A 230,940-nucleotide genomic window follows, 5' to 3' on the forward strand; every position below is an offset into this window, starting at 1 on the left:
TGCATTTTGTATCTTTCATTGTATTTGTTTAATTGCTTATTTTCATGTAGATATTGAATGCTTTTATTAAGAAACATGGGTCAAGCAAACCAACTGAAATTATAATGGGCATACTTTGGTGCATTTTTAAAGACACAGATTCTGTTGTTAAAATGTTGTTATTCTTTCAAGATTAGATTTATTCTACTCATCTTTCCAGAACCTGGGCAAAGCTGCTAGGGGTTCAAAATGTGCCTAAGATGTTGTAAATGGTAGATTTATAATATGAAATAGGGAGATTGAAGGTTTGTTGATTTTTTTTTTCTTTTATTTGCACAGCTAAATGGTTAGACATGAATATGACAGATGATGGACTTATATGTGCAAACTGAGAGTTTAAATATAAAAGGTTTGGGGTGAATTATTTTAATGTGTGTCATTGTTTTTTTTTCTCTAAATTTTCCTCTGTATGTATCATGTTGTGTTATTTTTTTAACAAAATTAGACAAAGAATGGCAAAAAATATGACTGTCTATGCTTTGAGTATTTTCAGTTTGTCATGAAAAAAACAATAAAAACATTTTCTGAGTAATGTCATGGAGTTCTTGTATTTTTTTGTTTTTTGTTAGTTAGTTTGTTTGTTTATTGGGTAATAATTTAAAATAAGATTGATTTCTGCAATAATAAATCTATTAATAGGCTGTTTTTGTATCGGTTGTATTGCACATTCAAATGCATCATATAAGGTGAAATTTGTTCAATAGTATATAAATTCATATACTTCTGTAAACTCAATAATATTTGATATTTTTCTGTCATTTTATGAAAACCCATTTTTGGTGTAAAAGATAATTGTAATCTTATTTTCAAATTTGAGACTGCTTTTATTTGGTATTTAGTGGAGTCAAAACAATTGACAGAAGAGTAGTTGTCAACTATTCTAAGAGTTGATAAATCTTTTCAATCAATAATTAAGAAAAAATTACAAAGAATGCTACTTTCCTTTGTTATATATAACAATGTAAACTGAATATATTATGGATTTTACTATGACGCTTTTATGACCGTTTATGCCATACTATACTATGACATTTTTTGACATTTTTGTGCCATACTATACTATGACATTTTATGGCATTTTTATGCCTGACTACACTTTGTTATATTATGCCTTACCATACTATGACATTTTTATGAACTTTTACACCTTAATATACTATAAAAGATTTTTGAAGTTTTATGCCATACTATACTACGATGGTTTTTGGCATTTTTATGCCTTATTTAACTCTGTCATTGTATGCCTTACCATACTATGATGTTTTTATGACCTTTTATGCCTTAATATAATATGATGTTTTTTTACGTTTTATGCCATACTATACTATGACATTTTTTGACATTTTTGTGCCATACCATACTTTGACATTTTATGGCATTTTTATGCCTTACTTTACTATGTAATTTCATTCCTTTGCATAGTATGGCGTTTTTGTGACCTCTTATGCATTAATATACTATGAATTTTTTTTTGACATTTTTATGCCATACTATACTATGTCATTTTTTGACATTTTTGTGCCATACTATACTATGACATTTTATGGCATTTTTATGCCTGACTAGACTTAGTTATATTATTCCTTACCATACTATGATGTTTTAATGACATTTTACGCCTCAATATACTATAATGTTTTCTTGACGTTTTATGCCATACTATACTACGATGGTTTTGGCATTTTTATGCCTTATTTAACTCTGTCATTGTATGCCTTACCATACTATGGCGTTTTTATGACCTTTTATGCCTTAATATAATATGATGTTTTTTTTACGTTTTATGCCATACTATACTATGACATTTTTTGACATTTTTGTGCCATACCATACTTTGACATTTTATGGTATTTTTATGCCTTACTATACTATTTAATTTCATTCCTTACCATATTATGATGTTTTTATGAAGTTTTACACCTTAATATACCATAAAATTTTGACGTTTTATGCCATACTATACTATGACATTTTTTGACATTTTTGTGCCATACTATACTACGATGGTTTTTGGCATTTTTATGCCTTATTTAACTCTGTCGTTGTATGCCTTACCATATTATGATGTTTTTATGACCTTTTACACCTTAATATACTATAAAAAAAATTTGACGTTTTATGCCATACTATATATTATGACATTTTTTTGACATTTTTGTGCCATACTATACTATGACATTTTATGGCATTTTTATGCCTGACTACACTTTGTTATATTATGCCTTACCATACTAAGACGTTTTTATGAACTTTTACACCTTAATATACTATAAAAGATTTTTGACGTTTTATGCCATACTATACTATGACATTTTTTGACATTTTTGTGCCATACCATACTTTGACATTTTATGGTATTTTTATGCCTTACTATACTATTTAATTTCATTCCTTACCATATTATGATGTTTTTATGAACTTTTACACCTTAATATACCATAAAAATTTTTTGACGTTTTATGCCATACTATACTATGACATTTTTTGACATTTTTGTGCCATACTATACTACGATGGTTTTTGGCATTTTTATGCCTTATTTAACTCTGTCATTGTATGCCTTACCATACTATGATGTTTTTATGACCTTTTATGCCTTAATATAATATGTTTTTTTTACGTTTTATGCCATACTATACTATGCTATTTTTTGACATTTTTGTGCCATACCATACTTTGACATTTTATGGTATTTTTATGCCTTACTATACTATTTAATTTCATTCCTTACCATATTATGATGTTTTTATGAACTTTTACACCTTAATATACCATAAAATTTTTTTGACGTTTTATGCCATGCTATACTATGACATTTTTTGACATTTTTGTGCCATACTATACTACGATGGTTTTTGGCATTTTTATGCCTTATTTAACTCTGTCATTGTATGCCTTACCATACTATGACGTTTTTATGACCTTTTATGCCTTAATATAATATGATGGTTTTTTTACGTTTTATGCCATACTATACTATGACTTTTTTTGACATTTTTGTGCCATACCATACTTTGACATTTTATGGTATTTTTATGCCTTACTATACTATGTAATTTAATTCCTTACCATATTATGATGTTTTTATGAACTTTTACACCTTAATATACCATAAAAAATTTTGACGTTTTATGCCATACTATACTATGACATTTTTTGACATTTTTGTGCCATACTGTACTACGGTGGTTTTTTGCATTTTTATGCCTTATTTAACTCTGTCGTTGTATGCCTTACCATATTATGATGTTTTTATGACCTTTTACACCTTAATATACTATAAAAAAATTTTGACGTTTTATGCCATACTATACTATGACATTTTTTGACATTTTTGTGCCATAATATACTATGACATTTTATGGCATTTTTATGCCTGACTACACTTTGTTATATTATGCCTTACCATACTATGACGTTTTTATGAACTTTTACACCTTAGTATACTATAAAAGATTTTTGACGTTTTATGCCATACTATACTATGACATTTTTTGACATTTTTGTGCCATACCATACTTTGACATTTTATGGTATTTTTCATACCTTACTATACTATTTAATTTCATTCCTTATCATATTATGATGTTTTTATGACCTTTTATGCCTTAATATAATATGATGTTTTTTTTACGTTTTATGCCATACTATACTATGACATTTTTTGAGATTTTTGTGCCATACTATATTACGATGGTTTTTTGCATTTTTATGCCTTATTTAACTCTGTCGTTGTATGCCTTACCATATTATGATGTCTTTATGACCTTTTACACCTTAATATACTATAAAAAAATTTCGACGTTTTATGCCATACTATACTATGACATTTTTTGACATTTTTGTGCCATACCATACTTTGACATTTTATGGTATTTTTATGCCTTACTATACTATGACGTTTTTATGAATTTTTATGCCTTACTATACTATTTAATTTCATTCATTACCAAACTATGATGTTTTTATGAACTTTTACACCTTAATATACTATAAAAAAAATTTTGACGTTTTATGCCATACTATACTACGATGGTTTTTGGCATTTTTATGCCTTATTTAACTCTGTCGTTGTATGCCTTACCATACTATGACGTTTTTATGACCTTTTATGCCTTAATATAATATGATGTTTTTTTTACGTTTTATGCCATACTATACTATGACATTTTTTGACATTTTTATGCCATACTATACTACGATGTTTTTGGCATTTTTATGCCTTATTTAACTCTGTCATTGTATGCCTTACCATACTATGACGTTTTTATGACCTTTTATGCCTTAATATAATATGATGTTTTTTTTACGTTTTATGCCATACTATACTATGACATTTTTTGACCTTTTTGTGCCATACCATACTTTGACATTTTATGGTATTTTTATGCCTTACTATACTATTTAATTTCATTCCTTACCATATTATGATGTTTTTATGAACTTTTACACCTTAATATACCCTAAAATTTTTTTGACGTTTTATGCCATACTATACTATGACATTTTTTGACATTTTTGTGCCATACTATACTACGATGGTTTTTGGCATTTTTATGCCTTATTTAACTCTGTCGTTGTATGCCTTACCATACTATGACGTTTTCATGACCTTTTACGCCTTAATATACTATAAAAGATTTTTGACGTTTTATGCCATATTATACTATGACATTTTTTGACATTTTTGTGCCATACCATACTTTGACATTTTTTGGCATTTTTATGCCTTACTTTACTATGTAATTTCATTCCTTTGCATAGTATGGCGTTTTTGTGACCTTTTATGCCTTAATATACTATGAATCTTTTTTTGACATTTTTATGCCATACTATACTATGACATTTTTTGACATTTTTGTGCCATACTATACTATGACATTTTATGGCATTTTTATGCCTGACTACACTTTGTTATATTATGCCTTACCATACTATGACGTTTTTATGAACTTTTACACCTTAATATACTATAAAAGATTTTTGACATTTTATGCCATACTATACTATGACATTTTTTTACATTTTTGTGCCATATCATACTTTGACATTTTATGGCATTTTTATGCCTTAGTATACTATTTAATTTCATTCCTTACCATATTATGATGTTTTTATGAACTTTTACAACTTAATATACCATAAAATTTTTTTGACGTTTTATGCCATACTATACTATGATATTTTTTGACATTTTTGTGCCATACCATACTTTGACATTTTATGGCATTTTTATGCCTTACTTTACTATGTAATTTCATTCCTTTGCATAGTATGACGTTTTTGTGACCTTTTATACCTTAATATACTATGAATCAGGTGTGTCGTATAGCTCAGTTGGTTGAGCATCCGCCCCATGTACAGAGGTTGAGATCCTTGCTGCAGTTGGCCCCGGTTCGAATCCCGCATCGGACAAGCCCTTTCCTGCATGTCATTCCCCCTCTCTCTGCCTCCCCATTTCTTGTCTCTCTCCACTGCTCTATCAATAAAGGCACAAAAAGCCCCAAAAAATACATTAAAAAAAATATATACTGTGAATCTTTTTTTGGACATTTTTATGCCATGCTATACTATGACATTTTTTGACATTTTTGTGCTATACTATACCATGACATTTTATGGTATTTTTATGCCTTACTATACTATTTAATTTCATTCATTACCAAACTATGATGTTTTTATGAACTTTTACACCTTAATATACTATAAAAAAAATGTTGACGTTTTATGCCATACTATACTATGACATTTTTTGACATTTTTATGCCATACTATACTACGATGGTTTTTGGCATTTTTATGCCTTATTTAACTCTGTCATTGTATGCCTTACCATACTATGATGTTTTTATGACCTTTTATGCCTTAATATAATATGATGTTTTTTTTACGTTTTATGCCATACTATACTATGACATTTTTTGACATTTTTATGCCATACTATACTACGATGGTTTTTGGCATTTTTATGCCTTATTTAACTTTGTCATTGTATGCCTTACCATACTATGACGTTTTTATGACCTTTTATGCCTTAATATACTATAAAAGATTTTTGACGTTTTATGCCATACTATACTATGACATTTTTTGACATTTTTGTGCCATACTATAGTATGACATTTTATGGCATTTTTATGCCTGACTACACTTTGTTATATCATGCCTTACCATATTATGATGTTTTTATGACCTTTTATACCTTAATATAATATGATGGTTTTTTTACGTTTTATGCCATACTATACTATGACATTTTTTTGACATTTTTGTGCCATACCATACTTTGACATTTTATGGTATTTTTATGCCTTACTTAATTTCATTCCTTACCATATTATGATGTTTTTATGAACTTTTACACCTTAATATACCCTAAAATTTTTTTGACGTTTTATGCCATACTATACTATGACATTTTTTGACATTTTTGTGCTATACTATACCATGACATTTTATGGTATTTTTATGCCTTACTATACTATTTAATTTCATTCATTACCAAACTATGATGTTTTTATGAACTTTTACACCTTAATATAATATAAAAAAAATTTTGACGTTTTATGCCATACTATACTATGACATTTTTTGACATTTTTATGCCATACTATACTACGATGGTTTTTGGCCTTTTTATGCCTTATTTAACTCTGTCATTGTATGCCTTACCATACTATGACGTTTTTATGACCTTTTATGCCTTAATATAATATGATGTTTTATTTACGTTTTATGCCATACTATACTATGACATTTTTTGACATTTTTATGCCATACTATAATATGATGTTTTTTTTTACGTTTTATGCCATACTATACTATGACATTTTTTGACATTTTTATGCCATACTATACTACGATGGTTTTGGGCATTTTTATGCCTTATTTAACTCTGTCATTGTATGCCTTACCATACTATGACGTTTTTATGACCTTTTATGCCTTAATATAATATGATGTTTTTTTTACGTTTTATGCCATACTATACTATGACATTTTTTGACCTTTTTGTGCCATACCATACTTTGACATTTTATGGTATTTTTATGCCTTACTATACTATTTAATTTCATTCCTTACCATATTATGATGTTTTTATGAACTTTTACACCTTAATATACCCTAAAATTTTTTTGACGTTTTATGCCATACTATACTATGACATTTTTTGACATTTTTGTGCCATACTATACTACGATGGTTTTTGGCATTTTTATGCCTTATTTAACTCTGTCGTTGTATGCCTTACCATACTATGACGTTTTCATGACCTTTTACGCCTTAATATACTATAAAAGATTTTTGACGTTTTATGCCATATTATACTATGACATTTTTTGACATTTTTGTGCCATACCATACTTTGACATTTTATGGCATTTTTATGCCTTACTTTACTATGTAATTTCATTCCTTTGCATAGTATGGCGTTTTTGTGACCTTTTATGCCTTAATATACTATGAATTTTTTTTTGACATTTTTATGCCATACTATACTATGACATTTTTTGATATTTTTGTGCCATACTATACTATGACATTTTATGGCATTTTTATGCCTGACTACACTTTGTTATATTATGCCTTACCATACTATGACGTTTTTATGAACTTTTACACCTTAATATACTATAAAAGATTTTTGACATTTTATGCCATACTATACTATGACATTTTTTGACATTTTTGTGCCATATCATACTTTGACATTTTATGGCATTTTTATGCCTTAGTATACTATTAATTTCATTCCTTACCATATTATGATGTTTTTATGAACTTTTACAACTTAATATACCATAAAAATTTTTTTACGTTTTATGCCATACTATACTATGATATTTTTTGACATTTTTGTGCCATACCATACTTTGACATTTTATGGCATTTTTATGCCTTACTTTACTATGTAATTTCATTCCTTTGCATAGTATGACGTTTTTGTGACCTTTTATACCTTAATATACTATGAATCAGGTGTGTAGTATAGCTCAGTTGCTTGAGCATCCGCCCCATGTACAGAGGCTGAGATCCTTGCTGCAGTTGGCCCCGGTTCGAATCCCGCATCGGGCAAGCCCTTTCCTGCATGTCATTCCCCCTCTCTCTGTCTCCCCATTTCTTGTCTCTCTCCACTGCTCTATCAATAAAGGCACAAAAAGCCCAAAAAAATACATTAAAAAAATATATACTGTGAATCTTTTTTTGGACATTTTTATGCCATACTATACCATGACATTTTATGGTATTTTTATGCCTTACTATACTATTTAATTTCATTCATTACCAAACTATGATGTTTTTATGAACTTTTACACCTTAATATACTATAAAAAAAATTTTGACGTTTTATGCCATACTATACTATGACATTTTTTGACATTTTTATGCCATACTATACTACGATGGTTTTTGGCATTTTTATGCCTTATTTAACTCTGTCATTGTATGCCTTACCATACTATGACGTTTTTATGACCTTTTATGCCTTAATATAATATGATGTTTTTTTTACGTTTTATGCCATACTATACTATGACATTTTTTGACATTTTTATGCCATACTATACTACGATGGTTTTTGGCATTTTTATGCCTTATTTAACTCTGTCATTGTATGCCTTACCATACTATGACGTTTTTATGACCTTTTATGCCTTAATATACTATAAAAGATTTTTGACGTTTTATGCCATACTATACTATGACATTTTTTGACCTTTTTGTGCCATACCATACTTTGACATTTTATGGTATTTTTATGCCTTACTATACTATTTAATTTCATTCCTTACCATATTATGATGTTTTTATGAACTTTTACACCTTAATATACCATAAAAATTTTTTGACATTTTATGCCATACTATACTATGACATTTTTTGACATTTTTGTGCGATACTATAGTATGACATTTTATGGCATTTTTATGCCTGACTACTCTTTGTTATATTATGCCTTACCATACTAAGATGTTTTTATGACCTTTTATACCTTAATATAATATGATGGTTTTTTTACGTTTTATGCCATACTATACTATGACATTTTTTGACATTTTTGTGCCATACCATACTTTGACATTTTATGGTATTTTTATGCCTTACTATACTATGTAATTTAATTCCTTACCATATTATGATGTTTTTATGAACTTTTACACCTTAATATACCATAAAAAAAATTTTGACGTTTTATGCCATACTATACTATGACATTTTTTGACATTTTTGTGCCATACTATACTACGATGGTTTTTTTCATTTTTATGCCTTATTTAACTCTGTCGTTGTATGCCTTACCATATTATGATGTTTTTATGACCTTTTACACCTTAATATACTATAAAAAAATTTTGACGTTTTATGCCATACTATACTATGACATTTTTTGACATTTTTGTGCCATACTATACTATGATATTTTATGGCATTTTTATGCCTGACTACACTTTGTTATATTATGCCTTACCATACTATGACGTTTTTATGAACTTTTACACCTTAATATACCATAACATTTTTTTGACGTTTTATGCCATACTATACTATGACATTTTTTGACATTTTTGTGCCATACTATACTACGATGATTTTTGGCATTTTTATGCCTTATTTAATTCTGTCGTTGTATGCCTTACCATATTATGATGTTTTTATGACCTTTTACACCTTAATATACTATAAAAGATTTTTGACGTTTTATGCTATACTATACTATGACATTTTTTGACATTTTTGTGCCATACCATACTTTGACATTTTATGGCATTTTTATGCCTTACTTTACTATGTAATTTCATTCCTTTGCATAGTATGGCGTTTTTGTGACCTTTTATGCCTTAATATACTATGAATCTTTTATTGACATTTTTATGCCATACTATACTATGACATTTTTTGACATTTTTGTGCCATACCATACTTTGACATTTTATGGTATTTTTATGCCTTACTATACTATTTAATTTCATTCATTACCAAACTATGATGTTTTTATGAACTTTTACACCTTAATATAATATTAAAAAAATTTTGACGTTTTATGTCATACTATACTATGACATTTTTTGACATTTTTATGCCATACTATACTACGATGGTTTTTGGCCTTTTTATGCCTTATTTAACTCTGTCATTGTATGCCTTACCATACTATGACGTTTTTATGACCTTTTATGCCTTAATATAATATGATGTTTTTTTTACGTTTTATGCCATACTATACTATGACATTTTTTGACATTTTTATGCCATACTATACTACGATGGTTTTTGGCATTTTTATGCCTTATTTAACTCTGTCATTGTATGCCTTACCATACTATGACGTTTTTATGACCTTTTTGTGCCATACCATACTTTGACATTTTATGGTATTTTTATGCCTTACTATACTATTTAATTTCATTCCTTACCATATTATGATGTTTTTATGAACTTTTACACCTTAATATACCATAAAAAGTTTTTGACGTTTTATGCCATACTATACTATGACATTTTTTGACATTTTTGTGCCATACTATACTACGATGGTTTTTGGCATTTTTATGCCTTATTTAACTCTATCGTTGTATGCCTTACCATATTATGATGTTTTTATGACCTTTTACACCTTAATATACTATAAAAAAAATTTGACGTTTTATGCCATACTATACTATGACATTTTTTGACATTTTTGTGCCATACTATAGTATGACATTTTATGGCATTTTTATGCCTGACTACACTTTGTTATATTATGCCTTACCAAACTAAGATGTTTTTATGACCTTTTATGCCTTAATATAATATGATGGTTTTTTTACGTTTTATGCCATACTATACTATGACTTTTTTTGACATTTTTGTGCCATACCATACTTTGACATTTTATGGTATTTTTATGCCTTACTATACTATGTAATTTAATTCCTTACCATATTATGATGTTTTTATGAACTTTTACACCTTAATATACCATAAAATTTTTTTGACGTTTTATGCCATACTATACTATGACATTTTTTGACATTTTTGTGCCATACTATACTACGATGTTTTTTTTCATTTTTATGCCTTATTTAACTCTGTCGTTGTATGCCTTACCATATTATGATGTTTTTATGACCTTTTACACCTTAATATACTATAAAAAAATTTTGACGTTTTATGCCATACTATACTATGACATTTTTTGACATTTTTGTGCCATACTATACTATGATATTTTATGGCATTTTTATGCCTGACTACACTTTGTTATATTATGCCTTACCATACTATGACGTTTTTATGAACTTTTACACCTTAATATACCATAAAATTTTTTTGACGTTTTATGCCATACTATACTATGACATTTTTTGACATTTTTGTGCCATACTATACTACGATGTTTTTTTTCATTTTTATGCCTTATTTAACTCTGTCGTTGTATGCCTTACCATATTATGATGTTTTTATGACCTTTTACACCTTAATATACTATAAAAAAATTTTGACGTTTTATGCCATACTATACTATGACATTTTTTGACATTTTTGTGCCATACTATACTATGATATTTTATGGCATTTTTATGCCTGACTACACTTTGTTATATTATGCCTTACCATACTATGACGTTTTTATGAACTTTTACACCTTAATATACCATAAAATTTTTTTGACGTTTTATGCCATACTATACTATGACATTTTTTGACATTTTTGTGCCATACTATACTACGATGGTTTTTGGCATTTTTATGCCTTATTTAACTCTGTCATTGTATGCCTTACCATACTATGGCGTTTTTATGACCTTTTATGCCTTAATATAATATGATGTTTTTTTGACGTTTTATGCCATACTATACTATGACATTTTTTGACATTTTTGTGCCATACTATACTATGACATTTTATGGCATTTTTATGCCTGACTAGACTTAGTTATATTATTCCTTACCATACTATGATGTTTTAATGACATTTTACACCTCAATATACTATAATTTTTTCCTGACGTTTTATGCCATACTATAACTATGACATTTTTTGACATTTTTATGTCTTGCTATAATATGTAATTTCATTCCTTACCATAGTATGGCGCTTTTGTGAACTTTTGTGCCTTAAAATACTACAGTGTTTTTTTTTACGTTTTATGCCATACTACACTATGATGGTTTTTGGCGTTTTTATTCCTTATTTTACTCTGTCATTGTATGCCTTACCATACTATGGCGTTTTTGTGACCTTTTACACCTTAATATACTATAATTTCTTTTTGACGTTTTATGCCATCCAATACTATTACATTTTTTGACATTTTTATGCCTGACTATACTATGTAATTTCATTCCTTACCATAGTATGGCGTTTTTGTGAACTTTTATGCCTTAATGATGATGATATTTTTTTGACGTTTTATGCCATACTATACTATGACATTTTTGTGCCATACTATAGTATGACTTTTTTGACATTTTCATGCCTTACCTTACTATGATGCTTTTTACAACCTATTATGCCTTAAAACACTATGACGTTTTTTAATGTTTTATGACTCATTATAAAATGTCATTTTATGCCTTACATTACTATGACATATGAGGGACATTCTTAAGTTCTGACTTCAGCAGACAGAGAATGCAAAGACACTGTATGAAATCCTGACAGGGATGAAGCATCAGAGGCCTTTAATTTCTGAACTTGAGGGATCTGGTTGAGGAGCCAAAGCTGAGCATTATCTATGAACTCACTTAGAAATGCCAAGCCAAGTCACTGAGATGACAAACAGCGAGTTTCATAGAAAATGTTATTTAAACACTGTAAGTCCGGTTGTATGTATTGAGACAAATATAATTTTTTTTTTTCATGCACTAAGAAAAAAGCTGAGCCAAATTTAAGCATCACAGCTAGACCGATAAACCAACCAGGCCAATACATTGGCTAACAGTTACTTATTGCAGATCTGTTTAGATGCCGACTGATAAATGACAATAACTTGAAGCACAGAGATGCAAAGATGTGTTTGAGGTCATTTAGAAAGAGTACGGCCATCAGCACTGAAAAACTTCTTTTTCTAGAGTACAAAATCCCACTCAGTACATAACTTGGTCACTAAATGTTTTTTGTTGTTGGTTTTTTTTACATAGTTTGCATGTTTTTGGATAAACTGTGCAATAATGTAATTAATGTTTATGGTTTCTCAAGCAAGGAAATAATAGAGTGAAAAATAAATAAGCATAAAAGTCATACCTGATAATTGCTTCACTGTAATCCACAGAGCTTCTGTAGTGGGCAGCAAACTATCCACAATGTATTAAGATTATATTTTTATTTCCAAGTACAAGTGTGTCATTTTTGTGACACGCTTGTCATTTACAATAAAAGAACAAAAATGAGGCATTAATTATGACAAAGTCTTATGTTGGAAAAAACAGGAAGGGTTTTATTTTCCATGTCACAGAAGAATGTCAAATATACAGCACAGTAATTTCAATGCAAATTATCACCTTTAGCAGCAATTCCACAGAAGAATGCCAGGGAATAAATAAAATCTAACAGGTATTCCTTGCTAACGACGTGTAACCTTTGTGTCACGTGCAGTTTTTGGAAATTAGGAAGGTCAAACTTGAGAATGTCACAGCTGTTATTGGTTTATCCGAGACATTAGCTCCTCCAGCTCCGGACGCGCCTTGAACCGCACTTTGTATTCAGCCTCGCTGTGCTGTGAGGAAAAGAGGGGAGAGATGGGGAGATTATTACTGAAATGTTACAAAACATTTTCATAAAATCCTTTTCCTGTTTTACTTTAAGGCTGCATATTATCATTAATTCTAAGAAAGTTTCAACAGAGTATTTACTGCACTAACACTGCTTGTGGTGAAATAGTATTTGGCTGATTTTAATGTCGACTTATGCTAGTTAAATTTCACTGAGGTTTTTAATATAAGGTTTTATGTTTATACACTATATGGCATTTTACCCGATGCAGAAAAAAAATCTAAACGTGTGACAAAAAGTGAGAAAAAATTAAGTTTTCTACTTCGTGCTAACTCACCTCTTTCACAGAAAGTTGAACTCCCTCTGGTTGATTCTTTAAAAGAACATCCATGATGACAGGACACAGTAGTGTGTTCAGACTTCTCAACTAGACAAACAGATAGATAACATTGTTCAGAAGTCAGGTCTTTGTCACAGAAAACTAACAGAACATACACTGACTGAGTTAAAAAAGAGACATTAAACAGACAAACTAACAGTTTTACCTGGATGACTCGCTCGTGAGTCTTTAGGACAGCATCGGTGTACATCTTGGTGCCTTGCTCTTGCATTAGCATGACCTCTGTGGTCTTGGTTGGCAAAGCGTAGCTGCATGTGAAAAACAGTAATAAACAAAAATTCAAGCATAAAAATTATGCATTATCTTCCATCTTCTACTGTACTGCAAAAACCTTCAGCAGGCATTTCACTGGATGATGTGTGTCCATGTAGTTTATCTTTTGACATCTGTAAACTTACTATTCTTGTTTACAGTTGGAAGAGTTTACTGACCTTAATCTGTCTATATATATATATATATATATATATGAAAAAAGGGCTATTTGCCCATATGATTTTCAGCTGATGGAGGTTTCAGGACTGAAATGTTGTGAATAAAATTAGTACAAATGATCGATAGAATGGAATTTCTTGAATCCTTCATATACAGTAGTTGTGATCCAGCAGAGCAGGTTTGGGAATTTGGGCACGTAGTTAGTTTGTTTGTTAGTTTTTAATGCTGTGTCATGCCAAACATCGGGAATTACAAGACACTATTTTTATATTATCCGTACACTTTACACTGCTACAAGCCGACAGTTTATCTTCAAGGCTTTCTCCATGTAACTGGTTATATTGAATGTTTCATAAGGGAACAACAACTAAATAAAGTTTAGTTTTTATCTTACTAAAAAGAAGTTAAAAAGAAAAAAGACAACAGAATGATCTCTCTACACACCATATTCACATTTTATCATCTTAAATGCAGCCCACCCACCCAATCATCAGCCCTGTTCTTTATTCTGACCTACCATGAATTCTCAGGACAGATGAATGTTATTAAAAAAAATGTCTGACTAAACCAATAGTTGTTGAACAGTGTGCCACACATATTTTGACCAAAAGCCACTGGTTTAAAAAAAATCAGAGACCTGTCTGTGGTGTCTTTCTAAATATACTCACCACAATGCCACTTTGATGTCGAAGTGGTTGCAGAGTTTGTGGATGTACTGGATGTAGTGCTCCACCAACGTCATGTCGTAACCCGACACCTGCACATTCAGGGTCCCGTACGCTGTGTCCGTCGCTTCAAAGATTGGGTTAATCTGACGCTTGCCTTTCTTTTTCCTTTGCTGAAAACAAAACAAATAAACACGAAACACGTTATGACATCCACGTACAATGTTATTAAAACCAATGACTTTATACCTTTTGTCCAGATGAGAGGCTTGACTAATGGTAGACCCTTCAGTAACTAAAGTAGTCTCAAATCTTAAAAGTAGAAGGTTCAAGTGGGTACTTATTTGTTTTTGTTATCTATGGTTTTATTTTCCAGTTATTTATTATCTATGTTTTTACATGTTTTTAAGATTTGCAGCAGAAATAACTGATGTTTTATTCTAAAAATATAATCTATATTTCAGTCTTACCAAATTCTTTCTTAAAAGGTATCTCCAACTCCCAATCCCGTGGGTTGGCATGTTGTGAAATTGTCTGTCATTTGCAGAAGCTGTGCCTGGAGGGAACATTTGTCCATTTAAGTACATAGTCTGTCCACACATCCCACACATCTCAGTATTTGCAAGATAAATTTAACACGCATAAGTCTGTCTTTAATTCACATGCAAAGGACATGTGCTTTATTCATACAAGTCTTTAATGACTTACCATATACAGGATGCTGGATGGACGGTGTGGCACTTTAAAGAAAACCAAAGAAGTATTAGTCAAACAGTATTAGAAAGTGAGGATGCATACTGTTAATACATATACTGTATTCTTGCAATTGATTAGTTGATCAAAATTATTTTAACTGAAAATAAACAACTGCTCATTGTGCATCTGCAGCGTTATTTTCAAGGCGTTTTTCCTTTTAAAATTGCTGAAATCTGGAATCTTAGTAGTTCATTAATTATGATAACATTTTATTCAACAATTGTTTTTTTAAGTTAAAAACTGTGAAAAATAAAACCCTAAGTTGTAAATAAAATCTTTTTTTTTGTTTTAGATTTCAAAAGTACACCTGTAAACCTGAGATTCTTTATTTGTTGTTATGAAGTAGCATTATCACAGCCTTAAAATGTAGCCTTCAATTTAGGCCATCATACTATATGAGAATTAAAAAGTAAAGCAAAGACTTACCGGCATAATGTAAGGGCTTTATTTAACGCAAACACCTGCTGTGTGAAAGACACCTGCAACTGGATAAAACAGGATAAAATCAACTGTCGTTTCTACAACATAGGTTTCTCAGTATTTTGGATTTAACAATAAAACACATTACTTGTTTTGATTACGGTCAAGCTAATCTGCCTGCAAATTATATGGTGCAACAATAATAGGTATGTTAAAACCAGATTACTAACACATTGCACGTATGAGGATGAAGTGAATTTTATTTTGAAATTTGCACATAGCTAAACTTAAGCTACCCCCATCACCGGATGTCGTCACACTGAACATTTCTAGGATTTGTACTATTTGGAAAATTAACCATCAGTTCTGGGAAACTGTGTTGAGCATTTTATTGCCATTTTCTAACATTTAATAGACCAAACAACTAATTGATTAATCAAGAACAAAACCGGCTTCAAGCTATATTGGCTTGCTGCTTATTCTTGTCTTAACATTATAATAAATTGAATGTTTTACGTTTTTTTGACACGTCAAACTAAACAATACATTAGATAACCTCAGCTTGGGCGACTGTTTCTGATGTTGTATAGACCAAGCGTCAGTCGATTAATCGAGAAAATAATTAGTGATTGGCCAGCTAATTCATTTAAACCTCAAATGTAATAATTTCTGGATTGATAATAGGAAAGAAAAGAAAGCTAAAATAATCATTAACTAATTACGAATTCTGCTTATCTCTGTTTGTCTGATCTTTTGAGCGTTGTTTTCACAAACTGGTCATTTCAAGACAGCACCTTGGGTTAGGAAAACTTCTGATCAAAAACATCATAAAATAAACTTCCGTTAGCTGCTGTTTAAAATCAAACTATAACACAGAGAGATAAAGCAGTACCAAGCTGACAAAGGCTAAAAATGACTTGAACTAAGAGTAACTAACCGCTGCAGTTTGACCTCTGTGAAAAAACAAACATTTAGCGGAGACAGAAAAATAAAACCCTTACCTTACGAAAGACAGGGTTCATAGCTCAACGTCTGTCTGTCTGTATTTAACGAATAACACAGGCTGTCTGTGTGTTTCATTTACTTATCCACATATAACAAGTAAAAATCAAAAACACATGCACTGACTGCTACTGCTGCTGCTGCTGCTGCTGCTGACGCCGGAAGCGTTCACAGGAAACCAGTGCGTGCGCTAACACACTCGTGGGTTAAACGCGCCAGAACAAAGGTTCCGGGCACAGAAATCACTTCCAGACCCAGCGGTGATGAGTATTTCTTTGTGATGAAGTGTAAAGTTTATAAGTGTCAGTGTAAGAGACAACAGAGGATAATTAATTGATGTTTTACTTTTCCATCTTTTATGGTTCTCTTTTTTTATCCAATCTTACTGTGGTGCATTTTTTTATTTTTGCGTTTTGATTTTCCCTGTACAAAGCAACTTGTAACCTTGTTTGGGTGGTGCTGTAAATGTAAAGTTTAAGCCTTTTCTTCTTGGTTTCTCTCTTATGATTATTATAGCTACTGCTTTTCTAGTCTGACTCCAGACCTCTGAATCAACCTGCTTGTTTTCAGAATTTTTTATAACCAAGGAATTGAAACAAAGAGTCAAAAGTTCTCATTTTGAATACCTCCTCTTTGAAACCTTGCAGACCAATTCTGATGTAGTTCAATTGTGTACACTTGTCTTTTTCATATTTCAAAACTGTCATAAAAGGACACTTGACCACACATTTCAACAGGCTTTATTTTCATGTATTATTTGTTTTAGTTTGGCCCCTCACAAAATCAACCATATCAAAATAAAAATCAGCTTTCAACATTCATATATTTCAGGCCTAACATAGCATTTTTTTTGTAGTAAAGTGCAAAAATTCCACATCACCTGAAACTGATATTTTAAGAATAATGTATGAAGAGTGCATAGGAATATTTTAACAATGCATTAATTGCTTTTAAAGCACTATGAATTATGAAAAGCAAAAGTCATCCTGTAGCCTATGTAAACTGTTATTACCACACTGCATTTCTTTTTCTAACATCATGCCAAGCAAACAAACTCTCCAAAGTACCCATGCACTTTGAAGAGTACATCCTCACTCTTTGGCTTGCAATGTTCAACTCTAGCATGAATTAAACAATCACAACAATCCATACACAAAGGACTCATTCAAGTAGATTGTTACCAGCTTGGTGTATTTGTTTAACCATATAACTCTCAGGACAGAGCTTTGACCTGTTTACAAGGATTCTGATTAAGAAGGCTTTCTATGGTGATGGAAAACTGGGAAACTCAAGGAATTCAGACATTTTTGTTTCATTGCCTGGTAAGTTATAGGGAAATAATTTCAGAGGATCTGTCTGTGAAAGACATCTCTCTGTTTTGTACCTGTTGTTCTCTTAAAAATTCAGGTGAAAGTTCTTAAAACAATTTTGTTAAAATCTGTCAGTGCTGTAAAGTCAACTATGTCACATTTTCGAAAATTTTTACCCAAGTGGTAGAAAATCTGGCATCACAGATGAGCAGAGGTTTTGCCAAATTCATTTTCAAGTGTTTGAGTCCTTCCAGCCACATTCTGTCATTACACATTGACATTCATGTGTGTACGTATACAGCAAATATCTTCTAACAAAAAGCACCTTAATTAAGTTAGTAGTATGCAACACAGGTTTAGCATGAGATTCACAATGGCAGATTCTCAGTGCACAGTTAGTTTTATATCCAGCTGAAACAAAGTTATCATCCACTATGTCTCATAGTATTGTGGGAGGGTTTGAGGCAAAAATTGGCAGCTGCTCGAGTCGTGTTTTGTGTGTGGGACATTCAAAGAGAAGATGGGTGCAACACTAAAACAGACACTAAAACCATAACATCTGTTGCACTCACCCACAGTTAAGGATCAAATTCAAAGTGCTTCAAAAGGTGTAAAAATATATGTAAACAAATCATGTCCTCGGTTAAACTCCCCTCTCTTCCTCGTCTTCCTCTTCTCTATCGTCGTCGTCGTCCTCATCTTCTTCCTCTTCACTCTCTTCCTCCTCCTCTTCCCCTGGACTGTAAAGATCATCAGCCAGCTGGTCATGTCCGTCCTCTTCCTCTTCCTCCTCCTCCTCATCTTCCTCCTCCTCCCCCTCACTCCTCATTTCTTCCTCGCTGCTGTCATCGAAGTCATCGTCATCGTCTTCATCCACAGCCTCTTCCTCATTCTCCTCCTGCTCCTCCTCTTCCTCGAGATCCGAGAGATGACCTGATGGGTGGACACATTTCTTTAACCTCTGAAACTCTGGCGTTTCGCTGACTGTGACTTTATCATATATAATGCTTTGGACAAAATAATATTTGGAAATGAATACATGAGGGAAAATTACTTACACATGGAATTAATGGCAGCAACAATGTGACATGGTAGTTCGTCATCCAGGAATTTTCTCATTTCTTCTTCCATCATTGTTACAAGAACCTCCGTCTCCATGTCGACATATTCTGGGTAGAACATGTTTTTTCTTAGCTGCCTACGGCACCTAAAAACACACACACACACACACAAACCTTAGATAAAGCCTTTTTTGATTGTATTCCAAATTTCAAGACACCTTTTTTTACATTTTTCCATCTGCACGTCAAAATAAATATACAGCTGCAACGATTACTCAATTAATCAATCAAAAGAAAATTAATCTGCAGCTGTTTTAATGAGTGATTAATAGTTTTAATGACTTTTTAGGCAAAAATTTCCAAATAATGACAATCAATGTCAAGATTTTATGGGTTTCTTGTGATATGACAGTGAACTGAATATTCATGGGTTATGTACTGGTGGTCAAATAAAACTATTCTAATGTTTTATGTACATAATGATTAAATGATCAATCGAGAAAATAATCAGCGAAACGAACACATAATGAAAATACTTGTTCATTTCAGCACTGAATGAATATAAAAGCAGTACATACTGTTTTCCTGTTGTCTTGTATGCCTGAAATAGGGACAAAAACAGAAGTTTGGACACAAATTATACAAAAAGCAGATTTTAAAAAATCAGCCAAATTGCAGCTAAGAAAAAATAACTTATTCAATAGAGGTCATTTATTGAGGGAATCTATTAAGAATATCAACTTCAACAACTGACCCAGTTTTTGTCACTGTTCTAAAGCTGAAGACATTCCACCTAGTTATTACATGTGTCTCACCTCAATGAAGCGGAAAGGATCGTTTTCCTGCATGAGGCTTTCCATGCCGCAGCGAGCCTCCTGGAGACGGGCCTGGTCCTGGCAGATCCTGGAGATGTTCTTCTGAATGGCCGGCCCATTGGTCTCACAGTGAGTGCGTGTGCAGTCTCGCAACCTGTGGACGAAGCTGAGTACCTTGCCCTTCATGTCCTCACCCAGCCTGGTCAAGCACTGCTCAGAGTCATCCATGAACTTCTGGATGAGGAGAGAGAGAGAAAGAAAACATGTTACCAGGACGACAGTGTGAAAGATCAAACAGGTGGAATCAACCAATCATTTTTCATTAACTTAATAAATGTGTTTATGAATAAATTTCCAGCTTAATATACTGCATCACATATTAAGCTATTATCTTAACGCATTCTCTCAAGTTTAGTGAACTTAACTTAATCGAATTTACATTAAAACAAGTGTCATTTATTTGACTAAACTTGACAAACTTAGTTCTGTTACCTCAAATTTTTTAGTCAGCATGGAAGCTTACATTTTTTAATTGAACCAGTTTACAATGTTTTACAGCATATGTATGTTCTGCAAGGGTTACAAGCCCTCAGTACCATGGACAATACAATACATCATGATACAAAACTCGTGATATGTATTGCGTGGTCTCTTTACACCGGCTGCTTTTTATTTTTTGCCATTTTGATAACACAGCAGCAGTCAGTAGCCATCCATACATGTTTTTCCTCACCTATTCCATACTTTGTACTGCAGAGGGCGCAATAACATTTCTTACAGAAAACAATCTTCAAGGAATTTCACTCCCCAAATACAGTGCAGCGGGATGTGACGTTAGTAACACAGAGATATGAAAATGCTCCACCTACACTTAAGTCATGGGTGTGGCAGTATTTCAGCTGTCCTATAAAATATGGGGACCCTAATAAATTAACTTCAAAAATTAAACAAAGTTTTCATTTTTAGATGTCTCCTATTACAGCACCTTGAGCAACAGCAAACACACAACTACTCTTAGCATCTTAATGTTGCTGTCCATGGTGCTGAACCATTTATGAAATAACTACAAGTCATTCTGTATGTAAGGGGTACCAAATAATTAAATGACACAACAGAAGCATTTTATTAACTAGTCATCATCATGAGAACATAAAACAACAGGCTGTGAGGCTTTAAATTCCCAGTCTTTCTAGTTGAAAGTTAATAATATTTAAGAAAATGTCCTTCAAATTTCTTGATTCTAAAGGCAGGCATGCACATTAGCATAAACCATAATTTATTTTACAAATAGTCAAATATTGAACCGTAAAGTTTGTTAGCCCTGTTGAACTTCAAGTGTGTGCCATTTTACCTTGTTCTGTCTCTCCTTCTCCTTCTGCTCCTGGAGTTTTTTCTCCGTCATGCTGTACTTCCTGTCAACCCTATACAGCTGCTTATCCAGCGTGCCCTGGTGAACACGAGGAGACAAGAGCTCAGTGAAAAATCACAGCAGATTTCAAGATTTTAAATATTACAAAAAGTAATCAATCACAATTACTACTGTTCCAATGACAAATACTTAATAAGTGCTGCTTACAATGTCTTTGAAAAGTCATGTGGACAGCCACTGAAATATCTTGTCTTCACATTTGCTTTTTATTTCATCTTAATGTCTTTGAATTTGCTATTAAATAGCAGTAACAGTAGAGAGCTACCATTACATCTGATTAGTTTCTTGATCTTTTTTCTGAAAATATCACAAATGTAAAGTGACTTAATAGAGTTGTGCCCATAACACAGCACCATATCCTGTACCAGTACTGCCAGTGTAGTGACATTAAAGTCCAATAAATCTCAAAAATTGCTTTGTTCTCCTTAAAAATTTCTTGAAAATTAGATTATCCAATGTAATAGACACTATCAATGATCTACGCACCATTGGAAAGATCATTTAGACCTTTCAACAACAGAAATACAAGGAGAAAAACACTCTATTAAATGGGAAATGGGAAATTATGATGAAATTTTTCAGGAAATTAGTAGGAAAATATTGGGCCCATAAAATTAAACATCGCCTTTACATTAATTTAATCTTTCTTAAGTGCCCAACCATCATATAAGTTAATCAGAGTATAAAAGTTATCAGCCAAACACTTGAAACTTTGCCTGTGGTTGTGGTTTGCCTATTCCCCCAGAACCATTTAAGGGGAACCAACAATTATGTGGAGGATCTTTCATTGTTCTATAACTCCATCTGGCTGCCAACACAGGGAAACACTGCTGGAAAATGTTCAATGCCTACTGCCTAACTGTTGAAATTGAAAACATTATGTTATAACTTAGGTTTAAAGGGACACTGGTTATTGACACTGGTTATACTGATGCCATTTATGCAACATGTTGAATTCAACATGTTACAAACTGAATATCCAGAGCAACAAACTGGAAGCCTCTCAACCTCACACTCTGTGTAGGAGCATGGAGGCACAGGAAGTGGATTTAAGAGAGACCACAAAGTCATGTGACTCTTCCATTCATTTACATACAGCCATACACACTACAACAACAGAAAGATATTCATTCATTGGTATTCCAGACTCATCACAGGACTTTGTTTGAGCCAAACAATGAAAAGGTAGTTTAACTGAATGGAGTAGGGTACAAAGCCCCAAGCTCTGAGCTCTAACATGTGTGTTTCAGAGCATCATCATGACTATGTGAGACGTGGATAGGGTTTAAAAACAGAAACCATGCCTTTCTTCAATGAGACTGAACAATCCGCACTGCTGAGCTATTCCAAAATCTTTATAGAGGAGGGTGGGAATTTCCTAGCTTATTTTTTCACATAATAATAATATAGGCAGTGTAGAAGTAAGTGTACCTTGAGATCCTTCATCGTGTTTTTCAGGGTCTTCATTGTGTGTCCCGAGTGCTCTCCTTCTATGGTGCAGGCGTTGCACACGCACACCTTGTCATCCATGCAGTAGTATCTGGAGTTGCAAACCAAATAAAAACAAAATTCAAATAAAACTTATAACAGACAGAAGTACAGCACTGCATTCACTAATGAAGCGGTACTCAAATACTGCCAAACAACTATTAGAGATATATTAAATTGAAAAAAGGGGGGAAATGTTGTGCATCCCTAGTTTATATCAGACACTTGTTTACATATCAACTAACCATCACTGACTAAGTATTATTTTACTACTCCAGTATTTGTGGCCCAATAGGTGGATGGGTGATTAGAGTAACCCTACATAAAAACCCTGTGGGATGAAGAAAAGCAGAATTTGACCATGTCTCCTACCTGTATATCTCATCATGCTCTGGGCACTTCCTCTTCCAGAAGTCGTTTATCGGTTCTGTCAGCGGATGCTCGCAAAACGCCGGCAGTTCCAGATGTGGCTTTACGTGCTCCTCGCACATAGACACCTCGCACTTCAGGCACGTCTTGACCGCATATGTTGACACAGCAGCAGCAGCTTCCTGCTTGTCTCCTCCTTCCTGAGAAACAGGAGCAGCAGAGGACCCGTCCCGAGCACCACTGATGCCTGATGCCTCGGCGGCGACTGAGGGGCAGTAGTCACATGGAACAGCAAACACAGCCCTGGTTTGCCGTGCTGCCAGCGAACACGATAGCAGTTCTCTGGACTTTAAAGCTGTAGCAGCTGCAGTGGTAGCTCTGCGTCTATGACGGTAGTCATCAGCAATATTGGCTAGTTTGAAATTTTTCTGAAAGCTGGTACCACAACGGTGGCTGTCGCGGCATTCTGGGCAGCGGAGGCGACCTCGATCCGCTTGCCGCTTTAGGTGATCGAGGCAGTTCTTGCAGAAGTTGTGCCCACAAGGAAGCAAGTGGGGGTCACGGTACAAGTCCAGACACACCGGGCAGGTGAGCTCCTCTTGCAGGACGCTGGACTCTGACTTGGCCGAGGCCATGTCAGTAATCGGGCTGCAAGGCCAGAGAGATGAGCTGGAGACACGTGGATGTAGTGGGAGAGGGGAAAGTGATGAGAAAGATGCGGATGGATATAAGTGGAAACAGCAGGATGAGGAAGTGGTGGAGACAGGAGATGAAAGGTGAAAACAGTTAAGAGAGAGATGGAGATTGGCAGAAAAGAGAGACTGGAGAGGAGAGTGATGACTGGATTATTAATTATTATTATTACTATTATTAATAAGATATAAAATGAAGAAAAACAGAAAGCTGGAAACAAAGCAATCTTTGGCATTCGTTCTTTAAGAATAACTGAACACCCAAATAACTAGTTGCAGCCCTCTTTGTTTATATAATCAAGGTTGAAACATGAGTTGATTACTTGATTAGACAATCGACAGAAAATGTACAGCTTTCAATGAATAAACCAATTTCAGTCATTTTTAACCAAACAAGCCAAACATTTGCTGGGTCCAGGCTTTAAAATATTCTGTTTTACTGCTTTTCTCTGTCATGTATGACTGTAAACTTGGTTTAAAACTGATGGTTGGTACAAAACAAGCAATCTAAATACATCCCCCTTGGACTTTGAGAAATTATAAGTGGCATTATTCAGTGTTTTGGTCATGTTTTAGACAAATTAATTAAGCACTTAATTGGGAAAATAATATGCAAATTAGTCAATAAGGAAAATTATTTTAAATGTGCTTTCATTATCTGTAACTGAGAAACATTTCAACTATTTTGTGACCAAATGTGAGATTGGCTCCTCGACTTCCTCGAATCAGAGCATCATTATGACTTCCTTGTTCCTGTATATGTCTAAATAATGGATAGAAATGAAAGTGAAAATACTGTAGTTTTAAGGCCTTGCGACAACCTCTCAAACAAGGTCATTTTGTCCTGCTTGTTCAAAACCGTCTCTACTCTATTCAAGGGCTTTGACCTAAAGGTAACCTGCTCTGTGTTGTTTACATGAGACAAAAAAAGTGGTGCCCCAGTTAGTCCGCAGTGACTTCCAGTCTTCCACCTGCCAGCTATAGACATGATAAAGGCCTGTGTTGCTGCTCTGACAACGGTTACCCCTTAAAGATTAACCTATCTCCGTTTATTTAGCATGTTTTTCCTGATGGCTGCCCTAACGGTGCGTTAAGTGGTCAACCAACAATTAGTTAACTTTCCTGCTCGTTAGTTTCACTAATCTCCTGGGGTAGTGATGAGCTAAAGCAAAATACGAAAGACAGACACACAGACAGACAGACGGGTTGTTACCGCTGCTTACCTTGATAATGTAAGTACGTATATATTGTCCTCGTACAAAGCTAAAACACTCGGTTATCAGAGCTGTAAAAGCTGTCTTGATCAAAACAAGATAAGGTCGAAGTCTCAGATCTCGACGCTGCGGTGCACCTGTCGCGCTGAGGCTAACATGTTAACGTTGCGACCGGTTAGCTCTGCTGTCTTTGTTTTTTTTCGCCTTTTTTTTCGTTCCCACAGCGTCCGCAAACAGTCCCGGAAGCTTTAGGAGTCCCAGGACATATTCCAGTCATCGGGTACTTAGTTTATCATCTGGAGTTTTCGGCATTTGACATAACGGCACGAGCTGACAGACACCTGTGCGACAGACGAACGGACGGTTAGCTGAAACTGGCAGGTTGATGCGGAGAAAATGATCCCTTCACGGATCCTCGGAAATCCCGATGTTGCACTACATTCGAATGGTTGACCACCGAGGACACTGCGACATGAATGTTGATACAATTTGAACAACAACAATGGATAAAGCACATTAACAAATTAAAAAACGTTCAGTACCAGTCAAACATTTGGAAACACTGTCCCACTGAAGTGAATGTGTTGTGAGTCATATAAAGTTTTCTAAAATTTTCTTTTAATCAATTGTGTTTTGGACAGAATGCAATGGAAATTAGTTTCCGTGATCATTAAGATACAACATCAAACAACACAGCATCTTTATTTCTTTTTATTTATGCGTTAAAACAACAAACGGTTGAAAAATAAACATTCAACAATAAACTTTAAATCTAATATTTCTCATATGAAGGCAGCAGGCATCAACAATACACCATCTGACACCATTTCAATACACTTCAGCTGTAGGTAAACTCTTTAAAAACACAGAGAGAAAGCAAGTTTAAATTCATTGCCAAAGAAAATGCACTCATTAGTTTTAGTTATATTTTCACAACATGTTTCTTTAAAAACAGTGATTTATGTTAGACATACACATACATAATACATTCAAGTAACAAGAATACAACCGGCAACCCATATAATTTGATAAAACTCCAAAGTCAGATGCAATCCAAACTATTGTGTGGTTGTTTAAGTAAGGTGTATAAAAAAGTGTATTTTAGGAAAAACTAATAACTTTATTATTATTTTCTTAATTACATCAGATTCAGACCTAATGCTCAGATTAATTATACTTTATTAAACCAACTGTCACTTTGAGCATTTTTTTTTTACATTTCTTCAATGTCCGCACATTACAACTATATTTAAGATATGATCATAGGATTTAAAATTTAACCTACCTAAAGATACTGTAGATCATAGTTTAAAAAAGAAAAACATAAAAGATATAAACCTGATGTTGAAAGCAAATATTTTATAAACCCACCGTCCCTTCACAAAAATTAATGTGTAAATAAACATAATTTGGTTTGAACATACCGCCACCTCCAACTTCCCATCTGAGTCATATAGTGTAAAAATAACATTGGTGTATATAGGAAACCTTACAGCTATTTGTTCATGATTCCATACATCTTTCTCCTCCAAAAGGAATCATTTTTAGCGACACTAGAAACTTGCCTTTGGGGATGACAGTGATGGTCTCTTGTTCAGGACTGAAATATCTGAGCAACTACTGGCTGGATTGCCATTGTATCAAGCTGATATTTGTTGCACCTTTATTATAGTCCCAAAGTGTTCATTGTCAATCATCTTCCAGGCCTGTGAGGAACTCCCACTTTGAAGAGGACGGGACCACGAATAGTGTAGCCAAGATAGAAAAGCATGGGGCTCACCCCTGAATCATCTTCTATTGAAACCTGGATTTTCTTCCCACCAGAACAAACAAACATTTCCTGTTGTTCATGCTCCTGTGACCTGGGGAGAGAGTGGCAGGGCTCTACCCTGACCGGGAGAAGGATATCTTGGATTTCTGGTACTTGCCACACTTCTCCACTAATCCACATGTCATTGATCCGGCAATCTTTCTTTTTAATTCTTTCATCTTGTTCATCAGCCAGCTCAGCATCCACCTTTCTTTCCACAATTGCATCCAATCTTGATTTGTGAATGCATTTGCTCAGTCCAGAGCCCTTACCAAGAAAAAACAGAGGCAAAAGGTAACGGCCACGAAGGTACTTGGCATACTTGCCTTGCTCAAACGCTTTCTCCATGTAAGTGACGTACTGTTGCAGGTCGGGCTCAAACATGTGGTCAAGAGGCAGCTGTGCAGGCTCTCCTCTGGTTTCTTGTTCCTCATTACTGTCCTCATCGTCCCAGGTTCTGTCGTCTGATGCATTGTCTTCCATCACCTGTTGGTCTACTTCTTCATCATCCTCTTCTTGCATCACCTGAGGCTGCTGCTCGGGCCAAAACAACAGCAGAACCAAAAGGCAAAACTCCGGGCTTCGCTGCCTCTCATCTGTGCCCAAGAATCTGTGAATTATTGTTTGGAGTTCTCTCACCGGGGTGAGGTGAGGAGAATCAGGCGCCCTGTTGCTCAAGATGATGTTGGAGAGGATGTACCTCTCTGCTATTTTCACATCATCAACATTTTCCTCAAAGGTGGTTTTCAAAACTTCTTGGATTGCCTCTAACTCAGACACTGTTTTCTCACTCTCCTCAAACTTAGCACGTCTTCCCTTTGACCTGAAAAGGCCGTGATTCAGACAATCAACAAGTCCTGGAAAGCTGGTGGATTCAGCTGCTGTTCTTGTTGTGTAGTTTTGGTAACAAAGTGCAACATCCTTCCAGAAGTAAGGTGGCTCAAACGTTGTCATGTCAGGCTTGGAGTAGGTTAGGTACCACTCAAAGAAGTCAAACTTGGCTTCAACTTCCACTTTTCTGTTTTGGATGATTGTCCTGCGTTGCTGTGCAGGGAGTTTTTCAATGGCTTGGTTTGCCACTTGAATGAAACCAAAAAGGCCTCTGTTGTTGAAGGAATTGGAAGTGCTCACAGTACCTTCTGTGCCGTTCATCTCTGGACCCTCTTCTCTCTCAGCTTTCCTCTCCACGTCTTTAAATGCTTGGAAGGCTGCTCTCATCATGTTTAAGATATTATCTGATCTCTTGGATTCTCTCATAAAACAGTTCTTATAGACCTGCCCAAGAGTGTCAGCCACATAAGAGTTGTCTTTAGCTCTTAGAATGGCTCTCTTTGCCCATTCTTCAGCCTTTTCATAGTTAGGGGGGCGCTTTGCAACGTAATTGAGACGGGAAACAGTTTGGGGGAAAATGGGGTTTTGTTTGAATTTATATGATGCAGTTCTCAAGACACGTAGAGCTTGATAAAAATTCTCCTTCTCCTTTATGTCTTCAATTAACCTTGAGAACTTGTTTTTCCCCCTCTCTCCCATTTCTCTCTTTGTCAGCAAATCTTTGATGAACTGGATCATGTGTGGTTGGGCCTGGTCTCCACAAAGTGAGAACAACTGCATCACTATACTACTCCTGGAGATACTTTTGTCGGCCAGTAGCTCCACAGCTCTCTGCGCAAACTTTTGGAGAATCATACATACGTGTTCACAGCTTAGTTTGGATGTGTCGATAAAACCAGTAAAAGGCTCCATTCTTTCTTCAAAGGGGGGGCCTCCATGGATGGGATCAGGTGGTCCAAGGACCTGTTGACACTCCGACATCAGAAGGTAGGACTCAGGAACATACGCGTTCAGCAGTGCCAGTAAAGAGAACAGTTGCGTGTTGGTGGAACTTGGTTGGTCTTTCAAATACTGTGAAACATTTTCAACAAGATATTCCATATATTCCTCTGCTGTCACCTCCTCATCACCAATCTTAAAGATTCTATCACTGATGTCAGAGCCCACAGTTTCTGCTGTGTTAAATTCCATGGCGGTAAGATTAGACTTTGAAACAAAGATGAAAGTTTTCTTTTCTTCTTTTTGGATTTGCTTGCAAAAGGTAGTCCAGCAGTATTCAGATACCTGAAGAGGTGACACGACAAAGCCTGTATTAATACTTTCTTTTAAACATACAACTATTTATATATCCTATTGTTATTATTCTTAATTATATAACCTTTATTCCATACCAGTTTCTAATAAGTCACCCTTTGTAAAGGATTTTTATTAGGCTCACTGGTGGCGTGGCTCAATGGGGCAATGACAGTGAGTCAGTCAGTCCACCTTTTAAGTCAAGTCTTTGGTAACTTTTCATGTAGCACCATGTTGTCAAAAGTTGTATTGTCCCAATATTTAAGTTTTTGGCAAGAATTCCAATTTATTCTATTTAATATTAATTATTTTATTATTATTTTAGTTAGTAACAACTTATATACCCTTTTATGATTAGTGATTTACCCTTTTCTGGTCTCTCAAATTTACTGTAATTTAATTTAATGATGTTGTATGATGTAACCCAGTTTCTGGCCACATTTATTTGACTGTCTGCAGATTCCTGATGATGGAACACATATAGGCTAACAAAAACCAAACGTTTACAGTGCTATAAAGTTGAATAATTAAAACAAATAAAAAATATTAAATCACCTACCAAAGACATTTCCAGGAAACTTTTTATTTTTAATTCAAAAGTTTCATTTTGAAAATAAGTAGATCATTTTTGGAATGGGTTTTGAAATTCTTGTTAGTATTAATTGTTAATTCAGTTAAGTGAAAAAGGAAAACTTTGAGTAGTAAAATAACAGTACATTACTTACAGTACCAAATATTGCACAAATCATGATCAGATTCAGAATCAGAAAAAGCAACAAAAAATAAACAACAAATGTTAATGCAAATCTTGTTACCTGTTTGAGTTCCTGCAGGTAAGTGGATGACGGAAGTTGCTGAGGATATTATTTATAAAAATTTTGGAGCCACGCCTTCTGCCTACTGTACATTCATGTCACATCATGTCATTGTGCTGAGCGTCATATCTCCTATAGTGATCCAACATTTCAATGACAGCAAATGTGAGCCTATTGTTGTTTGTGTGAGTAAAAATACCTTGAATAGCTTGAGCTTAAAATACATTTACAGTGAAGTGAAAATGAAATCCTTCAGGTCAGTCAAACAGGATAATAAATGCTTTCCTGTAAACAGACAGTGAACTTTATCAGCCTGCCTTTCTTAATGTGATTAACCTTTCAATTAAAGAAACCCTGTATCATTTTTCAGTTTATTATGAAATAATTTAAATCCAAAAAACAGCATTACATCTAAAAAAGAAAAACAAATTTGAGAATTCTATAACAATGAAAATTACAATGTTAGAGTTTATTATCCCATCTAGCCCATAATATACAATGCATAATCCTAAATCTAAAAAGTATAATATAGTTGTTTTCACATACTGAGTGGCTACAACAAATTACAACCAACCTACAATAAAACATTACAGCTGTACCGATGAATAATGTCATATTAACAAGTTCTGCTATAGCTCTAAAGATGATTTCACATGTTTCTGCTCATTGTCTTGGTTTTACTAGCCATACTTTTAATGTTTGAATGGGAATACAGTTGCTCAGATGTCAGCTTTGTACCCCCCCCCCACCACCACCACACACACACACACACACACACACACACACACACACTTAAGTTTTCCATGAATACAACACAACACAAACCAAAGTTACTTATTATCTTCATTACAACAAATAATGTGTCGTCAGTGAAAAGCTGCTTCTCTAAAACCTCTCCATGCAGGAGTCTTTGAATGACTATGAAGAATTAATGAATGGATTAATTAATTAATTAATTATATAACCTACCTGAGATTAAGTGCAATGAAAGACATGTAGAAAAACTGGTTTCATTGTTAAAAGAGTAAAGAAGAATTTCTGTCATAGTATTTTTAATGACTAATGTTTGAGTTATAGTAAAACAAAAGAATGAGTAACAAGATAGTTTCCACATGTACTGTACTGTATTTCAGACACACCCTGCTTCTCCTGCTGTGCCGGAAACTGAGACACAAATGTTGCAAAGTAAAGTTTCATTTCTCATTTTTCTCACTCTGTACGTGTGTGTGTGATCGTCTCTCTCCCTCTCTCTCACCTGCTGCAGGAGTGAGTCACACTCACCTCCGAGCTTATTTCCACCTTTGCACCAGTTCTCTTGGGTTTAATGTATAAAACAATTTCCAAAATAAAAGGACTCATTTGAAGAGTTCATTTTAGGGTGTAAAACTCTAAACCACACTACGCCTTATGGAGCTTTTGTGTTCACTGATTTGTTGTATGTCGTTAACAATGTGGGCCTGGGATGTGTAAGTACACAGTAACACAAGATACTGATTGGGGGTCAGACCAGGAAACATGGTGTCATCTCCACTTTGCCCTTAAATTTTCAAGAGAAAAGAAACTCTGTTTACTTATTGATACCAATAAAAGATGTCTGTGTTTTTCTGTGCTTGAATTTATTGCTATTTTTATTGTATATTGCTTTTACTATGACCTCATTAGTTACTTATTCATGTATTTATATATATATAAATAAATAAATAAATAAAGTATCTATCCATCTATCTATCTATCTATCTACATGTAAAGTACCATGTTTTTTACCATCTAAAATAGTTTTGTTAGAACCTTGATGATCCAGAACTCATTAGGAGAACGTTCTGTGACATCATGACTGTAGAACTCTGACATCATAACATTCACTGGAACCTGCACCTGCACCTGCAGAGACTCTTCATTCCCATCCAGCACCCTGAAGTGAGCACCGTCTCCGCCTTCAGCACAAACCCTCAACATTTGTAAAACATATCTACTGTATATCTTGGTCTCCTTGTTACAACGTGAACACCTGTATCCGAAACGTCCTCAGCTCGACAGCACGGTTTCAGGTCCAGCTCAATCTGTGAGACACAAACTGCTCTTTGTCACTGTTAAGGCTCTTATCAGAGCTGAGATGAACCGACAAAGAAACCAGGTAAGATTTTCTCATTTCACCTGGAGAAACTTTTCTTTTTTTTTTTAGAACTGTGCCTCTCTCATGGTCAGCCCCCTTTTCCCTGCTATTTATTCATATTTTGTTGAAACGTTCAACAGTTTGTTGAGTCTCATATCTAGAAAGCTCCATAAGAAATATAGTATTTTGAATATTTTCTTTTTAATAAAAAATATAAAAAGAACAGGATGATTTTATGATTGTAGGAGGGTTTCTTGGGCAGAAATGTGCCATGTTTTTTTCTCTCAAAATGCCAGATCAAATGAGATAGACAGATACTATACTGGTCTCAAAAAGTGTTTTGATTTCATAGGATATGTATGAATTTGAGTTGTTAGCTGTGGTTACATGTTGTCCTGTCCTTAGACTAAAGTAGATTCAACTGTATAAATAAGTGTAGAGGTTGTGTTCAGGTGGGACTGGAGTTTAAACATGAACTACATGTGTGTCTCTATGTTTCAGTCCTCCGGGACACAGCAGTTTGGTTCTGACCTGTTCGTCCCAGCTCAGCACAGGCCGGCCTCAGTGCCGCTGTACACTGAGCAGCAAAATGCTGTGGAACAGGGCCTCAGAGACGCCCTCTACACTGCTATCAATGAGATCAAGTCTCTAAAGGAGGAGAACAAGTCTCTAAGGGACAAAATGCACCTGCAGCAAGGTGAATGGAGGCAGGTGGAGAGCCAGCTCCAGGGGGAGCTCAAAAGAACCATCAAGAAAAGGCAGGCTCGCACGAAGGCCCACATTGACGTCCTGGCCCTGCTCGCTCAGCGGGAGGCTGAGCTGGAGAGCAGAGAGGAGGAGTGGAAGGCCAGGTGTGGAGCACTGGAGGTGAGCCTGCAGGAGCTGGTTCAGAGAGAGCAGGAGGCAGAGCTGGAGGAGAAACTGGCTCAGAAAGATCTGGGGGAGACAAACATTAAAAACAAGGAGGAGGACAAGAGTCAGGAGGAACAGGAGGAGACAAAGATTAAAAATGAGGAGGAGAACAACAAAATGAACCTGCAGCAAAGTGAATGGAGGCAGGTGGAGAGCCAGCTCCAGGAGGAGCTCCGTCAGAAAGACGAGCTGCTCAAAAGGAGCATCAAGAAAAGGCAGGCTCGCACGAAGGCCCACGTTGACGTCCTGGCCCTGCTCGCTCAGCGGGAGGCTGAGCTGGAGAGCAGGGAGGAGGAGTGGAAGGCCAGGTGTGGAGCACTGGAGGCGCACCTGCAGGAGCTGGAGAGGAGAGAGGAGGACTGGAGCAGGAGAGTGGAGGAGGCAGAGCTGGAGGAGAAACTGACTCAGAAGTAGCTGGAGGAGGCAAACGTTAAAAGCAAGGAGTAGGAGAATAAGAGGGTTACCTACAGCACAACATCCCTCTTCCTGATACCCCTTTCTCCCTTACCTTACCCCCTCCCCACTTCCTCATTCCCTCTACTCCTTTTTCCCTCACCCCCAAACCCTTGTGCATGTATTCCCTGTTGTAAATATGTAAATACAGTTCTGTGTGAGTTCATGCATCTGCTGTAATTTTCATTAGTCTAAATACACTGAGTCGGCACAGTTTATTCTCACAGGGAGATGGTCAAAAATAGGATTTGATTGATCTGATTCAAACATAAATACATTTTTTTTAAAAAACATATTATAATAATAGATTAAAAATGAACAATAACAAATATTTCATTTAAAACAAAACCCATAATTAACATGAACAGTTTTATGATCCATGGCTGGAAGAGAAGAAGAGAACATCCGACTCACATTAGATCTGTATCACAAAATACAACTCAATGAATCACATTCAGAAATTAAAGGTATACGAATTTACTTTATTAGTATTATGTCTAACAGTAACAAGCAGTGAAAATCTAAATGAGTTTTTAAAAAGTTATGTCATCTGGTGCACGGCGTCCACTGTGTGTCACCTCTCTAGCCCTTGACCTTATGTAACACTGTTTGTAAACCCACCTGACCATGGCGGCTTTGCATACAGTGGGGGGGTTGGTGTTTTTGGCTATAAGTGTACCGTAACATGTTTACAAAATTTCCATCAGGATGAAGATGGTAAGTGGCATCGTCATCAGGGAAGTCTAACACAACAAACTGTGTCTTTGGTTCTAGGGCAAAACTTAAACAACAATACAGTATAAAACATTAATAAAACATCAAATAAAATCCTAAATTAATTCAGAAATGAATGGAGTTTCTTTCAAATTAAAAGTCTCATTGTTATGCTTTTCTTTAATAATAAAATGATTGATCTTCTGAAATAAAAACAAAAAAGTGTAAAACAGCACATACACATAAATACACTGAAGCTAGGCACAGTATTAAAATGATCACTCTCAACAGTCTCATCAACAGTTCAACTGAAGCCACTTTAACACCAACAGCTGCACTGAAATGATGTGTGCGCCTCTGCTTAACATTTAGCATCCTGTAATGAGACAAAAAAGGTTTTTGGAATATTACATCATTAAATAAGCACAAAACTTTTATTTTGAAATAATTAAACTTGGTTCAGATGTAAAAGGGACTTTTGCTTCGTCCAAATATTGACTTTATGTCTCCTGTTCAAAAGTATTTTGCAGGCTTTTCAAACTTTTAGACATGTAATGTAAACAAACATAAAAACATTTATCAAACAGCATAGGACAGATTACTAAAAGAAGTAATATGTAATATGTATACTGACTGAACTAATTACTCATTATTACACTTTGGCTTTGTACAAATTAAACACCAATATATGTTAACATGTGAGTTTTAAAGGTGCTGACAGGAGGCCAGGCTAGCTGTTTGCACTTTTTTAAGTCTTTGTGCTATGCTAAGCTAAGACGTGAATCATTGAATCTTTTATTCAAGCAGTATCATGTCAGAGTCAGCTGATGCCTGCTGATAGTGAAGTACTGCATGACTGAAGACTGTTTACGGTGGAGCATACCTTTTAAGATTAGGCCGCTACACTCACCTGTCTTCTCAGTGACCCACGTGACGTTGGAAGACAAGTCCACGTTTGTCACCTCGCCAGCGGAGACTGAAATCAGTCACTCTCTGATTTCTCAGGCCTGTTTCCAACTGCAGGAAAACACCAGTGTTACAGAAAACATACGCTCCATTCGTCCCTCCAGCCAAAGATCCAGAAGCAGCTTTATCTCTTCATCTCTTAATGGGATTGTAAATGATTTAAGTTTTGAAACACTAAAAAATATGAACAAATCTATTTTTGTTTCTTACATAAACAAATTGTGGGGCTTTTATTTTTTTAAGTTTAAAGTGGTTACTAATGGTCTCATTTTCTTTCTTTCAAATTCAGATGCACACAGATCATATACACATATAAAGTAGTTTAAATTTGTTTAACTTTTTTTTTACCTTTTTCAGGAGTTCATCAGTGACTGTGGAGTTGGTGAGATCCACATCAGAGCGCACCTTCATCCTTATGACCACCTTCTTCACTTTGAGACCTGCAACATCCCATTACAGAACCATAATATCAGCGATCAGTCATTGTAATGCAGCTAAACTCCAAACTGTTCTTGCAGAATGATTCAGCATAAAACAGTAAAACATTGTATTTCTTATTATTATTTCGAGTTACGGTGTAATTGTAGAATTGAGCATCAATCAAAGGTAAGGCAGTAAATGACTGTGCTATTTTAGCTACGATGAAATTCGTAGATCTAACAGGATATTAAACCTGCAGTGACAGATTTTTGGCCACTTGGAGGTGAAACTTTTTTTTTTTTGAGAGCCAGAGAACAGAAACACTGAGCTGAAAGGTGCTAAAATGCTCCATAGAGCTGAAAGGAACTACATCATTCTCTACAAATTATCCCTTTATTCATTCAAATAGGCATGTGAGCCATTCTTCATATAAAGATATTGATTATAGCCATTTTAAGTTGGGTTAGCGCTAAAATAATAACAATTTCCACAGCTTTATTTGTATTATTACAATTTTTTATAGAAAGCATGATTCCATTTCTTCCCTACATCCTTGTTTTTATAGATATGAAATGGATCAATGCTGAAGAAGGTCTCATCTGTCATTTTTTAATTTTGCATCTCAGGAACTCACCGCCCTGACAGACAAATGTGGTCTTCTGGTTACAATTTGCCGCAACCCAGCGTCCCTGCTGCGGCACTGCAACGGCGGCACAGTCTCCCGAATAATGCCAACCTTTCAGCCAGTACCTGAAGGAGGTTTCTCTTCCATCCGACCACATCCAGGCGTCTTTGAACAGACCGATCCACGCGTTTTTGGGAAGCAAGAAAGAGCCTATCCAGGCCTCAATTAAATTGGCAATCTCTGAATTATCTGCCCCAGTCTTTACATAGGCCAAGTCATTGTGCTTACTTCTGCAATGCTCTTGACTGTCGTCCCAGCTTTTTTCCTGTGAGTAATACACATACCTTTCCTTGCCATCCTCCCGACCTATAAAAACAAACAGGGAGATGGCAGCAAAAGTGAATTTCAGGACTTTGTGCTGCAAACCAAGTAGGAGTAATGCATGAAATAAAAGTAAGAAATAAGATGAAAATTATTTTTAGATGGCTTTTAAATGACATGCTCTCAGAATAGAGAGGAACACGTATGCATAAGAGACATCCTCTTAAATCATACAGTGGTTTGCGCAGAGAAAAACTGTGTGGAAGGTGAAGGAAAATGTCCATGATTGTACAATAACAAGCTGAAAGTGAATGTTGCTTGAAGTTATTTACAGAAGTTAGCCAAGTGAAGTGTTTTTTTTTTTTGTCTTGTGGCTTTTTTTTATAACCAGATCACTTGCTTTGAAGGCTTTTATGAGGTCTAAAAATATTAAACTATCCAGTATTTGACAAGATAAAAGCTAAAACTACAGAAAAGAAATCCCTTTAATCATCATGTTATTTGATAATTAGCACTAAAAACAACCTGACCTGACCTGATTATGGCTCAAGAGAAAAAAAGTCTATGGATGTTATTCATCCTAATGGGAACATGAACATCCAATAGTTAGAGGGAAATTACTCAGTCCCAAATTTCAACCTCTTTCTGCGCTAGAAGAAGAGTCAGGGGACTGAAGTCAGTACAGCTGTCAATCAATTTTTGGACCAAAAGCAGCATCTAGTCCTGTGGCTTTATCGTTGTTACATCTGGATTTTAAACCACATCTGGATTTTAAACCACATCTTTTTGTATCACTTTGCTGTGTGTCATTAACTCACGCTCATAACACACAAAACATTTCTTGTCTCCACACGACATGTCGTTCCACGCCTCTGTCTCCGACATCTCTCCACACCATTCATCTCCCGCCACATTGTTGGGTTCACCCTCCTTCCACTTGGTGAAGTGCGCTCTGCCGCTGCCGTCGGACCACATCCACCTGTCAGCCGCTCCCTTGTGAAGCCCGATCCAGGTGTGCGCCACACGACCGCCCAGCATGTTGACCAGCCTGTTCTTGTCATCCATGTTGTTCACAGCGGCCAGGTCGGTGTACTTCACTCTGCAAAAGCTCCGAGCCTCGTGCCAGGTCAGGGAGCCGGTGATCAGGTGGTACTGCTGAGATGCTTCAGGCAAAAGTTTGGAAATAAAAAAAAGTCGGGCAGAAATATTCGACAATTTGCGTCAAATTCGCATGTTCACTGTGAGCTTCTTATTCTGAAATAAAATTATTGCATATAAAAAAAACATTGCGCCATTGTCTAAACATTTTACACTCATTTCACTTTTTGTAATCAATAAAAATTAATGTTTGGCCTTAACGGGTACTCACTCAGCTGAGCGGTGATCCTCTGAAACAAAACCAGAATCCCTGTGGAGAGAGAAAACACACACACGCGCACACACACGCGCGCGCGCACACGCACTTTGTTATTTTCATCTTTTAAATTGCAAAATTGCAAATTGCTCCAGTAACTTTTTCATTTTGCTCACCAGTGAAGGGGATCACACTTTGTAGCCACACCATCTATCTGAGAGTCAGAAGAATGAAAATGATATTTACCAACATCTGTTATAGTCAATTCATTTTAGATTAATTGTGTAATTTTTATGCTTCCATATTCTATAGTATAAAAAAAAATTAAATTACTCGTACATATGTTTTTAACATGTAGTCTTACCTCTCCTGTTGTTGAAACCTTCCACAACCAACTCTGTTTAGGAGTGCAGCTTATATGTTGGCAGCACACATGGAAATTTTTTGTCCCTTTTTCATGTCATTTCATGCAAAAGTCGTCAGTCAGTGAGAAGGAAACGAGCAGATTTGGTTACCAGTGGTCCTTTGACATCAGGAGGTTAAACAAGCTCATTTGGTTGCCCACCTTTGTGTTTCTCTCGTCTGTCTGCAGTGTTGCTCTGCAAGTCTTAACCATGCTTGTCTAAAATATCCAGTCAAATTGAAATAATTGTTTTATTTAAAATTACACTTTACAGGAAAAAAATATATACAAATGTACACTGAATCAAATTTTACTTTAATATTCTCAAAATGGGAAATTTTTATGCTAAATCTCAAGTTGTTCTGTTGTGCAAGCAAAACCTTAAGACTATAGAATGCAATACGAACACACAAAAGCAATATGTCACACAAGAAGACGAACTAGACCAGTGAGGTTTTATTTTGAATTTAATTCTAAAAATAGCATAAATCACATCCAACAACATTGTAACTGCACAGACTTCAACCACCAACATCGTGCGCACCTTCTGAACAGCATTACACAAACCCAACAGCACCCTTTAGTCATGTTTAATGACTTTCACTTAAAGTTCTGATGGTTGTAAAACTGACTCTTTTTCATCCATAGTTTCACACAAAAAATATAAACTTCACTCTTCTTTCATTTTGTCATAATTGGCTGCATAAGATTATTACAGCTTGGCTAAAATTTAAAATGTTAACAGCATTCAGTTACAGAAGGGAAGCTGAAAAGAAGGTAAAACTTTTAATTTCTTTCTTTCTTTCTTTTTTATAGTCTTTTGTCATCTTACTCTGCTTCCCCTGTTCATTTCCTCCAGTACACACAGTCCAGTCAGAAACGCAGGAATCCTATTTCACCTCCATCACCGGCACACACCTGACGGAGGAAAGAGAGCACACACACTTTGTAGTCTGACCCCCTCCACAGGTAAATGTGTGGAACAGCACAGACACATTTCAGGGTTTAGATCGCTCATATTACTGATGTTTATTTGATACTTGTATGTTTATCTGTCAATAAGAACAAGGCCCAACTCTTTAGCTAACAAGGTGAATTATAAGCATTTGTTTTGTTTTACGACCTTTACATATTGTATTGCTGTATGAATTTCCCATATAAAAAAACAACATATGAAAAACAAAAGAATAAATCAAATAGAGAGAAACTGAGAGAAAACATGGTCTTACTCAATTATTTTTGACTTGTCCTTCTGACATCTTCCACTTAATCTTGACATCACTGATGCCTTTGTTTTTCATGTCCGCCTCCATCTGGGAAACATGATCAGTCTTTTACTTCATATTCTTTTATAACAACCTCAATAATTAATGATAAAGCTTTTACTTTAGCTAATATAAAACTATTAGCTATAAGTAGCTTAATCATAATTACACTTTTACAGAGGACTGGTAATCCGTACTCGGGCTTTCTATGAATTAAATGTCCAGTAAAAGTTGAGTGGAGTTGACTTTGTAAATGCACATATAAAATATCTTTTTTAAAATTGAGTGAAATAGTATAAATTTCTCTCTCTCACCTGCTTCATGATTTGTTGCTGGATAACTGGGTCACTCATGTCAAAGTCGGTGCTGATCCTCACCATAAATCTCCTCTTAAAATCTGAAAACAAAAAAAAAACAGTTTCTGATGTGATTGCTTATCTGGCATTTATCTGGTATTTATTTATTATGACAATATATAATGATGTAAAGGCTGCAACAGTTAATCTATCAATTACTTTTTCATTTAACTGATTAATCAGTCTATGAAATGCCAAAGATATTGGAAAATATCTAAGATGACATTTTCGAATTCCTTTTTTATTCAACCAACAGTTCAAAATTAAAGATTTTTTATATGTTGAAAATGACTTTTAGTCAAACAACTAATAGATTATTTGTTGAAGCACTAATATGGAGTTTACATAAACCTGTGTAATACTTACAGTAGCAGAGGAACATAGATTTAGTGTTGCAGGACCTCGCGCTCCATGTGCTGCTATTAGCATAAGCACAGTTCGGACCCTCCCCTAAGTTGTCTAGTTGCCCCTGCCCCCAGTATCTGATCAAGGAGCTGCGCCCATCTGACCACTTCCAGGCGTCTCCAAACAGGCCGATCCAGGCCAGCTTTCCGGCCGGCACCATGCTCTGGACCTCCTGGTTCTCAGCCTGGTTCCTCACGCTGACCAGGTCTTTGTGGTTCTGCCTGCAGTAGTGCTGAGCCTCGGCCCACTTCATCGGTGTTTCCACAAGAATCTTCGTCTCTGCTGCGTCGTCTTCGCCTGGGACCACAGAGACACCAACACACGTTCAGGGAGAAGGATCAACTTTATAGGATTTGCTTATTCACCATACAGTTCATTTTATATGTCTTGCGCAGAGCCTATATACTCCACATAATTGCTTTGTATATTCCAATAGCTTTTTAAACTGATATCCTTTTAAATGTTCATAATGTAGTCTTTTTTTGTGTAAAAATTACAAAATTATTAACAACAATATTGGTACTTATAATAAAAGTAGGGATTGTTTTAAAATATTGACCTGTTGGTGCATTCAAGGACACTCTAATATCTGTCCACGGCTTTCCAAAGTCCATATTTTCTGATCATTTCATAATCATGTCAATTGGATTTGTCATCAATGCAATGTTTTTTGGCGATTCATGAATTTGCAGAACATGTGAATGCATATGAATAATATCTTTCTACAAGATTACCATTCAAACATAAGAAGAAGTTCAGCAATCCGCAGTCCAGGTCCTTCCATTTACCAGTGTGTTGCATGCCTGCACAGTGCTGGATGCCACTCTGGCTGTTGGGTTCCCCAGCATCCCAGTTCCTGAACTCAGTTTCACCGTCTCCATAGTAACTCACATCTGACAGAGACCAGCTCCAGGTCAGGACATCTTCATACAGCCCGATCCAAAAGTTTTCGACATCCTCATTCATGATGTCAATGACCTTGTTCATGTCCTGAGCGTTGCTGATGGTGACCAGGTCGGCGTACTTCTCTCTACAGTAGGTCTGGCCCTCAGACCATGTCTTAGGTTGATCATGAACGAGAATGAGGTCACGGCTGCATGAAGCAGAAGCGCAGTAACCTGTTGTTAGAAAAAAGAAAAATTCAGCAATAGCAATACAGATGAATGTGGGATGTAGCTATGAAGGACTAATGTGAATGCCTGTATCAAAAACTTGTGACAAAACTACCAAAAGACTAAACACATGGGTTGTGATTAGAAGGACGATTCAGGGTTATCATTCAATAAAAGTGATAAGTATGAAATGTTTGCATTTACTGTATGAAAAAAAACATCAGCATGGACTGAGGCATTACCACCACATTAAAGTACATAATGTAAATGACAGTATCATTTGCAAATGTGATGATTCTTTCATATCTAATTGGAGTAGTTTTGCAATGTTAAGATTTCATAAAACTGCATGATTTACTGTGGGGTGGGGGCCGCTGAGGGAATGTGTTTGTAGGATGCTCCCGAGTGCTGTAGACCTCCACCTCACACAGAGTCAGTGGTATTTCAGGATGCATCACAGTCACATAGCGACCCACAATCCCTCCACAATCCAGGGTCACCAGAGACAGTGAGCTGTTGGACATGACCCAACATCTGAAAGAGAGATATAGAAAAAGAGAGAAGATTAGCAAGAATAACAACAAGTTAAATGAATTCTGGACTAATTGTTAATTGTCATTGCCATTGTTCAAGGAGTAAAGCTGGTTATGTGCTACTGTACTTCAAACACAAGGTTTGGACAGTTTTAAAGTGGTGAAAAGATGATCAAACAGTGGGAAATCTTTCCAAAACCACTGGTAGTTATGGCAACTTTCTCCAATAACTGGCCAGGTTTACAATACTGTAAACTTGTAAACTCTGCACGTTAATAGATCTCGTTACATTTATTTTTTTTCAAATTTTCAGCATTTCCATGAAACAGTTGGATTTAAATGCATTTCATAAACCCATGTACAAAATGGCAGGGTTAGGCCACGAGCCACAAGAGCCACTACAGGAATTTCTCACTTCAGTATAGACATACTTTTTGTTGCATTTGACTTTCACTGTAGGTTTTCTTGAAGGGACAGTCTCCACTTTCAAGACAGTGGGCAATGCATTCACCCAGCCTTTTTACTGAAAGACCATACAGTATGTTTACCTTGTGTTGTCCACCCACACCTCAGCATCATAGCAGCAGTCCTCAAGGAAGGCAAGCTGGATCACTTTCACACTGTAGAGTGCTAGTAGATCCACTTTCACCCACTGACCGGGTTTGTCTTCAGTTATACTACAGGTGGTAATCCGATTGCCATCAATAACACTACTGGCTTTTCCAGAGGTTCTCCATCTTAAGGAAGACTGAAAAGCCACTCCTTTCACGGCCACATTTTCTAGTAAGGAGAAAACAATTAAAGAAGATTTGTTTGACAAAAAAAGAAAGCATCTGCAAACTTATCAGTCACAGGGAAAAAAAGGCAATGTCTTCTCACATTGTTGCAAATAAACAATAGAGTTTAGAAGTGTTTAAAATGCCTTCAATGTAGTATGGTGTAATGCAATGTTTATCTTGTGTTACATGTGCTCCTTGTGTATTTGTGTTGTAAACTCTTAGAAGGTTAGGCAGAGTGTAAGACTTTGAAAAGATGAAACTTTTGTTGTCACGCCTTTTGTCTTTCCAACGTGACATGCTAAATAAAGTAAAGAAACACTGTGTAAAAGATTTTAAAATTCACTGTAATGTTAAAACGTGTAAAGCTCACCAAGGACAGTACCATACACCTGTACTTCACAAAGTGTGAGAGTCTTCCCCTCCCCAGGAAGGACAACATGGATGAAGCGGGCTTCCATTATTTCACATTCGAAGTCGTATTTGTTTTTTCCCTCTGAAACAGCGATGACAGCACACCTGGCAAAAGGAGGAAGCGTGAGTGAGAAAAAACAGAGTCATAGTGGATGGAAGTAACTTCTCTTTAGTTCTGACTAATATCACCTGTGGTTGTTGGTGTCATTCTTGAGGCCGATGTAGACCTCAGCACCATCCAGCTGCTCTGGGCAGCAGCCTCCGAAGCTGTTGACTGACAGAGCAGTTATGTGGTAGATACTCCCCAGGTCCACTTGCCACCAAGGGCTGTGTTGAAGGGGAACTGAGGTGCAGGTTTCTTCAAAAGACATTGGTGCACGGTCTTGATCGATGACCAGATGTGGAGCAGCCGCTGCAGGAGTTGGTTCTTTAGAATCTGAGTTTGCAGACTGCGTCGCTGTCCCTCTCGTTGCCACATTACCTGGCAGGAGTGTCATCGGTTACAGATTCATTTGGAAAACCACAGCGCTGCTTAAGGGCAGTTCAACAAAGTTCACAAAGACCATGAGTGTCTGCAACTGTTGAAATCCATTTAACAGTTTCAGGATATTCAATCAAAAAGTTTCTAAGATATTTCAGTCTGGACCAAAGTGGTGAACCAACCAATGTGTGGCTAAAATCCATCCTTCTTTTTTAAGAAACCTGCAGATATCCTAAATAAGTTATTTCACAAAAATGAAAAAAGCAAACAACCAAAAGCACAGAACTAAATTTGTGCAGCCGAACTTTGTGTTTCTTCTTCCTTCCCCATTTATCATCTTACAACCCTTTGGACAGGCAGGACCCCGAGGACGAGAAACACTAGAAAGTAGCAAACTGTGTTTGTAGTTAAAACTGTTGCTTGTACATTGATGCATCAGTGTTAACAATCAACAATAATGTCAGATGGACTCATAAATCACTGACAGAGGACATTTTACTGCAGAGTGAGTACTTGTACTTTAACATAGAAATAATTTCTTACTTTTCTGGTGAGTAGTCCTCAAACTGAGAAGGACAAACCCTGCAAATAAAGTTAAATGTTGATATCAAACTCACACAACACTAAACAAACCACAAGTATTTATAGAAGATTTTCCCATGGATTAAAAATTAATTTCATTCTCAAAATGTTTGACAAACTTGAATATATTGATTAAAAATAAGAGTTCTCAGTTATTTTGTGTTTTATTTAGACTGATTATTATCCACAAAAAACTTATCCTACTTATTTAAACACATATATATCATTATATGACTTACCCCAAAAAAGCATACATTTGCAGTGCCACTCCATGATCTACATAAAGTTTTAAGGAATTAAATTTCACATTAAGTGTTAATACAAAGCAAGTTTTAGAACGTCTTAATCAAAAATGAACTTAAACGCAAATGAAATCCTGTGTTCCTGTTCCTTCCATTGATGTGCTTTTAAATTGATCCATGCAAATAAATGCAAACCGCTTTCACATTATAATATGTACAAGCTGTCTCAGGTGATCCTGAAAGTTGTCCTTCAGTGAATTTGGCAACACTTGTGATCAGATCAAGGGTGTTCATGATACACACCACAGAGAAGCCCTTCAAAATAAAATGGCAGTATTGACTGTAGGGGGCAGGTTCATGTCTTGAGGCACAGATTGAATGAAGAGGAGAAATTAGCTACATGTATCTCTCAGGTAAACCCAAAACAGTCAGGATCCAGACTATTTCATGTGCACTATTCTCCCACAATGCAATGCACAAAGCAACGGAGGAGGTGTTCACAGCCGGAAAGCATTAAAACAGAACTCTGAATGCTCAACATGAATTTGAGTAAATTTTATAAATATGAAAAATGTGATTTAAGTCTGTGGAAAACATATAAGCTATTTCTTTATTCAAACATTTTCAGTATATCTTACGATATGTCCTCAGTCCACCCTGAAGGCTTTCTCTATAACAACCATTCAAATCGAGGGATCTTAGACTTTTGTTTTAGGAAGACAGTGGGATTTTTTTAAGCTGGTGTCCTTCATGCTGATGTTTCTGCTCAAAGGCTCCAATTTGATTTTCCTCATTTGATTACCCAAATTTACACATTACTTGACATTAATGTCAAGAACATGTGCAAATAAATGGGCAGGCACTTTGACACGAGCAAACCAACACACACACACACACACACACACACACAGACAAGGTCACGACGTTGCACGTGTTCAGCTTTTTATCCGTATTTCGGCTGAAGTAAGACTGTTTTGAACAAACTGAGTGTACGATCAGACATCAGAGTAGCAAAAACTGAGACGCATTTTCATTTCAATGCTGCAAAAATAAATTCATGACTAGGAAGGAATAAAATTATCCATTGTTTTACATTGATTATTGTTATTAATTTATTGTCAACAAATATGATTTACTGTGTCCTTCTGTCACCATAAAACTTGCTCATTTATGAAGACATGATTACAAAAGGTTCATTTCTGTCAGGACACTGCTTCACACACTCACTCAAAACCACTAAACTGCTTCAGCAAGGAGGATGAAGAGTAAAAGTCTCAGTCGAGGTTCCACTGTATTCCCTCTTCACATGCATCTTCTGTTGGAGGAAGACAGAGTCAGGTGAATCGGGATGAAATATGCATTTTGAAAACCTTGAAAAATGAGAAATACACAATGCTATTATTCATCCATCTAGTCAGTTATATATGTCAGTATTTTATATTAATTTAAAATAAAATCAATCACAAAGACCAACAACATTGGCTGTTTTGTTTTTCTTGTTAGAGTCCTTACCTGTCTTTCATGGCTGTGGCTCTGCCATTAAACTCCTCCAGAGCAGCTTGACATTACTAAAGTTCAGCGCTGCCTCCAGCTAAAAACACACAGAAAAACAATGGAAGACGAAAGTTGTTTGTTGTGGTGCACTGAGTTAAATGGAAGAAGAAAAAAAAAGAAGGTATTTCACAGCAGCCAGCCTGATGCGTACTGTACCTGCTGTAAGACTTTATGTCTGATGGTTGGATCTGTGAGGTCGGCGTTAGTCAGCAACTTCATCTTCACTAAAGTCTTTCTCTGCACGGCTGGAAATTGTATTTTGTTGAAATTGGATTTTATTTTTTGGTTGGTAAATAATTACAGAAACAATTTGGGATTGAAAAAAGAAAGAAAATGTTTGTTTCCTACAGATCAAAAAGGTGTTGGCTGAAGATGCAGTATATTGCACCTGCTCTTTTTAAATAACGATACTTATTTCATGTTAGATAGATAATATAAATTCAGGTTACAGTAGAAGGTCATATACTGTAGTGTACCTTGTGGAGTTGGGGTCACTTTAGTTATTCCTGTTAGAAATAGGACAAGAAAGTGAAAGAGAGATGGAGGGAAGTGAAGTTAGGAAATTGTGGAAAGAATCAATATGCTTTTATTATCTTAAAATAATAAGGAAAATAAAAATAAATAGATAACATCAAGCAAAGGTGATTAAAAAGGTTTAAACACACAATGAAAAAAAATCAAAACCTAAATATTAAATAAATATAAAGGCTTTCTGATAAAATATTGTTTTAAAAAGGACTTTGAAAGAAGATACAGATGTAGCCCGTCTTCTCACAATGGGCAGATTACAAAGGCTCTTTGACACCAACTGAGACCTGGGTACAAGCAGAGCCCGGCCTCAAGTAAAGGGAGGCACAGGCATCGACCAGCAGGGGGAGCTGCAGATGGCACCAAGCTTCTCTCTGGCCGTTTGGTGTTTGCCATGAACCTGCAGATGAGCATGTCTGCAGTATGCGCCCTTACTTTGACAGAGAAAGTTGAACTTGGTGGCACATCTCCAGTCGTCCCATCTCCCTCTTTGCATATGAACACAAGCCTGAGTGCTGTTTTGGTTATCAGGCTGAGACTCCCACCAATGTCTGAAAGAGGAGCCGCTGCCGTCCGACCACTTCCAGGAGTCCCTCTGCAGGCCGATCCAGGCCTCCTGCACAGCCGGGTTTCCCTGCAGTCGACTCCTCACCTCCTCGTTCTCAGCCGGGCTCCTCACACTGACCAGGTCTGTGTAGTGCTGCCTGCAGTAGCTCTGAGCCTCAAACCAAGTCTTCTCCTCCGTCACCAGCACATACTGATCGTCTGCACTGTCTACATGGAGAAAAAAACACATTTAATCTTAACTTTAATTTTAAAATACATTTATTTTCATGGTTAATTTTTTTGTGCTAAAGATTGTGTATTAAAAAAAACACATTTGGCACTTCGTTGGTGTTCTCTGTACCTTTCCTGAAAGGCTTTTAATGTGAAAAATCTGCAGCTTAACAGCGATTTAAAAAGTGGAACAAATTGGAAGTAATTTATGAATAAGAAGATAATATGGATTCAAAAGAGAATATCAGAGCACCAGATTGGCGAGTATGACAAGGCTTAGTGCTGCGGAAATATGAATTTTATTTCCCCTCAATGTCAAAACAGCTTTTATTACACTGTAAAATATAACAAATTCATTTTACAAAAAAAAATCTAGGGAGTAAATAGTTAGTTATGTTGACTTCATATCCACTTTATAAGTTTACCTAAAATTTTGTTGTGTTTACTTCATTTTATCAAGTTGCTCCTACTCAAAAATGGCAGCTAAAGTGAACTTGCTCTTTTTAAGTGTAGCGACCAGCCTGTATTTGTTTGGCTATTATTTGAGATTGATATTTGAAAATTAAGAGTCCCTCCTTTGAGGTGTGTGAAGGAATTTTCTCTTATCCACCTAATGAATGACTGACTCAGGGTGAAAGGTCAGTGTGAGGCCCTAGCTGTCTGTGCCACAGGTAATGTATTAAATGTTACAGGCCTTGAGACGCTCAGGCGGCTCCTCCAGACGCAGCTGTGGTTAGCTGCTGATACTGCTGGTTCCAGGGCTGATAACAGAAGGACCTTGGATGCTCAGTAACAAGTGGCTGGGTGTTCTAAGAACCAGCACTTGGGCGTATATTGTCTTGTAACCTTGTTTATGGTTAATGAACCAATAGTGTATTAACACATCCCTCTTCTTCTAGATATTTGACCAATTATGGAGTGAGGCTTTCTATAGTAATCTCTCTAAGTGTATGAAGACTATCCCCAGGGGTTCCTGCTTCAGATTTGAGGTGACATCATGCACAGAAGACTGTATTGATGAATCCTCCTTTCTCTTTGATCAAGCATCAATAAACATCCTCAGCATAAGACATCCGGGACTCCAGCGCTCTTTCTTCAACACCGATGATAAGAATTTCCCTAACAAGGTGCTGACAATTCACATAGCCACTAGAGATCCTCATCAGGTAAGTAGGAATATTTTCTTTTTAACCGTTTTAACAAACAAACAAATGTTATATTCATAATCTCACATCTCACCTCTGTAACAAATGAGAGGCACTTTGACGAGGGTGCAGCTGTTGTCCCTCCAGAGGCCGTCCTCCATCATGGAGACGCAGTGCTCCACCGCCCCGGCGTTGTCCGGCTGATCTTCCTGCCACTTCCTGTAATCCGTACCTACACCTGTGTAGAAGCGCTCACCCACCAGAGACCATTTCCAGCTGTTGACGTCATCGTACAGACCGATCCAGAAGGCTCTGTCCCAGTCCTTGGCCATGTTGTTGATTCTGCTGATGTCCTTCTCATCAGATATGGTGGCCAGGTCGCCGTACTTCGCTCTGCAGTGGTGCTGCGCTTCATTCCAGCTCATCTTCAACTTGGTGAAAAGGATGTACTCATGGATGTAGTAGATGGAGCCTGTCAGGCGAATAATAAGTCAACAGCCCAAATACAGTTTAAAATCTTGTTCAATTAGCTGGTAATGCAGATAAAACGCTGTTTGATTCGAAAAGCCTACACTACACAACCTTAAAACAATCATGTAACTAAAACATTAATGATTAGAGTGAGCTAATTGATTTTCATATTGTATGGAAATAATTACGAGACGTCTGGAAAGGAAGAAAAATACATTTGAATTTCTAAAACAATTATTGCAAAATGATTCTCTGTGACAGCAGTAGTAGTACTGTGTGGCCCCACACCTCCAGCTGCCGTATTATCAATTATATTTTAAATATGACAATATTTGACCAAGTTAAATTTCAAGTTATTAGACAGACACATTTTCTCACCCATCTGTTGTGTGACGTCCAGAATGTTTAAAAAAATCCCTGTGAATTAGAAGAAAAATCCAACATCAAACTAAAAATGTACACATATCAGGATATAAATGTTTGTATTTCTATATATTTTATATATATCTATATGAATAAATGATTAAAATTTTGCAGTTGATAAGAAAAAAGTACAAACCAAAGAATATGAACTTTCTTAAACTTCCCTCCATGACCTGCGGTAAAAAAGACGATTATTAATAATCTGCAAATAATAAATGCGAGAACACAGAATGGTGCCGTTCTTCTGTCAATGTGCTCTTACCTTCTTCTACTCTTTGTGTTGTCACTTAGAGGAAGATTTACTTGAGCATCTTCTTGCCCGTCGCAGAGTTTGGATACTAAATGGTGCATGACCACAAGTAAGTGGTTGTGTGTTTTTGTTAGTGCGCCTCCATCTTTGTGAGTTTTAGACATACAGACAGGAGATGCTGGTGCAAAGCGAGGACATTTTGGTGTGTGTGTGTGTGTGTGTGTGTGTGTGTGTGTGTGTGTGTGTGTGTGTAGGAGATGATCCTCCATATATTTTGGTTTGCAGTAGACCACTGCAATGTGTACATGACAGTCTGGACAGGACATTTGGTTATTGTCGGTTAATGTTTGTCTGAGCATGGGGAGACGAGTCAAAACTACAACTTTGTTTTGAAAAGACCAGGTGTGCGGCTTGTTTTCTCTTATGTACAGCTTCCTCCCCTTTCAGTTTATCAGTGAGATGAAAAGGAATTAACTACAATGTTATTTTCACCACAATGAAAAAGAAAAAGAATGCAGATTTAAGGATAAGGTTGGTGATATTCTATCATTTTGTTATAAATAAAAACACATCACTGTAGCACAGGGTGACATGTTCATTCACGATGAATGTAGACGCTCACTACAGCACCAAATGTGTATTAAGCTGAAAATAGTCCCCAATAAACACACTACTTAGGCCTGTTTAAGTAATGTTTGCTAAGAACTACAGTCTTTTATATAAAAAACTTTATGTATATATTTGTGACCTGTTTTAGATTTATGAGTGCTAGTGAAGTCATAAAATATTGTGAAACAGAACAACAAAAAGTGAGAATAAACATTTTATGTTAAACAAGCTTCCCTGGGAGTAGTTTTACAACATAAACAGTCTTTGAAATGATAAACCTCAAGGTTATCATGTAAACAGTATTAAATAGGAGCCCCCTTAAGCTTTCTATAGTAACTATGATATATTGATAAACTCAGGATTGTATCAGTTTGAAACCAATTCATTTAACTAATTTCAACAAGCAGAAAGTGATATACTATATAATCAAGACATTACTATAATCCTTACTACATTTTTTTTGATTGTAATCAATAAATCCAATAATCCCATGATTTACTTTGGTAAATGCCTCTGCCGTGTTAGAGTTGAACTTGATGGGCAAAATCTGGGTTCTGAACTTCCATCTCCAGTGGAGCTTCTTCTGCTGTTTCCCTGCAGGTTACCCAGCACAGATACGCATCTGTTACCAGACGTAGGTTTGTTAAACACAGGAAAATGTCATACAGCCGTACAGAAACAAGTACCTTATTAAGGATCATACACTCCATCACAAAACTAGGACAGTAAGTTGCACCAAAGGATAACAAGGCTAAACAAAGAACCTGGTTAAAGGGTTTTGTTGTAGATCTTGAGGAGCAACGGGCTTTCAATGTAAACAAAATCAGAGCAATGGCCATAGCACCCAAACTCACAGCAGCTTCAGTAACATCAAAGAAAAGAATGCAGATGAGATCTATCGTGAGGAGGACAGGCACAGACAAATATGGCAGCACAATTTTAGTGCTTTCGCATGACTGATTGGTCAGGATGAATTCCAGCGCCACCAAGAGGTGCAGAAGCACTCCACATCGCCTGGACGCAAGCCACACGATCAACAGTTTGTGACAGTGTTTCAAGTGGCAGATGGACCCAACCAGCTGCAGCACCGCCGCAGGTGTGGACAACATCTGGAGGAGGTCAGTGAAGATCAGAGATACTTTGAACACGGTGAGGTGTCGGGCGCCGAGTCTTTTGCAGCACAGAGCAAACATGACGAGAATTAATCCAACGCCACCCAAGCAAACACCACCGAGGAGAACGCCGAGAGCTGCATCGTTCCTGTTGAAGGCCCTGTCGCCTGCGAGGACACCTGCGTCCCGCTGCTGAGTGATGCTGAGGAGGCGGCTGGTCTCCATGCCGGCACCCTGAAGAACTATAGATTCATTCATTCTTTATTTCTCTGAAAAAAGGAAAAACAAGTTTCAATTAACAAAACTTTTTTTCCTTTTTTTTTTTTTTTAAATTGCAACAACACACATACAACCAAATAAAGACATGAAAAAAATTGAATTTTAAGAATAAGATGATCTTAAGTCCATTTCGTTCTTACATTTAACAGATTTATCCCAAAGGCCTCATAACGGAAGACTTCACTCTTAGATATGACCGTGTTGTGAATGAGACTCTTGGTGGTGATAGGTACCATTTACAACTTTTACTCAAGGCCTTCCATTAACCCTTACCCTAATGGCCATAAACATATGAATTTAATCATTACGTGTGACAGTTATTTTGGTGATAACTGACTACTTTGTATATAAAATGTCATAGCGGTGGAAAATATTGAGAATATACCAATCATTATTCCCTGAAGCCCAAATTAACATATTCTAATGTCTTGTTTTGTTTGAACAAGAGTCAAACACTCATAGATGTTCAGTTTACTATGATTAGGAAACACATTTAATACTCAAATAATCAATTTCTGCTTAAGAGTGCTGGTTGATTTAATGGGTGCCTGGGGAAATAATGACACAAGAAATGTACAATGGGAGTCAACAGCAAATTTTTGCCCGAGGGCTCCCTAAGATATTAATGTGGTCATTGGAAAATGAATCTACTTGAGGAGGATATTATATTAGTAGTTAATGCTCATGGTCATACAGTTCTGAATGGAAAAAGAGATCGTCTTACCTGTGTAGTTTAAATCCTGCGAAATGGGAAGTGTGTGAAGCTCTATTGTTTTCTGTTTCTGAACTTCTGAAATTTATACCTGCACCATGCACTTATCTCTGCCATCCTACCGCCCACACCTGCCTTTCCTTTCATCACTTACTGGACAGGAGTGGCAGAGCGGCCTCTGCTTTGGGTGTGAAGTTTGCGTTTATGTCTCTTTACTGCCTGGCAAAAGCCATAATGCAGATTATTGTGCAACTCTAGCGCCATCATGAACGTTGCTTCTTTGCAAACATATACTACGACCTCTCTTATCATAAAAAGCTCAACATTTCATTTGTAGGGGGAGAAATGTTATTTTTTCTACATTCTTCAAATGTTTAATCACATCACATATTTTATAGAATGTGCAATGAATTCTTACTTACACACAACTATGTCACTTCATAACACACCCAACTGCACCCAACTGTGCAATTTCATCAGTTTCTATTATTGCTGTGGTCAGAAAGAGAATTTGAACAATTAAGTGTGTTTTCATTCATCTCTACGGCAGCCCAGACAGGTCAAGACAACGCGAAAGCCTCAACAGGAATACAAAAGCCACAACACAAATGCAAAAGCCTCAACATGAATGAAAAAGCCCACAGCACAAATACAAAAGCCTCAACGAGTGCAAAAGCCACAAGACAAATACAAAAGCCACAACACAAATACAAAAGCCTCAACACAAATGCAAAAGCCTCAACACGAATAAAAAAGCCCCGACACAAATACAAAAGCCTCAACATGAGTGCAAAAGCCATAAGACAAATACAAAAGCCACAAGACAAATACAGAAGCCGGAGTACAAATGCAAAAGGAATTTCTACAGCTCCATATGTAGAAATCCAAAACTTAACAGGCTTACTCTGTCTAGTTACGGTTATTAAGGTAATGATTGGACACTTGCTGTTCAGATCAGGTAACCAAAATGAAAACAAAAACAAAACAAAGCTTAAATTGAATGAAGATGATATTTATATTTACAGTGACAGAATTTGTCCAAAAAACAAGAACAACAAAAGGTGGTTATTTGTTTTCAACAAATTATCAATCCAAAATCATGACAGTCCACAGAGTTGATGCATAATTCAAATATTGCACTTTATGTAATTTTATTTGCAGAAATGTCAGTTCATGTTTTCAGAGCTGCTGCTGCTCTTATTGTTCTTCTACTCCAGTAGGAAACCTCAGTATAAAGAAACACTGCAGTCCATCCATAATGAGATGAATGTTTGTGCCAAACAGAACATTCAAGAACAATACGAGATAGTCATTATTTGGTTCCCCAGAGTAGACAGACCTGAAAAACAGGCACTGAAGAACAAAAGGGGGGACATAGACAACTAAGAATGTGACCATGGCGACAATCACAATCCATCTCTTCCAAGCAGCAGCAGCGGGGGATGTGGTTGACGCTGTACATTTTGCAATGATGGCCAAAGCCAAACCAAAGATGATAACAGCCATAGCGAATGCTGCCACCTGACTGGCGAGTACATAAAAAGCAACAACCACTGTAATCAACACAAGTATCCCTGTGAGAAACCAGCGGAGTTTGGCTCCACATTGTGGGTGGCTCAGGAAAAGGAGGCACAACAGGGCGTTTAAGAGATGTAAAACCAGTCCTATGAATCTCAACAGGAACCACGTGATGAGGACGTAGACAGAGGTGTACGCAAGGTAGTCGCTATACACAGCGACCTGAACCACCAATATTGTTGTTGCAATCGCATTCAGAAAATCGACAAAGAGCAAAGTGATAAGGGCGCTGTGGATGTTTTGAACACCCCTGAGTTTGTCATGCCGGCCAGAGCAGAAGTAGATGAAGCTTTCTTTAAAATCTTTGAGTTGGCCACGCTGGGCCCAGAAGGCAAGGAAGAAGCTAGTGAGCCCCAGACACAAGTAGCCAAAGAGAAATCCTGGGTTTCCTTCAACACCAGCTGTCACATTGTGGCTGTAAAACAAGCTGCTATGTAGATAGGTATTGTTGTCCATGATCTGGTGATGTGAGTAGTTTTGTCAACCTGTTGGACGAGAGAGAACAGTCCTGATTCAATTTTGTCACTCAAAGAACAGAATTTATATCAACCAACCAAATACATTTAGTTAGTACTAGCAACAAAAGCACTTTGCTTAAGGATCAAAGTAAACACATCATCTGTTGCACTTCAACTCACTGGAGACTTTTTCAGTATCAAACCAAGAACATAATATTTTCCTTAGCTTTAACCAAATGCTTTGAGTGCCTAAACATAACGTCTATCATGTTGCAGTTATACGAGAAAATATTGTGGGAAAAACGGTGGTCAACATTTTATACTATGCAACTAGCATAACAACATTTTCTCATTGTGTTGATAAAAAACATAACCTGGGCACCATTAGGTTTCCTTCAAAATTTTTTTTTCTGCTGCAAATTAGTTGTAGCAAGACGTTTTAAACGTAGACGTAGAAAAACAGCCGTTCGACAAATACATCTTTGGATTACACACTGATATCTACACTTAAAATCATGTGCATTACAACAAATCTGCACTAAAAGGTATGTGAAATCATAATTCTATAAATAGCTTTTAGATGTTTTAGATTGAACAATTGACAGTCGACCCATTTTTACTAATTGCACACAAAATAATCACATAATGCATAAAAACAACTTCCAATAAACTTAACAGCTGACAAGAAAGCAAAGGTAGTAAATGTAATTTTACATCATCCAGGGCTATGCTATCTGTTAATGCTCAGACACATTGGTCTTTAAACATTAACTTGAAAGAAGTGAACACCAAATGACGTCTACTAGTTACTGCTTGTCAATGGTATCATGACCTACATGTCTAAATGAACATGAATTCAGTAAAATACAGAAGATTAATTCTTACCTGGTGAATGTGTAGACTTTTTGTTACCTGGGGAAAGCACAGACAAAAAAAACTGCAGGATACTAACTAACTAACTTGAGGCTGCACATTTATGGTTGTACAATAACTCGTAAAACTCCAGCATATGATGCCAACTTCCTGGTATACTCAGTAAACAGTAATATCTCGTCAATGACCTGAATTGTGCTTATTCTACTTTTGATAGCAGACGTACTGAAGATGCACATTAGAAAGAGTTTATGTATAAATAGTTGGTTAAATTAACAAAAAGGTGATTCAGCTGAGTTCAAATGTTGAAAATTAACTTTATAATCAAATAAAGCTAAATCCATCTTTATCACCACATGAGGGAAACTTTTCTTTTTTTTTTTTTATTAGCAACCAGAGTTCAAACAATTAAATCAATTAAAGTGGTGACAGTGGAAATACAGTCACCCTATGACGCTAGATTATTCAATTCATCCTAATTATCATTTTGGAACTGTCATGGATCATACATGTGAACCACTTCATACTTGTTTTATTGAAGATTGCAACAGTCTGGTGACACATTATGAGAGCAACACTTTATCTAGCTGGTGTTAAACCTGTCCGTGATAGTGTCAATAAAGTATGACTAATTCCAGTTTTTGAACAGACTTTGACACCTTCTTTTTTTTTTTTTTTTTACATTGCTATACTGTACATCATGAGTTATGAGTTATATGTATGAGTTATACATCACACAAAGATATTGCAAGCCAAGAAAAATAGAGACCCAAAATAAATGTGTCTGACTAAAAGATAGAAAGCAGCAAAAGTAAAATAGCAAATAAATTACACGAATTAATAAATTTTTACATGGTCAAAACAAAGACGGACAAAAACAAGAAAGATCAACAGCCTTTCCAGGACTGTGTCTTTTATTAAGAATTCAATAAATCAGCCACTCTCTTTTTCATCTCTTCACTGGTCCTTCATTTATCCCTCTTTCTTAGTCGGTTGGTTTGTGATTAGTTCAGTGGTCTCCTCAAGCCCACCTTGATGTTCGTAGGAAGTCCCATTTCTATCAGTAGATTGCGAAACTGACAAGGCACAAGGATTTTAATTTAGCAATTTCAGTTTCGTCCAGGAGGTATTTCATAACTGATCCTAACCTCTGAAATGACTGACACAAAAACTTAGTAGTGATTAAAGTAGGGATTATATTTAAACTGATATTTTGTGTCTCACCTTTACTAACACCAGCTTTTTGATGTCATCATCACTCAGTTGTATCTTGGAGGTAAATGCCACTCCCAGGTAAATCACATGTTCTGCAACACGCATACATCATCTTTAATTCATGCTTTTGGAGCGAACAATGGGTTAATGTTTGGCACATTTGCAAAGAACTGGAGCAACAAAAAATTTATGGAACAATAACTTTCAATAGAAGAAAAAGATTGGTTTGGAGTTTTGCCTGAAAAATACAGATGTAATATTCACAAGGTGTAAAGTTACCTCTACCAATAGAAATAAAAAATAAAAGCAGTCTCACTCACTGGAAATGCACCTTGTTTTGCCTCTGGGGATGAAGGCAACTCAGAGCAAATAATGTGTGTACCGAGATGTCCGCTTATTGGTTCTCTCAGCGGTAGTTGTTTTATTTGTGTTAACAGTGGTGGTGGAATGATGTGATTGGTATGGAGTTTGGTGTGCAGAATGGCGACATTAACAAATTATGATTTTTAGACAAATGATGGATGTTTCCAACTCAAATAACTGGATGAGTCAGCACTTCCAAGTATGACAACTTAGGACTGTGAGTGGTTGAGAGTCGGTTCTTCCTAAACCCAACTGTCTGGTGTCCCCCAGAGGTCATTACTTGAGCCCTTTCCTTTTTACGCCAACATAATTTCATGTACTGTAATATTTGATCATTAATCAATTTCCATTGCTATATGAATGATGTCTAGCCTCATATGCTTCCATAACCCACCTACATGAAACACATTTTAGCAGTTTTTTACAATATTGGCAGAGTGTAGTGAATAACAAAAAAGTGTTTCTCACCAGGTGTGGATGTTTGATGTTGTTCTGAAGTTGAAAGCCGCTCAGACGAGGTTATCATTGTGCTTATTGAGTCTCTTTCAGTGGTGGGATTGGTCATGGTAGATGTAGTGGTGAGGGTGGTGGTAGATGTAGTAGTGGGGGTGGTGGCAGATGTTGTGGTGGGGGTGGTGGTAGATGTAGTAGTAGGGGTGGTGGTGGATGTAGTAGTGGGGGTTGTGGTGGATGTAGTTCTGGGGGTGGTGGTAGATGTAGTTCTGAGGGTGGTGGTGGATTTAGTTCTGAGGGTGGTGGTGGATGTAGTTCTGGGGGTGGTGGTAGATGTAGTGGTGGGGGTGGTGGTAGATGTTGTGGTGGGGGTGGTGGTAGATGTAGTGGTGGGGGTGGTGGTAGATGTTGTGGTGGGGGTGGTGGTAGATGTTGTGGTGGGGGTGGTGGTGGATGTTGTGGTGGGGGTGGTGGTAGATGTAGTGTGGGGGTGGTGGTGGTGGTAGATGTTGTGGTGGGGGTGGTGGTGGATGTAGTAGTGGGGGTGGTGGCAGATGTTGTGGTGGGGGTGGTGGTGGATGTAGTTCCGGGGGTGGTGGTAGATGTAGTGGTGGGGGTGGTGGTAGATGTAGTAGTGGGGGTGGTGGCAGATGTTGTGGTGGGGGTGGTGGCAGATGTAGTGGTGGGGGTGGTGGTGGATGTAGTAGTGGGGGTGGTGGTGGATGTAGTGGTGGGGGTGGTGGCGGATGTAGTAGTGGGGGTGGTTGTAGATGTAGTGGTGGGGGTGGTGGTAGATGTACTGGTGGGGGTGGTGGTGGATGTAGTTCCGGGGGTGGTGGTAGATGTAGTGGTGGGGGTGGTGGCGGATGTAGTAGTAGGGGTGGTGGCGGATGTAGTAGTGGGGGTGGTGGTGGATGTAGTGGTGGGGGTGGTGGTAGATGTACTGGTGGGGGTGGTGGTGGATGTAGTTCCGGGGGTGGTGGTGGATGTAGTAGTAGGGGTGGTGGTGGTGGATGTAGTAGTGGGGGTGGTGGTAGATGTAGTTCCGGGGGTGGTGGCGGATGTAGTTCCGGGGGTGGTGGTAGATGTAGTAGTGGGGGTGGTGGCAGATGTTGTGGTGGGGGTGGTGGTAGATGTAGTAGTAGGGGTGGTGGTGGATGTAGTAGTGGGGGTTGTGGTGGATGTAGTTCTGGGGGTGGTGGTAGATGTAGTTCTGAGGGTGGTGGTGGATTTAGTTCTGAGGGTGGTGGTGGATGTAGTTCTGGGGGTGGTGGTAGATGTGGTGGTGGGGGTGGTGGTAGATGTTGTGGTGGGGGTGGTGGTAGATGTAGTGGTGGGGGTGGTGGTAGATGTTGTGGTGGGGGTGGTGGTAGATGTTGTGGTGGGGGTGGTGGTGGATGTTGTGGTGGGGGTGGTGGTAGATGTAGTGGGGGGGTGGTGGTGGTGGTAGATGTTGTGGTGGGGGTGGTGGTGGATGTAGTAGTGGGGGTGGTGGCAGATGTTGTGGTGGGGGTGGTGGTGGATGTAGTCCCGGGGGTGGTGGTAGATGTAGTGGTGGGGGTGGTGGTAGATGTAGTAGTGGGGGTGGTGGCAGATGTTGTGGTGGGGGTGGTGGCAGATGTAGTGGTGGGGGTGGTGGTGGATGTAGTAGTGGGGGTGGTGGTGGATGTAGTTGTGGTGGGGGGTGGTGGCGGATGTAGTAGTGGGGGTGGTTGTAGATGTAGTGGTGGGGGTGGTGGTAGATGTAGTGGGGGGGTGGTGGTGGATGTAGTTCGGGGGTGGTGGTAGATGTAGTGGGGGTGGTGGCGGATGTAGTAGTAGGGGTGGTGGCGGATGTAGTAGTGGGGGTGGTGGTGGATGTAGTGGTGGGGGTGGTGGTAGATGTACTGGTGGGGGTGGTGGTGGATGTAGTTCGGGGGTGGTGGTGGATGTAGTAGTAGGGGTGGTGGTGGATGTAGTAGTGGGGGTGGTGGTAGATGTAGTTCCGGGGGTGGTGGCGGATGTAGTTCCGGGGGTGGTGGTGGATGTAGTGGTGGGGGTGGTGGTAGATGTAGTGGTGGGGGTGGTGGTGGTAGATGTAGTGGGGGGGTGGTGGTGGATGTAGTAGTGGGGGTTGTGGTGGATGTAGTTCTGGGGGTGGTGGTAGATGTAGTTCTGAGGGTGGTGGTGGATGTAGTTCTGAGGGTGGTGGTGGATGTAGTTCTGGGGGTGGTGGTAGATGTAGTGGTGGGGGTGGTGGTAGATGTTGTGGTGGGGGTGGTGGTAGATGTTGTGGTGGGGGTGGTGGTAGATGTAGTGGTGGGGGTGGTGGTAGATGTTGTGGTGGGGGTGGTGGTAGATGTACTGGTGGGGGTGGTGGTGGATGTAGTTCGGGGGTGGTGGTGGATGTAGTGGTGGGGGTGGTGGCGGATGTAGTAGTGGGGGTGGTGGTGGATGTAGTGGTGGGGGTGGTGGTAGATGTACTGGTGGGGGTGGTGGTAGATGTAGTGGTGGGGGTGGTGGTGGATGTAGTTCGGGGGTGGTGGTGTGGATGTAGTGGTGTGGGGTGGTGGCGGATGTAGTAGTGGGGGTGGTGGTGGATGTAGTGGTGGGGGTGGTGGTGGATGTAGTGGTGGGGGTGGTGGTGGATGTAGTTCCGGGGGTGGTGGTAGATGTAGTGTGGGGGTGGTGGTGGTGGATGTAGTTCCGGGGGTGGTGGTGGATGTAGTGGTGGGGGTGGTGGTGGATGTAGTAGTAGGGGTGGTGGCGGATGTAGTAGTGGGGGTGGTGGTGGATGTAGTGGTGGGGGTGGTGGTAGATGTACTGGTGGGGGTGGTGGTGGATGTAGTTCCGGGGGTGGTGGTGGATGTAGTTCCGGGGGTGGTGGTGGTGGATGTAGTAGTGGGGGGGTGGTGGATGTAGTTCCGGGGGTGGTGGTGGATGTAGTAGTGGGGGTGGTGGTAGATGTAGTGGTGGGGGTGGTGGTAGATGTTGTGGTGGGGGTGGTGGTAGATGTGGTGGTGGGGGTGGTGGTAGATGTTGTGGTGGGGGTGGTGGTAGATGTTGTGGTGGGGGTGGTAGATGTAGTGGTGGGGGTGGTGGTAGATGTAGTGGTGGGGGTGGTGGTAGATGTTGTGGTGGGGGTGGTGGTAGATGTAGTGGTGGGGGTGGTGGTGGATGTAGTGGTGGGGGTGGTGGTGGATGTAGTAGTGGGGGTTGTGGTAGATGTAGTTCTGGGGGTGGTGGTAGATGTAGTTTTGGGGGTGGTGGTAGATGTAGTGGTGGGGGTGGTGGTAGATGTAGTGGTGGGGGTGGTGGTGGATGTAGTTGTGGTGGGGGTGGTGGTGGATGTAGTGGTGGGGGTGGTGGTAGATGTTGTGGTGGGGGTGGTGGTAGATGTTGTGGTGGGGGTGGTGGTAGATGTAGTTCTGGGGGTGGTGGTGGATGTAGTTCTGAGGGTGGTGGTGGATGTAGTTCTGGGGGTGGTGGTAGATGTAGTTGTGGTGGGGGTGGGTGGTAGATGTAGTTCTGGGGGTGGTGGTGGATGTAGTTCTGGGGGGGTGGTGGATGTAGTAGTGGGGGTGGTGGTGGATGTAGTTCCGGGGGTGGTGGTAGATGTAGTAGTGGGGGTGGTGGTAGATGTAGTGGTGGGGGTGGTGGTAGATGTAGTGGTGGTAGATGTAGTTGTGGGGGTGGTGGTGGATGTAGTTGTGGGGGTGGTGGTGGATGTAGTGGTGGGGGTGGTGGTGGATGTTGTGGTGGGGGTGGTGGTGGTAGATGTTGTGGTGGGGGTGGTGGTAGATGTAGTGGTGGGGGTGGTGGTAGATGTAGTGGTGGGGGGGTGGTGGTAGATGTAGTGTGGGGGTGGTGGTAGATGTAGTTCTGGGGGTGGTGGTGGATGTAGTTCTGGGGGTGGTGGTAGATGTAGTTCTGAGGGTGGTGGTGGATGTAGTTCCGGGGGTGGTGGTAGATGTAGTTCTGGGGGTTTCATCTACTGTGGAGACATAATATAAAATAAGAAAAAAGGAAAGCAGACCTTACTGTGAACAGTTTTCTTTGGAACTACTTCATAAAGAAAAAATCTCCCATCGAAAACTGTTGGCAGTTTGTTTACCCACAGTAACATGAGCCTGAATTCAAGATCTGGGACCAATGGATCCTCTCCACTCCTCTTATTTTGACAAACCCACTCACCCTCTTTTTCTCCATAGCAGATAAATGCGAGCACCGTGTCGCACTGTTCATCTGACCACAGGCCCGCGTTGCCCAGATCAGTCGCAGTGCAGCTCTGCCTCCCTTCGACGTTATCCGGCTGTCCGTCCTTCCAGTTGCGGTAGGCGGAGTAACTTCGATCCGACCATTCCCGAGTCCTGCACAAAGAGACGTATGTTGCAGAATATTCTGAATTATCTTTTACAATGTTTTAACACAACAAAACGTCTGAGGTTATAAGATATCTTTTAATGCTGGACATTTTTTTTTTGGGTACAGACATGGCCCTAGTTTAAGTGACATTGAAAAGAAATTGAGATAAAAGCCGGGGACACGTGAATTGATTTTCAAGTATTTTGCAAACTCTATCCATGAAGGACGACCAAGATTCTGAACAAGACTAAGGACCAGTTTATTCTATAAGAATGATTTCATGAGACATGTTCTACGCCCACATCGGAAATCAAAAGTGTTTATGGTTCTTTTTAGCAACCAACCTATATGAGAAGCATTTTGCACTAAGCACAACGCTGGATTAAGAGTCACATTAATGGTTCTGTGGGTCTGTACTTCTGCATAGCTCTGGTTTGAGCTAAATGCTAACATCAGCATGGTAACATTTTCACAAATGCTAATGATAACACGCAAATGTTTCCCAGGAATCGTGTTTACCACATTCACCATTTTAAGTGTTAGCATGCTAACATTTGCTAATTAGCACTTATCTAAGACCAATGGGAATGTTAGTTTTGCAGGTATTTGGTAGGTAATTAAATTTGGTAAATCTGAAACTGATTGTGGTGGTTAGAATTTCATGGCAATCCATCAAGTAGTTGTCAAATAATTTCACTCAAAACCACAAGTTTCAGCCTCATGGTGGCACAAGAGGAAAAGTGAGGATCACTAAAGCCAGTTGGGTTCATCCTCTGGGGCCAACGAACGTCTGTAACAAATTTCAAGGCAATCATCCAGTGATTGTAGAGATATTTCAGTGTTTCATGTTTCTAACGTGGTTAAAAAGCAAGTAAGTGGACCTTGAGCTCTCAGTTTTTAATTCTGTTTTTCCTAAATCTGCTCATGTTGGCTTTCACAACTTAAAATAAGAGGGAAAATAAGATGCTTGTACCATCCGTCCATCAAACTGACATATTTCATTCCTTCCACACCTGTAGAGGCCGATCCAGACGCTCCTTTTTTTAGCCAAGAGCTGTATTTCCTGGTTCTCTGTCTTGTCTCTAATACTGGCGAGGTCTGTGAAGCGCGTCCTGCAGTAATTCTGAGCGTCAGGCCAGCTCATCTCCTGCTCAACAAAAATGAAACGCTCACTGGTTCTGTTGGTTCCTGTGAAGAAAAGAAAGAGGGGTCAGAGAAAGACCCTCTTACCATCCATCAGTGTGTGTCGAAGCAGGAAGATGCTAATGTATTTGAAGACGTTTCCCTGTAATTACACAATGCTTTTTTATCATTCATGTTTCTATCTATGAATCGATTTGAACTGAGACCATCATAGCAGATGAAAGGGTTTTGCAGGAAGCATCTGGAGTCCTCCCACACCCCTCCACTCAACATCTTCACACACATCTGGTCGCCGAGGAAGTTGTCGGGCTGACCATAGTCCCAGTTCCTGTAGTCGCCCTCTACGCCTCTGTAGTAGCTGTCTGAAAATGACCACCTCCAGCTGGTGAGATTATCATGCAGCCCGATCCATGCCTGCAGTTTGACGCCGTCGGTGGAGTCCTGAGCTGTGTTCACCAGCCGGTTCATGTCCTCTGTGTTAAAGACAGTGGCCAAGTCAGTGTACCGCTCCCTGCAGTACATCTGGGCCTTCAGCCAGGGCAGAGCCAGGCTGATGAAGTGGTACTGAGGAGGAAGAAAAACGGAGTGGGCGAGAGGACACAGACCTGTGGATGGAGGACAGTGGTAGTCACTCACCGTTTTATGCCATTTATACCATAAAGGTATAAGTTATATTTACCTGTGAGCAACAGGAGAAAAGACTGTCTCCACTTCATGTCCAGTCAGCTTTCTTCACACTTTCTTTTTTTTACTGCAACAAACAAAAAATGTACTTTTACCAAACACTAAATTGGCACTAAGGGAACAAGCTAACATTTCTAAATCTCACAAGGTGCACAAAGCTCCAGGCAGCGGTGGAACACAGGATCCATTTACTTAAGTACTGTAATTAAGCAGTTACAAGGTACTTGTATGTTAATTGCGAATGTTACTTCACAGGACATGTTGTACTTCTTTTCTGCACTACAATTATTGGGCAGATAGTTTGCAGAACAAAATCTGACCCAAAAACATCAACAGAGACATTAAAACACTACTTGAACATTTATACATCAGTAATAATAATCTAATAAGCATTGTGAGTGCTTACTTTAAGTTAGTACGTTATTGTAAAGTGGTAGTTTGTTTAAATGCCTGAAAATCACAAGTTTTTCCGACAGGTTTCACATTAAATAATTTAATATTACACCTTTGATTAAATACAAAAACTTCCACAAAAAACTGCCTCGTCTAAAAACAGAGGGAGAAATATGCTCGTCTCAAAAAACTTGCATCATTGAATTCAGTCATTTAAATTAAGCTGCTAGGAATAAGTCAAATTAAAACATGTTTTTAATAAGTTTAATTACATTTAAACAAAATACAACATAATAATGGGGCTCACTTACCTGTGGCTGCTTCTTCGTAGAGTTAAACTCGTCTCTGGGTTGTTGTTTTTCTACATTGATGGTTGCAAACAACAGTAGTCACTAAACTGTCTGGTGCACAAGGAGGATACAACAAGGAGAATGTTCTCACCAGACAAGTTTCTGTCTTCTCCACTTCTCAGCAGTGACATAATTTCTAGAGCAGAACAGGTTTTGGTTGCAAGGCACAGGTGGGGAGGTTGAAAGGTCGCATAGCACAGGTCGCTTATAATTAACATTGAACTTCTTTTAATTTTCCATTACTTCGCATTTCTATCCATTTTATTTTTGCATGGATGTTTTCTACTAGTTTAGTTTGAGAAGTCGCAGACGGACAAATACAACTATACAAGCCTACAGTTTCCTGGCACAGCCTTTTCACTTCTTTTACTGGGTTTTATGTCACTGCATGTTGGAAAACATATCTAATCAATTCTGAGACTAACGAACCGACAAACTGGATTTTAATCAACAGGTCCTCCTCAATTTCAGTGATTGGGTCAAATAAAAGTTTGGCTTTTCGATAATTGCTCAGAATCTGGAAATCACACAAACAAGCCGATCCAACTTCCTGTTAGGAGGTGGGTTGTTAAACAAAAACACTAGAACCAGACACGTTAAACTTTTACCCAAAATAAAAGAAAACAGCCACATCACAGCTTCAAACTCGCTGACGGAACAATTCTGCAGCTCTCCGGAAGAAAACAGACCATTGAAAACAAACTACAGTTCCTTTTAATTTTATTACAAAAACAAAAACAGGATTTTTCAGAATTAACAGTACAACATATCTACTCAGAATGAACGAAAAGGGGACAAAGAGGAGGACAAGTGCTAGGGAGACAGTGTGTGTGTGTATGTGTGTGTGTGTGTGTGTGTGTGTGTGCCTGTCTGCATACGTTTACAAACCCATTTAAAAAAAGGAAATAATCAGAAATGTGTATCTGCCCCCCCTCTTCAAAAAAAGACAAAATGTTCCATCTTATTAGCACAATTCAACAATCACTGAAGAAAACATGAGGGGAGGTGGCGAGGAGGGAGGATCGAGGGAATCATAAGCTTCTCAGTTATTATATAAAACACTTGGCAGAGGATATGTCAAGTCCTGTCTTTTATTATCCATTAGTTAAGAAAGTCATCTTTTTAAACAGAAAATAAACAATGCTTTCAATAAAAACCCATTTAAACACACATGCACGCACACGCGCACGCACACACACACACAGACAAACATGAAACCCTGATGGATGGATGGAGATGGGAGGAGGAAACAAAAGAGAATGAGGAAGGAATAAAGAGGGAAAAAGCTAATGAATGAAAAGTGTGTGTGTCTGTCCTGCTGGTTCTTTCTTACCATTTCAACATGACACTTCACTGACCAACAAATAAAAATTAAAAATAAAAATAAAGGGGCTTCTACGTCTATATACACGTCGTGTGTCTGAGCGTGTGTCTGTGTGAAGTGTATGAGTGAAAAAAAAAAAAAAAGAGCCCGTTGAGTTTTTTTTTCTTTTTTTTTTTTGGGGGGGTTTGAAAGGTCAAGGGTCAGCTAGGTTTGGCAGCATGTATGTGTGCGTGTGTGGTGTGTGTTTGTGTGTGTGTGCGTGTGTGTGCGTGTTTGTGTGTGTGAGAGAGAGAAGACATTTAGTGCCGTCGCCTCTTCTTGGTGGGTGGAGCTGGTGTCCTGGTGACCTTTCTCTTCCTGTTGGAGGTGTCCTCATCCTCATAGTGACTCTCTCTGTCAGCTAGAGGACGACAAGAGCAGAAGTTACTCCATTACCATTCTTACCAATGAACACGTTGTTTATTTATTTATTTATTTGTTGATTGATCTTCATTTTAGTACTTCAAATTCAAAATATTTTCATTTATTTATTTTCCCCCAGACGTTTAGTTTTTGCATCAATATCAACTGTAACAGACTGAGCTTTTCCCTGCACATACATAGTGTGCAATCGAATTTAGTTTGTAGTAGGGATGTTCCAATCACTTTTTTTTTGCCGCCGATACCGATAATCTATGAGTGAGATTGACCGATACCCATCATTAGCATGCATTGCAGATGGCGTACGTTATAGTCCCACACATGGTAAAGTTCCACACGGTTTGACATCTTGTTTTGGTGACCTGTTGCACGACGGTACAGTGAACAAGGTGGGAGGCCGGACTACACAGCACACACTCTCAGCCACAGACAGATTATCAACCACAGGTGATCGACTTTAAGGTGATCGTGACTACAAGTATCAATGCCGATCTACCAATCACACATTATTAACGAACATCGGCCAATCACAGCATCCTAATATGTAGGGCTGAACAATATGCAAAACAAATCTATATAAATTTAACATTAACTGACCAATGAGGAATAAGCTGCAGATACAGACCTTTCCTGGCTTCTTCCTCCAGCTCGTCCCAGTCTTTGCCGCTCTCCTCCTCACTGCCCAGTGACGCACTGTAGTCTGCAAAACACAGCGCACGACAGTCGGTAAGAGCTCTGAGTGCATATGTGTGTGTGTACAAGTGTGTGAGCGCAAGGAGAGGAGCTGATCAGAGAGCAACAGTTTGCTTAAAATGTTTGACAAGTTTGTACTTTTCCTTCATTAAGATTGTGTCAGGGTCAAGAAACAGGTCAGTCGTTTCTAGCAGTATTTAATTTAACCATTTCAGCTTGAACTAATGCATTTATTTGTCAATTGACTAATCATTAGATATCAGATAAAAAATAAAAAACTTTGATTAAATCATACCAGAGTCCTCTGTCTCTGAGCTGTAATCCTCATCGCTGTCTTCCTCCTCCTCCTCTTCTTCATCTGCAGACGGGTTGAACGTTTCATCCTCCATTTCAGACTCTGAATCTTCCTCTCCGCCACTTCCCTGAAACGAGGCACAGCAAGATATAACCACAAACAATAAAACGCAGAATGTTTTTGTTTGTAATTATTTATGATTTAAATATTAGATAAAAGTAAAAAATTATCAGCTTTTCATCCCCGGTGCTGGACGTACCTCGCTCTCCGGGTCTAAGAAAGACCAGCCTCCCTGCTCGAAGAAGCCCTCGGGGTCATCGACGATGGTCTTCATGATCTTGGTCCAGTTCAGAGACTGGACTCCTTCTGTGTACTTGATGTCACACGAGCTGAGAAAGAGACAGAAAACATATTAATGCACAAAAACCGGAGCCATAGTTTAATCCAAATAATATATATACACATATAAAAACAAAACATTATTGTTTGAACTGGGCCTTACTTGAGCCACTCTTTGATGGGGTCGAGGGAGTTGACGGGCACGGCGTTGATCATGGTGACCTTCTTGTTGTAGTCCTTGTAGACGATGACTACGTCGAAGTTCTTCAGGTGGAACTGCACACGCTCAAAGTGGACCAACTCCACCTCGTCCAGAGTCACCACAAACGGCGGCTGGACATGGACAGGAAAGAAAAGGACAAACATTTTTGGTAAATTACATCATTATTGGGGAAAATAGCAAAACAAAACAATCACACTTCAAAAATAAAAATGTGCTTATTATTCTACAATAATCGTTATATCTTGATTAGATAAAATTAGATTTTAATTAGATAAAACTAAAACCTTTTGACTGTTTTTCCAGAACAGTATCCGAACATTTTTCCAGAAGGTTTTAAAAGCTGATGAGGTGAATCATCTGCTTCAAAACCAGTTACAACAAAGTAAAGACGGTGCTCCGAGAGCTGCACTCACTCACCCATTCAGTAACATTGACAAGGGAACTGGACGTGGGCTGTAGCAGGCAGGTACTCCTGTAGGGGGCACCCTGGAACCTGGAAACAAAGACACAGCAAAAAAAACAAATCAGTCAGCTTGAATATGGAGCCTTCCACACTCTCCATCTACTCCTCTGTGTGTTACAGCACTCGCTGCCTCGCTCACCCCAGGTCTCTGAAGGGCACCTCGAACTCCAGCTCCTCTTTAGTCAGCGTCTCCACCTTCTCGATGAAGTTCTTGAAGGCCGACTTGAGCTTGTGCCTCATCTCCCGCTCCATCTGCTCGGCGTACAGGTCGTCTCGGTCGTGCATGTGTTGGTGTTTGCCCAAGTCTGTGGTGATCTCCCCGACCTCCGTGTAGAACTGGACGTCTGTGTGGCGTCTCTTACCGAACATGATGGCGTTCTGGAGGAAAAGTGACGGGCGAAGTTATAGTTCAGTAGAACATATATATGTGGATAAACAGCATAAAATGGATGGATGGATTAATCAATGAGAAATGATTAACGGACTCTACTGCCTGAAATGGCAAGAGAAATATCAAAGTAATATTTTAGTAAATAAAATGTATATATTTTTTTAAGTCTTGTAAGGCCTTTGTTTAGAGGAAACTTAATTTAATGCTTTTAAAGACTTTAAGACGTGCAGATACCCTGTAGTGTTTTCTGTAGGGAAATTGTGTGTTTTGTAAAACTACTTTGTTAGCTTAGCTTAGCATAGAGAGTGGAAACAGTGAGCCTGGCTCTATTCCAAGGCAACAAAATCCACCTAGCAGCAAATATACAGCTCACTAGTTATCACATTATATATATATATATCTGATTTGTTTAACCAGTTCAACCAGTGAGTGACAATTCCTCCCCATTCTCAGTCTTTATGCCAAGCCAAGTTAACCAGCTGCTGTTTGTTTATTAACGTACAGACAAGCAAAAAATGCAAAGCTTACTCTCCTAAATGTCAGAATATTCCTTTAAAGGAGAAAAGTCTAATAACTTGAGATCCAAAGCGGATGAGCTAATAAACGCACCTTGAGGTGGAAGTGCAGTACAATGATCATCTCCCCGTCACACGGCTGGAAGATGGCGTGTTTGATGTTGTTGTAAAGGATGTCCACTTTGTCACCGCGGACTGACGTGAAACGGAAACCTGTACGAGGAGACCGGAGGAGTTAACTTTAAGCCTTCACGCTGCACCGATGACAGTTCTTATATTCCTGTGTCCTCACCATTAGTATGCGCCTCCAGCGAGCCCTGCATCCTCTTCTGTGCGATGTTGGGTCTGATGTAGAGGTCTTTGAGTTTGGGGTTGCTGCGGTTGAGGTTGATGACCAGCGAATCTTGCTTGACGATGCCCTCCTTCTCCTTCTCTTCGGCCTCTCGCGTCTTGTAGCGTTTCTGTACTTCCTTGATGATGCGGAAAGCGTTCTGCAGGTTGGTGGAGGGCACCGACGTGTCGCCGGGAGCCTTCAGGTTGGACGCTCGGTACGTGCTGAGGGGAAGGGGGAATGGAGTTGACAGAGGTCGGTACGATTACAATTATCAGGATGATTATAAGCTTCAGGGGAAAGACTTTAAATCAGTAACAACAGTGGAACAAAGCAAACAATTAAAACTCACATTTCTTTGACAAATGTGGCATCAGGGTTGGGGAAGATGTTTCCCTCCTGGCGCCCCAGAGAGCTGCCAGGGACGTAGAAGTTGATCCTCAGATAGGTGTAGTCTCCTTCGACAGACATACTGATGTTCTGGACCGGACAAAAAAAAAAAACAAAACAAAAACAAAGATCAGTCAATATGAAAGACTGAACAAACATCAGCCGTCGTAAGTAAGAAAAACAAATGCTGGTGGACAGTTGGAGATAACCTCCGTATACCTTGATGGTGGCGATGTGGAACGGCGTAGCGATACCAAAAACGGGCATGACGACGGTCTCGTACTTCTTGTCGATGAAGATCTTCATCTCTCTGATGTCTTTTTCTCTGGGCATCTGAGAGACATTCTTATAGGACACGTTCGATTTTCTGGCCCTGAGGGGGAAAGAGAGTGGACTCAATTAATGACCACAAACTTAATTACAGCTTTGTGACTTCACAGAGCTGTTGCCTACAGCTCGTTAGGTTAGGGACGCACGAATCGCTATTGACCCTGTTGCTGAGTTTATTGGCAGATTATGTATCGCCCAGATGTGACAATCCACATCAAATAAGTTGTTCAGTTTTGATGCTACTGCTGTTACTCATTACTACTTCATTGCGAAACTGGAGGCGTTGACAATTGTAATATCAGATAAAGTTTTTAGCACCGTCAGGATGCGGTTTGGAAACATTACACAGACAAAGTGTGTGGTTAAAGAAAAAAAAAAATAAATAAAAAAGTCTTTGCAATCAGAATTAAAAAAAAAAAAAAAAAATTTTGTTGGTCATTTTGTTTTGTCAGGAAATAAAAAAAAAAAAAAAAAAAAAAAGGATGAAACCAGACACAGGTGAACTGGTTAGATGAAGAGCTGCATCAGCTTCCGAAGCAGCTCAGTGGTGTCTTTAAATTCTATGTCAAAACCATTAAATCACACTTTAAGATCCAAGCTTTTCAAAAACAGTGTCAGAAATCAACAGCCCCATTTCACAGAAAAATTGCTTTCACACTGACCAAAACAAAAAAAAGAAGAAGAAAAAGAAAATAAATGCGACAGCCTGGATGCAAAAAGCGACAATGTGAATAAAAAAAAAATGATGAAATTGAGTGTGTGGGCAATTTCTCCATGAAATCTCAGCCGTCATAATCAGTATCAGGAGAGAAAAGGACATTTAAGAAATATTTGGGCACTAACGTAAAGTTACAGAGATGTTGATAAAGCTGAACTTTGAAAGTTTTAAATGCCTTCCTTCTTTTCTAAATCTTTTCCTTGACTCACCTCTACTTCACTAAACTAAAACAAAACACCTCGACTGTGAGCGATCTGGCTGTAAAGTTCAGATGCTGCCCCCCCAGTGACATTCAAACCTCCATCTTCTAGCGCCCCCTTCAGGCCTCCACCACTCACTTCTGAATCTGCTGCTCTCCTTTCTGCTCTGTCAGACGACGCTTGGCTTCTTCGTTCAAATGATTGGCCAACTCCTTCTGGTGAGCCCGCCTCTTCTCCTCCGCCGTCATTTCATTCTGAGTTTGACAACAGACACAGCTGAGTGACGGCGCAGAGACACCAGAGTCCAAGATTTTGTAAAACGAAATGAAAAAAACAAAACCACAACACACATGCAGAATACAGGCATGTGTTACAGCTTTGGATAGTCAGATAATAAATAAATAAATAAATCAAAAACGCACAAAAAAAAAAAAAAAATTACTGAAATGAAAATGAAAAACTTTTTCCCATCAGCAAGTGGATTTTTACAACTGAAACAGGTCAGCCGATGAGATTTTAGAAGAAACAATGAATACTTACCTTCCCAAGTAGCTGGTAGAGTACAAAAACATTCACACTCTTAGTTACTGACAGTCTGTCAAGGTGGCACATAAACACTGACCACATATTTAACCACACACTCACTCTGGTTCTGTCTGCGAGCAGCGCTGCGCTCCGAGCTCCCTTCCCCAGCAGCTCCTCGGCATCGTCGCCATCTTCCTCCTCGTCCTCCTCATCGTCATTCTGAGAAACACAAAAAACAAGACACGCCAGAAAATGTTTCAGTATGTTCTGTCCCTTCTGCGGTCGCCTATACTGGATTTTAATGCAGCTGAACTCACGTTATAATTGTTATCATTTACAGGTTTCTGTTGTAAGACTGTTCTGTTGACCAGCAGGCATTACCAAGCTGCAGAACAAAATCATTTTACGATCACATCGTCAGACAGAAAAGCACTACATTGTCTCTATTTACATTTAAAATGACTGACCCTAGAAGCAGCAAAAAAAGGTCATTCAACTAGAATCAAGAAGCATCCGTTTCCAGCTAAAGCAGATGCAAACGTCTATTCATGCCTGTAAAACATGAAAAATGTAAGAAAAACAACTCTACACTGTATTAGAAATGTGGCGGCCGGAGAGCAGAAGCTTGACTCCTGAAACCTTTCCAGAGGACTTTGAAACCACGACTGAGCCCGATGCTGTATAGTGTTATTATAATAAAAAGACTACAACATAAACAATACATGAAACACTGGAAAATCTGTTTCTAATACTGGGGAAATTGTCTATATATCTGTGTGTGTGTGTGTGTCTATAAGGGACCTATTAAAGACAGAACAAAAGAATTGTGTTGCATACATCAATTCATATTTAGCTTGAAATTAAATTGAATATCAATATAATTGCAAAAAAAAAAAAAAAAAGAAAAAAATGAATTTTTCTTTTTTTATATTTAAAAAATAAGTAAAATAAGTATCTGCTCAGCTTCAACTTGTTTTGTTGGTGCGATTACTGACAAGAAGTTAAAATGGTGAGATGAGACACTTACCTTCAAGAATATTCCCACATTTTTGATCTTCTTCTTGACTGGTGTGAGTATCGTGGCGGACTCTTCCTGTTACACAAAGATTTCTGGTTTTTTAGACGCTGTAGAACCGAGTGATGTGACTCATCAAGTTGGGAGAAGTGGATCTTACCTCATTGATCTGTATTGTGTCACCAATAAACAAGGCGTACTTTTTCTGCTCTTCTTTCTTGCCATCTTTATTCACGAGGTCAGCAAAACCCAAACTGATACTCAAGACCATGCCTGGAACACACACACACCCCCACCACACAGGTTATCAATTTAGGTTTAAATTCTCAATATCAAAACAAATGGCAATCACTAAACTTTTGTGTCTGGATGTGCTGAATTTAAATTCGCCCTAAAAACAATTTAATCCAACATGGAGCATCATAGAAAAGCAGAACGAAACTACCAGTGTCTTCAGGTAAATAATAAACTGTCAAATTCTCACCTTTTTTCAGTTTGTACTGGTTTTTCGTGTTCAAAACCAAGGAGCCTTCCCTGAACTCAATTCCCATTGCAAAGCTACAAAGAACAAGAACAATGACGACGTGAGTGGAAAAGCGTGCGTGCGCATGACACAGAAAGGCAGCACTTGTTTGTATTTACCCGAGGTTTTTGGTCAGCTTTGATACGAGGTCCGACTTCTCCTTCTTCACGTAGTCCAGAACGGCGTTGTAGGCGTCGCAGATTTTTACACCTGTGGAGGTGACAGAAGGTTTATTAAGAGAAACACAGACAAATATGCTCAATACGCTCATTGTTTCTTTATTTGGTGACAAGGACCTCGCTTGTTATGGTGACTACCCTTTTCTTCTGTTTATTCTAGAGCCACAAATATTAGCAAATGATTGTTTCAGCTTTTAAAATGTGAGGATTTGATTCTTTTCTCTGTCATATGAATTAGTTTTGCATTTTGAATAAATCTCCTTGAGGCTCTTAGAAGTTGCAATGGACATTTTCCACAACAATCAAGCGCATATTTGATTAAATTGATGATTAACAAAATATTTAATAAGTTACAGTCCTAATTTCACAATAAAATGGTTTTCCACAGAAGCTTCCATTCTACAAAACCAGATACATTACAAAAAATGATGCATGTATAAAAATGTTGAGGATTATCATTCAGGTAAAATATTAATAAATAAATCAGAATACAGAGCAGAATCTTGCAGCCTCTTGCCATTTGTTTTGGATCACTAACAAATTGCAAGTCGCTAACATTGTGGCTTCCCAAAGCTCCCACTCTTCTAACATGCTCCTGAACCCACCGTGTTTGAGCTCTTTGAGCAGCTCCTCCTCCACCTGCAGCAGGAAGTTGTAGTTGTCCTGCATCTCCTGAGGGGGGTCCACCATGAGGGTTCGCACCAGGTTGGAGCAGTACGACTTGTAGCGGATCCCCATGGCACACGTGATGGCACCGAAGTGCATGTGGTTCTTATCGCTGATACAGAGAGGGAGCAGCGCCAGTTAAAAATCACAGAACAGTGAGATTTATGCTCAGCTAAGGATTACGGCTTTTCTCTCGTCAACTTCTAGGTCAAAGGTCAGAGGATCAACTCTTTCCCTGGGACTACGAAGGAACCAGGGTCTTGTTCTAGGGCACTTCAGAAGGATGAACCCCACAACAAAGATTCATCTGTGAGATCTGATTATTATTATTTCCCAAATCACTGTTTCAATCAGTATGGAGCATATTTAATCCATAACAAACTCAAAATGAAAAAACCACAAACTGTGGCAGGCTGATTTTTTTAACCTTAAGATAAAAGCAGCTAAACTAAACTACTTGCCCCTCGGCAATAGGGAAATTTTCAGTTTGTCTACTGTGACAATAAATAAGCATCTTTGGGTTTTTAACTACTGATTGAACATTAGCAATCCCAAGCATTTTTCTCCATTTCCTTACATTTAATAGACCAAGTAACTGATAAAACAATCAGCAGATTGATCGATAATACAATTAATCACGAGTTAAAGCCCTATATATTTTGTATTGTAACATAAATTGAAAAATAAATAAATAAATGAATGAATGAATGACAAATAAATCGGTACAAAGCCATTTTCCCCACACAGATGTTCAACAGATTTTTATAAAATCAGCTTCTACGAAGATCAAAACATGTGACTGTGACGACGGGGTGAGCTACCTGACAACGCTGAACTTGAGGCTGTAGTTTCCTCCGCTCTGGATGATGGGAGGATAACACATCTCCACCGTGGAAGGATCAGCACCACCCAGGTATTTCTTCTCCTCGATGGCCTTCTCTACCGACTCGGCCAGTTTACTGTGGCGCACTTTCTGTTGGGGAGGGGGGGAAATAAAACAGGAGTAGTTCAAAACCATCTTCTGGACATTTACCTTTCACAGAGACAAAGATGAAAACTTATGCTTATGGTGAAAAGTACAAGCTCTTATGCCCTCATGGACTAATTTATTAAGTCAAGACATTCCTAAAAATTTGGACTAATTATTTGAAAAACAGGATGCTTTCCACAGCCAATGATCCCATTAAATCCCACCCACTGCTTCCAAGCACAGTTAAAAAAGAAAAAAAGCTTGTCACGATACAGTTTGCAGATCACAGCAAAGGAAAACCTCCCATTACTCTGACTTGGGGATTTTCACACATAATTCCAAGATGATTTAACCACTGCTAGCTTTGCAGCCACATCACCTAAACTGTCTAGATTAGCTACTTCTGCATTGTTACCAATTTGCTGTGATTTATTAACAATTGAAACTAGTTGCAAACAAACTGCACATCTCTTTCCAAATCAGCTTAATTGATTGTATTGGTATTAATATTGGATATTATTTAGATTTTATTTTACTGTTTCACACCATTGCCGTTTATTGTCTGACATTCGCAAAATCTCTAACAAGGGATTCCAACTGAGAAGCGGACGTGGGCAGTTTCCCCAACTTGATTGCTTGTCTAAACTGACTTTAAACCACAAAAGCTCTGTTGCATTGACCTGTGCATTAAAGGTTGCAAAGGTTTTGCTCTTATTACCATTTTAGAAAGTGAAAAATTAGAACTTCAGGGAGCGTTTAGTGAGAGCATACTCTCGGGTCATAAAAATGATCAGATTTACACACAGTATGACACAAATCAGCTTTAGTTCCAGTGCAAAAATACCTGTTGTTCCTTCTTCTCACCTCATCTGCATCAACGATCTCCATGACACGCTCCTTGAAGAACTTGGAGTAAACCTCGCTGGTGATGGCCGCTGCCTTCTTCATCAGGCCGAGCTCCCCATCTTCCTTCACCGCCATTGTGTACGCGACCACAGCGCTGATGTCCACCTGCAGGCAATTCAGGACAGAGAACCATTGGTAACTAAAATACAGACACACAACTCCTATTCTTTGTTCCTAACAATCTTAAAATGTAGTTTCAGTTGATATGTTAGATAACATCTTACCTTCTCCAGTCCTTCGGCAGTGATCGTGTCGTTCCAGCTCTTCATGTACTCTCCAGGAAACTTGTCCTTGCTGAACACTCCAACTGTCTTTCCTTCTTTGCTGCCTCGGATCGCCTCAATCATCTTGTCAAAGTTGGCCTTGTTGCTTTCATTCTGAAAAACACCAATGCAACAGTTTTTTTTTTAATAATAATAATAATAATAATAATAATAATAATAATTCATAATTAATTAAATCAATACAATCTGGATTCAAATAAGCAGCAAAAAAATGAATGGCTGGATTTCCCCAATTAAAAATTGTTAATTCATTGAAGTTAATTTAAGTCTTTGCCCTTTATGAGACAATGAGGGTCTCCTGAACTGAACTACTGAACTGTAAACTGAAACTGAACAGCATCCTATGAGCACAATCCACTGTCGCAATGATCCTGCTTTTAGTTTATAGGTGTCTAACGTCTCGCCACAGCCTGCAATCAGATACAAAAACTATTTATAACTAACATTACTGTCTAAAGCAGGCAGGAGAAAATAGTTCAGACTTTTATGAATGAAATTTAAGACTTTCTCATACTTTAAAAAGGCATTTATTTATGAGGAAACTGAATTCAGATCTATATTTTAAAAAATAAAAGGTTACAAGGACACAATGTCACTGAATCAATGTATGTGCTATGGGCTGACTTCCCCCATGGCAGTGGATCTAGCACATTTAATCTGACTTATTTAGAGAAAAAAAAACCCACAAGGTAGGTTGAAAACTTGTTGAATAAACCACAAAAGGGGAAGCTTCAAATCTTGTTTTGTCAAACTGACTGCACAACAGATTCCTCTTGCAGACAAGGCCCAATCATAAAGAAACCACACCCTCCCGTCTTCAAATCATGCACAGACAGACAATTTTACAGTGTGTTCTTTCTACCTTTTCCCTGGTGAGCAGGGTGATGGGTGGGGCACCATTAGCGTTCTCGTTGCCTTTCGTTACAGCCACCTGTTTGAGGAAATCCACCTTCTTCTTGCTGGCGAGGAAGATGATTTTTGTGTCGCAGAACACCATGATGGTATCCGTCAACTCGTAGCCAAACAGCCAAGTCTGAGAAAAAGAAAAGAGGGTGAATTTATTATCTGAGCTGAGAAACAGTAGATATAGTGTGATAAATTCAAGAACATGCATTTAGCTTTAGCTACAGTGCAGGTCAACACTAATTTATGGTCTTATGGTCAAGATAACGACACAACAAAGAAAGCAGCCTGTCCTTACAGCATAAGTAAATATATGCATATCATTTAAAAAAACATTATAATTTGGAAATAATGTCTTCACAAGAGATTCCACTAAATTTAATCTGCACAGAACATGAAGTGACAGTGGGAAATTGCCTGTATCCAGATCATATCAAGCAGCACCTGAGTGATGAGGCCTGTGCTTGGTACTCTCTGTGATTTTATCATGCTACCTTGGCTGGGATATGCCCTTACCTGTATGGCTGTGGATTTGGCGTACACAATCTCCTCGTCCACCCCGACAGACACCACGATGGCGTCGACTTTTCCAAACTCATCCTCTCCTTTCTGGAAAAAAAAGTCACATAAAAGAGTAGCACATGTGAGTTAATGTTGTGCATGAAAGAAGAAATCACAATACCAAACTGAGGTACATCCACCACCTACAACATCCACAGTATTTATTTGAGATTTATTCATTTTGTGAAATCTAGAAGACAAAGTGCTAGTTTCTATTGTGAAGTTGATAAGAGTGGTGAGTGTGTTTGTATGTGTGGAAACAGCTCACTGAAAAGTTGATGTGACACTTTATCAGCACCTGATGCTGTATCATTTAGCCCCACATAAAGGGGGCTACAAGTCTCACAAAGCTTATCTAAAGTCTTTAAATAACGCTGTAATAATGCACATAAAACGCTCTTAACGTGCATATGAACATCAGAGCCATTCATCTTCGTAAATGAGCTGCAATTTCAACCGCAAACATCATGTTACAACTTCTTAAAACGAGTTTAAGCACTTAAAAAATAACCACAAGTTTACCTGAAGTGATTTAACACATGTAAGACTTAAAATAAAGTAATTTCCAGAAGCTGCAGGCAACCTGCACATGTCACTTTATTCTGATGCTAATTAGCCAGCTAACATTAGCATGTAGCGACCGTTACAAGTGTAAACTGACAGTAAGGTTAGACAGTTTAGTAGTTAGCCAAATGTCAAGCATAACTACGTTATAATTTATGTTTTGCGACCCCTTTAACGCGGGTTTAGTCATCAATTTAGCCAGCGCAGGTCCACTACAAATTGAACTGCTTGGCTAGCTAGTTAGCTCGGTGGTAAACTTAGGAGCTAGCAGGCTAGCTAACGTGGTGAATGGGATAATTGGTGTGCTAACATGAGGTGGCTGATACAAGAGTCTGATACAAGACACTTGTGTAACATCTTCCAGTTCTCAATAATTTCAGTGCAAATTAAGCTGGTCACATAGTGGAGACCGTGGCCCTTGTCCCCCCTCCACCCCTCGGTTGTCGGTGCTGGATGCGGGCAGGGAGACCTTACCGCTCACGCCGACAACAGAGTCAACTCGCCCGGCTGAAAAACGCGGCTAACTCAGCGGCTTGCATCTTCCAACAGAGCTACTTTCTCCGCGTTCAAATTAAACACAGAAGACACATTGAGTCCCACAAATCGCCCGGTTTTACCTTCCAATTGCTGTATAATCTCTTGATCCGGCGGTAGTAAGCTTCCTTGTCCAGGTTCACCGCCATGGTCAGTCCTCTGTTGCAAACTCCAGCTCCCGGCTTCGCTTCTCAGCAGGCCGGAGGATGAGGATGATGATGATGATGATGATGATCCGTGTCAACTAACAACAACGCACTTTCTTTCCACGCCTGCCGAGACACCACTGCGAGATGCTGCTGCTGCTGCTGCTCTTGTAATTTCACTACAGAGGCCTCTTCCACTGAGGAGCCATGTAAAACAAACCGCGCACTAACCTAAATAACCACCCACCCGGTTAAAATACACGAAAATTATTAAAAGGCAATATAATTTCTCCCTTTTCTTCGCCACTCACGACCACGCACACACCAATCTGGTATAATTAAGACCTCGGACCCCCCCTCCTCTCCTTCCTCCTGTGCCTCTTTTTCCTCTCCCTCCCCCTCCGGCTCCTCACATATCAGCTTTTATAATAAACAAACGTTATTCAAACCCATTATGACCTAACTCAACCATGGTGCTCGAGTCTATCTAAAACGTTTTACGACAAAAAATAAAAACAGATGTCTAAACGCTTCATGGTGAATTCCTTTACCTCTTATTTATTACTTTGTAATTGTATTTAATGGTTTATGGCGCATTTGAATGTAATTTGTAGCAACAGCGCCTCCTGTCTTGTGTTGCCCACGCTGCTTTTTCCCGCCATGGTGGGTTTTCCCGCCATCGTCATCAAACACTCCTATTGACGTCAATCTCGCGATAAAAACTGCATTGAAGGTACCACCTGCATGAAACTACTTTTTCTGCCTGTTTGTGACACTTTTTTGATCACAATATATATATATATATATATATATATATATATATATATATATGTGTGTGAACATTATATACAGTATATATATGTATATATACAGTAGTGGAGAAAGTATTTAGATCCTTTACTTAAGTAAAAGTATCAATACCAGTGTGAAAATACTACATTACATGTAAAAGTCCTGCATTTTAAGTTTTACGTAGGTAAAAGTACCTACCTATAGTATTATCAGGAAAAAAATATATATATGTAGAAATATATATATATATATATCAAAACTATTTGTCAGTGTTGTAATACATGAATTAATATTGAACTTTGCAGCATTTTAACATTAGCTGATGAAGGTGGAGCTGATTTGTTAACTGTGAACATCATATTGTGTTTATTCCCTGAAATAAAAACTGCCAGTCTAGCTCGGTTATTTCAGCTTGTTTCCAACAGAAATTCAAGAACATTTTGGAACAATTTAGAAATGAGTGTGACCCCTAACTCTTACCCTTCAAAGTAAGATTAATACAAGGAAATAAGTGAGCACTGCTTTAGAATCAAGAAAATATCATCTTATTCTATTTTATAATTCATCCATGCATCACCTGTGCAAAACTTCCATTTTAAGCAGCATTTTAATGCTGGCCCATCAAGGTAGAGCCCATTTTATAATATTGTGTTTATTCCTTGAAATAAGTGAAAATAAATCTGCCAGTGTAGTTCAACAATTTCAACTGGATCAGTTTGTTTCTGGAACATTTTGGAAATTAGTGTGAGAATAGTCAGAGACAGAATAAGGGATCCCTGCTTCACAATCAAGAAAGAATGTGACCTTGCTCTATGAATTTCAAAACTATTACAATGATTGAAAACAGTGTGGCATTATCGCATCCAATATCAGTATTTTTTTTTTTTTTACCTGTTCTAAGAAAATAAGACTTTCAGGACTCAATAACAGACACAAATCACTTGATAAAATAAAGATTTGTGCAATGTGTGCAGAAGTAATAATCTACAAAAGTAACCTGAGATATCAGATAAATGCAGCGAAGTATGAGGTAAAATATTTCTCTCTGGAATGTAGTAGTAAAGAAAATGGAAATGCTAAAGTAATGTGAAAGTACACAAATTGTACTAAAGGTAAGTAAAGGCACTTAGGTACTTTCCATCACTTGTAAATTTACAGGTAAAAAGTCTTATTGGTTTCACAAAAGAAGCCAAACAGTACATTCACTCAATGTGTTTTTGTGAATACAAAAGTTTGTAAAGACTTAAATTTTTGTTCTTTATGTAAACCTCCACCCCAACCTTGTTCAAATTTCTTATGCATGTCACATTGTGTAATTTGTACCCGTTTGTTTATGTAATTAAAGAATAAAAAAAATATATATTCAATGGCAAAACAGCTGGCTTATTCCATTTTGGCTTCTAAACAAATTCAAAGAAAAATTTATTTAAAAAAAATGTTCTGAAAAAAAAAGAAAAAGAAATCAAGGTATCACCTGCAAGATTAAACAAATGCCACCTCAGGTGTCTGTGAGGCCAAACTGTGGATCACCAAATGTATATTAAAACATAAAATATTTTATTTCACCGTTAAAAACATTTCCAGGATATCTACAATAAACCAGACCGATCACTGCATCATTTCATCTGATTGGGAACAGTTTTTTTTTTTTTTTTTTTTAATTAACTCTCCCTTCTTTGATTATTTAACAGACCTGAAAGCAATTCCTTAAATGAAACACTGTCACGTTAAAAATTAAAGCTTTTTTATACTGTATTCCCTTTCCCCTTACAGTAAATAGTGTTGTCAGAGCTGGTGTGTTTATTTCATTCCAATATTGTGTTTTTTTTTTTCTTTCCTCAAACAAATTTTCACCACAAATGTTCCTCGTAAAACAAAATACGCACCACATTTCTAAAAAGCTCTTATGTCACCAGGTATTTCAGCAGGAGAAGAGAACAGAAAACCTTAGAGCTATTTTTTTTTTCCTGAATCTTAGCACCTGTTTTCAAAGTTTTAAGTAAAATCCTTTGAGTTATAGTAGGTTTCCCCCGCCCCCCCCTCCCAAACAGTGGCTTTTAAAGGTGACAAACAGCATTAGGTTATTGGCAGGTTCATTTCCACCTCATCTCAAAATGGCTTCTTAAACATTTCAACCTTTTGTACGACTCCAATTTAGCTTTAAGACTGTTTGTGCTTTGCCCACTTGTTGGTCATCTAAATCTCTAAAGTAGCCACTGGCCTGTCTACGCCGAAGCACCCACACAGCACTGATGAACTCAAAAAAAAAAAAAAAAAAAAGAAGAAGAAGAATAAAAAAAAGAAAAAGAAAATCACCTCTCTGATTTCATTCACATTGATCAATCCTCAGTGTAACAGTAAAGGGAAGCGCATACACGTTTGAAGTGGAGTTTTGTTGAAATGAATACATCTGCAAGATCATGATTTCCTTCCTGCACTTTTTTTTTTCTTTCTTTCCAAAATAATTAAAAACACCATAAGTACATATAAAATGTTCTATCTTTTTTCTTTTTATCAAGTCCATTTTTTTATATTCACAATAATCAACAGGAAAGTCTGGAGCAGCTGAACCAAGTCTTTAGTTTCTTCCTCTGATTTCTTCCGTGTTATCATTATTATTATTATTAATCCATTCATGTTGTTATGAGCTGTCATTCTCACTGCAGTATTTGCAAATAATTTTTTTTTTTCCTGTGCAGGATGACAGAGCCACGGGAAAGTACATTATAGCGCTTTTAAATACTCTCCTTTTGACTGTCTGCCCATCTGACAAGACATGAAACAAACCAGTATGTGCCGATACCTGAGCCCAGTCTGGCTTTTATCCATCCATCCATTCATTCATTCATTCCTTCCTCTCTTCATTTGCATTTCATGTGTTATCTTTGTCCTTTTCTCTCCGTGTAGCACTCCTCCTGTCAGACGTGTCCCTTCCCTATGTGACGGTGGTGGAGTTCTGCCCTCGGATCGCACACCAGGCCATGAACACGTCTCTGTGGAGGAGGGGTAAAGGAAATTGTTACGCAGGGCTCAATACCTGCACTTAAAATTTAAATGCACATGTCCTTACCTGTGTGTTGGCACTGAGCACATAAGTAACATCATTTTTGATTGTTGTTTTGATCATATTCAACAGAAACCGATTATTCACCTACTTGTATATACAGTCTTCAGAGTAGGAAGGGGGTTTAAATGCTGGTGTACTCATTTCTGTGCTGGCTAAGTGGCTGAGGATGAGAACAATTTCACACAGGTAACGTCCTGATCCAGTCCAAACAGCCAGACACCAGATTTTCACTTTTATCATTTATCTACTACTACATAACCAGAGTTGATAATGCACCTGCACACGCGGCACAGAGTGGTCAGACACCTGTACCAGGCGTTTACATGCCACAGAGTACTTCCTGGTTTCAGAAACCTGGACAAGTCCTCTTCTTGGTTCTGCGATACCTGAAGATTAAATCCCAGACACGACCAAGATACTTCAAAAACCCGAGCATGTTCGAGACGCTGGTGCCCATGTAAACACACTCATTAGCTCCGTCTATGCGTACAACATTGATGAAAATATTAGCTGTGATGCGTTTGTTTATAGCACGATCAAAGTTTTCTGCCTTGTGACTTTAGGTCTGACTTCATGCACAACAGCTTCACTTATAAACCTTTTTTTGCCTATAATCTGATAGTTGCAGTGAGAGAGAGAGACAAGGAAGTCAGGGAGAGAAATAGGGGATGATGTGCAACAAAGTGCCAAGGGTCGGATACAAACCCAGGCCGCTGCCGTTAGGACTACTCCTGCTAAAAACTTATCAGAGGCCTTTAAAGAAATAGTTTGACATTTTAGAAAATACTCTCATTTTCTTTCTTGCTGAAAATGGAGCCAGTCTTGCAGGTTCCAGACTTTATGCTAAGCTAAGCAACTGTTGGCTGTAGCTTCATCACGCACAGCTATGAGAGTGGTCGAAATGTCACACTTCACCAGACTGTTGCTCTGAGCCGTGAAGTAAACAGTATACATACCTGCAGTGCGTGGCCACACACTCGTTGCTACAGTACTCCTTGTCCCAGTCTTTGCTCTCCACGGCGGGGTTGGTGCAGCCGGCACGCACACAGATGTTTGGACTGGAGGCCGGGGTCACGCTCGGGCCGGGGGCGACAGTCACCTCCACTTCCATCTGAGAGACAAAACAAAACAGATGTTGTTTCTTCCGTAGCGATGATGTGATGATGATGATGAAGGAATCTCTGCAGACACCGGCTCAGTTGTATATAAAAAGGTTTATTACAGAAAGGCGCAGCATCATTTGACAAGCATCAAAACTGCCTGTGAGAGGACCCAAAGCCAAAAAGGATCTTCTCCTGTTTTTCCCCAAAGCCAGACAATTTATAGGCTGAATAACTTCTAGATACATATTCATGACCCAGCTGATTCCTAATAACCTACAGAAGCCCAGAGCTAACATTTATGTCCAAATATGGCCATTCTATACAAAAGTAAAACATACCGTAAATTTTGTTATGAAAAACAAAAGTCAGCTCTTAGGAATGTTTTGGAGACAGGAACTGAGGGGGTGCTCACCCTCTTCTGGCGCCTGACCTAGGAGACCCTAGGGTCTCCTCCTAAAACACTCCTATCCTTGACTCACAAAACAGCTAAGACACCACACAGACTTAGTCTTAAGGTTGTTCTCCAACCGTGTGCTTATCACTTAGTGTAGTTTGCTGAGCTTACCCCTTCTTCTGCCTCTGCCACTTCCTCTCCGCCCGTCACCACAGCAGCCGACTGTCCCACCTCCACCGTCAGAGCAGAGGAAGAGGACCCCGACGTAGGCGTCTCACCGGACGACGTCACAATTATCGGCGTACTTGAATCCGACTGGCGCGATGACGGGACAACCTTAATCTGCAGTGGAGGAGGAGCCGTGGCGGCAGCTGCGCCTCCGCCTCGGGGTTTGGCCTGCAGAGGCGGAGGAGCCTGGGCGTGTACCATCTGCTGCAGCCGAGGTGGCGGAGGGGTGCTCTGCATCTGCTGCAGCGGAGGCGGCTGCCGCGACGAAGATGCCGGCGTCGCCGTGACTGATACACCACCTGAGGGCAGCTGCGTCTGTTTGATGATGATCTTTGTGACGGTGGGGGGGTTCGGGGCGGTGGCGGCAGGCGGAGGTTGGGGTTTGATGGCGCCGGTGCGGGAGCGCGTGGTGACCTGGGGCAGGTCCAGGATGATGTTGGAGGTACAGATGTTGGTGATGGTGTTCTCCTCTGGATTGTAATGCTGGGACCTGGTGGCGCGAGTGGCTGAGGTGGAAGGGGAAGGCGTGGCTGTGATCGCAGGAGCTGGGGCCGGAGGTGGAGGCGACGGGGAAGTGTCCATGACTTCAATGGGAGCCTGAAGAGGAGAGGTTAAATGAACAAACACAGGAAGAGAACATGTTAGAGCATCTGATACGATATGGAATATAATTAAACCCTTAATGAAGGTTAGAGCAGGAGTGGAATCGAACTAAGTATTGTATTTAGTTAAAAGCTTGAGATACTTGTACGTTACTTGAGTATTTCTATTTTATGTTACGTTAAACTTCTACTCTGCTACATTTCAGAGGCAGATGTTGCACTTTTTAGTCCACTACATTTATTTGAAGATTATAGTTACTGCTTACTTTCCAGATTCAGATTGTTAATGGATTAAAATACCCAGCAGTAGTACTTTTGGTACTTTAAGTATTGTAGTTTCTTCCATAGCGATGATGTGAAGATGATGAAGGAATCTCCGCCAGACACCGGCTCAGTTGTATATAAATAGGTTTATCACAAGAAAGCACAGCATCTTTTAACAAGCATCAAAACTGCCTGTGAGAGGATCCAAAGCCAAAAAGGATCTCCTCCCGTTTCTCCCCAAAACCAAACAATTTATAGGCTGAGTAACCTCTAAATACATATTCATGACATAGCTAATTCCTAATAACCTATAGAGGCCCAGAGCCAACATTTATGCCCAAACATGGTCAGTCTACATGAAGATAAAAGATAGCATAAATCTCTTTATTTAAAACAGATGTCAGCTTTAGGAATGTCTAAAAGAAAGGAAAGGAATGGATGCTCATCCCACTTCTGACACCTGACCTTTCACCTAGTGTCCTCCTAAAAACCCTCCTATCCTTAACTCACATAGCAGCTGGGACACAACAGTATATTTTTATGCTAATACTTGTGTACTTTTACTTTCACAATGTGTTTCTACACTGTGGTGTCTGAGTATTTTTTCAAGCACTTATAGAAGCAAGTTTTACGGATCCTCACACACCACACATGCATTGCTGGATTTATGACGATTTGGAATAATACCAGATATATTTACATAGGTTTGCAGCTCATAAAATTTTTTGCTTATTTTTTCAGGTTCTGAACCCATTACTGGGCAATTTTAAGCTGAAGGAGAATCTTGTAGCTAGACAGAAATAGAAACTGAAAATGATATTATGGCATAACCTAGACGACAGCAATTCTTAGCGTTTGTCAGCAAGAGTGCAACTCACCAGTGTGTGGTTGATATTCAGAATCAGAAAACACTCACCTGAGAAATCTGGCTAGCTCTGTACTCTGCCAGTGCCTTCAAGTAATCCTTCTTTGCCGCTTCGTTTTTCCTCTTGTAAACCTTTAAAAAAAAAAAAGGGAAAATTAATCACTGATATTAGTATTATATTTAAATCTCACCACACGTTATGGAGCCCGTGTCTGGTTTCATACAGCTGACTAATGAGCGAGGATACGTTTACTTCACTTCAAGATGAACTCAGTCGACCTGGGTCACATTAAGCACATGATCAGTTCACCGACTAAAAAGATGAACTGATGGATAAATGACTGAACTATAAGCACATTTTAAATACATTTAGTTTAAATACCTGTTTCTGCTCTTCCCCCAGACTGTCCCACATGGAGGCCACTATCTTAGAAACTTCTCCAAACGTAGCGTTGGGATTTTGTCCCTTAATAGCTGCCTGTGTGTCCCTGAAGAACAACGCGTAGGCCGACACGGGTTTCTGAGGCTCGTTGGGGTCCTTCTTCTTCTTCCCCTTCTTCCCTCCTCCTGCTCCTCCTTTCCGTCCAACAGCTGGAGAGACGCTGGAGGTCGGGGCGGAGAGCGGGGAATCGGACAGAGAGGGATCGAGGGAGATGACTCCGGGAGAGACGGCCAGAGAGACTGGAGATTCAACCAGGACACTCTGAATATGAGGAAAGAGAACAATGGACATTAGAATAACTTCCAGGAAACGCTGTATATAGTGAAACATTTTATTAACCTTAAATTGTTCCACAATAACATTTAGACTGATTATCACTTCAGATTTGTCTATTTTTATACTCTTATTTGTCTAGTATTTTGGGGTCCTGGAAGCTTTATGCTTTCTTAAATTGACAAAATGAGAGGTCAGACTTATGGCTGAGATTGTGCTGAGGAAAAAAAGACCATGGCTGTGGAGTAAGGACATGCATGCAGAGAAAGTCAACCAAAACAAACCTGGAATTCAAAGGGTTAAAGCACAAAAAAAGACTACCATGACAAAAGAGACTTCCATAAGTGCTTGATGTGTAAATAAGGAGCTAATGGTGATGATGTGTCAATGTTGTGTTCACGGCTTGTTTCCACTGCCCCGAAGTGGCCAAACTAATTATTGCAGATTTAAAACAACTGAAAACGGCTTCGACCCTGAGATCTTTTTCAAATCAAAATTATAAAAAAAAATATAAATATCTGATGTAAAGTTATAACAAACACTCTTGCAAGAGTTACATTGGAAAACTTCCATCTACATCAACCAATCCGCTTCATTAGGACTGTGTGGGTGCAGTCTGATCAGAGTTGTTGATAACGGCGTCCTCCAGGCAACAGCAGCTATGAACCAAACAACTATTAGGCAGAATATGAGTCACATTGTTATTTTCTGGTGTGTGGAAATACCGGACAGAGCCCTGCCCACTTCAAACCACAGAGAAGAGAAACACCCCAACTTCCATGTGAAGTAACCTGTATAGTTCAAACTCTAGCAAATAACAGTGTGTTCCTGTAAGACTCACCCTTCTAAAATCATCCATGTCATCGTCCTGGAGTGAGCTGGTGGGCGACGCCGTGGCCGACAGAGGGTGTTCAGGTGACTGGGGCCGTTGTAATATGTTGCCGCCCCCCAATCCGAGCCCCAGCTGAGCACTGAGCTCTGACTGGTCGATAGTGGTCAGCTGGTTGGACCCCAGCAAGCCCTGGCTCATATCGCCTAGCGGGACATCGATTGTTACTGGAGACGAGCTGCTGAACTGGGAACCGATGGGATGGCCGAGATCCTGTGTTGGGGGTGGGGGGGGCAGGAGCAGAGCGTGTGAGTTAATTAAATTGGTGTTTAACGGTGAGATAATTTCAGACCGTTAAAACGTCCCGTACTCACTCACCATTCCCAGTGACGACCCCAGCAGAGTACTTCCTCCCGACTGGTTCATGACCCCCAGACTGAGGTGCTCCAGTCCCTGTGAGGGGGCGTTCACAAAAGTGGAGGCAAAAGAGGGGTCGTCCCCTTCGACCACGGCGCTCCCGGGTACCACCACGCTGTCGGAGGGACCAGTGTCCGACAGTTCCCCGAAATGGGACACCACATCTGACACTGTGAGGGTCGAGTCTGGGTCCAAAGAGATGGGAGGGATCTCAAACTCCTCATCGCCAAGGCTGGGAGTGTGGAAGGTCTGGAGGGGAGAAAAGAGAAGTGGAGAGAGAAAGCGATGAAGTTAAAAGGAGGATGAAAGGAACGGCAAGGATGGAAGAGGACAAGATAAAACAAGTTTGTGAAAAATAGGGGTGAGAATGAAAGTAAGAGAGCCACAAGGAAGTTGGGAGAAGAATACTGTCAGTAATTACAGCTCTCTTAAACACAGAAGAAGTTTTCTATTTTGGACAAAAGTTCATCAAAAGACTAAAGATTAATTTGCTTCCTGGTCCTGTCTCTTAAAATACTCTTTGCGTCAGGAGGGATCGAGTCAAGTGTGGAAAATCACTTTCAGTGTTCAGGGGGCCTCTATCATAAGGCAAGATCAGCGGGATGAGCAGCTATCTCTGGGCTTTACTCAAACCTCCTACGATCGTAAAGCTGGCTGATGTCTCAGAACCCGTCAACTGACCAATCGGACCACTGGAGAACTCGAGTCATAATCCTACATAATCCTGCATTAGAAACACCCCTAAATATAATGCCGTCCAGTACAACACTAACTAACCAATGCTAAAACATAGAATTTCAAAACTAACCATTTAAAAAAAGAGCAAAAAAATGAAATGAAATGAAAAAACATATGATCTTAACATTTAGGAAGGTAGAACAAGAAAATGTCATTGAACATTACAGGCAGATTTTATGGTAGTTCACCTGTATTTGATTGCATTACACTCTACTAATAAAAAGGTAGGTAATGAAGACACTCGCTGAGTATCACTTCTTGCTGCTCGCTGCAGGTATCACAATTTAATCTCATGTAATATCAAGTACTTTATTCACGTCGCATGTAACTGGCTTCTAAGCAGGAACTCTATGAACAGGCTCATGGCTGGACAGGAAAACCCCAAGTCAACTGATCCAGTTAATTCGCCGTCTGTGTGATAACAATTATCCAGGACCACCGATGACTCAATGAAGCAAGATAAGGCAAAGAAAGCAAGACCGAGCCGAACTTGCTTTGTGATACAGGCCCCAGTTCATGCACCAAAAAAAAAAAAAAACAGCCTTAAGCATAAAACTGTCAGTGCGTACCCGTTACTCACAGCTGCACAATGTGCTAAAGCAGTGAATAATAAGCAGCAGGTTGTTTGGGTATTAAGGATACGTGAAGGTTGGTTTGAAGACACTGATATTGCCACTCCTGCAGAATGCTCTCGATGTTCTCATGCAACTGTTTTTAGTTTCACTTACATTTCTATAATTACAATTCCTCTTAACGCTGTTTTCCAATCTGCTTCTCTCTATTCTGATGACAAGACAGCACTGAAAGATTTATAAATAAGCTTTTATCATGCAACAGGTTAGCCTCAAACTCAATGGCCTCCATGTTCATCGTGTGCCTGCAGCCGCTTCACAGTAAAATCCATCATTTGACACTTTGCAGTTAGTTTCCTACGAGACACCTTGTAACCGTTCATTTTACAAGTTCTGTATTTTCTAGTTCATTTCCTGGAAGTTTCCCTCATAAAAATTAACTGGTATTTAGCTACTAGAATATTTCCAAGAAAGGCTGTCACAGTTTGGAACTAATTTCCCTTTCTAATTAGTACCAAACGGTGTAGGCCTTTCATGGAAATATTCTAGCAATTAACAGCTAAATACCAGCTAATTTTTTAGGAAATTATGAGTAAAGTTTTCAGTAAATGAACTGGAAAACACAGATCCGGGAAAGTAAAGCATTCTCGAAAACTTTATTAATAGACGTCTGAATTTATTCAGCAGGTGTGTGAAAAAATAAATGTATTGATAAACAGTTCATACTCCACCAGCAGATCCAGCGAGGTTGAAGAGGTCAATGGGTTTAGTGGCACACTAAAAAATGTGAGTATGTCAGTAAGTGCATGTTGAAGTGGATTACAAATGTCTTATTTCTCATTTGTGGCTGGAAACTGCAACAATACAACTGATTGTACATCAATTCATGGAGTTGAGGTTAAAATAGATCATACACAGCCTTTGGCTTTCATGATTTACACATTACAAAGAATTTATAAATGGTAAAATGATGGTAGTGAACAAAAACACAGTATATCGCCAACTTTATGCTTCAAAACTGGGAGTCATGTGGCTGCAGTTAAATAATTATCACTGATTGTAAGCCCAAGCATATGTCCGCAGGAGGGGGCCCCATATCTTTTAACAAGACACTGAATGCCACATAATTAAAAGATGTAAAGGCCTACCTCTGAAGAGGAGAGGAAGGGATGACCGGACCCTGAAATTGTCAGGTAGTTGTCACTGCCTCCAGGGAACTGAAACATTCAGGTTGGACAAGTCAGGAAAACAGTTATTCTAGTATTTCCCACCTTATTGTCCAAAACCAGAATTAACAAGGACATTACCATTCAACAAAAACCAACCAAGCAACCAGCAGTGTCCATTAAACTCAAACAGGTAATGTCTGCACACTGAGATGCGTTCAGTGGCAGCTGTAAGTTAGGTAAATACAATACAGGCAATGTAAAGAAGTGACATTGTGCCTGTCTGGGGGTGACAGACATGAGCCCCATTCATAAGGTAGAGTCACCTTGTTGTCAGAGTCAAATCCATTGAAAGACTGTGGATCCAAGAACTCCGGATCACCGTCGTGCTGCCCGGTACCGTCCGTTAAATCCGAATAAAAATTCAGGTCCATCTTTTCAGCTGGGCCTCATATGTTAGCTATTGGGGCCCCTCTTCAATTCAACAAGATGTTACGCAATTAAACCGACAATTTCTAGCTTTACTTTGGCTTGAAAATGTGTGGTTTCTTCATGTAGCTCTTTAGTGGAAATGCCAAGTCCAGATACCGTGGCAATGTTAACTCTATTTCTAATGAAACCGCCAACGCCGACAGATTTCGGACAGATGTTGGGCTAGCTCACACGACTAAAGCGAAGCATGTGCACGCCAGCAACCGTGCCAAAAATAACCTGTCCGCTGGCTGGCTGGCTGGCTGGCTAGCTACCGAGGTAACGTGGCTGTTACCCGTCTTTCTTGCTGACTTGTCCTAACACGGTTTAGCTTTAGCTGGCTTTGACGCAAGGCTGCGGTACTCCTCACTTAACCGCCAGCCTGAAGCCCGTTTGTCTGCCGGTCTTAAACGTCTCATTCGGAGCGAGCAGACATGGTGAAGGGAATTTTAACGGCCGAGCTGTTGATGCTGACCCGGAGGTCTGGATAACGAAAACGATCGTTTCAAGGTGTCTGACAGCGACGGAAGACAGACCGAACCCCCCCCCCTGCCTTTGCTTCGTGTTGGCCCGGGCCAGGCTGCTCAGTGGATCCCGAGACACGGATCACGGACAGGATAAAGTGGAGAGGGGTCAAGTAAACGACGCCATCACCGGATGTTGAGCGATACGATTTTCAAAATAAAATCAAAAGACTAAGTTACTAAAAAAAAAAAAAAATCGATTTTATTCTTCAGATGCAAAAACAGCAAACATATTTGCTACCCACACCATGCCCGGATTAGGACATGAATGGATTACTGAATGAGCCAAAAAGACACAGGCCCAAGGGCCCAAGTGGCCAGGGGTCCCTTATATTCAAGCCTCTGTTTGAAGATACTTATATCTCTTGTTTGAAAGTCAATTGAGCGACTACAAAATTATGCTATACTCACTATAAAGAGACCGAAAGTGACCACAAAGAGACTCAAAACAACTACAAAGAGACACAAAATGATTAAAAAAAGGCACAAACACTCTCAAAAAGATTGAGAATAACCGCAAAGAGAATCAAACACCTACAAGGAGACACAAAATGACCACCAAATGCTCAAAACAAATATAAAGAGATTGAAAATGACTACAAAGAGATGCAAATCACCTTCAAAGATTCTCTAAATACCCACAGATACTGCAAACACCCACAACTCACAACACAAGAAGCACAAATTGACCAAAAATAGACTCAAAATGACCACAAAATACTCAAAATGACCACAAAAAGTCACACAACGACTTCAAGAGACAGGAAATGACAACAAGTTTCAGTGTGGCGGTCTTGCTCCAGTGTTGGAGGGGTGGGTGAAATTTAACTTGCCTGTGCCCAAGGGCCCATTGTCTCATAATCCTTACATGCCTAGCAGGCACTGGGGCAAAAGTTTGTTTTTGGGCCCCTGTATTGACCCAAGGCAGTTTCAGTATTTCCCAAGGCACTCAAAAAGAAACCAGAAGTCTAGAGATGAAAAAACCATGGACATTTTTCACCATGTTCTGACATTTTATACACTGAACAATCAACTGATTGCTAAATAAAATAACTGTCGGTCCTATTGATAATGAAAGTAATTGCTGGTTGTAGCCTCACAGTTCATGATGATGGAATTATGATGGAATAATTTGATCTTGCCCAAGGTTTTCTGAATGTTAATTATTTAACATACAGAAAAAATAAAACAATAGGATTAAAGAACTTAAACAAAACTGCACACTGTAAGCTAAATATATGCTGTAATAAACAGTATAAACTAAAACAAAAAAGCTTTTTAAGCTAGACTTTAACAATCAAATTATGTAAACCTAAATGTTATGAAGTAAACGTAAGACTTGGGGGTCTCTGTGGGTCTGGACCCCCTGAGCAACTGGCTGTTTTGTGTGGTTGTTAATCCTGCCTTGACCTCTCGAAACCAAATGAGGGACAAAGTGTTATGATTTATGAGGTTAGAGTACTATTTATACACTATTCTGATTTCTGGTTAAAACATATTTAGGAATACACTATGGGAGTACTATGAACTAAAATGTTACACCTAGATTTAGACACAAGGTCCTTCTACAAAACTTGCCTTAAATATAAGATATTAACCTTAACAAACTTTAGTTGGTATTGTATTTAATTGCTGTAATTTCCCTAAATGGTCTGCAGTCAAATTACTAAATTACTATTGATTTGCAGCCTGAAGTTTCTGATGGATCTAGGGCCCTGAGGCCATTCATTACAGTTTCAACTTATCACAGATATCGGTGTATATGTTGACCAGTAAGTGAGAAATGTGACAATGTGTTTGAGGTGATCCAGAAACTAATAAAAAAAAAAAAAAAAAAATCAATTAATGTCACTGTTAGTCAATTACAGACTAAAAAGTTAAATGTATTATAGTCCAGTATTCATAATCGTAATTCGGTCTTCGTGTTTTTTGTTTGTTTGATTTTTTTTACACTCCAGTTTTACGTTGTTTTTCTTGTCACAACTTCAATGCAACTTAGTTGGATTTGTGTGGTTCAGAATTATTACTTATTAATAGGTCTGCAGCTAACAATTGCCTTCATTATCGATATATTTCTAACCTTCTGTACAACCTCTTAATACCCAAATTCCCGAGAACTTTTTTTTTTTTATTGTCAATAAAAAGTTCTATTATTCAGGATTTTATTCTGAAAGCTATAACAGGAAGTCGCCTGTCATTAGCTTTCCGACAAAGGGGTTAACTATACTTGGTTATTGTAGCCTCTCACAAACATGTTCGTGTCTGAAATGCAGTTAGTAACATTTCAAAAGATTTAAATTTACCAATTAAAGGAAAAAACTTACAATTTGTGGGCAGATATTCAACAAGTTGTTTCAGTTCCGGGTGGCAGCTTTAAATACTTTACACCAGCATATTAATATTAATTTAACACCAAATCCCAGTTGTGTAGGATTAGCTGTCTCTCAAGGGGAAAATAGATGAGTTAAAGTTGAACAAATACATTTTAAAATGGGATAATAAAGGTTCGGCCGCTCGTACCAACACTGGTGTGTTTGTGACAACCAAAGATCGTGTTGTAGTTGATCGTCACATACGAAGACAAAGGTGATTCTTTTATTAAGTCTAACGTTTCTAATGCCAACTACTCTTACCTCCATGCTCACCCCCGAAATCTGATAAATGTTTTGTTTTTATCCCACTTTTTGTTAGTGAACTTCGCCCAGAACTGATTTCCTCAAATATCACAACATGGCACCGGCTTCCGAATTGTACGTACAAGTGGAAGTGACCTCATCACGCAAAATATGACTTCCAAAATAAAAGGCAGCTAAATTTGGCAGCTTTTTTCACTTTATGTATACAACATTTTAGCTCTTGCTTTGTGCACATAACAATAAATTTGAATGATGATTTTTAGACTAAACAATTTTTCAAAAAGTAATCAACATGTTGAATGTTAGTGGCAGCCCTCCAAGAACAGAAAAAAAGACAAAAATATTACCAAAAAAAAAAAAGTATTAACAAATTATAATACCAATATCAGCTAAAAAAGACAAACGTGTAACTTTTCTTTCAAAATTGCTTTATTTATTCCCATGTTTTTTCAAGCAAAGTTTTTTATGATTCCTTTTTATATTAATGTAATTAAAAAAAGATAAAACTTGGGATCTTTTTTTGTCTTTATGTACAAGCAAGAAAACAATGTTTAGGAAATAACAATGAACATGAAAGAATCCCTGCACAATGACACTGTAGAAAATAAAAAGAACAAAGCATTAGAGTGGAATCAAACACCTCTAGTTTACAGCTCCTTACTTTAGCAACAAGCTCACGTTCACACACGCTCTTTCAGACACACATAAACACAGACAAAGCAAGATGTCAGCAGGTGGATTTCAGGTGTATGGTGAAGTGGAGAGTTTCAGGGCACAAGCTTGTGCTACACAGCGTAGCAGATTTTCTCATTAGAAGGAATGGAGAACACTATTTTGCTCTGTTAAATGAACACGTATCATCCATGCTGCGCACACACATACACATAAACACTTCTCTCTGAGTGACGATGACATTTTGACAGCATGCAGTGCAGTGGTCCTCTCCACGATGGTCCAGTGTGTCAACAATACTTTCCAAATTCTTCCCTTTCCAAGGCCTTCACAACAACAACAACAACAACCGCAAAGTCTGACCTCGCTTCTTTAAACACACTCTACTGTCTACTTTAACATACTAACTATTCACATGCAGTCCAATGTGGGCCGGTTTATGGCACAACACAGAGAAACCTCTGATAACTTCCTTTACATTGGTTTAGTTCATTTGATGCGTTTTCCTGGGATCTCGGTTGATGTTGACAAATCCATAAATGTGTTGCATAAAGACAGCCCCCCTCTTGATTTAAGGAACCAAGCTATATCCGTCTAACAGCTGACAACACGTATGAGCAGAGCGGACTGCTGAAGATATGTGTCAGGTGGCAATTGTACATCATTTCTGTCATTTGTTTTCATCACAATATGTATGTATAATTTATGGAAGCCCACTTCTGCTAAGACAAAAAATAAAAAATAAATAAAATAATGGAAAAATAAAATACAATTTATACTCCAAAATCAAAATTAAGAGATAACGTCATCATATCATTTTGACTTGAAGTAAGAATTTTGACTGTTTATCAAATAATTTTGACTTAGTATCTCATGATTTTAACTTAACAGAATTTTTATTTATCACCTAATGATGACTTATATCATAAGATGTTCAAAATCTTCATTTTTTTCTATCTCATTTCAACTATAATTTGAAATCTTTATTTCATAATTTTGACAAAAAAAAAAAAAAACCTTTTTAATCCAACAATTTTGACATGTCTTGTAAATTAAGTGGGTCAATTTTGATTTCTTTATATCTTAAGTTTGACAAATTTTTAAATTATGATTCAATAATTTGCATCTTTTAATTTTGACTTGAAAAATTGAAAAAAAATCTAATAAATTAAGACACACAATCCAAATTTTCACTCTCCATGAGCAGTTTTGTGCTCATCATAACTAACTGTTTAACTCTCTTTTTCTTTCCTGGCAGAAATGGTTTCCTATACGAGAGAGTAGATTGTGAGAAATAGCAGCAGGTTCATACAAACACACACAAGAACCAGAATAATAATTCTGTGTTACTCCACTTTGAACTTCACTGTGGATAAAACAAATTTTGAGGTTTGTGCAAATACTATTGGATATGGTGGATATCAAAAGAGGCCAGTATTGATGTGCAACTGATAACCATTTCTTCCTTTCATCTCCTTAAACATGTTACACTTTCAAGTAAGGAGATGGCACAAAAGCACACTGATATTCCTCATGTGCAGTACTAAGATGGACTCCTCACTCTCTTGATGCAGTGTTACTTAACCAGTTTTCATGAAGCACTGGAATAAACTTTTAGATGTTTTCAAGGAGAAAAGAAAACAACAAAAACACTCGATTCAGACATTCAGGCTAACACACATCTGCTTCCAAAATACATTCTGTACAAAAAGCAACCCTGAGTCTCGTCAGTGCAAAGACTGCTCCGTTCTGGGACGCTTCACAGCCTCTCGCGCTCTATGTTTTTTCATTCAGTGGTCCACGGCCCTAACACTCTCGCTCTTAACACAATGCTGGTCCCTTCACCGATAAACCAAACCTTCTTCAGATGGATAACTTTCATACACACACAAACACACACACGCTTGGTTTTTTTTTCTTTTTTTTTTGCTCATTCGTGGAATTGTGTTGGCATTTCTGTAGCTCGACAGAAGTAGAATGGAAACCCTTGTCGTGACAGAAAAGTGTAAAACATGAAAGGAAAAGGGCTGGGTGGGGTGTTGGGCGTGAAGACTGACGCTGCAGCCAATGACAGTCTCTCTTTTTGGGCCCACATCCCCAGAGCTCACAGGCCCCTCCGTCTCCCTTCGCTCACTTCTGCGCGACTGGCTGCTTCTTTACCACTGGCTTCTTCCGTTTTGTCCATTCAGGAGTAGATAGTGATGACTTCACTTCCTCCACCTCTCACCAACAGGACACGCTCCAGTCCTTCTGTTAAAACTTCGAGGAACTCCATGTCTACACAACGAGTCAAGGAACATTTTCGCACCGAGCACTGAAAATATCACATACATGCTTTCTGATTGGCCACCATGTGTCTTTTAAAACTGTTATTAGGACACTTTGAACGTAACAACTGATCGTTTTCCATAAAGATACATTTTATAACTTAAATATCTTCAGAACATTTGGCTCCTGGTAATTATGGATGGCAGTTTTCACCATTCGCTGAGTTTTTTAAACGACAGATCAAAAAAAAGCCGCAGAACTGATCATTTACTCTGTCTTTTGGTCTGTATAAAGATTTCAAGTGTTTGTTGTCTCCGCCTACCATGAACCTTTCTTCCTCAATGCTTCTGGATGCCATCAGAGTTTAGAGTAACAAGAGCGGCTCTGTCCTGCTCTTTGTGGCATTTGGGGAAGATGACACTCCCAACAAGCTCAGCCAAACTTATTATCCAGGACAGCAAACAGAGTGGTAAGACCTCATCCTAAAAGTCTTCTCCTGTCAAGTTGAAAGTGACACAGTTTGAAAATACTTGTCCAAGTGTGCAAATTAAGCAGCCAATCAGGGTTATGAAAGAATGAAACTCCTGATTTAACATTTTTCTTCATCATACTTCTGGGTGTACACTGAAATACAAGAGCAGTGCTGCAGCTTTCTTTCCTTGTCTTTCATATGGACCCGTCAACAGCCTCAGTCAGGCGCCTTCAGCACAGTATAATGTGTGTGTCCATCAAGTGCGTATTTAAGACCCCTTCTGTCAACCAGACATGGAGTTTTCAACCAATTCAATGCTAGCAGGCTAGCTGCAGCTAATAAAATCTGACAGCTGTCACTTCAGCTGGCAAAATTGATAGTCGCTTGCTAAAGAAAGAAATCTGCATCGATTCAATGCTGTTCAAGTAATACCAGCTGCAAATGAGCTTTCTATATTCTTCAATATATTATAGAAGATTTTGTAAAGTCACACTGTCCCACTGGCATTGTTGAAGATTAAACAGTTTGTGAACTCTGACAGAAAGAGACACTAAATGTAATTTGCCACCGTTGGTGATAAGGATACAGTTCTCGTCTCCGTCTGGGTTCCTGGGCGGTCCTGGCATGTTGAGCAGGACAAGTCGGGCATCATGGGATTTGTTGACAATGACCTCGTTGAGTTTGACGGCAGTGTGCATCCGCCTGACGTTCGAGTGGTCCCTGAAAGACAATAAGGTACATTAAACACCTTGTTTATTTAACTACCGTGCTGTGACTTTTCCAGAGGGAAACGTTCCCTCCTTGTGAGCATCGTATTTCCACTCACGGCCTGATGCTGAGCATGTCTCTGAAGCCCTCGGGCGTGGAGCAGCCGGAGTGTGTGGCTCTGTACTGCGAGGTCTTCTCTTTGGTCCAGGTCATCTGAACCCGACGGTGGTGTTCGGAGCTGCCCCCTCCGCCGCTGCTCACCACCCTGTCTCGCTCCCCGGCGTCCGTGTCGTCGTCGTCGTCTGATCCGATGCTCGTCAGACGCAGCATTGAGTTACGATCCTTCACCAGCTGAGCCTGGTGTGGTAGACGGACAGAAACAAACATGTTCTTTCTCATCTCATCACCGTTTCAACCTTTTTCTCTACCTTATTCCTACCTCCCTCTTCTACATCACTCCTTACTCCTATCACTCTCTCCCTCTCTCTCTCTCTCTCTGCCTCTTTGTACCTGTACCTGTCTTGCTCTGTTTCCTTTGCAGCTGTTAGATGAGACTCCAGTACTCCTGTACCTGGGGGAAAGATAAACCTACAGACAACGCAAAGTCACCTAACTTGCTAATACTAAACAAAAGGCCAGTCTACTCTAGTAGAAGCTCTGGAGGAAAACTACAGGGACACGACAGCGTTAGTGCTGAATTTAATGAACAGCAAGACCTGAGTCAAACGGCGCCTGAGATTCACAGATGAGCGATGAAAAGAGTCAAAGAGGGGTGAATGGAGGAGGGAAAAGAAAAGGTGACATAAAAATGAAAGAGTGGAATGAGAGTGGACAGAAATTTATTTACTGCTCTGATGTTTTTGATTGTTAAAAGCACATTTGACCCAGGTCAGCATATAGTAAGTCATTATATTGATCTGGACAAACTCAAGAACTTTTAATTGAATCCTTCAGATAAACAACATAAAGAACAGCTGAAATTTAAAGATGAAAGATGATTTGGAATCTCATCACTTAAAGCTAATGGTCATAAATATGAGATCTAATCCTTGATTATAGCTCGAATGTTACTGGATATTTGGCTGATACTGATATAGATATCTGTGATTTTACATCAGCCGATTGTTTTCTTCTTTAAACACAAACAAACCTTGAGTTGGAGTCCTTATATTTATTTCTCTCTAGTTTATTCTCCTGTGGTATTTTGAGAAAATACATTCCTCTGATTTTCATAATGATCAGGATTGACAACACAAATTCACATTCACTGCTTTATGTCTTTTTCTGAAGGATTCAACTGCACTCGTAGAAGCTCAGAGGTGTCGCTGATCCAGACTGTGTGATCAAGAAAACCTCTTTGCTGCAACAGTGTGTCCAGAATGACCACTACGTCTCACTTGCTCTACATCAGACAGCTGATGCTTCACTACTGTGTAACCAGTAAACTTACATCATCAAAACTCCAGCGTACCCGCTGAGGAGACCAGTGACAAAAGGAAACAACATGAACTTTAATAGTAAAGCTGGACGTGAGATGCTGCTCAGATTGTTTTACAATGAAAAACATAATTTCTTGTGTCCTTGAACGTACTGTTGCATATCCAATACGTGGCCTTTTGACTCATTTTTATATCAATATCCTACCTTTTCTGATCCTGTAACAAGTCACTGTCTTATAGATTCATTTTGCCATTTTCAGTAGCATTTAAAGTACTGCAACCCACAAAATGTACATCTTTTGATCATGTCCTCTTCACCTCAAGTCAGACTCTAAATATAATTCTTTATGTGGAAAGCATGCAAGGAAATGATGATCTCAAAGCCAATGCATTGACCTTAATATTCATATTCAGTTTGCTCGTACAGGGACAGCTACAGATTCCAGACCTCATACACTTTGTTATTTCTCGACTGGATTTAAGTTTAAGAAATGATTGTGGTCAAACTCTTTAACAGCTTCAGACTGACCTTCACTAGAACAAATATCAAAGTTTTAGAAAATGTAGAATCTGAAAATGGAAATTTATCCCATACTCTTACCATTTGCAGGAATATTTTTTGAAATTTTTATAATTTTTGCCAATATCTGTGAATATCTGTATCATAAAGCAGCTTTACATCTGCTGCTATAATTTGCCCCAGAAAAGGGCTTTTTTTTTCATTTTTTCCAATATTTTAATATTTACTCATTTAATTTTGAGAGATTCCACATTAGCTAAAAAATGCTTTTTAAATAAGAAATAAGAAAAAATAACTGGTAGTGTCCAACAGATTAAAATGTGCAACTATCTGTGAGCTACTGTATCTTTTAACTGCCTCAATAGCATCCTGTACAGTTTATATTTTGTAGAAATAGATGAACTTACAGCTGGCCATAACCACTGACCTCACCTGAGACCTTGTAGCTCCACCTGCCTCTGGCCTACTGCTGCTGCTACCAGGGTTTCCCTGATAAAATGATGCACGACATTCACAGACAAATCAGATATGAGTGTGTTGTAGCTAATCGTGCATACAACCCATGTTCATGCTTATAATGACCCAAGTCCAATCACTTCCACCACTTCCGACCCATCACCGGGAATGATACAAAAGAACAAAAAAAACAAAACAAAACAACTCCCAGTCACGCAGATGGTTGCCAGATCACATGAATAGTAGTGTTAAAAATCAAAGTCATTTGATATTGTTTAAATGACAAGTGGAGACAATTTAAGGACATGTCCTGGCTGCCATATGCAAATCTACAACCTTTTTAAATTAAATGCACAACAATATCCACATTGGACCTAATCTTACCTCTCTTTCCCGGTCTGATTTCGAGAGTCGCATCTGTCGGAGCATCTGAGACCTCTGCTCCATCATCAGGGTCCTTTCATACGTGTACGCACTGATATCACTGTCATGCTGAGAGAAGAAGTGAAAAAAGAAACGAGAGAACAGTTGTGTATAGATAAGCACTGTTGTACTCTGCTCAACAGTTCTGCTCAAGCTGTGCAGCCAAGCACTGTTCAAAATTCTAAAGAGAGTTTCCAAATATACCAAAATTTTCAGCATGTTTTGTGCATCATTTATGCACAAAAATGTGCATAAAAATGTGCATAAAAATGTGCATAAATGATGCACAAAACATGCTGAAAATTTCCACTCGGTGGAATGGTGCAGCTATAAAAAGATGGAGGCTGTGTCCCAATTCAGGGGCCGCATCCTTCGGAGGCTGCGTTTGAACACCGACGGCGTCACAGCAGCATGACAAGGCTGTCCCGTTTCAAGAGCCCACGGGTGGATCGTTCATGGCCCGAATCTATCCCAAGATTCATTGCACGTGCTAATGAAAATAATATGGCAGCAAACAACCCCGACAGACGGTCAGAGGATTATACTTTTACATGTAAGTATTGGACTTCAGCTCAGTTCAACAGCTAATGGAACAGCTATTAAAACCAAACAGCACAGCTGGTGACGCAAACTGAAAATCCATATGCGGGACAGTAAAATTTCAGCCTTACAGGTCTACAATGGCTACGAAGGGCCACACCTTTGTGGCCCCTGATTTGGGACACAGCTCGAGTCTTGGGTTTGAATGTTTCACTCAGTGTAAACAGCATATAGTTTAAATGTGATGCCGGAAGAAGCTGATACATAATATATATGACAGAGAGTGTAATAAGATAATTTCAAAATTTAAAGGTGCTGAGGTGATTTATAATCGTAATTTTACAACATGTGGAAGCCCCGAGTTTATTGCCTCACATGAAACACAATTCAATCCACTTCAGTGAAAATGCACAAATCCTGATAAATGACAGCCAGTACAGCGAGCAGCGTACCATCTCAACTACTTCCACCTCAGCCTCAATGCGTAGGTGATAGAGGAAGGTTGCCAGGTCCTTTTTCATCTGGATCGAATTATCCTCCATCTGAGCCACTGTGAAGATTCGCATCCCACATTTACGCCACACCTGAGGAGGGGAGAAGAGCCGAACAAAGCAGTTGGAGGTGCAGCAATATTCTCAATGTAGAAAAGACAGTTTAAAAATGTAAAAAACTACTTTATGCTGGCGCAAGAGGAAGGGCAGCAGCATCAGCATCCCCCCGTCGTGCACAATCCACCAGACGTCGATGTAGCCCTCTGCGCAGGGTTCACTATTGCTGGGGAACAGAGAGATGTTTTTGGGCACCAGCAGGGCCAGGTGGGCTGCTGTGGTCACCCGCACTGTGTCTGGAAGGAAGAGAGGGGGCGCTGTTAGCCTCGTAACTCTGACATCATTAGATCAGGAAGAGAAAAAGAGCCTCTGTGCATTTTCCCGCTTATCTTCAAACTTAGTAGACAAATTTGCCCGTCTTCGACTCACTGATGAAGGTTTTCCAGGCCTGTGGGTCCTCGCTCTGCCTCCAGGCGTGAGGCCAGCCCATCACCACAGTGTTGGGCTTCATTCCTCCCAGGCCGCTGGACTGGATCATGTGGCTAATGCCTTCACGTGGCTTCTGAGCCACGATGCACTGACAGAAGCCCTTCACACGCTCCTTATCCATCAGGTGCTTTAGAGTCTGAAACAGGGGAAATAAGGCTGTGAGATTATGAAGTTAAATAGCTGATGAAAATCTGCTTTCTATCACGTTTTGTGACCACTGAAACCCTGTAAAGATAATTTCCCACCTGTTCAGCGGCGAAGGCCTCTCCATAGCTCTGTAGGAAGTTGCCAGAGACAACGGTGCCAACGATGGTCAGGCCCTTTCCCGCCTTCAGCTGGCTGGCAAACGTCAGTAGACGAGGAGACTTGACGTGGGCGTCTTCGTCCAGTTTTAGTAACACTAACAGCTGGGGCCTGGAGGAGAGATGAAGCAGAGCGTTTTCTATGAACAGGTTCTCCTACACATTCTAGGAGGACATTATGGTTTACATACTGAAGAGTCTTACAATATATTATCAAAAGTGAACCCTATCACTTCTTTTGTATTTTTATCTTGTGAATCTTTGACTACACCAATGCGGCTCCACTGGAACAGGTCACTCTTTTTAGAAGGTTTATAGTTCATTCTCGATCTTGGAAACAGCAGCTAACAGAAGTTCAACTTTTATTCTCAACCTTTAAGCGAACATGGACGAGGAATCCTTAAAGTGCTCAGAGAAATGGAAATTTGAACATCTACAAACTGCATCTTCTGAGGACTGTGAGACATGATGAAGGCTCCAGAATAGCTATGGACCATTGATTTAATTGTTTTGTAATAAAATAATAATCTGTAGTCATTACAGTGTCTACTGTCTGAAGTTTGCAAAAAAAAAATGTAGTGCAAAATGTCTGCTTCAGTTTATGAAGGCCATAACTTAAACTGAGTTATAATAACTTATGTGACAGGTTATAAAAAAAAGAGAGAATAAATTAAACTAAAGTTTTCATGTCACAGTTGATTACCTCCAGTTTTTGGTGTGTGGTGGTCCCTCCTCCAACCTCAGGAGGGCATAACGGGCAGCGCTGAGCGAGAGACCACGGATCCCATCCCCCCACTCTTTCTCCGCTCTGATACACACATGTATACATGGAATATATATAAGGATATGACGATACATACTGTGATAAGTAATGTGTATTCTGTGACCTCCACTGACAAACAAGCTCAAAGACAAAGAGGATTCATACTGGAAATAAACTAAGAACACAAAACACACACTTTTGCACACACTATTCTTGACCATGTTGTACATGTAAAAAAATGTGGGGTGGGATACATCTCCATGGCAACATACCCGTGATACTCAATGTATTTGTAGATCATGCCTGCGATCACCATGGCAACGATTGCGTAGTACCAAGAGGATATGAACATGAGCGCCAGGCAGATAATCATCCCCAAAAATGACAAGGTCCTGGACACAGATGAGCACAAGAGGCACAGGTCAGTGTGTGTTTATGTGTGTGTGTGTATGTTGGGGGTGTATGGGTGTGTGTTTGGTAGTACCAGTGGTAGTAGGAAAAGCGCGGCCTCCAGTTGGGTGTCCTCAGGAGGGTTTGGAGGGCACAGGCCAGGTTTACAAACAGATAACACATCAGGAAAAACCTGCATGGAGAGAAAATGAATCAATCACATTAGTAACACAAGTGTGAGATACTTAGGATTGAGATACACACACACACACACACACACACACACACACACACACAGCTGTGTCTCACATTGTGAGGATGGGAGCAACCAGGTCCAGAGAGGCGATGAGAATCCCCAGCTCAGCAATCAGGGCGGTTAGCAGCAGGGCCCAGGTGGGCTCCCCGTTAGCCTTCCCATGACCAAACACCTGGATGAAACACACACAAAAGAAAAACAGTGAACATCTGTACAGAAGCACCAAGTCAATCATAGTGAAACTGTATTAAATGGGACAGTTCAACCAACTTTGACCAAACATAACAACATGGTAACAGACCATACAGACTAACAAAAATAGTTTTTTCCTTAAAATTCCCTTGCTAACTGTCTGTCTGAGGATTTTCTAAGCTGTCCCTGTTATTATACAGTAATACGAACAATGTGACAGTTTGAGTAAAGCAAATTAACTGCCACTGAGGAACAGAAAATACAGCATCTTTAAATGTCATCAAATTACACGGAAACTACCTGAATAAATGAATCATAGATCAGGTCAAAGGTATCGGTTTTGAACTGAAACATTAAGTTAACTGCAAAGAAGAGGTTAACTGTCTGACCTTTCCTCACCCTTCCCCTGTGTTTTCCTTTCATTCGCACTTTTAGTTGAAAGCAGACAGTTATAATCTAGTTGTGGGTTGTTGCGTTTGCTAAGGAGACACTTAGTGTACTATTATGTTTTGGGTCCCTGTAATTAAAATGAATATTTGCAGCTCAAACCCGGAGGAAGGGGATGATGTTGTCCTTGGCGATGGCCTGCAGGAGTCGGGGAGCGCCGGTCAGCGACTGGAGGCCTGCGCCACACGTTGAGAAGAAAGATCCGATCACAATGACCCAGGGAGTCGGCCAAGCCAGAGTCCCCACCACTAGATTTCCTTTCACTGAGTCACCAAATCTGCAGGAACCAAAAAAAATACATCAAGTATTTTGAGTGTTTATAGCAGTGGACAAAAATATTACAGCTACTCCTTTTCAACAGAGCAGGCACAATGAAATACAATCTCCTTTTCACATATAACAGGACATGACACATATATACACACAGATACAAGAGCAGATGTACTGACTTGTCTCTGAGGACCACCCCGTCGATGCAAGCTCCAAACAAAACAACGCTGCTCAGGTCTGGATGGACGACACTCAGGAAAACAACATCCAGCAACAGATTAAATCAAACATATCCCAATTGCCTTTTCGACAGTACCATGAAAGAAGCAATCAGTTCAGCTAAAGTGGCAATCACAAAATGATGAAAACTGAAATAGATAATTACATGGCAAATCGCAAAGTCAAAAGAGAAAAGCGGACTAAAAATCGCCTAATTATCTTGAAATATTAGGAGCGTTCAGTTATTTCACACCATCAAAACAGCATTTTGCCTCAACACCTCATTGTTGAGCTGCAGAGAGAGGATGGTATTTGTTTAGAAATCCTCTGGAGAGCTGTGCTGCACTGCATTGTGATTCCAATTCACTTGAGACAAAAAATGTGTGAATGGTGCTCCGAGTTGTTTCTGACTTTGAGTGCCTGGATATTGAATCAAAACATATCATAGAAGGATACAGACGATGGAAGTGGTGAGGATGGCGAGGATGGTTCCAATGGGGATTGAGCGCTGGGCGTCTTTCAGATCCCCCGACCGGTTCGAACCAGCCATGATTCCTGAGGAAAAGAGGAACATTATTATTATTATTATTATTATTATTATTATGAGAATTACAAGTACTATAACTTTGATGCATTATTATCATTATCATATATAGATTTAGAGAGGCTAAGAAACTCTTAATGTTATATGAATATTATGCTTTTTTTAAATGGATCTTTTGAGTGCTGAGAGGTTCTGTTCACTAAAATACATGTGACAATGTTTTTCTGAATTGCATAGACCTGAGTTTCAGAATAAGAGTCATGGCAAAGACATGATGCACCTGATCCTGAAATAGCAGCTGCTCCAAGGGCGACTCAATATCACACCTACTGCCAACAAACAATGATGGTGAGAATAAAGTTTACACTTCTTATACGCTCATTCTTTTGAGTTAACACAGCAGGTTTGGCATTTGAGCACGAGTGAGAAACAAGTGTGTACCTGTGACAGAGGGGAAGAAGATGCCCACCAGCAGTGTGAAAGAGGTGGTGATGTCAGCAAACACATAGGGTTGGTGCGTGGATGCCGGATGTGCAAAGTGAGAGGAGTTGAGGGAGCCTTTCTCCACCACATCCCCTTTGCTGAGGTACGAGCTCCACACGTTCTCTGTGAGAACGACATTCAACATGTGCTAGTTAGCAAGAGTGTGAAGTTATTATTGTTCATCCTCTTAAACTGAGTCTTGAGTCACAGATACTATTCTGTAGCACGGCATGTACAGTCGTGTGCTTGTCGGCAGGTACGTTTGGGTTTGCACTGACGTCTCCTTTGAGGGGGATACCTTCACTACATTCTCAACTAAGCCAAAACCATGTTGTTTTCATATGTAGCTAAATGAGAAAAAGCACCAACTTTGAGTTAAAAGAATAGTTCAACATTAAGAGAAACAGCCTTTGGCTTTCTTGCTGAGAGATAGACGAGAAGTAACCACTCTGATGTCTATATACTAACCCAGCATGTTAATGTTAATATGCATATTAACATTGAGTTTATTAGTTGAACTGAAAGTAATTAGTTTAGTCTAATTATTTTATAGGAGGGGAAAAAAAAGGTAATGATCATTGTATTCTCACATGCCTACACACACTCCATATCACACACACACACACACACCCACACACCCACCCACACACCCACACCCACCCACACGCACACACACACACACACACACACACACACACACACACACACACACACACCTGAAATGATCCCACTGGCCAGACCGGGGATCCCTTCAATCTCTGAAAAGTTGTTGGACATGAAGTATTCATCACAGGAGGAGTTGAGGTCTGGACCATGGCAAAACTGTTTCCAAAGATATGTGGTCTTCTCCACCAGAACAGGAGCGTGGGTGGGGTCAAAGGTCGGGCCTACAGTGCTGTTTTCTATTGGGATGGATACGGTATGTCAAGAAAAACGGAATGGATGTAAACAGAGCAGGCTAATATCTCTGATCTTCCTCTGTTACCCACCATTAGTAATTGTAAAGTTGACATCATCTTTCTCCACCGCCTCCTTGATCTGCTGCAGGATGGTTTTCGCACACTGGCTGTCATAAATTTCATGACCGTTGATCGTTCTGTTTCCCAGCATGCACACGCTGCAGACAGAAGGACCATCAGTCAGTCAAGAGCGTGAAGAGTTAACCGATTGGTCAGCGTATTTTGTGAAAAAATGTCATCAACACTTACGAAAAATTTGGTGGTTTGAAGGCAGAGACCAGCGCGCCGATGTAGATGGAGACAATGGAGACGATGACGCAGGCCAAGAAAATGGAGGCCAGTTTGTTGACGTACTTCACGCCCACAAAGACCAACAAGGACATCAGGAGGAGACAAATGGAGCCGTAGACACGCATGTTGTTCAACATGGCCGCTCCTTCGCCATCAGGGTACTTTGACTCAAAAATAGCTGCCTTAGGTGCTATGTACATCTGGAGGAGGGAGGGAGATGAGGAAAAGACTAGATTTATTCAAGTCCAATGAAGCTGGAATACACAGTTCATTCGTTAGGTTTTATAGCAGCATCATATCACATCAATCAATCATGAAAATCTACCCCTATATCGCAAAATATCATATATTGATGTCCTAATATGTATATATATATATATATATATATATTTATGTATACATATATATTTATGTATGTATACACACACATATATATAATTATAACGGAAGCAATAAACAGTTGAGGAACCAAATCTGTCCTTAAGCACTGCTGCATATAAAACTAAAATGATTAAACCCTGGAGAAAGGGTGATAATAGTGCCTAAATTATAACAGACATAATGGTGGTTAAAGACAAATACTGGTAATAAGTAATAATTATGACGAGGAAGCCAAAACCCACCAGGAGGATCTCGATGGCTCCCAGGATGTACATGGCTCCAGCGAAGGTGGTGCCCAAGTAGAAACACAGGCCCACCGCCCCCCCAAACTCTGGACCCAGAGAGCGGCTGATCATGAAGTAAGATCCTCCCGCTGGAGGGGGAAGAGAGAGAGAGAAAGGGAGAGGAAGAGAGAGAGAGAGAGAGAGAGAAAGAGAGCGGGGCAGGTTGTACGTCAGGGTTGGAAGAAGTGGAAATGGAGAGGGGAAAGAGAAAAGTAGGATGGCAGAAGAAAAGAAATGAAGAAAAAATAAAGACAGATTGTAAAGAGAAGAGAAGGAACAATGAAATAGGGAGAAAGACAGAGATGTTGGACAAGAGGAAGAGATGGGACATAAAAACAGAGAGATAGAGAGGGGGATGGATGGTTAGTAACATTATGATGTTAGGACGTAAAGGGAGAGAAAAGAGGACAGCTGATGAGAAGTCATCCTATGCTTGTAGAAATAAGCATAATGTTCTACATGACACACTGGAGAAAGAAGACAGAGCAGATCTTTGGTCAAACAGAATCTGCAAATGACTCTTCACAACTGTTTTTTGCCTCACTGGTAGTACAGGAGCGGGCTTTAGACAATGTTTAACATTTTAGAACTCTGACTTTTTGTATTAATCATGGCAGAGTTTTAGTAAAAAAAAACAAAAAAAAAAAACATGTTTATATTTCTCTAGTCAAGTCAATTTTATTTATGTAGCCCAAGACCCCAAATCACAAATTTATCTTAAGGGATTCTCACATAAATCTTTCATATAAAAGGTGGGAGGTAGGGGGGTTATTTTGTTGTGTATCAGCAGTGATATATTCATCCCTGTCAGCTGTAGTTGACACAGAAGCTGTGGCAGCAGCTGCTAGAATAAGTTTACTTCATGTTTTTTTCACATTGATCAAAGAAATACATTGATCCAAGTCAACTTACAACAACTTGGATCTAGCTAGGCAGCTAGCTAGCTATTCTTAATGTGGCCAACAAAACCAATAATGCTGTCTCCAGCCAGGTCCATCAATGGGCCACCAGACATATGGGTAGTGGTTCTGACGTCTGGAACCAGGCTATCAGAAGAATACTGTTTTAATTATCTTCACCAAACTCAAGCGTTACACTGGCACAAGTATAATAAACTAATAGTGTTAAACTTACTGCTGCAAATAGCATTATTCTATGCAACTAGTACTCCAAGTGAGCTCAAATAAACAGTAAGAATTATTTGCCGATTCAGTTTGAACCAGTTATAAACAGATCATATGAGGGAGTCACACAGTAAGAACAACTGCAAATTCACTACTGACTGTAAGTCCAGAATTCAGTGTTTGGTCTCCAAAATGCAACCCTTTCATGAAAGGCACTCTTATATTTCCTTTACACACAATTAATATGAATAAAAAATGGTCATATGATGGTGATATTGCAGGTTTAACGTGACTGAAACATAAGATCAGATTTTATAGATAAACTGAATCACGGCCAGCACCCTAATTGCTAAGTTCTTAAGCAAGGCGCACATGCTCCAAACACTGTCTGTGGAAAAGTTTCTGGACTCAAAAGATAAAAGTAAAACATCAAAACACCTTCAGTCTCAGCCATCAGTAAAATGACCTGTATGCAGATGTATGAATTTTCGTGTTGAGCTGTATTTGGGAAGCCAAACACTTTTGATTACTCCTTCACGTTAACCGCTGTAAACTACATACCTACAGTATTAACTACAATCTGAAACTGGATGGTGAGAAAGCATGAGCGCTTGAAGCTGTTCAGGTGAGAATAAGAGAGCATGAAATGAAATGTCTGATGCCAAACAAGACATGTTAGACATTAATTCTCTATGTTACCTACCGAGGGTTTTCAATCTACATTCAATTAAAGAAATGTCACATGCTAGTGGAAATATCACACTACTTTGACATTTGGGATATTCGGCTTGAGGCGTTTCAGTGAAAGGCAAAGTCAATGGCGGATAAATATCCTGGGGTTTTTATGTGTGTACAGACAGAGAGGGAGAGGTAGACAGAGGGAGAGACAGGACAAACAGAAATAACACTCATTAGAAGAAACATATGCACTTTGTCAACACCGCCATAGCTGGAAGATGAGAAGGACAACTGGGGGTAAACAACCTGGAAAATTCAAATGAGCTCACTTGGCTTGGTAAATTCAAAAACGGTCACCATAAAAATGTGGACTATGGAGGAAAACTTCAACTAGCTTTGAGAATCAGATAGTAGATGATACGTCACATTGAAGTCTACATGCGGGCTAAAACATTCTTTATCGGCTACATTTGCATGTCCTCACCTCTGTATTCACTGGTTGTGTTTAACTGCAGTATCACTGCTGAACCACCAGGTTGGCTGAATCTCATTCGCAGTAAAGCACGTGACAAGTAGACACATATGAATGACATGAAAGCGTGACAGCCCACAGATGCAAACTGCAGCACTGAGAGAAAACTGTAACTTATGTCAGTTCTGGTTTTACAGGGTTATTACCTCGATGTTATGAAGTACTGTGATTTGATTGATTATCACTTAGACTATTGTTTATCTTATCATCATTTGCTCCATCATGAGTGTCATGAGACACAAAAAATTAATGTTGGCCTTTTTATTCCCTAACAAGCAAATACTTGAAAATTTACTTGAGGAACTGAGGAATTCATAGTCAAAATAATAATTTATGAATTTTCTGTCAGTCAACTTCTTATTGATCTAATCAGTTTGTTTCCATTTGCAACTTTTTAAAAACCTTTTTTCTAATCTCGTGTTTCCAGTTAGTTTCCTCCCCCTGTTTAGGTTTTGTGAAGGAGGTCGAACATGTGCCATTCAATCCACATATTTGGAGAGACAGAGAGGTGAAGGCATACCTGGTACAACTCCGTTAGTGGCGATTGCACTCATCGATATTGCAGTCAACATTGTCTGAAGAAGAGAGACAGACAAATAATCAGTTTAGAAAGTTTTCTTTATCTGTCTGATCATGCCCATGTCTGCTAACACACTGCAGCTACAGACCCAAATACTCACACAGCAACAGCATACGAAGACAATACAGAGGGCCTGCAGCACCCCAGCAGTCCCCACCACCCAGGTCAACCGCAAGAACAAGATGACGCCAAAGATGTTCTGGAGGCAAGGCAGGTAAACGCCCATAAACGTCCCCATCTGTGGCGACTGGAAGGTACATAGAGAGACAGAACTAAATTATTATCAGCAACAAAGCCCAAACATAGAACATAATGTTAAGGGAGAGTCTATTAGGACCTTTTCCTTTTATTTCTACTTTGTCTTCCATCTTATCATTGTTTATAAATGTCTTTTAACTATATATTTCAATCATTTATATATACTATTTCAACCAATTATTCATCATTTTTAGCTGTTTTTCCTCGCTTGATTTCCAACAATCTCAAATTGTAATACATGGAGTTACTGCCTCAGGTTGGTGTGCCGTTACCTTATTGTGGCTGGTAGTTTACTGGTTATTGTAACAAAAATTTCAAGCTCAGCACTGCACACTTGTAAATTATAAATCCTCAACAATATCTGGCTATTTTTTCCTACTTTACACAAACATGTGGATATATCTTTTAAAGCTACTGCACAACGTGCTGACTAGGAACTGCAGCAGTACCCCTCGATGCACCAGACTTATGTTAATGCTATCCTGAACACACTGTGTGGCCAGAAGGGAGGATTAAAAATGTTTTGGTTGAACTTTCCCAGCCGTCTGTTGGCAAATGTGTCCAATCCTGCAAACGTACAATCAGAACGGGGTGGAAATGGGAAATTACTCTGAACCACCACAACAGATTTATTTAGGCCAGTCGGTTCCTTATCAGCAGGGATCACAGTGCAGATCAGGGTCACATCCTACTGTACTTTCACTTCTAGACGCTGGGCCAAGAGGGCAATAGTTGTAGATTTGTCTGGGACTCAATGAGCATAAGTTAAATCTTTAATTTTTTTATTTGATTTTAGACGGAGTCTTGTTTCTTTCATTTTTATGCCTTTATGCCATTTCAGACAGAACATATGTGCTGACATTTCCTACAGTGGTAATGATCATTTCAACTCTGTACGTGTTGCACCACAAACGTACGCATAATTATCATCAGGGTTAAGATTGCTGTAGCATAAGAACACTGTACAGCAAGACAAAGTACATTTGGTGCATGTAAGATGTATGGGTGATGTCACGGGCATCAAAGTCCTAAAGTACATCTAAACAGATAAGACTTTAATTTAGCTGTGAGAAAAGTATTTAATTCCAGGAAAGTCAATACCGACAAGGTTCTGTTATTATATGACTTACACTGTGAGTTCACTTCAGTTTGTTATGTGATTTACTGTGCTTTTGTTCTTTTGCTGTGTGTTTTTAAATTTGCCTTGATGAGTCTGAAAGTCTATTATCAGTTAAAAAGATGAGTTAGGCAAACAGAGTCTGGTATACCTTGCTGGCTTTCTTCTTCTCACCAATGCTCTCGGCCTCCTCGTGCTCCTTGGCCCCCTGCGTCAGGTTGGTGTAGTTGGCCAGGCGATTGAGGAGAGAGGACACCTTCGGCCGAGTGTCCATCTCCTCCTGTGGGATGAAGAGAGACGGGGGAGGAGAGGAGTGGTGGAGGGAGACGTCGAAGCGAGAAATAGGGTGGAAAGACATGAAAAAAAAGGATGGGTTGACAGTGGGCGCAGGAAGGCAGAGAAGAGGGGGAGGAATAAGATAGCCAGAGGATAAAGAAAAGGGGACAGAGGAAAGAAGAGAAAGACCAAAAACAGGGTATAGAAATGACAGGGAAGTAGGCAGGGCATAGAGAAGGGAGAATAAGTGGGTGAAGAAGAAGAAAGATGGAGGAAAGAAAGAATGACAAGCATAGAGGAAGGCAAGAGATAGAAGGTAAAAGAACAGAAAATTGAGGAGAGAAAGAGGCATATTATGTGGCTTGTTAAAGAAAGTGGAGATAGAAAAAGAGCTGTTTCCAGGGAACCTTGTAATCTAAAAAAACTAAAATTATCTGCACCCACAAACCAAATGCTGGTCTATTTTTGGCTCTAGTGTAGCAGACAAACTGGCAAATAAACAGCCACCATGTGGAGATTCTGTTTTTATCCGTGTATAATGAAAATGAGCATTTTTAGGAAAGCAGCAAATGTGGCCAAGAGAAAAAATGTTTTCTACCGTTAATACAAACCAAGAAGTTTGCAGAATATTTATAACATGATTAAAATGTGCTTGCGTAGGATAACAGTTTTATCAATATTGTGTTTCTAACCTCAAATAAGGCCAAGTTTCTGTCGTAGAAGTCATCGTCATCCACCCCGTGACTGTTGTTGATATACACACTGGAGATTTTGGAATTTCCATCACCTAGACACAAATAAAGAGATGATAAGACAGAGAGAGGGGAAGAAAAGAGAAGGGTGACACAGCAGGATCAGTGTGGACACACTGGTGGCCGTTTTCATCACTGTCACTATGGCTCTTTGGGGTCGAGTTGCACTCAGATTCATTCCAACTTTCCCTCTCTCACACGTACACACGCAGAGTTTCATACAACAGCCACCATGTCACCAATTCAGTTCCACCTCAGTCAGCACAGACCAATGCATCAGCAGCACCTGAGTCAGCAACAACACTTCCCTCCCTGCTCCGCCACAGTCACGCTAACGGCAGCAAACGGCCGTACGCAGTGACACACTTGACAGCTGGACACTCAAACATGACAGGACTTGAGACTCATAAGAAGCATGGCTCTTTTGTAAAGAAAAAACAAAAATGAGGCAGCGCTGATCAGTCGATTGTTACCAACATTATTTTATGTGTGAAAATCTTATTCTTACACTTTGTTGCTATCCTCCCATTCTGAACTTCTATGACTCTACAGTTAGTTTACAGTTCTTGTTTGGATTTCACCCTAAGCCTAAAGGCAAACATGGGAGATCTAAGGGTCCAAGATAAATATTGGGGCTGCACAATTAATCGAAAAATAATTGAAATCGCAATATGGCCAAGTGCAATATCCAAATCACAGGAATTGCAAAAAAAACTAAACAAAAAAAAAAAAAATCACAGGAGCGACAAATTTTTTGATAAAGGTAAAATGTGTCACATCATTGTTGTGTATTGTTAGCACCATAACCACTGTGGTGCTACAGAGACACCCCGGCCTACACATCACATTCTCTACAGGTAAAGGAACATCCCGTTTGACACAAGCCCTCATCATCATTTTTATATCATTTTCAGTGAAAATTAAAATGTAAACTGAAATCGAATCATGAATCAAAATTTTTTTTTTCTTGTGAAATTAACAGAAATACTTACAACTAGCAGACATAAGCTGCGACAGTACAGTCTAAGCCAAAGAGGCCGGGAAATGCTGCTCATACTTTATAGTCCAGACAGATGATGCACTGGTGGGGGACACACCCAGAATGCATCAGCAACTTTCACTATCTTATCATCTAACTGCATTTCTAGAACAGTGCATCAGCTGGTTACACAATGAGAAAAAGTCAGTAGCCATTCAAAGAAAAAAAAAAAGCCAACATTTGGCTGGTGGGTGGTAAGTTCCCATCCTGTTCACAGTCCTTCGTTTGGCCCAAGATAGTGAGCGTGAAACTGACTCCACACCAGCTTGGTGGTTAATATTCAGTGGCTGAAGCGTGCTGGCGTGGTGGGAAAAGATTAACTAACAAGCTAATCAGGCTATTTGCTCATTTTCTCTCATATGGAAAAAAAGGTGTTTTGGATAAATACAGATACATATCAGTGCATGTCAGCAAGACCGTCCAGTTCACACACTCGGGACGGGATATCCGTCTGGTATGTTTATCACCTAACCTGTTTGTCTCGTCAGTCAGGAGTCACAGATATGACGACAGCGTCTTTTGGATGTCAAAGGTTCCTGACTGCTCAGACTGTCTCTGCTCAGCCTGGTGACATTGACATCTCCATCTGACACAACAGTCGCAATAGTATTTTTTCTGTGACTTAATGCAGATTTGATGCACTGACATCTGTTATTATTTGTTGGTCAGACAAAACGAGACATATGAAGATATGATGGTGGCATGATTTTCACTATTCTCTGACATTTTATAGACCAGACCATTCATTAAGAAAGTTTTGAGTTAAATAAATATATTTTTTAATTCTCCAGTTCCTGCTTCTCCACTGTGAATACTTAAGTTCCTTTAGTCTATGATTATTGATTGACTGTCTTTGTGTTTTCAGCTGCCCTGCACTCAACCTCTGTATCACCCTGCATGAGTTTTAAACGTGTTTAAGACTCACATTTTCATGCCTTTGATCAAAAAAATTTCCACACAGAGGAAGTGAAAGCGTGCACCCTGAACACAGTTCAGTTGTGACAGTTATCAACAGCGCTGTGAGCTGAACACTCAGTCACACTGGACAACAGTAGAGGAGGCTGTACCACCATCTGGTTCAAAGCTGACTGCAATAACACAGTTCTGTTCTATCACAGTTGCTTTAGTGGTTTAGTAATTTTGACACAAGACTTGATTTGTAAAGTTTACAGCCTGCTGTGCTGTTGCTCCTGCATTACTCTGTGTACAAGGACACACCTAAAAAAAAAAAAAAAATAAAAAAAAAAAGAAGAAAAAAGTGATTCCACTCACAAAATACGAAGTCTTCTTCTCAACTAATTTCTCGATATTTAAAAAGGCGACTGTATCGGCCTAAACAGTCCTGTATCAGTTGGTTTATACTTACTATCTGTTTTTCTGCAAAAGTTAAAACAATAAATGACGTTTACCAATATATTGTTATTGTTCTTTTTGTTAACTGCCTTACAAATCTACAATCCTAACTGTCGAGGTTCACCTGTGAGAAGTGCAGAAAAAAATAACCTTCCTGTAAATACCCCTCTAAAAACCTCAGCTGTTGAACTGCAGAGTTCACACTCAGCACAGAGGAACACAGCTGTCTACTGTGTGTGCGTTCCCCAAGAGGAGCCCTCCACCTGAGATTACCACACCTCAGTATCATGCCTTTTTGTGTAAGTGTGAGCAACCAATGAAGCAGAAAGATACTGAAGCCAGGTGTGTGTGTGTGTGTGTGTGTGTGTGTGTGTGTGTGTGTGTGTGTGTGTGTGTGCACACGCGCGCGCACGTGTCAACGGGCATCAAATGCAACAGCTGACTTTATCGGTGTCAAACATAATGGATCACAGAGCATTTGACCTTTCTGAAAATAATTCTCAACTCCTCCTGCCTGCTTTCCTTTTCAGCGCCTTTCAGGTTCTTGACTGATTCACTTTAATAACAGCATTTTTCTTGTCAGCATGCTGGTTTTTCTATTTCAGCCGCCCAGGACATGACTGCTCTGCTATTTCTGATAGTTTCTGTGTGGGTGATGGACAGAGAGACGGACAGGCTGTGCAGAACAGTCGTGTAGTTGTGTCTCCAACAATCTCCCTTTTTGTGTCTCTATAAACAACCACAGTATCACAACAGCCTGATCGAAACTTAATCTGATTAACTGGCTCCATTTCTATTTATGGAAGCTTATTAAACAACGTGGGGCATCCTTACTACTATGCAACTGCTTAAGTGGATCAGTGCAGCTAATACAGTTACATCTCTCCACGGTTATAACCCTCTTGTTGAGCCCGTGAATCAGCACAGCTATTCTTAAACACTTGTGGAGAGTGATTTACTGCACTCCACACGACAACTGCACAGTCACAGCACACAAGAAAACTTTTTACTGGTTTCTTCATTTACTCTTCCGGATTCCCTCACAATCTCATGTCAAACCAGGTGCACATCTGCACTTGTTAAACCTGAGTCCATGTGAAAAGGTTTCTGCTGTCAGCTAGCATTAAGTTAAGGGCTGAATCACCGTATCTTCTCTGTAGGTGGGCTGAGCAGCAGTGGGGGAAGTGAAACCTACACTATGGTCATAGGCATACATTTTTCATCCTCTCATTGTTCTCGTCATCTGCTGAGTGCAATAACTGTGGCGCTGAACTGTTGCTCATTCTGCTGTGGACCCCCTAAGGGAGCAGCCCAGAGTCAAGCTCTCACTTAGGAAACAAATGAGAGGGCTTAATGACCCAGAGAGCCATAAAACACATTTAAAAAGGCATTGTTAAACTCGAGACATGCGTGAGGATGGATCTAAAAATAGCACTTCTCTTTTTACTTCCCATTAAACTGACATTTTTGAAACAGAGCTTGTTGAAACCTTGTGAGCTCGAATATTTTTCTTGCCAGTGGCCTCACTCCAGCATGAGCCAGTGTGCTGCCTGTGCTTGACCGCTGCATGACTGATTTCACAGTAAGAACTCTTGTGTTGAAACTGTAACTAATGAATGGCACTCTACATCTGTAACTGTGCAAGTGAGTTAAAGCTTTGTTAGATAAATTCACACGCTGACAGATATGAATGGCAGAAAGAGGTAAACATCTAAAATCAATCAGAATAACACAGAAATCATGTGACAAAAGGTCAAGAAACTCTGGCATGCAGCCTGTATGAGGGATTTACACCAAAACATGCACAAGGATCCAGAAAGGCGACAAACAAAGACAACAGATAAATAGGGGAAACACGTGCACCAAGAATTGCTACAATAGAAGTGCTTCAGGAAGTAAGGGCAGAGTGATGGGTTCAATTTGATTTGGATATGCAGAAATGTTATAGACACTCTTATAATTCTTTTTCAGCAAAAAAGTCCATTTATGGATCTAACTGACAGTGAGTGTGGTAAAAAAATACATCTGTTATTCAATCTGTAATACATATTAAAAAATAAAGTGAAGTGTAATACTGACTGCACTGTCTCTGTTTTCCTTTATAGTTAGTCCACAGAGGCAGTGCTGTTGTTAAACTGTCCAATAAAACATGTATTTATTATGTATTCAGCTTTACCTTCAGACAGACTGGCAACAGCAAATGTTATATTTCAACTCAGAGACCAAATTTTCTCCTCCAAAAGAAATTACAACATATATTAAAACACTACAGATAACAGAGTTGGTGGTAAGTACCAAAGGGATTTTTCTCCCTTGGACAACGGTGTACATTGACCGGCTGGTCATCTCTGGAGCTAAACTGTGAACTGCTGAGATGACCACCTTACATCTTCACATCTTTAAAAAAATTAATTTCTTAACTGAAATTATTTTTTGTATGAACTGAGCACTAGTTGGAAATCTAAATGGTTGCTTTCTCATCTGAACAAAATACCAAAACTTGGGTTAAAGGGTTAGTTTAGATACATAAAGTCTGATCGTCACGCAAAAATATCTGTAACATTGCTGCTTATCCACAACAAGCCCATCGCTCCCCCACAGCTTGCACTTCCTTATTTGTATGTGCTTTTGTATTTGATACATTTCCGAATTCGGAGCATGATTGTGCTTCATCTTTATAGACAGTTCTCCCCAACTGCCATTGATTTTTGTTTACAGAACTTCATGGGAAAATGTGGCTGCTCAAAATGCAGCCACTATGAATGCAGGTTCAACTGTTCAGGAACGTGTGACATTACATGCTTATTTCTCAGCCAGTGTGTCATAAAGGAGTGGCTGGCTTACATGTCTCAAACATAAGGATTAAAATGTCTGTAGCCATGTAAGTAGTCGAGATTAGATTAGGGATTGGATACAATAGAGTGACATGTTGCTATGCAGACTAGGTGTGTGATCTGCATGTGTTCAGCTCTCCAGTCAGGGCTTCTGTATACCATTAAAAAGTGTGAACATGTTTTATGATGCATATTTTAAGCATAGAATTGTTGTGTCCCTTGAAACCACAGCGACAACAGAGTATGTCAGTTTGTGCGTTCTTCACCTTGCTCTGTGTTGCTGTGGTCTGGCGTGTCAGTCCCTCCTCCTGCTGTGGCAGTAGTTGTCAGGCCTCCCGACGTCTCGCTGAGAGGGTCACTTCGATTGACACTCTCCCTGGAGCCGAAGCGGACGCGGGCACCGGAGCGGGAGCTGATGTCAGGAGACGTGTCGGACAGCCCCGGGAGGTCCTCTGCCTTGGTGGGCGTCACCGTGAAGCGCACTGATGCCATGGCAACTCACTTGGAAAAGTTAGACGAGGAGCGCAAGGGATGTATGGGAGGCAGGAGAAGATGGATGGCTAGGGGGCAGAGGTGTTGGGGAGGTTTCACGGACTAGCTAGCAGGGCTGTGCTGACTTGAGCTAAGCTAGGCTAGGCTTTCTCCCAGGTGATGCCGAGGTAACAGCGGCCACTACAATTTGTCCCTTTGCAGCTGCAATTCTCCATTGAAGCAAAGTAGTCGTCTTCCACCAGGCATGTGAAAGAAACTGTACCAAAGGCCTCTTTCTGCGCCTACAAGTGCAAAAGACTTTCTGATTCTGTTTGAAAGTGATACCAGCACAGGAACTATTTCTTTCCTATGAATGTGTGCATGTGGTTTTAAGCAGCTGGCAGTGATGATAATCACACATACATAAAGAGCTGAGGGGATCTCTTCTTGTAGTGTCAAGCTCAATCTTTTTCGTCTTCCTTATACGTCAAATTGAAATAGTGTTTCTGTACAGAATCTTTTCTACCTACTCTATGTCTTGATTCCTGTAGATGAGGACTGATGTCTTTCTCTCTGCCTTTTGTCACATAAACACATATAGACTTTGTCTGACTTGCACCCTGGAGATAAAAGTGTCTTTCTACTTTCTGCTGCAACCATCAGCAGTCACAGTAAGGGCAGGGGAGGATGTGATGGGAGAGAAATGATTGAGAAATGATTGAGGAAAAAATACAATAGAAGTTAGTTTATATACAGTGAAAAGGAACAAAATAAGTAGGCTGCATGTACTGTGAATTACAATTAGGAAAAGCAGCACTTTTCTCCACAAATTTGTATCTACAACATGTTGTCAGGCAGCCATTGTGTAATGTGTTTACTTGCAAAGATAATCAGTTTAACACAGTTTTACAATGCTTTCTCTGTTGTGCCATAAAACAAATTCACGTGGAGACAGCTGAAAGAGGAGGTCTGTATCTTTTTTGCCTTTAAATTCACCCCATGCTCCTAAAATCAACAAATACAGTCTCTAGCCTGCCTTCCTACACAATAAAACGTCAACAAAACAGTTGCTAATCTAAATAATACATACATTGAGCAAATATTCATCATAACCGCCTAATTTCCTTTGTGTGAATATATGTCTCTTTTTACAAAAACTAACTCTAGGGAAAACTGTGTCCGGGGTTTTATACTTCAACAACATGACACCTTTCTAAATGAAGGAGGTGTAAAACAATAACCAGTCTGAGCTTCACAGTTGGCCGGCGTGCCGTGCAGGTGCAAAGTCAACTATGCAATTTACTCTGTTGTCTTGGGAGAAAAAGTGACAAGACAGGTGGATATAGCTGAATTGTTGTTTTAGCTTGGTTCATAATTTAATTATTAAAAGGAGAGCGGTTCCAACCGGTTGTGCCAGTAGCTGCTGGCTGTTTTCTCTCACTCTGCATGCAGAGACATGGTCCACACACACCCCCCACCCCACCCCCCCGTTTTAATGCTGCCTTTCTCTCACACTTTGTCAGTGCACATTCAGAGATGAACAGGGGAACAGACAGCAAGGTGGGGTAGATGGGTTTTGCACCTTTCATGCCCAGCTTGCAAAGCATGCCTGGGAAGAGAGTGGGGGGCTTATGGGGCTTATTTTCACCAACTTCCAGCTACATTTGAATCAGTGGGAGAGCTGAGGCCTATCCCAGCACTAGCACGCATTGTACAGCAAAAACCCGGGAGAGGTTATCAGTCTAGACAAACACATTCACACCTAGAGGCAATTAGTCTTCAATACAACTCTATGGCATGTCTTTAGACTGAAAGAGAAACCAGAGGAAAGAGCAGAACAAGGTGCAGAACATTTTGTTCTCCTCTCAAATAATTTAACCTGATTTCTGCTTATTTGAGCGCATATTTTGTATTTCAGGGGATTCTTTTTCTGCTCAATAACATTGATATTATGCTTGTAATATAGCACAGAATCAATGATGTGTTACCCTGATTCACATTAACCATATGCTGTGAATTATGCTTTCGATCACAGGAGAATAATATCACCTGTGACTTAACCTAATATCTTCATTTATCTTCCAGGCTGTATTACCAGTGTATGCAAGATAATTTTCTGAATTTGCTGCACTATTAGTTGATTGACAGCTTGACAACTTGATTGACAACTATTTAGATAATATATCATATTGATAGTATAATCTTTTTTTTATTTGATGCATTTATTTGCTGTACATGATAGTAAACTGAATATGTTAAGGTTTTGGACTGTAATTCACAGAAAACGAGACATTAAAAGACGTTACATTGGGTTTTTTTCACTATTTTCTGACATTTTAAAGACTAACAACTGATTAATGAACCTAGAATATAACCATTAATGAAAAAATCCTTAGTTTGAGCCTTGCAGTGTTTTATCAGAGTTAAATGAGCAGTACAGGGCTGTAATGTTAGCCGGTTGGCTAATTTTTTCAGTAGGGAGATAATAAATGGGTGTTTAAGTGCCACAGCATAGCACCTGAGCTCATATCCAAAATAATGTTACAATTATTACAGTATAATTAACTAGATAATAATCCAAAAATAAAGAGATAGTGTTGTCCTGGTCTCGTGTTCAATCAGTCTCAATCACAGGGGTTTATGTAAATCCAGCTGTAATCATTACGACCCAGGGACAAGCATATAACCAAACTAGCCTTTACCAATTAAAAACAAAATCCTTTAATTAGTTTCAACCTGCTGAAAGCCCAGTTGTTGCTGATACTCGCTTGCTAGCCACCACTCAGTTGCCATTCTAAGCCAATTAAGCTAGCCATAATAATTCTGGCTTGAACCGGTCAGTAAACGCCTCCCGATATTATTACACATTCAGACCTGGCGTTGTAATGAAATTGTAAGAATATGTGTTGCTTCAAACATGACCTTAAGACAACATTTTCATGACAAAAGGAATGCGGCATCTGGCGTTAAACCGCGGCGGTTTAAACGCATTGAGACAAACTGGTGGAGTAATTAGCCTGTTATTGGCAAAGTTGTGATTTTCGATTAAAGTAAGCATCGTATAATGAAGAGCTGCGCGTGAAGCACTCAGCCATCACTTCTATAGATACAGGAGGAGGGGGTTGTATCGGGTGAGGTGGTCACTGACGGTACAGCTAGCCGAAGCTAACGTTAGCCATGCCGCTGATAAACTGTCAACTCCGCGGAGCTCCTCAGATATCTCACAGACAGCGACAAACGCCCGTTGAAAATTTCAAACCCCATACAGCAGTCACATAAAGCGCTTACCTGTTTCAAGTTAACCGTAAGAAATGCTTCCACCATACGACTGTTTTCAGTTACATCTGGGAAGAATTGGCTCCGCTCCCAGGTTTTCACGGCACTTTTTTGTCCAACCGACCCAACAAAAAGGAAACATGCAATAGCGCGCGGCAGGTCCTATTTCCCTTGCCGTCGTCCCAACGGCATGCGCGTGCGTGATGACTAACAAACTGTCATCGCTACCTGGGAAATGTAGTCCTTGTAGCCCAGACATGGATTGTCTCTGTTTCTACTGTTTTTAATACTGCCTGCTTAAAATGTATTACTTAAATGTTGTAATAGGTTAAAAATCGTTTATAATGACGACACGAATACTTCAATAGAAATTTGAGGTACTTGTACCTTACTTATTTACTTGTGTTTCCATTTTATGTTATGTTTACACCACTACATTTAAGAGGGAAATTCTGTACTTTTTCTCCATGACAGCTGTAGTTGTTACTTTTCAGATCAAGAGCTTGCAACTCCCTGTCATTTTAAAGAAATTCATAATAAACATATAAAAAAACAACACAGTGTTTACAATTACGCCATTGGTTCCCAACCTTCTTGTCTTGTGACATCTTACAAAAACTAGTGTGCTACTTGGTCAAATTTCAGAGTTGCTAGCATTTCCACCGGTCCAATAACTGTTCAAGTTCCCAAAAGGTGAAAGTCAAAATAAATAAATAGATACAAGTTTGTTTAGAACTTTTCTTTTTCTCCTACCCCATTATTCATTTCACCAGTTGTGATTCTTTAGCAGGCCGTGACCCCTTGGTTGCCTTCATGCTCTATATGGAAGCATTTGATTTCTTATGTTTCCCCCACTGATTTTAGTCAGGTTTTATTCTTTAATTTGTCACCTACTCTGGATTTTATATACACTCAGACAAAAGAATAGAGTTTATGAACTGAACATTTATTCAGCATGAAAACAAAATCATAACAATAACCTAAACTGAATGTCAACAAATTACAGCACATAAAAAAATAATCAATGACAGCTGATATCCAATGCAATAACAGTCCCTTCGATTTGGGCCTGGAGCTTTCCTGCTCTTTGCTTTGCAGTCCTATCTTCGCCTTCACCCCTCCAATTCTTGGTCTCCATTGATCGACCTCTCCCTTCTTCCGCTTTCACCTCTGCCCTCTCTCTCTCTCTGTCTCTCTCACAGAACAGGTCTGGGCTGTTGGGTGAGCAGAATGCCGAAGCGTTTCTTCAACATCACCCGATGTCGGGAGAACTTGTCGTCTGGGGAGAAGCGGGCTGGATGGGCCGAGCTGGTGGGCTGCCCGTCAGGACATATCTTCTGTTGGTGACAAAGAAGGAAAGAGAAAGCTCAGTTGATTTCAGCACTGGGAGTGATGAATAAAAGACTTTTTATTGATAGTTCATACATTGCTTGTTTAACACTATTGCCTGTTTAATCATTTACTACAGTGGTCCCCAACCTTAAAATAAGTGAAGTCTCCTTGCACTACATCATCATAGGTCACATCGATCTATGAGCTCTAACCAAGACATGACTTTGCCTCCCTAGTCTCCTTTGAATCATTGTTTTAGGGCAGAAAAGGCAAAACCATCCAGGATTCCCAAGAAAAAAGTCAAGAGGAAAATAAATAAATGTTATTGTATGTAAAACATATAATATATATCTTTCTTTCCTTTCCTGTCCTGTTGATAACCTCACAACTCCTCAGATGTATTGTGTGCTTTGTAATGTTAAATCAGGTAACAGAGATCTGTATTATTGAAAGTTATGAACCTTTCAGTCTTGACGATTAGACGTTGTGGAAAAAAGTGAACGTTGCAGCTGAAAACTTATGACTGTGAAAAGCATATAAAACTAGGTATTCAACTAATCGATGTATTGTTTTGTCTACAAAATATCAAATGTCAGTCAATAGTTAAAAATGCCTGTTGTAATTTCCCACAGACCAAGATGAAGTCTTTAAATGCCTTGTTTTGTCTGAACAGTCCAGAACCCAGAGGTATTCAGTTCACTGTCATGTACGAGAAAAGCATCAAACACTCCACAGCTCATACCATTGCGGCAATGACTAAAGCAAGTAAATGATTATAAAAATAGGTACTGATTAATTATGTCAACCAACTAATTAATAAATCAACTCATAGTTGCAGCTTTTAGATAAACTGGATGTTAAACATAAACCAGGAGAGAATGAGAAATAAAGGAATATACATTTACATGTTTTGAATACTTTGTTTATTTTTTGCTTGCAAGAAGTATGAGAACACAACAACTTGGATTCTGGTAGCCTGTGGAGAGTATTTAATGTCGTGGATATCTGGTGGAATAAATTATGTCACAAATTGATTGATTGATTGATTGATTAGCCTATATATGATCAAAAGAACTGTTGTCTGCAGCTCCAGCTATCTGATTATTCCAATCAGTGCTAACTTCCAGCTGCATGTTTCCTGTGATAAGACTTCACTCGCTGATGTTGCTTTATGTTTACGTATGTCTTTTATTTCAATGAGCTTTGTTTGCCCCATGTTAAGTTTAACAGTCGAATTACAGGATTGAAATCATCTTTACGTTAACGTAATAACAATTATATACCAGCGTTTCCAGAGATCGATAATGTCCAACGAGCTCAAATAAGCCTCTATATCGACGAGCTAGAGTGAAACTAGGAGCAAAAATACATTAATGGAGAGTAAAGTCACATGTTGGGGATGTAAACATAACGTTACCTTCAGAGTGTAGACTCTGTCCCCCTTCTCGTCCACGTAATACTGCAGAAACATCGCGGCAGCACTTGTCTTGTAGATCCACAAAAATGAAAAAAATAATGATATTAGCTGACTTGTATCGAAAAGAAAACAAATTTTCTCCTTCAGTTTCCACGTGCAGCAAAGTTTCTCGTCGCCCGGATGGCAGAGCGGATATCCGGTCCTGAATTCAAAGCGCTCGGCATTCTGGGAAATGGAGTCTCCTAATATCTTGCTAAACACTTGCCCAAAGTCCCTAAAGGTAATTTCAAAGTACTAGCAGAGAGACACGAAAATGCTTCTGAGTTTCAAGGTTGATTTTTAACCTTGAAAAAGAAGCTCTTACCTCAAAGTTCTCTTTCTAGATTTCTTCTGGAGCTTTCAGCCACTTGTAATGGGCTTCATCCGCAGATAGCTAATGCTCACTTGTTAGATGGAAAGTATATGAAGCTTTACATGTATGAATATCAATATAGATAAAATTCAAGGAAACGTATTTTTTTATGTCTCCCACTTTGGAAAAGAGTGGCTTTTGAAATGTATTCAACAAAATATAAATTCACTTTGTCTACAACTTTCATTTTAATAAATTGAATTTTTTCTTTCTTCTTTCTAGAAAATTTTTTGCAACACAACTGTTTCAGATTTCTGACTTACTCTGGCAAAGTTTTTTAATTTATGAGACTTTATGGAGTCTGGAATGTTTTCATGCACAGAACCTTTAGTCAGAAGTAAACAAAAGTCGACCTGAATCAAGTTTATTTTTAAAACATGAGCAGAGACAAACTGATGAACACATTTTTACAGCATTGGTTGAAGACTAATCATCTCCCACGAGAAAGGTAAGCCTGATGAGAAATATTTGAGCGATCCACAATGTGTGTTATTTTCCACTGACACTGTTCTCTCTGATAATTAAACCTGCATCCTACAAGAGTTTTGTACGTTAAGTCAGTTATCTTGAGCAAACAAGGTTCAACTTCTCACTTTTCACAAAGGATGAGTCTCCTGTGTTTTAATCATTTGTCATGTGGAAATGCTCCTTAAAATGATACATTTAATAGAAGCAGTTAATTTAATCATTAATTTAAAAAAGATGCTTCAGAGAAGAAACATGGTAATTACTGCTTATTTAAGGAAAAACATGGACCCATTTGTTCCAGGCTCTAATATTAACAAAGTAATATATGTTGTTTATGTATTATAAATTTAAGTCATCACATAATGCTTAATGAGTGAAGGTACTTTTTTGATCAATACAATAACAACTCAAAGTCTCCTTACTAGCTTTTTTTTGAGCTTGTAACAGTATCACACAGTTTACCAGCAGATGGAGGCAGTTTGCATATAGTTACCATGTAGATGGATTTGTTCCAATGCAAACTCTCGTCCACAGATGAAATCATAACAGCTACTGAGCTTCTCAAATTTACAATGTTATATATCACTTTATTATCTTCCACATATGAACCAACACATCCAGGCACAAATTTAATCGGATGATAAATGTCTTGAGAGGCAAAGGGGTCCTCAAACACAAAAACTTAAAAGTGAAAAACAAACATTTAAGTGAACATAAATAATAGTAATGATGATAAAATAATTTAGTTTTTTGCATCGTTTTTTATTGTTTTCTGTTTGCACTTTATTCTATTACTTGGAACTACACACTAAACAATCCCAATAATAAACAACGAGAACGGCCAAATTACAAACTGCTGATGTTCACTACCCTGATATTCCACATTGTTCTCACTTCCCTTTGACAGTTACACAGCGACAGAGATAAAGAATGGATCCAGTGCCGATTTATCCACCTGAGATCATCCTGTCTGACAGAGAAGATCATCGCCTGTTTCCTACCGACAGATCTGCCTCACAAGAAGAGCTAAACATCCATGAACTGTCAGATAGCAGCGTTGGGCAGCTTTGTTCATCGGAGCCTCATCGGGGGAGGATGGATGAGGTGGCATCCCTGAGAGCTTCCACTGCTGGAGAAAGGAGGTTTGCTCATTCTGAGCAGAACAGAGACACGCCATCTTGGACGAAAAAGGAAGAAAATCCAAACCAGCAAACTCTACAACATTCCCTGCCAAGCCTGATGATGGGCCCCATCCACCCCCAGATACAAGCCCATGAGAATCCCTTTAACTTAACTTTCCTGCCCAGTATTTGTCCCCCTCTATCCAACCTCCAGGCTTTATCACCGGGCGTCCGGCCTGACGTGACACCACTTGTACCAGAGCTCAGAATGACCCCCTGGTTTGGTCAAGAGGCCTGCTGGATGAATACCACACCCAACGCCAGGTGTGATTTTAGCCCCTGTGTGTTGTTCCCATACAGCCCATTTTCCCCCCCTCAGTCCTGGTTCCTCCTGCCTGAGGCTCGCCCCGTTTGGTGTGTGTGTCCAGAGTCTCAACCTGTCCAGCAGCCCTACGAGCCTGACCTGTAAGGAACACACAGCAGACAGCATTATATTATTGTATCGACTGGTCCATAATTAAATCCTGACTTTAGTACTGTATCTAATATCACATGTCTGACCCCAGGTTGTCAAGGAAGGCAGTTGAGCCAGTTGGTGAGCAGTTAAATGTGACGCCAAAGTTTGCAGGAAAAGAGCAGAGTAAAGAGAAGGCCAAGTCAGAAGGTCAGAGGTCAAGGCTTTATATCTAAAAATCGACATTACCTTTCCCCTGAATTATCTCAGCAACTATTGGATGCATTGTTGTGAAATTTTGCACTAACATTCATGATGCCTGGAGGATGAATCCTTCCTGCAGGTCGCAGAGAGCTTAGGGATGCTAAGAAGAAATGAAAATGGTTAAAAGTCAAACTGATGTTTTACCCCGTTTTCTCCCTTTTTTACTTCTTTTATCATCACAGAAAAACAGCAGAGAAATGACACATCTGATGAGGAACTACAATCCACGGAGTCTGCGGTTTCTCCTGGATCTCTTCTCTCTTTGGATGAAGAATCGCTGGCAGAACGCGCCTTTGAGGAATACATGACGATTATGGACTCCCTCTGTCCCGATAAGGTCAACAACTTTGGGTTATAATATAAAATCTAGAAAAATGTATATTAATATGCAGGATGCAGGAGAATGGATTTATTATGTCTAAAAGAATATCTGTTTAAGGAGTTAATAAAACATTCATATTTGGTAAGAAAAACACCCAAAAATACCTTTAAAAAAATCCTTAAAATCTAAAAGTTTGTTCAAAACAGCCAATATTTCATTATGAAAAAAAAAAAAAATCCCAATTTTCTGCTGTTTCTGACTATCCTCAGATCCATGAAAACGTGGAGGTCAAAGAGAGTGAGGATGAGGACGACGAGGACGAGGACGGAGAGAAGGAGAAACTAGAGACAGAAAACAGCATCTTTCTGAAGTATCTGGATGAACTGTGCAGTGATGAGGACTTTGTCAGAAAAGTACGTCAAGCATTAGTATAAAATGGGAGGAACTTAAGTGCATAAGTAGCGACTATTAAATTAAATTATTCTCCTATAATTTCTTTTTTAATTTTGACAATATTATTATCTTGTTTGCCGCAAAGGTTTAAGAATATATCTTGTGTGTCCCTGTGTGCTCACCTCTTTCTGTCAGGTGGAGTCGACACTGGATACAGAGTTCCTGGAGTCCCTCCTCTCTTCAGACCCGGATATCCTCGACTTTATCGCACTGGAAACACAAGAGCAAGAGGTAACATGAGAATAAGTTCAGTAACAGATGTGTATTGTTGCCTCATGATGCGGCAGGTCAATCTAGGATTAGAAGAACAAGCCAGTTTCAGTATTAGTGCCATTTTGACCATTAACATCAACAGTACTGTGCCGCTGTGAGCCAGTAACCGAGGGTCTCTGAACCCTGCAGTTTGACCTTTCTGTAAAAATAAAGATGTGACATATACTGCATGTTTATAAAATTATTATTTTTTTTAATTTAATTACTTACTTTCTTTTTGTTTCTTCTTTCTGACTTTGCAGGCGACGCTGCCGGAGCAGTCACATCAACCTTCTGCCAACTCCAGCAGCGATCCTATAACTGACGGGTCATCTCTGGTGCGTCTCTTATATCATTACTGTAGTTATTATGCACAGAGTGAGGGGTTAGATGTATATATTTATTTTACTGTCTTGCTGCTGGATGATAAGACATGTTTTAACCTGGGCCTGTGGAGCCTCAAAGATTTGGGCGTTTATCAGGCAGGTCGGGTCTAAAGAAAGATGCTGTTTAGCTGAATTGTGGCAAATGTAAGATGCAGGGTTGTTGGCCTCTACTGCTTCGATTTTCACAAATTAAATCAGATTTTGAAAGCGCAAAACTAAATCTCTACAGGGCCCTTTAATTCTTCTTCTTTCATATCTTCCTCTCAGCTGGGATCGAGACTGAATGCAGAGCATCTGGATCCCCCCGTGTCTCCAGATCCAGAATCCATTGACCTTTTTCCACTGAACGAATTAAAGCAATGGGTAACATGATACTTTTTTGCTTTATGACGACAAATATTAAGTCATAATTCTATGAGAAAAGTCAAACGCTGGGTTGTGTATGAAAAGATGAGATACTGTATATCTGTTTGCATCTGGGAAAATGCCACAAGAAAAATGTTAATTACCTTAGTAAGTTTTTCTTCTTCCTGTTTTTCCTCTTGGTTTACAGGCGTTGGAGATGACGGTGCAGGAACAATCACATCTACTGTCTGCTGACTCCATCAGTGATCCTGTACCTGATGAAACATCTCAGACACCTATATTGGATCCTCCGGGAAACTCTGACACCAATCCAAACCACGATTGGCAAACTGCGCCTCTGGATACAGGATCAAAGGAAAGACGACTGCCAACTGAAGGCACGCCAGAACACTTCAGTCCTGTTGATGCCTTGTCTAGTCTTTGTCACGATGGCTCCCTTTTCATGGAGAATACTTTCACTTCGTCTCCACACTCTGCCCCAGACATTCTTACTTTTGATTTGGAGACAGCAGACCACGATGTATTGGCAGTTTTATTTCTTGCAGATGACAGTGGTCCAATCGTGTCAGAAGACGCCGCAATGTCCCTCTCAAACTTTGCAAACACCCAGTCAGCTCAGTTGTCCCAGAAGACCAAGAGTGGACCTCTACCTTGGGAACTCACTGCCTCCGAGTCCCCCTCAAGTTCCAGTGTTGCAGGGTCAACTGAAGACCCTCCTGCACCTCATTTCAGTGCTGATTTGTTGACTGACAGCCCACCACAGTCAGCTGGCCCTCAAGCTCTAAGGGTCCTGGCTTGGAAAGCACTTCCTCCTGCCCAGATAAGGGAGTCTGAGGACCAACATAGTCCCAGAAACATAAACCCAGAGTCCTCGTGCCTAAAAGATATGTCACCCAAAGATGACCTTAACAGTGCAATCCCGGCGCCAGCCAGTTCGTCCGCTGTGGCAGATTCCCATCCAGACTCCTCTGATGCTCAAGTTGATGGCAATTCATCAGGCTCAGTGCCTGAAGAACAGATATTAGAGTCACCAGAAGGACTGCCAATTTCTCAAGAATTAGCGTCACCTTGCATTTTCTCTGAATTCAGAACAAGAGAGCGACATGTCACTGAGAAAAAATGTGAGAACATTTTGGAAAAAGGTGCTACAACATCAGAGATGCCAAAGAAAACAGCAAGAAAAGCAAGAGAAGAAGGGATGGCTAAAATGAGTTTTGAACAGAAGGAAGAGAATAAAGAGAATGACACCGAACTCGTCAAAGTCAGACGCAGTCAGAGGCTGTCAGGTCAAAATGAAAAAGAGAAAGCAGGACTTAGTGGTGGATTCAAAACAGAGAGAGCAGACGAGAGGAAACCAAGTGAAAGGAGCATTAAGAAAGACGGGGTAATTTATGAAAAACAGAGCAGACGGTCCTCGGGAGGAAGACAATTATGTAAAAGAGAGGAGAGTAATTTTGAAGAGCAGAGCCAAGGAACAAAAATAACACACACAGTCGAGCAATTTTCCGAGATGGGAAAAAAAGAACAGCATCAAAAGCTCAGAGTGGAGATACAGAGACTCGAATTGAAGTCACTGCCCTCGCACTGCTCTCCTGCCTCTGCCTCCTGCAGCGAAACAAAGGTAGAAAACACTCTTTCAACCACAACACCACAAGAGAAAAGTGAAAAGGATGAGGAGAGTATAAAAAGAAAACAGGAAGGGATTCAAATATCTGGTTTTGTAAGGAGGAGAACTAGGAGCATAACTACTGAGGAAAAAGCGCAGCTGATTCCTCCTTCTGCTTCTGGAGATGGAAGGAAAAGCCAACACTCACAGATGGAAACAAGTGAGATAGAGGCCTCACCCGAGAGAGAAATGCAGGACAGAGTAGAAGTGAATGTAAAGGAGTTTGCAAATGAGTCTGTTTCAAGTCCGGTTAAAACAAGCAGAAGCAGGAAAGATGAAGAGGAGAGTAGCGAGACAGCGAACGATACAAATAAAGATTTGCAAATAAAGGTGGGCAAGGTCAACGAGGACTCTGCAAACTTCAGTACCGTCTCTCCACCTACAGCATCATCCCAGCGGAGCCCGGGAGTTCAGACAGCTCCTCCAACAGACATGATAATGATCGATCAAGGCGGCCAGGAAGCCCCAGGGGAAGCACCACTGAATGACAGAGATGAGCATAAGCATCCTCTCTCAAGCCTGGAGTCGCCCTCTGTGAAAAATCCCAAATTATCCCCCAGTCTAGATCCAGAGTCGATTCAACTGAACCAGCAACAAGGCAAAACAGTAGCACTAAGTGAAGACGGAGCTTGTAGACACAGTGAGGTCATGCAAACGAAGACTTGTGATTTTTACAGCTCAACGTCACCAAAGCCAAAGGTGTCTAGTCGCAAACCAAGTCCAGACCAGACAGAAGATGTGAAAGGTGAGGGGGAAAGGGCAAATGGAGAAGAGGCAAAACACCCAAGCCTACCGCTGAGTCCGATGAAAAGATATCGGCAGGAACATGAGGCTTCTGAAGAGACGAAGGTAAATGAGACAGAAAATGTGGGGATTGAGACAGAAATCATCAAGAGTCCGATGAAAAGAGCAAGGTGGAAGATCAAGATGGAGGTTGACTCTAGGAGAGCCGAGAAGCAGAGGCAAACATGGATTGAGAAAGGCGATGAGGGGTCCAGCGGCAAGGATGAAACATTTGGCGTCTGTACACCAAGGACAAGAAGTAAAACAAAGGCCGTGGACAAACTGATTTCAAATCCATCATGTTCGACTGGACAAGAAACTTCTGAAGGTGAAGAAACTGCAGGCAAGACGCCTTCAAGAGATGAGAGGAGTGCAACGAAAACCAGAATGATGCTCAGGCGAATCCAGGTCCCACGCTTTCCTTCTAAGAAACAAAGGCGGCTCTCCAAGTTACCTACAAAATATACAGACTTTATCTTGCACAAACCAAAGGTGATGGGAAAGAAAAGGCGGGAAAAGGAAAAACAGAAAGAGGTGGGAAAAAGACGGACAACCCAAACACCAAAACCTACTTAAAACAATTCACAGTTTAATTAATTGTTAACAAAAAACTATATTCATACAAAAATGTAAGAAATAATTAATTTACAGAATAAACTTTGAGTGTATAGTTTTTTTTTTTGCACATTCCATTGTCCCTTTAAAAAAGAAAAAAAATGTTTTATATACACAGGAGGAAATTTTATAAATAAGACATTTTATGGCTTCAAATGACAAAAGTGACCGAGTCCTTTCTTCATGGTAATTAAAAAGGCATACAGTTAAACATGCACACACCTTCCAAGTTCCTGGCCTCAAACACACACACACACACACACGCACACTTTCTTTGGCTGTCCAATAATTGCAAGATTGACATGAGGATTTAAAAAAAATGCATCCATACATCCACACACATACTGTGCGACACGAAACCTTAAAAATACAATACTTTGTCGATGATTATTCTTGTTCAAACTGTCTCATATCTTCACAACTGCACTTGACGATGATAAGCACAGAAAAACTCAACATCCTGCAGAAAGAGGAATCTGACTCTCATTTAATATTCTGTAAAATCCTCATTCAAACTTCTTGTTGTAGTGGAGGGATCCGTTACTGTTGTGCACGTTTCCGTTGTTGTTCACAGCCTTCCAATTGGCCAGCGAAGTGAATGACAGGTGAGAGCCCACCTCCTCTGGCTGCAGGTATTCATTCACTACTCTCTGATAGGTCGGGTGGGTCGTCAGCACTTGGAGCAGATTTTCTGAGGAAACAAAGCAGATGTAATGAGGATTTTAAAGTGTTTTGACCCTTAAATATCACCTGATGAAACACAAATGTTCAGTCAGGTGTCACTTGCCTTTTTGCTTAAAAGTAAATTGCCTCAAGTTTGACATTAATTATCCTTCTATTATTATTACCCCATGTCAAAACATTTCACACTGTGTAAGCTGTAACACACTGGGCTTCTAGTTTACATAAAGTAATAACGTCTCACAGCAGGGAGGAAAATTAAAAATGAACAGACAACCTAAACTGCCAATAATGAAGAAGAGCAATCAAAACAACAAAGAACAAACAAAAGCTTACACAGGTTTCTATCGATCTTTGTCTTGTCTTGTCAATGTTTGTCTTTGTATGCTAAATACCTGCTATAAACTTAATTGTCAGCATAAAGTGTTAAAGGAGTAACAGCAATTTCTGAGGAATCAAAGTTCCCTCATTAATATGCAAATTTATGCAGCAAGTCATACCAAAATCTTATCAGATCACACGCTTCAAGTACTATCAAGTGGTATACTTCATTACTATCAAGGTTCACAAGAATGTGTTTACAGACACACACAAGCATGACGACATAACGTCCTGTATACCATGCTCTACAGAATCACAAAATCAAAAAATCCAAAATCACCCCTTCATTCACTACTATAACAAACAGTAATTTTTAGTTCACTTGATAGTGAACAATAAAGTTAGATAATTAGGTAATTATTCAGAGTCACTGACCTTCAGTGAGCTGGCCTTGTTTGGAGGCCTCCAGGTACAGTTCAGTGGTGCTGTGCTGAGGAAGGCCCAGCAGCGCCCCCATGAGGTCTGACAGGTCCTCTGCACTTAGACTGCCTCTGCCTTCCCGGTCAAACAGCTGTAAAACACATACATTCACAAAATAAATAAATACATAAATAAAATTCACGACTTAGCAGGCCAGAGAGGTCAATGACAAACTAATGCAACACATTAGATGCTTTGCATTTTGACAAACTCCCTGTGAGGGTATTCTCTACAGTCATCAACATTTTATACTATTTATAGTCAACCATCTAATCCATTTTATGCATGGAGGCATAAAAAAAAAAGAAGAAAAAAAAAAAGAAAGATTTCAACACAAAATTCTTAAAGTGTTTCCTGCTCAAGTCGTACAGAGTCTGAGAAAATGCAAGAGATTACATTCAGACACATTACTTACACTGAAAGCTGTGTGAAGTAGTGTTTTGATGCTGACAAATCCTGAGAGCGCAGCAACACTCAAATAAAACTGTCTGAAGTCCACAGTTTCATCCTGAAAAAAAACAAACAAACAAAAAAAACAACATATTTTTGGTGAGGTTTTATTTAATATTTTTATTTTGTGTCTCCCCCCCCCCCCCCATCTGTTTCTGGAGCACAGCACAGAAACTGAAATGTACCTTTAGCACAAATGTCACAAAGCTATTTAGCAATCAATAAATTACCCAAAAACGAATGGATCAATCAACGGGTAAAGCTCTAGAAACAGTACTCAATATTTTAAATGTTAAATTCACCAGATTTGACCATAGTTGTCAAAACCTCTGGTGAAAAACAAACATCTGCCTCATATATTTACTGCTAACATCTCACAGTGTGAACTCTCACAGCAGCTGTATTAAAGCCATAAAACAGAGGACATTTAGTTCTCTGCTGCACCTGTTACCTATAAATACACAGGTGGAAACGACACCAGTGAAAAATGCCCTCTTGGATGTTGCGCAAGCAGTTAATCTTGTTAGACACACACTCATACACACACACACAAAAGAAAACTGCCTCTACCTTGGAGTAGAGGTCACAGACAGTGACTGCTGTCTCTCTATCTGTCAGTCCGAGAACAGAGGCAAGCTCCTCTGCACTGGCCTTTGACCCCTGAGCTCCAGACTGACACCTGTCAATCATCCGGTCCAGTGCTGCTTCCACTTCAGATGCCTCCAACCTGAGAGAGAGAAGAAAGGGAGGAAAATTATAATAAAAAAGGCAATTGGACTTTTTTATTAAAGCCATAAAACATTTTCAGTAAAAGGATTCAGGCTGAGACCGAACATGAATGAGGGTCCTCTCTCACCCGTTTTTCAGCAGCAGTGAGAGCGTTTTTCTGGCAGGGGACTCCAGTGGAAGAGAGAGACCACCCAGTTTACTAACAGGAACTCCACCCTCCATCACATAGTCTGTAGCTGGGATGCCAAGGTCCCTGAAACACAGCAGAAAAACGCATTATAAAAAGCTGATTCACAGACACACACACCTTTAACCCTGCAGTCCCGTTACTGTGGACAGATCAGTTCCTTTGAAATGAGACATAGGCCTGAAAATTCACCTCTGCACTACTTACTTGGCCATGAGTTTCTGAACATTGTCTGCATACAGGTTGGGATCATTCTTCTCCTCCTGGGATGGGTTGTAAACTGGCAGGAACTGTAGAACAATAAAAATAAGGCAACCATTGTTCTCTCTCACGTTTAGTCATGGTAACAGGGGAAGGCGGGACAGTGTGAAGTTGCAAGTTTGAGCAAAACAAAGAGGCATTTATATTTTTCCATACACTCAAACTTTCAAAGAGTAACTTCACATCAAGCTGAAAAATACCTTCTCCTGTTTGAAAATGTTGTGTCCGACCACACCCGACATTACTGATGAATGTGATCAGTGGTGTGCTTTGCTGCACCTGTTACTGTATGTGTTTGTGAGGTGAAGGAGTCTTACCTCAACAGTCATGTTGGTGTAAAACTGTGAAGCTGTGTGCCACAGTGCCTCAAGCCTAATGGACAAAGAGCCAATATTATAGTTCAAGTAGAAAAAAAATAAAATCAACAGCAGCCAATTCAATTTATGTGTTCTTTTCCTTACCTGATTAAAATGATTACTTGACAGCAAATCGCTGAATTTGGCCAAAGTTTGGGGTGGGTAATGTGGATTAAATTTATATTATGACAAGCAGGAAATGTAAAAGCAGTGTTCTTCATAAAATGTGCAAAGGTTTAGTTACTATGATATCCACTGATAATGGAGTAAAATTGTTGAAAACACTGCTCAAGTCTAAAAAGTTCAGCGTCCTTGAGGTTCCAAGTTTACTCAACTTCCTGTCTATGTAGAAATCCAGTACTTGTACTTCGACTTCTATGCAGCCAGAAATGACAAACGATGAGCCGAACCCCTTTACATTAACTTGCTCTGACAGATATGGAGATAAAAAAAATGGAGGAACTCACCAGGTTGTTCCTTTGTATGTCCAGCGTACAGTATCCTGAGGGTCATAAAAGGACTAATCAAACAGGACACATTACAACAAGGTACTAGAACAAACAAAAAGAACCATCCTTAGCAACAGACAGGCTTTTTTTATAGCATGTGTAATTCTAGACACATTCCCCTCATAACACACCCTGACAGGAACCAGTGTACAAAACACTGGCTTGGACAAGTGTTACTGCATGTTCAGGAACATAACGACTGTCTGATAATATGTAGAAGAGTGTAGTGTATACACTCATACTTGGTCACGAAGTGACAAGGAAGACATAACAGATAAAAATGAGATAGAGTTGTCAAAACAGTACAAAGCATCTTGTGTGTGCAGAGTTATGTTACCAATGCAGCATGACAGTTTCTGCTGTTAATGTTTGTTTTAAATATATCTCTAACAACTTGTTCTTACATGGGGCTTTTTGTGTACAGTGCTGCACGCCTTAATTAAATCTGATTACAGTGTTTACAAACACAAAGTGAACTTGTAGTCTGGTCCTTCTTTTGAGATTATGTCACTTAAAGAAAGGGTTTTTTAAGTTAATGAAGCATTAATGTGCCTTGCTTTACTTGGGAATTCCTTCCCTTTCTTAATAATTAAATCCCCTTCATTATTTATATGACAACAAAAATGATTTAAATTTTATATGTTAGTTATTTTTTTTGTTTTACTTGCATTTTAAATTTTCTTTTAAATATGTTCTATTAATGAATTTGACTTGACTCGACTCATGTGTTCTCAAAACATACAGAATATGCTTAATATATTTTTCTGGATATTGAATCCCAGGGCAGAGGTTCGTTTGCAAAATCACATTTAAAGAGACCTAGCTAGATTTGAGTTAAGTGTCTTCTGACTCTGAGGAAGAATTAACTTAAATTTAAAGTCTCAGTCTCCCTGGACACAAACATCTTGGAAGTAAAGTGTTGAGTTGACCCAATTTTATCATCTCTAATAAACCTTCACAGGACAACTGGCAGCTGAAGGAATCAAACCTGTCATGTTTCTCGGTTATCGAATGTTGTTTCAAACCAGCAGATCAACCTGCCACCCCCTAATAAGTTCACTCACCATCTTGTTGGGGTAACGCAACAGAACAGGCTGGACTGGGACTCCGGCAAGGAAGGCACCTGATGATGAGTGACATGGAAATAATGAGACATAGTGGAATTAGACAGAAGTAAAAGGTGCAGTAGAGGAGTTAACCATCCAGTAGCAAAACAATCACCTGCTACGCCTTTTCTCTCTCACACGACTCATTCCTGCATAATCTCAACAAACAACTGTAGTATGTTGTCCGTGTCAGACATCAAGAAAAACCAGATGGGATCGGTTTCTCTTCATGTTGTTTACACTCATTCATTCATACGTACTGATTCACAAGCACAGGACGGATGTAGAAAGGCACCTGGCAGTAAACAGGCTATAAAAACCTCAGTTCTTTTCAATCTCTTTTTCTTTTTCATGTGTCGATTTCAGACTGACAATACTCACCAGGCTTGAATTTGATAAGAGCACGGCCGTTAGTCGTGGTTCCCTCTGGAAACATCAGCATCTAGCAAAGAATTAAGAAATATGACTTATGAGTTGCGGTGGCAACCCTTCGCTCTTTGCACTTCCAGCAGGTGAATTTACAAGCCTTTTGACAACATTTACAGCCTGAAAAAAGAAACATCTTTCCACAGACGATGTATCTTTGGGCCATTCTGACCTCTGTGGTTATGTGCAGACAGACTGGTTTCAAATTTGACTTAACACTGCACCTTCTGTTCTTCCTTACTAAAATGTGCATAAGGACTGGCCTGAAGTAACTTTAGCTATTTCTGAACTGTAATTAAGGATGCATTAAGAAATGGATTCCCTGGAGGGTGTAAAGTGTGTTGTTCCGCTTTTCTTCTATCTAGCAGGTCATGTTCCTGTCCCAAAGACTTTATCTAATACTGAGCAGCTGTTTGCTTGTGCCAAAGCCACAGATTTACGAAACCATCACAGGCAGTGAAAAACTAGACAGTTACATATACAGTCTATTTTCTTAATTTTTCACTAAAAACTTAAGTTTCTATGAGCTTTGCACTGTGTGACTACCGGCATTACCCCACTGTAATTGTTGAAAAGTGGGATTGAATAATTTGGTAGTATTTGCCAGATATGTAAACAAGACTACAGCCAAGAAGAAAGATCATCTCTGTCGTTTTACTTAAAGCCTTGTAGACTTGTGTTGAGAAAAGATAATCTGCATTTGTTTGAGCAACCAAACAAAAGGTCTTACCTGAGGCCAGTAGCCATTGGAGGTCAGCCTCTCTGTGACCTGGGTGACTGCCTTTTTCCTTGACTCTGGATCCTTCCTGCTTACCAGCACAGACTGGTTGAACTCAAGCAAAGCTGAAACGCAATTGAAATAAATAAATAAATAAATAGTCACACAAGAAAAAAATTAAAACCAGAACCATGGAAGGAGTCCAGAGCAAGAATGCCAAGAAAGCAAGACAGGAAGTACCAGAGCAGACAGAGCAGATTAGAAGCCAAAACACTGAGTCACTTGTTTATCTTTGGACTTCCTTGAATACTTTTACTGTCCTCTTTACTCCTCTATTCCAAATATTAATCTTGGTTTCTTGCCTAGTAGGTGAACAACTTGGGGTGAGATTCCCTATCTATGACTACACTGCACTGTGAAGCACAATAGGGAAAAAATTTAAAGAGGGACCAAAAATATATTGGTGAAAAGATTATGTCATCCTGGCACTTGCACAGTTAAACGTGACATAAACAAAGAAACAAATCCTTCCTGACTGGAGTTAGCACAACTATGTTTGTGGCAGGGTGAATAAAATTTTTGCCTTTCAGCCCAATGTGATTGGCAGAAAGATGAAACTCGGCACAGTTTCAATATTTCAGCTCATGCAGCCTGTTCAAACTTTCACTGGTTTTATGTTGTTGTGAATGTCTAAAAATGTCACCCAAACATTTTATGTCAATATTAAGATTACATCAAACCTCAGAAAGGTTCAGGTGCAGAAGAAGAGCAGCATAAATATTTGCATTTCTGCTTGATACATAAACAATGAACCAATCAAAACTGTTGCCAATTAATTTTCTGTCAAGCGCAAATCAGATTATCCATCTGCAATTCGATAAAATGGTGCAACTGAATCAGAGCTCCTCACCTCCTATGACCGGCAGGCTGGCGTTCTCCGACCGCGACACCACCGTTGCCAGCTGGGATGGACACAGAACCAGCATGTCCAGAAAGCCGCTGTGGGGCGCCACAACCAGCACCGGCGCCTCCTTCAGATCTGCCCTGCGACCTTTCACCTTTACCCACAGAAAGCCCAGGGAGAAGAAGACGGCTCGGCTCAGCAGCCAGACGATGGGATGGAAGAGCCAGTGTCTCCAGCCAGTGACGGGCCGAGAGCGGTCCTCCTCAGACAGACCGGCCAATCGTAGCCGGGCAAGAGGCCAAATGATGAGGAAGAAAAGGGCCGCCAGTGTGATGCGTAGAGGGAAGAGGATACTGCCCAAGATAATGCCCTGAGGATAAACACAAAGTACAATCACCGACATGGCAGATAATGAAACTCTCACACACCATTATGAAACTACACTTTCTAATCCCCCGTCCCTGCATTTAGGATTTATGGTGAATTCTGATGTGCAGGGAATCAGTCTGACTTCTGAATGTTATGAAATGTTCTTCTTTGCATGTGTCAAGACCTCTGTCAGGTGTAATATTTAACAGTGGAACACAGGTAACTGTGTTGAACACAACGTTTGATGGCTTCATTTTGCATATAGTTGCCGCATCTTGATGTAAACACGTGTGGCAAAAATATTATAATTAACATCATTATAGGGTTGGGTTACCCAGCACTCTTGACATGTCTGTCAAGAGTTATGCAACACTGTGGTATGGGTTATCATCGATCATGCCATGTCTATGTTATTTATAACCTTTAACATTTATAACCCGTCTGTTTTGCTTAGGCATCATAGTCAGAAAGCACTTTGAAAGTCTCTTCTCGCATGGGACACTTTTGTTTAGATTCATTTTTAAAAACACTGCAGAGTTTCAACTAGGGATACAATTAATGTATATTTGCATTATCAATTAATATGCTTATTACTTAACTGATCAATTGCTTTATGGTTTGTTCTACATAACATCAGAAAGCAGTTTAAAATGCAAATTCAGATCCCAAGAAGATGTAATGAAGTGTCTCATTTTGTCCAACCAAGAGTCCAAAGCAACAACTATATAAATATAGAACTAGGGCTACAACTAATAGATATTTTCTTTTGATTGATGTGCTGATTATGTTCTCGATTCATCTTTTTGTCTATAAAATGTCAGAAAATAAGGGCAAAATGCCTGATATAATTTAAAGCATCCAAAAGGTGAAGTCCTCCAGCGTCTTGTTTTAGATCAACCATCCAAAACCCAAATATATTCAGTTTATGAAGACATAAAAAGAGAGAGAGGCACCAAACTCTCACATTAGAGAAGCTGGAAACAGTAAATAATTTGCATTTTTGCTTAAGAAATTAATGGACGATTAGTTTTCTGTGGATGGACTAATTGATTAATGGGCTTATCTAACCGTTGCAGTTCTACATAGCACCCTTATCAAACCGACTGCTGGCATTAAAATCAAGCACATAGTCAGTTACTGTTCAGAAGTGAAGGATCTGTTTCCTGGACAAACTTGACTCCTGCCAGTCAAATTACTGCCTCGTTAGTTTCAGGTGGCATATGTTGGGAGATAAGTTAAGCCCTCGAAGAGTACTAAGAGCTTGGTGGCTTCTCTCCATAATTTTGAATTAATAAATAAATAAAAAAGTAAAATATGGAGACTTCGGTTTGACCGTTACCCTGATCCTCTGCGCTCTGGTCAGCTTCACCCCGTGGATAAATGGATGTGGATAGTCGTGTGTTGTTGATTGACAGTCGTGCTCCTCCATGGCAACAAGCCAAAGCTGATAGACAAATTAGACTTAAAAAAAAACGTAAAAAAAAACAAAAACAAAAACAAACAAAAAAAAAAAACTACAATCCCTTTTAGGTTGACAACACAAAACTTCCAAAAACTGAGCAGAACAACTTGTTCTAGATGGATGACAACGCCGCACTTCTTTTTTTTAAAAACCGTTGAAGTGTCTCGCGCAGTCCACTTTTAAAACGTTAGCTAAAACAAACCGGAAACGACTGAGGATTATTCCGACGCGACATAAAACAGCGATAAATAACGAACAACAATTAACAAACTAAAAACAAACTTCCACAGTGTCCACACTCCACATGGTGAAACACCCACGCTGAGGAGAAGACGCCCATCCTTTCTCTCTTGTAGTCTCTCCTCACCTGTCCCGCCCCTTCACCCACAGCCCGGCCTACCGGTCCGGCCAGTTGAGTCAGACCCTATTGTCAGACCGGTCCCCCCCGAAACCGGGGTCGGGTTGTCAAGCGAGGCGATTTTGGGGGGGACGAAGTAGGTGTAGAAGTCAGATACTGCCAAAGAAAAGATTTAAAAAAAAAAAACATGTTAAATTACCTTCATATTGATACTACAGAGTAAAGTAAGTAAAGATTATGAGATATTGAGTCAGTATTTTAGGTAATTACGCAACAATATGAGTTACTGAGTCATGTTCTGTTATGTGTCAGGTAGCCATGACATGACTATGACGTAACTTTTTTAAAACCTATTTTATATTGTGACTTTTTTTGACAAATTCTTGATTTACCATTGTTTCTATTCATCCATTATTTTCCTCCTCACTAAAAGTACTTGCCTTTGACTTTTCTTTCTTTATTTCTTTCTTTCTTTCTTTCTTTCTTAACAACTTTACCGGCCAAGCATTTTGTCTCAAATGAAGAATTTAAACAGCTGAACTTGGACACATCATTATGCTACTTACTTTACTTATCAACTGCTATGAAAACAAATGGACAACAAATATACAAACATACAGTATCATTAACAAATTGTTGTATGTGAAGTAAAGTAAGTCGCCCATGTAAGCATATAAATATTGTAAATATTGTATGTATTAAAAATGTATTGTATATCTAAAGTATACATAAGTAAGTGTATGTACTTTCATAAGCTACTGACTTCCCTTTACATAATAGTGACTATGTTTTTATGTAAGAACTATGTTTATGTATATGAAAACAAATGATAAACATACTATCTATAGCATATACAGATTGTAATTGTCTGTACCAGTATACTGGTAAAATATGCTTTGCTAGAAGCCCTTTAGGTTGTGGTATAGTGACAGAGGATGGTATTTGCAATAAACATTCACAAACACTTTAATCACAAGCAATTGTGAATAAAACTATAGAAAAATCTGCCCAAATATGATCTCATCAGTGGGCTTCTCTTAAAGTCTTTGAAAAATGTTTGAAGCAACATGATGCAACATTTTCATATATACAAATGTCTGTTTTATTAATCAACTGGCATAAAACTTTACAACACTGGCTCAGCTTATGTATGAGAAATTTTATATTTGCCTTTCTGGTGTGACCTACAAGGAAGTAGTACATCAAAACTGCTTTGCAATATTATGATGCAACCATTCTGATATTCTAAGGGGCATTACTCTTTGGAGAACTGACACAAGATAGGAGATGTGTGAGGGCTAAATACCATGTACTAAAAAGGAAAAATTGCAAGAAGTTTCATGTAGTGCTCCAGCATGTTTCTTTGTTTGTTACTTTGTCTGGGTTTAAATACTTGAAAAATCAAGATACTGTCTGACTGCAAGCATTTCTCTGACGATATATTAAAGCATATGTTCTTTGTTTGTAAATGTATTGCATTATTCTGTTCAGAGATAGCCATGGGTTAAACAGGAGATGTCTGGGAAGTGCAGTGGAGAAATACCACAGTACTGTGAGCAAAAAATGACAGATTACAGAACAATAACATTCCCATGAGTTAACGAATGAAGCACGTGGATCTCATCTGTTTTCTTTTGTTGTGTTTTGGCATGTTGGCCAATTCATTTTACACCTAATCACCCATGAATATAAGAAAGGCTGTAAAACCTCTCAACTACCTGCCACTCAAGTTTAGCCTCTGCCCTACCTGACTGCTATTGTTCTGTGTGCAGGGTGTTGCTGCTGATACCAAACTCCCTCTGAGGAATAAACACACACCCACAAATCAGTACATTAAAAAAGTAGAAATAGGAGAGAGAATGAAAAGAAATGGGTTAAAAAGGGACGAGGAGAGTCGTCATCAAAGAAATTCTGTCAATTTGTTTTTAAAACCGCAGTTTATTTCTGGTTGCATTTTTATATAATGTTGTGTTTACGTAGCATTTATAAGTTGCCAACCTCTCAGTACAAGTTACCACATTTTTAGTTGGTAGTAATAACAAAACAAACCCTGTTTAGGCAACAGGGGCAGAATTTTGTTATTGTAGGATTGCTCCTATGGAAGCTCAAGCTGTACTTGCTATTTATTTAATCCCCTTCAATTACTTAAAAGAAAATCTAATAAAAGTGATTATTTTAGTCCACATTACAGTTATGCAGTGCTCCTTTGGTCATTTTTAGGGTTAATAACCTTTTTAACAATAAGGACCATATTTGTAAATGTAGATAATTTTAATACAACACAACCAAATTAATAAGAAGACAAAACTATTCATAATATCAGTAAATGGTTCAAATTACAACATATTATATCAACAAAGTAAATGCAAAGAATGTGCCAAAATAGTTCAAACTGAACACTAATAATTACAATAATAAAACTCCTGTAAATCTAATATTCCGATTAAGCTTAAGCTCATTGATATGCAACATTACACACTATGGTCAACCATGTCTCGTGGTTTATACTGTCGTATTGCACAACGTTACTTGAATTATTGAATCGTATTGTTATCTTGAGATATCGAACTTGGTTTTTTAGTTGTTGTGAGTGAAATATCTCATGATCTTGAGCAAAAAAATTCATTGTTTTGTCATGATTCGAACAACAACCCCATCAACGTTGCAAAACACTGTATAGATCCATAGTGGCTTATTATGTTTGAATCATCACTATTAGAGTTTAAAGTGCGACATTTTCCTAATTTCATCTATGCAGCACAACTGTGAAATATGTTTTCACCGCAGCTCATCTTTTTCTTATCAATCGCATCATGTCTGTGTGTGTTACTAAACAAGGGTTTCGCAGAGTATAAACACTGAGCTGTGATAATTTAAGACTTTACACCTTTGCCAGACTTTTAGGTAACTTTTAATCTCTTTCATTGTCCGTGATGAAGGTCATTTAATATTTATTATGACTTCTGTGTGAACAAGGTGCCAACATATTTCTGTAGAAACAAACAAAACAAAATGCCCAGAGTTTTTTTTTTTTCATCCAACACGTTTATTGACACAGTTGAAAATATTTTTACTTTAACCAATAAGGATTTATTTCATAGAACATTTTCATAGAGCAAATCAGTATAAATTAAACAGACCTATAAGTTAAACAGGTTGGTAAATGTCGCTGGTTTGCATGTGGGAATCATGTTAACAAAATGAAGCTTTTCACTATAAGTTGAGAAACAAAATGAAAATGAAGAGAGGAAAAATGAAGAAAACACTATCCTGCTGCAACATAAACTAATAAGATAAAAATGAAAACACTTTACTGACTGGGACTCAATTTTTAGGATTTATAAAGTTGTTATTAATGATGTTTGCACTGGAAAAAATGGATATAAATAATCTCCTATTTGAGCCGGTGCTTGTTAAGTAAGTTACAGTAGCTCAACAGTCGTCTACTGGCTTTGAAAACTTTATTTAGAGATTAAAACAAGAGCAATGGGAAACAGCAGAGCTCAAGACATGAAGCAGAGCAGCAGAGCTAAGTAATATAATGTTAATGCGTCTGTCAAGGAAGGCAAACAAAATGTGTGTATGGTGGACGAGGCCTTGGTCTAAAGCTGCACCGCACACCCTGCAGCTGATTTAACAAACATCTCGCCTGTTGTAACTGCCACTGCAGAGGTTTGAATCTGTTTTGGAGAAGAAAGAAAACAGCTGTGTTCCATGTCAACTGTGACCGGTCGTCTGGCTGTGTGGTGCAGGTAGAGAATGAACAGTATATAAACCTCTGTTAAGTATTTCAATCTTTTTTCTTTTTCACGGTCCGTCTTCACAACACCATCCCTCCGCCCATGATCTCCATCCTCTGTTGAGACGAGACAAACATGGATAAGTTGAGTTTGTGTTCAGCTGTTACTAGAAAGTGGCAGAAATCTAACTTTAAATGGATGTAATTTACTATTTACAACTTCCTCCATAAGACGGCAGCAGGAGAAAATATGGGAAAGGAAGCAGGTCCATCATTTGTTTAATATGGGTTCTGCAGGTTTTTTTGAATTGAAATAAATATCATCCAAGCACACCACAAAGTGATGGCTACATTTGCTATGTATTTTCAATACACACATTTTATACATGTATTTTATTATTTCCTTTCTCTATAATTTATACATCTCAGCTTTTATATATTTTATTACCCTTTTTGAAACACAGTGTCACCCCTGTGTAGTTTGTCCTCCAAAGATCAGTGACAAGTTTATTTTTCAGCTGTAAAACATCCTCCTCAGCACATTTCTTGGTTGCACTTGTTAAAAACAAGAGATAAACTTATCGAAAATGTTTACTTATGTTATAGGTTGTGTAAAGACTAATATCGGCTGAGATATCGTCAGATTTTTCAAATGTCAATATTTGTATTGGCCTTAAAGAGACCACTCCCCTGACATCATAAAGGTTAATACACCTTTATCAAATAGAAAATTAGTCTTTAGGGAAAAAGAGCAGGAGCACTATTTCACACAGCAAATACAACATATACTTAACAACTGTTTTCCACCACCATGGTTAAACAAAAATCCTCAGGGAAAATCTGGATTATATCATATTATTGAGGTGTTCCTGCTGTTGTGCCCACCCTCTGTATATGAAGGAGTGTCTGGCTCAGCACACTGCTGCAGGTTTCTGCCACACTGCCAGTTACTTCTTTTAAAGAACGGTGAAACTTTTTTCCTCCCAAATCCATGTGACAGAAAACGCTGATAAAATGCACCATTATTAAAAAAACACTCAAAGTGCTTTTTAGATTTATATCTTTAAAAAAAAAACTAGCTGCACATGACTTTATAAATCACGATTCAACATGTAATAACAAAATGAGCATCTTCTGCCCTCTGCTGGTCTAAAAGTGAACAGCACATACGAGACTGTCAGGATGTTTGAGGACCAAATCCCCCAAAACCTGAAAAGTTAGATTCATGTAGGGGAACTTGCTCAAAATGAACAGGTCTAGAACACGTTTCTTATCAAATAAAGGCAACATTATTATAGATAACTATATTTCAGTTGCTGGCTTGTGTGTGTGTTTTGGCTTAGTGATATCTCAACAAGCGGGAAACAAAAAATGGAACAAAACATTGAGCTAATCAATCAGCTGACGGACAGCTTGTGTAGCTCTGCATCAGCTTGTCTTATGCAAACTGACGGCGCTCATTTGCCTAATAGACTGGCACGACATGCCTGACTTGGTATTTTTCTGTGACCTCTTGCTGGTATTTTAAGCATCATTAACCATAAAGAAACAAACCATAAAAAGTGAGAGACTCTTTGCTATTATATTCATCGTATTGTTTACCTGAGGCGGTTCTATGAAAGCCAGCCAATCAGACGAGTGTGTTGGGAGCAGTCCCATGGACTGACACTTGTAGATGGCCAACGCCGAGCCCAGGAGGTTACCGATCAGGTAGACGAGGCCCTGAAGCCATTGCTGACTGGAGCTCTCCAACAGCTTGAAGGCTGAGACACAAGAGGACAAATTTGATGCAGAAATAAACTTGATGTGAGCTGATTATAATTTAAATATATTAAACTATCTGAATACTGCATACTCACTGGCAGACATGGACATAAGAGCCTGTATGGGCCTCCAGGCCATCATGCAGACCATCATGATGGGGAAGATGGAGATGGTGTTGCCCGACATGTACATGATGAACAGGTTCATGGGGATCTGTTTTAAGGGGCCGAGGGCCACGTCCCAGCAACGCTGTGCAACACAAGGAGAGACAGAGCATGACACTCAGCAGCAAATTAGTGTGATTATCACTTCTCTCCTTTCATATGTTTGTTTAATAGACTATCCTTCTAAACCAAAAACACCACAAATGGTCCTTTAAAACTCCTGAGGAAAAGTGTAGAATGTATACTCTCTCATGTGCCAGTTAATTAGGTACACTTAGCTAAAACTAATGTCGACTAATACAACAGTCCTCCAATGCATTGTACTGTGTTATACTTGTAGGTGTAAAAGAGAGAAACAAATAATAGCTTTCCTCACCTTCTCCACCAGGTTCTTGTCCGTCTCCTGGATGCTGGTGTCAGGGACGGGTTTCTCAGAGTAGCCGATGGGGTAAACGACGTCTCCCTGACCGCCCTGCCGATCACCACGACTCCTGCAGCACAGAGGTAACACAAAGAGTTTAGCTTTTGTTCCCCAGGTGTGTGACTCTTTCATTCACAGAGTCCTTTTGAAATACAGAAAAGAGCCAAGTCTCTAGTCACTACAAGTTACAAATCATTGTTAAAGCATGAAAGGTCACAAGCTGGTGCATGAGATACAGAGAGAGACCTGTGTACAATAAAAGACATATACAATTTATACATTGACAGAGACACACAAAGATGTTTTTTTGTCTTTGCACAGTAAATTGCAGTAAAAAACAAGTGCTACTAGTTGATTCATTTATGTTTAAGTGTTTGAATTGACTCTGTTTCCGTTTACCTCGTGTTGCCCAAGCTCAGCTCCAGAGCCCACTTCATCCTCCGGGCCGCGCTGCCTCCTCTCGTCGACAGAGCTCCTCCTCCTCCTTGCCCCCCTGGAGACGCCATGGCAACAGACTACACTGCTGGACCTCAGAGACAGAAAGCACCTAGAGAGATAAAAACACAGGTTGACAATAATCAAGATGGGCAGAGTCTGAACACCTGTGTATGACAGGAAAACTAATCCAAAACGTAAAGAAAAACAAATTTAGACGAATATGACAGAATCCAGCAGACCCGAACATCAGAATTCATGCATGTTATTTACCGACCAAAATGAACTAAAAAACTTTCACTGGTCCATTTCTTCAGCAGTACTGCAAAACGGCCATTCAAACTTTAATCTGGAAACAGCTTGTTTTGTCTGTCCATCCAACCAAAACTCAAAGATATTTCACACATGACAAAGAAAAACATCCGATTCTCACATTTCAGAGGATAAAATCTGCAAGTGTTTGACATCTGTGCGTCTGAAACTGTAGATAATTCATTAAAATTATTTGATTAATTACCCCCAGCCCTTGCATCTCTGCAACGCTCATGTAACGGTCTCTTTTTACAACCAGTGAGTGAAGTCTTATTTCTCTGCCATGTGCACTCTAATCTGAACAAAATCAAATCGTTTTAGGGTGATTTTAAGTTTGGCCTTTAAATTTCTATGTTTTATGTGATGTTTATCGTTAGTCACATATTATACCATGGTCTTGAGATGAATGATCTTTCATTCGGCTGTATGTTTTTGCTTGAAACATGAAATAAACTTGAATTAAACCTAATTTTCAGGACAGTAGGAAACGTGAATACTGATATTTCATCCTTTCTATCTGTATCGACCTAAAGAGACCACATCAGTGCATGCTTTCCTGAATCTTTAGTAGTCAATGCAGTAATATATTTTCAGCCAGCTGTCTGTGTGAATAATCAATCGGCTCAGTTTAGCGACATAAAAAGCTATTAAAAGTAAAGGATATTGATTACAATAAGACCCGCTGTGGTTCCAACAATGACCAACATGCGCCGGTTCTAGTTGTTCGAATAAAAGCAGTATAAACACAACAATAAACACACATAACCTCTGAATTAAATCGAACCGACACGACGTTTTAACAAATTTAAAACGATACGGAGCAGGACGTCACGGTCACTACACGTTAACGTTGTGTGTAAATAACCCAACACATCATCGATTAACATCGAATTTACCTTACTGAAGCATTCAAACCACTGCTATTCGCTTCCTTTATCCTTATTTTTAAGAGGAAATGAAAAATTAGCTCGCAGTGACAGAGGAAAGAAGTCGACTCCCTCGTCGCTCGCTGATTCCAGGGCCCGCAATGATGACGTACTGACTCTGACGTACGGCTATTGCGTCATGCACGCCCTCTAGTGGCACCTTCGGGGAATACGAATCTGAAAAACTTGAGATTCCCGCATATTTCATTCATTTCAAAACTAATAAAAATGTGTTTAGAGACTCTTAAAGACTAAAGAAAAACAAAATCAGCATAGTTACGTTGCTGTATTAAGATGATTTGTTTGGCAACTATAATTTGCTTTTTTATTTACTGTTATTGTTTACTTATTTATATATAATGTAGAGTGATGTCTAAATGCACAATAATGCACCTTGTATCTAGCTATTGAATGACATCTGCACGTTTGTGGATAAAGTTCAATAAAAATAAAAAACAATACAAAAAATGTAACAATAACTACCTGAAAGAACACACATAAACAAACTAGAAGAGTATGAAATATTTTATTATCTGGGACATTATCCTCATTGTTTACAGCTGTTTTACATTAAACAACCCATAAACAATTCAAAAGTTTAAACATCTGGGTGCAATCTTTACAGTCAGTTTAAGGCAATGCTATTATATACAGACGCTGACATGTAAATGAAGCAGTGCAAATTGAAGTGTAAAGTGTCTGTGTGTTATAGGTTACAGGCACAGTGGTTCTGTATGGTGTGTGAGCATTATTAAGGCACAGGTAAACTCAGCTATAAAGATCAATACTGACACCCATCAGACTGATTTACCACCAAGTTCATGAGTGTACAAAGCTCCTTAACCAACAATACACTACAGGCAATTTGTTCATTCAGCACATTAGATGATGTGGGTCATACTGCTGTTCTCAAGTCAATTTGGATGACTGTCACACTTTTATTTTGTCTGAAGATTTTATATGTAATTCTGAGGCAGTATTTTAGCACTATTTTCATTTTTCATATATTACCAGAGTCCTCAAAGACTCTTCTAACCAATCTAAATGAAAAAACATTCTGTCTTGTGCTTAATAAATAATTATTTGCATTCAGTTTCACAAGTTACGACTCCCTATCCTGAAAACCACAAATGACATGTATTTGCTCTTTTTGTACAACACCAGAAAAATACTAAGAGATTATTGTGTTTGAACATTTGAACATTTCCTATTTTACTGAATAAAAAAGTAGAAAACAAGAGTGGTTTTTGTTAATCTCAAGAAAAAATAGTTAATATTTTGTGAGTGCAATGTTTTCTTCCTACAGTGATATAAGACGAAGAACCTGAGGACCACGTGTCTGAATCAGCTGTACAGCATGTCGGATCTGTGTGTGTCTGTGTTGACCGTCCATATCACTTGTACAGGCTGAGCTCGGGGCTGTGGTACAGACACATGTAGGAGTCACAGAGCAGGCGGCGGGCGGGCTCCTGTAAAGAGGCGGCGTCCACTCTGCTCAGCTCCTCCTCCGATAGGCTGAGGTAGCGACCCACCTCAGGACACGCATTCACCCGGGGCACGTTGAAGCCGTTCTCGCCACCTGGGGGAGAGCACACAGTGAAACAGCTTCTCTTTTTTTTGTCCTTGTGTTACGTTTTATCCGATAATGTAAGAGCTCTCACCTTCCCGGTCTGCCATACTGTCAAAAAACAGCCAGTCGGTGGGGAGGGGGCCGTGCTTGATGAAGCTCACGTAATGGCTGGTCTCGATGCAGGTCACAGCAAAGAGAGACATTCGCTGGCGAGTGCAGTGCAGAGGGCCGGTCCACGGTCCCTTGGGAATACGAACCTTCACCGGGCTGTGGGACGTCCGCTTCCTGTGACTGTGGACCTGATAATCAACAGAAAAGACAGAGTGGATATGTGAGGCAGACAGATACATGAGACAGAAAATGAGGCTGAGAGTGCTTTACATCTTTATCATTATATCATAATCATTTCAACCTGTAAGCGTAACAATCAATACACCTCAACAGAGAGGAGGAGACTTTAGGAAACAGCAAACATCAGTTGTGTTGAAACTTGGATTTTTGGTTAAGATTTGGTTAGTTTATGTATTCACACTTTACCTGTGTGTTGCAGGTGGGGCAGTACTGTTTGAGACGACCGGGCATGATGTCTAGATCTTCATAACACTGCAGACACTCCCACTCAGCCACAGCCTGACAGATGCTGCACTGCCTCAGAGCTGGAGAGAGATGAGGATGGAGAGAGTACATGAATAAAGTAAAAAATGTCTGAGGTCATCTTCAATAAAAACTAAAAAAAAGTAAAAACAAATTAAAATAAAACCTGAGATATTAGCTTCACTTCAATAATTTTTATGTAAACTTACACAAATAAACTAAATCAACTGAAAAAGGAGCTGAATTGCACAAAATCAAACCAGAAACGGTCGACAGTTTCCTGAAATCGTCCTTACTGTCGTCCAGCAGGTCTGTGATGTCCAGGCTGAGCGTCGGCAAGATGGCGTCAAACATTTTGAAGTCCTTCCCAAACCTGGGCATGAGCAGCAAGAGGCAGGAGGGAGCCTGAAGGGCGATCGATATATGAGCTTATCAATGTTTTTGCATGTGGACTCAGAAGGTAAAACTGCTTTTAACAACAGGCTGAACTTTGCTACTAAATTCCCCCCCGCTCTGAAATCTTCAGCGTGTTTCTGTTACCTCGACAAACTTGAGGCCAGCGTGGAGGAAGGAGGACTCCAGCAGGGCCTGGACGCTGGCGACTCTCATCCGATTGGACGATGGGGAGGAAAGGGGGATGGGGGAGTCAAGTGGTGATTGGGGTAAGGGCGAGTAGGGTGAGGGAGCGAGGGTAGGTGGGAAGAGCTGGTAGAGGTGACACTCTTGAGGCTCCTGAGTCATTGATCTGGAAGAAAGAAGAAGAAGAAGAAGAAGAAGAAGAAGAAGAAAAGAAAATGAGGAGTTGGTGTCAGTAACTGAGATTAAGGAGAAACCTTCTTTACAGATCCCCTTTACTCAGAAATTAGTTTTGCTTATTATTATTATTAATATTATAATTATTATTTCACTTTGATATTTAACCTCCACTGTACAGAATGATCCATGTGCAGAGTCTAAAAGGGAAAGTTCCTGTGCTCACCTTGAATCTCAGTCACATTTTTAAACCTTTTTGGTAGAAAAACCAGATCAAACACTAATCATCATCCTCAGAGTATTTTTACGTCTATGAATTCACTAGTTATTTAATATCTTTCTAATCCAGTGTTTGAGTCAGTGTCTTTTTACCTGAGCAGAGAAAACTTTATGACACCAGGCAAATTTTTGCATGACAGTGTGTGAAGAGAAAAAAATAAACCAAACAGTGGCTGTGACACAACCTGATCTTGAGGAGCGGCTCGACTCTGAGGAGCTGGAAAAGCTTGTTGAGGAACTCTTCAGGATCTGACAGACAGAACAAGAGCAGCATGTCAGCATTCCTCAGTCTACACACACACACACACCCACACACACACCCACACACACACCCACACACACACACACACCCACACACACACCTTTCTCCTGGTTGGTGAAGCCCATGTCGCTGTTGGCAGCCTCCAGCAGTCGTCTCAGGGCCATGGTCTTACTGGCGCACACGTAGCCATACCTTGGAAACACACCAGTACACAAACAGTTTAGGGAAAGCCTTGCGTATGAAAAAAAAAAAAACATGCTAACAAGGAATGTGATGAGTTACACACGAATTAAATAAAAACATAAGAATAGTACGACAATAATCAATAATCGGATCAAGTCTGTTGTAGTTTTGTTAAGATTCCAGCGTGTTGTGTTAAATGATTCTGATCACATTTATAGTAAAAAATATCCTTGTCACACTCTCACACACCGATGACTGATGTATAGAGCCAGTCACACACAAGCACATTTACAGACCTTCGAAGGGGGTTGACTATCTCGCAGCGCAGCAGGTCTTGAGCCTGGCTGGAGTTTTGGTCAGTGTCTGGGTCGGACGGCCAAAACAACACCCAGTCTGCTGAACTGCAGCAGGAGAACAGACTGGAGAGAGAGACGCAGAAACACAGGTTAGTAATAATACATAATAATACTTAGTCCTTGTGTTCATCCAAATTCAGCCTGAAATGTAAAAACAGAAAATAAGAGGTAGGAAAAAAAAAAAAAGGAGAAACAACTATAAACTGAGGATCTAGAGCAACAAAGCTGTGTAAAAAGTTTTACAAACTGGTTATAAATTAAATCCCGATTGTGTTACACATTAACCAGCAACAGAGAGAAGTTACACAAATGTATATTTATAGGAATATGCCACTGATTACACAACTGTCATGGCAGGTCAACAGTGTTTATGAGGGACTAAATGTAAACCACTGACACACGTTCTCAATGAGTTTTAACATTTATGACCTGATGCATCTATTGTTCTCAAGAGCTGCACACTAAGCTGTTTTTAATGTTGACATGTTCCCTAGATGAAGTCCCAGACTTTACCTGAACAGCGTAGCGTCCAGGTAGCAGGAGTTGAGGTGACCCTGGATGCCTCTCTTCCAGCCGTGGTAGAGCTCTCTGGCCTCGTCTCCGTCCACAGGAGGGGTGTGCTCCTCCACACGCTCACTGCCCCACTCTGCAAAGGCTGGGAGCCGCAGGGCCACAGAGGACAGTGTGACACAAACCATTCAGGCTCCATATGAAGCTCAATATGAGCATTTTCTGGTATCCAGCATCCCCTTCACAAACCCAGAGACGTCAGACACTGCAACCGTGTTTTCTCACCTATAGAGTTGCACCGCTCCACTTGATTGACAGGCGTCTCAGGTGCGGGGAACCTGGAGTCCCTCCTACAGTTGCGAAGCTTGACAAACAGCCCCTTGTTGGCCGGACAACGGAAGTGACGTTCACCGAGGTAACTGCCGTCTGTTCCTGCAGACAGCTCCTGATCCTGACACACACACACACACACACAGTGGCTTTGTGTTATCAGTGTGATACACTGCAATACAACATTATATCAATCACTATTCAATCTATCAGTATATTATGTCAAAGCAAATCTTTTTATGTGACTGATGCTAACGTAAAAATCAAAGAATCAAAACAAAGTTGATTTCGTGCGTGCCACCTAAAGGACACATGGGTAAATGACATCATCCAAAAGACAGCGCAGAATTAAGGTAAAAGGAAATGAAATGTATTAGTCATGTAGAATCAAATTCACAACTAAAATCCAACTCTTATTGTTTGTTTTAGATTTAGAAAACTTGCATTACAGATGACAGATTCCTGTTACATTTCTAAAAATTTTGTCTTTATGATGGAAAAAAAACTTTGTCATCTGATTGTGACTTTAAATACAGGCCTCTTTTCTGCGTTGTTTACATACATTAATGAAAATACACTAAATAATATCTTTAAAAAGATTAATGAACCTAAAACTATAAAACTAGTATAAAAACTCTCCTCACCAGCTCTATTCCTGCCACTGGTTCAGGAATCCCGCTGATCCGTCCAATCCAGCAAATAACTCCAAAGAGGGGAGGGTCGTTCACCTCAACCATGGAGCCCACCTCCAGCTCACCCTCCAGTCCCGCCTCTCCATTCTCCCCAGCGGCTCTGGGGTTGTCTGGAGACCTCAGCGGGGAGAGGGGGCCGTGTACGCCGTTGGTGTTTTGCAGTTGCTCTGCAGCAGTGGGCGATGTCGGACTGCGGGGTTTTAGAGGCGGGAGAGGGGGAGCATGCAGGGGTTTCTGGGTGGGTTTCGGTGGCGGCAGTGGAGGGGGTTTAAGTGCTGGTCTGCTCGGGGGCAGCAAGGCGACCTTGGGAGTAAGGGCGGATGGTGATGTGGGGCCTGATTTAGTGACGGGGGGTGGTGCTGGCTTCAGGATGGACTTTGGCATTTGGTGAGAAAGACGGTGAGATTTTGGCTCTGAGAAATCAAAAAAAAAGTCAGACTTTTAAGCTCAGGTGCACACATATTTGTGTTTCCACATTTACCATTTACAACTTCATAATGACAAAATATACTTTACAATAGTCAACTCTAAGATTTCAATCTGATTTCCATTTTAAACCCTCCCATCATAATTCCTTTCTGAAATATGTTTTATATCCTGCATGTTTCAGAAAAACCATGAGTTTTTAATCACTTTTAGTAACTAATATCTTCTTATCTATATGGCCTATATAAGGAATCACAACCCTCCTTTCTGGTTTACTTCTCTTTCCAACCAGGTCGCGTTTTTTTCCCTTTTTGGGATTTTTTTGTTACATATTTTACTCTGATGTGCCCAAACACAAAAAAGGCACTTTAACCATATCCTTGGCTCTGTGCGAGTGTGCTTGAAGTAAGCCCAGCAGGTTCCTTTTGTCATGAGCTTTTAATGTTTACATTCTTAAGCTTGGAAAAACACCAGATCAAAATGTGGGGATTTTAGTTTTAAAAACAGACGGATTTCGGTCTATGATTCAGTTTCCTTTAAGAACAATACAATTCATTAACAAGGTCAGGGGTTAAAATAACTGCCAAATTAACCTGGACTAGCTTGCTCAGAAGCTTGATTGTAAGGACTGGATAGTTAATAAACCGTCATACATATTTTTAAGGTGTTCCTGAGAATGAATTCGCTTATAAAGAATAAAAATAATAAAAGGGTGTAATGCCCAAAAGCAGCTGTGAGGCTTTGTTGTGTAAACAGATGCTGTACCTGAGGAAACCTTGGTGATTGGCAGTAGTAATCCATAGGGTTGGGAAGGAATGTGGCAGAGCTTCTCTTCCTTGTAATGCCCGTCCCAGTTACCAACAGGATCGTCCTGTGAGTCAAAACACGAAACATAAAACTGATCCACAAAAAGAAGCAAATAAGACTTTTAGAAAAACATAATGATAAACATGTTCCAGTCCCCAGGTTATAATAAAGGAAGTTCAGTCACAAAGACACAGACTGCAGTGATACATAAAACTAAAATCTTGGCGGCTCCAAACAAACATACAAAATCAGACTAAAGGACATTTTTTACAGAATATATAATGTGAAGTTTGCTACATGTGGAAAAAAACATCTCCTCTCCTGACACATCTGTTTTACATCTCTTTTATGCCGTTTTATGTGCAAATAACAATAATAAAACTAAAAATATAAGTATGTTATCTGTGAGCCTGGACTTCTGCAAGACACCAGAATAACTTTTAAGGAAGTTTTTCTATCTTTCCATCAGAGGAACAAAGTGCTCCCACTACGTTTTGACTGTGCTGCCATAATATGCCATAAAAGTCCCCATTGTTTGATTAACTGCCTCTATGTTTCGCTTTTGTAAAATAAGCCATTAATGTTTCTGATGATTAATATGACTGAAAAAAAGAACCTGCACTAACTTATAATCATATAATCACAGTTTCATCTCCTGTGTCGTACTGACCAGCAGAATGCCGACGTACATCCCTGTCGAGGGCCGGCCAGGCAGGAGATCACAGAAGCGCGCCTCCCCGCTATAGACTATGTCGTCCAGGGGGAAACACACCCGCTGGCCAACATGGAATGGCGGGGGTGACGCAGGGCCTCGGACCTGGGTCTGGTTTTGAGCAGTGATGGGCGCCGACTCAGCTGTTCGAGAGAGGATGCCATAAGCCTGCGGCTGAGGAGGGCTGCTGGGACGATGCTGGTGGAAACTAATGTGACGACTATGCTGCTGCTGCTGCTGCTGATGATAATTTGGGCGGCTGTTGTTGCTATGGTGCCCATTGCTGGGGTGATTATTACTGATGCGCTGGTGCTCTCGCTCGCGGGGTCGCTCCTGTGGATCAGAGCCATTTCTAGACCAGTGGCGATAACTGATGTCACTGACCGGGAGGAAGAGGGCACAGGCTTCGGGGCAGGTGAAGAGCCGCTGACCCTTATAGGAGCCGTTGCTCACTCCTTTACCCGCCGCTGAACCCTGGAGCAGCAGAGACGGGGTAAAAGAACAAGAAAAGAGAGAACAAGGTGTTTAATGAGCAGGGACAGGTGTCTGTTTCGAGCATGGTGTGATTGCGCACTTTCTGCTTTGCAAACATGGGTACAGCTGCAGGTCGGTCCATTTTCACTTCACAGAAAACAGTGAAAAATTTTCCATCGCAATTTCCTAGAGCCCATGGTGCCCTCGTTAAACATCTTGTTTACACCCCGATGAAATAAAATCCCTCCAAACTCAGTGGGATGCTTTTCTCATAAATCCTTACAGACCTTGAGTTGTACCCCAAAATACACCGGGCTGCTCCCTCTGGTCAGTGGACCAATGTATTTAAGCTCCGCCTCTGCCAGCTCGCCCTGTTGGCCCATGTGGACCCACAGCGGGGTATCGAGGGGCAAAGACGCCAACTGCTGCAGCTTCCTGGGGTTGGCTGAAAAACACAGAACAATAAAACAATGATAACCTCCCTACAGAGCGAGGAAACAAACACTGGTATTGGTATTTGCATTTGATTAAAGCTCTCTGGGAACTTTTCGGTTACTTTTTAGGTCCATAAATATGCTTTGAATAAAGAATTAAGATTTTACTGAAGTTGTTTGCTTCACTATTACTATTATTACTATCAAAAATAGGCCAGTGTTAGAGTCATTTCCAGGGAATGAAGCAAAAAAGTGATATCGCTTTACTTCCCGTTTTCCACTTAAAAATACCCATATTTGAACTCTGCCCTCAGCGTCTGCCCCGACTGTCATGAGGATCACATGTTCCACATTAAAGAAAAAAAAATTGAGCAGTGGTAACAGTAGATAATTTGCTTTTCTGCTCCAGCATGTCAGGTTGAGTTAGTAACATTTTTTTGTACCATCTCTATAATTAACTATAATTACTTCCACTGCAAAGATTATCAATGTTCCTTATTTTAGCACAGACATGTTCATTACAATAATGCTAGCAAATAAGCATTTCACAGTTACAACAGCTGCATCCTCTACTGCTATTTTGATAATATTTACTATTCCTCTTGCTTGTTATATGTGTGACACAACTTCGATAAATATTACTGTATTACTTAGAAGCTTTAGGCGAGCATCCAGATCAGATACTGGCTCCAACAGGCCGCTGAGGTCACTCGGGACTTCTTGCAAGAACTTCCTTTCTAATTTGACCATGGTACCATTGTCTAACACCTGTGGGGAAAAAATAGGACAAAGGCAAATATGTGGGACAGAAGGGAAAGAAACTACAGAACACTTGTAAAACTGAATTCTAAGTACGTCCACCCTTTTGAAAAAGGTGAGCATCGATTCAAAAAGAGAGCAATTCCAAAGGCATGGGTCATTTAACAGTGTCCTCTCCATCCTCTTTACGCAGCAGCAAAGGCCTGGACTAACAGGCTGAGAAAGTACTTCATCTCTCCTGCCATCGAACTATTAAATGTGATGACTCAGCTGATGATGAGTCTTCCATATAAACCATTGGTAACTAGGTTGAATGCTGATGTCTAGATATGCTTCAGCTTTAATGATATACTTTCACTTATGTACATTGTTTCATATAAGCTTACGTGGTTGGTTTTAGCACTTATTTTTGCACATTTTTATCATGTTTTATGTATCCTATATTTCAACTGGCTGCAAATAATTTTTTAATTAAAAGGTAATAAAGTTAAATTATTACTTTAAAGTGCCATTTATGACAAAGAAAAGGAACAAATCCTTAAATTGAAAGGGGTGCCAACTACTATACTACAGTATAGTAGTTGATCTCCTGAGTTGATAAATTAATAACACTCTGGTTTAGATTATGTAATTCTATAAATCTACATATGTGTCAATACCTTGACCCAAAGGTAATCCCCTCTGCTCTTGCTCAAATCCTGCTCCTGGCAGATGAACCCCCGCTGCAGCCGAATGGTACCTTCCAGCTGGTCCTGCACCTTGACGTCGGCCGAGATCAAGAACATTTTGGGGGGGCGGCGTTTCCTATTCTGCTCATGAGCCCCTGACATCTTTTAAGTGTCCTAATATGTAGCCGGTTTAAATGAGAATTAAACCATAATTTTCCTGTAAAATTAAGAATTACAATTATTTACAAAGTACCGACAAGAGAACCGAAGCGTGTCCGTTCACCTCAAGTGATGGTAACGGCAGGTAAGTAACGTTCACATTTAAACTTTCTTCATTCATGTTCAAACTGAAATCCGTCAGTGAAAACCGTTAAAATAGTACGAGGTATCTTTATGCCTTATCCTCGAATAAAAGAACACTTAGTTAACTTTACGAATCACCGTAGGCTTTTAACTTACCAACTTCATCGACGCCTACCCTCAATATTTCCCCTCACATTTAAAGCAACTCCGCTTCAACAACACTCCGCACCGTGAAGCAGGAAGCATGTTGACTGACACCAACGCAAAGCCAATAGCAAGAGAGGAAAGTTCAGCGGGGGAGTAGTTTTAGCCAATCAGACCGCTTGTGGGCGTTATCGGGAGTGAGGGAAATTCCACAGTTCTTAACAGGCCCTTAACAGGCAGCAGCTAATAAACACGTAGGAAGTTGGTACACAGACAAAAACACAAGTGGTTTTATTTTTATTAGTTTATAAATAAAATAGAAAAAATATTTCCCTATATAGAACAACTCTTTGTACATTCACACTTCAGATCATCCCTCATAGATACACATATTTAATAAGAAAGGGCAAATATTGTGTATAATCATCAAATCATAACACAGAACTCTCCTTAAAAAATACATCAAATTGAAAAGTGCAATGTCAAAGGTGCTTTATCTGACTTTTCATGGCTCAACAAATCATTATTCCTGGGTGTAAATGTGTCACAGCATCATTATTGTCAGTTTTGGGCAGTAGCGAATAAAAAACAGTTGCAGTAAATCTCTACGGTTCCAGCCGTGAATGGTCAGACAAGATAAGACAAGACATTTTTGGCATGGTAAACCCTAAATAAAGCCACCTCTACTTAGACATGTTTATTGGGTTTGTGAACTTTATACCAAGAGTAATTTTCCCCTCTTCAGGTTGATGCATTTGAATAATTTTCATTGAGCTTAGAAGGTAAAACTATCCAGCATTTCACAATAAAAGCACAGATTGGAGAAAAAAATGAAAGATGAAATTTATATTAATAACAATCCTGTGTTTTTTTCTTCTTTCTTATGCCATGAATCATCCTGTGACCGCCTCCGGTTTATCTTGTCACCCTTTGGGGGTTGGGAGCCAATGGAAAAGACCAATCGCATTACTGCTGCAAGTACACAAAATATCTGCCCCTCATTTTTGTGTATGTGAATATTCTGTATCAACTTACTCAGATTCTGAATAAAATCAGAGCTAAAACTTATATGTTTTTTGTAACTTTGTGAAAACAGAATAGAGTGAAAATATTGTAAGTAATATAAATAGTTTCATGTGAGGCATAGCTTACCTCACAAAACAACAGAAATCTCTGATATAAGATGGAAACCTTGTTTTTTCCAATAAAATAACCATATAAATTAACATTGTTGTTTAAGTTGACAATGCATGTGATTCAGCCATGTTAAATGTACCAAAAAGTATCATTAAGGTTATATGTTTTCAGAATAAAGCAGTGAACATTGTGTGACAGGGACTTGACACACATAGTGCACATACAGTACAGATACAGTAAGCAACACGGTTGTCCACTGTACGGTCCATGAGTAGAAAGCTTTCTGCTTTCAGTGGCCAGTTGTAGTCTCATGTCTTCATTTTACTGGTCAGAATTTTATTTAGTGTCTCATCCAAAAGACACAGGCAGCTCCTTGGTAGATGTAAATGATTAACAGTTGATGATCTGTGTTGCTACAGCTCGGTTTCAGCAGTGAGTCAGTGCAAACGCTGATGATGGTTAAGTTTGAAACTACAGAAGTATTTCCAAGTCATTGTGTTCATCTCTGTAGGCAACAAGGATGAGTCATGCAAAGCCAGGCTGTTGGCTGCAACAAGATCCACTCATCTGGTGCATGAGTTTCATCAAAACAACACATAAGAAGCCTTTGCAACTAATGTTTGGACCCAGGTCTGAGTGATAAGTTTAAGTCTGTTCTGTCTTTGACTGTGGAGGTCAGAACTGAGGAGATGATTGCTCCGTGTTAACAAAGTAGGTGGTAAGCTCCCCTTTGCCTTTGACGTTGACTACTCCCCTGAGGGTGACGCTGTATCCTATGCTCTGGACCAACTGGGCCGTCTCCTCCGTCACCTGGGAGCAGAGAGAGATAGAGGGAAATTCATAGTGAGAAAGAGCCAACCTTTCATCCACTCACCCAACCATTTATCCACTTCTGCTTCAGAAAGTCCACAGCTACTAATAAAGCTTTTGATGTGGAGTAAATACTAAGGGAAATGTGTTGCAGTCCAAACACTTTCAAACACTAGGGTGAAAACAATAAATGTCGCTAAGTTTTGTCAGTTAGTGTGAAAAACCAATTCTTGCTTCCTAAATTTCTATGTGTTTCTTACTGAAACAAGATGTATTATATGTTTCAGTATTTCTGTCTCTTTTTCTCAGACCTGTATCTTGTCCAGCACTCCTGTGCTATCCATCCTGCTGGCCACGTTAACAGAGTTCCCCCAGATATCATACTGGGGTTTATGAGCTCCGATCACCCCAGCAATCACTGGACCATGGTTTATTCCTGCATGTAAACAATAAAGAGGGATAGATCAGGGGAAAGTCTTGCATGTGGAAAATATTAGTGTGTTTTCTTTTGGTAGTTTAATTTTGTATTTAGAAAATACTTTTAACATCTCTACAAATTAAATTAAAACTAAAATAATGCACAGAACAACAAGAAAATTACAAACTTTTATTTAGCATTTAAAAAGTACATCCTAATATAATTTACAGTCATTTGACAAAGTACGTATAGATGAAAGAGATGGAAACAAGGCATCAATCTTATCAGTATGCTTCCACTACCAACTCACCGATCCTGAGTTTGAAGCTGTTAAAAGAGTGTGTGTTGATAAGCTCCAGTTTGCCCATCAGAGCGATGGCAAACTCCACCATGGCACGCACATGACTGTAGGGCATGTCAAATTTCTGTAGAGGGAGCCAGAGATCATATTGTTCATTCACATGATCAGGTCAGGCAGAGTGTGTTCAACAGGGATCACTTTAATGTTAAGACTAGATTTCAGGATACCAGATATTAGTCTCTTTGAACAACTCATCATTTATCTACAGCCTGTGTATAATTCACAAGAGATATGTTGCAAATTTTGAACAAAAAAACAGTGAAGGACTTTGTCGATGGGGTGTTTTAACAGGCTTAAATGTTGCTAACCTTTCTATCATCTCCTGGAAGTGATTTTGTCAGACCCGCAGCAGCCATGTATGTGCTGCCGATGGTTTTGATTTTCTCCACCGAGGAGAATTTGGGCTTGGAGAGAAGCTGTGTGACAGAGACATGAGGAAAGAGAATAACGTAAGACACACACAAAATGTTAAACGCTGGGGTTGCTAACAGTGACAGTATTAAATTGCATTGTTCTTCATACCTCGTCAAAGTCTGATATGATCTCGTTGAGGAAGCGCAAACACTCCAGACCGTCCCTGTTGGCACTGCTCTCGCTGTAAAACTCTTTGAACTGAGGCACCGAGGCGAACATCACACACACACAGTCATATGACTGACTGTAAAGATCCTGAGGAGAGTTTTTAAAGTAAAGGACTCAGTTCAAAGAGATAACATGAAGCCTGTAAATTTAGGAGCCAGAAGTCAAACGTGTTCAGCTACGTTGTGTGAATGAATGTCCTAAAAGGATTCTTAATTGTATAATGACTGAAAACCATCACCAAAAAAGAAGATGTGAATGGGAAATGAAAATCGGCAGTACAACCCTGCTGTGAGTCGTTTTATTTACCTGGTTCCGAACAGTTTTGCCAATGAAGAAGCAGGTAACGTGGAGCGGCAGGACGTTCTGGAGGAGAAGCTTGTTGACGTTCACCACGGTCTCCATCTCCTCTCTTTCTGTTCGGAAACATCGCTCCAACAGGAAGTCAACACGGCAACCAAGTTCGTCCTGAGAGAGAATGAAATAGAAAGAGAAAGACAGAGTACAAATATGTATCAACAAATCTGGACACAAGTTCATTTGTTTCAAAACTGGGAAAAATTATTAATTGTACATGAAATAGATACAGACTTGTAAATATTTGTAAACACACACACACACACACACCTGTCTGGCCAGTATGAGGCATACGATATAAAAGATGACCAGCCAAACCCCGGACATGATACGAGGGTCCTTCAGCACTCCCGGGCTGTAGTAAAACACATGCACAGTCACATATTTAGAGCCATACTCCACCATGATCTTGACTACAAAACTACCGTCACTCTTTTTTCCCTTCGCTTACATAATTCCTCAGACAAGAGTGTCTGGTATCTCGCAGCCCCACACAGGCCTCTGTCTGTACAAAGCTCTTGAATAAATGATAGTGATCTGAAACTCCAGACAAGGACTCACAATCTGGACTGTTGAGTAGCGGACAAAAAGGCAGGAAATTTGACACCTTGGCTGAGCAGGACAGACAGTGTGATGACTGTGATGAGAGCAGTGAATGAATGTGGATGAATGGAAAGTGAACTTTAGTAGGATTACTGAGAGTCTGCGTGGAAAGCTAAAAAGCGTAAATACATATATATTCATGCTTGCACACTTTCATGCATATCATTTATAACGTTGCATTATCACGAGTACTTGGTCTACAGTGCCATGTTGTAGCAAGGTGCTTCATTTTCAAAATAAAGTTCACGCACATGAAAATAGACTGGAACCCCGGCAAATAAATGTCACTGCATTTGCAGTTTCACTCACTTTGTGTTGTTGTAAAGCAGGTCGATGAGGCACATGGACCTCGGGGCAAAAACATGGAGGAAGAGGGCGAGGTAAACCACCACAGCCAGGGTGAGCAGCAGTGCTTTCATGGACAAGCACGTCCTGACGAATACGATCACTCCCAGCATGGCCAGCAGGCAGCAGTACAGGTAGTACTGGATGTTTGAAGAGAGAGGTAGGCGGGGAAAAATGTGGGATTATGACAGGTAAGGTGTGATGTCAATGCTTGTACTAAAGCTCTCAAGAATCATGGGTAAAAAACTTCAAATGTTCCTCTGGAGGTACTCACAGGCACAGCGTAAAGTTTGAGACCCTCAAGCTCCGTCCTGTTCGTAGTGGTACAGTTGTTTCCTGGCTGGAAGAACTGAAATGAAAAACAATGTGATTAAAGAAGAAGAAATAAGAAAAATAACAGAATAAAGATGAAATGACAAGAAACAAAAGAGAGACAAAAGGGAGATGATGGTTAAATAAGTAAAAAAGGAATGTACCAAGTTCAGGAATGCCATAAGCAGGGTGATGAGCACACAGAGAACGACCACAAACAGTCGCAGCGCCGACCTGGTCGAAACGCCACGGGACAGTCCTGATATCCATTGGATACCCAAAGGAATCTTGGTGCGCCACTTCTGAAAACAGAAAACCATCCAAACACACATTGAAGACTAAAGTGCTGAGGGTCACTGTAATCACACCACCTTTTCCAGTTTCTTGTACCTTGCAGCAATTACACAAGTTTCGGTTTAATGTGACAGACTTATTTTTTCTCCATCTTGAATTCATATTTACATCAAGACATGAATTTGTTTTGTTTCCTCATGTTTTCTATTTAATAGCTGTTTAAAATGGCTGCTGCCACTGACAGCTTGCAGGCACACGGACCCAGGCAAAGTAAGATCACTTGTTGATATAAGATTTTGTACTTCTTACCCCTACTGCACCACTACTGTTATTACAAACATACCACCAGCGTTTGTTTACCTCCAAGTATCCGGTGAAAGCGATGGACAGAAGCAGCACAAGCACAGGGAAGGTTGCACCGTAGGACACTGCCAACTCAAAGTTCCTGGGAGGAGTGAAAATATATTATTTACTTATTTTACTTATTTTATTTAGTCAAACTGAAAATGCTGTTGCATGTATGTATGTGACCGAAGTGCTACTCACTTTTCAGAGACAAGCATCTGGACGGTGAAAACAGTAACGAACACCAAAGCTAGGCAGCTTATTGAGTGGTGCAAACCCTTGACCTCTGAAAAGCGGAACTGGAACACAAACACACAGGTATTACTACATTGCTTGTGCATGCTTGTTTGTATGTCCATACGCATCATACTCTGATCACAAACCCAAGAATGACTCTACCTGTTTCTCCAGACTGAGGTCATTAAACAGCAGAGTCACACAGTTGAGCTTCTTCGCTCTCCTCCTGAATGACAAAATAAAAGAATAATCAGAGGAGAAGTGATTGGACACAATAAACAATGGCAGTATAAATAGCAGTATAAATAAATGACTGTATAAATAAGTAATAAATCTTTGCAACATGCTTAACGTTGGTGAATCAGTAAGAGCAGTTGGTTAAAATTACAAGAGAATGTAAATGAGAACTTACCCTGCAGTCTCCACTGTGTCCAGTGATCCCCTGACACCATTAGCCACAACCAAACTGGGACAAAACAAGAACACATGAGACACAGCTTTACCCAGAACAATAGATGCCTGAATCAACTGCTCAGGCAGTAACAATAGTATTTTTCCAGCAGGTAAATTCAGGACACATATAATAAAGCTGTGTAATGACGATGCATAAAATGTGATGGTTTGCTTTATGATAAAAGCTTCATTAGTGCTTCAATGTAAAGCCGCATGTCTTATTCTTATTCTACTTAAGTTAATTAGCATATTTTTTCAAAGGTGAGTTTAATGTTTGTGGGAACTTACCTGCCAGGGTTATTCTGGCAAGTTGGTCTCTCCTGAAGCAAACATACACGCACAGTGTCAACATGACCTAACATCACCTCTTTAAAATATACAATACAGAGTTTATGATCAACGATAGCTGAGAGACACACAAAGGAGCAGAGGTGGAGTGTAATATTTGCTGAAGGAATATTATGAAGATCATGTGCTCCTGGAAAAATATGAGTACACTTACAACAACAAACAATATTATTATGTGATTATATTTATGAATTGCATCTGTGTATACTATTAGTCCACTCATATGTATTTTTACATTTATACACATCTCAATATGTGGGAGAAACTAAGCAACAAATACATACTGCAGTAAGCTGTGACTGGTTACTGACAACACTGGCAGCGATGATGGGCTTCTTGGAGGATGTGGCATCAGGGTTGCTTAGGTCAGCGAAGGGGTGAATGGTCTGCCAGGACTGCAGGTACTGAGACATGCGGACTGACGCCCGTTGCCTGGTCTCGCCTGATGCAAGCGAGTTTGCCTGAAATCAAAATCGTGATTATTTGACTTTTTTTCCCAATGGGGAAGAATAATTTGTTCTTGTACATTCCTCCCTGAGAGTACCATCACAGCAATATAAAGATCATTACTGCAGGGAGATACCCATACAATATATATCATAACAAAAGATTGTCAGTTACTCAGATCACGTTTTCCCTCCTATTGTTTTCAGGGATCAAACCAACATCTTTTAACTCTGGTTTTCAAAATACCTTCTTCACATATAAGGTAAAAGTAAATAGTCCTGTACAGATAACATACTGTCAACAGAAACCCCCCCCACAAATATACCATATAACAATGACCACATCTAGACAGTGCCCTTGAGGGTGTACTTCACTTGTAGATGTACATAGATGAGACAAAAAAGTTTTAATAGTCTAGAAACATACACGTCACATTCACACACTGCAGACAAACATGACAAACACCAACCAATTTTGTCCTCCTGGAGATGCTGTCCAGCTTTTGGGGGTCAATCACTAGGTAAGTTTTTCTTCCTTTAAGGAGAGGATCCCGACTCCCCCCGTCCCCATCCTCCACTTGGTACGCTCCATTCAAGTGTTGCAGTGTCTCCTCTGTGATGTGGACTCGTCTATTAATAATGATAATAAAGATGCAGGTAAAAAATCATTTCATCAACTGATGTAGAGAGGAAACAAAACCCACCTCACTCAATACCTCGTCTGTATTTAGTTTACTATTCTTATCTTATTATGGAAAAAATCTTTTACACCAATTTATCAGATTTAAAGACTCACCCAGGAAGACCTCCAGACTCCATGTGGTTGGCTAACGTTACATCATGTGACCACACGTCATACTGCCACTTCTGCAAGCCGATCACACCAGAGAGCACGTTGCCAGTGTGAACTCCGACCCGCATGCTGATCTCAACACCTGTTGCCTCACGCAGTTTACTACAAGGAGACAAACAAACTGAAGGTTTTGTCTGGCAAAAATATTCAGTCCCACTAACATCTGGCACTCCTCAAGTTATTTGAAAATAGCCTTAACTCGATACCTCCAATCAGAGTTTTAGGCAGCACAGTAACTGCTCTTAATATTTTTCTACTTAACATCTATTATTGCGAAGCTACTTATAATCAAACCGTTTCACAGTGTTTTAAGTATCCAATGAAAATTAATGAGGGGAAATCAAAATTACGACTAAAAGTGAAACACTGTTAAATATCACTGAGTCAACATCAATAACAGTAACAGACGACAAGAAATAATGTGTAGTGTGACAAAGATGTAGGGATTAAGGATTTATGCACAAAATAAGCTTCTGTTTCAATCTCCTTTTATTTCACATAATAGAAATCGGAGCAATAAAACCCTATTTAATGCAACCAAAAGCTAAGAGAACCAAATATTTCTACATTTAATCTCCATGGTGCAAACACAGAGAGACTTCTGAAAGTGTGAACTTTGAGAATATTATGTACAATGTACATATCATAGTGCTTCCTAATTCTGTAACTTTGTGGTTTCAGCTGTAGAGGAAAGAGTAGGGAAATAGAAATGCCATGAGACGCATGAGGAAGTTATACAGGGTACAGTTAAATCAGATGCAAATCAAGAGCACTGAGCAGCTTTTATTCTTGTGACTGGAGATCACGTGAGTGGCCTCTCACCACAAAAACAACAAAGAATTATGAATTACTGTGAATTTCATTAAAAGTACGGAGAAAAGAGAAAGCACAGAGACAACAGATACAGTTAAGGTGGGAAAATGAACCAAAACTACAGCAAAACACTTCAAATAAACCTACCTGATGGCCGTGCACATGTCCAGCCCCATCTGAACACAGTTGCTGGCATGGGTGGGAATGGGGTCAGGCAGACCGGATACACAATAGTAACAGTCACCCAGGATTTTAATGCGAAGACATCCATTCTCCTAAAGATAGAAAGAAAGGAAGGAAAGAGGAGTAGAGGATGCGGGGTCAGATGTGGAGTTCAGAGCTAACACAAAACTATTCTTTGTGAAGAAATAAAGGTTTTAATTTGTAGCTAGATGTGAGGGTATGTTCACCTTGGCTATGTTGTCGAATCTGCCAAAGAGCTTGTTGAGCACAGCGACCAGCTCCTCTGGAGAGCAGGTACTCGCCAGCTTTGTGAAGCCCACGATGTCTGCATACAGGATGCTACACAAACACACACAAATAAGACACAAATATTATGCATGAGTGACTCAGTGCTACGGAATGAATATACCTAATATAGGACAAATAAACAAATTGATTTATCTGAGTCTAGAGTTTTATCTATAATATAAGAGATAAGAGATACCAGATTATCACAGATAAACTTTTGTCATTCAAATATCTATTACAAGTGATGGTTGTATATTTATGCAATAAAATTATTATTACAATATAATCATAAAATATACTACTGGGGTAATATTATGTGCCCATGTTTTTTTGCTGGCAAAACAAAAGAAAAACAACGTATGCATACCACTTCAATCATTCAATATTTACACTATTAAGTTTCAGTTTTTGGCCTCAGTGCTACTGCAGCTTTAATATCTAAGTTGCCATCATTAAAGCCAACAATGTAACAGTGCGATCATCACCTGACGTCTTTGTGCTGCCGTATGTACAGGCTGTGAAAGTTGTGGAAGTTGGATTCGTTCTCCTTATCGCTCTTCGGCTTGGACAGTCTCTTTACCACCTCCGTTTTCAGCTCCATGGCGATGTAGCGTGGCAACACCGACAAGAGGAGCTGCTCCTGTTCCCGAGAAAACGGATAGGACAGGGGTGAAAATGTGTGTGGAGAAGGTGGGCGATGAGGTTTTGAGACCTTGTACACTGGGGCATTGGATTTCTGTCTTAAAGAGGTGACAATCTGTCCACAAAGGCAGTAAAAGAAATAGGTGGCCATTAAAGGCCTCCTTGAAGCGATGCATTGTTTACTCAGTGAATGACGTTTCATCTATTTGTTTACTTGCTGTGAATAAGTGTCCATTTGGGTTTATCTATTCTCTTGCTGCTGGGCTTCAGACAGGTGAATGATTAATCTATTATTGACCTAATAGCCAGAAAAGCATACAGTAACCAAACCCAGGATGTCTAGGTAAAGAGCCTGTTAATGAGAGTGATTACACATAATGATTTTAAATTCAGAGTAAATGAAACAAGCTGTGCAGAAGAGAACTGGATTGATTTCGACAATGCAAAAGCATCCACTTGATCAAATCGTTTTATAAAGCATGGAGTTATTTCTTTAAACATTTTTTTTCAAAGCAGCAAACTGGGTGCTAATTGAGCTTTCGTAAGTACCAGTGGTTGAAGTACTTGATGGAGTGAGATTATTTTCATATTAAAAGATGGCGATGCTTCTGCTTTACTTTTCTGAAATTTCATGTTAATGTTCAGCAGTAAAAAATAAAAGAATGAAATTAAGTTTTCCCCTTGTTTTTACAAATACATTTTTTTGTTTGTCACCTTTTTATATTATACCTTGAAACAGTTGTGGTTTGAAAGTTTGCTTTGCATTAAACACACTTTTTAAAGAAAACTATCATAACCATTTTGAGTCTAGTTAGTAAAAGCAAAGGTGAGTTGGGTCAGATTTATGTTGTTGTTTCATATGAGAAGTGGTGAGCAGAGCAAATAAAGGTTGAACCCAGTAAACAAAAGTAAATTTTCTGCTGAACAAAACAGTTATGTTGGAAAAATTATTGATTAAACTGCTGAGTTTTAACCTGCTGATATTTCCTTATTTCCTTCTGGGAGCGTATGGTGCTGAACTCTTCTCTCTTCTGATTGGATATCCTGAGATCGTGCTCGGTTGTCCACAGGTGGAAAATCCCGATGCAGTTCACACACACAAACAGGATTGCATTCGCTACCAGCTGAGGACGAAGTCAGAGGAGAGATCATTGATAATTTCTCAATAACCCTCAGAGCACAGTAACAGTACAGTACTGTGATGCATTAGTTAGTGACAGAGTCAGTATTACTTTGAATTTGTGTATATTATTACAGTATTTTATTACTAACTGAAAACCACACTCTGTTATTTACAACAACAGGCTCAGAATTTCTCTATAAACCAATAAAGCTTTATACAGATCATTTGCATCCAGAGGAACTCTAGATGCTGCTGGTCACAAAACAGTATTGAGCAGACTCACCCAAGCTTCACACAATATTTGAATTTGTACGCTGATTTTTGGTAAATGCAAAAGGTGCTCTCTTAAGATGGGTATGTCATTTGCCAATTTTTGCCTACATTTACAATTGTACCTTCATTATGTGCCACTATTTTGTTTTTCCACCAATAATAAACTAAACTTAACTGTGATTATGACGTAACAGGGAAAATACTGTTTACTAAAAAGGAAGAAGGTGAGACTAAAAAAGCAATAAAGTAATTTAGCGTTAAAATAACAAGGTTACCATTGTATTTCTATAGTGGGGATGGTGAGTTTATGACATTGACATTAAGATTGTTTTAAATGTATGCAAATATAGGAAATCTTGAACCTGCACAGCCAGGTCTTGTGTCTCTGGGCTTGTGACAGAAACGTAGACACTGATGATGATGATGTGCGAAACACTGGTCCCAATCCCAACCATGAGGGCCCAGGTCAGAGACAGAGGCAGCACTGTGTAGACACTTACAGAGAGGAAGAGGAAAAACGCTACCTGAGAAGGTAAGAGAAGAAGACAGAAGCACGTGAAGAAAAAGAGTTGGAGGTTAACAGCAGTTAAGGAATAAAACTCACTTAACTAACTTAAAACTCATCATTCTCTTTTTGCTTCCTTCTCACCTGTTCCCACGTAGTGACATGTCCTCCAGTGAAGATGAAAACGATGGCAGTGACGTACAGCGTCCCCCAGACGAAGAGGGCCAGGGCTCCTCCACAGCGCCTCACCGTGGCCAGCCAAGGCAGACAGACGAGCAGGACGGTACTCAGACACAGAACCACACCCAACACCGCCAGGGCACCGACATGGACATTGATGTTCTGTTTTGAATAAAATCCACATCTCAATTTTCTCAAAGCTTAAAAATCACCCTGACTCATCGCCTCTTTGATTTATTGTCAAATGGGTCTTTAAAAGTTTGTAATTTTTATAAAACTCATTTTTAGGTACAGGCAGTATTGCAATGTTTTGAATGCCACTGAATAGATGCAAGTCACAAAAAGCTGTTAATCAAATTTCAGTAGAAGACAAAACCACTGCGAAGGAGCACTTCATTGCATTGTCCTGTTTAATATATCCAAAAACCACCAGGACTAAAATTAGAATGACTTCATTAATCAGACATGAAAGCCAGGCCAAGCTTTAAACAGCTGGTGCAATGTTTTTAATCTGCACCTGCCATGTGAGGTAAAGGTATTTAATCAGAGCTTGACTTTTGTTTTTATCCAGTGTTCAAGGTTTTACATTTCACCAGCATATTAATTAATTAGAAGTGAGTTCAACAACCCAGTTTTTGTGTCGCACATAGAACAGCTAATTATCCATCTAAATGACATCCATATAATCTGGATTTAATTCTCTCCCCTGAGTGACATTGAAATTGCTGCTATCATAAACAACAAAAAGGCAGCTGGAACCAGTGAATTGGCATGTCTGCAAAATTACCGAAATGATTACCCAATTATAAAGATAGTTGTTGATTTATTTTCTGTTGATCAACTAATCAATTAATGGAGAAATCGTTGCGGCTCTATAGCGGCAGTCTTTTGTACTTTTAACATGTCAGAAAAAAAACAAGCGTGTGTTGCGTGTAAGTGTAATCATTTGTGTTTGTCATTAAAAATCAAATCCCAATGTAAAACTACAATTAGACACCGGTATACTATTCAGCCTCGCCTATGCCTATGTCTGTAATAGAAACTGACAAAGGAGAGATGACAGGAAATGAGAGGGTGAGAGATGAGAATGCAACAAAGACCCAAACATTTGATATTTCAATTAAAAAAGTCTTCACATAGATATTTTCACATTTATCTTATGTTAGTGTTGCAATTGTAGTTTTATCCAATAATGTTCCACTAGCTTTTCCAGGTCAGTTAGGGCAACTTAACCTAACTTAAAGCAGGTGACCTACGGTACATACATCCGTGTACAGCTGTTTCGTTGGAATGAGAAACTATGTTTACTTTCCAATTGAAGCATTTGCAGAATGTTCTGGTGTTTTGGAAGAACAGGTTTAAAGCTCTGTTTTCTTGACCCCTATTGGAGTTCGCTTTTAAAACTATTTTCAGAAAAGTGCTACACTGACAATTAGGACTGTGATGCAATGGAGAAAAACTATGGAGATATTTTAAATCTCCCCTTTTGCTTCTTCTTCCCTGTCATCGGATTCTTTAAAAACACATCTGCCGCTTATAGTATTGTACAGACTGCAACCTATCAGCTCCATATTTTCTTACACCAGGTTCTCCAGTGTGAGATCTCGCTGCTTTTCTCTGACATACATATCAGTAAACAGAAAACCTTTTGAACAGGACATTTGAAGATGTCAATTTATAGATGTTTGTTTTGACGAACAAACCAATTCAAAAATCTAAAATGTTGGATTTACAGTGATATAAAATGGAGAAAAGCAGCTAATCCTCACATTTGGAACCAGTGAATATTTTTTAACTTTTTGCATGATGAATAACTATTAATGGTCTATCAAAACCTATATCTATTTGACAAACAGACACATGGCACATTCTCTTTGTCTTACCCTTCCTGTGGCGGGGATGAGTACGATGATGGCCACGCAGAAGGCCAAAGACAGCACCAGTCCAGACAGCATGGCCGGGGTCTCCTCCACGCACTGCAGAAAAGCCCTGTGCATCGCCTGATAGCAGCAACACACCCCATCTTTCACACTCCGCCTGGACCTGGTGGTTTGCCTGTCCTCGTCTCCATCCTCCTTTTGCCACCCGACATCTATGCTGTTCCTTGTTTGGGCGACTTTGGATGACATCTCTGGGAACGCTTCCGAACTGCCACTGAGTGTGTTTTCTGCTTTTGGTTTAACCGTCAAGTCTGTTTTGGAATCGTCTTTGTTTTCATCTGGACTATTTTCATGGGTTTTGTTGGATTGAGGAGCGTCTAAACTGGGTTCTGAGAAACTGACAGGAGAGATAGGCTTCGTCTTCTCAAATGAGCTTCCATCAAGATCAAATAAGCCATCATCACAGAGGTCAGTGCTGAAGCTAGTGCAAACGTAACCAGGGCTGGATTTTGTGCTGCTGTAGTCAGAGTCGCAGCAGTCGTTTGTGTGAGATGATGAACTGCTGTCTGTTTGGAGCCTATCACAGAATGAGTTCACCTGGGCGTTATGATCCGTAGCCTGCAGGGTCATTGAATTGACCTTGAGAGGTTCAGGGGCCTGTGCTGTTTTCACCACACCCACCTGTATGGAAACCTGGGATTCACTGAGTCCTGACTGGTTCCCAACTGTAAGATTGCCTGCATTTAAAGTGACGTCATTCCCGTGTTTTGTGCTGTCATTTCCTTGCAAAATGTTAATGTCACTGCTTTGTGCGGATTGTTTTACACCATCTGTTGCTTTACTGAATTCATCAAGCTCCAGCATATTGCCGCCAGCGATTTTACCCTCCCCGTAACTGGAAACGACCACAATATCCGGTACTAAAGACACCTGTGATGCCTCTTCTCCAGGCCTCCCATTCTCCTGAAAAGCTTGTGCCTCATCTGGCATCGTGACCTGCGTGAGTGTGAGGGATCTCACCGTCTATCGACTTGTCACTTTGGTTGTCTGTCTGTCTGTCAGCTTGTCTACATGATAAATACACACTGGACGAGGGTTTACTTCTTTATCTTTTCCTTGGCAGGTGTTTTTTGCAGCAATGAGAACTTCAAGCTAAGTCTGTGTGTCAGATTGCATCAATTTAAACAACAACAAAAAAAAAAAAAATCTGGCTATTTCCAGAGAGCAAGTCAATCTCTTCTGTTTTGAGCAATCTTCCACAGCCAAGAAGATATCATCAAAATAGATTATGATGATGTTGATGATGAGGATGGTGACACACGTTCTCTGTGAGGTTACATAGATCCTTTAAGGTCCCAAAGATTTCTGCATAATCTCCTTTGACAAGCGCTTATCCATATTGCATGGGAGAGGAGTCCCGCTGCCAAAAAACAGATTACAATTAGAAAAAACATGCCAGACTCAGCATAGAACAAAAAAATAGACAAAGATAAAATACGCTTTCTTTGATTAACATTTCATGTTTTAGCTCTGATACTCTTCGTCACAAGTCCAATAAGGTGAGAGAAGAAAAACATACCTGCAAATGACAAACTTCTTCTTGTCATTTTCCTATTATGTGAAAAAACTTGTTAGTCAAGCTGCAGGCTCTTCCCTGATAATACGCACTCATGTACACCACACATACACACTGTTCAGGTGTGTACTGGAATGACATGTCAGCGACGCACCCATTGCACATTAAAACATTTTTTCCTGTCACCACCTACGCTCAGTGGTTTACTCTGATCTCTCCTCCTTCCGTCACCTGACTCTGTCAAAAGCACAACTGTTTCTCATACTGTACAGACTGTACCCTTTTAGTGTATCACCATTACCTTCCTCATATGCAATTTATGTCACCATTAATTCCAGAATTGAACTGATTCACAGTCACAGAGGGATTAAAGAGTAATCCATCTGATTCATCCGTTCACCTTGACTGACCTGCTCAGTGTAGCCGGTCGTGCCTTTTTTATATTAGTTTTATAATTATAATTTAATAATTAGTTTCATATTAGTGACAATCTGGTTTCATTTATACAATTTTACAAGGGAGGTACTGTGTCTTTTTACGGTCAAAACACAACTGTGACACTATGTCACGCTGTGACAGTACATTTATTGTTCTTACTTGTGTGAATGGCTGTTCCACCGGTGTCCTTTTTCCCTGTCTGCTGGTTTCACTACTCTGTTCTGGCTGACTGTGAAACACTTTCCAAAATGAAGAGGGATTTTCCAAACCTAACTCAGACCTTTTAAACAGATCAAATTCAAACATGATCATAGTATTTATTTGAATGTTACGTAAGGTTTATTCAAATTATCTAAGAATTAAGGATAAACTTATCATGCAGAGATTCTGATAATTTAAAGAAAACATGATTAAAAAACACAATTTCTCATTTAATCTAGAGAACCAAGCCTAAAAATGCAGAAAATTACCATTTCTCCTATCCCTACTTTTAAGCTATGACTGCAACCTTGCCTATTATTGATTAACCTTTGGATTATTTTTTCAATAATTTCATCAGCTCCATTGTCACTTTCTGTAAAATGTGAGAAATAAGTGAAAACTGCAAATCACAACTTCTGAAGTCCTCATATTGCTTGTTTTGTTCAAATAACAGCTTCAAAATCACAAATTGACCAACAAAGCTCTAAATCCTCATATTTGAAAAAAACAGATCTCTTGACTGACTAATCAATTAATTGACTAAGCTAATTGTTTGACCGTGATAATAATGAAAATATTACATATTCATTCAGTTTCTTAAGTGATTTCAGAATTATTCTTTTCATGGAGATGGTAAATAAAGTTATACATAAACACAGACTGTTGCTACATCTCCAAATGGTTTAGTTTGAAAATGAAATTGTGGCAAAAGATAATCTCACTAATGAGACAAACTATGTTAACAAAGCTATCTTTAAAATCTAGCTTTATCTGTGTTGTAACGGATGACTGCAGCATGTTGAAGGGATTGATGAGCCTGGACACTTGAATAATCAGCTAGATATGTAAACATAAAAGCATGGATTCGTCTCTGATAACAAAAAATATTTTATTGGTTACTTTATTACCACAAACTACAGTTTAATGTCCTTTTTGTCCTACACAAATCAGTTAAAAGTTCTCTTATCATATCAATATTATTGGCACAGTAACTTTAATAAAAAAGTTCGACAACCGCCTAATTATTTGTGTAACAGGACAGAAAAAAACACCGGGTTACACAAAAATATCAAAGTAGGTGAAGTAATTCAAAGGCTGTTAATGTGTTGTGAAGAAAAAATATATTCTTACCTCATGTTTTTCTAACGTTAACGTCTCCCTGTTAACGTTAGTTAGCTAACACTCACTTTAATTTCCCTCTTTGTCGCTCAACTTCCTCCGTCGTCCTTTAACTGTTGTCAGAGAGCACTCACAAACACTTTTAACCTTTACAACAGGATAAAAACCTCAAAATTTATCCTCTTAAAATGTTATTTTTCTTCTTAAAAACAGACGTAGAAGAAAGTCTGCGTCTGCTCCGACGCACGAGCGGCTGTGTGTTGCCATCGAACGCCAGGCAGGTGAGTGCGGGGGCGTGCGCACTTGAGCACGAGCACGAGCACGAGAGCTCTGGTTCTGCTATGCAAACAGGAGGAGGTAAACAGAGAGGCTGAGAGATGGAGAGGAAGGACCAAGGGCAGGTTAGGGGATAATGGGCCCCTGGGCACAGACAGGTGACTCCCCCCTACAACTCCACACCTGTCCTAAATAAGACTGAGAGAGATGCAAAATGTAGTTTTGTTGACGTTTTGCGTCTCTTTGTTGTCGTTTTGTGTCTTTGTGGGTGGTTTTGCATCTCGTTTTCTGTCTCTTTGTAGTAGTTGTGTGTGTCTTTCAAATCATTTTGCTCTTGGAGGCCATATTGCATCTCTTTATGATCATATTGTGTCTCTTTGAAGTCATTTGGAGTCTTTTAGAAGTTGTATTTGTGTCTCTTTAAGGTTGTATTGTGTTTCTTTGAGATCATTTGGTGTCTATTTGTGGCCATTTTATGTCTCTGTAGTTGTTTTACCTCTCCTTTAGACCTTTTTTGCATCTCTTTTTTCATAATTTTGTGTCTTTTACAATGTTGGTTTTAGACAGGTTCTATGTTAGGGTTGGTTTTTGTGTTTACACCATTTCTGATTCAGGGTGGACTACATTTTCATGTCTCAGTGTAGAGACATACAGTTCAACAGCACCACAAGTTGAACCAAACATGTAACACAAACTGAACATTAGGTTGTTGTTCATACAATGCATAATTTATGTATTTGTGATGAAATCAACAACTTACTGGTAACAAGTGAGACATACTCCATTGAGTGTATTTCATCATAAAAATTAAGGAGGAGAAAGAAAAAATGTCTTGCTTTATGACAAATATATATTCTCCCGCAGGGCAAGATATAAATAGTTTAAAAAATGATTTTTCATAGAAGAAGTGAAGCCTTTTTCTTTGTTTCTCTCTCCTCTGTGTGCCCCTCAGTTCTATTTATTTTTTTCAAATCAAACAGTTTTATTGGTTTAGTAATATTTCCCTATATTGTCAAACAAGCAATTTTACAACTTCAGCAAACACATACAGGCGTACTGTGGTGTAGATGGTACAGCTGCAGTTTTTAGTGCCAGATAAAAGCCTTGTGTAACCAATATGATGTACCTGGGTGCTAAGGTCTCGTATAACTTTCAAATACTGAATACTATTAAAGTTAAAGTGAAGGCGTGTTTATGCTCAGACAATTTGTCTGGGAAGCTTTCTGTGGACTTTTGCATGGTTTATAGACCTGGGAAGAAACAAAATACATTTCATTCTTATCCTGAATGTAATCATCAAAATTAAATTCTCTTTTGCACGACAACTTACTCAAGTATGGTCAAATTTGGAGGTACATGGGTGATTTAAAAAGGAAAGTTCTTTACAAAAACCGATGCTTATAATAGTATATGTTACTGCTAAAGCTTTCTATTGTAGGTCAGTGTTTACATGAGATCCTTGTCTCTATTTGTTGTATTTTGTACATGTTCACCATCTAACGGGCATTTCTTTCACCATGATTGTTACTTTACTTTGTGAAATACATTTTGAATTTCATTTGTGTTTTACTGTGGTGTGTGCGTGTAACATGGCATAAAATGCAAAGTTTGGATGACATCTATAAATACAACAGGACACAAAACAAAGGGAACGATCCGGATATAACCCAGTAAACAACAGAATGCCAACCAGTGTGAGATAACAAAATTTCAATGCGAAAACGGAAAACAACTAAACAAACAGTCGAGAGAAATGTTGCCTTGTGCTTTCTGTCGCTCTTCATCTCTTTCTGTCTTTACATAAGACGAGTACCAACCAAAATGGATCTGAAGTGGTAGTGACTTATGCCCAAAACACTTTATGTGCATGAAGCATGACTATAGAAGGAAAACACAAAACACAACAAGACAAACTGGTAGTTTCATGACATGAGAGAATAAAACATATTTTACATGCTGTATATCTTTATTGTGGCAAGCTATGAGCATAACAAAATGTCAACTAAAATAACACTAGAAATGATGCATGATTCATATATCTGTTACCCCGGTGCATGTTGGGAGACTTTCCACTATGTCCATCCTCCTGGGACGCTACAAGATTTTTTTTATTTAATATTTTGTAATATATTTGGACATATTATTAAAAAAAAATGAATACATTCATTTGTTCCCTATAAATAAGATTCCAATAAAATCTCTCCTGTCCCATGATATTTAGTTTTTCCTCTTGGGTTCTGATGCACTCACTATTACATGCCTGTACTTCTCCATTATTGCATAATATGGAAAATGTGTTAAACTGATTTTAGAAATATGGATCAGACCTACAGCCACCACCTGCTGCATGCTTCTCACTTTAATTGAAACTCTCCAGAGGTGAATGAGATGTCGCTAAACGTATTGAATCTTATATACCCAACATTTATTTTCTTTCATACACCTGTGTGAAAAATCTGTCCTGCTCAGGATGTTCCCAAAATAGATGTGCCGTCTATTGTAACTATTGTTCGTAACTCACCTAACCGGTTTAATATGCTTCTATTCTCAGAAAGAGATCCTCCTCTGTGAAGTCCAGGAAAGCAATAAGTCAATAATAATCAATAATCCAATAATAATCTCCATCCTTTTCTGCTGTAAACACAAATGTATGTTGTGCATTCACGTTTGTGTGAAAAGACAAAAAGTCGCAATAACAAAAGAAAGCAACAAACAGAACAACATTCTTGACATTTTGCAGATGAATGCATCCAGCTGCTTCTGAATCCTCTTATTCTTTCATTTTTCAGCCGTTTTGGAGGAAACTTCACCTGAGAGGAATCTTCTTGAAACTAGTGTTTTCATATTTAAATTGTCTATATTGACTAGTTTACTCTTCACTAGTGTTTCTAATTCAAAACGCTCAGTCAGTTGACATGCTGATGATTTCACTCCAGAATCAAGAGTTCAGTTATTAAATGCATTTGCTCACTGCCATCGTTTCAGATCAGATCACTCTGCCCTAACACATCTCTATGAGAAGCTCACCTGTTCACTGGAGGACATTTACACTGGAACATTTGCATTCATTTCTGTATGTGCGAAGTGTAAGACATCACCGTAAGCTTTTAATTCTAATTCTGTCTCTGACATTTAAAAAAAAAAAAAAACTGCAGCAACACTGACAATCTCTCAGAACTACTACAGAGTTGTTCTTCCTTTTTGGGTTTGAACAGGAAACTGTGGTAAAAGACACGACCGTTACGGACCGAAACAAGAAGCTACTCCTGTGTACTTAAAATAACATCAAAAACAAAGTGCTCCTTGATAAACTGTGGTAAAGTGCAGCCTCTGGTGGAAATGTTCATGAACTAAATTTATAGCAAGTCTGTTTATACATCACAATATGAGTGAAGTTTCCCTGAAATTAAATTGGAATTAATGTGGAATGAAACTAAAGCTTAATGGATTTTTTTTTTAAGTTTATGAATTTGATTTATTTGCTAAAGATTTCATAATGCTCTGATGCTACAAATTATATTCACATTGATTGACTATGACTTAGAAATAAATTAAAACCATGTCCAGCTCAAAGTAAGTTTATTCTTTTTCCTCCAGTTTTCTAGATTGAGATGATTTTAAGCTGCTGATTCTGGGACAGCGAAAACAGAAACAAGTACTGCAGAGACACAGTGCAGCAGAAACACGTTCAAACCCAACAGCAACTTATTAGATTTTATTTTCAATCCCTTCGATCAAGAAATACTCTGATGGTCTTCATAAACCGATTTAATGAAACAATAACCAGCAGAACAAATACAAATACAAACAATACAAACATGATTATTGTATTTCACAATTGGTAAAATTTGTTTAAAATTGCATTTGAGAAGTTGGATTGAGGATCTGATCTTCAGTCACAGAGATGTCAAGGAAAATTTCACTCGCTTTCACCTTTTAGTTCGGTTTTCCCTCATGAAGTTCAGATTCCTCATCTAGGCACACTCTGGTTAAAATAAGTTAAAAATATATAATTGAGGGTACACAATATTTTATTCTAAACTTCACCTGGGCACCCCTCACACCCGATGGTCCCGATGGTAAACCAGCTGGTAGCTATAAAATCTGAAGTCTAAAAATAAAATTTTTCAAATATAGCAATCCTCTCTTAAAAATGTCACATTTAAGCACATGTAATTCTTTTCTTAAACTCAGTGCTGGGCCTAACAATAGTGAAGTACAAAAGAGAGAGTGGGAAAATGATGAAAAACACAACCGATGCACACCGCTTTTTTCAAGAGGTGTGTGGTCGCCTAATAAGGGCCAGTAAAACAACCCTGAGGAAGATGGCTGCCGTCATTATGCATCGGTTGCGCTTTTAAAAAGACATTAAATAAGACTTAAGAGTCTGCTAGTGGCTTTGTGAGGTTGTATTTGAGCTAAATGCTAACACCAGTATGCATCAGTAGCATGTTGATGTTTAGCAAGTATAATGTTTACTGTGTTCATGTGCTAGTTTGGCATGCTAAGACTATAGCGTTCGTAGCCTACAGGAGAGGCTTATGGGAATGCTGTTAGTTTCGCAGGTATTTTTGGTTGATATTACTGGACATATCAATATTTCAACCTGATGACGAGAGGTAAAAAGTCAGGGGTTCGGCGTGGGTGGGTCGAGGCCACTGAAGGATGAGCAAGAGTCAAGGATGTTGTTTTAGAGTGGACAGACAAAAACTGGTCGAGTAGGGTCCGACACTAGCAAAACTGGTCCGTCTCTAACAACAAGTAAACAGGATTTACATCATGTGTCATGTTTAGTACAGTCTCTAGGCTCTTGTTATAGGGAGGTATGCAAAGAAGAGAGAAACAGTGAGCGTCATACTTAAATTATGTGTGTTGGACTTTCAACAGAAAATTCCACCACTCATCTGATAATTTATAAGATCTTTGCACTGATTAACCAGTATGATTTGCTGTAGTTGGTTTGGAGGAAAATAATATTTGATCAATAGACTAGCTTAAGAAAAGCCTGCATGAACCCAGAGAACGATTTCTAGTCCTGCTGCTGCTCCAAGATCAGATCAGACAGCACGTTGATGTCTGTCTCTGCTGAGTGGCACTGCAGCGCCAGCGTCACCATGTTGTCCTGATCTGGAAACACCTGACAGAGCTGCTCTCTGAGGCGGGCTGTTTCCTCTGGACTCCTCTCAGCTCTGAACCCCAGTCCGGGACCTGCAGCTCCATGCTGCCGGTGTTGGTGTCCCACGTCCCACCCTCTCCCATGCCCTCTCCCTTTCCCCCGGCCCCCTCTGCTCGGCGGGTCCGGACCACCAACCAGCGTTCGGTCACGGAAGCTAAGCAGCTCCGTTTGGGAACGTGGAGGTTTGGAGGAAGGGAAATGCGTGGCTACACCGGCAAAAGAGTGGTTTCCTGGGTCAGGAGTCCTGAGAGGAAACAAAGAACTTAATTCAAAGAGCTTTCAGCAATATATAGACATTTTGTTATGAAACGACATTAATCACATAGAGGGGGGGGGGGTCTTTCTTGATTGAGATTAAAATATGCAAATACACATGCATTATAACTACAACATGGAGGAATACAATGTGTGTGTGTGTGTGTGTGTGTGTGTGTGTGTGTGTGTGTGTGTGTGTGGTTAATACCTGTGCTCTGAACGTAGAAAGTCATCCAGGTGAGGCCCTCCTCTCCCGAGGGGGTCGTCCGGCACCATGAAATGATCCCCAACAAACGTGTACTGAAGTAGTCTGAGGATGAGATCAGAGCACTGTAATGAGCTTTCATACAGGAGAGTGAAACCTCAGCTCTATAAAATATCTTTATCTTTATCTGAATTCATTCATGTTGATACTGGAGACTGCAACAGTATCTGAGCGCAATGCTCAATCCAAAACCAGGCTGCAACCAATGATAACTTTTACTATTGATGAATCTGTCGATTATAGTCTCAATTAATCGATTAGTCAGTTAACATAATGTCAGAAAATTGTGACATCCAGGTTTCCCAAAGCCCAAGGAAACATCTACAAATGATGGAGGTCTCTGAGCAGAACACAGGACGAACACATCTGAGGTGTGATGGATTCCAGACAAACCCCCAATTATTGACTCCAGCTTCAAGACTTAAGACTCTGAGTTCAGTTCTCACAGCAGTAAATCAGTTGTGAAGACATTTGCTGCTCTGACCAGAACACCAAACCTGGTCTGGTGTGGCATGTTTACATCTAAAGACAGATCAAAGCTTTTTGAAGAGGGGAGAAGATAAGAGTGGATTAACAAATGACTGCTAATGGCTCGGGGGTGGGGGTGGGGGGCGGGGGGTCCACAGGTCTCTTTGATGACATGCCATGACCGTTGTTTAACCTTTGGGACTACATACAGAAGAAGAAGACCATCCACCCTCTCCACCCTCTCATTATGTGCAGTCCTTTTCTACCTCTTTTTGATGATGTCCCTCCACACATGGGTCTCGTCTGAGAGGTCCCTCAGGTTGTCGTTAGTTACGATCACTCCGTCCGTCTTTTGCGCGTGCTGCAGCATGAATCTGAGGAAACAAGGGGCGAGAAGAGAAGAGAGATATAAAAGCAAACTGGAGAAGAAGCTAAACGTGTTTTCAAGACTTTGGCGCCCCACAGTGGTAGTCTCAACGCAACTGCCCCTTCCCAACACCTGACAACCTACGGGTGACTCTCAGCAGACAAAGGACGGTGTAATCAAACCAGACAGATTGTGTACTTTCAAGTGTGCTGTTGATGCACATTACTCTCCCACAATGCAATGCACAAAGGAAAACTGCTGCTCACAGCTGCAAAAAATTAAAATAACTTGTGGGTAGTGGTGAAACGGCCCCAAAAAAATCTTGGAAAACAAACAAACAAAAAAAGTATTACATTATTTGAAAAACATTTGGGTTTCTATTTCTGAACTTCCATTGGCAGTAGATTTCCAAAGCTGACATCCAACGTTACAAATATCATTTTCTATTAGCATGAAATGGTAAAGTATGTTGATGTTTTTGTATACTAACTTCTAAAACAGCATATTATGAAGATTAGTATCGTTATTATTGTTCGGTACCCCAACTTCATTTGGATTTTTTTCATGTTTTAACAAACAAAACAATAATGCAATCAGAATGATTTGAAAGATGCTACTGTATCACTATGTAAAAATTATGACTACAGCAGTTTCGACACTTTCACCGGAGCTGCACATTGACAGAAGCCAGTGGTGGTGAGAGGGTTTCTCACTTTCACACAGATTTTACAAGCCGGTGATCGAAACTAGTAGCTTTCTGTTTATTCACTTTCTGCTCTAACCTCTGCCTCCTGCTGTTACAACACAGACACCATGTACTGACAATTACACATCTTATCTCATCATTTAGGCGGGAGCCCAGCTACCTGTCGTCATACGAGCTGATCCTCTTGCCCTGGACCTCTCTGGAGGGGGTGTAGGAGAGCAGGCCCAGCTTCTGCAGCTCAGTCAGATAGTGCTGCTCTGAGAGGCAGAACAAACAACACTGTGTTTAGTCTGCACTGGAGGGAAAACACACACCCACACACTCACATATTGGCCCAGCTCAGATTTGTTTTTCCCGTACATGTGACTCAGAATCAAATATAAGCAGCAGTATAACTCGCGCTCACGAGCCAGTGAGCACGAACACGCACACATGCATGGAGGAACAGAAGCATTTGTCATTTTAAAACCACAATATGTACTTCACAGAGAATATGAGGGGATTACTGCGTCACCCAGAACTACACTGGAAACAGTTTTCCATAGCATTCACAATGTTTAATAAAAAGCTGGAGGAGATCAACTTATTGATAAAGCTGGAGATAAATTAGCTCCAACCAAATAGGTAGGGATCTATTTAAATAAACAGGTGTATGTGTGTGTCTGTGTTCTGAACTGAACTGAAAACATTTGTTGATTATACAATTAGTCGATTAGCTGATCTATAGAAAAATTATTCTGTAGCCATTTTGATAATTGATTAATTTAAGTTTAAGCACTTTTCTTAAGCAAAGATGCCAACGGCTCCCTCGCTCCAGATTCTTAAATGTGAGAACTCGCTGTTTCTGTGTTTGTCTGATGTGATTGTAAATTGATTTTGCAGTTTGGACTGTTGATCAAACAAAAAAGAAATGTTCAAAGATATCAGCTTGGGTTTTTGGAAATTGTAACATTTAAAAAAATAATAACTTCTGACAATTTTGTTACCAAAGCACTTACTTACTGTGATTGAAAATTAAATAATCACAAAATCAATTCATTGTTGCAGCCTTAAGGTGTATACACCATGCAAACTATTATAATACTTTTAGTTTCTATAATATAAAATATTAGGTTTAAAACATACTACATGAAGGACAGGAAGTGTTACCTTTGATCCGGGGGTCGCTCTTCTGTCTCCACTGTGGCAGGAGAGCGCAGATGTGACGATGGCCTCTGTCCCAGAAATGCTGGATGGCAAGAGCGATTCCTCGACAGGAGAAGAAGTGACCCAAACCGTGACTGTGGAAAACGTGTGGAGTTTTATAACAACACAACAGTGATGCGTCTCTTCACTCACAAACAATCTTTGGAAGAATCCAGTCAGCAGCTTGGAGAGAGCTCATCAACCAACAGACTAAAGTTTCAGTGGAGCTGCTTCCCAATTAACATTAATTAATTAATTTAAATAACATTTCCAGAATCAAGGGCAACATAATATGTAAATGAATGGACAGATTATCACCCATCCTGGATTAAATATTTTTTTAAATGTCAGAACAATCCTTTATATTAAACCGTGTACTTTTCCTCAAAGAGCAAATGGGAAACACAACTTAAATGTCCATCCCATATTAACCCCATTTAAAATAAACCTATTAAGACACACACATTAGAGAGCGTGTACGACACGACTTCCCCTCTCTTTGTTGTAATTCCCACCTCATGGCCACGTTGCTCCCGTCAATGATGATCGCCCTCAGTTTTGGGGCTCCCGGCTTGTCTGCGAGCTTGAGTTCAAACGGCGTCTGCAGTCCCTCCAGGAAACGCTGCTCGCCTGTCACCACCACTGAAGAAGAAGGCGTGAAACCCCGTCTTTCCCTCCATCGGGTGGGAGACGAGTCGTTCCTGAGGAAGATGTTGGGCTGAGGGGCTTGAAGTGTTTGTTTTACAGAGTTGGAGGATTGGGGCTTTGGATTTAAGACCTTGGTGTGAGTTGAATGACTTTGTTTTGAGGTGGATGGATTGGGCCAGTACATGATTTGGTCATACTGTTTGTGAGTTGGGAAATTGGGTGGGGGATCTAGGGATGTGGGATAAATAGGCACGGGTGGTCCTTTGACTTCAGGCAGGATGATCTGGCGTGGAATATGTGACTTTGAAGGCTGGTGTCGCTTTGCCGGCTGGGGTTTATCAATCCAAGGAAACAAATCTGCCTCTGCAACAGCAGTTAAGTTGGGCAGTTCTACCCATCCTTCATCATCGGATTCTCTCTTTTCTTTGTCCTCTGGTGGTCCAAATTTTGGTCCGTCTTTCTCCAGCACCACATCATCCATCTCTCTTGGACCCTCCCTGAAGTCTGTCTCTTTGCTCCCCTCTCTCTGCAGCTCCAGGAGCAGCTGGTGGGTGGATCGATCGGGCAACATGTTGTAGACTTTGGCCACTTTGTGTTCGGTGTACCCACAGCTGGCTGCAGCTTTCTTCAACACTCCCAGGACGAAGTCTTCCTCGTGTCCTTCCTCCTTTTCCTGTGCACTACCTCCCTCAAAGTGTTTTGTGCATCCTGCCGCTCCATGCCCCTCTCCTTCACGAACTTCTCCCACCTCCCCATTACACCTTATCGCCTTATCTCCTCCTGCTGCTTCTTCGGCCTCCCTGTGCTCCGTCTCGCAGGGTCGGTTCCTCTCGCTCTTATTCGGCATGACACCATCTTTATGTTTTGGCTCTGCGCCACCTTGAGTCATCTGCTCCCGGTCGCTGCGATCCTGCTCCTGTTGAACCAAGTCCAATATCTGTGAGGCCTCTTTAGGTCCCGTTCGGGCAAGTACTCGTTTCACGACATCGTCTGTGTACCCCATGGCTGTGAAGAACTTCAAAAGAAGCCAAAACTCCTTGTTTCCCATCGACAATTTCCGCTCCTGTTCTTCCTCCCCTTCAGGCCCGTCTTCTTCTTTGTTACCTACTGTTTCCCTCCTCTCTGGCTGCCCCTCCTCTCCTACCTCCTGTGGAGAATGTGTCAGTCTTTCCTCAGCACCCTCTGCTCTCCCCCGGGCGCCTGCAAATGCGGCTGCAATGTCTTTTCCTGAACCTGCAGTCATCCCTTCAACCCACTGATCATTAGTGTTGGAGGGCTCAGGGAGCGTGTGCGTAATGGCAGAGGGTTTGTCCCATCTGTCCTCCGATTCGTTTCTGTCTGTCGCTGCCGCCTTCGGGCTCGATACAGATCCCGATTCTTTTACCAAGTCCAGCAAGATTTCCTTCACAGACCCTGGAAGCACCAGAAGATCCAGGGTGTGCCTGTCCTCCCATTTCTCAACCAGAGTTTTGAAGGCCCGGCGTGAATCCAGGGACTCACCGCAGCCTCTGTCCCCGATCTCAGAGCGTTTGGACTGTGTGCCCTCATATCTATCCACCAGATCGGTAATAAGGGAGTAGGCTCGCACCACCGGCTCCGCCAGACCTGATATAAGCAGGGATCCCGGAGAGCCAACCTGGTTTGGTGAGAGGGAAGCAGAAAGACATCACTCTTAGTTGTCTTAATGTCAGCAAAATAAAGTCTTTTAACTCTCTTATTACATATCAATATTGTTACTTTACTTCTACTTTTACCACTCACCTCCATTCTTATACTGTCAATGAAAACTCTAACAACGTGATACACAGAGTCTGAGGAACTGATCAGGTACAAGTTTATAAAAACCCTTCGGTAATCACACCCTTTTTTCTATAAAGGGGTAAAAACACTTTGATAAGGGATTTCTAAGGAATTTGAAGTAGTAGTAGAAAAATAGCAGCTAATAGTGAAAAGGGAAGTTGTAAAAAGGTAACAAAATTTCCCTGAGTACTATATTTACATTGTCACAACACATCTTAATAATAAAAAAAAAATTCCCAGTGACAACATCACGGTTTTACATTACGCGGCAGCTGTTACTTCATAAAGGATGTAGCTGATGATGTAACAATGATATTGACTAATAATGTAATTTTTTTCAGGAATAACAAGAATGTAATCCCAACATATCACATCGTTAGTCAATATCATTATTCCGTTATAGTCATAGATGGCACTCTAAGTATGAAGTACCCAGTGGTTAGTGCTGATGGGGGATTTGTACAAAGCAGGAGGTGAGTAATAATTCATCAGAGTGCTATACATAGAAGAGAAAATCATGTTATAGGGAGGATATGAGAATTTAGGAGCCTTGTCTCGTCTTAAATCTAAATGGTATGAACACAATCTAGAGAAAGATCCAAAATCCACCACTTACCAGTATATGTGCTGAGGTGCTTTTCATCAGGCAGTTCATGAACAGGCCTCTGGCTCCACAGAAGACACAGTGAAGGAACCCGGGGTAGGAAACCTCCTGCTGCTCCTCCTGGTTCACGACTCCTTTCACAAATAACTACAGGGTGGAAATATTTACCATCATTACTGTGTTGTTAAACTACTATGGTACAGGAGGTGAAAGTACAGTATTAGTGGACAAGATCTAAATATTATGTCCCTGTTTTAGGAAAGAAAAACATTAGTTTATGGTCATCAAAGTTCATCATATAATATCACAAAACAATCTCAATGTCCATTTGTTGTTCTGGAGCTCTTAACCGTATCACTTGATCTTCAGTTTGCTCAGATGTTCCAACTCTTTATCATTCTATATTTTTATTGGTATTATAATGAAAAGCTTAATATTCTACACTTCCATGACAACTGAGCAAAGTCCATCTGCCACTGAAGACCATGTGATGTGGTCAGAAGCTCCGGAACAAGTGAGTAAGTGGCCCTTGACTGGTGATTTTGTGAGGTGGAGGACCAAGTTTGTAAAAGTGTAACTGAAGATGGTCGAACAGCTGATGTAAACAGAAGGGTTACTACAGCGGGACACAAAATGAGCACAAGAAGAAGCAAAAAGGACCAATAAGAGACAAATCCCCAAAGAGATGCAAAGCCGCTGCGAAAAGGAATAAAGCAACCACAAAGACCCTCAAATCCACCAATAAATATGCACAAAATGACCACAAAGAGAGACAAGATGAGCCCACAGAGACAAAACAAGCACAAAGAGTCACGAAGTCACCGCAGCAGCCACAAAGAGATGCGACATGAACACAAAAAAAGTGCAACACGACCACAAATACAGACAAAACAAACAACTAAAAAGAAATGCAGTGATTGTTACAGGAAGTAGACCTGCATATGGTTGTAGTCAATATGTGCGTGTACCATGTGATTACTGGTATGTATTGTTTTATTACTGCATGAGTGATGTTACTCAGCAGAGCTACAGCCATTGTTGTGACCAAAAACAAAACTTTGCAGTTCAGTTTGTAGTCGCCTACTTTTGGTTATGAGTTACCAGAAGTGATTTTCATCTTTTGTTGTCAATCACTCTGACTGCATTGGACTGAAACTCAACAGACAGGTATTAATCAACATTTAAAAACCCTGGATGAGTCACTTCTGAGGAACTGCAGACTCGACACTATCAGGAACAACAACACGACTTTAGTGATACGGCAACTTTTACAAATCAAGGTTTACTAACTAATAAAGAATCAGGAGTAATGTAAAACAAACAAAAAATACAGTAATAAAGGAAAAGGAAGAGTAAGTATAAAATAGGGCTGGTAAGGATAAGTCATTTTAAATGGTTCTAGCAATGTGGCCACAATTTGTTGAGCAACGTAACCCAAAGAAATGACTCATCTCTTGACTAATAGTGTAGTAAAGAGCTAAGAAATACGCCTTACTTTGGCAGCTTTCACATTGTTGCTCTGCCCTCGTAGTTTCAGCCAAATCTGCCCGTTGTTGCCGTGCGGCAAATCATCCGCCCCGATCCCGAACGTCACCATGAATATCCGCTCCACGGTGCCGTGCAGGGTGGCCAGAGATCCCCGCAGCATCCCAGCACACGTGAACTCATCCTCCACCTCAGGTTCTCCACCAACTCCTCCTCCTCCATCGCTTCTCTCACCGTCCATCCCTCGTTCCTGTATCAGTCGAACATACTGCGAAAAACACATTTTAAGAATCTGTTAGAATGAGTTTAGACACTTTGGTGACAAGAACATAAACTGTGTGACGGCTGGTATTTTAATCAACGCTATAACATAATTACAAGAGATGAAATTAAACTATTTAATCGTCCATTTTGGAAATTAAATTAATCATGTTGTCTACAAAATAGTGACAAATAACTTCCTAAAACTTTCAAATCAAACATCCAAAATCCAAAGATATTCAGTTTACTGTAAGAAAAGCGACAAAGAAAAGAATCAAAACATCAAATTTAAAAGGCTACCAAAAACAAATATTGATTTTGCTTTAAAAATTACTTAAACAATGATTTAATTTTAGAATAATGTTTCTGTCAATCAATGAATCCAGTAACAATCGCAGCTCTAATATCAACCGCAAGTCCCGAGGAGCCCTGGTGTAATTTCCACATCTTCTTCCCCGTTGTTAGAAACAAAGCACAGACTGTATAATGCACAAAAAACACCCGCTTCCACACTTGTAGCTTGTTTTCTTTTGCGTGGATGTGATTTGTGTTTTGTTTTTTCTTTCTGTTTCAAGGTGTGACAGTGTGGCGCTCACTAACAGCATGGGTCGGCGGTACGGAAGCTGTCGTGCTCCCGATTCAGATCGGTAAACCCGTGCACGTATTCAAGGAAGGACCTCTACATTCTATAGTGTTTAACAGTTATCACTGAAGATATCGACTGAGATATTATAGACTTTGAGTATAATTACAAAGAAGTTGACGGGTCTTGTAGTTGCACACTTTGCCAAGTTGATAATACAGCCCTGCTTCCATCATGTACAATAAAATGCTCTTTTTAAATTATATATTTAAATTTACATTTTTTAAAATCAGTCATTTATGTATTTATATTATATATTTACGATACAAACTGTAACATAATGTGTCATTTTATCCATTTTACTTGTTATTCTTATATATTTTCCTTATGGCTGGTTGTTGTTCCTTGCATTGACTCAAGTATGCCGATTCGTTGCCTCTGACATATAACTACTTTTCCTGTGAGTTTTAAAGCTGTGTGTATGGACTGGGTAAGCTGCAAAGGTACTGCTCTTCTTAGGATAAATAAAGTTGTTTGAATCTGAATAACTGTAAGTATTTCTGCACATACTTTTCAAATCACTGTATGTCTTTATAAAATGAGTAAAATGAGCATACAATACGCATGTTCTGTATATCTCGCACTTTGAGCGGGGAAGGACAGAAGAAAAACAACAGCTTTGCTACACAATTGTATATTCATTAAAAAAAACAAAAAAATTAAAAACTCTCTCATATTTATGTTTTACTGTGAAGTATTGGAGAGTTTTACCTCTTCTACTCGCAATAAAACCACCAGAGAAATTCAGAGGGAAACTTTCTCTTTGGTTGAACAGCTCACAGACATGACAAAGGTCACAGGGGTCACAAAGGGTCACAAAGGTTGTGAAGGCCTGAAAAATAAATAAGCCTGTGATTTTTTGTGTTTGTTTGTTTTTTTGGGGGGTTATGTTTATATGAACGTTATGAAACCTACTTACCAGTACTAATACTACTTATATGAAAATTGTGCTCATTGCATGTGTGTTTTGTATATGTTTGAAGTAATTTTTTGTTGGATCTAATGTTGTATGTTGTAACTTCCTCATTTACTGTAAGAAGTGTGTGTGCAATGCTGACTATACAGTATGTGCAACGCTGTGCAGAACTTTCAGGCACATTAGATGTTTAGATCCTTATCCATCATGTAACACCATGATGGAGGCGTATGATCGGCCCGTAATTCATTCTGCGAACACACAGCCAGAGTCATAAAGAACTACTGTATCTTCAGAGAAAAGAAGAAACAAGGAGCCCTGCAGCAGATGTCATGACACCTGCATGGTTTACTGCACTTTCTATGAAAATAAGTGATAAATAAAAACTATTTATGTCTTTATTTTAGCTTCCTCACTGTACTTTCAGTGCCTTAAGCTTCTGCACAGTAATGTACAGCATTTGAATACAGACCACAAGAAGAGCAGCTGTTGCTTTATAAACAATAAACAATAAAACAGTGGTTTACACTTGTATTTTAAAAGGTGCATCACATGTATAATCTTATTTTGAAAAATAACTATACCTGTCATGATAATATAGTAGAGTAGCAGGATAATAACTTATAGGGCAGTAGAAGTGTAATGGAAATAATTCAAACACCTGATGTGCATACCTTTGCAAACTCCAACACGTAAAGTAGGCCGCGGTGTGCCTCCCTGCTTGCAGCCTATTATTAATATACTGGCATATGATCTCTAACTTGTTTCACTGGGCCGGGCAGTGCAGTACAACAGCTACTTTAGCAGACTCACATAATATATATATATTTTTGCTACTGCGAGTCCCCCAAACACATATAAATCAGTTTAATCTCCAAAAAAGACATAAGAAAAATATATTAGAAGCGTCCAAACACGGCCTGTGGAGTATAATTTGGCGATAGTCTCAGTATTGTGAAACGTTTATCTCAGTGTAAATAGAGACACTGAATGTGTTGTTGTCAGAAACAGAGCAGGAAATAGAGACACTCCGCCGTTTAGTTTAGAATAGCAGACAGTTTGTGTTTTTAAAAAAAAAAAAAAAGCATTAAAAGCGTAAAATATCATCTTTCTTTATCGTTTTCTTACGTGAGGTCGACTTCAAAGTTTCGTTTCCAGAGGCAGCGCAGCTCGCTTCAGTCTTCCGCAATCCCGCAAAAACAACAACAACAACAACAACAACAACATGTACCAGTATCAAAGTTCAACATTTCACGCCGCGTAACGTTACAAAGTAATCGCTCCGCGGAGGGAGAGGGACGGAAAGTGACCGAACAACGCCGCCGCTGCTGCGACCAGGAAGGAAGAAGCCTCCTGCTGCTGCTGCTGCTGCTGCTGCTGCTGCTGCTGCTCCTCCTGCGGCGGAGCTGGACATCATTACACCCATGGAAACCCCAAGACAAAACCGAAACTAAACGAAACACACACATACGCACACACGCAGTTTATCGCAAAGGCAGGGCGGAATCGTGTAGCTGGGTGCGAAGGTCATGTTGTTTATGTAATACCGTCGCATATTTCTTAGTCAGCCTATAAACCCCCCACATGCGTCTTTGGACTCTTACACCACGTGAAAATGTATTTTCATGAATCAAAACATTTTTTTTTTCAGGGTTTCTGTGCATTTTATTTAAACATAAATTATAGCAAATGATCATATCGCTCAAAAAAAAAATGTAGATTCAAATTTTACAGCTTTTATATTTTAAAATATGTTTTATAAAATGTTTTATTGACTTTTGCTCAAACTGGAGCTAGAGGGGATTTCCACTGACGTCACATGCGGGGTTTTTCTGTCTTTTTTTAAAAAACTGCTGGTTGACTCAAGGACACACACGGTTATACAGCAGACTGTGTGTAACACTCCGCATTGCTCTCTCAATATCTCCCAGTCCAGTAGAGATTTATCTATTCAGATATTCAGGTTTTTTTTTTCTATTTACAAAACGGTTTCAGAATCTGTCTGACTTGATGTAGCCTGAAGATAAGGAGTCTGCCTTAAACAGGAAGAGAGACGTCACCTCCTTCAATACATCCTGTCTTACTTTGTTTGGGGCGAGAGGGCGGGTGAGGGGGGGGGGGGGGGGGGGGGGTAAACTGGATTTTCAAAGGGTGTCATTTAAACGATAAATCTGACAATTTTCTTTATTGTCAACAAAGTCATAAACACCAAAACCAGATCAATGAATTGGTTCTACCTCGTAAAGTATTGTCTGTGTAGATCAAAGAGCTCCACTGTTGTCCTAAAAGGCTTCAATAAGCCACACATTGTTATTTCGTTACAGTGAACATGAACACATTCACCATGCCGCTGCTTCAGACACTCACCAAGACCTATTAATCCATGGCTGAAAATAGTCCCCAACAAATACTGCATTTAATTACTAAAATTTCACACCAGCTTATTTATCTAAACAACAGGTAAACAATTATGTGTGTGTGTTTAAAAGAAGCCTCCACTGGTTTAGCATTAACTCACAGTGGACCTTTAAAACAAGAAAGTATCAAAGTCAATGCAGCAGAACCAGAGAAATCGTCTATTTTATGGTTTCTTGTCCAAACCTGATGCATACATTACCCACAACGCACCTCACCTGCTGACAGTTGTCTCATCGGAGTGTGCAGGTCGTGGCTAATGTCACCTTGATCCTCCGGTCTCAAGCAGTTACATGAGGAATGGCCTACAGAGGTCAGGTGAAGTCACCTGTTTCTCACTCCACACTCACAGAGTTTTATCATCTTCAGCCTTTTAGTCAGCAGCCCCGACCGACCCTCGGGGGTCTCTGGGTCTCTTCTCAGAGACGCAGCGCCACCCACTCCCCGACATCTGTAGGCAGAATAAGTGGAGTTCCCCTTTAACCTGAGTCTGAAGTTACAGTGGTGATGTAATTTCAGTACACGCACACACACTCACACTTATCATGTGACTGTAAATAAAAAAAAAAACACTCACCTCTTGGTATTACACCATAGGATTGGAGTGTGTCAGTATATTTGCTATATTTGCTATTAATATAATGGAAAAGTTATGTTTTTTTAAATTTTCTGATTAAACAATTAGGATTTAAAAGATATTAAAAGTAGATTTTGAGCCACCTTACAATTGAAATGTATCTATACATTCAGTATCTATAGTCTCTGTAGTTAAGTTTTTATTAACAATCCTTATTATTATACAAATTTGCAATTAATCACAGTTTAACTGTGACAGTGCAGACAGGGCCTTCAAGGCTTTGCCCTGTTGATGATCCAGCCTAAACCTAAACCTAAACCTCCCATTTCCTGTTAGTCATTTTAGGACTCTGCCCTCTGCTGGTGAAATATGAAATAATCTTTTAAATCTGCTCTAGACTGTTTTTTTGTTAAACATTAGAATCATTTTAGCCAGAAAAAGCTTGTGCCTGTGACGTGAGATTCAAAAACACTTCATCGCGTATTGTGGCCCTGATTTAAATCCAACTGGACAAGTAATCAAAACAAGGGCATAGTCAATAACCTTAAAGGTTAACTTAATCATGAAATAAATTTAAAAAATTGCTGTAAAATTGTTATTTTTATTATTCAGAGCCTCTTTTCTTTTAAAATGCGAGTTTGGGACTAAATAAAGCTTCCATACATCTGATTATCAGCTTTCTCATAACAGCAGGTATTTAAAGTGTCACTATCTCAACTAACACCCACACTGAACTTCCCCTGAGTGGAGACATTAAAATAAACGTGACTTATCTTATCGCCAAAAACCCAGAAAAATACACACACATACTCAACCATTAAATCAGACGAGGAATAGTTTTAAATAAAAAAAGAAATATATATATATATAAAAAAAAATGCTGTTGTCATGGTTGTCACTCATGCACTTTTTAGCCGAGCAGCAAAGAAGCAGAAGTAAAAGAGAAATTTATGGGATGGATCTGGGCTGCACGGTATCACTTCTGCTTTTTCCTGTTTAGATGGAACAAGAAGAGCTGCTGCTGCTGCTGCGAGTAGAAAGTCACTGAATGAGCAGGAGGGTTTTTACTCTACCTCCGTCGACATGTTTGAATAATGAGGAAGAAGATTATATCCCTACGGGTGAGTGGTTCCCCTGTTTTTGAAAAATCACCTTGCTATTCTTATGAGTGTTTTTTAGTGTCTATGGTATTTATTTCATCCGGAAATTGTTGTACTTCGAGGTACTTTCTACCTTTAATGTTATGTTGTTATTCATATGTCACGCTTCAGTGATTTAGACATTATCGTTTGAGCTTTAAAACCAACATGGGAAGTGTTTAGTGTTCAGGGGGGTCTAGAAAAAGCAGGTAGCTTATTATTTAATGTTACACAATGCAATACAACAACACAAACTTAGTTAGAGTTGGATCAAGACAGTATGGATCAAGAAAACTTCTAAAAACTAGAGTTAACTATCGTGGCAGGACTGCTGTAGTTTACAGGTGTTTTTATTATTTTGTCCACTCTGAAAAAAACATGGTTTCCTGTAGTCTGTGTAGGTGTATCTGTCGATGTAGTTGGTTGTAGGAGCTACAGCATGTGCTCCTGTGTGAGATATGAAACCTTTGTGCATTTAAAACTGGGGAAAATAATAAATAAAGTAAAAGGGAAAAACTACAGCTCCTCTGAAGACGTGTGTCCTTTTTTTGTTTTTGGCGAGTTAAGAGTCAGAACAGACAGAAGAAGAAATACTGCCATAACCTGCTTTCATCAACTGTGGCTCCTTTTTTTTCATTGTTCTTTTATTATTTTCTTAATTTATTGTTGGACTGATACTGTTTTCACCTTGAGAACCTGTTTGTGTGTCACCATGGCAAAATGTGATCAAAGAGACTCCTTCATTAACGGGAACTACCACAGAGATGTTTTTGAGTTTTGAGTAGCCTACTTACCAGGCGTTTATAGACTACGTCTCTCTGTCTGCCTGTCTGCCTGTCTGCCTGTCTGTCTGTCTGTCTGTCTGTCTGTCTGTCTGTGGACACCATACAGTCACAGTGTGTTGCTGATATCATGATAAAGGCAAAGTTTTAATATTGGGTGTGGTCCGACCCATGACAACTCATGGGTTAGATTGCCAACATGTTGACGGGGGCTTAGAGCAAGATGGTCTCTGGTTTACTTCCTGAAATGCGGCGAACAAATACAAAGAGCTACATGACACCTTTGAAGGGTAGATGAGTCGAAGGAAGGATTTTTAAATCCAAAGTTGAAGAGAAAAGACGATGACGATGTTATATGTTATTTAAGTCACTTATCAAGCCAAAATGTCCGGTTTTATAAGTAAATCTATTGGTTACAAAGCAAACAATAGGAAGGTATCACCACAGACTCTGACATTTTCATAGACAGTTCAAGATTATTGTCATCAGTACAGGAACCTCAGGAATCTATACAGCCTTTAATTTCTTATACTAAGATAAACTTACTTTAAAAATATCACAACTTTAGAATGTCATTACCTTGAATAATCTCTCCTCCTCCAGTGAATATGGCACTGTCCAGCTATTCAGCTTCAGAGTTGATTGGAGAGTCCAACCTCGGGGGCTGGAAGGTGATTGGCTCCGGGGGGTTTGGACAAATCTACAAAGCCAGGCATCATCGGTTGTGCTGCGATGTGGCCATTAAGCTCCTTCATCACGATGACGGGTGAGTAGTTTACAAAGATCTTCTGTTTGCTGCAATCAAAAGAAGAGGGGATTACTGACAGCACAAACACAATACACACTCACAGGAGCAGTTCATCTTTGCTGCGTGAGGTGGACATGATGAATCGAGGAAGAAACCCACATGTTATTCAGGTCCTCGGGGTCTTCCAGGGGCGACTGCCCAACGCTGGGCCGACGGCACACCTCGGTCTGGTCATGGAGTTCATGGAGAGAGGGTCGCTGGCCTCCCTACAGGTAACCTGCATGGTTGATCCGCTACTTTGGTCCAGGCTGAAATATCTCAACAACTATTGGATGGATTGACATGAAACGTTGTAGTGACCTTTATGTTCCCCAGAGGATGAATCCTGCTGATTTTAGTGACCCCTCGTCTTTTCCTCTATCGCCACCATGACATTAATGTTTGTTTTTTTAAAAGTAAAATGTCTGACAGGTATTGCATAGATTGCCATGAACTTTGGTAAAAATGTTCATGGTCCCAAGAGGATGAATCCAGATCATTTTGATTATCATCTGAGTTTTTATCTAGCACCAGCTGTAAGTAAAAAACTTAAAATACTGGAATATCTCCACATCTACTTAATGGTTTGACACAAATTTTGGTAGACATTCATGGTCCCATGAGTGTGAATCCCCTGATTTGTTTGAGGTTGACATTTTTGCTTTTTAGTAAAATGTCTCAACAACTACTGGATGGATTGACATGAGATTTGGAACATGCGCTCATGACCCCAATAGGGTGAATTATAATCACTTAAGCTTTTCATCTACCACCATCATCACCTGAAAATACAGATATAAAGTCTATAAATACAAAAACTAATACTTAAAACTGGCTTTTATGAATTTAATCCATTATTAATAGGCTTCTGAATAAAGTGTTGTTATGCCAGAGTTTAAAGTGTCTTGAACGTGAGTGATACTCAAAATGAAGAAAATGAAGTCATCAAACAAATAGCTACCTACTTGCTACTTACATCAACTTATATACTTATATATATATATATATATATATACAGTATCTGTATATAGTAGAAAGAGAGTATGCACCTCACTGCTGTTCTCTTGTTCCCTAACAGGAAACCTTATGTGGAGCTCCACCATGGCCGCTGGTCTTCAGACTGGCTCACCAAGTGGCTCTGGGTATAAACTTCCTCCACAGCCTCTCCCCTGCCCTGCTCCACCTGGACCTGAAGCCCAGCAACGTGCTGCTGGACTTCCATCTCGAGGCAAAGGTGAGTCCGTGGCTTTCAAGAGAAGGCCAGGTCTTTGTAAAATACCGTTGCCGTTGAAACAGTCTGCCATTTTTGTGTTGTCACTGCAACTTTTGCTCTCTAACTTCTCAGCAAGCACTTCCTTCCTCTCTGTGCTGATTTTCTTCTCTGTTCCTCCTTTCTCTCCAGCTTACAGATTTTGGCCTTGCAAGGTTTTACAACAGTGTCTCCCGAGCTTCGAAGAAGGACAGCGAAGAGGAAGGAGGGACGATCAGCTACATGCCACCAGAGGCTTTTGACATATCCTACAGCCCTACACGAGCCTCTGACATCTACAGGTACAAGGGCATCGAACTTGTCACATAAGAAGTAATAGCACCACCTAATTTTAGAGTGACAGGTTTTACTCTTGGGAAGATACAAAAAGGATGAAGTAACAAGAATAACAGAGTAATCTGCATATTTTTCACAAGGGTGATCTAACTTAACAGTGTTACTAAGTGTTGATTTTTATCTTTGTAGAAATTAAAGCTAAAGCATACACTTTCTACACTATTAACACTTGTTAAACACAGGTTCAGTCTTGGCAGCAGCAGTATATTAAGGGAAACTGGTTCCAAGCATTTACTGCATCATTCAAATTTCCAGGTAGTTAGGTAACTTCCTCATGTGACAAACTGCACAGAAATGCTTAGCGCTTTTTCTTTTATCGATGTCACTGACTGGATAAAAACAAAGTATTACAACCAACCTGGGCGTGATCGTTGTTATATAATGGTGTGTCATCCTCTCTGCCTCTCTTTCAGCTATGGTATACTGCTGTGGTCCATCGTCACAGGGAAGCAACCATACGCAAGTAAGTGACAATTACGTTTCTTTAAACTGCCTGTCCATCATTGTCTGACACCTTCTGTCTTGCTCTTTGTTTTTCTTATTTGAGACGTAAGTTATTTTTTGCACGATGACGCACGTTGCAAGAATGGCGGGAATTCACATGTGCAACCACACCTACTCTTTCTTTTCTTGGCTCTTAACAAAAGAGAGAATAACCAAAATAAATGTTGTCCAGTTTTAGATTATATCAGGCTGAGCCTGAGCCAGTGTTGCCATCAACTCCGCCCCTCCCGCACATCACTCCTGGCTGTTACTTTAAAGCTAGCATGTGTAGGATTATAATATAAATATTTTGATAATTGATTAATTAAGTAAAAAAAAAAACAGCTTCAGTTTAGCACCACCAGGGGGCGCCAAAGTATAGAATGTTTAGATAAAATTAAAATAAAAATACAATGCTGCCAAATGTTCACCAGCTAGTCAGTAAATTTGTCTACCTGCCATTTGGTGCTGGACATTGGGTTTATCAGAGTGTGTTTGTTGTACACTTTGTTATCTAATCTATTGTTAATATAAAGATATTGATGAGTGCAGCTTTAATGTAAATATAAAGAAGTACTGGAAAATAAGCATCCATGAAAAGTCTTAAAATATTTTTGGGTACATTTTCAAAAAGGACATAGTGTCGCAAACTTCTAATACCCTTTTTAATCTTTCCTTGAATGCAGATGCAATGTCCAGCATCGTGCGGTTTCGCATCCCCCAGGGAGACCGTCCATCGCTGGAAGAGATCAGGAGCCAGGCTGCAGGGCGTGCAGGGTTGACAGGGTTGATGGAGCTCATGATTAAATGCTGGGAGGCAAGACTCAGCCAAAGGCCCTCCTCATGTGGTAGGAAAACTACCTTGTTTACGCGCTAAAAAATACGTAACTGCCGCTAGAATCTTACAGATACAGTTCTACTTCATACTTCATACTTTATGTTGTTGGCAGAGTGTACAACTGTAACAGAGGACCTGTACAAGATGCACAAACATGGAATTAATGATGCTGTCCATGAAGTGCTGAAGAAGCTGGTAAGTATCAAATCTCAAATCTCTCAAAAACACATGACACTGAAAGGCTGTAAATTTTTGACATGACACAGCAAATCACTATTTTTATTGTTAACTCACGCCACTGCCTGATTCACTGTTCCTCTTTCCAGGACGAAGGAGAAGAAGAAAGAATGATTGAGCAGGTTCAAGGAGTTCATATCACTCAGGCTTCAGGTTTGTTTTCTTATTAAACTTTTGAATATGATTTTTTTTCATGACTTTTCTTCCTGGGAGTTAAATGAAAAACCGCCAGGTCTGACCAGGTTTAGCTTCATATTTAGCATACAGACAAGAAAGTGGTATAAATCTGCTCATCTAACTCTGCAAGTATTAGATAATTTCTAACAAGTCCTAACTGTCTTCTAACTCTTGGTGCTTGGAGTTTGTAATATTTTGTAATCATTTTCTCGATAACATAAAGAAAAGTCCACTTATTAGCCTTTCCACAACTTTCAACTCCATTTAACGCTAGGACAATGTCAACGCTCCTCATAAGGTAGTGATAGGATTTGGTCAAAACTCTATTTGACTAAAGTATGATTGAGTCTGTTAAAACCAGGATTAAGATTGCTGAAACCTGAAATCTCATTTTAACAGCAACAGTTTTCACATTTCATGTTGTTCAATTTGCAGCGGATCCTGGAGTTGAAGCTGTGAACATCTGTGATCATGTGCCGACAGGACGTCCACCAGTTCAGGTGAGGTTAAGAAAAGTCAGACTGTCGCCACATTGTTCGGGCTCTTTCTAGCACAGAAAACATTTTTCTTTTTCAGAAATATGAATGTCAACTGACTCACACTGTGGTCTGTGTGATTTTTTTTTCTTATGCCACAAATTGGTCAATACTGTGCTGTTTCTGCACATGCAGAGGCCGCATGTTTTTTTGCAGCCTCAGGGATATGTTACATGCATCACTTCCTGTTGTACTCGGGGAATTTACATAGCAAATTTAAAAACCTTGCTTAGAATATGTAGTTTGGATCAAGGTCAATCGGTGATCCCATACGTAAATGTACATATATTGAATTGCCATATATGAAATATATCTACATATAATATAAAATTGCATATGCATATATGTAAAGAATTATACTGTATATGAAACCTATTAGAAATTGGAACAATTTCATATATTGACATATATGTCTAGCCCATACAACCTACAACTAAAACCCATTAAAACCTTTAATTCTTAATTAGAGCCTATTTAAACCCTTTAGGAGAGTCAACTATCTTGTCAATAATTATAGTCTCTATTCCTAATCATTTTAAAGAATTTCAGTTTCCGACATCTTTATCTTACAGGTTAAAACCCACTCCCCAGCAGGAGTCATCATATCGGCTAGGCCACTGATACAACCACTAACAAACAGAACTTCTACTTGTTTTTATTGCAGGAAATGGCTGGCGGTTGGACTGCAAATCTAAGAGACAGAGCATCGACAGTCAAAGGTAAACGGGAAGTTGGTGTTGAAGCTACATAGAAACTCCACCACAAACAGGGGGAGAGAAACTTTCAGTTTATGTTTCAGACGAAGAAATCATCCATGCTGGCATGTGTTTTAACATAAGTGTGTTCCCTTTCAGACCAGCCTGCACCTCCACATACAAAGGTGTGCCATGTTGACCAGGCCCGCTCATCAAGAGACTATGATAAAATGAAAGTGTCCTCTGTATGTCCCATTGGTTCATCACCACCGCCTCCTTCGACTAAGAGGTCACCTCCAAGCAGAGCGGCGGACAATCCCCAAACGGCTTTTAGGCGAGGCATCTCTTCACAGTACCAGGTGGGTTTTTTTTTATTTGTCTCACTGCATTAACAATCTAATATATTAATGTAGGAATATATAAGTAGGGAGAAAATAATAAGAAATTGGCTGAAAAGGAAACAAAATTCTGCTGCAGGATGTTCAGTTGCTGGTAAACAAGGTACGTCAAAGAAATCCTATAATAATAAGAATATAGCACCACAGTGACAGGTTCAGACAATGAAGGTGCTTAGACATTGATTGCAAATGAAATCAATGCAAAGAAAAAGAAAAGACAACGTGGTACAACACATCCAATCAAATTCTTAAATGCAAACAATAGGGTCCTGATGTTTGAAAAGTATCAAATTTTGTCACAATCTCCTGTTCGTCTTCTGTTCCTCAGTTACAGTGTTGAATAATGGCCAGTAAAGTGTTTCTGCAGAAAATTATGATGTCATAGCTAAGTTGACCTTTGACCTTAAGGATATGAAATTCACCATTTTATCCTTATAAACATTTGTGTTCAATTTTGCCATAATTAGCGTATGAATTCTTGAGTTATGGCCAAAGATGTGTTTTTTGAGGTCACAGTGACGTTGACCTTTGACCTTTGGCCACCAAATTCGAATGAGTTCATCCTTGAGTCCAAGTGGATGTTTGTGCCAGATGTAATGAAATTCCCTTCAGGCATTTCTGAATTATGATCTTCACAAGAATGTGACGGACAGATAGTTTAGCACACATTTTTAGTGCTATGTTCTAGTGTTGGACTCTTTTATACAGAAAAACAACTTTGAACTCTTTTATTATTTTTGTATCTGCAGCGTCAGTTTTCCAGCCCCGTCCCTTTCCCCTGCGATCCTCCCTTGGCACGTCAGGTCTACATACACCTCAGCAACGTAACTGGATTTCAGAACGGCAACAACAACATCATGCACATCTACGACGCAGACCCGTTAGAGAGGAGAAGGCACCCAACGGCGCCATCCAGTGTCAACCTCCCGCCACCACACCCAGGAAGCTGGAAGGACAAGACGGGAGGAGTTGGCTGAGCTCTCGTGGAGCGTTTGGATTTAAAATTCTCTAACTTACTTTTACAGTTCTCCATAATTGGTTTTATCTTAATCTTTAACTTAATATTTTCTGTGTTTGCTTTAAATCTGAGCAGGATTCAGATAGCGTTTTAGTTTCACGCAGGCTTTTAAAATTATATACCTGTATATATTTTTTTTTAATTTTATCAGACTTTATTTATTCTGCTTCTTCTGTTTGAAATTTTTAAACCAAAGAGCAAAACCTCACGCCTCCCTTTTACCCTCTCAGCAGTATAAAATATGAGCCAAGCCTGATCATATGGTTTTGCTTTTTCACCAGCTACAGTCGACAATTTTCCAAACCATTGTTTTGATACAGGCCTTTTGAATATTTAATGGGATCATCAAGATATGTGTATAGCTATATAAATGTATATATGCTGTGTGTGTTTTTGGAAAGTTTTTTTTTTAACTTGCATTAATTTTGTTTCCTTTATACGTCTTTACATACTTGTGGAGTGCAGAAACAATGTCCAAACCCGTTGAATTTTTATATATATTTTTCAAGGATTTTTTTGTTGTATGTATTTTATAATGAATTTTCTAAGACACAAGACGAAATGATGCTGCCATAAAAACTTGGCATGTTGGATTTGAATACTTCACGCATGATGTAGCTTCAATGAAGTTTCCAGTATACAGAAAAAAGCTGGTGTGACTCTATAGTTTTCCTATTGTCAACATATCTCAGGGAAAGCAAAAAGCAACCAAAGTGTAGTTTGTTCATGACTATAAGAAAAATACACATTATCAGCAGACTTGTCTTTTAACTCTGATGGTACTGAAGTGCAAATAAAAGAGAAACATTAAGAACATGGTGATTGTAGTAGCTGAAGAAAAGTACGGTTTATATTATTCTGATAACTTAATAAATTCTACATTTGTACTCAAATGTTTTTGTGGTTATTATATTTGTATTACACTTTGTTTTGTTTTGTAGCGCACTTGTAAAATTAGTGTCATGGCCTTATTTATTATATATATATTTTCATATAGAATATAAGACCCACCCCTCACCATAAAGATTTTAGTACAGTCCTCAAATTCTTATGTCAAAATTTTTATTTTGGTGACATGTTTAGCACCTGTGGTTTGTGCTCTGTAAAGTACCTTTCCTTGTGTTGTCTGTTAATGAACCTACAGTGTCAGTAGGTGGCACTACTGTTTTTCTTTTCAGCTGTGGTGTTTACCTTACATCTACCCATGTCTTCTATTTACTCCAATCAAATCACTATGAGTTCACCAGGGAATTTCATTTTAAGAGACAGCAAATGCAAATAATGAACTAGACACAGGCTAAATTAGTATGATTTTATATCAATAATAGCAGTATCTAAATAAAAATGAACTTATATGAATATCAATGTCATGGCTATGAGTTTAATTCACAATGTTGTTCTATGTGTGAATTTTATATAATTGTTACTTTATTCTTGTTTTATCCTTTTGTGAAGCACTTTGCTAAGAAAATAAAAAATAAACAAATAAAATAAAGCTTATTTTTATTAGTATTTGATATTTTCTCTGATCAGATTTTGATTTCAAAGAATCAATACTTGTTACATGGTGTCAATCTAGTTTTGGAACCAGAGCCTTCACACTCTTTTGTACTCCAGACACGAATCTCCAAAGTGCTAACACAGGCCTCTGCTGTGCGCCGGGGCGTTGGGACTAATCAGTTGAGACGGTCCAGTGTGAACTCAGCAGGCTTCTGGCACCAGAACCTCTCCTTCGCTGCCAGCCCTCCATCTGCCACCGGATCCACTGCAGAGAGATGCATGGTCGCTGTGCATCAGTGGGGACGACAAACTCACACAAGGATATTTGTATAGTTTAAGACTTTTATAATAAATGATAATATGATACCAACGCAGTACTATACATGAGAAAAATAAGTAATTGTATACGGACACTTTTTGAGTAAAAGTCTCTGTTGGCCTCTTTACTCCACACAGCAGGGAAACGCACTTCTTACAGAACAACCATCTGTGATCGAGTGATTTATAGAGCGTATGTAAAGTATAGTAGAGGTGCTTTGAAGGCCACAATAGTGTCAGCATTTACCAAGGACACGTGATAAGCATGTCAAATAACTAAATGTCAAGCTGTTAGGTTAATGACCTGTACCATAATACGCTTTTCATAAATTATATAAGGTGTGTTATGAATAGTTAACAATCAAGGGCTTAGCAAATTTACTAGCCTGAAGGGAAGCTGATAAAAGAGAAACTACAGAGGCTGAAATGCAACTGTGATGTTAATTGCAATCATTTCAAAATCTGACTTTAAATAACTTAGCAGAGATTCTTTGTATGCATCCAAAACCAAGAGAAAATTTTAATGTATGATTATCAGACAAGTCAAAACGTTTCCCTGAATATATCAATGAATCGCATTTTTAATTAAGTAATTAAAATGAAATGTTAAACTAAATAAAAAAGCTTAATACTTGTCCCATAACCTCCAATCAATGTGTAAAACAAAGCAAAAAGCTGTTGATTATTTTCCTTTACCACCATTTTATATGCAGCATTTACCATTTTCACACATTCTTCATATGTGTGTGTTAAGCTTTTTCAGCTAGCTACCTGGGTGAAGCTAACGTTAATCGAACAACTCTGCTAGCGCTACATAATCATTGTGTAGTATCAAAGTAATCCAGTGACAGTTATCTGTGCATCCACTGCGCTGCAAACAGGAACTGCTAATTGCTAATTTGGTGTATTTTTAATGGTGCTAGTTTGCCAAAATGTAAACAAACGTAGGCGAAACAGCTAGCTCAATAAATCTGTCATGGATTTTCAGTCCTATTTACATCTCCTAAAGCATTGTGGGAACTGCAGTTCCAGACCTTACAGCATGATCCCCCGAATAGGGATACAACAAAAAATTAAAACAGGAGTGAAAAAATCCATTGATATAAACTTGTTAGTTGTTTCTAGGCTTTGTGCTAAGCTAAGCTAACCTAGTTTACAGTAGATTCACCTGAGAGTGGTATCAATTTTCTCAACATATTCTCCCTAAAAAGGCATAACTAAAATAGTCAGGTAGATGGGAGTCAGTAGTTAGGTTTCTTCAAGTACATATCTTTCCTTCATCAAGAGTCACTGCCCTCTAAATGGATAGATATATGGTAGATACAGTGACAGATAGATAAATTGGTAAGAAGTGGAGAATAGACACAATAATTTTCTTTATTGCCACAAACCTTTGCTTTGTCGTTTCATTTCATGCATTAAAGGAAAATCACAAACCTCAGACAGGCCGACACCTGGTGTAAGCAAGCGTAGACGACACGTTACAGAAGTCAGACAACAGACAATAAGCCATAAAAGTGCAATGGAAATGGAAATTACATTTAGGGTTATTTGGAGCAAAGTGAATTCACCCATTCATCTGATACATATTAAGATGCATCGAAGCCGTTAAGTGTTTTGTTTCCAACTTCAGCATGGAACTCAATGGGCATCTACTGACGCTTCCTCCTTTATGTCAAAGGCATTAAAGTAACACTTGCCCCCAAAACAATCTTTATTTTATACCCTGCCCTCCCCTCCTTACCCTTGGCTATGACAATCCTCTCACTTCCTACCTCAACCCAGTCTACAAGGGGAACACCAGAAACCCAGAGAAGGTGGAGTACTTCCAGCCTCCCATCAGGTTCCCCCGCTCCAGTTTGAGGTAAGCCTTGTCCCCTCTCTCCATCATCACCAGCCCGGCGTTGGTGGCAGCTTCCCTGGTCACGTCCTGGTCACCTGCGAAGGCCGAGATCACCGGCCAGCCATTGAGAACCAAACTCACCTGGGAAAAACAGGTGAGACGAAAGAGCAGGTGAACAGATAGTGGAACTGCTGGTTGCAGCTTCATCTTTATTGTCATCATCATTATTATTTCCTTAAGCTTTTGTTCTTACTTGTATTGTCTGCCGGTTGTAAACTTTGACCACATGAAAGCTGAAACTGTAAACTCCTTTTCTGGGGGCCACAAAGATACTCCTCGCCGGATCAAAGTGGCTGCCAACGTTTACTAAGATCTGAAAAGAAAAGGAGATGAAAAGAAGGAGTAAATCTATAGCACAACATGACCCAAAGAAAAGCTGCTAATAGTCCCTTTAAATGTGTGATATTTGTCGAGTCATAACTGTGTTTGCTTGTCAAAGTTTTCATCAGTGAGCTCTAAATCTTTTTCAGTTTTTTCAAAATACTTTGGTCTGCTGAGCCTCACTTTACAACAGAGAAGAAGCACAAACAAGGGAACAAAGTGTGCAGGTAGGACAGTACAATACTTTTAATTAACACTAATTAAACACAGGACAATTATGGTGAAGTGTTGGTGAAATGGGTGCGAGCAGCCTGAACCTTCTGCGGGCACAGTGTGATCAGTGACTTCAAAGGGTATAATTTGCGCAAAATTTGCAACAGAACAGACAGTCATAGTTCTCAGAGGATGACTGCTCACTTTGGTGAACCTTGACCTTTCCTCCAGCAATTCACCTTGAGGTTTACATGTGAGGTTTTGAGTGCAATGTCTTAATAACTATTGAATGGGTTTCCATTATATCTGGTACACACATTCATGATCCCTTAAGATTTCATCAAACTGCATCATCAGTTCAAATTATGCATTTGTACAATATTTTGGTTTATAACCAAATTCCTTAAAAACTACCAAACTAGGCAAAGCCGAAATCTAATCAGATGTTCTTGAGTTATTGTGTCCAACAGAATGTGTCACAGATGTCATCAAGACATAATGTTCCTCATACCATGCACCACGGTGGCCTTATCCCCCATCGTCACCTCACTGACACTCTTGTGGCTCTAGCAGCAAAGTTTTCTTTTTAGAAGAGGCTGGTAAAGTAGCAGATCAATGCACATAGTTTTTGTATGGTATCAAAGCGCTCAGTCCACAGAGAATTGCACACAGACTGTATGCAGGAACTGATCCTTAAAACGAGCCGTCAGGACTTCTGTGATGTTACAACAAAGCAGTCACCGCCCTCAGCCATGCCCCGCGCACCTGGACCCACCATCCAACCTTACAGGAAAACACTTACAACAATACATCGAGATGGATTTTGGTTCTAAAAACCACAAATATATCTTCTTATGGATCAAAACTTCAAATAAAACACAGGAAAAGTGTAAAATATGGGACCTTTAAAGGTTAGGTTTGGGAAAATAAAACAGTTTGAGATCATAAAAACAACCAAAACCTTAAATTACAACATCTGGAGAAGAAATTATTCAGACTGCCATAGATACAGTTTGACATTTTTGCCATAGAGGAGGTAAATATTACATCCTCATTGCCCCTTTAAGGGCTGCTCAACTAATTTACTAATGCTCTCGACACCTACATACACAGACTGCTGAACCCCACCTGGTCAAAGTAGATGGTCATGGTACGGTTGCTCATCTCCGAGGGTTCGTGGTTGGTGTTACGGATGGCTGAGAACGCCACCCTTCCAGTTCCTGACCTCACCGACATGCCCAGAGCGTTACCCGATGGCTCCGCAGACGGGGTGGAGTCGCACACCACCAGACACTTTCCCTCCAACATGATCGGTTCTGTGTCATTCTGGCAAATGACCTTTGAGGGCCCCCAATGGACGAGAAGGAGTAGTCCAACGAAAAACACAGAGCGGCGAGTGAGGTATGGCAATGAGGGAGGATATGGAGAGGTCATAGCTCCAAATGAGGATGAGCTTTCGGTGCTTTTGGGCTTTGCTGGTGTTTTAACTCCCAAAACAGTGACAATATGGCTGCCACAAATCTTCGGAGACAATTTATCTTCGTGGAGTACACCTCACTTTAACAACCGGATCATCGTTTCACCTGGAAAAAACACCTCAACCAAGGGATTCTTGCATCTCATGGGGCCTTTATCACCCTCAACTGACAGTTGCACAAGCACTGGGTGGATGTGGAGTGTCTCTGGAGAGGAATATTAGTTGCCAAAAAGATAGTGGCTTCCCATAGCAGCAGACATGAAGTTCTTACATGCACAGTATAGATGGAGGTTATCCAGTTTCTCACACCCCAGCAGGAACAGCCATCAGTCAGCTGGATGCTGACGCAGAATCCAAACTAGCTTGGAGGCTGTCAGGGCTTCAAGCCTGTTTAAATCAGTACATCACAGGACACAGTTTTGCACGTCAACATTAGGATAAAATTTACATTTTCCATAAATAAAAACAATGACATGACTGAAACTTTTCTATTGTTCGCACTATGTTTAGTATCCAGGAGAATTGTTGATTAATAGAAGGGAGTTTTGACTGGATAAGATTTTCAGACAAGGGCTAAAATTACGGGAAAATTAAGTACATTGTAATTAAAGCTTAAAATATCAATTTATCTATATGTTTGTTTATGTATGCATTAAGGTTGTGTATTTTTATAGTTATATCAGGCAAGTTTACCATCCAAATTACATTTTTCTTGCCTCTCCTTTTGGAAAAATTAAACTAAAAACAAAAAAGACAATTAGAACATTTAAAACTATGAACAAGGCCTGCTTCTTCTACTTTTCTGAAACTAACAAACACTACATATATTATATTGGGTGTCTTTGATCAAAATGTATTCCTGTGGCAGAAAAGACCTTTTCTATTCTTAAAAATCTTAAAAATACCATTACACTCATGAACCAGCATTGAAGCTATTACAGTTAAAAATTGTTGAATCCAACATTGCGTTCAATGTTGTAGCATTAAATGCAATAAAAAGTCTGACTTCTGAGGTCAAGCAAGATGCAGGAAAAAGTGTTGATATGAGAGAAAAATTATTAAGTTGAAGAAGGAAATAAGCTGAAGAAGAAGAAGAAGTGATGAGGTAATGCTTTGGCCAGGAAGGGGCCTGCGTGAGTTCTGCCAGCTGGACTCAGGAGGGGGGAACATTGGACTATCACAATCCCACCACTGAGAGGCCATCTGTGGGTAAACACTCCCACTCTCTCTCTCTCCCATCACCTTTCCAATTTAATACCTCTGCATTCGCATTCCTTTACACAAACACACATGAACACACACGATAAATACAGATATGACAATACCACCTCAAACATCATTTGAGCAGCAGTTGTCAAAATCTGAACTGGAATATAAGCAGTTTACTTTTCATGCAATGCAGGTGAGTATTACGCTTTAACAAACCCTTAAACATTGTTTTACAGAGTTTAGAGTTTAGTAAAAAAACACTGAGGAAATCTCACATCATTCTGAAGTATTAGATGAATCCCTACAGTAAGCAACATAACAACATACCCAACAATAAAAAGTAAGAGCATCTTCACAATAACAACCCTTGCAACACGCATAAAAACATTATGTTTCAGAATACAGCTGGAGAAACACCCACCTCTCACCTATAGCGACATATAGAAACCAGCTTGCTTCAGTAAAGTTGGAGCATCCAAAAGTCCTGTTCCCCTGTTACATTCAGCTTTATCTCTGTTCCTCTGCCTCTCTTTCCCCCATCTCTTTCTCTCTCTCTCTCTCTCTCTTTCTCTAGCTATCTCTCTGTTCCAGGAAACCACTGCGTTCAAGCAGACGTTTAATTACATCACAAGCATCGCGGCCCTTCTGTTCTCACGACTCCTCGACCCCCTGCTGTACCTGTTTCCCCTCTCTCCCCATCCTCTCTCTTTTACCTCTGATATCACACATCAGATGGCGGAACTGAAAGGCTCCATCACAAACTGCTGTAATATCCTTTCTGTGGGGAAACATCTGGCATTTTTTTTGTAAGCTAAGGGCCCATGAAAGCTTGAAACATTATTAATGATTTAATCATAATTTTGTTTTAATTTCATGCTAACTATTTAGCTGGTTTAACATGAAAACCCTGATATTTATTCTGAAGTCTAATGTCTGGAGAACAAAACTCTTCACATGCACAGCAATTATTGTGAAATACTTATATTGAATGTAATTGGATAAACATTGAAAAATTCAAAAGGTCAATTATACTTTCTAACATTTAATCGAATTTACAATTTTTTTACAATGTACTTTTGTTGCCTAAAAATAACCACACAAAGGATTCACATTGCACCGTCCCCAATGTGTTGGCTGCATTTGGGTCCACCCCTACTTACCTCAAACCCGTGACACCTGTAGTGTCCAGCTTGGGCCTGGAAGGACAGCAGGTGCCTGATTCCTGTAGTCAGGGGCCTAGTGTTGGTCTTTTTTTTTTGTGTGTAAGTTACCTTATGATAATTTGAAGAATTTTGTACTTATTTTGTGCATTTTTTTCACAAAGGCAATTATGCACACAGCGAATCATTTTACAAATGATGATTCTTCAGTGGTATACAATAATTCATTTAGTTTGAGAGTGGCAATGATTTGCGACTGGTGACAGATGGGTAGAAGGAGGTTCTATTGAAAAAGAATATCTGCCTTTATTTAAAAAAACAAATGAATGTGAACTAGTTCATTTTTCGAACTGTGAACTTAGTTCAGAATTTTATAAAATGAACTATGAATGTGAACTAGTTCATTTTCATCTGTATGAGCTGAACTTTGAACGTGTTCTTTTTAAGTGTGACCTGGCACAACGTTGTATGCACAACTGCATTTTGCACCTGACTGGTGACCGCTACAAAACAAAGCATGAGGTGAAGATTCCCGAGTCCATCACTGGGTCAGATCTTACATATGCATTGAAAAAAGTGTAAGCAGAGGTTAGAAAAAAGGACAAATCAATTGCCTTTTCAATGGAAAAGAAAACAAGATTTGACATAATTTGCAGTTTCACATTTTTATTTATTTAAAAAAAAAAAAAGAAATTCATCTCCAGTTTTACACTTTGAATCTGGGTTTATATATTGCACATCGATTTAAATTTAGCAGTGCCTCAAACAACATTTAAAACATTTTTTTTTATTTGCATATTTCCATGCATGAGTCTGGTGAAATCTCTTATGGATCTTAAAGCGAACAATTCATATCAGTAACCAGAAACCTTGCTGACATCTTACAAGCAGTAAAAGCCGTTGTCATGTGTAATGCTGTGTTAATAAAAAACATAAATAACTCATGGGTTGACCTGTTGCAGGTCAGTGTTGCTCAAATACTAATACAGTACAATAAATGAAACAAGTCAAACCTAAATAGGTTAAAAAATGTTCTTGAATAAGAACTAAAATCTCTGATTTTAAACATCAGTTACCGTCATCCTTTCTTATTACACCTTGTACATCTGACTCAATGGTATGTCCCCGACGCCTCCCTCCACAGGACAGATCACCAGTGGAGCGGTGTTCTTCCCGCTGTCCGGAACACAGGGGTTAAAGTACGGGTGCAGAGGCTCAGTGAAGGAGCACCCACTGTGTGTGTAAATGTGAATCTTTGTGTCTGCGTCGTAGAAGGACACCGATCCTTCCTCGTAGTCCAGGAAGATGCCCACCTTCTGAGGGGTTTCCTGGAGGTTGAGGGTGACGGAGGGGCTGGTGCAGGCGCTCAGACTGCCTCCTTTACGCCTGCAGATCGCCCAGTAGCCGCTGTCGGGGCGCACCGTGATGGACCCCTTTCTGTTAATGGACTCCCTGGCCACGCCCAGATCCCAGTCTGTTTTATCTCCAACCTGAAAAATAATGTTACAAAATACTGAATTAGACAGGCAGCAAAACAATGCGCAGTTTTTAATCAAAAGTTTATTGATTTTGGTTCTTGATTTTGATTCTTTTGTTTATCACCACCACAGCATGTAATAAGATTGACTGTGTGTGTCACATGTACTTAACAAAAAGAATATAAAGTTTAACTGTGTGTCTAGAGCTGCTGGTGTAAGACTGTTCTGTTAGTGGCTCCTGTTCTTTGTTGGATTTGACTTGTTTGTGTGTACTGCTGGGTTAAAGTGTGTTTTCATGTCCGTTAGCTCCTACCTGAACAACCCAGTAGCTTCTTCCAGACGTGAAGCTTTGTTTCCCCAAAACACAGACGCAGGAGTCAAAGCGCTGAGGGTCACATGGGACTGGGGTCTTGTTCTTCTGGAAGCAAGCCTGTGGAGCAATATGATTATCATCATTATTATCATCATTACCTTCGTCTTATCTTCATCATATTAGGTGTTGTCCTTATCATTTTCCCGAGTTTAGCTTCATTTTGAGCCCCTTTGCACCTAATTTACAACCCTAACCTTTCTCTTTTCATCTATTACTATCGGACCCAACACAACAGGAGATGTTTTAGTACAAAAGCAAAACCAATTTTAGGTCTTACAGTGGTATATGTCAGAACAAAAGATTTCGTAAATGTGAGAAACCTCTTTAAGGAATTATTTGTTGTCTTGACTGTCTTCTTTATACATTTCAAGTCAGTGATTATACAATCAGACAATACCTTCTTTTTATCTGAAGACAGGACCAGCCAGCCTGAGGCAGTGTTGGGATCCAGAGTCACATCCACTGCAGAGACAAAGAGGAAAAACTGTGAGTCGAGTACTAAGAAGAGGAAGTAACTAAGGTTTATCAAGATTACTGAAATAAAAATAATGATTTATGATTCTGAACACACCTGCATATTGATTCATCTTGTCTGCTTCTGCAAAAAGGAAGAAGAAAATGTTATTTTCCTGCATTTGTTTCCTCAAAATCTCTTGAGTCTTTTGTCATTGTGGAAAGTAGATAATGATTTTCTGCCAAGGGCTCACTGACCTTCTGCAGACAGCTTGTTGGCAACTCCCTGACAAACATCCACCAGCTTAGAGACGGCTCTCCTCACTGTCCCCATGCAGTTATTGGAGTGGAATGCCACCTTGGACCACTCTTTAGTAGATGGGAGACTTCTGAGAGATGGGAAACCCTAAAAACACGGAAGACACATGCGGTTTCTCATGAGTACAGTTTTTAATATGCTGATGCAGCGCAGATAAATTGAAATGTAGTACTGGTATCTGACCTGCAGGAGGTGCAGAGGGTTCTGAGTGAGCTCCAGGTGCTGCAGCTCGCTGCTCCTCGTCTGCAGTTCAGTGATTTCCTGCTCTAGCTCGTCGAGCAGCTCCTCCGCCCTCCTCTTGGTTTCTACCTGCCTCTCCTGGAGCTCTTCCACCAGCCCGGCCTGGTGGATCTGGATGGCGGTTATGAGCGTGGCACAGACCTGAGAACCGCTCTGAATCTCTTTCTCCGTGATTTTCTGTCGATTGAAACGATCAAAAGCGTAAACCTTCAGAGAAACACGTCGACATAACAGATCGACTCTTTGTGCAAACACTGCAGAACCTACTTTGCTCAGCTCCACTGAATTTTTGATCTCATCCATTTTCCTAAACCTGGCCTGGATCATCTGTTGGATGTCGGCCTTTGTCGCCCTCAAGGAAGACTGCAAAGGGTCAAACATAAAAAAAAAGTTAAAAAACACAAAATACTGCAATTTCCATATTTGCACAAGAGGAAAATTACTTTAAAAGGAAGTCAAATTTCTCCTCACCTTGACCCTCTTGCTGGCCTTCTCCATGGGGACGACCTTGTGGCTTTTATGGCCCCTCTCTACGCATTTCACACACACGGGCGTCTGGTCTTTCTTGCAGAACATCGTCAGCGGCTTGTTGTGGTTTCTGCAGAGGTGACTGGCGGGGAAAGTGGCCGGGTCAGTCAGCCGGTGTCTCTGCAGTGCCGGATCCCTCAGGTGAGGCGTGAGGTGAATTTCACAGTAAGACACCTGGCAGACGAGGCATGACTTGACCGATGTTGACTTGTTCCCGTCGCAGATGTCACAGGGAACTCTATCAGTATCAGGGACATTGTCGACATCTTCCTCTTTTGGGGGCGACAGAGTCCTTTAGATTTGGAATAAATTATGTTAAATTTCAATAAACTCAAACATTTTTGCTTGTTTTAACATGAAAAATATGCTTTAATATTCAAAACAAACCTCTTAAAGAGTTCAATGACATTCGCAAATCCTCGGTTGATCCTGAGCTCCGGACGGTTTCTGAAAGTCTCTTTGCACAGCGGACACTCCGACGTGTCCTTGGTGTCCCAGAAGCCCTCGATGCAGTCCAGGCAGAAGTTGTGGCCACACGGGATGGAGACTGGGTCGGTGTAGATGTCCAGACAGATGCAGCAGCGGAACTGCTCCTCAAATAGCACGTTTCTGACTGGAAAAAAAAAACCCCACATTATTTTAATGCAACATGCAACATGCTGAGTGAAAATCTTAGTCTTCTCAGGTGAAATCTTTGCTCTGCTTGCTGCTCATCAGTCATATGTGAATACAAATCAGCATGCATGAGGAAGCTGTAGATGCTGCATCATTAAACTATTAAACAAAAACACTAAATTACAAACAGGAGTTCAGAGGTTGAGAATAAGGACAAAAGACTTCCTGAAACATTTTTTTCAGAACTACTTTGAGAATTACATTTGAATGTTGTCCACTGCACAACTGAAAATGTCAGTGTCATATGGTCAAATTGTCTCAATGGAAAATCATATTAATAATCAGAATCTGGTTTATTGCCAAATAGGTTTTACAACATACAAAGAATTTGCCTTGGTGGTTTGTGCATATCAATAACAATAAACATAAGAGGAAAAGAAATATAAACAAAGATGAAAACTAGCATGTAGTGCAGGTTGGATAGACATAGAAGAATTTCACAGCAAGATAAAATAAAATAACACTAGATTGCAGATTACATCACATTATTGTATTTTAATTTTCAAAATAAAATTCAAATTGTAATATCGTCCATTGTGCAGCTGGGTACGACTTTAAAAATTAAATGTCAAGATGCTTTTTCCATTTGAATTTTAATATGATCACAAATGTGGAAAATTACAATGCAGGTTTAAGAGGTTTATGAATAAACCAAATTAAAATGAGACCAGAATTAGAAATACAATTATTCCTTGCATCTTGTAGAATAGATTCCTATTTCAATAATAAAAAGTAAAAGTAAATAAATGACTACCGCAAACACTGTAGTAAAAGCACGTGATGTTACAGCAGGATGACCTTTGATTGTTTTGTCGTCCGTCAACGTGTTTTAAATTCACAAAAAGATGTTGACTAAAGTCAGCGGAGCAGTTGCAGTGGATTGTTATAGTTTTCTAGTTGGAGTTAGTCAATAGTCAATAATGTCTCACCTTCGGTTGACATGTTCAGTGTCCTGATCATTCTCATCAGATGCAGCAGTTGGTGTTTGTATGAGTTTTTATACACAGCAGTTTCACCAGGGATCAGTCACATTGTATAATGTTAAGCTCCTCCCTTCCGGCTCATTTTCTCACACTACTCATCCACTCTTGTATTTCTGGTCCTTCGGCTTTGACTGCCGACCCTCCCATACGATATTCACCCTGAGGAGACACAGTCGAGCTCTGCTAGAGCAAAACTGCCGGAAGTTAAGGGTTAGAGGTGTGTGGTGCAACTATACATTACTGCTGTTGTGACTGGAAACTCTTTATCCTCATACCTATGCAATGGTTTCCAGTCACGGGTGTTATTGAGCAACTGCCAAAACGTGATCAATTAGTTGCTCAAGATGATAGATCTGAATATATAGAGTGTACTGGAAGTGTCTTTCTACATTTTCTACCCAGAAAAGATTAATATATGTGTCACAAACGCAGACGGGCAGGTCTCCATGGTGGTCCACTTGATGGTGGAACAGAATCAGTCTCTGAATGCATTTCTGTGTATGTTTATTTATTTATTTATTATTTTCTAATTTAAACATCCTTTTTTTTGCACAAAAACGTGTAAAACTATAAAATTATAGATTTAAAAATCAATAAAAACTTAAATAAGACATGATTTTTGGTTTCCGCAGCTTCCGGATGCTCTTAGCCTCATGTGAGTGTCGGTGTCTTCGAGCGTCATCAGTTACCAGGCTTTTGGAGAATAGCTCTTAAAGTCACGAAGGCTTGTAAGATGTATTTGACAATTATCTTGGCCTTAAGATGCTTTTCAGAAACAAGGACCCGTGTGTTGTGAATATATTTTCAAATGACACAACAAAAGTCCAAGAATACTCACATCATGATGCTTTCATTGTCTTCAACAAAACTCAAAAATCCCAATCAGAACTAATACTATTATTTAATACAGAAGAAAATCTAATTAAACACCAATATAATAGCCTTTCCTTCAGGCTTTTAAGACAAAGTTAGAAGCTTAAATGCATCAGTGAAGCTGAATATTTCAGCTTTCATGGAAAATGAATCCAATGAACTTAAATCTTCATAGTTTGTACAAGTAAATGCAACAGTCTGTCTTCCAGATCACACAGACTGTTTTCCTCCTGAATGTTTTTTAATGATCAGCCGTCAACTTTAGATGTGCAACAAAATGTCTTTGGCCTCTAAATGTAACAAGTATAGGTCGATTCATCAGGATATATGTCAAGATAAGTGCATCGTTGTACCAACAGACAAGCTTTTCTTTGGTATGACCTGAAGTATATTTCCTCATTTTCACTGCACCTGATCTCAGCGTCGCTGGAACCGGTTTTTCAAAGTTCTTGTCTTTTAGAACAATACACAAATACACCTCACATCATGAATAGTCAGACGTCAGAGTGAATGTTAGTCATACAAAAACAAATCATTCAGACGATATGTAGAAAACACAGAGTTCACCAAATGAGAAGTAAAGAGGAGAAAATTCCCACGGAGTAGAAAGAAAACATAATAAAAAGAGTAATAATCAACCTGGTGTGTGTGTGTCCGCTCACTTTTATAAAGGTGGTTTATGGGGAAAATGCTTTCTGGGCTGAGAGGGATTGTTTTTGTTACAATACCGTGGGTGACCACTGGGAGAAACTGGCGGAAAGGCGGACATGCTGGCTGCTGACGCCCAATTTGAATAGCAGTGGTAAAAAACGGTAATTATTTCTTAATATTAAATTGTTTTTTTTTTTAATGAGATATATCCACTCTCTCTTCAGGCGCGCCGTTAGCTGTTCAAAATTCAATGTCAGGACGTTTTCCAACCAAAATTCTGGTATTCCGTTTTTTTTTTTTTTTTTGTGAGTGACTTTTCAACACAAAAAGCAGAGATGAAAAAAAAGCCCAAACAAAAGCGCATCATAATAAAGAGTAGGCTAGTAAATCAACCTTGTTGGCTGTTGGTGATCTATGGGGAAAAAAGCATTTTGAGTCACAGGGGATTTTATTTTTGTTGCAATACCACTGAGCATCATGTGTTATTATGTGAGTGTGTGTCATTTTGTGTATTTAGCACCTGAGTAAATGTACTTGTTAATTTTTCACCTCTACATATGAATTTTATTTTAGAAACAGTTTACTATTTCTTTTCCAAATAATGATAAAAAACATCTAAAGGTTTAAATGTAGCTGAACTAATCTGATTCTCCCTCATTCACAGCTCTCTGGAAGACTCAATGTAAACCTCCCACCTGAGTCGGCGTGAACGCCGTACACCACACAACAGCAACAAGGAGAATCAAGAAGTAGGTCAACAATATCTGACACTGAGAGATGTATTTAACTAATTAAGTCATGCTTAAAATACCATCAAGCATAAACAATCATTTTAATAAAGCAAGTGAAGTGGTTAGCTCAATTGAAGAGGAATGCTTATTGAAAACTAGAGAGGAAAAAAATGAAGCAGCTGCTGCAGTGAAAAGGTAAATGGTCTTTACAAATTGAGTTTATTTGGCCACTTAACCGTGGTCCTTTCTCATAAAATATTTAGCCTGAAGCTTAGATTTTACATGTCACATTTGGCGCCATATTTTGCTGTAAAATTAAATGAAGAAACAGCCATTAGATTTTTTTTTACTGCAGGGTTTTCATGCATTCTGATCCTGTCTGGTTGTGTTCCCAGTGTTTGCTGCTGCAAAATTAACTTGTGGATTGTCTTTGCTTGTTTAGTAGATTTGTAGAAAAACTCAATTACACTCATGACTCATATATTCATTAAAATCTAATGAATTGTTTTGAGTGATAGATATTTCCATTGTCTTAGGACTGAAAGGCTCCTGCACCCGGAGCAGTGACTCATCACTGGCAAAGACCTTGTGAAGCAGTGACACGGAATTCAGTCATCATTTTAATTATCAATTATTATGTGTTTTTCCTTTTCAGGCATGTCAAATTGCTTTGTGTGGAGTATTTCCAAAGGGGAAGTCCACAGATTTTACACATCAAAGGTCCTGAGGAGGGGGAGGAGGAGTAGGAGGAGGAGGGGGAGGGGGAGGAGGGGGAGGAGGGAGTGGGGTACAACTTTACACAAAAAGTTGTGCAAAGCCTTTTGTGGCTCCAGACTCTCTGGAGTTGGTTGAGTCAGACTACATGAAGTTTACAAAGACCTCATCTCTGCTGACAATCAACAGAAAAAACTATTGGCAACTACTTTGATTACTGATTAATTGTTACTTTTCAAGCAAAAAACACCAAAGATTTTCTACACTTCCAGCCTTTTGAGGGATTTCCTGCTTGTCTTTGTTCTTGTCGCAGTGTTTCCCAACCTGCGGGTCAAGACGCTGTAAAATGGACAGCCGACCTGACACTATCCCATAAGATACCTTGATAAATTTGGGAATTAATTTTCCCCACGACTTCGGCGAGCTCTCCTGGCCCAGAGGCAGAGAGGCAGCATTTTCATCACGTTTTCATGTTGGTATGCGCCCGCCTTCTTCCATACGCAGCGCTGCATGTTATTTCCAAACAACTCAACCTATAGATTCATCACTCCTCTAGGCATTTCCACTGTAGTGTCATGGCATGTCAAGCTGCTCTTTGGCAGACAGCAGCAGCTTCCTCCCATCTTAATCAGCTCCCATGATTCATTTAAACCTTTAGCTGCTACTCTGATGTTCTTTGTTACGTTACAGATCACTCTACGTTGTGATTTTGGGGTCGTCTTAGCTGGGTGCCCACGTCTAGAGAGAGCAAACTGTCTCTTTGAGATGACTATGTAACATTTTCAGTCTTCTCTATTTTTTTTTTTTTTACCAGGTATGGTTCTCATCAGCAGATTTTCCGTGTGAATTGCAAACTCGAAATGCTTAAGTGTATTTTTAGAAGTCAAAGTCGTTCTAACTCCCACCTCCTCTGGTTTCATGGACAGGACTGACAGGTTTTTGCTGCTGCCTCCAATTTCATTAATGCTATTGGCCGAGGGGTTCACATACTTTTTCCAGCCTATACACTGTAACTGTTTGAATGCTGTATTCAATATGGACAAGAACAATACAATATTTTATGTATTAACTAAAATAGATTGCGTTTGTTCATAATTATATCTTAGATAAAGATCTTTCAGACGAGTTCGTACATAAATGCAGTAATACCCAAAGGGCTCACTTACTTTTTCTTGCATTCCAGATAGACTGGCTGATATTACAGGAATCCACACCAACAACAACTACATCAACTCTATTTAACTGAAGTTAAATGTTTATTGTGTTGGCCCCCCCTTTCGCCTTTTTATACATCCACTGTCAACACCTTTACATATAACTGACTCAATGATGATTGTGTTTTGTTTGTTACTTGAGTGAATGATAGGCTTTGATTTCTGTACATGAGCTGTTAGCTTCTAGGTGCTGGTTCCCTTAACTCATGGGTCTCAAACTCATGGCCCGCGGGCCAATTGCAGCCTGCGGGACGTTATTTTGTGGCCCCCTACTTGACATCAAAGTTTAGTGTTAGTGCGGCCCGCGCGTTTTTCTCAAACGCACCTTTTTGCCGAGTTGTTGAGCGAGCCGCGCTTGCCCTGGGCTTTTATTTTTCACTTATGGGCTACCATAGCGCAGGCTCATGACAGCTTTCGGTGTTGCGTTTGTTGTCAAGTTATGGTGCGTTCCCGTTAAGTTGGAACTTGTAAATTGGAACGACTCGGATTTCAGACTTCCAGTTGAAATGTCCAACTCGGAGCTCAGAAAGTCCGACTTCCGAGCACAACTTGAACGCACCATAATGTCCAGCGCGAATTAGCGACGGTTGAAACTTGGTTGAAACGTGAAGAACTGTTAATAATAAAGATTGAGAAGATTGGATCTGTTGTACTTTTTTTTTTTTTTGAATACTTGCGGCCCAGCCTCACCCAGACTCTACTTCCAGTGGCCCCCATCTAAGTTGAGTTTGAGACCCCTGTCTTAACTGCTCGGACTCAGAGCTCAACAGAATTTAACGCTGTTGAACAAAAGTTACAAAGTCTTTAAGGAGAGGAGGAGGATATAACCTATTACATTCCAATACTTTACTATTGTAAATTCTGTGTTTAGTGCTTAATATGAAGTTCCCAGGAAAGAACCATGTAATTCGATACAGACATTTTTTGGTAAGAGGATAGCAGGCGGTTAAAGAAAACATAAACATTAAAGTGAAATAAAAAATAAATGTGGTTAAAAAGTAAACAAATGAGATGCCACTGTAGTAACTTGCTGTGCTTTTCCAGATCAGATAAAGACCTAATATCTTGATAAGATCGTAAAAAACACTGGCTGCAGTCTGTTGAAACAAGACTCCACACCCTTAGAGACAACACCACTCGCCCTCCACCTGAGAACATTTTGTACAGAAATCTACCCTCATGCTCAGGTCAAAAACTACACACAGAAGAACGTAAACTCCATTTTTGTGCAGATTACAATCAGGTCACAGTTCTCGGATTTCTCACTTGACTGAAAAGTATTATCTGCCTTAGTAATGCTAAGACAACTGAAACCTGTGAGATGACTCACTTGATAAAGTAATTTAATGTATTAGGTTATAGTGAAGATTATCGGGATTTTATTTCATCAACAATATCTAATGCAGCGGTTCCCAACCCGTGGCCTGCGGTCCACTGATGGTCAGCGAAGATACTGCAACTGGGCCAGCTAATCGTTTGCAAAACAGCACAATTTTGGTGAAAAGATGTAATTATAAATATATGATGTTTTTAAATGTTTGAAAATGAAATACTCTTCATAATCTCTTTCTTGTATTAAGGCGTATCACTGTGATAAGCCAATGATAGGAACTTGTCTTCTATCTCAGTGTAATTGTGCGCTAATCGATTACATCCAAAAGCGAAAATGGATAGCTGGGTGCTACCCACACACAGAAAGAATTAAAAGGAAAGAGAGTCAAGGGATAGAAGGTAAACTGATAAAAAAGTTATCTCTCCTCTATCAAACAAAAAGAAAAACATTAAGATTCCTACATGTTTCTCCATTTTTCAATTGTCCTGAATGTTCGATCGTTATCATTTAAATCTGAGAAGCCCTTATTTGTCCTCCGTATTACTGAGAACTTACTGTATTAGCAAAATATACTTTAAGTATTAAAAGTAAAATCATGCAAAACACTGCAGCTTGATTCAGGATGTAGTTTTTGGTTTCTTGTATTATAATCAATAACTAATGCCTCTTTAACATGCATTCAACAAAGACTGAACATTATACATTAATCATGAATTTCCCCTAGGGGTTAAATAAAGTATGCATCTATCTATCTATCTATCTATCTATCTATCTATCTATCTATCTATCTATCTATCTATCTATCTATCTATCTATCTGGATGGCTCTGAAATTAATGCAGTGAGGTGGAGTAGAAGAAGAAGAAGAAGAAGAAGAAGAAGAAGAAGGTAGCGTAAAATGGAAATAAATAAGTAAATTGCAAGCACCTAAAAACTCTATTTTAATGCAGTAGTTGAGTTAATGTACTTCCCACCACCCCTGCCAAAAATGTAAACACAAGGAAGGGGTTATTCGAACTGGTCCATCCTGATGAAGAGATAACACAACACATCACTATTTGACTTGGATCAGTTTGTTAACAAAGAACAATTCACTTGCAAAACAGATGCCTCTGTGTTTAGGCTAAAACCACATTGACAATACCAGCTGTCACTTGTCAAAACATATCATACTCTCTACTGAAATCTGATTCCAGTTCAGCACATTCTTAGACCAAGAGTCAAACCCACAGTACAGTTTTCGTTTCCCAACATCAAAACAATATGTGTTGCTAAGGTCAGATTTTAAAAAAAGAAACTAATGTTTTGTGGATTTTGTATCTATGTGCGGTGTAAGACGTATGATTGACGGCCTACACTGTAAGTATGGACACCACTGCACCGAGACAGACAAAAGCGTTTGGTAAATAAAGCATGGTGTACTCCACGGAGAGGAGTGGTGTGACATGATTTTATTTTGATGAACTATGTGTGTTCTCAAAGTTACAGATTATGTCCATCCATCCATCCATTAGCTATATCGCTTATCCTTATTAGGCGGCTGGAGCCAATCCCAGCTGACATTGCGCGATGGCGGGGTACACCCTGGACAGGTCGCCGGTCTATCACAGTGCTGACATATAGAGACAAACAACCATCCACACTCTTATTCACACCTATGGCCAATTTAGAGCCGCCAACTAACCTAAGGTGCATGCCTTTGGAGTGTGGTAGGAAGCACCTGGAGGAAACCCACAGGGAGAACATACAAACTCCACACTGAAAGGCTCCAAGACCCGGGTTCAAACCCAGAACCTCAATTATATCCAACTTGAACGTATTATTTTGTACTTTTTCCTATTTCAAACCAGACACTGTTACGATTGTAGACTAGGTAAAAGTTGGGGCAAATTATGACAATTAAGACATAAATTCAACCCCTGCAGCAAGCACGCATTTTATTTCATAAACTTCTGCGTCGATACTACCTGTTCATGAAGCCATCGAGCTGTAACCTGTTCCGAAGATTAAACAAACAAAAACAACAAATTCCAGTTACGTAACTGAAGATGGAACATTGCTCAGTGCCGCTGATGATTGCACAATTCTGTGTTTTTCTTATTGTCAGGCCAGTATTGCCAAAGCTATCTTACCTTACCTTACTAAATCTTACCTTACCTTACTTTACTTTACCTTATCTTCCCTTACTATATCTTACCTTACCTTACTTTACCTTACCTTACCATATCTTACCTTACCTTACTTTACCTTATCTTCCCTTACTATATCTTACCTTACCTTACTTTACCTTACCATATCTTACCTTACCTTTCTTTACCTTACCTTACTATATCTTACCTTACCTTACCTTACCATACCATACCTACTTTACCTTACCTTACATATCTTACTTTACCTTACCTTACCATACTTTACATTACCTTACTATATCTTACCTTACCTTACCATGTTTTACCTTACTTTACCTTACCATATTTTACCATACCATACTTTACCTTATCTTCCCTTACTATATCTTACCTTACCTTACCATATCTTACCTTACCTTACTTTACCTTATCTTCCCTTACTATATCTTACCTTACCTTACTTTACCTTACCTTACCATATCTTACCTTACCTTTCTTTACCTTACCTTACTATATCTTACCTTACCTTACCTTACCATACCTACTTTACCTTACCTTACTATATCTTACTTTACCTTACCATACTTTACATTACCTTACTATATCTTACCTTACCTTACCATGTTTTACCTTACTTTACCTTACCATACTTTACATTACCTTACTATATCTTACCTTATCTTACCATGTTTTACCTTACTTTACCTTACCATATTTTACCATACCATACCTTACCTTACCTTACCTTACTTTACTTTACCTTACCTTCCCTTACTATATCTTATCTTACCTTACCTTACTTTACCTTACCTTACTATAGCTTACCTTACCTTACCTTACTTTACCTTACTATAGCTTACCTTACCTTACCTTTCTATATCTTACCTTACCTTACTTTACCTTACTATATCTTACCTTACTTTACTTTACCTTACCTTACTATATCTTACCTTACTTTAACTTACCTTACTATATCTTACCTTACCTTACCTTACTATACCTTACCTTACTATATCTTACCTTACCTAACTATATCTTACCTTACCTAACTATATCTTACCTTACTATACCTTACCTTACTATATCTTACCTTACCTTACTATACCTTACCTTACCTTACTATACCTTACCTTACTATATCTTACCTTACCTTACTATATCTTACCTTACCTTACCTTACTTTACCTTACCTTACTATATCTTACCTTACCTTACCTTACCATACCTTACCATGCTTTACCTTACTTAACCTTACCATATTTTACCATACCACACCACACCTTACTTTACCTTACTTTACCTTCACTTACAATATCTTACCTTACCTTACTATATCTTACCTTACTATATCTTACCTTACTATATCTTACCTTACCTTACCTTACTATATCTTACCTTACCTTACTTCACCTTACCTTACTCTATCTTACCTTACTTTACTTTACCTTACCTTACTTTACCTTACTCTATCTTACCTTACTTTACTTTACCTTACCTTACCTTACCTTACTATATCTTACCTTACCTTACCTTATTTTACCATACCATGCCATACCTTACATTACCTTACCTTCCCTTACTATATCTTACCTTACCTTACTTTACTTTACCTTCACTTACAATATCTTACCTTACTATATCTTACCTTACTATATCTTACCTAACCTTACTATATCTTACCTTACCTTACCTTACTTCACCTTACCTTACTCTATCTTACCTTACTTTACCTTACTTTACCTTACCTTACTATATCTTACCTTACCTTACCATACCATACCATACCTACTTTACCTTACCTTCCTTACTATATCTTACCTTACCTTACTTTACTTACCTTACCATACCATACCATACCTTACTTTACCTTACCTTACTATATCTTACTTTACCTTACCATACTTTACATTACCTTACTATATCTTACCTTATCTTACCATGTTTTACCTTACTTTACCTTACCATATTTTACCATACCATACCTTACCTTACTTTACCTTACTTTACCTTACCTTCCCTTACTATATCTTATCTTACCTTACCTTACTTTACCTTACCTTACTATAGCTTACCTTACCTTACCTTACTTTACCTTACTATAGCTTACCTTACCTTACCTTTCTATATCTTACCTTACCTTACTTTACCTTACTATATCTTACCTTACTTTACTTTACCTTACCTTACTATATCTTACCTTACCTTACTTTAACTTACCTTACTATATCTTACCTTACCTTACCTTACTATACCTTACCTTACTATATCTTACCTTACCTAACTATATCTTACCTTACCTAACTATATCTTACCTTACTATACCTTACCTTACTATATCTTACCTTACCTTACTATACCTTACCTTACTATATCTTACCTTACCTTACTATATCTTACCTTACCTTACCTTACTTTACCTTACCTTACTATATCTTACCTTACCTTACCATACCTTACCATGCTTTACCTTACTTTACCTTACCATATTTTACCATACCACACCACACCATACCTTACTTTACCTTACTTTACCTTCACTTACTATATCTTACCTTACTATATCTTACCTTACTATATCTTACCTTACCTTACTATATCTTACCTTACCTTACTTTACTTCACCTTACCTTACTCTATCTTACCTTACTTTACTTTACCTTACCTTACTTTACCTTACTCTATCTTACCTTACTTTACTTTACCTTACCTTACTCTACCTTACTATATCTTACCTTACCTTACTTTACCTTACCTTATTTTACCATACCATGCCATACCTTACATTACCTTACCTTCCCTTACTATATCTTACCTTACCTTACTTTACCTTACCTTACTATATCTTACCTTACTATATCTTACCTTACTATATCTTACCTAACCTTACTATATCTTACCTTACCTTACCTTACTTCACCTTACCTTACTCTATCTTACCTTACTTTACCTTACTTTACCTTACCTTACTATATCTTACCTTACCTTACCATACCATACCATACCTACTTTACCTTACCTTCCCTTACTATATCTTACCTTCCCTTACTTTACCTTACCTTACCATACCATACCTTACTTTACCATACCTTACTATATTTTACCTTACCTTAACTTACTTTACCTTATTATATCTTACCTTACCTTACTTTATCTTACCTTACTTTACCATACCATACCTACTTTACCTTACCTTCCCTTACTATATCTTACCTTACCTTACTATATCTTACCTTACCTTACTTTACCTTACCTTATTTTACCTTACATTACCTTACTATATCTTACCTTACCTTACTTTACCTTACCATACCATACCATACCTACTTTACCTTAACTTCCCTTACTATATCTTACCTTACCTTACTTTACTTTACCTTACCATACCTTACCATACTTTACCTTACCATACCTTACCATACTTTACCTTACCTTACCATATTTTACCATACCATACCTTACCTTACTTTACTTTACCTTACCTTACCATATTTTACCATACCTTACCTTACTTACTTTACCTTACCTTACTATATCTTACCTTACCTTACCATACCTTACCATGCTTTACCTTACTTTACCTTACCATATTTTACCATACCACACCACACCATACCTTACTTTACCTTACCTTACCTTCCCTTACTATATCTTACCTTACTATATCTTACCTTACTATATCTTACCTTACCTTACTATATCTTACCTTACCTTACCTTACTTCACCTTACCTTACTCTATCTTACCTTACTTTACTTTACCTTACCTTACTTTACCTTACTCTATCTTACCTTACTTTACTTTACCTTACCTTACTCTACCTTACTATATCTTACTTTACCTTACCTTATTTTACCATACCATGCCATACCTTACATTACCTTACCTTCCCTTACTATATCTTACCTTACCTTACTTTACCTTACCTTACTATATCTTACCTTACTATATCTTACCTTACTATATCTTACCTAACCTTACTATATCTTACCTTACCTTACCTTACTTCACCTTACCTTACTCTATCTTACCTTACTTTACTTTACCTTACTTTACCTTACCTTACTATATCTTACCTTACCTTACCATACCATACCATACCTACTTTACCTTACCTTCCCTTACTATATCTTACCTTCCCTTACTTTACCTTACCTTACCATACCATACCTTACTTTACCATACCTTACTATATTTTACCTTACCTTAACTTACTTTACCTTATTATATCTTACCTTACCTTACTTTATCTTACCTTACTTTACCATACCATACCTACTTTACCTTACCTTCCCTTACTATATCTTACCTTACCTTACTATATCTTACCTTACCTTACTTTACCTTACCTTATTTTACCTTACATTACCTTACTATATCTTACCTTACCTTACTTTACCTTACCATACCATACCATACCTACTTTACCTTAACTTCCCTTACTATATCTTACCTTACCTTACTTTACTTTACCTTACCATACCTTACCATACTTTACCTTACCATACCTTACCATACTTTACCTTACCTTACCATATTTTACCATACCATACCTTACCTTACTTTACTTTACCTTACCTTACCATATTTTACCATACCTTACCTTACCTTACTTTACCTTACCATACCATATCTTACCATATTTTACCATACCATACCTTACCTTACTTTACTTTACCTTACCTTACCATATTTTACCATACCTTACCTTACTTTACCTTACCATACCATATCTTACCATATTTTACTATACCTTACCTTACCTTACCTAAATCTGAGAAGCTCTTATTTGGCCACCATATTACTGTATTAGCAAAATATACTTAAATCATTAAAAGTAAAATCATGCAAAACACTGCAGCTTGATTCAGGATGTAGTTTTTGGTTTCTTGCATTATAATTGATAACTATAACTAATGCCTCTTTAACATGCTTTCAACAAAGACTGAACATTATACAGTCATCATGAATTTCCCCTAGGGGATAAATAAAGTAAGTATGTATATATGTATGTATGTATCTATGTATGTATCTATCTATCTATTTATCTATCTAATGACTGTCGTATTAGAGTGCATTAGTTTACCTAGGTCTATTTTGTATAGTGGTGGGAAGTTTACCTACCCTAACACATCATGTTTTGTATGTGCACTCTTAATTTGAAAAGCAAGTAGCTGCTAACTGTCGCTGTGAAATTAATGCAGTGCAGTGGAGTAGAAGAAGAAGAAGAAGGTAGCGTAAAATGGAAATAAATAAGTAAATTGCAAGTACCTAAAAACTCTACTTTAATGCAGTAGTTGAGTTAATGTACTTCCCACCACCCCTGCCAAAAATGTACACACAAGGAAGGCGTGATTTGAACTGGTCAATCCTGATGAGGAGATAACACAACACATCACTGACTTGGATCAGTTTGCTAACAAAGAACAATGCACTTGCAAAACAGACACCTCCATGTTTAGGCTAAACCCACATTGACAATACGAGCTGTCACTTGTCAAAACATATACTCTCCACTGAAATCTGATTCTGGTTCAGCAC

The 230,940-nt window shown here is 39.1% G+C and overlaps 18 protein-coding genes and 1 long non-coding RNA gene across 36 annotated transcripts; 3 read left to right on the forward strand and 16 right to left on the reverse strand.

The window, feature by feature from the left end:
• Positions 1-13,440: 13,440 nt before the first annotated feature.
• On the reverse strand, positions 13,441-17,581 carry mrpl48 (mitochondrial ribosomal protein L48). Its single transcript, XM_056369705.1, has 8 exons — positions 17,416-17,581; positions 16,421-16,479; positions 15,947-15,978; positions 15,709-15,794; positions 15,242-15,411; positions 14,287-14,389; positions 14,079-14,168; positions 13,441-13,745 (listed from the first exon to the last, which is right to left on the reverse strand). Exons 1-8 carry the CDS (start codon positions 17,434-17,436, stop codon positions 13,668-13,670), a joined length of 639 nt encoding a protein of 212 aa, XP_056225680.1. The 5' UTR covers positions 17,437-17,581; the 3' UTR covers positions 13,441-13,667.
• Positions 17,582-18,140: 559 nt separating this feature from the next.
• Positions 18,141-26,194, reverse strand: zgc:92594 (uncharacterized protein LOC436996 homolog). 2 transcript variants are annotated; one of them, XM_056369703.1, is made up of 8 exons: positions 25,804-26,194; positions 23,892-24,557; positions 23,463-23,571; positions 21,954-22,049; positions 20,603-20,836; positions 20,366-20,388; positions 19,785-19,933; positions 18,141-19,659 (listed from the first exon to the last, which is right to left on the reverse strand). In XM_056369703.1, exons 2-8 carry the CDS (start codon positions 24,521-24,523, stop codon positions 19,370-19,372), a joined length of 1,533 nt encoding a protein of 510 aa, XP_056225678.1. In that variant the 5' UTR covers positions 24,524-24,557; positions 25,804-26,194; the 3' UTR covers positions 18,141-19,369. The 2 variants fall into 2 exon arrangements, with proteins under 2 accessions (XP_056225678.1, XP_056225679.1); XM_056369704.1 differs by having other exon boundaries at positions 23,892-24,709.
• A 6,363-nt stretch (positions 26,195-32,557) lies between these two features.
• On the forward strand, positions 32,558-34,122 carry LOC130164773 (trichohyalin-like). Its single transcript, XM_056369731.1, has 2 exons — positions 32,558-32,677; positions 33,158-34,122. Exons 1-2 carry the CDS (start codon positions 32,657-32,659, stop codon positions 33,980-33,982), a joined length of 846 nt encoding a protein of 281 aa, XP_056225706.1. The 5' UTR covers positions 32,558-32,656; the 3' UTR covers positions 33,983-34,122.
• Positions 34,123-34,483: 361 nt separating this feature from the next.
• Positions 34,484-38,631, reverse strand: LOC130164891 (macrophage mannose receptor 1-like). The gene is made up of 7 exons (XM_056369885.1): positions 38,598-38,631; positions 38,437-38,475; positions 37,886-38,230; positions 36,756-37,112; positions 36,050-36,141; positions 35,646-35,752; positions 34,484-35,111 (listed from the first exon to the last, which is right to left on the reverse strand). The coding sequence occupies exons 1-6, from the start codon at positions 38,629-38,631 to the stop codon at positions 35,654-35,656; spliced, it is 966 nt and encodes a 321-aa protein (XP_056225860.1). The 3' UTR covers positions 34,484-35,111; positions 35,646-35,653.
• A 1,032-nt stretch (positions 38,632-39,663) lies between these two features.
• Positions 39,664-40,486, reverse strand: LOC130164114 (uncharacterized). The gene is made up of 3 exons (XR_008826568.1): positions 40,404-40,486; positions 40,054-40,137; positions 39,664-39,742 (listed from the first exon to the last, which is right to left on the reverse strand). It is a non-coding gene; the product is annotated as an uncharacterized LOC130164114 (long non-coding RNA).
• A 5,740-nt stretch (positions 40,487-46,226) lies between these two features.
• On the reverse strand, positions 46,227-47,868 carry LOC130164895 (C-type lectin lectoxin-Phi1-like). Its single transcript, XM_056369888.1, has 5 exons — positions 47,508-47,868; positions 47,021-47,050; positions 46,701-46,789; positions 46,503-46,581; positions 46,227-46,305 (listed from the first exon to the last, which is right to left on the reverse strand). Exons 1-4 carry the CDS (start codon positions 47,866-47,868, stop codon positions 46,510-46,512), a joined length of 552 nt encoding a protein of 183 aa, XP_056225863.1. The 3' UTR covers positions 46,227-46,305; positions 46,503-46,509.
• A 17,539-nt stretch (positions 47,869-65,407) lies between these two features.
• On the reverse strand, positions 65,408-79,497 carry supt16h (SPT16 homolog, facilitates chromatin remodeling subunit). Its single transcript, XM_056369583.1, has 24 exons — positions 79,050-79,497; positions 77,824-77,916; positions 77,267-77,437; positions 76,345-76,497; positions 76,079-76,225; positions 75,066-75,217; positions 74,184-74,356; positions 73,519-73,609; positions 73,361-73,434; positions 73,037-73,149; positions 72,889-72,954; positions 71,982-72,080; positions 71,475-71,590; positions 70,308-70,461; positions 70,051-70,178; positions 69,660-69,922; positions 69,462-69,580; positions 68,601-68,839; positions 68,416-68,491; positions 67,939-68,108; positions 67,696-67,825; positions 67,437-67,563; positions 67,074-67,148; positions 65,408-66,428 (listed from the first exon to the last, which is right to left on the reverse strand). The coding sequence occupies exons 1-24, from the start codon at positions 79,113-79,115 to the stop codon at positions 66,328-66,330; spliced, it is 3,096 nt and encodes a 1,031-aa protein (XP_056225558.1). The 5' UTR covers positions 79,116-79,497; the 3' UTR covers positions 65,408-66,327.
• Positions 79,498-81,440: 1,943 nt separating this feature from the next.
• Positions 81,441-94,616, reverse strand: tox4b (TOX high mobility group box family member 4 b). 5 transcript variants are annotated; one of them, XM_056369588.1, is made up of 10 exons: positions 94,493-94,613; positions 90,847-90,915; positions 90,425-90,475; positions 88,350-88,637; positions 87,984-88,244; positions 86,810-87,130; positions 86,479-86,559; positions 84,640-85,293; positions 83,928-84,082; positions 81,441-82,897 (listed from the first exon to the last, which is right to left on the reverse strand). In XM_056369588.1, exons 1-10 carry the CDS (start codon positions 94,496-94,498, stop codon positions 82,840-82,842), a joined length of 1,944 nt encoding a protein of 647 aa, XP_056225563.1. In that variant the 5' UTR covers positions 94,499-94,613; the 3' UTR covers positions 81,441-82,839. The 5 variants fall into 5 exon arrangements, with proteins under 5 accessions (XP_056225563.1, XP_056225561.1, XP_056225564.1 ...); XM_056369586.1 differs by lacking the exon at positions 94,493-94,613 and adding an exon at positions 91,191-92,972; XM_056369589.1 differs by lacking the exon at positions 90,425-90,475.
• A 286-nt stretch (positions 94,617-94,902) lies between these two features.
• Positions 94,903-123,250, reverse strand: LOC130164423 (solute carrier family 12 member 6-like). 6 transcript variants are annotated; one of them, XM_056369163.1, is made up of 28 exons: positions 123,114-123,250; positions 119,621-120,475; positions 114,069-114,163; positions 113,252-113,380; positions 111,826-111,972; positions 111,666-111,720; positions 108,770-108,900; positions 108,105-108,346; positions 107,886-108,013; positions 107,613-107,798; positions 106,855-107,019; positions 106,326-106,424; positions 105,830-105,887; positions 105,483-105,657; positions 104,795-104,913; positions 104,580-104,678; positions 104,368-104,487; positions 104,036-104,140; positions 103,276-103,444; positions 102,971-103,166; positions 102,668-102,837; positions 102,446-102,577; positions 101,415-101,522; positions 100,066-100,089; positions 99,132-99,203; positions 98,734-98,972; positions 98,494-98,627; positions 94,903-97,444 (listed from the first exon to the last, which is right to left on the reverse strand). In XM_056369163.1, the coding sequence occupies exons 2-28, from the start codon at positions 119,844-119,846 to the stop codon at positions 97,353-97,355; spliced, it is 3,615 nt and encodes a 1,204-aa protein (XP_056225138.1). In that variant the 5' UTR covers positions 119,847-120,475; positions 123,114-123,250; the 3' UTR covers positions 94,903-97,352. The 6 variants fall into 6 exon arrangements, with proteins under 6 accessions (XP_056225138.1, XP_056225134.1, XP_056225132.1 ...); XM_056369159.1 differs by lacking the exons at positions 99,132-99,203; positions 100,066-100,089 and adding an exon at positions 101,007-101,063 and having other exon boundaries at positions 119,621-120,472; XM_056369157.1 differs by lacking the exons at positions 99,132-99,203; positions 100,066-100,089 and adding an exon at positions 101,007-101,063.
• A 776-nt stretch (positions 123,251-124,026) lies between these two features.
• Positions 124,027-126,050, reverse strand: nop10 (NOP10 ribonucleoprotein homolog (yeast)). The gene is made up of 2 exons (XM_056369348.1): positions 125,851-126,050; positions 124,027-124,438 (listed from the first exon to the last, which is right to left on the reverse strand). The coding sequence occupies exons 1-2, from the start codon at positions 125,902-125,904 to the stop codon at positions 124,298-124,300; spliced, it is 195 nt and encodes a 64-aa protein (XP_056225323.1). The 5' UTR covers positions 125,905-126,050; the 3' UTR covers positions 124,027-124,297.
• Positions 126,051-128,403: 2,353 nt separating this feature from the next.
• Positions 128,404-133,373, forward strand: LOC130164797 (NUT family member 2G-like). 4 transcript variants are annotated; one of them, XM_056369768.1, is made up of 4 exons: positions 128,404-128,515; positions 128,752-128,906; positions 129,161-129,304; positions 129,480-130,519. In XM_056369768.1, the coding sequence occupies exons 1-4, from the start codon at positions 128,404-128,406 to the stop codon at positions 129,582-129,584; spliced, it is 516 nt and encodes a 171-aa protein (XP_056225743.1). In that variant the 3' UTR covers positions 129,585-130,519. The 4 variants fall into 4 exon arrangements, with proteins under 4 accessions (XP_056225743.1, XP_056225741.1, XP_056225740.1 ...); XM_056369766.1 differs by having other exon boundaries at positions 128,427-128,515; positions 128,752-129,304; positions 129,480-133,373; XM_056369765.1 differs by lacking the exon at positions 128,404-128,515 and having other exon boundaries at positions 128,630-129,304; positions 129,480-129,934; positions 130,250-133,373.
• Positions 133,366-142,781, reverse strand: lpcat4 (lysophosphatidylcholine acyltransferase 4). The gene is made up of 13 exons (XM_056369769.1): positions 142,249-142,781; positions 140,547-140,910; positions 139,649-139,761; positions 138,874-138,934; positions 138,451-138,509; positions 137,345-137,379; positions 136,839-136,893; positions 136,468-136,550; positions 136,201-136,326; positions 135,915-136,071; positions 135,310-135,402; positions 134,850-134,985; positions 133,366-134,103 (listed from the first exon to the last, which is right to left on the reverse strand). Exons 1-13 carry the CDS (start codon positions 142,336-142,338, stop codon positions 133,919-133,921), a joined length of 1,557 nt encoding a protein of 518 aa, XP_056225744.1. The 5' UTR covers positions 142,339-142,781; the 3' UTR covers positions 133,366-133,918.
• A 2,970-nt stretch (positions 142,782-145,751) lies between these two features.
• emc4 (ER membrane protein complex subunit 4) lies at positions 145,752-150,596 on the reverse strand. The gene is made up of 6 exons (XM_056368323.1): positions 150,461-150,596; positions 149,217-149,364; positions 148,773-148,887; positions 148,328-148,481; positions 148,071-148,231; positions 145,752-146,585 (listed from the first exon to the last, which is right to left on the reverse strand). Exons 2-6 carry the CDS (start codon positions 149,321-149,323, stop codon positions 146,550-146,552), a joined length of 573 nt encoding a protein of 190 aa, XP_056224298.1. The 5' UTR covers positions 149,324-149,364; positions 150,461-150,596; the 3' UTR covers positions 145,752-146,549.
• Positions 150,597-151,000: 404 nt separating this feature from the next.
• Positions 151,001-160,915, reverse strand: si:cabz01101003.1 (ubiquitin carboxyl-terminal hydrolase CYLD). The gene is made up of 17 exons (XM_056369111.1): positions 160,759-160,915; positions 160,291-160,516; positions 159,523-159,640; positions 158,726-158,883; positions 157,923-158,438; positions 157,211-157,316; positions 155,972-156,432; positions 155,283-155,448; positions 155,001-155,142; positions 154,428-154,550; positions 154,049-154,140; positions 153,872-153,935; positions 153,195-153,399; positions 152,951-153,059; positions 152,598-152,716; positions 152,152-152,359; positions 151,001-152,069 (listed from the first exon to the last, which is right to left on the reverse strand). The coding sequence occupies exons 2-17, from the start codon at positions 160,459-160,461 to the stop codon at positions 151,885-151,887; spliced, it is 2,943 nt and encodes a 980-aa protein (XP_056225086.1). The 5' UTR covers positions 160,462-160,516; positions 160,759-160,915; the 3' UTR covers positions 151,001-151,884.
• Positions 160,916-161,027: 112 nt separating this feature from the next.
• LOC130164397 (adenylate cyclase type 2-like) lies at positions 161,028-178,225 on the reverse strand. 2 transcript variants are annotated; one of them, XM_056369109.1, is made up of 27 exons: positions 177,878-178,225; positions 176,111-176,142; positions 174,535-175,951; positions 172,616-172,813; positions 172,329-172,490; positions 171,545-171,694; positions 170,414-170,568; positions 169,868-169,979; positions 169,605-169,732; positions 168,588-168,746; positions 168,262-168,421; positions 167,630-167,806; positions 167,286-167,317; positions 166,957-167,010; positions 166,707-166,770; positions 166,509-166,606; positions 166,323-166,407; positions 165,833-165,970; positions 165,631-165,705; positions 165,321-165,496; positions 164,679-164,763; positions 164,361-164,519; positions 163,995-164,141; positions 163,781-163,888; positions 163,422-163,536; positions 163,005-163,129; positions 161,028-162,693 (listed from the first exon to the last, which is right to left on the reverse strand). In XM_056369109.1, the coding sequence occupies exons 3-27, from the start codon at positions 175,519-175,521 to the stop codon at positions 162,559-162,561; spliced, it is 3,984 nt and encodes a 1,327-aa protein (XP_056225084.1). In that variant the 5' UTR covers positions 175,522-175,951; positions 176,111-176,142; positions 177,878-178,225; the 3' UTR covers positions 161,028-162,558. The 2 variants fall into 2 exon arrangements, with proteins under 2 accessions (XP_056225084.1, XP_056225083.1); XM_056369108.1 differs by lacking the exon at positions 176,111-176,142.
• Positions 178,226-181,894: 3,669 nt separating this feature from the next.
• khnyn (KH and NYN domain containing) lies at positions 181,895-195,744 on the reverse strand. 3 transcript variants are annotated; one of them, XM_056369573.1, is made up of 9 exons: positions 195,554-195,744; positions 191,111-191,368; positions 189,628-189,762; positions 187,079-188,847; positions 186,528-186,658; positions 185,539-185,635; positions 184,572-184,679; positions 183,781-183,882; positions 181,895-183,561 (listed from the first exon to the last, which is right to left on the reverse strand). In XM_056369573.1, the coding sequence occupies exons 2-9, from the start codon at positions 191,339-191,341 to the stop codon at positions 183,171-183,173; spliced, it is 2,964 nt and encodes a 987-aa protein (XP_056225548.1). In that variant the 5' UTR covers positions 191,342-191,368; positions 195,554-195,744; the 3' UTR covers positions 181,895-183,170. The 3 variants fall into 3 exon arrangements, with proteins under 3 accessions (XP_056225548.1, XP_056225547.1, XP_056225549.1); XM_056369572.1 differs by lacking the exon at positions 195,554-195,744 and adding an exon at positions 194,049-194,445; XM_056369574.1 differs by lacking the exon at positions 195,554-195,744 and adding an exon at positions 193,595-193,958.
• A 1,167-nt stretch (positions 195,745-196,911) lies between these two features.
• Positions 196,912-206,120, forward strand: ripk3 (receptor-interacting serine-threonine kinase 3). Its single transcript, XM_056369649.1, has 13 exons — positions 196,912-197,033; positions 198,437-198,599; positions 198,685-198,853; positions 199,699-199,854; positions 200,023-200,171; positions 200,640-200,689; positions 201,396-201,557; positions 201,660-201,742; positions 201,874-201,937; positions 202,397-202,461; positions 203,162-203,216; positions 203,352-203,551; positions 204,340-206,120. The coding sequence occupies exons 1-13, from the start codon at positions 196,961-196,963 to the stop codon at positions 204,565-204,567; spliced, it is 1,617 nt and encodes a 538-aa protein (XP_056225624.1). The 5' UTR covers positions 196,912-196,960; the 3' UTR covers positions 204,568-206,120.
• A 1,665-nt stretch (positions 206,121-207,785) lies between these two features.
• si:dkeyp-74b6.2 (cerebellin-1) lies at positions 207,786-212,127 on the reverse strand. Of its 2 annotated transcripts, none has more exons than XM_056369650.1 (4): positions 211,971-212,127; positions 209,992-210,727; positions 208,523-208,642; positions 207,786-208,410 (listed from the first exon to the last, which is right to left on the reverse strand). In XM_056369650.1, exons 2-4 carry the CDS (start codon positions 210,295-210,297, stop codon positions 208,213-208,215), a joined length of 624 nt encoding a protein of 207 aa, XP_056225625.1. In that variant the 5' UTR covers positions 210,298-210,727; positions 211,971-212,127; the 3' UTR covers positions 207,786-208,212. The 2 variants fall into 2 exon arrangements, with proteins under 2 accessions (XP_056225625.1, XP_056225626.1); XM_056369651.1 differs by having other exon boundaries at positions 211,978-212,111.
• A 1,213-nt stretch (positions 212,128-213,340) lies between these two features.
• On the reverse strand, positions 213,341-217,810 carry LOC130164731 (E3 ubiquitin-protein ligase TRIM21-like). The gene is made up of 10 exons (XM_056369648.1): positions 217,705-217,810; positions 216,488-216,713; positions 216,044-216,392; positions 215,840-215,935; positions 215,516-215,749; positions 215,272-215,419; positions 215,132-215,158; positions 214,958-215,022; positions 214,501-214,617; positions 213,341-214,199 (listed from the first exon to the last, which is right to left on the reverse strand). Exons 1-10 carry the CDS (start codon positions 217,739-217,741, stop codon positions 213,801-213,803), a joined length of 1,698 nt encoding a protein of 565 aa, XP_056225623.1. The 5' UTR covers positions 217,742-217,810; the 3' UTR covers positions 213,341-213,800.
• Positions 217,811-230,940: the final 13,130 nt, after the last annotated feature.

Source organism: Seriola aureovittata, chromosome 23, assembly GCF_021018895.1.
Source record: "Seriola aureovittata isolate HTS-2021-v1 ecotype China chromosome 23, ASM2101889v1, whole genome shotgun sequence".
Taxonomy (NCBI): domain Eukaryota; kingdom Metazoa; phylum Chordata; class Actinopteri; order Carangiformes; family Carangidae; genus Seriola; species Seriola aureovittata.

Excerpts from the sequence above, each read along its gene's own strand:
- LOC130164731 (XM_056369648.1), bottom strand. The coding sequence starts at position 217,741 with ATGAGAATGATCAGGACACTGAACATGTCAACCGAAG. Across the intron at positions 215,750-215,839 it reads ATTCAGTGGAGCTGAGCAAA|AAAATCACGGAGAAAGAGAT; the intron begins GTAGGTTCTGCA and ends TTCAATCGACAG. Across the intron at positions 215,159-215,271 it reads CAACAAGCTGTCTGCAGAAG|AAGCAGACAAGATGAATCAA; the intron begins GTCAGTGAGCCC and ends TCCTTTTTGCAG.
- zgc:92594 (XM_056369703.1), bottom strand. The coding sequence starts at position 24,523 with ATGGCCTCGGCCAAGTCAGAGTCCAGCGTCCTGCAAGAGGAGCTCACC. Across the intron at positions 20,837-21,953 it reads AGAAGGAGAGACAGAACAAG|AAGTTCATGGATGACTCTGA; the intron begins GTAAAATGGCAC and ends CTCCTCATCCAG. Across the intron at positions 19,660-19,784 it reads TGCTGCCATTAATTCCATGT|GTCATCTCTCGGATCTCGAG; the intron begins GTAAGTAATTTT and ends TCCACCCATCAG.
- LOC130164773 (XM_056369731.1), top strand. The coding sequence starts at position 32,657 with ATGAACCGACAAAGAAACCAG. Across the intron at positions 32,678-33,157 it reads TGAACCGACAAAGAAACCAG|TCCTCCGGGACACAGCAGTT; the intron begins GTAAGATTTTCT and ends TCTATGTTTCAG.
- LOC130164797 (XM_056369766.1), top strand. The coding sequence starts at position 130,545 with ATGACGGTGCAGGAACAATCACATCTACTGTCTGCTGACTCCATCAGT.
- supt16h (XM_056369583.1), bottom strand. The coding sequence starts at position 79,115 with ATGGCGGTGAACCTGGACAAGGAAGCTTACTACCGCCGGATCAAGAGA. Across the intron at positions 73,610-74,183 it reads GCTCAAAGAGCTCAAACACG|GTGTAAAAATCTGCGACGCC; the intron begins GTGGGTTCAGGA and ends TCACCTCCACAG. Across the intron at positions 72,081-72,888 it reads ATGTGGGAATATTCTTGAAG|AATGACGATGAGGAGGACGA; the intron begins GTAAGTGTCTCA and ends TGTGTTTCTCAG.
- khnyn (XM_056369573.1), bottom strand. The coding sequence starts at position 191,341 with ATGGACGGTGAGAGAAGCGATGGAGGAGGAGGAGTTGGTGGAGAACCT. Across the intron at positions 189,763-191,110 it reads ACAATGTGAAAGCTGCCAAA|TTATTTGTGAAAGGAGTCGT; the intron begins GTAAGGCGTATT and ends TCCACCCTGTAG. Across the intron at positions 183,562-183,780 it reads TTTCTACGTTCAGAGCACAG|GACTCCTGACCCAGGAAACC; the intron begins GTATTAACCACA and ends GTTTCCTCTCAG.
- mrpl48 (XM_056369705.1), bottom strand. The coding sequence starts at position 17,436 with ATGAACCCTGTCTTTCGTAAG. Across the intron at positions 15,412-15,708 it reads ACCTTTTAAGAAAGAATTTG|CAAAGGAAAAAGAAAGGCAA; the intron begins GTAAGACTGAAA and ends TTTTGTTTTCAG. Across the intron at positions 14,169-14,286 it reads CTCACGAGCGAGTCATCCAG|TTGAGAAGTCTGAACACACT; the intron begins GTAAAACTGTTA and ends CTGTTTGTCTAG.
- LOC130164423 (XM_056369163.1), bottom strand. The coding sequence starts at position 119,846 with ATGGCATCAGTGCGCTTCACGGTGACGCCCACCAAGGCAGAGGACCTC. Across the intron at positions 114,164-119,620 it reads CCACAGCAACACAGAGCAAG|GTGATGGAAATTCCAAAATC; the intron begins GTGAAGAACGCA and ends ATTTGTGTCTAG. Across the intron at positions 106,425-106,854 it reads CTTCTTCCCCTCTGTCACAG|GAATCATGGCTGGTTCGAAC; the intron begins GTACACACTTGT and ends TCTTTTCCTCAG.
- si:cabz01101003.1 (XM_056369111.1), bottom strand. The coding sequence starts at position 160,461 with ATGTCAGGGGCTCATGAGCAGAATAGGAAACGCCGCCCCCCCAAAATG. Across the intron at positions 158,884-159,522 it reads TGCTCGCCTAAAGCTTCTAA|CCAACCCCAGGAAGCTGCAG; the intron begins GTAATACAGTAA and ends TGTGTTTTTCAG. Across the intron at positions 155,449-155,971 it reads CAGTGGCAGGAATAGAGCTG|GATCAGGAGCTGTCTGCAGG; the intron begins GTGAGGAGAGTT and ends TGTGTGTGTCAG.
- LOC130164895 (XM_056369888.1), bottom strand. The coding sequence starts at position 47,868 with ATGTGTTTTTTTCTCCATGTAGACAGTGCAGACGATCAGTATGTGCTG. Across the intron at positions 46,790-47,020 it reads AGTGACCCCAACTCCACAAG|CCGTGCAGAGAAAGACTTTA; the intron begins GTACACTACAGT and ends TACAATTTCCAG. Across the intron at positions 46,582-46,700 it reads GACATAAAGTCTTACAGCAG|CTGGAGGCAGCGCTGAACTT; the intron begins GTACAGTACGCA and ends GTGTGTTTTTAG.
- nop10 (XM_056369348.1), bottom strand. The coding sequence starts at position 125,904 with ATGTTTCTGCAGTATTACGTGGACGAGAAGGGGGACAGAGTCTACACT. Across the intron at positions 124,439-125,850 it reads ACAGAGTCTACACTCTGAAG|AAGATATGTCCTGACGGGCA; the intron begins GTAACGTTATGT and ends TGTCACCAACAG.
- tox4b (XM_056369586.1), bottom strand. The coding sequence starts at position 91,298 with ATGGACCTGAATTTTTATTCGGATTTAACGGACGGTACCGGGCAGCAC. Across the intron at positions 90,476-90,846 it reads CCTTCCTCTCCTCTTCAGAG|TGTGCCACTAAACCCATTGA; the intron begins GTAGGCCTTTAC and ends CACATTTTTTAG. Across the intron at positions 82,898-83,927 it reads TGTGTGGCCACGCACTGCAG|AGACGTGTTCATGGCCTGGT; the intron begins GTATGTATACTG and ends CCTCCTCCACAG.
- LOC130164397 (XM_056369108.1), bottom strand. The coding sequence starts at position 175,521 with ATGCCAGATGAGGCACAAGCTTTTCAGGAGAATGGGAGGCCTGGAGAA. Across the intron at positions 165,497-165,630 it reads TCAAACTTTACGCTGTGCCT|TACTACCTGTACTGCTGCCT; the intron begins GTGAGTACCTCC and ends TCAAACATCCAG. Across the intron at positions 164,520-164,678 it reads GCCTCATACTGGCCAGACAG|GACGAACTTGGTTGCCGTGT; the intron begins GTGTGTGTGTGT and ends ATTCTCTCTCAG.
- emc4 (XM_056368323.1), bottom strand. The coding sequence starts at position 149,323 with ATGGCGTCTCCAGGGGGGCAAGGAGGAGGAGGAGCTCTGTCGACGAGA. Across the intron at positions 148,888-149,216 it reads CTGAGCTTGGGCAACACGAG|GAGTCGTGGTGATCGGCAGG; the intron begins GTAAACGGAAAC and ends TCTGTGCTGCAG. Across the intron at positions 146,586-148,070 it reads CTTTCATAGAACCGCCTCAG|AGGATGGAGATCATGGGCGG; the intron begins GTAAACAATACG and ends TCGTCTCAACAG.
- si:dkeyp-74b6.2 (XM_056369650.1), bottom strand. The coding sequence starts at position 210,297 with ATGACCTCTCCATATCCTCCCTCATTGCCATACCTCACTCGCCGCTCT. Across the intron at positions 208,643-209,991 it reads TGACCATCTACTTTGACCAG|ATCTTAGTAAACGTTGGCAG; the intron begins GTGGGGTTCAGC and ends TTTTCTTTTCAG. Across the intron at positions 208,411-208,522 it reads ACAACCGGCAGACAATACAA|GTGAGTTTGGTTCTCAATGG; the intron begins GTAAGAACAAAA and ends TGTTTTTCCCAG.
- ripk3 (XM_056369649.1), top strand. The coding sequence starts at position 196,961 with ATGAGCAGGAGGGTTTTTACTCTACCTCCGTCGACATGTTTGAATAAT. Across the intron at positions 200,172-200,639 it reads CGAGCCTCTGACATCTACAG|CTATGGTATACTGCTGTGGT; the intron begins GTACAAGGGCAT and ends CCTCTCTTTCAG. Across the intron at positions 203,552-204,339 it reads GCATCTCTTCACAGTACCAG|CGTCAGTTTTCCAGCCCCGT; the intron begins GTGGGTTTTTTT and ends TTGTATCTGCAG.
- LOC130164891 (XM_056369885.1), bottom strand. The coding sequence starts at position 38,631 with ATGGTGTGGCTACAAAGTGTGATCCCCTTCACTG. Across the intron at positions 38,476-38,597 it reads AAGTGTGATCCCCTTCACTG|GGATTCTGGTTTTGTTTCAG; the intron begins GTGAGCAAAATG and ends CTCTCTCCACAG. Across the intron at positions 37,113-37,885 it reads ATGTTTTGTGTGTTATGAGC|GTCGGGAGGATGGCAAGGAA; the intron begins GTGAGTTAATGA and ends TTGTTTTTATAG.
- lpcat4 (XM_056369769.1), bottom strand. The coding sequence starts at position 142,338 with ATGGAGGAGCACGACTGTCAATCAACAACACACGACTATCCACATCCA. Across the intron at positions 140,911-142,248 it reads CCAGAGCGCAGAGGATCAGG|GGCATTATCTTGGGCAGTAT; the intron begins GTAACGGTCAAA and ends GTTTATCCTCAG. Across the intron at positions 136,072-136,200 it reads TCACTGCTGCTGAAAAACGG|GTTGGAGGCATCTGAAGTGG; the intron begins GTGAGAGAGGAC and ends TCTCTCTCTCAG.